The sequence below is a fragment of the Nipponia nippon genome, unplaced genomic scaffold (genome assembly GCF_047370975.1).
Source record: "Nipponia nippon isolate SJK-2023a ecotype South Korea unplaced genomic scaffold, ASM4737097v1 scaffold_4, whole genome shotgun sequence".
Classification (NCBI taxonomy): Eukaryota; Metazoa; Chordata; class Aves; order Pelecaniformes; family Threskiornithidae; genus Nipponia; species Nipponia nippon.
The window spans coordinates 21674227-21962584 of record NW_028262358.1 but is presented as its reverse complement, the minus strand read 5'-3'; the positions used below and the strand labels follow the sequence as shown (position 1 = coordinate 21962584).

The window sequence follows — 288358 nt, the reverse complement described above, 5'->3', positions numbered from 1 at the left end:
CACATGCATTCAAGCGTATAATGGCAAATCCATCCCAGAAGGCAGGAAAGGAGAGAAACTCCCCACTCCAGTATGTAAAAAGAAGATAAGAAATGGATCAGCTCATTGAATTCCTCGTTCATTAGTATATATTCAGAGAAACATTAGGTGCATATAGTGTTTATTAATTGTACTGAGGAACTAAAGCATCAAAGGGTTGGCTTATCCTTTTTTGCTCCCACTTTGTTCTCCAGTTCATTTAGCCAGAGAGTGCTTACAGACCCTCAGCAGCTCTGCAGCAGAGTGTGGTCTACAGAATTCTTCTGCACATATCGATGCAAAGTCCTGGTGACTATGGAAAGCAGGGAGCTCGTGAGAAACTCCAAATGCCCCCATAAACTGCTTTTTTTCTAGCAAGTTATGATAGTTACTGAATGAAAAAGCAAAAAAAAAAAAAAAAAAAACCCACCAAACAAACAAAAACAAACAAAAAAAAAACCCCAAACCTGTTCCCTGCTCTGGCAAGCTCTCCACTCCTGTATTGTTCTGGCTTCTCTGTTGCTTTTGTACATAGTCCCAAGTGTTGTCTGGCTTTTGATCTTTGTGTTTACACTGAAGATGATACACTGTAGCTAAAACACGCAGGAAATACAAGAAAAAATATTGTCTTATTGTCAGATTCGGTTTTTAGCGTTTCAGAAAAGTGTGATTTGGGACTCCACTGCAATGCTTTTACCGTTTCAGTCTGGAATACAGTTAAAATCCAGTCTCGCTCTCACCAAAGTCAGAGGTCAATAACCATTTGCACCCATGACTGAACCGTTAATTAAAATTATCAATATTTTTTCAGAGGCCTGCTCTTCTCACAGGATCTTAAAGAACTAGCTAGCTATACGTTGTAAACAAAGGAATCCTTCTATATACCACTGAAGCTCCGCTACTTCTTGGATGGTCCTTGAAAGAGGCTTAACAGCATATTGAAAAAGGAAGTAAAAATGAGTATGTCAGCTGAAATCAGAAAGCTGGAGAGTATCGGTACAATATAATTATTTAAACTGGAACTCCTCCAGAACACTGGGATGATTATAAATCTAGATATTCTTGTAAGTCTTGTAAATGACTGAAGCTCAGATGTGATAAATTATTCATCCATAAGTGGGATCATTTTTTAATGCTGCAGTATGAATTAGAGTGCTTACATATTGGAAAGACTTGCACATAGCATTTTCTTCTCCTGCATTTCTTTTCTTTTAGCGCTGCAGGTGTGTTCCATGTTTTGCAGGCAGAAAATCGAGCCATCGGTCCCCCAAAGGTCTTTCGGCCTCAACAGACAAGATAGAAAATGAAAGCACCAAGGAAAATCTGAACATTCAGGGAAGTTTCTTGGTTTTGCTGTCTATAATTTGGCTTAGCTATCTTTTGACATGGACAAAGGGGGATCATAATCAGCTATAGCTCCTGCTCCCTTTCAGAAATTAGCCTCTCCAAGTGATCTAACATACTCGTGTGCTGCTTTAAAGCTAATTTGTACAAACCAAAAGAAAGTGTGGGAAAAAAAAGCCAACAAAAAATTCCAAACAACCATGAAAGTAATGTTTTACATGAACAAGTAAAATTCAATTATTTTAATTTCATTTTTGAGAGTGTTCCTTAGCTTTTTTTAAGTCTGACCAAATTAGATTAACAAAGGCTTACTAAGGAAATATTTCAGCTATTTCAAGTCATTTCAGCTGTCACTGTTTAGAGGCTGCCCAGTGACCTTGGTATGTGGAGCACTTCTGTGGCAATGAGTGAGTTTTGGTGATACAAAGAACTAAACTTGGTAGAAGAGAGGATGGTGGTCCACCACAGAGGACACAGCATCTGCCCTGGTTAGGGTAGTGAAACATTTGGAAATGTTGAAAAAATCTACCTTTTTATCAACCCAAAATAATTCAGGAAAGAAAAAAGGAGAGTGAAATGTGCCAAGTCTGACAGTGGCCCATGATAACAAGTTTTGACAATCTGATTTTGGGGACCAAAAAAAACCAGAAGGAAGTCCCAAACCTCTCTTGCAGTTCCATTGGTACGGACATGAACAGTCATTTCCCATTCCTATGGGAGACACTGCTACTAAGTTTAATTCCAGTTTTTAAACTACATTAAGGAAAATAAATTTCTAATGCGCGTATGTACCAAATCAAACAAGTCCACTGAATTCTTAGTAAAATATATGGACTTTAGCATTGTTTATCTGTGTTGAGTTTAAAGAAACTTCTGAGTAGCTTTGTACAATAAAAACCAATAAATACTATCTAAGCTTCCACCCTTTCTTTATTAAAGGTCTCCCACTGAATACCTGTCTTTCATGCAGCTGATCCAATGCTATTCTGCCAGCAGAGTTCATTAAGGGATTTTTTTAACACACTGAAATGCATCTATCCCCTTGTTCTTCCAAGACCAGTCCAGTTTCCATTGAAGCTGATGGGAAGATTCCCTTTGATTTCCATAGAGGTTGGCTTGGTTCATGCTATATTGCATGGCAGAGTTATTTTACTTTCCACTGAAGAGAGACTGTGGATCCAACACTGCTTACCCTAACTAGGGAAACCATCCTTCATGGCATGGTAAGCACTGCTAGCTTTACATTTCTCTGACAGCAGCACAAATCAGGAAGTAAACCTACTTACAGTGGTACAAATAAGGAGAGAGGAAGGTCTATAGATTTTAATATTCACTGAAAAAGCTACATCACAAAGCCATACTCCATAAATTGCTGTTATGTGTAATTAATGGTCAAATATTAAGTAAATATTAATCTGTACTCAACTCCTTTTTATTAAATTGTAATCAGTTAAAAATGTAACATTTTATGCCATAATAGTGTCACAGAAGGCATTCCAGGGACAAATAAGCTCTTTACCTTTCAGTTTCCAAGCTGAGACTCTTAATGAGGGAATTTTATATGAAATAAACTCTGCCAAGTGAATGCTAAATTCCAATCATTTTTCAGATGTTCCTCACTTCTATTCTTACAGGCTTTTCTAGTTATCCTATTAACATGTATTACTTATTTCTTGGTTCTTTGCAGCTTATATTTCCTTAAAAATTAAGACAGCATGTCAGATTTAAGCCATTCTTTTTACTTTCCACATCAACAAATTACTACCCTTGTAAGTGAAGGATTGTGATTCACAGTTATGAGAAAATATAAGATGCAGAATAGAATAGGAAGAGGGACAGTAGTGTTTTTCAGCTGTACGCTATCCTTCCTTCAGCAGAAGCAGTCCATTTTCACAGCAGTTCTGTATAGATACAGATACAGAGCATCAAAAGCAGAGCAGAAAAGGTGTGGGTGATTTTGTGATTGATTTTCACAGTGCAAAGAGGAAAATCAGACCCATGTGTCCTTAAACGCTTCTTCTAAATAATGCCTTAAAAATCAAAACCATTTAAAGTTTGTTCTCTCTACCAGTTTGAAAGTTGGAGATCCTTAGGAGACACCCTCTTTAAGCAGCAGCCATGTGAACAGGTTGCTCTTGAACGGAACCAAAGTCAGTGCTTCCTTCCATAACTGTTTCTTGTCATATTGCAAGATTAGCTTTGAAAGACGTTGAAATGGGCCCGATAATGGTTATCACTGAATGCTCTTTGATGACTTAAGTATAAGTTTAGTGGTCTCATTTCCTGGGCAGTGAATAACTACATAAATGAAATAAGCAAGGTACCAAGAGTGGTATTAATGTGCTGCTTTGCTGGCAGTCTCACGAGGGATGCAAACGACGATTAAACAGATGAACACACTGCACCGTTCAACCCCTCCAGTGTTTCTCCTTCCGGGTTTGGACTATTGCACCTCTGTAGGGCAGTGTGGGAGAACTGGAGCAGTTCTGTGGAAAGGCGGAGGATTTTAGTCTCCAGGACTGTGATTCAGACACGTTTTACAGCCACTGAATTCAACATACACCTTTAATTTAAATTTAAAAAAAAAAAAAAAAAAAAAACACCAAAAAACTGAATAGGCTCATTCTAGAACAGCCCTGGTTAGAAAGAAGCAAAACTGTGGAGGCTGTGGAGGCTGTGCAGCTGACATGGCCAAGGATCTTAGAGCAACATCGAATTGCTGAAGAAGCCATTAAGAGAGGGCCTTTTGACACATCTGAGCTTAGGCCACTTGACTGCACAATTTCTCTTGTAGCTGAACTTCTTTCACAACCTCTCTACTGCCTGCGGGATCATTTGTCCGAGGAAGCCCACATCACAGCAGCTATTTCTGCAATGGAGCTGCAGAAGGATCTGTGTCTGGTTAGATACTTAAATATATCTGTGAATATGGACCTAAATTCCAACAGAGATTACAATTTAGTAAGAGCTTTTAGTCGTTCAGGTAAAAAAACCTTCATTTTTTAAACCTGCAAATATTAGCATGTTTATAGTCTTTCCAAAGGCAAACAATTCCAGGAATAAGGAGAAGGAAAGGGTTGCTTTGAGCACCAAGAAACTGCAGTCTCTCAGGAGCCTCTGAGTCTGTTTATGTGTGTGACGTTGTGGAACATGCTGTGAATTATAATTGACAGCACAGACTGTAAAATTATGGTCCCTTTCTAACTGCTGTCTCTGTGCACTTGAGCCATGAGGTATCATTTCTCAGGAAAATGCATTTCTCATCCTTTAATCTGGAACCACTTTCATGTCCTACGCAGGCTCCATTATATGCCAATAGAGCCTATCTCTTCCATGAGGATGCTATCCAGATGTCTGTGACTTACTCTCTGGGGTCCTCATGGGGCAGAAGTTACCCAACACTTAGGCCCATAAATTTATTGTCAATGCAGAAGTGTGACACCAATAAAAGTTACTCCAAATTGCTCGGGTATTTCTTAGTGCTGTTAATAATATAATGTGGTGATAACCCACCTCATAATCCACTTGCAAAACTACATGTTACAAACTGACCACAAAGCGCAGTTTTTCCCATTGTAGTATTGTGGATACTTCATGCCCTGCAGGCAAATAGCTTTGGTTAAGGGAGGAAGGTCTTGAGAAGTTTCATGGGTTTGTGACAAGAACAGCTTGTCTGAGTCTAATTTTACCCAATAGTTGCATAAATGAATTTTTAAAACATGATCCATATTCTTAATGTCTAATCCAGGACTGTGCGGTTTCATGCAGGGCTAATCCCATGGAGTAATATATGACTTGAAGCCTTGGATCAGAAAACTACTGAATATCAGTTATACCAAAATTATGGTGCCTGAGGATAGCTAAAATAAATAGAAGACAATGGCACACACGCGAAGAAATAGAAAAGACAGATAAACAGGATGAAAAAGATCATGTCCAAAACACTGAAATTCCCTAAGATATCATTTAAAGACTTGGAACAAGGACTATGTTAGTCAAACAGGCAGATGCTAATTAAAAACTCCATGTTGGGCAAGCCCAAGAGAAACAGAAGTTACGCTTGTACATGTAAATCAGAAGATTAAGAGAATCATAGCAGGGACATGAAAATGCTGGGGGACACAAAAAAGTGCTTCAGCTAACAGGCAGTTGCCTCTCAGAAACCTGGCCCCACACTTCATAAAGTTGGTGAAAATTTCAACAGAAAGAGCCCCCCAGGGGGGGAGGTCGTCTACCCACACATGTTCCCGGGAGGCGCAAGGCTGTGCCTCTCTGGATTCCCCCACCTCTCTTTGTTTTGCCTGACACAAGGCGTTGCCAACCCGGTGCAGCCCCCCAGCTGAGTCTACGCTCACGTGGCCAGGAGCATGGGCTGCAATGGCTGAGCTAGCAGGAGATGTTCTCTTTCTGGGTTACTTTGGGGCCCACCTCTGCTCCTTCTCCAGAAAAGCAGTGAGACCCCCTTGCCTGTCACCCTTGCGGGGTCCTGCCCATCTCAGCATTTCCAGGCATGTAGGTCTTTCCCTAGTTGCTCTACATCACATGAAGATTTCGTTGGTCACACCTATAGTGGACCAACAGGTGAGTTTCTTACACAACTCCAGCCTGCTTGTATCGCTTTGTATCATAAGGTATCAAATAGATCCCAAATACCTTCATCTACCTTGCACATGCACTCACTTCAAAAGCGACAGAAAATTGCCTCCTGAGTCCACTCCACAGAGACAAGGGGCTCACTCTCATGATGTCCCTTGATGGCAGAGATGAAGCACTGGCTGTTGCACATGCAGTATCTTGGAGGACAGACCTCTAAGCCACCAATGACCTGGGCACTCCAGCCCATGCGTGCTTGCTGCCCCAGGTCTCGCAACCGCAAGATTTGTGTCAGCAGAAATCCTTTCTCCCTGGCCTGTCCCTCCTGTGCTGGGCTGGGTGCAGCAGGCAGAAAGCTGGTGAGACACAGCAAGAAAAGAGGCAGACTGCCGCTGTGAGCACCTGCTGTGCCAAGGAGCTGAGGAAATTCTGCTACAGCGGAGGAGAGCCAGCAACCACCAGATGTGAGGGACAGTCTCCAGATGTTGGGGGAATGTCAGCCTCCCACCACTGGGAAAGGTGCTCACCACCATAATGGCAGAGTCGCTCTGTAATCCCTTCTTTTCTTTCTTATTTACTCCTGCCAAAGCAATCAGCAAGTTCAAAGCTGTCACTGAACTCAGACGAGAAGAGGATGATTACAGAGTGCAATAATATTCTGCATGTAAACCAAAGCACTTCCCATTATGTAATGCAATGGCACATACGTTACAAGCCTTTCGCAGTGTGCTACCCACAGCTAGTGGGAGCCTGCTCAGCTAGGGTGCCTTGGCTCTTCATCAGATGCTAACCTCATATTTTGCCTCTGGAAGTCTTTAGTTGTGTCCCTGAGTGTCAGTGCCAGCTAAGGCGGCAGTCATTATGCTCCCTCGGGTTTCTGCTGCATTGATGGTCCAAGTCTCCTAAATGACACTTGTAACACAGCAAATGAGCCTGTGTTTAGTTTTAGCTGATGAACTCGACAGCCAAATCTATCACTGCTTTTTTCTTGGATCTTGTGAAATATTATCTGAAGAGATAATCCACTGTGATAAATAAAACAAAACAAATGAGCTCCTCAACAGATGGTTTCACTACTAAAGTCTGAAATCAGAGCTGAGAAAAACTTTATCTGCTATGACACAACATCTCATCAAACCCTGACAGATTTTTCCTGTTGTTCATAATTACATGATGAAAACAAACAACATGATATTTTTTTTAAAAGGCAACCAAGTATCTCAGCCCAGCCTCAGACCTTTTATTTCCAGATGTTCTTCTCTTTGTAACATGAAACATAAGAACTCTTGTAACAGGGTCAAGCTAAAGATGCATCTAGCCTAGTGTCCTGACTTTGAAAGCAAATGGTAAAGAATGTTTCAGAAAATGTATAGAGAACACAGCAAGTACACCATAGTACTTTTCCGAGTCTAGTCTCCTGGTTTCTGGTGCATTTTCTACTTATAATTATTGCCCTTTTGGTATGGCATTAGCCTTGCATACTAGATAAGATTCAGAATAATTACAAGATTAGGCATCTTGGATGGGTGGATTAAATTAAAATTATTTTTCCATGAACATTTAAAACACATGCAAACCTAAAATCCATGTATATGAACATCTTCCCAAAAATTTTGATTTTTTTTTTTTAAAACTGAAGCAGGCAGACAAGATCATTGACCAACAAAAAACAGATTACTTGAAATGTTGCGAGCTTTCACTTTCACTACAAATGTTGCTCTTTCACTACAAATGTTGTGTACATCTCTACAAAAATATTTACCCTTTGTCCTTTCAATTCAGTGCCTGTTTTTCTATTTAGTCTATCTTAGAAGAGCTATCGCCTTGCCACTTCTCTAAAAATAAAAGGCAAAATCCCTGTTACCTTCAAGGGGAAAACAGCCACTCTGAAAACATACATGATCAAGATATATAGACACATTGATCTAAACACTATGCCCTACTTGGTCTATATTTGTATGGAAGTAGCTGCACATTTGAAATAATCATATTAAGAAACCCCAGATTCATGGCAGCATAATCAGGATCAGGCACTTTTGCCTAGCTGACTCTAGCATGGATACATGCCGTGAGAATGGGTCCTCTGTCTTTATCCAAAGGGGTCTCTATTTCCAGCATGAGATCCCACACAGTAGCCTGCACGTACAAGAGAGCACTGAAAGGCTGTGAAAAAAAAGCTGGCTAGGTCTCTTAAAAACACATTGTGAAGCTGGACATTTTAGATTAAAAATACAAAATAATTTTTTAAATGATAAATTGGTCTCTGCTTATGAATTTTATCCTGCTGAAAACAAAAGAAACCACTATGTGCACCTTATGGTAAGGTTTAAATAAATATTAGTTAAAAAAGCAAAAGTGCGGTCTCTTTTATTGCCAATTACAGGTTTACAAAGTTAAACAGGGAAAAGTAATACTATAGCCAAAACAGACTTCCAGAGAGCCCTCCAGAGTCTTACTTGCTGTTCACTGGACTAACATTAGTTATATTTTTATACCACAAGAATGGGCAGGGAGTATTATTAGGGTTTTGGTAGCTTTATGATCAGCTTCATATTCAAGATATTTTCTTCCAGAAATCTCCAAGTTTATGTGCAATCCTTAAGGAATATATCAATGAATTGGAAGAAGCAGTAGTAGTATTTGCAAGGTAAAGAAAAAAGGCAGGCTCGAGGTCAGTCTAGAAGTCAGATATAGCTGTAAAATTTGGTTCAACACATTCAAAGCAAATTGCTGGCTTTCTGCTCCCTGTGTTCCAGGAAGAGAGCGTTTTTTGGCAGGCACTTCATTCAGAGGTTTCGATTTATGGGAAAGAGGCTTGCCTCAAAGAGGTTATTTTTCTTATTTGACCAAAGTTTGGTGTTTTCCATCATTAGAACTTTTTGCCTCAAAAAAAAAAAAAAGTTAATTTTCAAGATGTTTGTTTCCATCCAGATAACCGGGAGTTCCTAGGCTTTTGTACTAAGGCACTCCCAGATGAAAGTGAAATCTACAAAGCAAAGATCTTAAAAATGTCAGAAAAAAAAATACCAGCCCTTAACCAGATGTGTGTGATCTTTCTGGACACCTATACTGATCCTACCACTGTAGCAGTACACCCACAGGTGCCTAGGTAAGCACTCTGGCTACGTTTTGCACATGGAAGCAAAGGCAACTCTGAATTGCCCATGGCTGCACCGTGCTTGCAGCAGAATTCAGTTGAACCCATGTTTCCTGAGTAGTAATCCAGTGCTGTTAACCACAAAAGAAAATAAAATATAGTGGGCCAGATCTTCTGACTGAGGAGGCTATATCTCAGTCTTACATTGTCTAAAGATCTGGCCCAATACATACTCGCTGTGCGATTTTCATAAAATATAGGGGTTCTTGGCCTATCTGGTTTCCTATCTCAGATTTCAGATTTTTTCCAAGAAGAGAGATTTCCACTAAAAGAGGTATTGTGCATTTTCCAGAGTTAGCGAGCAATAATGCCATGCATCTAGCAATGGAACATAATTTGCCATCAGGATTTACATGAGGTAATGCCATCTGCATCACATCTCTTTTGCTATGGAGAAAACACTAAAATGTAATTTGAGGTCAAGATTGTAAGGATTAAGATTACTGCTTCTTTTAAAGTAGACTATAAAGACGGAAACTTTAAGTGGGCTTGTAAAATGGAAGGATCCTTATGTCAGGCCATATTTTCAGCACATTGCCTGTTATTGCCTGGAAGAGTATTTAAAAATGAAGTAAATGCCCACCGTATTGTACCTTGATGTATGTACCACATGTTCTTTTTCTATTTGCTTGTGTTGATTTAGGAATCCCTATGCCTGACCTTCTTAAAAACATTTCAGAAAGCAACATCATATCTTGAATCCCAAGGCAGGATCAATCTCCCTTAACTTTAGACGTCTACATTGTGCATATCTTAGTTTGGTCAAGTGGCCCTCTAAATTATGCACTCATTTTGTCTCATCCTTTGAATCTAAATTTGATATAGCATGTAGAAGACCTCTAGGCTGGATTTCTTTTTCTCAGAAAGGAGAGAAGACAAGCCTCTAACAATTCAGCTGAAGACCTGACACATTGTCTGAGGGTATCTTTAATGGGTTTCTACATCCAGTTCCTCTGTTAGGTGCTATGACGCTCATTTTTTCAGCAGTGAGAACTGAAGCACTGAAATTCAATTCACTTGAGCCAGGTTACAAGTAAATCTGTCTCGAGGGTAGGGAACTGAACTGAGGTCCCCAGGGAACACAAAAGACTCCATTGGGTCCCCTTATCTAGACTACTCAGGATGAGGAGCCGGGACTGCACAGGGGTCAGTACATCCTCTAGACACTATGTAGTAACAGGCCTGTTCCTATATTAGTGGGTATAGCATGTGAACGCACATAAAAAGACGTTTATAATGTCTGTATTTGTATGGTTATCCATTTTTTTAAATGGGCTTTAAAAGACTTTTCTGACTGATAGGACAGAAAAAGAACATTGAAAATAACATTTAAAAAAATTGCACTCTGGTGAACTGCTTTTACATGATCAGAGAAGCTCCCCAGGTGGTGGACTAAGTGGCAAGTTTCTAGACTTTCACATCACTAGTCCAAAAACTCCCCATTTGGCAAAGGAGAAAAGACATCTGCTGAAATTGAGAAATTCTTATTAGCTGAGTTCAGGATAGAGAAGCCTGCAGCTAATCAATGACACCACTACCACCATCATCACCCAGAGCTGCCAGTGCAGCCCAGATGAATTCAGAGTCAGGGTTTCAAAGACCTCATGATAACAGAGCTAAACACTGAGAACAAAAAAGATTAGAGACTTTGGGAATCACAGGTCAAAGATTAAGTAGAGGTCAATCTAGTCATAAATTAAAAAATGGATAAATTCTCCCTGATGTGAGGCTGAGTAATGAGAAGCAGAAACAGTGTATTACCAGAATTAAAAGTAAAAGAAACAACAATGCATAGCTATATCAGAAATCTCCAACAACTTGAACAGGTGAAAACTTCTAGCATATCTAGCTATTTGTGTTCCAGCATAAAAGCTTCTTTAAGGTGTAACACAACGGTGGAGCTATTCTTATGTGCACACACACATATCAGCAAGAAGCAGGTAAGACCCACCAGAGAGATTTCGAATCTGCTGTCATTATCATCTTTGCCAGAAGTTGCACGTAAAGAAATGTTTTAAACAGTTGAGATAGAATCAAGCACCGAATAGTTCGGAACATGTTTTTCAACTGTATTTAAGAACTTAATTATTTTTTTAAATCTTATCTGACTGGCTCTGCAGAGAGCATGAAACTAAGTCATTCACTTGTGTACTGGAAAACAAGACAACACAGAACTCTGCTGGTGCCTGAGAGTTAAAAGATAAAAACTAATTTGGAAAAACCTCAGCAGTGAATCTGCAGAACAAAAGTGGTATTTCAACTGCCTTGCACTTCCACAACCCACTGTGTGAGTAACAAGGGCAAGGGCACCCCGTAACACTATTAAAACACTGGGTTCTTTACTTCAGGCTGTCATGGTATGCTAGAGTAAACTGAGAGTGAGGCCAGAATCAGGCCCAAATTTTTTATACAATCTCTGAATTGATCCATCTGTATTTTAGTCATTATTTACTTGCATTGCCTTGTAAAACTCATCACTGCCAGTAAGTATGGCTTATAACTTCTAAGGATACAAACATTTATTGTCTCTAGTCCCAACACATTATGTACATTCCTCTTGGACTGCTCTGACAAGAAGAAATGAGATTGAAAATGTGCTTTCAAATACATTTTTTTAGGGCAGGGAGGAGCAAGACAGCAAGCCCGTAGGATCCACTCAGTAGGTAGAGCTCCCATGGAACAGTCGGTAATTCCCTGTTAGGCACTTAGTGTCCCAAGATCCTGGTAAGCCCCTGAGGCTCCACAATAGTCACTAGAAACTCAGACTTCTCAAGGCACATTTTTGGTGCAGAACAAACGTGACGCCGAGAAGCTCAACCCAAGTCTGGCAGGGTTTAGCCTTTCACCAGGGCTAACCAGTATGAGTGCTGCACAGGCTCAGTATGGCTATCTGGCTCCCAGAGCCTCATATATTTCTGACCAGGGCTGGCCTGTGCCGAGGGGACTTACCGGACAGCACAGAGCTCCACGGGTCACTCACATGGCCGCACTGCTCTTTGCTCCTTGCCCAGGCCCTGCCTCACATTTTGAGCACCTCGTTTAAAAATAAATGAAGACTGACTAAATCGGTTTTGCTCTCTTGTAATGACACATGCATGATTACGTGCCTGGCAAATTTTCACTGGATACACACAGAGGGAGTGAAATGTGTAAGTGCTTTTTCCTACTGTGCGTATGATGAGGTATTACAACACTAGGATGCTCAGTTTAAAGCAAGGCTCCAGTTCAAAGGGAATGCAGGTGGTTTCGATTGTTTCTGTAGACCAGAATGCCTGCTTAATAAGAACAAGAAAGCACATGCAGAATTCAGAGAATCAACAAGCTGTTCTCATTAAAGGTTTTCTACCATAATGTGCCTACAGACACATGCACACAAAATTAAATAAATGTCACAACATAAAAATGCAGGCTATCAGCTATTGTATTTCAGTTCACTCGGGGCTAATTGATCAAGCAGTGCATTCTTTAGTGATGTAATATAAGAAAACTACCTCCTAATTGGCAATGGTAAGTAAGTAATATGACAAGAAAGAATAACGCACAGTGTAGATGCAATTCAGAGGGTATGCGTTCTGTTTACCGGGCCACCACGGAGACCGATTTCTTTGGTCAGCCACTTTTCCATGGTTTTAATATAGCTGGTTAAGCAGTAAAAGATTCTTATTTTTCCACAGCTGCCACCTGCCTGGAGTACAACAGACACTTCTTAACTGGCACTTATTCTTACTGGAAATAAATGTACTGACTACAAGGTGGTCCTGATTATAGGAGACTAGAAGGAATATATTGTTTGGAAGTTGTATTCCGTTTAACATCTTTGCCAATGACCCGGGGCGGGTGATGGAGTGCACCCTCATCAAGCCTGCAGATGATAGTAAAGTGGGGGAACAGTTGATAGGCTTGAGGGCAGAACTGCCATTTAGAAGGACAGAAATGGGCTGGAGGAATTGGCCAGCAAGAACTTTATGAAATTGAAGGAGGACATATGCAGAGTCCCACACCACAGAAGGAGGAGCCCCTTGCAACAGTACAGGCTGGGGACTGGCTGGGTCTTGGGGGTCTTGGCAGAGCACAAGCAGGGTGCCCTGGCAGCAAAGACACACAACAGCATCCTGGGCTTATCAACAGGATCATAGCCAGTTACTGAGGGAAGGGATTATTTCCCTCTACTCAGCCCTTCTTAGACACCATATAGAACAGTGCATCCAGTGTTGGGGCTACCAGAAGAAACACTTCAACAAACTGTCCATGAGGACATTCAAGATGCAGAACAAGTTGCCCAGAGAAGCTGTGCAGTCTTCATCTTCGAAGGTTTTCAGCTGGATGAAGCCCTGGTCTGACCTTAGAGCTGACCTTGACCTCCTGTGAACAGGAGGTTGGACTACAGATCTCCTGAGGGCCCTTCCAGCTTGATGTGTTCTGTGATTCTGCAATTCTGTAAATTATTCTCTGGGAGAATAATTTCTTTCAACTGATCTAAAAAGAAGAATGATGCCAAAACAACTGAATGCTTAACTGATCTCTGGGTGCGACAGAATAAATGAACAAGAGCGAGGAAGATGAAACATAAAGGAATAAGGTATCCATTCTCACCATCTAACCATCAATACAACATTGTCTGCCTTTTGTGCATGTTCTACTTGGGATGCATTGCAAATGAGAAGTGTTAGTCTAACCTGTTCTTTAACACATTTAAATAAAGAGAATCTACAGTATCCTTGAGCAACATGCCCACAGGCCCAACTGTCCTCATCATTAAAACCTATTCCTTAATCTCTAACCTAAATATTTTTCCTGAAAATTTAGTCAATTTTCTGTCTTATCCACAGTAGACATGGGGCCAGATTGTTCCCTTTCTTTTTGCCTTTTGCCTCTTTCGAGATTGTTATAAGGTCTCTAACCCAATTCTTCCAAAGTTTCCTCTTAATCCATAGTTCTAGACCTCTAATATTCTCCTTGCTTTTCTTTCCACTTTATCTGCTTTGTCTGTCTTGAAGTGTGGCATTGGGCTTGCTTTTACCAGTATTGAGTAGTGAGAAGAGATTATTTCATTTGTCTGGTAGTCTATACATCTGTTCATATTTTCCAGTATGACACTTGATTTTTCTAATGTAGTGTCTCCGTCTGAAAGTGGCCAAACAGCAAGACACTGCAGACAAAGTTGGAAGAAACACCCAGGAGGCAAGTCTGAAATTGGTTTTTTGCTATATTTGGACTGGGTCTAATATAGCCAGGATAAGACTAGATAACATAGGGAAGGCCCCATTCCACCTTCTCTCCTTCCCTTCCCAACTCATTCCTCTCCCCACTCTGACTCCGAGCTGTGGAGTCCCACCTGTTGCCTTTGCTGCCTTACTTTAACTGCCCAGTGAACCAGTTCAACTCAGAAACCCAGCAGATGCTATTTGCTTTATTTATTATGTTAGTTTTCTTCTGTCTTAACTGGTACACTTGGCTTCCTGTGGAGCCTGAACCAGAGTAAAAGATAAGCAGAAATATGAAGGGGAGAGAGATAGAAAGGGAATAGGACAGTTTTGTCTCAATCTCTATGGCAAACAGTTCATGTTTCAACATTTCTGGAGTGGAGGGCTTCCAGCGAAGGCTCATTAAGCCTCACAACACCCCTGTAGAGCAAGTCTCATCATCTTTAACAGATGAGTAAAGCAAAGTTCAGAAAGAAATAGTCTTCCTCAAAGAAATTAAGCAAGGTAGGAGGAAAGCTAGAAGTAGGACTAAGCTCAAAGCCTCTTGCTCAAGCTACTTACTTTCCCCTTTATTTCCATGGCCCACTCATCATGCCAGTGGTACTTTTCAAGTTTACAACAGCTGAGGCTTTGAATATTTTAAATATTAACACTACAAATAATGTCCCTACATAAAGATATGCCAATAATACAGATTTTGTGAAAGCTGAGCAGAAGGAACCAGGAGGCATATCTAATAAAAGACGTATTTAAAACCTAGGAGATGCAATGTCTTTTATGTTTACAGCCTCCATAGCAGAATTCCCAAGTGATGGGCAATACTTAGCAGCTTTCAACACAGAGCAAGCTGAACAAAATGGGATCAGAAACTGAAGCACTTTAGGTAGTGATCTGTTCAATGTCAATACACTGAGTTAAGAGGTGCTTAAAACTAGTCATCCGTCTCCCCTGGATGATTGCTGCCTTTTATCTAATACTTTTTTGACATAAAATACACTAAAAGTGCCTAGAATCCAGACAAAAATCCATGGCTCTACCCTCCTTTCTGATCACTTCAGGTCACAAAATCATGCTGTCATGCTGGTCTAGTGAAATTTTGTGATACTGACACAGCTTCAGGACAAGATGAAGGAATTGTGTCCAGCTTGGCCTGGTCAGTAAGATACCCTCATAAGCAGCGTGATGGGGGGGAGACTGAAAGAATTAAAACTAAACTTCTTGCATTAATGTTATCCCTACTACATTATTGAAAAATGAAAGAAAAAAAGCAAATATGAAAACAAGGCAGGGGAGTTTTCCATGGGCATTTTGTAAGCAGTACACTTCCCAAAGAGCTTAGCTGAAGTGTCTGTTTTGAAGATCCTGTTCAGGTGCAGACATAACCATAATGCAAAGCTGCACCACCCTCTTGAGACTGGAAAAGTTGCGAACACAAGCACAGGAACACCTCAAGCTGCCAGGGAAAGTGGAAAGCCAGAAAGTCAGGTAGAGCCAGATCCATATGTCAGGAGGATTTAGGCACCCAGATGCTGCCAAGTCTCACATTTCAAAACTTATGACTAGATTGAGCAGGGGCTGCACTCTGTACGGTCCCTTCTGTATGCTTTTCCCGCAAAGAACAAATAGCGCATAGGTCCTTGGTCCCAAATTGCCCAGCCTGGGTCTCTGATCAGAGCTTACCCTCACTCCTTTACAGCCCGCAGGCCCAGGATTGCTTTCTTGGAAAGCACACTGCAGGAAGGGAGCTGATGTACAGCACTGCCTCAGTGCAACACAGAACCAGGATGCTACCTGGGCATGTTCCCAGCCTTGAAGCTCTGAAGCCCTCTCAAGTATATCGGTTCCCTAGATATAGCCTCAGTTTTAATTTGAACATCCTTTTTTCCTTTGCAATTTCATTTTGTGAGTGGAACCTTCACCATCTTGCAGTTGATCATTATTTTGATATCAGGAATGCATGCACTTTAACAATATTTATTCTTGATAAAAAGGATATGAGGAACTTGCAAATACATTTACTGTATAGAAAACTGTATGTGCAAAGCTGGATATCCACCTAAAGGCTGAACCTGCAAGAACTCCACATACAAAAAAATCACGTTTAATTCAGGCTGTGTTTTGCAGGTTGACTCTGAATGCATTCAGAGCTCCCTCTTGGCAAGGCAGAAGTATTTTTAATTGTCGTGGTAGGTGATCCTAACAAGTATAAAAGTCAACAATGTAAAATTGTATGTAGTCTTGCAGGCAGTTTCACTGAGAATCATCCAAATGTACAGGGTTTATGAAGGCTTCTAAGAAACATCAGCAAAATACACCTGGTTTTGTACAAAGGATGAATTTTGGCAAAACAACAAAGGAGCAGCAGGAATTTGAGTGCACATGCTTACTGTATATATACTTACAGATGCTGCTAAGATGGCTGTACTGGAAACTTTTTGGGTCTGATCCTATGAAGCAGATTTCAAGTCCTGTTAGTGTTAGTGAGCAGCAAGGGTTGTCAGAAACTTGCAGGATTCACACATTAGCCTCCATGCCTGGTATCTGCAAAGACACGTAGGAGGCCTGCTTACCAACTGATTTTAAAGCCTCAGTTTCAAATCTAGTCAGAAGCCACTTATCTCTGTAAACTCTTTATCCATCCCCAAATAAAGTGATGCAAAAAGATTATCACACAGGTTTTTTTTACTTTTTCCTTGTGTTCAAAAATAAAGAGGGACCCAAGCAACCCCCTTTTTTCTACCCAGATGCTGTAGAGGTGGCTGCAGGTACGGCAGCGTAAGGGCCGGATTATAGCCCTCGGCTGAGGCTGGGCAGGTGGGTGCGAGGAAAGGTTTGGGGGCTTCTCCCAGCTATGTCACATTTTGGTCAGGCATCATTCCTACACCAGGGATTTTGGGGAGCGGGATTTGATGCTGAACTGCTACTGCCGTGTATGAGAAAACCTCCCGGGGCCAGAGCCACCAGCTGGAGCCAAGGTTCAGCTTCAGAGCTGGGCCCAGGGTCTCAGCCTAGAGCCCCTAGCTACAGAGTCAAACCCATAGCTGCTGAGGTACTAATCCCAGGTTTATAAGAAGTAAATCTATGCTTAAAAAAAAAAAAAGGAAAATTTTCCACTCTTAAAATTCTGCTTCTAGTAACCAGGCTAAATATGACATAAATATCCTGGACAAATGTGTGGCTCTGGAAATACTGAAATCCTGGCCCTGTGACATGGCTGCTGGGATTCCTGCCATTCACTAAAAAGTTAAGCTGGGAAACACTTTGTCCAATTACTAAAAAACAATGAAGATATAAAGGAATTATAACCTAAAAACAGAGGTGTTGAAAGAAAGAAAACAGACCCACGTAATAAACAATATTGATTTAATTAAGGCAGCAGAGAAAAACGTTCACAAGCTTGGATGCCCCTGTTGCGCGTGTGTGCGGGGGGGGGGGGGGGCAGATGGGTGGGCGCACGTGCGTCTGTAAGCACGTCTGCTTCTCTTGGGGCTGGCTTCTGCCTGAGTCCAAATAGAGGTGTCAGAGACACGAGGGACATAAACATCTCCTCCTCTGCTCAAACATCAGTTCCTCCGCTCTAAAGCTGCTTCAGAGAGCAGTACTGGCATGGACCCTTACAAGCATTCATGGCCTAGACCCCATCCATGGAAACCATTGCTGGTTGTGTATGGGAGAATGGACACTGAGATGGGCTTTTGTGCTCTGAACTTCTGAACCCTGCAGGAGATCCGAACCACCGAACCACACTTCAGTTGTTTGTGAAGAGAGTAATTTATTGAGCTCCATCCTGGAAGAAACCACAAGACGTTCTAAAGGGCTAAATTCAACAGCCAAAAATATCCCTCCAGAATTGGATGCAATGAGAAAGGCTTCAAGATTTAGACAGATGCGTGTTTCCAAGGGCAGTATTTTTTTCTTCAGCTCTCAGAAAGTAGTATTTTAGTGCTTTTTGGTATTTGGAACAAAGACACCTTCAGCCCCCATTGCGTAACATCCAAATGACCACAGAACAATTTCTGGTTGCCTTTTCAGGTGATAAGCAACAGCAATAACATGTTTGGTAGTTCTCATTTCTTAACAGGAAACTCCAGCATGCTTGTGAGTGATGTATGCTGGAAAGGTGAATAAATAGACACATCAACTGAACGTGAAGTTATCTGAAGAGAGTGAGCAAGAGGAAAGAGAAAGAGGGGAACTTTGTGTGTGTTTAACTTAGAAATTATGTGACCACATACAAAGACATGTGATTCTTTTACTTTGCCTGTTGGTTTCTGAGCCTCTCAGGAATACCTACACCATATTTTGAAGCTTTTCTTTCACACACATGGAATCTAGAAACTTATTTTAAAAGAAGCTGCACGAATTTTAAGATTATCATGTACTCTAATACTGCGATAGGGGATATAAACAAATCACCAAGTATCTTGGGATTTAAAATGAGACGAGTTGGTATAGCCCATGTGAAAAGCTGCTACCTAATATCAGAGTAGAAGGCGATTATAATGAGAACCATCTTATTTAAGTGATGCCAGAAAAGCCAAACAACTGCTCTCAACACCAGATATTTTAGGGACCTTTCCACCGTGCTCTAGATTTTTGGCTGGTCACTTTCTAGATGATTCAATTCCTGTTGCTTTGGAAGTATGCTGAAAAACCACAGAAATAGCCATTAATCTTTGGGAATGCTGAAGTCTTAAGCATCTCAAAGCTCCCAAATGTATTTCAAGAAGCCTGAGCCTTTTCTCATAGGAGTTCAGTGATTTTTGTTTCTAGGAAAGAACAGTTACAGACATCACTCAAAACAGACTAGAAAAGCAGACATAAAATTACAACGCAGTTCAACTGTGAGCTGAAGTACTTGGGGAGAGGGTTTTTGTCATTCCTGCATCCACAAAGATACAGCTAACGATTAGCTGTGATGAAGAGCTTCCACGCACGGAAAGTTAGGAGCAGATCCTCAATTGCAAGATATGACCTATGCTCAGTACCTTGAACAGAGCCGTGACTGTTTACACCAGTTCAGTAGCCAACCCACTACAGTTTAGGGCAACTATAGAGAGAAGACTGAAAAAAAAGGATCAGGAGCCTGGGTTTCCCACAGGCAAAAGGTCCGCATGCCACATTTCCACACACCAAAAAAACATTTGTAAGTGTGATAGTACAAAATCAATGCCAATCACTTCATCCTGTCCAGCAAAAGTACTCTCTCAATAAGACTGAGGGAATGAAGAGTTTGCTTTACCTTTTTCTCCTGCTGGAGAAATAGAACCCCAAAAAGGTTGGTTTGTTGGGGGGTTTGTGGAGGTTTTTGTACTGTCCAGATCTGATCTCACAGTAATTTTTTTTCAAGGGATTTTCTTTTCAGATAAGCCAATGCTCAGGATCCATGAGGGGACAGGCTTTCAGAAACAGGCTTTCTTGTTTAAATAGTTAAATGAAATTGCCAGACAGGTACACACTTAAACACCTGGCTACTCTATTTAGGTGACACCTTGCTAAACTTTGAAATTTTTTTCCCTGACTGGGAAAATTTTGTCCCTGACATTTCGGAAAATTGTCCACTGAGTTTCTTACTCAAGGGAAAGTTGATTACTTTGCTTACTGCTTTAGAAACACGTTTTCTACTATTTTTGTCATTCTCTGTTTACTTGACTACAGTATCACAAACAGCCAAAGATACTAATGTCCTTCAAACTTAGTGAGACAAAGTAGAAATATAAAACAAGAGGTAAGAAGAATTACATAGGTGTATGTTCTGCATAGAGCATAAGCATATCTGCATATACTGCACCCTTTCAACAGTGGTGTTCGACACCATGAAGCTTCCAAGTGTTACCAAAACGCAAATATAACAATAATAATCCACAAATGTATTAATTGCTTGTAGGCTTGCTTCCTTCCACAGAACCATTCAGGTCGGAAGGGATCTCAGAAGGTTGTTTAGTCCAACCACTTCCTCAGGGCATCCTTTTCATGCCATGTCATTATAGCTTTTACTTTACACATCTTCATATACTATTCTTTCTCTTTTTATAATTCTCATTTTCTTTCCTTCAGAAGCCCCACAATATGTCCTATCACTCTTTTCATCCATACCTTTACTGTACTGATAGTCACATCCCGTTTCACTGATTTTCTACCTTTTCCTGTGTCCAGCTACTTTTTCATCTACATTCTCACCTCCAAGGCTCCACTGAAGGACCCGTTTCCTTTCCACAGCTTCACTGTTCTGTTGCCTTTCTCCATTTCCCTCAGATGTAACTTTGTATGTCTTGTTTATCTGTGCAAAGATATATTCCTGTTACTCTTAATCACGCTCCACTTCCAAAGACTCTTCTTTATCTGGAAGAGATTGTACTACGCATCTGATTTTACGCTAGCAGAGGAAAATCTGGCTCACAGGCACACATGCCTTCTTTTAACAAAACAAATTCCCCAGGTTCACCATGAGCACATGCCCAAAGCAAGCATTGTTAAAAAGTAAGGAGAGTTTTAAAGAGAGGAGGGAAACGAAGGCAGCCAGGGAAAACACAGCTTCTTAATTTTGCTGCAAATTATCCTCCAATGCTCCCTGCTCCCAAACCACCTTGATCAAACAATCAGTACGCAGCTTGCACTACACTGGGTCAATAGTAGCAAACATCCAGCTGTGCCTGGCATGCAGGTGTCTGGGTTATGTGTTGCCAGCTACAGGTGGACTGATTGATGTTGTGGTTGTTTTTTTCTTGGGAAGGAGGCCATGCAGGAAGGAAGGTGAGGGAACGGGCTGGGCACGTTCTGCACTGCAAAGCCCGTTGTCCACTGGCATTGCAAACCTCCCTAACAGACCCAGTGCTGTATTCAGAGCCCCTTTCACATTCCCCTGCGTGACCACGAGTGCTGGACAATGTGACACTTTTACACCACTTGGAGGTTACCTCTGAAGTGCAGTTCACTTTGGGTGGGATTAGGTAGGCACATGAACTTGTGCTTGCTACCACAAATCTTTTTGAAATACAACCTCACTTCTGCAAGCCCTTCTCAGACACTTACCAGTTCAGGAAGAGCAGGTCAGGTCACCACGGGCAGGGGCTCCACACAGCACACAGCTCAGGAAGCAGCTATTGTCCCAAATCACATTCTGCTGCCTGGATTTTTCCTGTGTTTTAAGTTTAAATAACAGCAGATAACTCCTCCTGAGGTCCCTCCTGCCTTATCATATCTCACCAATGCATTAGAAACTGACTGTATCTGAGGGTTTCCAGGTGTTAGCTGTGGTGATAGGCCTAAATCTCTTCACTGACTTTAGCAGTCTCAACCCGCAATGTTTGTATGGTTGAAGAAAGTTAATGAAACCTTCCTGGTGCAGCTGTTATTCTGAGTTAATAAAACATCTCTGCACCTCTCCATTAACATGTCCTCTGAACATTGCTGCAGTAACAAGCCCCCACCCCAGGGACCCCCCTTCTACTTCTTCAGAAATGAAGGTGTCACAGCTGATGAATTAGCAACTAGCAATTAGCAAAAGGGCTTAATTTAGATTTCTCTGAGGTGTGATCTGTGCATTTATGTGAAAAGGGGCACTGTATCTTTGGCATTTGGCACTGGAAATGTACGAATGTCTCTCCAAAGGTGGTTCTGGTTCCAAAAACAAACTCTGCGACAACTTTCAGCAGTTGCTCTTAGGATGATGGAATAGGGTAATAAAATCATACACACTGACATCACCATTATCAGTGCCCGATTCAATATGTTTGTTATTTCTTGGAATACAGGACAAATTTTGCAGAAGCTCCTGTTCTTAGCAGGTGTGGACTGGCACTCTTAAAACGAATGCCAGTATCTCCCACTTTGTGTTGGGGCAACTTCCACACGTCTTCATCTTCTGTTCATCTTCTCTTTTCCCTTCCAGCTCATTCTTTTCCATTTTCATTCACTGCTCCTTCACCTTTATTACCACAGAGGGAGGGAGGGAGGATGTTGGCAGCCCCCTTTACACCCTGTCTCCTTGCAGCACTCCAGCAGAACGGGCAACCTCATGTAGCCAACTGTGTTTAGCTATTTAGTGTACAAAAGCCAAAGTAGTAAAGCCATGGTATGGGCACAGTTCTCAAGATTAAATCTGCTGTTTGCATGCTGCTTTGCCAGCACTTTTATGTCAATTAATGCTTTTCTGCAGTCAGGTGTTTTTCATTAGCAAGAAAAGAGAGATTCCAGGTGAAGATTTTATAAACGTGTTGACAAATGCCAACATTTTTTATTCAAGTTATGATTGAAATGATTGTAACCTCTTAGGGAAAATGCTAGGAATGTTCTTGATGTGGTTAGGAGGGGGAAAAAATGGCTGAGGGTGCCAGAATAAATTCTTTGATTCTGCAGAAAAACTGGACAACAAGTCAGAAGGTAGTTTGTTCATACACACATTGTGGATATGCGGCTTAGCACAGTGTACTGTATACACAGGTTTATAACTGAACCACAGAGGTTATTCTGATCCAGGTTACATTTTAAACTAAATGCTATAGTTCAACCACTTTCCACAGCCTGAAGCCCAAATCCTAGCCTTCTGATATAGATACTGTTTCCTGTTATCTGCACGTTCTTCTTCTCACCATTAACAGTGTACCAAGCAACACAACTGACAGTTGCCATACGCTCCTTCTATCACCTTCCCCTTAGGATACATGCATATTTATACGCCTGTCTTTATGGTTGCATTACACAAGGTGACAAGGAACGGTGCCTTTCATTTAGAGCAGGTAGTCATATGGTTTCTGACAGCCCTGAGGTCTTGTTTGTACTTACAGGTCTATTCAAGATCCATGTCTTGTGCTATACTACCTGCAACCCTTGCATACACTACTGAGAGTGGGTGCGTAGTTTAGCTCAGCTAATAACCAAGGCTGTTCCCTGAACCAGCTCACAGGAGAAGCTCTAACTGTGTGAAATTATTTTCTGCCCCAACAGACACCAGTAATGGTAACGTGAATCCCAACCTGACTCTTTCATGTAGTGAAGGAATGCCACTGTTGTCTCATAAAGTTGTTTGACAACTCCAGCAAGTTAAAGAAACAGCAGACTAAGAATTTATAGGCAGGTTGCCACCAAAATAAAGAAGGATTCCTTCCCTAATCCAGAAGAGCTCACTCATTTTGTCTTCTTTTACACTGATTTCTATGCTTTTATAGAATTTTTTTAGTGTGACCCCTAGAGTTTAGAGAGTCAGTATTTGGCTGACTAATCTTCTTTACACTGGGATTATGTCATCAGTAATGCTTATGTTTTAAGAGTGCAGGATTTTTAGGCCAAGGAGTTTCACAAAGAGCAAGAGCTGCTGTTGTATCCAGGGCACACAGGTGTAGGGACTTGCACCACAAGAACCAAGCAGCAAGCAGCAGAGAGCTCTGCACTGAGCCCCCGCATCTGCCATGCCGTTGGCCAGTGCTGGCATCTGTCACACTACATGTCCCTAGAAACCCTTGTGTGAGATTACAGCACTGTGGCAAAACACTTGTCCATTAACAGTTGAGAGAGGTAATCTATTTTACAAGTACTACAACCCAGCAATCCTATCAGCCCAGTAACCTGCTTATGTGCACTTCCCCAGTCTTTCTATTAATAAACTAAGCTATGAAACAGCAGATTACTTTCTGTAAGTGAACACCTAACCTAATAAGAAGAAAATGAGCATGCTCTAAAAATAGAGGGAATATGACACGTAACACTGCAAGGCCACTGAAGTGGTCCATGTTATAAGGTGGTTGTCAGTGGCTGTCCTCATTTCCCTCTGGAAATGAAGCTTGTCCCTTTTGTCTTCAGCATACACACATGTTACAGAACGGCCCAAGAATTAGGTCTGTTACTGCCAGGGTTCAGCTGAAGTCAGTGTGGATGCTGCTGCACAAACAACAAAAAAACTAATGCTTAAAAAAAAACCAAACCCTCATTAGTTGCAAGCTGTTTTGAAACAATAGGGAGAAATTAGTAAATTATTTGTCAGTAGAAGTGCAAAAGAATAAAATCACTATGGAAAGAATTTTTACTTTCAAAAGCAGACAGACGCTCTGTTGTGGTTTTAAAGGAGAAGGGAGGAAATGTTGGTTTGGCCCATTTTGATCTCTAAAGGCTTGTAAATCAGTGATAATAAGCTTTCCTAGTCTAGCCTGGGAGAGGCTGTCCTGGAGTGATTCACATTTCAAAGAGCTCAGGATAAACAGTGCACAGCTCTCCAGTGTGTTCTTGTGGAGTAAGCAGGACAGTACAAATTGGGGAAGACTGCTATTCAGCGTGGACCAAATCTTCCACCAACCTCAAAGCCAGCACAATTAGCACAGCGGAGCTCAGTTGCTTTCATATTCCAGCCAAAATCACTCCCTTGTTAAACTCTGGTAACTAAATAAAGGATAAATAAACTAAAGAAAGGCAAAGGATGACTGTTCCCTTGGTTCTGTTACTGGGTTGTGTCACAGGATCTGTTTCCTCCAGGACTCTCCGGAACTTTGTCTTTTAGACAAAGTGTGTTTATTTGGTCAGACTCTGCAGAAGAACATCGGTCCTGAGAAACAGAAGAGATTTACGGTAAATATAATTCATCTACAAAAGGTAAATGCCCCAAACCCTTTGTGTCAGGTGAAAGACCATGAAGGAAGTGGTCTCAAAGTCAGTCCCACACTACAAGCAAGACAGAAGGCAGTGAAGCTGTGGGAGTCACAATGATGGCAGTGGAGAATGGACCATAGGGCAGCAATGTCAACTGCTGTGGCACCTCCAAGCAATGCTGCGCCTCGCAGGTTAGACCAGGAAGACCTAAGTCCTACGTATGGAGGATCATTTTCCAGTATAACCTAATGACTGCATTTATACCAGTAAATAAGTATATTATATCCATTCTTTTCTCACAAAATCTCATTTCTAATACAGCAGGAGGCTCAAGTGGGTCTCCAGTTGAGAGCAAAAAAAAAAAAAAATCATTTGTATTGGTGCAACAGATAATTAACAAAAAAACCAGAGATTTTCTATTGGATTAGCTGAGAACAGAGAACAAAATCTCAAAGAGTTTTGCAAATTAGACAGACACAGCAGAACTTGAAAGGCAGCCAGCTGGCATAAATATTGCTACAGAGTAGCAGGTCTGGGCAAAACAAACTAAACGGTATAAACTCTCCGTGGCAAAAGTACAGGGATTTTAGCATCCCTGGAGTAGCCACGTTATTCCAGGGACAGTAAAGGTGCACATACACAGAGACCTGCAAAGACCGCAGAGCTGGTGTTGACTTACAAACTGTAGAGGTCATTGCTTCACTGTCCCCGTGTGGCTCTGCACTTTGCTGTATAGATCTCAACACCATACTGCATGGCACAGGCTCTACGTGCCCTACACTGTACACCTACTCATACCATATCTTTGCCTTAAATACCTGCCCACCTTACCCAAATCTTTTCAGCAGGATCTGGAAAACCGACATAATCAAAAAATCAATTTACAGAAACAAGATGTCATGGCAGCAACTAGGTGAAGACACCAAGGAAGAGGCGAGTCATTAGCAATCAAAGGCTGTGATTTTGCATTTTGTGTTTGGTCTGCAGACAGCAAAAACAGAGTACCTTGGAAAGAATGAAACTCTCTCCCTCCCTCTTATTTATGTTAAGGTAGTGCCTAGAGACTGCAGTCAGCATTGAAGCTCTGTTGTGCTAGACGTTCCACAAACATAGTGAGAGATAATCCCCCAGCTGAAAATAATTTGAAATCTAACCAAAAATACAAAACAGAGAGAGGAGAAACAAAGACACAGAGATGGAAGAACTTGGCAGCAGTTAGACAACAAGTCAGTGGAAGAACTGGAGACAGAGTCATGCCTCCTGCCTTTCAAGTGAGTGCCCTCTCCACTAACTCATGCTCTAGCACGAATCTGGGCAGTTTATACGCTACAAACCTATTGCTTATAACACTGTATGTACTGCTGCTCCCTGAAAGGCTCTGGAAAATCACACTTCTTTCATGAAGGTATAAAAGAAAAATCAAAAGACAAAAATAGATTGTATGGAAGGATTTTGATTCACATTTTGGAACAAAATTCATATTCAGAGCATTAAAAGCTTTAAGGTAGCAAAGCAAGCCGAATTATAACCATTTTGTTATCCATGAGATTAGATCTACATAAAAAAGACCTGGTTCTTAGGCTTTAAATAAAGTCTATAGAATAAAAGAAAGCAAAAACTGGTCCATCTTCCTCGTCTTTACTTTTTACTCACTAGAAGAACAAGGAGATTATTATTGCATTACAAGGCAATAAATTCTGACACAACTACTTTATGGACATATGCTGGAATCATCTTGTGGAATTTGCTTGTAAGGGAGGTCATGCAGTCAAACAAAAGTTGGTCTTTTACGAAGGGCTGAATAACTTCATGAGTCATTACCACTAACTTGTTGTTATGCAAAGAAAGGTATAAAAATCTTATGTTCTAGAGCACAAGATGATTCTTTACATATCTAATTTTTAACAGAAAGGCTGTGAGTAAGGGATTAGGAAGAAGTGTTACTGTCTGATATTTATGCATTTCTCCTAGTTTGGTTTGCTATTGCATTTTCATGGTGTCCTTTTTTATCTGTGGATTTACCCCTTTGGGGAGAGGTTTTATGCTAATGCTGACATCCTAACACACAGAATGTAATTAGATACTGTTTCAGATGCACAGTTTTTATTTGTGTTAAAATACCAAGAGATTTCTGTGCTCTGCAGTTGGCTCAAATCTGTAATTTCATGGGACATGAACATTTAATATTTTGTAACTCCCAAGACTTGGCAGCATAATATTTTACACCAAATTATTGCTGACTATAACAGCACCCCATCCCTTAAAATCATGCCAAAATTAAATCTCAGGTGTGAGGTTTGCCATTCTTACAATGTTTACTCAAAGTACCAAGAGAAAATCAAAACAGAGATTCCCATTACATTCTCAATGAGAAATTCGTATACTGCCAAAAACACTAGAAACATTAAAATACTATTATTTTTGTAGTTTAAAATACAATATGCAGTATAAGGATGTTCCTTGGCTTCAAGTAACCTCTGGAGATGATGAAGAATACTGTATTTCTAGCCAGCTCACCTAGGTGCTCTGCTGTGCCTCTGGAGGCATGTGCTTCTTCCCGCTGACAATCTAAGGAAAACTATCCCCCATAAATTTATGTGCTCCTGAATGTCATATTCTTTGCCTGCCTAAAGTGATTTAAAATAAATTATGCAGATACCCATGGGTGTGTCTGCTGCTGCTTACTTCACTCACACAAGCAATATGACTAATTCTATTTTAGGGCCAACCAGTCCCGTTAGGTCATTCAGTCTGCATCCTGTATAAAACAAGGCAGGGAGTTTTGCTCAGTCCTGTAGTGAGTTCAATGAATGTTGCTTGAAAAAAGTTTGCTTTTAAGCTTCTTGGTCTGATTGCTCCAGGAACGGTTACTCCAACCACCATTGTGTCAACACAGATTTTTATTGAGACATTGGCACTTCTTTCCAAATCATTAATAAAAAAATTGGAAGTGACAGGGCTCCTGCAGTCCCTGCAGAACTGTAGTAGAAACAGACCCATTCGGTAATGATGCCCCAGAAAATATAGAGAGTTGGAGATGTCTCCATTTAGTACCGAACACCAGAGAATAATCACCACCATCATTTAAAACTTTAAACACATTTAAACTTTGTTTCTACAAGGTGAATTTGTCTGGGATGTTTAACATCAAGTGATTGGTTTCTGTAAAGCTTTTGTCATGTTTGTCAAAGAATCTTGTCATTCCCTCCTGAGGTAGTTATGATCCTTAACTCAATTACTACAGAAGGGTCTCATTATTATGCCAGAGAAATCAAGTATTTTTAATCTCTCACTCTAAAGCATTTTTTCCAGCATTTTTGCACAAGGTTTGTGTCCCTTTTTCCCAATTCCCCTATCCTTTGTGAAAATAAACATGAACTGCTTAGCACTGGCCCAGCAAGCATCTGAAGAGAGACACCATCACACCTGCCTCTCCATTCCTCCCATCAGCCACACAAACACTCAGGTTCAGTTGCTTCATGCCACTGTGACCCCTCACATTTCTGAAGCCCTGCTATTTGAGAGGCAGTTCCCCCTCCTGCAATAATAGCCAGCAATCCCAAATGCACCCAGCTGTGCTCAGTTTTCTTCGAACAGGCTCCAAGCAACCAGCAGCCCAGATGAACCAGGGTGCCTGCTCTGCCTCACCACCTTTTACAACCCCAACAAGCCGTTCCCTGCAGCACCCACTACTGGCATCATCAGCGATCACATTTTGATTTCAAATACTGCACAGTGTAGGGAGCTTAACCAGCCTTGCAGAGCCCCACCAGGAAGCCCCATGCATTTTTGGTAATAGCACCCTACCACCAATGCCCGCTTGGCATCCAAAGAGCAGATTTTAAAGCACTCACCACATGCTGTAATGAAGTTGTGTAACGCTACTTTGCTTTACTCAAACGAGTTCACGTTGCGCAAGATGAGAATCGGCCACATTTCATCGAGTCATTTCCCTATGGATCTCAGGGGAGAAGTACACATCAATACTTTGGGGTGCCTGTCTCGGAGTCTGGGTCATGATAGGGCTAATTAAGATTACAGCATCTTTCCTATCACAACCTCTTTCCCTCAGGAAGCCTCAACTTTTCAGAAATGTAACTACGCCGGAGTGAACTCCAGCTGGGGATGTATTGTAGCGTGGATACCATGCCACAAAGCTTACTCCAATTTCAGGGACGTGAACCCAATGAGTAATTTCAGACAAGCTACAGCAGCCTAAACAAGAACAAAGGGCTGGTGTATATAAATAATAACTGCGTCCTCTCAGACTGAAGACACTAAGAGACGTTAAAGAAAACATACAGTTTCTGAGGTTTTTCACCTTAAATAGAAAGACTAAAACATCACAGGCTGGAAAAATAGAGTCATCCTGCCACAGGACAGAAGCAAAACAGAGTCTTTCAGCAGAGCAACACTCAGAGATCTCTCCTCTCCTTGCAGCAATTTGGACGTGAAGCCACAGCCAAGCCCTTGCTCAGGGCTGGTGTTTGGGTTAACCACTGCCAGATGATACTGAGCTCTGACTACTAATTTTTGTTTCCCCCAGCCTTAAGTTTGCTGGCCTCACTAGTACTCTGCACGATTCCAGCTCTCTCCCTCCCTGGGCAGACACCATTACTGTTGTTACCTGGAGCAGAAGATAAAAGTATGGGTTTAGACAGTCTATCTGGGATAAAGCAGAAATCACACTATCTGAGGATTTACATTTCAAAGGGTTGGGTGGTTTTTTTCCAGTTATTCAGCTTTATCATCTTTTTAGGGTTCAGTTTTCTCCACCTGGCTTTTGCTTAAGACAACAGTTTACGCAAAGTTTGACCACAAACAGTTAAACCATTTCTGAGAATGTTCACAGAAAAGCATGTGTATAAATTTGCTTTTTTTATGTTGGCAACCTTTTTTATTTTGAACAGCTCAGCATCTCAGCAGGAAGTGGAAGAGAGTTAAAATTTGACCCTAGGTCAAAAATGTTTTTTGATGATCCAGTGAAAATCCACTTTCCTATCACCAAGTCTGCAAGATACAAAGCTTGAGTAGCATGCAGTTAAATAGTCAGTCAATCAGACAGTGGGTCATTCTGGTTTTCAAGACCTAAGGCCATGCAATTGTTCTTAACTAGCTCTGCTTTGAATTTTTACCCGGCGAAATCAGTTATTTAGGAACTACTGGGTACTAGAGTGTATGTTTTTATTGCTGTCTAGAGAGGACCACTCAAGAGAACAAAAACTTACAAAGTATGTGAATTCAAAGTATGTTAAACTCTTGGACAGATGATCTCATTTAGGGTTGAAGTTGCTTTAGGTCAAGATTTAATCAAATTATAGACAAGTGTGATTACTTCTTCTCTAAAAGAAGGTAACTATATCAATTTTACCAACACATCCTCCTTCAGCTCTTTTATTTAATCTTATCTGATCTTCGTCTTAGCTGACATCCTTTGGTTATATAGGAAGCCAGAACTATACGTATTCATGGAACCAAATGTTAAATGGGAAGAACAGTGGTTTTGCATGCTGTCTTGCTTTGTGAGAAGTACCCATCATTTCATAGCTTTATTGCTCACCAAGTGCTCACACGGGTGAGGTAACACACTCAGACCTAGAGCCTTGCCATCTTAAGATCTGCTGGCAGAACGCAGATATAAGTTGTAGCTTGTACCCAGCAGGAAGCAACTTGTAAACACAAAATACAGCAATGCGTACAAAAGCGCTGGCAGAAGTGTGGGTGTTGAGAAAGTTAGCAGTTTTCCTGTCTGAAGGAGCCAGGCCAGCAGATAATTCTTTGGAGTGATTTCTTCCTCTTAGAACGTACTTAAGTGACCTTAAGCTGCTGAGCTGGCAGCAGATACGGCTCGAGTTCAGCGGATGCACATGTCTGCACTGTGTGATTCCACCGCAGGGACCCGAGACCTTGGGAAGCAGCTTTAATTGAATAAAGCCATCCAGGGCATGGACAGCACTTGCGTCGAGTTGTTGGAACAGAATGAATTGAAAGAAGCGCTATGGCCTAGAAGCCATAAAACTGTACTGACCGCATCCTCCAATCATTTTTTTGGCGCTGAATTATACAAAGTTGTCTTTTCTTGTTTTGTTGCACAGATATATGACACAGATTATTCATTCACTTTTCAAAAGATCATACATAAAAATTATCTTCAGAATGTCCCTAGATGTACTGCTGGAAATGGCAGCATAAAATGCTTTACAGGAAAGGGTTCTCCTTTTTTTTCCTCTTTGCAAAAGAAATTAATGTGTCTCTTCAATTTGAAATGAACATTTGTTTATCAAGTGTATACAAACACACACATATATATGATTTATATATTTATATATCTTTACATTAAGCCTATATTTTCTAAAAGTTGAGAAAACTATGAGAAAAACTACTGTAAGGAAGTCTTCCTCACACTTTTATTTTGGGTCTTACTATCCTCAGTGTCGCAGCCTCAGGTTCCTATAGTATTTAGATCGAGCACATGATGCATGCGAAATATTATTGATAAGCATTCACATTGACACTACTGGCTGCAGAGTAGTCAGTAGAAATTATAAAATCCAAATTAGCAGGTAATGTACAAATAGTGAGAAAATTTTTTATCAGACAACTAGCATTAAAAAAAAAAAAGTTATAAATCCTAACTGTTTTCACTACAATTTTGTTTCACATTAGCTTACAAATTCTTCCGCCAGTGAAATTAAGGCTAACAAAAGTAAATAGGACAAGCTAGACCTGTAGTGTAAACCAGCTTATAGTTCCTCTGTCACTAAATAAAATCATGTAAGAAAAATTAAAATGTTACCTAAGCTTATTTAAACTGTATTGTGGGTCATACATTATTCATGTTTAACTTCAGTGTGAAAAGACACGTTGAAAATTTTGCCTCTGCACTAATTCTTTTGGCTCAAAATGGGCTCTGTGATGCCATTCCAGCAACAGACAGGCAAAAAACCCCTGTACTGTTTAGATGAGTAAAAGCAGCAACAGATGGAGCTATCTAGTATGAAGTTCTTGTAAGGCTTGAGCTTCGTAAAACACAGAAAAGCCTTATGAAATGTGTTGCATTATAAAGAGCAAGTACAAACTCATAACAGGCCAAACCCTGATTATTAAGTTCTGAATGTGTTACAGTTCTTGTGCAGCAAGATACAAGAGGCATCAATGTCATGAACTTCAGATATGGTAGTAGATGCAGTTCAGAAGAGACTGGATGCTCCTGAGTGTTGATAAAAGGCTGTTGCCTCTGCCCTCTGATGCAGATGGAGGCCAGTTGCATCTACCTCAAACACCTTTCTGAAGTCTTGCAAGGCTGCAAGTCTACCTGAGCATCACCCCAGAGATGCAGGCTGTGCCTGCTCCGTGGGATTGCAACCCTGCACAATTGAGGCACGCAGCACTCAATGCCATTACAAGTCTCATTGCGTGCCTTTCAAAGACACTCACCATCAGATTTCACAGAATAATAATCAAGCTACTTCTACTGGACCTCTGAGAAATATCTCAGTATTTCAGGAAGGAGGGAGATTAATTAAGTCAACATCAGTCTTCTGTGTGAGCTTTTATTAAACAAGTGACTCAACACAGCATTGGGAGGCATTGTTGTATGGAGAGCGCGGGCTCTTTTTTCCAAGAGAAGGAGCAAAATAAGAGATTGTTCCTGTGGCCATTAGAACCACTACATACCTTTCTAGAAAATGACAGGATTTTAATTTCAGGGTATCCTAGCAATTCCAGCCTGGATAATACAAAATCTCTCTTTTCATAGAGGTTTGGCAAGAAATATTATTTTTCTGCACAAATGGCTTTTCTCTGTGAAACTGCTCTTCATCTTTATCCCAAGTGTCTTCAACTGAGGAGTTAGGGAAGTTGTCACTGCATAATTTCCTGCTTCATCATAATGCTTTAAAGCTTAATTTATATTTATTGCTGTGCTGTATGTAAAAAATCATGATCATGAAAGTTAACCTGTGACATTTCAACAAAGTCAGCAAATATTGTTGCAAGAACCTTAAGAGTAAGCACTTTATAAAAACACTTCATAAGTAAAAAATTACCCATACTTGAAAGGCTGCTCAGTCAGGCTTTTATAACAAGATTGTCATGAAGATGCCTTAGAAGCTGTGGGTTTTAGAAGCATATTTTCTTTCTTTGCTGTATTTTTCTTTCCTTTTCTCTAAAAAGCTTTTTCTGCTCAATGAAACATAAATAGTAGATCTTTATCAGAAAGACACAGAAAGATATTCTGGATAGCACCTAATGCATTTTCAAACCATGATTACTTTAATGAAATATTAGGGCTTGAAAATTTCTTCCTTGGCTCCAGTATTCCATCTTATTTATCACAGAAATATAGCAAAAAATCAGATGCAAAGGCATAAAAGTATTTTTGGCTTTGTTATTGTGTATGCTGTATGAGCTATTTGACTTAAGAGCAACTGTAAGTGACATTGAGTAAAACACAAAACATCGATCCTCCTTATGAGGAATAAACTGGCCACTGTTTTTAAGTGTGAAAGTTATACAATCTCATCCCTTCATGTTACATTCCATTGCACTGCTTCTTTCACAAATAATTCATGCTGCCAAATGCTCAAATGCTTCCAGAAGTTTTATAACACAACTATACAAGTTTTCAAAGCAAATATGGTAGGTACGTTCTTAATTGTACACTTTTTCTAAAGGAATCACATACGTTAGAAGATGGTTAGTGTCACTGGAAAATACACTGTACAGCAACTGACTATTTAAATGGCATTGCTGAAATAGGAAATCTGAATGGAACAAGTGCCTTTAGTTTGCAGTTGGGGGGGGAACAAAACACAAACCAATCAAGACTACATCTTTTCAGGGCAACTCAATTCCTCCATAAAAGCATTGATTCATCAGTTTGATCTGGTTCAGCCTAATCCAGGATTTATCTCCTTTCCTGGCCTAATGCAAGTTATCTAAGTGAGTTTTTCAGATGCTGGCATTTTAAACAGGTCATATAAGCGATCAGAAAACCATCCTCAATTTGAGATCCTTACTAGGAGCAAACCCCAATGCTGACACTTACAGAAAATAGCTACATGTAGCGGTGATTTTGGGGGAGTTCCTTCATAGCTCTTATACACTCTTCTTCAAGAAAACTCAAGCTATTTTCAGACACATTAGACTGATTGGTGGCTGAAGGAAAGCTATCTTTAAATGGAAACTGCACCTCTTTGTTACCTGGCCTCGTCAGAAAGCATTACCCATTCTCCTTTTCACTTACTGAGTAACATTGGCTATTTCAGCTTAGTATCTGGAACTTTTATGGTGATATTTAGCATACAGAGAACATTTTCTATTGGCCTCTTGCCCTCTAGGACAAATCCTGTCTTCATGAAGTTAAACACAAAACACCAGCTAACTTCAACAGGACATTTGAGGATTTTCTCTTGCATCTATTACCAGGACACATGAGCATCTTTGGGGATCACAACTGATTATTAGTTTCCATGAATTGGCACTAGTGTAATCCCTTTTTACAGAGATGGAAATCGAGATGTAGAGAGGCTACCTCTTCAATTTTAAACAGTAAGGACTTAAATACTTAAACACTTCAAAAGTGGTTTTATTTCCTTTTTGTTTTCAATGAACTGATGTTCCTTGTCTTTCAGATAGAGGAATCCCTCTTCTCCTGGCAATAATTTCCCTATATTTGTTGGATGGCAAGTGAATTCCAAGAATGTCACTGCTAGACATCTTTATGAACTCATATTCAACTTCGTTTTAGTTAAAGATTTTCCTTAAAGCTGAAGACCTGATCAACCAAAAAGGTAGAAGATCCAGACTGAGATTCCACATTAACTTCAATGGACAGCGATCTTATTCCTTTCTATGTTGTAATCCAATCTGCTTGTCCCTTTCTATTACTTAGTCTCTCATACACTACAATAACATAAATAGTATTAAAAAACATTTATGAATCTGGTGACCATTAAGAGAGTGCAGGGTGTGGACACCATGAGCTTCAGGCTGGAGTGCAAAGGGAATTACACAAGGGAGAAATCTATGCAATCAGAATAGACTCTCTCAACTCCTTCCAAATGCATTGATGGTAGATTGTGTGCTCTTTTATTCATGTACACAGTGATCTCAGCTTTATTCACCCCTGCCTTTTGAGTGCCAGTATTTTAACTGAACAGATTTTAAACAACCAAAAGGAGTAGTTAGCCCCCTAGTCTGATAAATGATCTAGTTTTTGATAAACATCTTCCCAGACCTTTCTTTGAAAGGGATTCAGTGTACCACTATAAGGATTAGAGAGAGTCAGGAGACTGACTTATTCTGCCACCTCTGTATGCTTCAGGTCTTCAGCTTTCCTTTCAAATGCATCTGGTGAGACTCTCATTTGCAACCTTTGCCTGCTGGTGATTGCCAAAGACCTCTAGCAAGGGAGCTGTACTCTCTGAAAAGGCCTGTGTGCACAACAAATGCCGCTGCTGTTGCTTGGTAGCCCTTGCCCTCCTCCCAGGGCCTTGCATGACCAGAGTGCACTGTGGAAGACTCTTTCTACAAAAGACATCTGTAGCAAGTGTGCACAAAGGGATTGTTTGACACCAACAACAGGTATGTTTACCAGCTCGTGATGCATTCATGCCATATATGTTTGCAGATGTTCTACAGCCTAAATTATTTATGAATATCTTAACTTAAAGGGCATCTGTTGTAGACAGTAGAACAAGGCCCCCTTGAGAGAGCTGCTGCTACAACAGCTCATGAAACTTAAACAAGCTGTGCCTGCAGCATTCTTACCAGTCATTTCTCTTTGTATATTTGTTTCTACTTTTCAATTTTAAATTTAAAGCTGTCTGCTGAAGAATGACTCAGAGAAAGGATGAGTGACTTAGTATGAAGGAAATTAGAAGTCCAGTCATAGTCAACCCAGACTTTTGACCCTGAGCCTGAGTCACATTAATTGTATGTACTGTAACCCCCACACAAAAACATACACAGAATCAAACAATTACTTTTTAAAAAGTGTCTGGACTTTCATGAAGGTCTGACTCCAGCTTGGTCTGGAACTGAAAAAGGAGACAAAAGAATAAAAGGTTCTTCGTGCATTTTTTCCAGTCCTATTTAAAGAAAACAAGTGCGCTCAAAAATCTTGGCCTTACCATAACAGCAACATTGTGCTTGGCTTCATTGGGCTACTCAGGAGTCCAAAGCATATTAAGTGTGTTTGGGATTCTCAGCTGATACGACAGGCACAAGGCTTCTCACTTCAGAAAGCGTTGTCTCAGTTGCTGGCATTCTCAGAAAAGAGGGCAAAAACTGCCAGGGTTTGAGGGACAAAGTGGCTTTCTGTCTTATGTTTTTTCCTAAATGAAAAAAGCCTATGAGCAAAACCCTTACCCCGTATTAAGTTTCAAAGTGCTTTTAAAATCAGATAAAAGGCTATTTTCCCCCATTTTAGGAAGGGGAAACTGGAGGAACCCATGGAAAGGAGCAGCTTGCAAAAGGTCACAAACAGAGCAACGCCAGCAGTAAGAGCTTCTACCTCTCATGGACTACAATGACAGCAATGCTCTGTCCACTATGAAACACTGGCCTCCCATCGTGCAGGGAATATCCAAAGCAAGTTATGCCTGTAAGATGAATCTTGCAGATTTAGCAATAAAAGGAGCCCTCAGAATTCCTCATTTTACTGTTCCCTTACTTAGAAGTTCATATCTTCTGCTAATTTGGCCGCACCTGCTGTCTCTGACAGACAGAACCTCTGATCATCTTAATGGTAAAACTGGGATGATGTATTTCTTTAATTTACTTCTCTCTGCTTAAATCCGAACATAAAGATAATTTTCTGTTGGTGATGCAAACCATGAAATACGTAGGAGATCAAAGACTGCACAGTTATAGTTGCTGGAATAACTCCAGTATTCAGAATTTCTTTGAGTTTAATGTTTTTTTCTCACAACTTCATCTTCTGGGGCAAACTGGCTTTGTGCAAATTTCCCTAAATATCAAGACAATGAAAAAGAGAAAGTTGTCTGCAATATCCCAGAGAAGTTGTGAGAATTGGATTGGAAATTGTGTCTTTCAGGGTGCACAGGGATGTTCCCAGGTAACCAGTCAGCTAGTGGAAGGATGCATCAGGCTAACAGAGAGAATTACTTAACTCCTTTTCTTGGAAATGTTCCTCCTCTCCCCTCCCTGAACACATACACACAGTCACCACCTCCTCTTCATGTAATCTTTTTTGAAAGATTAGAGAGGAAGTTGGGGTCCTTTGGAGGCTCTCAGGACCCATCCTTGATGAGAGGCAGGCTTCACTACCCAGACCTTTCTCAGCAGCACTGCACTTTGTAACTCTCAGTAAGTGACATTAAAGACAGGTCTGAGGAAGGAAGGTCAGACCCCAGGATGGGAGAGGCAAGGGGAGATGCCCCTGCTTCTTGAGGAGATAACATTTCCATTGCTTCTCAGACTTTCTTTTTTTAATAACTGCCTGCAGCAGCACAATTGTACCCAGGGCCTCCTTTGCAGTAACAACAACAAGGAAAGATGTACTCTGTTACCATTAAGAACTAAACGGTGAGCACCGCAGCCATTAATCAGTTACCATACAGCTGGTCCTGCTGGAATCAGTAACTGCTTTCAGCCCACATCCAACGATTCCTGGGTTACCCTAAGGCAATAGTCCTGCTGCATGGTCCCAAAATTATTTCTTTAGTGTTTACTTCAGTTGCAGCAGCTGCAGAGGGTACTTCACAGGTTGGATCACATAGCAGTACTACCCTCAATTCTCCTCCCTGGCAAGGAAGATGGCAAGTCCCTTAACACTGTAAAGAAGTAGTATTTTAAAAAAAGAAAAGTGAGCCTTTGAAACTTTAAATAGGGCCAAACAGGGTTGCCTTTAGGAAGGAGCAAGCCCACATCAAAGTCCAAGAAAAGACATGTCTCTGCCCCTCCTGAAATCTGAATTCTTCCAGAATCAAAAAATAATTTTTCTATTTTCATATCAAACCTAGAAAAACTTAACAGCCTGTTGTCTGCCACACTTTTGCTGGGGTTAAATAGAAAAGGACTAGAAAGAAGGAAAAATCATGAGGCTACCCTCTCCATACACTTTAAGCCTAACAACTAGTCTGCCTTCGCTCATTCTAACAGTGGGTCTCCTTTTCTTCGAAAATTGTTTCCACCAGCGGAGCCCTGAATTTTCTTTTCTGCTGCTGTACCTCAGGCAAGAACTGTTACGATAAATTTGAGACCTGGCCTGAGATGAATCTGTTTCATAGACACAGTCATTTATTCAATTACACAAGCTCTACTTCTTTGGATGAGTTTCTGGGAATAGGAGGGCATGGATTTGGAGGAAGTTCTATTTCTAAGAAGCTCAGATCCCTAGGGATCAGATATTCATGAGACTGCAACCACTATACGTTAAACAAAAGGAACATCCTCTGCCCCCGTGAAATGTGATGATGGCTCACTCTCACCAAATGAGCTATTTGAACATTGGTTCAAAGTGAACCACTTCTACAGCACTCAGAAACCATTTTAGTAGTTTTCTACATCTATAAATAAGTAACTTGTAGTACATTAGACTATTTTCTGGAAGTGAAAGTCTGGTGAATACTTTTGTGGCTGCTTGCTCAGAAAAGGTTTTGCATATGAGAATTAAAGCAGTCATCCCAAAAATGCTGAATTCTTTCCTTCCATTTATTAGCATTCCAGTCAGCAAAATTGCAGACTAGTCATACCCCACTAGTCAGACTACCTGAACACAGAGCAAATAGTTCATGACAAACTTCCAAATCTGAAATGAAGTGATTCACAATAACTGAACAAACTGAATAGCTGGCTGTTCATAAATGACTTACAAAGAAAGCAAAGGTTAACCTTTAGAAAGTTACTTAGTACTCATAGTTGGCCATGTCTCTTTTCTTGCCTTTTAAAATAACAAGAGTGATCAAAAAAGCAAAACAAGCCTTGAAAGACAAGCAACCTAATCTCAGAGAGATGAATCTTTAGATCACGCATGAAACACCATTGCTGGCTCTGCACAGCAATTACTTTGTGCAGTTCTACGAGAGGTGGGAGCTGTGAGCCAAAAGTAAGAAACAAGGCCAGAACCAGCACCAACTTGCCACTAGCAGTAAAAAAAAAAAAACAAACAACACGTAAAGAGGCCGCTTTAACTAGGCATTTCCAAATCCACAGGGGTCTCTGCCAATTACTTCAGCTTTCTTACTCTTATTCTACCTGGCACCAGATAAGCCTTTATAGCACATTCAGCTGAGCATCTGAGCATCTTTTATTCGTGCAGTAAACAAAGTGTCTAACATCTTTCGCTTGTAATATTTTATTTCATCTATCCTTTCCCCTAGAAAAACAGTATGTGTGAATTGAATATTTGAGACACTCTTGAGCATGATTCATTATTCCAGCTGAGTAATACGTAGCTATCTTTCTCCTCATCTCTTGCACACTTTTTCTGATGTTTTGCTACCAATGTGGCCTTTCATATCTCATCTGAACCTAGCCTGTGATTATGAAGAATTATTGGTGAATAATGGTGTTACGATTTTCATCTTTTTATAGGGAGCAATTTTTCAGATTAGAACTATATAATGAAGGTAAAACATCTGTGATACATACAATATTGTACCTAAACTGCACATGTGTGTGCATGCCTGCCCAAGGATGTACCCACCTGGTGGTGTGGAGGAAGACACCATTAAAGACCTAGACTGTCGTGGGTGTGGAAGTTCACTGAGGGTTTTGTAAGGGTCACTTGTATTATTACTACAGCTATATCCATGATCAGCGAAGCGAATGATTCTCTCTGTCAGTTATTAGTACTCCCAGAGCTAGCAAAAATAAACACATCCAAAACACTGTCATCTTTTGATTTCCTTTCATCACATGTCTTCAAAGCCTGTGTTTTTGGAGTTGGTTTTAGACTAACATATTGAATGGATTTTAATTATATATTTCCTTCTCCTTCTGCCACAGGATATAGCATTAAAAAGAACTTAATGGGCATGAGATATATATATATATATATCTAGATCTTTAGCAAGGCTTAGCTTTGCTCTTCTCTGCTTCCATAATATGTAGAGTCATGGAAATCTAGCTCCGGTCCCATTCAGTTTGATTCAGCTCTGGGGACAGCATTGTGTTTATCTATCCAACACTGCAAAGTTTTTGGTGTAGAGGAGAAGGAATGTATCCACAGATTCATTTGGCCAAGATGAGACTGCACGCTGCAGTGAAGACCAGGGGATTCCTCATTTAGGTAGCAATAGCTACAGAGATGCCTCCGTGGATCCTTAGCTGATAAAGAGTTGTACCATGTCAATGCACAGATTCAGCATGTTCCTGGCCTGGGCTGATGAGGTATGAGGGCGATCAGGAATAAATCTGAAGTCTTACAATGTAAACCACCTTCACGACGAATGTCAGATCAAGCTCCACTGAAATTCAGCAGCCAAACTAAAGGGATTCAGTTTAATGATCTCAGACAGTTTGTTGACTGCAATATCTAACCTCTAAAAGGTCTCTTACACGTGACCTGCTAGCAAAGCCATTTCTGAAGTAACAAGATTGTATCCTGACAGACCGAGAAATTGCAGTATTTTAATGCGAGCAACACCTGGATTTGTGAAACAGACACATTACATAAAATAAAACAATAAACCCTTCCTAACTCTGCCCTTCAGACCACTGAGAACCAAGCAGTGAAGAGCAGCATGAGTACTGTTTAGATAAAAGAGGAAATTTCATGTGCTGGTGCCTATAGAGAACACAACAGAAGTAAGATTTCCATTCACCCCAATCACCTGATCAAACCTTGTACTAATTAGCAACCTGATAGCAAGGTACAGGTTTACCCAACACCCTAAGAGATCCCATAGGGTGGGAAGGATCCTAAAGTGGAGGAAGGGAATTAAAAACTTCCCTTAATTGTTTTGCATGTCTCTAATGAACGTTACATCCTAGCAGATTTTTGGCAACATATACTGCTGGGGTATTATTTTAAACTTTGCTTCCTAAATCAAATAGCCTACTGTTTCAAAGCAATTTTGTTCCCTATCCTAAGGATTAGCTCAAGCATTAACAAAGTGGGCCACGGAGGGCTGTGACAGAGACCGCGTGTGGGCAGCGCTTTTGCTAATTTGACCTCTTTTCACAGAAACGAGAGGAAACTGTGATCTGAAGCTGACATTTCCTTAGAACATCGCCCAGCTTTCCTAACACTGGGACCACAATTCACTGATAACAGGGCTTTGAAGTAGCTGGAGCAGAGCCAGGAAACATTGGAAGTATTCTTCAGAGAATATCTGTTTCAGATTACCCCAATTTATAGTAAGCCACACATGCTAACTTTAGCGTTTCTTCTGCTTTTAAAGCTTTTCGTCTTCTGGCTGATTGATCTTGAGCCTTTTCCTTTGGCTCAGTACAGTAACATTTATTGTCCAAACACTGCATTCCTACTTTGCATCCAATTTCTTCCCCACCATGTGTCACTAGGTTCACTTATCTTTCTCATCCTCTGACCCACATTAACTTCTGCAAATATACAATTTTGCTGGGGTTGAAGCAGAACCTGTGGCAAACATTGCACTGAATGAGGCTAAGCAAGAGCACGCTGTGGTTTCTTTATTTGGTTCATTCACACCTGCAGTACTGAGTCTTCCAGTTTTACTCTTCCCCTCCTCGCCATCAGAGGCTGCATAAGGGTTATTCATAGACAGGAGCTAGGTTTTACTAGTCCCGTTTGAATTCAGTCGGAGTTGTACACCCAGCTTTCATAGCAGGTAATGCAAATCGATAGGAGCAGCTCTGTAGGTCAAACCACTTGTTGTTGAGGATCTGACAGCCACAGTTTCCTCATGCTAAGTCTAGTCTGATCCCAGGTAGCGAGTGTTCATTTATAGCCACAGGGTTTTACACGCACATCTTCCAGTTTGGTTTCATACAAAAGGAATCCAGCTCATGAACATCACAACCTTGTGCTGCTGCAAATCAAAGCTCCGTAAGAGGGGGTGGCTGGTAACACTCTTCTGATCCACACTGTAACACCAGTACAGAAGCACCATTTGGTCCTTTGGAATTCTTGGCTAAGAAAGGGTGCAAGAACAATCATCCTGCACAGTGAAATACAGAGTAGTTACAGCAAACTGTGACTCTGCAAGCATCCCTCACTTGTCTAGCCAACGTTGCATGGCCATGGCTCTGACGGAGCACCTCCAAAGCAGAGCATGATGCATTGTCTGCTCTTCAGTCATGCCACAGAACTGCTAGCAAGCATGACTCACTGCCCAGCCTAGCCATGATTTCTAGGGCATGAATGTTGGTAGCTAAACAGAGCCGATTAAATCCATTCAACAATCAATGCCAGTATGGTTTAGCATCTAACCTATGGTGCGAAAGAACCTATAACCTGCTACGAAGCTCTGAGACACATTTTTGCCTGTTCCCCAGCTGGAACTTAACATCAATAAATGTTACACAGAGCAAGAAAAGTGGATAGCAGGCTATTCTACCATCAGGCACTTGTGCTGCAGTCAAGAACTGCAGTAGATTGGCCACTGCCGGATGCTGACAGCAGTCTGGAAATCTAGGAGAAGCTTTGAAAAGGGGAAAATCTACATAACGGTTTGGGGGAAAGAAACAAGAACCAAACAACTAAAACATCCAGAGAGCTCCAACTAAATCTGAGCTCTGCCATTAAGCAAAAGGCAGCCTCACATATTTCCCTGGAACTAGGACTAACTCCCCATATTTCCTACCCTTCAGCAGTTCTCATTCCTATATAAAAAAAACTGTTCCCACTGGTTTCGGTGGGACTTCCTCTGTAAAAATGTTACTGCTGAATATGAATACAGATATTCACCCAGTGCATGACGCCAGTAAACTTTGGGACAGCGCAACTTTCCTGCTGTTATCATGTGTTTCTGCTCTTTCTCTCCTTCTCGGGAAATTAGACTATGATTTCACAAGAGGCTGTCTCCTGAAATTTCTGAGTTTCCTTTACTGTCATGAGAACAGCCAAAAAAATAATAATTTTGGAAAAGACAAAAATGGAATTAATCCATTTTCCATATTGAAGCAACGTTTTGAGACCAAATTTACCTACATTTATTTTCACTGAAACAATATTTCTCTTGATGCATTTCATTTTGAATGGAACAAATATTTAATTACAAAAATGTGATGGATGAGAACTGATCTCACCAAGAAAACTGCAAGTCTTTCATTTCAGGTTGACCTGACACAATGTTTTTTCCTTCCATTTTTTGGTTCAAATGTAACTGTTCAGACATCCGTTTGGCAGAAGGCTTTACCATTTTTAAGGAAAAAAATTCACTTGGTTATCAAAAGCAGTTGTGGATGCAAGCACTCCTGTTGGGGTAGACACCCACTGAGATAACAGGTACCTTAAGATCATGAAATCTGGGAGGAACCGCACACTCTAGAGTGACCTAAGAAGTTCAGAAAAGGGACAGACTGTCCTTCCTGATTTTGGTTGGCATGAACTTCATTTTCCCAATTTTAACATTTGCAGCACCTGAAAAGTTGTAATTAACGACAGAGACCGTTATTAGATGGCACTCAAAATGATGGTTTGGCATGAAGACACACTTTTGGTACTTCCTGTTCGAATTGCCTAAATGAAGGCAATTAAGTGCTAGAGAAGAACTGGAAGGCTCCAGGGAAGAGGCATGCATCTGCTTGATCCCGGTGGTCTTGCACATTTACTGTGTTGGGTGGAACTTGATACATTTCAGTACATTACAGCTGGTGAAACACTACCCAAATGTATAACCCAGAATTAAACTACCTTCTAAATTGCAAAAGCACATTACTAACGATGACAAGCTTCCCGTGCAGCACTTTAACCACTCTTTTCAGAAGCTACCATCCAGCATATGAGTATGTCATAAACTCCCTAAGTACCATGATGTCAAGTCAGAGAGAGGAGTGGTTTCATCAAGGTCACACAAAGGTTGCACAGGGAAGGTGAAAACCAAGTTTAGTTGTCCTGTGTCCCAGTAAAGAGCTTTGACAGCAGACCATCGTCTCTCACTGATGTCAGCCCCTGTAATAAATGATGTCTCCTTGGTGGGGAACTGCCCAATCTGACATCATTAGCAGATCTGGAATTGCTAAAAGGTTTAGGGCTTCAGCATGTTTTGTTTTTAATTGAGCATGAAGCCGTCTTGGCAATAATACCAAAAAAAGTCTTACACCCAAATAAAATCTGTTTGGATTGGCTGGTCTTCATGAAGTGATTCAGAACAACAAAGCTGCACCTTCTTTCTTCGTGTCGGCACAGTTGTCAGGACTAAATATTGTGGGCTGCACGTCTTTGAATGAGATTGATTGCACAACATTTGCAAAAGTGCAAAACATTTGAAATGCATCTTGCGTGGGTAGAAAACAAATGGATCAGCCCTCCTCCGCCTTGAATCTATTTGGATCATTGTAAAAACAGATAAACTGCTGAGTAGAAGACAAATAAGGAGGGTCATTCTTGCCGGGAAGCATGCTTGTGTCACGTTCACCCTGGGTAAAACTAATATATCCTCATATGGCTTTGGAAAGATTTCTTCTTGGTTCCCAAAATGAACAGTTGACAGACCATGAGAGCAATCTTTAAAAATGAAAGCGCATTTCTAAGTTTAGGAAAAATAACACCTTAAACCCTGAACTTAAAATCATCTTTAATAGCACCATTTTTCCAGTGATCATTGTTCTTGCCAGAGCATGCCAGTCACAATAACACATGCTTTTGAAGATCAGAATTCAACAAATACTGAAAAACGGTTCCCCCATTCGCTCCTGACTCCTGGTTCCCCAGCTCATGAAGGTGTTCCACACACTCCATATGCCACATGCTTCAATTTCCAGAATGAATATTATTGATAATTGATTTAATCCCTCAGCATTGGGAACAGTAACTGTATAATAAAATAAATGGATTGTGTCTGTTTCTTGTTCTCTTCACCCCTGCGATACATGCATTTTACACAGACAACAAAGAGGTTTCTTCTGTAGCATCACCAGACTTATTCAGTAAGAGCCCAGTCCTACCACATGGGAGTTTTACTGCTCACTTCAGCAAGAACAAGGTCCAGGTGTACAACTGTGTATCTAATGGAGCATTTTCACAGATGTCTTAAACCAATCTGCGACATGCCTTTGAAAGGGGTGCCTTGCCTTTACCCCACATTCATTGTTGTTGCCTTCCCTGTACAAATTCCAGCAAGTGTGGCCCTACAATCAACCAGATCAATTAGTTGAGCTGGCAGAATGGGAACTCTACCAAAAAAAAAAAAAAGTAAACTTTTTTTAGCCAGATCACCTTGCTGCATGATCGTTATTGCCAAAGCAAGGGATGGGCACAAGCACCTAGTTAGATGCAGTGGCAAGAGTGGAATAGTCACTTCTCTTACGGCTTGAAGTCAGCTCAGCCTTGGAAGGCCATCAACAAGAAACACATCTTTCAGATGTAGTGGGCCACATCCTTTGCTGATAAGTCAGCAAAGTTAGATCATCGCTATAGAGGTCTGGACTTAAACCAGCTAACAATTTGTCCTGTTATAGCCAGTCTCCCCCTGAAGCTGAATATATTAAGAAGTTCTCCAATAAAAATGAAATATATCCTCACCACCAGTCACTCCTGTTTTCATAAAGGGCAAAGCAAGAAGATGCATTCTTATTCACATGCCTGACTCGGCAAAACACGGGCTTATCTTTTCTTCAGCCCACAGCCATGATTCAACTGTAATTATGACTTTTCCCCTGAAATAGCAATTTCATTTATCATTATTATTACTGCATTTTTTTAAAAAGGCAAATAGCATCTACCTATGCGGAATGTAGAAGGACTGTTTTCCTTTCGATATTAAAAAGTTCTCTCGCAAAGTAAACATTGGCTGAACCTCAGAGTTGGTATACTGTTTAGGAATGCAGCCTTGCACAAAGCCAGAAGCTTTTCAGAGTGTTAAAAGAAACCTCAGGCATTGGAGTCATCCCCAGGAAGCAGATGAAAACAATGTGTACACGTGTCAAAATGCCAGCTTCAGCTGTGTGAATATGTCAACATGATTTGAGCTGTTAGGCAGGCAAGGGCTGTATGAAACAATAAAAAACACTTTTTAAAAGGCTGTTTTCTAAGATGGATTAACTGCATTAAAAAAATAACTTTAAAAGATAACACAAAAAAAAAAAAAAAGGAAAGCTGAAGTAGAAATTAAGAATGATTCCCTACTGCTGCTCTTTGAAACAAGGTTAGTAATTACAAGCACACAAATAAAACCTGCAATGTCATACACTTTGTTCATTTGTAATTAAGACTTCAGTGTTATCTTCATTTTCTCTCCATTCCATATCCTTTCTTTACAAGTTGGAAAGTGTCACCAGCTGCCCCAACCTGGTCTTAGAGAAGACTTTGTGGAAGAGAAGTGAGCATTGCTTATAGGACGCAATCTCTACACTACAAAATATCCAGATCTAAAATATCCAGATGTTTCTTTTCTTTCCACAACATAGCTACTCTCTCCAACGTTATGGGATTCTATTCTCTTTACCATACTATGGAGTAGTATCAAATGCTAGCTCTGTTCCAGCAGGTGCCTGCACTGTCATGTCTTTCTGGTGCTCAGGGACCCTGCATGCCTTCACAGTGGTGGACTCAGTCCTGCTATTCAGGAGCTGGAGAGGGAGCAGAGAAGCTGGAGAAGAACAGGAGCTAACAGCATTGCCAGTCTTGGGTCTCTTCGCATAACTTGGCAACTCACCTAGAAAACCCAGCAGATATGAAGAGATGGGAACATAAGCCCCTTATTCTGCAAGGGCAACCTGCTAGGTCTCTGAAGTGGTAACATCAGAAGTAGAACCAGGCAGAAAACGGAAAAGAAAGCCATAGAAGACAACTTTTCAATAAAAGTATTAGGAACAAAAAATATTCTGATTCTGAGATACTGTCCCAGCCCCTTAAGGGCCGTAGAGTCGTAGCTGTCCATCCTCCTCCAGGACAGAGTTTAAGCCAGACTTTACCTAGCCATGATGCACCTCAGTGTCCACCTCTCAGAGGCGAGGTAGGCAGTCACAGGGCACTCTCATCAGCGCTTGTCTTGATGAGATAACCCAGGTCAGAGAAGCCTGGCTCAGAGATAACCCAACCACTGCAGCAGTATGCCACAACCAAAAGGGGGCTGATGTAAGGCTTTGAGAATCTGCAGGGTAATAGGTTTTCTGTCTTGATTTCTGTTTTCCATTTCCAGCCAAAAACCCAGCATTTTTTTGTGCATGGAAACAAAAACTCATTTCTCCCTGATATTTCTAATACGACTGAGTAGTAGTGATGATTCAAAGACGAAATTCATGATCTAGCTGGAGACTGAGCTCTCTGACTGATAGCAGTAACATGAACAAGATATATTTGATGAAGCTTTCTGGCTGGTAAGGGAAGGATAGACAATGTTTATGAGCCTCTCATTTGCACAGTGCTATAATGTAATGATGGAAGGCTAGGATTTGTCTGTTTAAGTGAAAGGTGAGATGCAAGATAGTGCTGTGTCCGACCTCCAGCAAAAAAGAAGAAAGTCTGTCTGCACAGATGCAGTCATGAAATGGATCGGTAGTCAATACAACAACAACAACAAAAAAGGCAGATATTTGTGGTTAGGAAATCAGATGGGAAAATTAGATATGAACAGTCCTGTCTTGAGTAGTGAGCTGACATAGCAGGTAAAATTAGTGAAGTAAGACGCTTAACACAAAGAAGCAGAACTGGGGGGGGGGGGGTGGGGGGGGGGTGGGGAGAATCACAAATTAAACAACCAAGAACCCAAGAACTATATATTCTTGAAACTCAGCATGGTTGCAGTGATGACATTCAGACTCATAAGCTTTTTTTAACAAAATATTTGGGGAGCTTACTAGCACACTAGGAAAAATAATTATTTTCTGCTCCCTTTCATCAAGTTAATAAGAAATCATTTGGAATGGGATGGAATAGAGACCTACACTGCCACCTCTCCTGGGATGATGAAGCAAATTGCACAGGCTTTTCTGGTTGGGCTTGCCCACTCCAGACTATCATTGCAGATTCTTTGAAGTATGAAACACGGTTCCCAACATATGCTATGAAGGTATCAAACAGAGCCTGTTGCAAGCAGAACTGCATGTCAAGTCACATGAAAACCATCCATTTCACCAGCATAACCAGAAGAACATGCAATCATCATGAGTTCCACATTTCACACTGAAATTAGTTAACAGTGGAAGAAGAAAAGTAACAATGCCAGACAAATAGGTTGCCTAATGCACATCATGACGAGAGCAGGACAAAAGATTTTGTCAAATCCAGTCCACCAAAGGATTTTTAGAGCAGAATTGTCTGCACTGGGCATCAGTGAAGGACTTCTGGCTTCCTGTTGTTTGATCCTCCCCAAGAAAAAGCACTGGAAGTCCTCAGAGGTGATCAGACACAGTGGTGGGAAGAGACTCTGACAATCAGTATAGGATAGAAGAGGATGGAATTACACAAAGTTGAGGTAAGTACTTTTTGTTACAGTTTTTCTGCTTACTCTTCCATCTTTGTGACTTTGATCTAATAGTCAGTATCCACAAACGTTAAAAGAAGTTAATCAAACATTGGACTTGTGCCTCCTCTATAAAAAGTCATGAACATTCACTTACTTTAATTCACAGTTTTAATAAAAAGCTTCTCAGTAATGTGGGTAAGAGGAATTTGAAATACCTTATTAAATGTATAAGTAACACGTATAGATGGCATAGGCACCATTATAATCACAAAACTAGCCAGATTCTAGAGTCTCACTTCAATAGGGTGAGGGGCATTTTACCAAGCATGAAAAAAGACAAAAACCATAAAGTTTCTATGAAGCAAAACTTCCAAGAAAAAAAGCAATAAATTCAAGTCCAGTAAAACATCCTGGTTTGAAAGGCAAAATATTTAATTTGATTTTGCTTTTTTAATATGTTTTAATTTTCATATATATATATTTGCTTTCAGAGGGAGAAATTCATTATCTTTTAATTGCAACAAGTCCAATACATAAATAAAATTTGCCTCCAAAAAAAGCCAAAATACAAATGTGTGTCTACATAAGGAAATAGTGTCTTTCAACCTTATTGAAGCACAGTATTTTTTAATTATCATTATTTTTAATGACAATACACTGAAATAAGTTTTTGAAATCCACTGGAAATTTTTCAACACCCCCTGCCTACTCAGATAGCCACAATCCCGTCTCAGATAAGTAACCTTAACTTTACTTCAGAGCATTTTTAGACGTCAAAGGAGCAGGGAGTATCTCTAAGAGCAGCCTCCTGTCCATCAGATTGTCTTTAGCACTGGTTGGCACAGAGGCAGATTGTGGCCCTTTTTCATCTAGCAGCTATTCGATGCAGCACATTTGTTATTCTTTGCTGCCAAGGAGACAATCTGTTTTTCATTTCCTCTGAAGAAGAGCATAATACTACGAGTAAAACATCAGATATAATTAGGCAAAATGGTTGAGTGCCTGACTGAGCAGAGAAATGAAACTGTCATGGATATGAAAAATAGCCACACACCTGAGAAAGAAAAGAGAGAAGGGAGAAAAGCACTGCCTTCCCAACTGGAGCATGCAGAGGCTGTCACAAGTTATCCTTTCCTTGTGCAAGTGGGATATTTCCTAGGGATTGTGCAAACTAATTAAGCGTCCTCTCATAACATCTGGAAAATAGGGGAAAAAAAAGCAGATCCTGTTGTTTTCCCACATAATGAAGTAAAACGTACCTTAAGATGGAAAACCTGATTCCTGCACATTTATAGATCTGTACACAACCTGGACACAATTCTCCAGCGCTTTGTGCCAATTACATGTGTGCCTCTGTCTGAAAAATGTCCCTTAACTTACACAATGAGAAGTTTGTCAAAAGCCTTTTGCTGCTAACTGCAAATATCAATTGATTTGTTACAGTTCACAAGAAGGGAATGTTTTGGAGCAAGAAAACCTGAATTCTCATATTCCTCTGAGCCACGACAGTGAGAAGTACCACCTCGTGTCTCATAACCCATGAGGTTATGGAAGGGTGCAGAACTCTCCTGGAAATGCAGGGATCCTTCAGAAAAAAAGCAGAAGAGTCAGCTATCAGGTAGCTGAAGCTCCTGCCTCATCAAAGATGGGCAAAGACCATGCAAGGTGTAGTTAACAGTACCACCAGTCACCTCATGCTCCTCTCCATCAAAACACAGTAAATAGAGTATTGCTATGGCTAGTAACAGACTGCAGGCTTCATACTAACTCTGCAAGCCTTGTCTGGACTTGTCTCAGCCTGCCTAGAGCTTTCTTTCAAGCTTTATTCCCTTGTAAAAGTAATTTTTTTAATGACCACGTAGTGATTGCTTTATCTGTTTTATTTTGCTTGTCTTTGTTTAATTATGTTGTACAATCATCGTTTTCATAGAGGCAGTTGTAACAAGGAGCTCTTCTGTAGTAATGAATGAAGTAGAACAAAATATTGTCTAGAATAACAATATGGTTTAGCTGAATACAGGCAAGTCATGGCAGCAGAAGGCTTGAAAGTGAGGACACAGGTCACAGGGCAAAGGAGTATAGGCATGGGATGACCAGAGAGGGGACACGAGACAGCACTGGAGGCCCTTGGGATTTAAACATCTCACCAAAGAACTGCAGGCTTGGGAAATGCATAAAACTGGTATTAGGGGGAATGAAGTGAACAAAACACAAGTGTCTAATAGCTGTAAGATGTTCCAAACAGCAAATCTGGGTGTAATGTGTAGCTGCACACTAATGAAAAAAAAGTGTTAAAGCATGTTAGAAAAAAGAAATCTAAAAATAGTCCCAAATGTAAGAGGAAAAAGCATTCAACACCAGCATCATAGCCCTCCCTGTGCAGGACTTAAGACACTGTTGAGACACTGCTATTCCTCTTCCAGACTGAAGCCAGTGACTTCAGGACCCAAAGGGCAGTGGAAGGGTGTGTGTGACAGCAGAGAAAGGGTATATATGAGGGAGCGTGTATACAGCAATTTTAACGGTATCATTATTGATATATTTTCTAGAATTGTACTCTGTTTTCCTTTTCTGTAATATTTAGATCTGGACTAATAATTATTTATTAACTATACTGATAGCACTTCAGTTACACAACTAATGTTTGACGTTACATACGAGGTATGTTTTCTTTCTGCAGAACAAAATTTTGAATGTTATGCTACCTTTCATACATGGATGGTCTTCATACATGTCCTGGACCGCCATGGTTGTAAGAGTGTGTGGTATGGCCATCTGCATTAATGGATGACTCTGGGCAGTAAATTCAGCACTGCCAGTGGGAGAAAGATTGCCAGCATTTCTTACCAGTGCAAGGGCATATCTGCATCATGTTTTGTGGGCTGAAGTAAGGTGACTCTGCTTATGCTCTCCAAGCCTGCCAGCTCCAAACATGAAATCATACCATCGTGGTTAGCCCAGCAGTACACACAAGCCCTGCTGAGAGCCAGGTTTACACTAGCCCAGGTTCAACACTGCCCTAACACAGCCACAGCACTTTCCGTTTACATCTGACTCACATCTTGGCACTTCAGAGTGCAGGCTTCTCTCCACCTGCAAATCACCTCACAGAAATGCTTGAAGATCCAATCCAGAAACCCAAAACACTCATGAAAACTTCTCACATTCCCAACTCCTTCCTTTTTATTTTTTCTTTCTTTTCTTTTTACCCCCTTTTTTTTGCTTTTTCATCAGTTTTTTGGGGTGTGGCTCCTCTCTGGGAGGGCACCTGAATCATTTATGACCAAGAAACACTGCCTACAACTTCACCAGCATCTGAGGCAGCAGTGATACTAGAAAGAAACATTATGCAGGGTCTTCTGCAAGAAGATGGCTATGGCTGGTCATCCCAAAGCAGCACTGGAGATGAGCAAGAAGCACACCTCATCCCACTACAGCTCAGCAGAACAGAGTCCTCAAGTGTATTCCCCTCTCCATCACCAGTGTTCCCATGCAGGACAACGTCTGTCAGCTACAAGAGGCAAACAGATCTGTTGTTCACTTCAAGAGTACGTTAAAGATATTACCTGGATAATAGTGATTCATGAACACTTTCAGCTGGGAGACATGGGTCAGCAATGCAAACTGATTCAGTCTAATAATTGTCACAGCTGAGAGTGTCAGGAGGAGGTTTACAATGGTTCTGCAGTCTGGCTTTAGCCATAAGAGTTAGGGTGGGGACTCTAAAGAATTGGCAGCCGATAACAGAAATGGAATGAAATCAAAATATCTATCCTTTGTTTATTCATCATCTTGAAATATTTATAATGGTCCAAGTAGCCCTCCACCCACCCCACACTGGAGCTTTTAAACGTGTGTCCAGATTCAAGACTGGCAGCATCTTGAGTCCATCTCTGGATTAACCCAAACCCTTCTCCTTATGCCATTAGCAGATACTTCAACAAAATGAGACCAGAATCTAAGCTAGCCTCAGCTTTGTATTTCCTGCCTAAACCCAAATTAATATTAGGTGTTACAAGACTAAAATGATCCCGAATGAACCCAGGAAATGGCATCCTGGATGAAGTCATGCAAGGCCTGACTCCAGCCAACAGGCCTCCACTCTAAATATAAATAAATACACATAAATAAATTTAGGGCCAACTGCCCTTAATAGGGTAATCTATATTACAGTACCTACCTAAATGGATTTCAAGTCTCCCTCTGACTCAAGTTTAGCATTTCTCTCAGCTCTCTAATTATTTTCTTTAAAAAAGAACTGTACACATAGTGTCCACATTAAAATCACGAATGTCTATAATGCTCCTAGAGTTCACATCTGCAGTTTTCTTTGTTCTCTTTAAGGAGATGGCTGCCAGTAAGGAAGATTACATGTTGCCTTGAATTTTCCCAGATTATGTCTGCTTGGATCCAGCATTATGGTTCAGCCTTTTGTACACATGGAGAGGGCAGCTGGAACATTTCAGATACAGATGTGAACCTCCCCGGAGTTAATTATTCACATTATTGTTTGCATCTTCAATTTGAGTTACCCAGCTTGTATTAAAGTCCTACATACTATGCACTAGCTTTGGTGCGCCAATACCTTTTGAGAATTGCTGGCTGCAACCACTGCTTCGTATGTACATTCCCAGACACTTTTTGGGTTGTGTGATCGGTGGTGAGATTGTGAACACATATATGGAAAAAATCTTCTACCAGAAAAGCAGTTATTTAAATGATTAGCAGCACAGAGAAGACTAAGAATAGCTCTTCTAAAATCCTTTAGCTGCGTTCCTTACTCTCCACCATCCCCATGCATCCCCTCCCTTTGCTGATCCGAAATTCCTAACCCTGCAGACAGTTGTCTTTGTGTACTGTTTTTGCTGGAACCGCAAGGCAGTTTATCAAAAGGTTTTTGAACAATGACACTTTCCCTCAGACCTGAAGGAACAGCTAGCTCAGTTCCCTCCCACGTCCTCCACACACTTGCTACAGAAGAGCTGTGAGGTGTTTATGATGACCTATTTCAGACTTCTTTAACATTGGACACTCTGGCCTCATGGTCTGACAACTGATTGATAAGTCCTCTTTTGTGGGCTGAGAATGACTGACCTTTTCCTCTTGGATTCCCATTATAGGGTAGCCCTGTGTCCTCTTTCTTGGCCAAGTGCCATGAGAAAGACAGCATGCAAAGACAACACAAAGAATGATGTATGAATTTAAAAAAAAAAAAAAAAAAAAGGAAGAAGGCGGCTTTGAAAATCATTCAGCATGACTGTGCACACACTAAATATACATGAGTCTTTTTATCACGTAAGGATTCTTTCTCACATCTCTGTGCTGGCCCCGTACGTTGAGATGAGCCTTGCTTTTTGTCCAGGTTTCCCTGGACATGTCTGATCTCTAGGAACTCTTTCAAACAAATTATCCACTGAGATCAATTTCCAAACAAAATCCATCACACTCAGGGCACAGATTTCCAACTTCACAAGCCATTAGTTAAGCTGGAAGAACAAATTGCAGCAACTACTGTGGGTTTCCCTAAGCTCTTAAGTTATACGATCTTGTCAGTGCACCAGAGGCCAGCGAGACCATTACTGCTGGAATGGCTAATGGGAGACTGATAGGAAGGAAGAGCCAGCCACTCTATATGTGGGAAAGTCACTCACGCTCCCTCTAAAACTTCTAGGATTCCCTCTGATTTGATGAGGTGCTTTTCATCCACCAGTTACTGCAAAGGTACAGTTTCTCGGTATAACATCGTAAAACATTTGGTAGCTTAGAGAACTGCATTACCTGATTCATATCCATATCACACTTCACCCATAACTGCATAAATCAAACTCTGAGCTTCCAGAAAGGTTGGGTTTAAAAAAAAACAACAACAAAAAAAAAAGCTGAAAAGCTGCAAGAAAGAAAAGCTACTGAAATACCCTGATTGAAGCGGGGGGGAGAGAGAAAAAAAATAATAGTAATAACACCGCAAAACCTGATCTTGCAAAATATTCAGTCCAAATTCTGTACAAAAGAGGTGACTAAAGTTATCCAGACCTAAACTTTCCAGGCTGGACAAGTGTTTCTGATGCATTTGTTTTATGCCTGGTCATTAAACACTTCCCATGAAAAGGAATTTGTCAGAATCCCTCAATGTTGAGGATCCCCAAAACGCTGTGCAAATGGAAGAGTATTAAGAATTTAAACAGGTAGATACTTTTTTAATCTATGTTTGCATGTTTCTGTCACTGAATTGTTTTGTGTGGATTTCCATTGGGTTTATCCTGTATTTGTTATATTTGTATTAGGTATAAGTAGTTCATTAGTTCTACACCTTAGGACCTGTCACAAGGGAGAATAAGGGAAGGTCTGGGAAAGCATTGGGATACCCACTGCCTTAAAGGATTGCTCAGGAATCTGTCAGTGTATATTTTTTCAAATGTTCAAAGGAGATGGTCAGAGATGGAGGGAGATTTTTTTTTGCTCTCTTATACATTAACCAAAAACTTCCCCAGACGCAGCAAGATGCTCATCATATTATTCCTGATGAAACCCATGTAGCCGTGGTACCCCCATTGCTTACAAATTCAAGCATCTAGGGGAGTCTGCAGAACGGAGGCCTGAATCTAGAAACATTAATTCATGCTTGTTACTATAATGTCCAAACCTAACAACACTCAGAGATCAAGTAATCTATTGGAAGGTATGTCCACTATCTGTTGGCCACAGTCAACAGAAAACTTGTCTTGGCCGTAAAGACCCTTGTGATACTAAGAGGAGGAATCATAAAAAGTAAAATACCCTGTGGTGTCTTTGCCACAACCTGTACTGGGTTCAGTTGTAGGGTGGTCAGACTTTTATTAGAGATTAGTAAATTCTGGGACCTGCCAAAATAAGTCATTCATCCAAAGCTCTGCTGAGCTTGCTACTGCTTTCAAACAAAACTGGAAGGTTTTCAGGTGCCAAGGAAGAATTTCATAGGTTGGGATAATACAATATTAAATCCCATGGCATAGGCCTGAAAACAAGGAAAATTTAGCAGTTTCAGATTACTGGAAATTTATATGTAGGTGGATCATCTGATGCTGAACATGATCATCTATAGAAACACTTAACTGTTCTTTTACCTCAAATTATTTCAAGTAGAAATCAGTCTAATTCAATTCAGATTTAAGTTTTTATCAAGTTTAAAGGTTAGATGTATTTGCTAGGAAGGTCACAGCAAGGCACAGATCTGAAGTACCTGAAAGTCCTCACTCAGCTATAGATCGGGGCAGGGGAACAAAAAAAAAAAAAAATTTCAAGTCCAGCTATTTCAGTTGTCAGAGCACCAAACTTAGTATCACAGACAGTTATTTGAACTCCAGTCAGTATTGGCTACCAAAGTGAATGGCAGAGATATCATCCAACACATTTCCTTTCTTCTGTAATTCTTTTTGAAATTAGAGGTGAAAATGCTTATACAAGTTGAGTTTGGGATTTCCAGAAAAAGAGAGTAAGTAATTTCACCGAACAAACAATGATCACTGTAACAAAAGCAAAATACCAATGGTGGAAGGGAAACAATGGGGAAAGAGGTGCTTTAAATCCTGAAATTTTTTTATGTTGGCTGCTTCCATGCAGAGACAGACATCCTACATTTGTTATAGTGTTTGGCAATGTCACTTTAAACCAAGACACTGCTTCATCTGACTGGCCTAGGAAGCAAGTTAATGCTGTTTTCAGTAGGACTGAAAACCATATCAGAGTCTAAAGAGGGGTAGCAGACAGCCTCAAGGACTTGATCAGAAGGGATTAAAGACTCTTAAAAGGCTATCGTCCACAGAGGAAGAAAAAAACAGTACTCATTGGTAAAGGGCCCAAGTATACCTGATGAGCAGGGACACCTTTCTCCAACACCAAAGTCAATGGCACGGCATCTAATTCAAATGGCTGAAAAGTCTAATGGCTGAAAATTAAAATAAGCTGTCAGTCTGCTAAAAAAGATTTTTTAATTCAAAATAAATCGGACTAACAATTTACAGATGTTTGGAAAGAAAATGTTTAAGTTATTCACTTTCAAAGCCTGAGCCCTCTCTACCTTCAGTATTCCACTTGCATTTTAATGGTTGTGGTGGCTTTCTGCCACTGCCTGCTCCCTCCTTATTCATAGCACAAACCTCATGAGTCAGCAGGTCTTGCACTCACCCTTGACTTTGAAATCACATTACTTCTATCATCCTCAGAGTTAAGCACTGAAGGTATGGAGAGAAACCCAAGAGCTCATTATCCCTTAGCAGAAAGAATTTATCAAGCCAGAAAATAATATATATGTATGCATGTAAATATATGTCAAACAAAAAAAGTCATATTTGGAAAATATAATTTTGGTGAAATTGTGCGAATCTTAAGTAGTAAATTAGATCCTTAGAGAAAGGAATAGAGGACACAGATCTTTTGGGATGTATGCTAGCACTTTCTCAAAGCACATGTACGAAGCCAACCTGTACTGCCAGGCCAGAAAAGGAACCACAAACAATGAATTAAATCTTTAAAGTTCCCATCTCCAGCCCAATCCTTCCAGCTCTGAGAGAAGCGGCATGGCTGGTGGGCAGGCAGGAGGCAGGTCAGCCCCCACCGTTGTGCCACTTGGCTTTTCCTCTGCTCCCTCCTTCCAGCCAAACCTTAGGTGAGGAATGACATAGCTACCATCTGTTGTGTCTACTGGTATTTCTTTTAATGCTGTCCAGTTTACACTGTTTCTGCTACACAATTACGGGCTTTCTTCACTTTTTTCCTACATGATTGGAATTGATGGGATTTTTTTTTCAGTATTGATTTTTTAAAAATTTTTTTAAAAGTTCTACAAACAAATTTGGCTCCCTGACACATCCAGCTTCCTCACCAAAACTGGAAAATTAAATTTCTCTTTCTTTTCAGCTGATCATTTTCCATTTTGAAGTTTTCTCTTGGCAAAAGTATGCAAGAAAAGAAGGGTCAAGAAATGCATCTTCCTGGTAAATCTTTGCTTTTTTTGCCAATCGATTCTACTTCTAAATGTAGCAGGGGTGGGAGATAACGTCCCAATAACTAATTATCTACATGTAATATATTTTTAAAGTGGATGAGAATATAAAAGCTGAGAAAATTTAAAGTTTTTCCCCAAGCATTTTGCCTCTCCAATTAAGAACAATGTGCATTATCATCTTTACGTTAGTGTTGTTCTAGTGAAAATTTGTCTTCCCCTAGTTCCATGACCTGGGAGAAGACCAAGAAGGGAAGAAGGGTGGCGATGAACACAAAGGACACAAATGCAGCTGGTTGTACCAAAGCACTGGAAGAAGCATTGCTCAGATGACTAAGGCTCGGTGCATTGGCTTGTCCCCAGTGAATGTATCAGTATGGGTATTTCTTCAAAAATGAACTCTGGAGCCCAAATCATTCTTGAAACGCATTCAAAATTACCCTGGACACATTTACAACACCAACTGTAAGACTGCAGAGAAACTTCTCCAAATCAATCTCTTACACATTTGTGCCACCTAGTGAAAAAAAACAAGTTGAAATGCTTTTGTGAGAGGGAAGACAGACGTTGGCCGCCTCAGAAATGCTTGCAAACTGGCTCTCAAGAGTGCTTTGGTGGCTCACTAGGTTACTGCTTTTGTCCATCACCGATGGATTGCCAGTTTCCAACCCTAGAAGGACTGCAAATGAATGTAACCTGGTAATCCAGAGCCACCAAAAGCTTTTCTGTATCACAGGAAAAAAAACAAATAGCTGGGCCTCACTCCCATCCTCTCATGGCCCTGTAAGTGGCATTAGCAGTCACTGTGCACAACAGAGTAATGAGCAACTCAAAGTAATTCTGTGTTCAGGTATATAGGGTGTAACACCTAAATTTAGACAACTAGCATCTGCTATTCTGCAAGGGGAATCTTAACATTATTCAAATGAGTATCTACTTGGACTGTAAAAAACACACCAGTATTATCCTGGGACACAGTTTCCTATCTAGCTCATTGCTATTTTGGGACCATAATACATTATGAAGACGTAGCATTATTCATAGTAATAGCAGTCATGAGGCCCCAGCCAAAAAGAGGGAAACTTGAGCGTAGCTGCGATTTACAGCCTAATCCAACAAGAAAGAAAATAAAGAGAAATCCTCATTTTACAGATGAGGGCGGGAAGTTACAAAGTCAGGCAGGGTATGTTTATGCTGTATATTTTAGGCCAAAGCCAGGGCCCGGTGATGACAGCGAGTTAGAGTCTGAGGGTATACATGCATGTCTATAGGGTTACCTTCCCTCTGGTGTCGCGCTCCTGCACAGCTTCCAGGACTGCTCAGACCAGGGGCTAAGGAGGGTTGCGAGAGTTCAAAGTCCGTATAAACCTTCCAAAAATGTTAGTTGATTTTGGGTTAGTTAGTGTGATTTAAAGCTTCAGCTGTGGAATTTTTTTCCAGATTCCAGGCCAATATCCCTAACCAGGTGTTGTTTAAGTATTTTGCTTTGAGCCAATTTGTATATAAAATGACAATAATCAGATCCTGTGTAAGGTGTTGATTTTGTTTACCAGTATTTCAAATGTAACAACTATCTGAGCACTAACTTTCCCCACAGAGTAATAAACTCAGTTGCAAGACAAATGACAGGTACACACGCTATAAAATAGTGCCATCTAGTGCATACTAGATTAAACAATCTTTTAGATTAAACAATCTTTTTTCCCAAAGAAAAACATCCTGAAGCTGATTACTGGACACATCCTTAGCACAAAATTTCAGATTTCAATTTTTTGTAAAATTTAGGTCTGGACTAATGCAAATTAATTTTATCTGTTCAACATTCGAGTTCTTTCATCAAGTGCTTATGCAGAGAAAACATTTTCCTTACAACAAACAACAAATTCCTAGCCACCCCCAAAATTAGGTATATAGGTATCACAGCAGTATCAGTTTCACAGCCTGTGTACTGAATTCTCCTAAGGAAGAGTAAAGCAAGCAAAGAAGAATCACTAGTGAGTCTCAAGTAATGAGACTGGTTATGATTGCTCATTAAAACCCTCTGATAAGGCATTTATAAGAGCTAAACATCTAAATTTACAAACCACTGTTTTGCTCACAAAAGCAACATTTGCAATTAACACAGAAAGCCTAGAGATGTTGCTTATAGCACAGAAGAGACTAAAAATAAAAAATGCCAGAGCAGCACAAGGTCATCCTCAGCATACCTTTGAGTGAACTCATACTGGAGAAGCCAGAGGAGCATTTGCCCAAATTCTCCACATCTCTGCCATAACAGTACACACTTAGTGCTAGGCAAAACAAAGGAGATGGTCTACCCTAAGAGCTTAATCTGCAGGAGTATGCTCCATTGCAAAATTAAACGACTCTTTAGGTTGGACAATAGCCAAGTTCCTGCTTATGATACGACACGTTGCAATGTGTGCCAGCCACCAAAAAGGGAGGTCCATGCCCACATAGTCCCATCACAGAACAGTCATTCTTCCTTAGTGCCCGTAGGAAGCTTTCTGCATCTGCAGCTCCTGGATGCTCCACCAGACCCTTTGGGACATTGGTTGCCAAATTAATTTAAAAGGGGCTGGATGCCCCATAAGGAAGTACAACCTGTCCAAAATGGAGAAAATACAAAGTTTGTCCTTGCAACTCTGTTAAAAACCGTATTATTTTTGGTCCCAAATATACATCAATGTCTTCAGCCACACTTATCTGAGCTGTGATTTCAGCAATTCTCACACGGTGTACTACTCTTGTCAGAAGTATTACTACGCTAGAAATGTACAGGCTGTAACACTGATAATTCAATAGGCAGATGTCTTTCTGTGAACCTGCAGTGATCCAGCTTATCCACGTCAGCAGAAAGGACCATGGTACCACTGGAGGTCCCCGCCACTGGACAAGGTGGACAGTCTTGACTGTTTGCTCTGATTTTAGGGGCTGTTTCAGCTGGAGCAGAAATGTCAGCTCAGGTGTCTTGGATTAAGTCCAGGTACATAATTGCATTCTTCCTGTCTACATTTCCCTTTTGCTTTCAGTTGGATAAACTATTCCTCATGCTACAGCCTAAATTGTGTTTTGCTGCTCTGCATGCTAAAAAGCTGCCATATTCCACCCCAAACTTGGCTGTATTTAAAGGATGGATTAACTGTTCTTTATATATGCAGTTTGGAACTGGAGTGTATAGTCCATTGTGCATTTTAGGATCATTGTTATTTAAAATAGCAGTTTACCACTGGTATCTTCATCTTACAGTCAAGTCTTGAAAGAAGTATACAAAAATAGACCACTGTGGAGAGTGGGTTAATATCCACAATGAGCCAAAAATCAGTGTTTGGTTAGAGTCTGATTGCTGCGATGTTTTTCTGGAGGGGGCTGGGAGGGAAACGGCCTCTTCAGAATTAAGGAAAAAATAATCCACTTACATCATAGAAAGCTGGAATCACATCAAAGGCTGTGAAAGCTCAGAAATTGGCAGCTTGAAATCCGCTAAGAATTGAAATGAATTTATACCTTTTTTTAATAGAGCTGGAACAATGATTCAAACAACTTAATCCCTTAGCAATTTCACAACCTTTTGTTACTTTTCAGAAATCCCTCTCTTGTCCTGGTGTCCCAAATCACCCATTTAAATCTTTTGCGTATTTAGGACCAAATTCTGCCCTCCTAAGTGTTTGATCCTGTTGAGTTCAATAGAGCTGCAGATGTGCTTGGGAGAGCTGCAGAGCTCCGCCTCTGGCCTTGACACAGAGGGGACACCAAAACAGGGCAGCACAGCCTGAGGACAGCATACAACTCTGTTGTCTGCATAGCTATGATCTGCTGTAGCCCTTAGGAGAAAGGCAATTAGCCCTCATTTTTAAAGTGGGAGTAACACCAACCTGCTTCCCAGGAGAGCTGAAAAGCTAAAGCACATCCATGTGACAAAGCCTATTTGGTACAAATTTCCAATAGCAGCCCCACTGGCCTTTTTGAATCAAGTGCTTATGTATACATGACCTCTTCAGCCCAAAATTGTCAGTACAGCACTGTGTAGTTGCAGAACAACTGATGAGATATAGCATCTGAGTCCATAGCTGAAGCGTAGGGCACAGTCTCCTTGCTGCCAGAATAGACCCCTCTGCCTGGACTTGTGGTGAAAAAATAGCCATGTCAAGCCTCAGATGGTGAAAGGGCACCAACACATACGCCTAGGGCTTCTTCAGCCCAAGAGGGGTATATATCCGTGGCTGTGCCTCAACATCAAGCAGCGAATAAACCAGATGAGATCTTAATCCATTCCCGCTCTTGAAGGTACCTTGGTGGATAGCCAAGAAAGCAAACTCATGAAGGAAAGTTAAAGGAGCCCGATCCTGTAGTTAAGCAGTTGCTCAGCTGGGAAGAGGGTGACTTGGGCTGTTTCCTCCTTTTAGGGGGCTGTTGAGGTGTTACACTGGCCACTGGAGATAAAGAAAATAGATAACCCAGGCAGTGACCAGCAGCCCCAAATTACCCTTTCCAGCTAAGTAGCTTGACCACTGCTCTTGGTGCTGGTTTCAAGCTCTGAACTGCAGCCCTGACACAACCAGGCCAACTCCTGCTGGCACCAGTACGCTTTCTACAGCAAACACCACCCTTTCCCTGAAACCACGGGATGAAGCTTCACACACACAAGCACACACACACCTGTGTTGGTTTTCTGCAATGTTAGTCCTGTTTGATCTCTACACATTCTAGGTATAAAGTTACTTCTGCACATTCCTCTGTTGACAGCCACCTTTCCTAACCAGCAGTCCTGTTACCCCTCTGTAAGAGCTCAGGACTCCTGTTCTGCAAAAAATAACATCTTTGCACAAGAGCTGGCTCCTCTGCAGAGCTGCTAGGAGTACTGGGAAGGAAACGTACTGAAGAAGCACCCAAGTGTACCCCCAAAATCTCAGGTAGCAGGAGCAAACCTTTGGCAGTGCTTTTTGACTGCTCTACCCTCCTTCCTTAAGGCTTTGTGATCTTTTACATGCTCTTGTCCGTGAAAGAAAAACATTTGTTCCTCATGTGTTAACTCTGCCTGGCAGCAAGCATATAGCTCTGGTAAGGTCAGCATATACTCAAGGGACTCCATCACTTTAGGAGCCAAGAAAAAGGTTGGAGAACATCCCAGGCAGCTCTTCTAGAGCCAGGTGAGACAGGGATTGCCCACAGCTTCTGATTTGGATGATTCCCAAGAGCCAACATGTCCAATTCAACACACTGAGCATCATGAGAGTACATTGAGGGAGGTCAGCATCTGTGGGAGGCCATGACCATTAGAAACCTCATCTTCTACTAAGGAACACCTTGAAAGATAGTGAAATAGGTTAAAAACTTGCCAAGGTCTCACAACAGCCCTTGCTAATGCATTTCCTTCCATCTCTAGTAGAAGTGTTTTTAATATTCAGTAGAGCATGGGCTAGAACCTGGTTCTCCAAGATGCTTGCCATTGGGAAGCGTTGGTCCCCAAGTGGTTTGGTCATTCTCACCCAGGAAGCGTTTAAGGAAAAGTTTAACGGGTAAAATTTTGGTTTCTTTCTACAAACGCTTAAAAGCAACAGAACATGTTAGTGAGCGAGGGCTTAGTCTCTTCCAGTTTTAGATTCAAGGTCTTAGGCTGGTTGACACAGTCACATTCAGATGATAGTAACTGCCCAGTAGCAATGTCAAGTGAGGGTGCTTTACAGGCATGATAATTACAGCAGTTAATTATTTGCACAGTGTCATAGGTGTGCATAGCAATACATCGTTTAGACAAGTCCCTACCCCAAGGACCTTACAGTCTAATCTGGATGGACACAGTACAGATCATTAAAGAATGACCCACGGAAGTAAAGGCAGAAGCGAGTCAAATTTGAGTTCATCTACTATTATGACTGTGGGACATGTTTACCCCTCTGACCACCTAATGTTATTGTGAGATTTGCTTTTCAAATGCGTGGCATGCACCGCAGCTTTCGCGGCCCATGAGGATGGAGACAGCAGCGCATCTCCATTACTGAGGTTCTGGTGCCCTCCTGCGGCCACTCGGTTTCGTCCCTTCGGCATTGACAAATGCTACAGTCCGCTCTTCTGTTCATGAATTTTATTTCATATTTATGTTTATGTGGCATCCTGAAATCCCCATTATCATTCCTCTGCCAGCTGAGGTAGCCCTTACTTTTGTGCCTCTCAGATAATGAAATATTTCCCCTCCAGAAAATATAATTCACTGCTGTTTCCTTCAGAGTATAAGGTGATCATGAAGAAAAGGGGTAGAGAAGTTCAGGCCATGTTGATACAGTGTGGTCAATAATACATATTGACACAGGGACAAACCAACACCCACAGCAGAACCCTGAACTTCTGGAGCTGTTAGGTACGTTGCAATGGTTACATTAACCATTTAAAATAAAATAAACAGTATTCCCAGGCTGAAGGAGGAGGGTTAGCGGTTAGGAAACTCCAAAGTAAATTCTCCACTGACTAGTAATTTTCCAACTTCTAAACCAATTTTTTTGTAAGAATAATATTCCCTCTTTTTTATTATTATTATTTATTTACATTTCCAGGCCTGCCTAATGTCTCCAGTTTCCACTGGGGACTAGAAATAGAAGTACCATCCTGCAGAGGAGGAAGGTGACTCCTGCTGGTTATCCAGCCTGGATCCCACGTAAGGTGGAAGAGAAACCTTTATGGCCTTGGTACACCCACTCCTGAAAGGCTCTTCTGAATCCACAAATCTCTCCTTGTGTGAGCTGAACAACAACGCCCTTCTCCATCTATTTGAATGTATCCTTTTATTATGTACTTAGGTACAAATGCTGATAACATCTTCTCGATTTTAAGGAGTTCACTCTGAAAAGCAGAAAAGCTGCACGAATGCATGAACTTAAGCAGCCCTCAGCAAATGAGGAAAAAATATTTTGAAGGCCTTGGGAAGACTTGTGCAGGAAATACAAAATAGCAGCAAGAACAGCCACAGAATTAGTATTTTGCCAGGGAAATGTTCCCCATTTCCTATAAGCACCCCTGACAAAATTTTTATGGGACCGCAAAGAATTCTTGCTTACATTTCCGTGAAACAAAAAAAAAATTTACAGATACCAAACAGGTCCTTTATCCATGCATGTGCATAAATGACAACTCAAAACTTATCTGGGATAACCCAGTCACAGAGCTCAAAGGAAGAGAAGAGCAGGGATGCCCTAGCCAGCTGAACAGAAAATGTTTATTGCTTAAGAAAATTGTGGTGGTGTAAATATTATCAGGTTGCCAAGGAAATTGTAAAAAACTTCACACCCTCCATAAATGTATACACATCCTTGGACAAAGACATCTCTATGGCTTTGGGACAGAATGTGAGAGACGTGCTGAGCCTTAAAATATGCTTGAAAATGCACAGTGTGATACTGAAAAATCCAGACTATCCATTAACCTTTTACATATGTATGTATACACATATTCATACGTGGACAAAACCAGAAACCTGAATAAAACATTCAACACCTATACTTTACATGGACCTTTTTATGCATGCCTAGGGTTTAAAAATACATTTTTTCCATTTGTACTGAGGTATACTTTAAGTATACATTTTATAAAATGCATAGCAAAATCACATCATAAATACTGGCTACTTAAAAGTGAAAGTAAGGAAGATACAAATTGTTCCAAACTCAACACAAAAGCATGAAAATACGTTTCGCTTGCTCAGAACAAACCAGCACAGGAAATTTCTCATTTCTGTAACAACTCTGTCCATTTCTGTTTCACTTTGATTTTCCTTCTAATTCCTTCCCTAAGACGGTGAATATTTTTTTATATATATACACATACATACACACTTAGTATACTTCTGATTTCTCCAGACCCCAACAGAAGAATCTCCTACAAGCAATTTTTCCAGTTTCCAGAGAAGCTTTTCATAGTCATCACACTCCTAGTAACAATTTATTACTTTTTTTTTTACCCCTTTTTTATTTGCACCATAGAATGCCATGCTTAACATTCAAAATTTATTCCTTATTGCTCAAATCAAAACTGTACATTTCTTTACCTATAACAGGGACAATAAGAATTGACAATTGTCCTTCAGTACCACAGTAGACTAGATTATGCACTGCATCTCTCGACTTACACTGGCACAGTATGAATAAAGATGCTATACATCACCCGACTAAAGCACACCCAAAGCCTGCTTCTATAAGACTGCATTACAGGCTTTCTGTGTGACATGGGTAATATCAAAGAGTGCAGAATAACATTGCTCAGCTGCGACGTGGATGAAGCTGCAGAACTGAAGCGATAGAAGACAGGGAGTTATGTACAGCTTCCCATGCAAATGCCAAGAAGTCTGAATCTTTAATTTTATGCTAGTCACAACTGCACCCAATTGTCCTATAAAAACATACAAAACACCCCAGTTTGCTGAACTGTACTCCATCCAGTCATATTTCTAGGAAACCTATGTTCACACTTCAATTGGCAATTAACTTTTTCCCCCATTAAAATAACATCATGTGTCTCCTGGAATGCACGAGCTTCATGTTATGCAGTACGCAGAGTAACATGCTACAGACACAAGCATTAGCAGTGAACTGGACATCTCTGTTACCTTGCCACATTACAAAAGACCAGTGTGATCACACCTGGCAAATCAACATGATCACTTGTGTAGCAAATCATTCCTTTTCTTGATATATTTTAACATTTGAAGGGTGTAGTTTAACAGAAAACAGCAGAAATTGATCTTATGAATACATATGACATGTAACCTAATTTTTCCCAGCCCTCCTATGCTTACAGCCAGTTGGAACTCCTTGGAAAATGCTTTACATTGAAGACAACCTAGTTCCAATATGGAATAAAAGTTCAGTCATTTGAGATTTTTCTAAAGAATAGAAATTTCCAGCATCATTTGTTTACAAAAAAACATTATTTTGTCTATGAGAAGTAAAGCAATTAGCCTTTTTTCTCCTCTCTCACCCCATTTCCTCAGAGAACTCCAGAGAAGAGCTACTTGAGATGGGTCCCCAAACCTAAAGCGCTGCCAAAAGCCAAGGTCAGCTCAGTATGGTCTTAGAAGAAATTCTCTTTGCTCCTTTTGAGGGTAAAAGCAGAAATATCAAGTGAGGGTTCCCATCCAAAATGTGGAGGTATCAGGAAGTCAGCTAAGATGTTGATGTTATCTCCCCAAAATAACTGAAGAACATACCATCTTATGCAACTTATGTAGCCCAAAGCTTTCCAGAAGTTGAAAGAGAAAACAGAAAGAAAACTGTTTCCAAGAAACATACTTGCAGTCCCCTCAAGCAAGTGTTACACAAAAAGAAAACAGATTCTACAACAAAAAACATAACCCACTCTCTAGTACAAGCCTACTCATATCAATCATATCCAACCTGATGCATAAAGAGAGCCCACATGATCCAGGGTCTACTTTACAAATAATATTTAGTATTGCTAACACTCAATCATATTTAGACTGTCCCCAAAACAGTAAAACAACAAATATGTAATCACTTTAGTACCATAAATATCAAAATGCCCATCACCTTATAGAGTTACATGTCTGCAGCTGAAATGTTTCTTAAATGACCTAGGAATGCTCTCCACTTATCTCTTCTGTCAAAGCATAAGTGCAGAATAACAGTCTCCACAGGCAATAGGAGAAGACTTACTATATTGTGGTTGTGGGTAGACTTGCAGACTTGAAAGGAGAATACCTATATTCTCATACAAAAACTAAAAATAAGCCCTGGGACTAAGAAGAAATTACAACCTTAGCTCATTCTTCAACTGCACTACCACCTTCTGAGTGGCATCTGCTAACTATACAGAAGCTCACCAATACCTTTCTCAACAAAAAGGTTCCTAAGTAGAATCATAGAATGGTTTGGGTTGGGAGGGACCCTTAAAGGTCATCTAGTCCATCCCCTCCCTGCCCCCTCTCCCCCCGCAATCAGCAAGGACATCTTCAACTAGGTCAGGTTGCTCAGAGCCCAGTCCAACCTGACCTTGAATGTTTCCAGGGATGGAGCATCTATCACCTCTCTGGGCAACCTGTTCCAGTCTTTCACCACCCTCATCGTAAAAAATTTCTTCCTTATATCTAGTCTGAATCTACTCTCTTTTAGTTTAAAACTATCACCCCTTGTCCTATCGCTACAGGCCCTACTAAAAATTCTGTCCCCAAGTAAACTAACACACTCACACCCTTAATCGATAGTCTGCTAAGACACACTTGCAATCAATGAAAGTCATCCTATACATTATGCCTAGCCCCAAAAGAGAAAGCCACTGGGTGGGGGGGGGGGGGGGAAAGAGGTGACCATTACACAGTTTTAATAATGCCCTGTAACACCCATGGCATGAATTCCACCTGTTATCCAGCTCAAGAACTACCACATTCCAAAACATCCTCCTGCCCCTGTGCATTTATAACCCACGTCCCCTCTCCACAATGCTGCATCCCCCAGTAAACACTTCCAGCCTTCCTATCCAAATTACTTACAGCTTCCACAAGTGTGATTCAATCTATGCTAATTTTCCAATTAATTCTGTATTCTGCTCTCTAACATTCTCACATCAGCTGACAAGAAAAGCAGGCACCCAGTTTTACACTGCCAAATGGCAGAACGGCTGAATGCTTAATGACCTAAGTAGTTCAATTCACTGATGACTAAATCCTAGCAAGGTTTCCAAAGTGAATTGCATGCAGTTTCCCACCACACAAGCTAAGTGTGAGACGGCAAGCTTTAGTTTAGAATTAGTGAAAAACTTGCAAGTGTTTGATTTCCTTCAAGGGAAATAGATGTTTTCAACAGACTCTAAGAATGCTATCTTAAAAATCCTATTAGTCATGCCTTACTCAGCTAAAACAGCCCAAAATGAGTCCTGAAGTTCTTTCAGCTACCTACATGGCTGCCCTTCCAAACTGCCCTGTCTCGAGCCTGCTATTTTCAAATCTGGTTCTTCCAATCCCCCAGTCATTCAAGTACTGTGAAATCTTCAAAGACTGGATTGTCACCTGTGCCCAGAAATGCATTACAGCTTTACATCCTCAGCCTTGCAGACACACACTCTTGTTCAATGAGAATATTTTCCAGGACTTCTAAAAGAAAATAATGTGGAACCAAACTGATTTTTGTACTTAAAGCCAAAACTTCACCAGTACTTCAAAATTCCCATATCAGGTCCACTTTATGACAACCTTGGGAGCATTTGATGTTTATATTGTTGACATGATTTTAGAAGGCAGGGCACAGAGTTTTGTGATTGCCAATTACAAGGTTGCATTGCACTCCTAGTTCACTGCAAGGGTATAACCTATAATTAAAAAAAAAAAAAAATACACACCACACAACCAACCCAACAAAAAAACTCAACAGCAGGGAAACTGTGGATGATGTATTTTGGGGGTGGTCTATGGATTCTTTGGGTTGCTGGAGTCAATTGTCTGCCTAAGCATACATTTGAGGCATATAACAGCACTCCCCTGAAACCCATGGTCTGTCAGGTCTGATTGCTTAGACAATCTACATAATTGCATAAATTGCTTTCACTTCCTGTACACTATATACAACTTAAATGTTGAAAGAACAGACATTGGGCATCATTAGCCCATATACCCCATTCCTTGGTGCAAACATGTCATGACATTAATTCACGTATTAATGTTGATTACTTAGGGTTGCATAGTACAGTAGGACAATTAATACTACTATAGAAGTTTGCAAAAATAGATTGTAGGGAAGTCAAATTTTGCAAATCTTAAGATAAGCAGGCAATGCATTGTAAATTTCACCGATACTCCCTTTACCTGTCCAAGACAGGGCATTAGGCTTTAATTCCCCTGAATTTGAGTTCCAAATACAGAACTAATTTCTGCAAATGATGCTCACTTCTAAGGAAAATAACAGAGCTACCCACAGAGAGCTTCAACAGATGGGTTCAATTCTGTAAAATCTTGATCCAGTTCCTTCTAGTGAAGATGAAAAGGTTGCTACTAAATTTGCACATTTATTAATAGAAGCCACATACAGCTAAATACAGCCAAAATGATGAGGCCTCCACACACAGCAAAGGAGCCTCTACAAAACCAACAACCTGCTCCACCTGCAAGCCATGTTCTACTTGGAAGAATCACTGCAAGATGCCCCCGATCAGAGATGGAGAGAAGAGGTCAGCTGTCATCCTGCCCAACTGTAAGACTCACTGCTGCCTGAACTCACATTGTTTTGTTCTCCATAACGTGGAGTATCCTTTTATAGGATTTCTATGAGCAGCTGAATTCAGCACAATCTCTGGAAAAATGGTTCCCATGAAGTACAGTCAAAACAGTTGTGGAAAGCCCTTTGTTTCCATTGCACCTTGGGAAAATACACAGACTAGGAGAGAAGAAATCCCAACTTTTTTTAAAAAAAGCATCCTCTCTACAAAGACAAGTGAGTAGGGAACTCTACCAGCACCTCTCACTGGAACTGCACTCATGAGTCTTACCAGTGTGTTGAAGTCAAAGCTTGACGGAATATTTCAGTAGTTCTTTGTAAAACAAGTAGTTTTCCACAGTCACTTTTATCTAATGCAAGACTCGTGTGAATAAGCGATCCAAACACTTATGCCGTGATGAATACCCAGAAAGAGCTAATTCCATACATTTCAGTGGTTTCATACTTTCATCAAGTGAACTATGAACATGACAAACTCCTTTAGTTCAGTCATGATTTAAATCCAAACTAAAATGCCACAAGATAATAACTTAGCGTGTGACATCAAGGAAAGTTCCAACTGTTGTCAAAGCTTCAAACATCTCTATTCTGAAGCATTTAATACACAATGCCTAACAGTGGAATTCTCCATTGCCTGACAAGGGTAGAACCAGTTTCACTGTGACTTAAAACCATGTTAGTCCCCTCCATCTTTGAAACTGCTTTATAATTCCAGAGAACATGAGACTGTAGTGACACCAAGTCATCACTCAGCCTCAGGCTGGTGTCAAGGCACTGCCTTTCTTTCCCTCCCATCTCTTTTTTCTTCTCTCTTCCTGCCCCCAACACACACTAGTTTTCATCTAGAGCTTACATTTTGGGAATATAAAAGCTAGAGCATTGCTATGTTGGCCTCCGAATCAGACAGATTTAGCGTTACAAGGTAAAGAGAAGACCCTCCAATAACAGAGTGCAAGGACATATCTGGAGAATAAAAATATTTGTAGGTTATATATGGAAGCTGCAAGATAGATCTAAGGATGGATCCCCTTTACTGAAGCTTCATGGAGCAGCAGCATGGACAAGCACAGTTCACGAGTGGCACAGCTTATCAGCACAGACTTTCTGTGTAGCCACGCAAAAGGGAATGAAAATGTCTGCCTGACTGGTGCATGAATACCTCCTTTTAGGGCCCTGCCTTTTCTTCTCACATCTCAAGAAAAGTCTGAAAACAGACACATTTGAAAATAAAAACATTTGAAAGTCTTACCTTGAAAAGAGCTGTTAAAAACGTGGCTGCACAGCTTGGAGAAGAACAGCTGCAAGAGGTCTGCCCTTGACCAGGCACCCAGCTGGGTTGAAGCAGGAGCTTACATTGGGTCAGGCATGGGGTGGGTTTTTGTGGCTCGCCTGGTGGAGCAAGCTCTACTGTTTCCTGGGAGCACCCCAGTGAGTGGGAGGCACAGAGCAGCTGTGGGATGGAGGACCTGGGGAGGGAAGCACCAGAGTTAGACATAGGAGAGGATGAAAGGACATACAGTACAAACCCATAGGGAACCAGATTTCAGTAGCATAACTCCTGTCTATGGCCACCCCTTCTACCAATGAGCTGAGCAAGGGGCTGGCGACGGGAGCTATGCTCCAGTGGTGGCATAGGGTCACCTGGAGGTTTACCCAAAAGTTGTCAGGTTTATACTTACACGAGAGAGCACTCCTTGCAACACAGGATTACACTGTTGATCCAACAGGAAAGTGCGGGGTGATACACCACCAGATCACACAGAAAGGAGCTTGCTGCAGAGGCTGCCGCAGGTTATTCTGCAAAGATTTGTCAGAGTAGAAGCAGGGCAGCTAAAGACAACTGACACCTCGGACCTCCATCAGACACTGTCTAGGCATTTCACACATTTCCATGCACAAGCAGGACACACACACAGTAGCTTCAGTACAGACCTCTGTGTTAGAGGGGCCAGCAAGCTTCATCTTTTATGCTTTGCTCTTAACAAGATGTGTTAACAATGAGTAATGATAGTAACGAAAGGCACATGATGTCTCTGGCCCAGAAGCAGGTGGTGCCTTCAATGATTGTTAGAGCACAAAGTCTGACTTTGTTTCTTGGTTGTAAATTGTTTGGATCTCTTGAAAGATCTCCTGAAAAAGATTGAAAAAGATTGAAAAATTAAAAAGTTCTTTCAATAAAATGTTTATGCCTTCTCCTTGAGGAAGAAATCACAACAGATTTTTTTTTTTTTTCCTGAACATTCAGAAGGTACTTCATAAATACTAAAATCTTTTTCTCTCCCAAGGAGATGATACTTATAATAATACATAAACCAATCTCATTATTTCAATGAAAAAAGTGTAAATAAATGTAAAGAGTTTTGCAAAAGTCACTGCATGAGCATTCTGGTGATGTTTATCACGTCTCATAACCATCATCTTAAAATCTTTTTTAAATGGTAAAGTTGAAGAAAATGTGTCCGTCTCTTTTTTATTTTGTTTTCTTTTTTTTTACCCCAATATTCGGTAATTTTTTCCTTCATTAGGCTTCCTGCATTGCCAAGCAGCAACACCGGTTAATTTTTCAGGTGCCCACTAGAGGGCTCGTTTCCATAGGGCTACAGCTGCACGGAAGGCAAATCTCTTTATAAGCATCCAAATCCCTGTCAGTCAAACCATGCCATTACAAACACCCATACGCCTTTGTGCTGTTGTGGAGTATTAATGATTCAGCAACAGCTCAGTTACCCGATGCATATTTATTGCCTGATTTATGAGAGTGAATTATTCAACTCAGTTATTCAAGCTGTTTTACATCTGCAATTAAAATTAACCTCAGAATAAAAGATTGATACAACGCAGCAACTAAGCACAGTCAAATGAGAAAGTATAAAAAGAAGAAATGGTGCGATATAAATATATATGTCTAAAGCCCACTGAAATAAATGGAAGGCTTTTCTGACAAAATGGGTTTATTTAAGATTGAGGGAGGAGTGAAAATTCACTAAACAGGCAGTAGTTCTTCATCTTGTAAAACTCCCAGTCTCCTTCAAGAAGTGTAAAACACAAAAATTAGTCTTACTGCCTGAGTGTCCATCCCATAAGGGCATAGAGCTTCTGCTTTCTGGAGGTTAAGCCGCCCTTAAAGATCTTGTCCACCTGGCAGCCACACTAATTTGCAAGGAATTACACCTGAATCTCACAAGCTCTCAAAATGTCTGTGGCTCGCATTGACAGTAGACACCCAAGAAAGCCCAGAGCAGGACCAGGTGCCGGCGTTGCAGCAGGCAGCACTGCACCCTCAGAGCACGCACCCATCACCCGCCCCACGCAGCTCTGCTGAGGGAGCTGGGCTGGCTTGTGAGCTTGCACAAACCACAGTGCCACCGGCAGGCGTAACATCGTGGCAAGTCTCGTGTCGTTGCATGAGTTTATTAAGCCACCCCCCAGTGAAATCATGGGTGACATCAGCTTTCATTTGGGAGAAAGGAGGTTTCTAGTGCTCCTGGTGAGGGACAAAAACAACTAAAAAAGCTGAAGTAGGCATATCCTGGAGGCTAAGGGATCCTTTCCCCCTCCCCTGTGACTATGTACCCTTGCCGGTGCCAAAAGGCAATGGTCCTTCTGTACAAGTGTTATACATCCCATGCATCCCTTCCCTGCCCGCAGCCCACCCTGAGAGGTCCCACGCAGAGGAAAGAGCTGAGAGCCCCTGTTGCCTGCAGTGCAGTTCATGCAGCTGGGGTCTTTAGCAAAGCCCAAGCTTGCTGGGCACGAATTTCCTCATTCATCCATGGGGTAGAAGCCCTGCCTTTCTCCTCCCCTCCATCTGTTCTCTTTCTAACATAAGGTAATGGCCTTTATCCCCTAAGAACCACGCTCACAATATACGCAAGCATGCAACACTCTAAACTGCTATCAAAAAGCATGAATCATCTCAAAAAAATACCTTTAAAAAATGAGATCAATGAAAAAGATACAAAAAAAAAGAAATTGAAGGCAGACAAAAACTCATCCCAAAGGACTGATTTTCTCTGAGACGTGTGAAACACCAGACACTCCAAAAAATCTGCTAGCAACTTTGCTGTTGTTACTGATTTTTCAGGAACTATGCCCAGAAGCTTTGGTGGAAAACAGCTGTAAAATGAGATGAACAAACCATTTGTGAGGACTGAGACTGACCCTTGAGCAAATGACTTCTTGTTTGTCCATACAGTGAGAGGTTGATCTCATTCAGGGCACAGGGGAATGACCCAAACAGGAGGCAGGAATGGGCTGAGTGGATGCTGCTGGTGCCCAAGGGGTGACCTCTGTCCTAGGAAGATGAAAAGAGCCTGTGGATGCAGGTAGCCCAGAGGCTGGTGCCTTCGCTCAAGGTGAGCGCTGAATGGGCCTTGTTTGCAAAAGCAACACGTGCGCCAAGGACATACAAACATTTACAGCATCCAGAGGTTGAGAGTTCAGGGTATAAAATTCATCTTTGCATACAAAGAGCAAATTCTCAAACGGTTGTTAGCCACTTCGTATGTGAACTCAAACCATAAGGTAAACCAACAGCTACTAGGAAAGGCTGATAGCAGAGAAACAAACTTATTGTCACCAGGCTGCTCTGATAACTTGCACAAATGGGCTCCAGGATCTGCATCATCTGAATCTGAACACTGCTGTGTAGGCAGAGGTTTTGTCATGGTGTCTTGTTATTTGGTAGAAAGAGTCTCATTCTTCCTCTGTCGTATTGCTTTTTTTCAGCAAACAGTAATATTTCTTTTTTGAGAAAGACTCTGCAACATCAACTTCTAGCTGCAGATCCCTACACCATATGTCCTGGCTATGGTAAAGTAATTCTCCATCCTTTCTCAGCATTTATCTAGTCAAATAAGGAATGCTTTCTGCAAGGGAAATTGCTTCCACTTGAAACTGTCCCTGAGAGTACACTAGAGAAATTTAATGTAGGGAAGTGTCCTGCAGTGGCAGAAAGAGGAGCTAAATGATTGACCTCCAAGCCTCCATGGAAGAGTCAGCAGTGTTGGCTCATCCTGCGATCAGAAGATGCACATAACTTGTGTCCAGGACATCCCACTCCTTGCAGGGAAAAGAAGCCATATCTTACGTCTGGCCGGCAATACTTCAACCATCTCCAAAGAAAAACAGATATGTCCCTTGTAGAGGAGAAACTGCAATCGAAAATTCTTGCCTATTACAGTTATGAGAGTTATCGGGTTCAAATTGTGTTAATTACCCTAGGTGATCTTCTCTTTACTTGCCATATCTCTCGCTTTTATTTAAAATGCCTCAAACGTCAAAAATGCATGTGGACGCCTGCGTCACAGGCATTGCTACCTTTGTGCCAACTGTTGGTAGCACGCAATGATGATAACAACTAATCTAGTTTCTAGTTTACAGAACAGAGAAGAAACAAGGACTGTCACGCATATTGGGGACAAAATGGTTAAAAATTAATTTCAACAGACTGTAAGAAAATATTTTTGAAGTATCTTAATTAAAGGGACTGGGTTTGGGGTGGTGGATTGGTCTGGTTTATTTTTTAACTCATAATCGTGTTGGGCCTTTTGAAAAAGCCAAGTTTTCTCACGGCTCAGAGGTAGAAAGTCCAAAAGAAGAGGATTTCCATAAAAGTAAAGGTTGTTTCCTGGCTGCTTGTGTTTGCTGCCTTTCATGTAGGACTTCATGAAATATTTCTTGAAAGGCATTAATTGAATTATATTGACAAACCAAAATCTACAGAAGGGTATCATCCCTTGACTGCCACAGGCCTGGGACCAGGGACCAAATGACTCCCTTTTTGAATCCACGGGTGAAGCACAAAGCTTGACATAGATACCAGGACTGGAAACCAGCCTGCGCACTCCTGTCAGAGCTGAAGAATGGACTCATTAACTTCTTAGTCTCTTCACTAAGCCTAAGCTATTTATAGAAAGACCGAAATCAATGAGTTCACTGATTAAAACATATCTACATGCATAAATCCTCATGTACTAACTCATAACCAGACTCAATGTCACTAAATCTGACGTCAAGACAAAGCAACCAAGAAGCAAAAGTTACACATGCTCCTGACACCCCTTTCACCATAGCTAGACTGGCTACTCACACCGAACCCCACTAAAAGCAAAACTCACATCAAAAAAATCTCCAAATTAGCAGGAAGTTTGAGAACTTAGTCTACATTTTACACCCTTCAGGCTCAGAAGTGCCCCTCATTTTGTGTTTCTAATACGTCTGGCAAAACAGGGCTGTGACCTTCACTTGTTCTCAGGTGCTCTCCTAATAAAGGAACACTTAGTAATATTAAGAGCAATAAACTTTGGGACATTTCTATACAGATTAACATTTTTAAACATTTACTCCTTAGTATATAGTCAAACAAGACTTCAGAGGGTTTCTTTACAATGCTCAGCTGGGCAAACAAAATTCAACCTTATTAACATAGTCTTATCATTGAAAGCCTCGGGGGGTGCGGATTAAAAAAAAAAATCTGAGGGGACAGAGGCATTGGTTCAGCCAGGCAAAACAAGCCGCAGTGATGAGTGCCACAGTGGAGGTTCATGAGGTTCAGTCCCACAGCTCTTGCAATACCCATAGTCTCAGTGAAGTTAGAATCACCAGTCTTTCAAATCAGCAGAACTTCATTTTTACTTAATCGGATTAAAAGGTTAAGTGTCTGGAATCTTTGCTCAAGATCTGTTAGACTTCTTTCCTTAAAAAGTGTAACAGAGTCAAATTAGTCAGAATTGTTTAATCATTTGTACAAGAAAAGTTGCTTATCTCAAGAGAAGTGCCCTTGTAATCACTTTTGTAAATATAGTTGTATTAATCTGGTATAGGATAACAGGTTCAAAGCTGTAAACCCTGGAAATCTTTTACCATATGAAATGTTATTACAAGCATTAACTCATAATGTCTGCTTGTTATCATGACAGCAGCAGTTCCCTAGGGGTCAGGAGGTTTATGCTAAAGCACACAATGCTGAGTAAAGAGCACATATAAATCTCTATCATAACTGAACCCAAAACACCCTCTTTCCTTCCCCACCCCAAAAAATAAATTGAGAACAAGAGACACACAAAGGTGCATCCTTCTTTATTTTGTATTCACCCCAAGCTCTCTAAAATGCTTTTGATGTCTTGAGAAAAATCACGCATCAGAAGGATGCTCTGGGTTTTCCCGAGCACTGCTGTTGGGAGGCAGCAGACCAAGGTGGCAAAAGCAGAAAGGAACAGGCTGAGCGCAGGTCAGCCTCGTGGCAGCCCTGTCCGGCTGCGGTCTAGCCAGCCTGGTCTCAAATAAGATGAAAACTAGTTTTAAAAAAGGGGTGGTTTGTCAGTGCTGCAGACGGGAAGGACCTCAAAGATGGTCTTGAGGATATCTGTGGTCTTTGCCAAAGGGAGAGCACTCAGCAGCTGGTGGGAGCTTCGTCTCAGAAGTCACTGCATGACCCTGAAGGAGGTTGCAGAAAATGGTCTAGTCAATTCTTCCCATACCCCTGAATTTTCATGGTTTCCCACAAAAGCTTTGAGGGTTCACAAATATTTTCTTAAGCAGCAATATTGCAGGCTATCTTTGTATTGATCTCCTCCTCTAAATTGCTTGAAACTAGCCACCACAGCCACTCCTTTTCATTTTGTTTTTAGTAGCAGTAGTATTTAAAAAACACTTCTACTTAGCCACAGTAACTAAGCTGAGTTTTCATGTTTTCAAATTTTCTAACCTCTAACACACCACTTGATAGTTTTCAATAAAAAAGAGGAAATTGGCCAGCAGTGTATTTTCAACCTCCTGGTCTAGATATAAAATTGAGCAGCAGTTCTGTAAAGAGAGAGTTAGTTTTCAAGCTGGCTGCTCTTTCAAGCCCTAGACCTGGCCACTCTGAACACCCTTTTCAATTTTTTCCAGGACTAAGCTAAAGAGGACTCCAAGCAGAAAGACAGCAAGCACAAGGTGGCCAGCAGCATGCCGGCGAGGGAGAGATTGGCAGCCCTGGACAGACGGGCAAGGAAGAAAGCAGATTAGGGAGGCGCTGGGTGACAACGGAGAAAGAATCTGAGAAGAGCAAGTGGAAGGAAAATAATCAAAGGGATCGGAGGGGCCAGAGTTTGGAGCCTCCAGATAGAGTCAGGGTGGAGCAGGACCCAGCACACTTGAGGAGGGGCGATAAGAGCTGGTCACATTATGGCCGTTGTTGCCAGCCAAAAAACACACTGCAGTAGCAGCTACCCACTGAACAAAGCAGGAGGAGGACTTTCCCCATGGGACTGGCTGTATTTGGCCATCCATGTGGCCATTCTTTTCTCCCTGTGCATGTCTAGCTAACTTTTATACACCACTTTTGTGCTCCTCTCTCCCCAGATCAAGCACAGCAGGGAAAATCAGTGTGAACTTCATGACAAGGAAAGTCCACAACTTGAGTACCTAGCAGAAAGCTGCCCTACACAGCTGGGTTCCACAAGGCTGTCCTCATTAATGGTACAGAAATTACACCAAATATACACAAAACCCTGCCGCTAGACCCTGGCAGTTTCTGCCAGGCAAACACACAACTATTTAAAGGGCAACTATGCAATCCCGACATACTGAATTGGTCCAATTTCGAAGTGATAAGCAGGAAGGATATACCAGACAGAAGACACTGGGGATAGCCAGCAAGTGGTATTTGTATGGCACTGTGACTAAAGCAAAAACTCTCATTTGCTGAATGGTAACAAAGGTGGTCATATATAGTCAGTATCATACACTCATGTATATGTCAGTATATATATGTGTGTGTGTGTGTATACACGTGTGTGCATGCCAAAAATAAATGCATGCATATATGTGTATGTGCGTGTGTGCACGTGTCAAATATAAGATATTTCTCCATTTCATCAGACCCTCTCTGCTGACTGCCTTTCAGGCAGCAGAGCTGCTGCTGGCACTTGTTGTGGAAACAACCTCTATCCTACGAGAGAGAGGTGCTCCATCCCTCTCTTCCTTACAGCTCCTTGTCCTGAGGCCACATTTGTGCAGACTGTTTTTTGCTTTGTGTGTGTGTGTGTGTGTCCCATACAAAGAAGGTTACCCTTACCCACACAGCGGTGGGCATGGGGCTGTACGAGAGACACTGGATTCAAAGAAGGCATGGGCAAGCTGCCGAACTCCTTGGCCAAGTGAACAACTACTTTGAAAGAGCTCTGTGAGCCAGGCTCCTCTTTGTTCCCCTCGGTCTCCCATTGCTGCTGCCTCACATGATTACTCTTTGGCCAGGACACAGAGTGCTTAAGAGCGACAGTATTTGTCTTTCAGAAGGAAATGTAACATCAGTGTTAGCTGGGGGTTGCAAATATAATTACCAGAAGCCTTTGACTTCTACCAGAAATAATATATATATATATGTACAGGAATAAGCACCACTGTCAGCAGGAGGGGAGGTCATTGCCTTACTGCTCCATGGCCCCTGGAGATCCCCACTGTAGCCAGAAAAATAAATTTTCATCCCCTTAAGGTGACTGCTGAGTCGCTGTGTAAGCCCTCCTTGCTGTGCTGGCAACCCAGTTCCCTGCCACATGGAGAAGAGCAGAGCACAGGGCCAAATTTTCAGCTGGAAAAATAGCCAGAATTTCCTTCTAGCCAACACACTTGTGTTTGCTTCCACCAGCAGATAATTTGCTCCTGTGTTCCTGCACCAGGAGCCAAATCCCTTCCTTCTTGGGCTGGCAAAGCTGAAAGAACCACAAGGACAGTGATGCTCAGTCTGCTGAAGGCAGGCTTCGGGGATAGCCGTCGCGTCAGCCCAACCACTAACTCAAAATGATCAGCTTCTTGGAGGAGCAGTACCCTGCCTCACAACCAGGAGGAAGCATAATCCCGTTTCTCGTTTATAGAACTTGATAGCCCTTAGGAGAACTATACCTTGGAATCCCCGCCTTTGCTTCTTTCTTTCTTTTCAGTGCAGATATTCAGCACCGGCATATTAGCATAAGAGAAGAGCCAGTATTACTTTCAGGGGTAGATGGACTTACTGCAGCTATGAATGTAAGGAGCTGGTCAGTTAAGATCAGATTTCAGATACAAAAGAGCAGAGGCAAATTAGAGTTACTGCAAACAAATGAAAAATTTCACATCTGGAGACAATGGGAGTTAAGGGAAATCATAAAAAAACCTCAACACATTTCCAAGTAAGTCCCTTCCCTTCATGTAAAGAGCATCCAGGAGTAGATGGCAGAAAGACGACATATACACCACTGCCCACGTCTGGACAGGCTCAGAAACTGTGCTTGAATGCATGGCTGCTGTTCAGAGAATGGGGTTTCGGAGTCACGGAGGGAGCTGTGCAGGTTCCCGCTCTTCCCTCTCCGAAAGCCTCAGCAAATCCTTCCCCGGCAGCAGCTGAAGTTCATCCCGGGGGATGCATGAAGTCCCTTTGCTGCAGCACAGGGGCCAGTCTGCTCCACCACTGCAAGCCAGGCGAGAAGCAGGACCCTCTTGCTCCTCATCAAGGGCAGAGGAGCAGCTCCTCTCGGCACTGTGCAAAGGCTCACAATTATTTCGGGGGCACTGGTTATCTCCCTCTGCCGTGACTTATCAAGCTACACCCAGACAATTTAGGGCTGACCAAATACGCACTTACACTCTTAGAAATTACACAGCGCCAGAAATGTTCACAAGTAGAAAGGTGATCCCCTGATGGCAATGTTCCCAAAATCATTTGGGTGCAAATGTCTGAAGCATGGACCAGCCAGCAAAAGAGCTGCGGGCACCGTGCTGCCAGCGGGTGTTTTATCACAGGGTAGACCCTGCATGCTGCTGGGCTCTTAAGCCAGACTGTGCTGTAAGAAAACACTCTGTGAACAACTTAGGCAAGCAAAGGAAACTGGGGTATGCAGAAAGGCTACCATCCCTACTTCATATGGCAATTTTAAAGGGGAATAGCTAATTAAAGCACGCACTGTTCTGCAAGATGTCATGGCACTTGTGTTGATTCCCATTGCCTGCTGTACTTCTGCTTTAAAACTTGGGAAATCAGCTCATCCACATCAAATGCTTTTTACAATATTGATTTTTAAGGTATATATTGAAAAATATCTGGAAGATCTTCTATCTCTTGAATTATGTAATCCCTTACTGACAAAACTTTGTGTGCACTAGGCTGTGGACCTACTGTGCCATTTCGATGACTTGTATAATGTCTTTATGGGTTCATTTTCCCATGCATACCCCAAAGTCTCTTGACGTAGTTCTGTTTCTATCTCCTCACAACAGGGTGGTCAGCAATATGTGGTTAAACAGACACAGAGCTTTATTAAACATGGGTGAATGCTGGGAAAAAAAAGGACTGGAGGGAGGTAAAGCAAAGTGCAACTCCATATCCAACGTGCCACTTGCCTTGCGCCTTTTGTTTCTAGAGCCATGCAAGCAGCCACAATGATAGCGTTATCTGCTGACTGCACTGCTGATCCAGGCAGCCTTTCCCCTCCCAGCTCGCCCTGCACACTGATACAGCACGGTGTAGGTGTGGAAAGAGAGGAAACCTTTTAACCCCAGATCCCGAGAAACCACCACCAGCTTCATCCCCTTTTCTACCTGCAGGTACGGCTACCTTGCAAAACAGCACAGAGGCTCAGGGACCAAGGGCCTCATCAATATTAGTAAACTAAACAGCGCCTGGGGATGAACCATGACCACCTGTATTAGTAAACTGTTCAAGCATTTCACGGCCAGTGGCAATTACTGCTCCTCCAAGCCCTTCCCGGGCACAGTCCAGAGTCAAGGACCTAATCTCAATTAGCCATTAGCACGGAGCCACCCTCTTTTGAAGTGGACGGTATTTTACTAGCATGGATGCAAGCTTTTCTATGCCGGTTGGTCTCTGTGCCCTGGAATATCCCCAGCTACATTTAATTTACTAGTATAGAAGTAGTCGATAATGCTTCACGGTTATTCAAACGCCTGCTCTATCTATTGACTAAGATACATGCTTCTTGCATCAGACAACAAGCATTTAGCTACCCCACTAAAAGAAGAAAATAAACTCATCACAGCAAGGGACCGCTCTTTAATGGTGTTAAACTTTGACCCCACTTTAGCAGAGACAAGTTCAGCCACAAACCTACAGGGCTGCTGTAGCGACTTCTCTGGAGAGCTGATGGTAAGCGTGACCATTATAACCTAACTGTTACCGGTTGTACGTGAAAACCATCACAGCAATGCTGCCCAAGTGATCCTGGGATTTCTTTTCAAAGAGACAAGCTCATGCTTGAATTAATAAATGTTGGAAAACACCACTTTAGGACAAGAGGAAAAAGATTTGGCGTGTGCAGTTTTAATCCTGACATTAACAAGCTCACAGGTTAAGAGCAAACTTTACTCATACAAAGGTCTTAAAATTATCCAAACTGACACAAGCTCCTTATTGCTAACATACATCAAGCTCAGAACAACAGGTTTATTTAAAAATACACTTTATTTACAAGACATTCAAACTTCATTTTGAAAAAAAATGAACTGTACATAAAACATAAAAAAAGTAATTTTTCACTAATAGTTAATAAAACCACAGTGAGATTTTCTAGTCATTGATTCAGCAATCATGGAAATTACATTTTGGCACATTATTTAAATCACATAATGAGCAGAAAAACTGGAGGAAACTTTTAAGCAGCGCAACTCCATAAATGTAACAACTTCATACAGTGACATCCTCATATCAAGGTATCACTGTTCAAATAAAGTATTTAACATAGAAAGTGCTTCCACTGTACAGCAGAGTAAGTAGTAGAACCTATAGAAATCTTCAGAGTGTTTGGATCATCTTTTCAGAAATGTCCCTTTTATCTGCATTCCAATTAGTGATCCAAGCTTTCCCCTAAAGTGTTAATGAATGACTAAGGAACCCTAGTGATTTCATTATACCTTCTCAGCCTTAGAAACCAACTTTTGAAAGAAAGTTGGCTCAGGTGGAGTGTTTATAAAGAATTTAAATATATATAAATATATATATTTATTTCTCAGGATGATTACTTAGACAACACTTTGACACAGATCACAGGACATAAAATAGTACTTGGAGTAGCCACCCATAGACCTTGGGCGGTGAACTTCACTTCAGGGAAAATTTGGATGCCTTCCCTTCAAAGTTCAGAATAAAAGGGAGCATTCAGGACAGTAAGTGTTATAATCAGGCAGAGGTGGAAAAGAACAGGAAGGAGGTGGAAAAGAACAGGAAGAACTAAACAAGAAGATCAAAATGTGGTTTGCAATGGTAAAGTGTATCACACTGCAAAAGCAGAAGTGAGTGAATTTGAATTAAATAGAGTGCAAAAATTAAACCAGTGCATAAAAGAGGTATTTCTAAACTGTGTTATAGGTGCAACACCATGACAAGAAGGCTAGCAAAGCCATACTGCTTTTATTAAAGAGACAAAGAACAAGAAAAACATTAAGAAGAAAAAACCACAGTTGCACTACCGGTCAAAATAAGTATCGCAAAGAACACAAGGAGAAGGAAGTCAACAGAAAATTTGGCAAAACAAAAGGCAATACTCCTAAAAAACAGCATCAGTTATTTTTCTTTACATAGAAAAGCAAAGGCAAGATCTGCATTAGAATGTCACAGAAGAAGGAAAAATTAACTATCAAATTGACATGTTTGGTTAAAGGATAACGTGTCAAAACGTAACAAAAAAAATTGAATTCACTTTAAGAAAAGGCCCCCAACTGATGAAGGCCAGTAAATTGCTTTTGCATTCAATGCCATGTTAATTTATTCCAGATTTCACTCTTGCTCCAAAACTATCTGTCAAGGCTAACAAATGTTTTGTTATCATACAACTAGGTCACATGTATGACAGGTTATGGATGAGAGGGCTACAGAAGTCGGAAATCAGTTTGAAAAATCACCTGTGTTTTAAGCGGATTTCCTTTGCTACAGACAGCGATGGACAGACAGGGGCAACCACTGCATGAGAAACTGAATGCCATAACGGTGCAATCAGAGGGAACAATTGAAGAGGACGGGGTAGCACAATCTATCTGCAATCGTCAGAAATTCTACATTACTGAATTGGAGGAGGAAAAAAGCAACTAAGCTAAAGAGGCCACTAAAGAGGCCAGAAAAGAGATTTTTCAACAGTGCAATACACTACAAAACTGAATTTAGAACAAGTGCCCACAGATAAGGGCAAATCCTGAAATATACTGTATTTCCAAATGAGGTAAGCTTACTGCAAGAGAATTAGAAAAAGATACGCCAAGAACTGAAGGGAAATAAGCCAATACAAAATACACACTGACTGGAATGAAGTCGTCTACAGAAGTAGAGGGACCACCCAGTAGAGCCTAGTTGTAACACACTTAAAACAGAGAAGAAAAATACTTTCTTCCAGGATGCAAAGGAAAACAAAGATACCAGGTCAGAAACCTTAGTTGGACACCCTGAAAGTCCCTACACAGAAAAAACAAGCTTCATCTCATAAATAATACAGCTCTGTAGGTTTTTCTTGCTTAAGTAATAAAGCAAATTTTAAATGTGCTTGTTTTCTAGACCTGAAGATTTCTATAATCCCTGGTATTTTCTTATTTATTCACAGGCAACAATTACAGTACATTCAACCAAACAAGAAAAATGTTTAAGAATGTTACTTCATTGTATTTTCAGGTTGTAACACTTTTTAAAACTTTAAAAATAGATAATCACAGTTTTAACAAACATTGGACGGATAAAGAAAAAGATGGTCCATTTTGTCAAATGCCTCAACATTACACATATTAGTTTTCTCTAATTCCAGAGTAAACAATACTGCCATTCCATCTTTCAAGCATTTAATAAAACATATATATAAAAAGATTACCTGATTTAAGACACAAATGCATAATTATGAAAGGGTGCTTGTTTTAGAGGATATTGGGAAGCAAGTTCTCCCATAGACTTTGTTGTTATTTTGGGAGCTTTCTGTTCCAGTTCTCAAAAAACCTATAAATATATTTGTTATTTACATCTAAACCCTGACATTTAAACATCATCATAGATGAAAATAAGGGCAAAAAGAACAGAAGAAAGGGCTGTCTTACTTTATGCCACACGCTTTTAAAAGACAGAGCCATTCTTAAAATGTTTCCTGATTTACATTAATTCGTGCAATAACTGCTAAGCAAGATCCCGCTGCTTTCACCTCTGCTGCTGCCAACAGAATCAAACAGACTGGAGGATCAAGCTCTTAATTATATTAACACATAGTTTAATTTATATAATACAAACCTACAATGGAAGGCTATAAAATATATTAATTCACCCAAGAAGTAATGTTCAAAAGGGGTAACTACAAATCTAGAAATGTGCTATTTGGACTGCAATCACTGCTTCAGTAAATAGCATTTTCCAAGCAGCAAAATAGCCTGCTGTGTGTTTTAATATTCATTGACTTAATGTAATCATCCTTATTAATAAGAAGTTGGCTGCTTTCTAGCCAGCCTTACAAGGAGGTCCTGGTATTTTCCCAGCCCAGGCGAGAAATCAATTTTCCCTTTCTGTTAAGGTGTCACTGAGGTAGACACCACTATTTTATAGAGGTGTCCCCATAAATAAATAAATGAATAAAATAGCCTGCGCCTAGGCCACACAGACCATTGAAAGGCTGCAAAATGTATCTGAAAGCTTCTGGATCTGGTCTGTATAGCCGGTGAGGATAAGCACTACACTCCGTGTGGATTAGACAGTGGGTTTCCTCTCCCAAAAACCTGGAGAACAGACCTGACCCAAATCCAGCACTGGTGACAGGGCACATCATCATGTTTTCCTTAGAGCAGCCTTGCATGCTTTCAAACAGAACATGCAGCAAGGAGGTAAAGGAACTGCTTCACTATGCACACTTTGAAATACACTGCTGGGCATGGGGAGGAGGGGCAGGGCAGAGGAGAGGGCTTAGACCTTTAAAATAAATCAGCAAGAAATAATCAAGCCTAAACAAGGAAGATTGCCCTGTAATTTTTTTAAAGCTTTCTCTAAGTGATAACACTGCATATAAAACTTTAAAGGGACTTTCCTAATTAATACAACTTAAATTTTGTCTTAATAATAGAACTGCAGAATTTTAACTGTTCATAATAAACACATTAGATTATTTATTATTATGATTTAGTAATGACAGACACTTGGTGTTAAAGATACTGCAATCATCCTGCACAATGATGAAATAAGACTGTGGCCATTATAATTTCTGTTGTCAGGAGAAAAAAAAAAAAAAAAAAGACTGAGTTGTACAATCACAACAGTGAACACGATAAAAGTTAACTGGATAACTGCCTGCATTTCCATTTGCTAGAATCAGTACAGACAACGTTAGTATTTCTTTGCTTTCATGACAAGAAGTCTATTCTTTAGCATACTTATCTGTGATTAGGCTAAGACTCCAGTATTACCAGTAGAGAAGCAAGACCAGCTTCTGCTCTGTCCCTAAACACAGGAGTCAATCAAGAAAACAATGCGAGTCAAAATTCCTGAGTGCTTTGCCTCCCCCTTAGACACTCTTCATTTCGTTCACAAACCCCACTGGCCAGAAGCACAAGCGTTACTGTTAAACATGAACTGTCTATGCAAAAATGAGTTTTAAGGATCAGTAAAGCATCTCTACTGAAGTCCTTTATAAATATACAGTACTTCAGCCCAGTACAATCACAAACTGGCCACAGGGCTTTCAGGAAACAGCTCACTTCAGCAGAAAAGGCCAGAGTTTCATTCCCAGTGCCACTGGCCATTAACTGCAAGCATCAGTGCAGACAGCAATACATCCCATCCACTCTAACGACAGAAATTCACACCTAGTTTGGTAAGGAACCGGGTTAGGCTGTTTCAGAAAAATCTTACATGAATGCAACACCCTTCGTGGAAACATTAATCCTTATTTCAGATACGAGGGGGTTTAGGTGTGTTTTGGTTTACAGCTAAAGCACAAAAATCTTTTCGCCACACCAACTTCAGCTACAACCACTGATGGCCCCCTTCCCAGCCAGGATATGTTTGTTCTATGAAAACATTACACAGAGTAGAGGGAATTGCCTAAAGTCGTGTACTGCTCAACTGTGACTTATCATCAGACACACCACAATTTTTCATGTGTTCAGTGCTATACTCTGCCAGTGGGTACTCAATAGGGATTTCAGTATCGTTTTTACTTGAACCATTGTCTTTAGGCAGTGCAGAAAGGCAACTATCGTTTTTGTCAGTATAGCCATTAGTTTTAGCCATGGGGGGCTTCCGCTGACTGCAGCACAGCTGAGAGTCACAAGTTTTTGAGATGCAGGGTGAGCTGCACAGTAGCTGGGAGGTCTTGTGGTCCATGTACTCGGGCTGGATGGTCACAGAATGGATCCCCGCTTCGTGGAAAACCTTCCGGATTTTATAAGCAGCATCTTGGTAATCAGTAGGGGTTTGGCACTTGATATGAAGAGTAGCAATATTCTTTCCACCTGCAAGCTCCCACACATGCACCTCATGAAGGCTGCTAACCCCTGGAACATGAGCTAGTCTGTCGGCTGGAAGACATAAGAGAAAGATATTAGAAGCTTTGGTGTATTGGCTAATTACTAGCTTTCCCATTAAGAGACCTATACGAAAGCAGCAGTCTCCAAATGACCTTTTTAGAAGAGCTGTACTTAGTAAAAAAATATGTCTACTCCCAGCTGCCTTCGGTTCAGCCTCCAGATGACCACACGAGCAGGCCACTCGTCCTTTTGGGTTCACCCCATCCCTCAGGCTCCCTAATGGCAATTTACCATCTGTTCATAGAAGCAACATTAGAGCACCACCTCCTTGGCCAAGACCCCACATCTTCTGGTTTCTTTAGCCCTGAGCATGGTGGAATTCCAGAAATAACCAGTGCTACCCCACAATTAACCAGTGTGAACAACACCAGAGAGCTACAAAATTAACCAACCTTAATGGAAATTTCTAAGCTGTTTCGGAAGCCTTTTGGAAGAAGCTGCTGCAGGGTTGGGAAATATTGTCATTCAGTGTTGTTTCTTTCACAAACACCCCACACAAGGCATTAACAGCTCAAGACCTGGTATTTTTGATGTATTGTTGGAGTACCACATTCTCAAAATGCATGCTTTAACTAATCCACAGAGATTTGAGTCATGTTGCTAGGACACAGGCATGTGACTATTTCTCACAGTTCTTGAGAATTTAGAGCTATTATGAGTAAATAATCCAAACATGTCATTCCAGAAATAACACATGCGTTGAAATATATCATTAAAATTAATAGCATTTCAACAACAAATTTGACTTACTCAGTAGTTGCATATTAACACCTTTGGGAACCATCTGCAACAAAATAATTGAGGTCTCCTTGATAAGCGGGAATGCAGAAGACAAGATGATGAACACCATAATTATTGTCAGGCTTGGATCGATGTAGCACTGCCAATTACATGGAGCATTCCCCAGAGGAAGTACATGGAAGATTGTAGCAGCAACTACCACGACCACAGATCCAAGTGCATCTCCCATAACATGCAAAAGAACACCTGAAACAAATGGCACAATTTCCATTAGTGGTTTGTTTTTTTTTTTTTCCTGGGGGCGGGGGGAGAGTAAATCTGCATTTTTCAAGTCTGTTCTACTTGACATGAAAAACGCAATATTCCAAGCGCTAACATCGTAACCGAAGTCTTCAGTAACAGCTTTCAGAACAAAACAGCAAGGGAAATACTGACTCTGAACCACAGCTGCTTAAGTGGGATGCATTATTAAACATGTAGGGTATGCTAGCAACTGCGGTCCAACTGCAATGCCATGGCAATGTAAAACGTGTTTGCTTAAATGTCTGCAGATTATTAAGAGATCCTGGCACATTAAATCTCAATTAAAAATTGATGACTGAATCTATGCGTTCTACCCTGGAAGCTGAGAGCGCCACAGACCACACCCAGTAACAGTTATTCTCCTCCATCAGCTTCTATGACACTGTTTAAATCTGAAAAATTACCTAAGTGAAACCTAAGCCCATTCCTATGGCTCCAAATGCCCTCAAACTCCATTTTTTGGATCAAGCTCCATTTCCAGTCATGTTAAACCTTGTCCCACCAACACTCCTAGCCCTCAGACCCCCAAAAAAGTCAGAATCTGGTTTGAAAGTTATTCAGATGGACACTGCAGTTTAATATGTGCCTGGACTACTCTAAATCAAGAGGAACGCTGGGTACCACTTTTTACATCTATAGACATGTTTTTGCACAAAAGGCAAAGACACAAAACAGGCTCTTGTAATAACATATTTGTAGCTGCCCTTTCAACTACAATGGCCAAAGTAGTCGCCTTGCTATAAAGTTACAATAGTCTAAGAACTCCTTTTTTCTTCCCTTTTTTTTCTTTTACTATTTTACATAATCTTCCTTCTTCCCACCATTGCTCAAATGTACTCCAGTTCTGTCAGTCTTTACTGTCTAGACTCAGATTTCATTCCAACCCAGGCCTAATTCATAACATCTCTAAATATATGAATTTCTTTGTCAATACTTTTTATTCGGAGCCTGTGAGAGAATAAACCGGACCATCTCCTTTTAACATCCCTATGAAAAGCACTTTCAAGAGCCTCACTCCAATTTAATCCCTTTCTCTGGGCTGGAGAAGCTGGAGAAGGCTCCCCCTGAAACTCATTAACAACACAGCAAAGAGTTTTGACCCTGGTGATGCTGGACACTGGATTAGACCTTGAGTCGTGCCTGCGCTGCTGTTTCTTGACAGCTCTTTGCATGAACATTTATCTTTGGTGTGCAAAATGAAGGCAATAACCACTGGAGCTCCTCTGAATCACTCAGGGCAGATAAGAAAGTACAAACTTCCAGTGAGTGCAGCTTTTTCTGCTGGAGTCAGGCATGTTCTGCCCCATTTGGCAGACTCCCACAGGGCTTTACTCCTCCTAACAGCGTTGCAGTGTTTCCTTTTCATTTACAACTAATCCCGATTCAGCATGGGCTATCAGCTATTGCACGAACAAGAGGGACAGGCAGGATGCAATTGCCAAGGCAACTAACTAGAGAGCAGAGCTTAAAAAGAACAGGAAAATGTTTCAGAAAGTCTTCTTTTGAACTGAGAAAAAAAGTAAGCATGCCAGAATTATGATAAACTACGAATTGAGAATATGGAATTTGGAAAATGATTATTTTACATTATTAACATCGTTAATATGTACCTCTTGGTTACGCATCACATAATGAGGGCCTAGACAGAAATGAGCCCATTTCCCTGTAGACGCCCAAAAGCTATGGTTATAAAACAGAACCGAAAATGAATTTTTAGTAAAGTCAGTATGGTAAGACCATAGGTAACACACAGTTTCCAACAGCTTGTGGAGGAAAGTCTGAACTACTCTGCATATGCTCAAGAAGCAAAAGGAATAATTTTACACTACAATAATTAATGCAGTCAGGCAGAATGTCTGGATTCCTGTTCCTACCACTTTTAAAAATCAAGGAACCAATTCCTCTGCCAACCCATTTTGTTCAGCCATGGTTTTCAGGGATGTTCTGATTCTATAATGTACAGAATTTTTTGCCAAGTGATTATGAAGTATAGCTATGTAACTAACTTATAGCAGCAAAGGAAAAACATAGATTTTGAATCAGAATTTTAAAGATACGTATCTGTAACACTGGCTAAAGGAGCACGGAATATTTGTAAGGACAATAAAATAGATTTTGCAAAGATGACATACTAAAGTTAAAGTAGCACTTAAGAGAAAAAGTCTCTTTTTAAAAATCAAAGAAGACAGGTATCTTAAAATAACCGATACAAAACTCCTCATCCTTCAGACATTTTTGAAAGTGTCCAGCATCATTATGCCTAAGCACTGTCGTTCAGGCAAGTAAGGCCTTCTCTAAAACATACTTTTTGGTTTCTTGTCCTTCTCTCCTCCATCCCTGAAAGTGACAGTTTGCTTTTCCTGCTCCAGGAACTTACCACTATAATGCCAGAATATCCAGCGACACCAATTTCTAGACATTCAGGAAAGCGTTATGGCTCTAGCACATCTTTTGATTTCCAAAGTGTCTTCCCTTACAGACACAGTTGTGTAACTCTGAAAACACTTTTGAAAGATGGGTAGATAGACACACACCAAAAAAAAAAAAAAATCCCAGGTGCCCGACTGCCATGACGACCCCTTTAAGCTGAATTCACGTGATGCCAACTTACACAACTTTGGAGGAATATCAGATGCTGATAGGTGACCATAAGAAGCCTGAAACTACCATCCTGCTTCAGCTTTCTGACAGCCCTCTCCTTGAGGGACAAACTCAATGTTTAATATACTCAAAGATCCCTGCTTTTGGCTCTGCTCAGAATAGGTATGTAAACGCGTATACATATAAACACCTATACAGAGAGGGAGAGAGACACTTGGTTCATTTATTCCTAGAAGCAGCTATACAGTTTCATTCTGCAGATACCCAGAGACGTGCCAAAGTACAACGTAAGAAGGGTTGAAACTGTCACAGACTCTCAGGGACAGGTCCACAGTTCAAGAACCTGGAAGAACACTGTGCTGAAGCCCCAGTTTCAGCACCTTTTTCCTCATGCTGACAACGAAACATTGTTAACTTCAGGATTTAAAGAAATTCCATTTTCTGCCCAAAAGCATTTTAAAGTTGAAAACTGCTCAACTACTACAGCAGTGACACTCAAAGCAGCGCCTCATAGGTCCCTGCTTTACCTTCCTATAAGGCCTCTAGTGACTTAAGCTTAGTGCAAGAGGCTTTGTCTCCTTGCCAAAAAGTTCAGCTGCACTCTTCTAAAGAATGAAAATCAAAATTTAAACACACTCAGAGCCAAACCAGCATCACACTATTTTGTTATTATCTATGTTATTTCATACAACCGAAACCTTTCTGCTAAAGATAATTGGGTCCATATACACAGAATAGTCCTGCGGTCTTGCTCCATTTCTTACTGATATTTGGAAAAAAAAAATCTTAAATGGAAACCAGAAAGTGTTTAAAGTTAATGTAGTATTAGTAGTATACTCCCATGCTGTACCTCTGATGTTCAAGGCTTCAGACTTTTTCTCTTTTTTCTTCTCAGGCCCCTCTTCAGGGCTTTTTTGGTCATTTGGTGAATCACCTGCATTCAAAGAAGAAACGCTGTGTTGTGTATAAGTTCTACAAACAGAAAAAACATCATCCTTCTCAAAACCAACTTATTTCAAAGATGACAAGAAGAAAAAAAAAAAAACCAACCAAGGCAAAACATTTTCCATGCAGCTCTCTAAGCAATGCCTCCCTCCCCCATCCCGAGGGGAGCCCTGCAGCCTGGTGTAAAGTACAAGGTGAAAGAGGCGGTGGATGTCTGAGTGAGCTTAGTGACATTCCCCGGGGCCCACGGGTGGGTTTGAGGCTCCGAAAGGGCCCAGAGGACGGGTCTGGCAGCTCGGCGGGCCCCGAGGGCAAGGAGGAGGGAGACAGGGGATGAGGAGGGATGGGGAAGGGTGCGAGGGGCGGACAGGAGGGAAAGGCCGGACGGCGAGGCAAGGCGGCGAGGATGCAGCCGAAAGGCACCTGCTTCATCCGCCTCCCCCGTCGGGGCGCCGCCGGGCACGGCCCGCAGCGCGGCGGCGGCGGGCGGCAGGGCGGGCGGGCGGCGGCGACGGCGACAGCAGGCGCCCCAGTCCTGGAAGACGAGGAGCCCCACGAGATTGACGGCGAGGCCGAGGGTGCCGACGATGAGCACCAGCTGGGCGTCGTCGATGGGCTCGGGCCGGGCGAGGCGGAGGATGGCCTCCACGAAGATGGTGAAGCAGAGGGCGGTGAGGAAGACGGCGTTGCTGAGGGCCCCCACCACCTCGGCGCGGCTGTAGCCGTAGGTGGCGCGGGGGCCGCGGCGGCTGCGGCGGGCGATGCGCCCGGTGGAGAGGCCGACGCAGAGGGAGATGAGGTCCGAGAGCATGTTGAAGGAGTCGGACACCAGCGCGATGGAGTTGCCCAGGTAGCCTGACACCAGCTCGGCCACGAAGAAGCCGCCGGTGAGCACCAGCATGAAGATGAGGCGGCACGTCTTCCCCGAGTACCGCCCCATGGCGATGGCGGCGGCCGGTCCCACCGGCGCCCCTCTCCGCGCTAGCGCCGGGGCATGCCCAGCCGCCCACCAGCCAGCGCCGCCAGCCCGCAACAAGTGCGGCCGCCCCGGCCCTTAACTCCGCCGCCCGCCGCGCCAGGCCCCGCCCGCCGCCCTGCCCCGCGGGGAAGGCGACGGCCGCACCGCCCCGCCGGCGCCGCCACCGCTCCGCACCGCCCCCGGCATCGCCACCGCCCCGCACCGCCGGCACCGGCATCGCCGCCGCCCCCGACATCGCCCCGCACCGCCCCGCCGGCATCGGCATCGCCCCGCACCGCCCCCGCCATCGCCACCGCCCCGCACCGCCCCCGCCATCGCCACCGCCCCGCCGGCACCGCCACCGCCCCGCACCGCCCCCGCCATCGCCACCGCCCCGCCCCCGCCATCGCCACCGGCACCGCGTCCCCGGCCCGCGTCCTCGGCTGGAGGCCTGCGGGGGACGCCCCGCTGCCCGCCCGTCTGCCCCGCAGCGAAGAAACGACCGTGGGTTATAGGAAATAAATAAAATACGAAATAAAAGGGTGGCGGGGAGGCGCAAACCTGCACGCCGGCTGGAAAAGGGCCCGCTTGGATAGGCAGAGCTAGCCAGACCAAACCAAAAGGCTGTCCTGTGCGCCCTCCAGGACACCGGGTACCACCACGCTATCCAAATAGGGTGAAGTTTCAGTGACGGAGCTAATAATTATACTCCTTTGCTGCTTTCTTGATGGCTTAAGTGCCAAATCAAAGGATAGAGTGCCATCTACTGAACCAGGTAATTTCCTGCCGCTAGCCTTTAAAAAGGTATGTCAAAGCAGTACCTAAGTGTGCATGAATCTATCATCAGCCTATGAGAAAAATAGTTTCATGCATTTTTTTACCCTACAGAATAATCTATAAGAAGCATAATAAATGAGTAACCCTCTCTTGTATTTGCAGATTTTTTTTTTTGTTATGACTTGGGAAAGTGGCACTCATGCATGCAAATGGAAAAAGGACAGAGCCGGACTACTAACACAGCGTTTTGAGATGATGGGAGCCACTGGATAATCAAAGGAGGTGCTGGGAAATTAAGCCATTCTCAAAAACAACTGCTATTGTCACTAGATTTTCAGTGACCCCAGACTGGACTGGGGGTCATCATATAATTCTTTTTCATGTTTGACTTCAGAAGTAGGTAAAAAAGTAAATCAGAACTGGGCCCAAGAATAATCAACTTAAATAAAAGACATAAGACCTAAAGAAAATAACATCCTTAAAATTATATCCTGGGAGAGCCTGGAGTATTTCAGTTATGCGAGAGGCGCACCAGTGCTGGAGGTACTGCTTCAGCAACTACAATTCACACTGAAGTGCCACATCAAACATTTCACCACGCTTGAGAAACCGTACATCGCTATCAGAAAATAAACCGGCATGGCCGGGGAACACTATCATGTCCCTGGTACCAAAGGTGGTGTTCTTTACAACCAGAAATTCATTAAAGGCCTCGGGAATTTCCTCTTTATTCTAACTCTAAAGAAATTGCATTGTACTGCTGTTAATTGAGTTTGATCGTTTGCTTGAATAGATCTTTTAAATGAGGCCTCTCAATTCCACCTAAATTATGTGAACACAACCAGAGCCTTTCTTGCATATAACCCAAGATGTATCGTAACCTCTGGAGTAGAGCTAAGTAGGCATTCAGGGGATAACCTCCCCTCCATCTGCAAGGACTAAAATGCACAACTCCCACCGAACTGGGGATTCTCATGCGTGTCCTTCACACATTCAATGGCCAAGCAATGAAAGTAACCTGCAATATTCAAATTAGCAAATGCATAAAAATAAATGCATTGAAAAGAACCTTACCATAAAGACAAACACAATAGCGAGAGCAGATAGCATGATTACATCAACGCACATTCAGCTTTAACATTACATCTACCAACATATGATGAGAGCTTTTAAACAGTAGTGCCAAATAAAAAGCAGTCTGACACAGGTAGAACAAAAAGACAAATACATGAGAGTTATAGGAAGTTTAACTAGTCTATTAGATAAAAACTTTAAAATGACAGACTGTATCTTCCTTACTAGAATTCATGATAGAAGATTCTGCCTCTGGCACTTCACTTGCAATCAAAAAATTCACTGAAGCCCAGCTCACTGCACCTGCATAGAGCTGAAAAGAATTTCCAGGGGTTCTTATTTTCGGAAGATGTATAATACAGTAGCTGAAACATCATTAATCCTCCTGTGCAAAATATACAGTAATTCTCTTTGAAAAAAAATGTCATAGCCCTGAACTCACTTCAAAAACATAAAAATATCACAGTTATTTTGAAGAAATAGTGCTAAAAATATTATTTTCAGCAAATAAGGCTGTGACTAAGTCCCTTACATGAAGCACAATTACAGATGACTCACTGAAGAAGTCAGAAGCAGTACGTGTCAGAGCCTCAGCTCTGAAGCTGTGCCTGCTGGTCCCCTGGTTCTTCCTTCTTCTGCATGTCAAGCTCACACATCTCAGTCTGCTTCTCACGATACACCGTCAGTCTGAAAGCCACACACTGCCATAGGAGCAGAGCAATGTCTGTGCTGGGTTAGACCAGAGGTCCATCTCTGAATTATTTCCAGTTCCCATCTACATCTTTTGGAGATGAGGGAACCAAACCTGCACAGTCTTCAAAACACAGGTCAGCCACAGATTCATACAGAGGCACAGCAAAGGTCCCACTATCTCCTTTACCCCTTTCCCAGTACTGCCTGACGTTTCATTCACTTTCTGTCTTCTGAGCATTTAGCAAACATGTTTGTGGAACTGATCATTCTCTCCTGCTTTCTGTTTCTCGTCTTCTGACCAGTTATTTATCCACGCAAGGGCCTTTCCCTTCACACTATGGCCACTTAGAAAGGCTCTTGGAAATCCAAGCTTTTGCTCGCCCCACTATGCATACAAGCCTCCCTAGCCCTCTTCATCCAGGTACCGCTATCACTTCTAGACAAACGACTCCTAAAACTGTGATCTGAACAAAGCTACGCTAATCATTCTTGTTCAGTAAGTCGTCGCTTTCAATAACAAGAATAATTAATTTAGCTCAATCTTCAGAATAAAGTCTGTGTTGTCCCTGTAGCTCTTTGGCACTTTGATCTTCTTCCACACAGTCCAAAAGAAAGCCTTGATCCTGCTCGTAGGAGGCACCAAGCCTGGTACCAGGGTTTTCACTCAGGCTCTTCCCCCCTTGTGGGCACTATGGTTCTGCTTGCACCGATCCACTTGCAGTGTCAGAAAGTTTCATCTCAAATCCTTTTAGAAAGGAACTGTGTTTCTGATTGCTTCACAGAGTGCTTAGCATCCTTATGTGTTTTACGGTGACTGTAGATATTCAACAATATAATGTTACAGTTCCACTTATTCCTCCAGTACTGAGATTGCCTAAGTTATGTACTATTAAACAAGACAATCAGCCTAAATATCTCAGTCTCTCTGTTTCTAACAACGATGAGTAGAACAAGTTCCTCTTAGGAGGTTCAGAAAAGGTCATCCAACGCCTTAGTTTTCCGAATTATTTGCCAACTTTAGTTTGAGCTACAATATTGCTAGAAAAGCTGCTATTGCAGTTTCCTCATCCTAATCAGGAGCAGGAATTGGTAACATTCTTATGAATTAGTAAAATTCTTACAAACGAGACAACTTTCCTTCTGAACCCCAAAGATGCAAAGCACTCCTGTAAGCTTCAAGATTTCTGTGCACTTTTAAGTGCATTTTTAAGGTTCTCTACACGCCATTTTTTAACACTTAGCCATTGGCAGTCTGAACCTCTAGCCAACAGGCTATCCCCACCTATGGCCATAAGGGGATGCTTAGGTAGCAGCAAGAACAGGGTAAGTATATATGATACTTTCCCAGAATACTCTTCCATCCTTCAAGCATTTTCAGCTCAAGCGAGTTTCTGAGCTAGGTATCTCTGTATTTAGTAGCTGTCAATGGATTTCTCTTCCATGTCTTTCATTTGATATACCCTAGTTCTTGTATTAGAGGACAAAACAGTCAATGACTACTGACCTTCCCTATGCCACCCTTGGTTTTGCAAACTTCTGTCACACCCTCCTCAAGTTATCCATTTTCAAGGTCACAGGTTAAAATCTACTTAGTTGTTTCTTGCAGAGAAGCCATCATCAGCCTTTGAAAATAGGATCTCTATGTATCACTGGGAAATATTAGACAGCAGTAACAGCAGTAACAACAGTAATGTTCTTCCACTGCTGAATGAAAAATGAAAATAGGATCACTCATAGCCTTGTGGTGCTAAAGAATTTGGACAGTAAAAAAAAAAAAATCTTGAAAACAAAGAACTAATTTTGAACACTATAATTAGAAGAGATCACTTTTCATCCTGCTTATCAAAGTCCTGGCAGAGATTACTTTTTAATCCACCATAAAAATTATTTACAAAAGATATTTCAGGAATGATCTGGAAGAAACTGGAGAATGAAAGAAACAAATGCCCACACACCACTGTAGGTGATAAAGGAGTCACGCCTCTTTGAGACTGTGGAGCAAAAAATATTACATTTGCACTAAAAAGCTGAGGCTGACCCTAGGCACATTACATTTAAAGGCAGCATCCCTAGCTGTAAGAGCCTGAAATCCAATGGGTGGGTGAGAATGGACCTTTAAGCTTGCATTTCTCTTCTTGTACAGAGCCTAAACCGTCTTCATTCCAACAAGACCCGGTGACAACCCTGAAGGCTCTCATGAAGCTTGTTCCTTTAAATTAGGAAAGCTGGGCCAAATTCCTAGCAAACCTAAGTCGAAACAATGTGCTTGGCTTCTGCCACAGATAAATTTGACCACAAAATTAATCACAAAATAAACACCAACCAAGCAGCCTTATTGTGGAAGATGGTTAGTACAAGAGTATTCTGTTTGCAGATGGTTTGTTCCTAGCTGTTTGCTCATTTTATTTATATCTCCCTCTAATTCTGCTCAGAACCATACCTGCAAGAGGACGATGGGGTCTCTTGGCATGTGCAGAAGGGTGGCAGGGCTGGGAAATCAGTTCACTAGGTCTGCTTCAGTCCAGGCAGCAGGAGCCTGAAAGTTAACCCTTCAGCAAGAGTTCAGCAGTCTGGATGAAAGTTTTATCAGCATTCTTGGCAGAGTACAGAGGTGAATATCCCTGGCTTTTTTAATTGCAGCTGTGACTCTTCAGGACAGTCCTGAAACTGTCCCAGGGATTGACCACGAGCTGGCTGGACATGGAGAACAGATTTTTCATGCCCTTCCAAAGAGGGCTTGAATCATAGAATACCAGGTTGGAAGGGACCTCAGGGGTCATCTGGTCCAACCCTCTTGAATACACTGATAGGTCAATCTGAAACGATGGACCTGTGGGATTATTTATTTCCTAGCCTGGAACGTCTTCTTTTTATTAGATTTTTTCTATTTTAAGATGGTTGTTCAGTTTGTTAGTTGCAAAGCACCATTCCCTGCCCTTGGTATCTAGTATAAAGGAACCTTTTGCATACTTTAAGATGTATCCAGCCAGTATCTGCTCTGCTACCTGGATAGTGCTTCCCTGAATATTTCAACTGCTTGATAATTCACTATTAAAAAATTGTAGTTCTGTTAAGTTTCCCATATATATATACACATATATATACACACACACACCCCCCATATAACCTTTTTCTACCGGGAGGTAGTGCTGCATATTGCAAAGGACATGAAGAGCAGAAAGCCAGTCACCTTTTTCATCATTGTAAATTCCATTGAGTCCTACTGCAAGATCTTCATTTTCTATCCCAGCAGCATTTCCAGACTGAAGCTGATACCAAACCTGTGCCTGTAGCAAACTCTCTGTAGAACAGCCGTCCACACAAAACAATTGCAGTTAACGTATATAACACGTCTGTTTATTACTTTGAACTCAGTTATCTTACAGTCCTTTTATTTCCTTACAGCTCACCACAGATAGTGTGATGTAACTCAGACAGTCTGTCTATGCCTTTACTATGAAATTGGTCCAAGGTTGAGAGCGAATGCAGTTACCCGAAGTTCAGCGGTACTAGTAGCATTGGAATCTAGGTTCAGAAGTTTTGATCTAACCTTTATGCTGTTGCATAAACCATTCAGGGATGCTTTGCTTGCTTTACTTATAGACTTAAAATTTTCATTCCACACTTTTCATTTTGGCCAAAAGGTAGCCCCAAAACCTTTGCTTTTACTTGTTTTGATGCAAAATTTTCTCCTTGAAAACAATCAGGGAAAGTAAAATGTCTCCCCCTTAGATTACCTTCTGAGGTTTCTTTTAAGAGAACAAAGCATTTAAAAAAAAATCTTAAGAAAAAATAGTGAAGCACGTTGCTAACTAGACTTCCACAGTGTCCTCCCATCTGCCTTGTCTTTGTTGAAGACTCTGGATTAGAGCTTCAGCTAATATAAGTTAACACAGATCTGGTTACCTTTGGGGTAGCTGCTCAGAAAAGCTTTGGGAGAATTTGGTGAGGATTATTTGGCACACTATTAAACTAAAGAAAACCTTCAGAAAAGATACGTGTTCAGTCTTAGGTACCTGATAAACATGTAAAATTACTTTCAGAGTTTCCCTTGCCCTTTTTATTCTGTTTGAGAGGACTACCTCCAGTGATGCTATAGAAATCGAAGCCAGAAAATCTAAATATTTGGTTAGAGCGGGCTTTGGTTACCTGCACGCCAACACACTAACATCTCTGGGATTTATGGAAATAAATGCGTGTCATACATCCCTTCATTTATACACACTATGTTGGCAAGCGTTTCGGATTTGGATGCCACAGTGCACTACACAGGCAGCGTAAATCCACGAGGACGTACTGCGTGAATGAAGCAGCCGTCTGCTGGCAAACTCCTGTGCTGAGCGTTCGGCAGTCACCTCTCTGTGAATGCAGTCGGGGGTGAATTGGCACGAAGTGTTTACTGAAGGGTTGGTGCTTTGGGGGGAAAATAGCATCAACCTGGTGAAGATACACTCAAAAGAGAGGTAAAATAGAGGTAGTAATGCTGATCTTGAGGAAAAGCTTTCAGGCTTTTCAAGTGTGAAAAGCACAGTAAGCCAGAGGTTTGTTGTTATGGGTGTTACAGCCAGCGTTCCTTCCCATTCCTTAGAAAGGTCCCAAAACCATCGGACTGGCATAGCCTGGCACCCTTTCAGCAGCACGTTTGAGAAAGAAACCTGTTCAGACCAGGGAACTTATTTTTCCCTTCTTAAATGCAGGTGAATTAACTGATCATGAAATTCTTCATACTGACAGCCTAAGCAACTGAAATCCTCTGTTCTGGATCTCTGATGCCCAGAGGACTTTTGTCTCCTGCACTATAGACTGTTGGGTCTGTTGAATCTGAGAGCGCTGCTAAAAATGCAATTGCTTTTCAATACCTGCACACTTCTGCTCACCGGGTCTCCACTGGGAAGGTCTATGGCATTAAGATACAGGTCAAGCAGCCACTTATCCACTTATTTTGGCCTATAAATGTTCTCACTTCCCCTGGGATCAGTATGTTTGCAACTACAGACATCAAAATTGAGTTCAGAATATTATAGCAACAAAGCATTCCCAAGTCACCCAGCCGGTTAAAGCTAGTACCTCTCCTCATCTCACTTCATTCACACACATATACCCCCAACTCCCTCCTACTTACAAAAGCCTGGAAAAAGAGATATGCCTCCCAGCAAGCCTCAAAATAAACAAACTCACTCTGCATAAGGTCCAGGAGGGGAAAGAAGGTATGTTTCCCACTTATGTGACTGCTAGCTTACATGCCACCTCTTATCGGGGAGGCAGGTTGCTGGTGCACAGTGAGATAGAAGAATCAGGACCCAACAGTGTTATCACACAAAAACCTCACGCGCGTGCCTGCTAAAGTGGACCTGCCAGAATACAAAAGCAAGCCCCTTGGCTGCTAACACGGAACGTGTTTTATTTAATGAGTTGTGAACTGTGCAAAGACCCTGGGGTCTCTCATGAGAAGGTGAGGGCTGCTACTCACAGCCCCAGCCATTTTATGGGTGGCTCAGTATCACACGGGTTGGGCTAGGTGACAGCTGCTTCGTTTCCTGCTTCCTCCCCATACAGATCACAAGACGACAGGACAAATGTTTTATCCACGTTACATCTTTATTCACTTTCTCACGACGAACAACAGAGAAGTACTATCATCAGGCTAGTGTGGTGCTTTTCAAACTGTGGTCCCCCTAACAGTTTAAAACTGTACATAAATGAGTAGAAGAGACAATGACACTGAACTACACAAACAAGAGTAAGCTGATCTCTGTGTGCAGTAAAACAAGCTTCTGTATTTTTATGACTGACTATAGAGGGTATGGCCAGTATTAAAGTTGTCTGGTATTTATTATACGAGCTTGACTTTTTTTTTCAGCTGCTTATTACTTTGCCATATTCTTCATTTTTGTGCCAAAACTTTCCGTGTAAGATACAAGACCTCAAAATTGTCAGAAAACTCTGGCTAAAGCTGCTGTGTCATTTCCAACAGCAATAGCAAGAAAGCGTTTTGTGAATGTTACCTTCTGGCAGAAGTTTCTTAGGAAGGCTTTAATGTTTCTATGTTTTAACAAGTATTTCCTGGATTTAAAGTCAAAGCAATAACCAGTCTGTGCTGCTCTCCACACTGCTATGGATAGCCCAGCTGGCCCAAGTACCTCTACACAGCAGTTTCTTTAGAGACTGTAGAAATATTTTCTACCTGTAATAGCTGCTCTGGGCCAGCATCAAAAGAAAGAACAGGGACACATCTTCCCCGTACTCTTGCTGACCTCTCCTCTTAGTGCTAACATAGCATGGGGAACCAGACTGCCTGAATCAAGTGCAACGATGGGCGTAGAGGGGCAGAGAGACCTTAATTTAACGTGGTGGGAAGAGATGGGTGCTTCAGCCAGCAGAGGGGATGGATGGGAATTTGAACAATGAGCTAGAGAGAGGCAAAGGGGGAGGGCAGTAGATGAAGACTTAGGGAGTCGGACACAGAGCAAAAGGGTAGCAAGAACCAGAAAAAAAGAGAAGGAGGAGGGACAGAAGAGTGAGAGGAGAGGGGCAAAACAAACCCAGCCAATGGCTGAAGGAGGGAAATTGGGTCTGCCTTGGTAAGCAGGAATGGCAACTCGGAAAAACACATTTATACTTGCTCAACAACAATATTTGTACTAACAAAAACCTGAGGCATGGAGGTTGCAATGAGCAAGTACAGAGTAGTACAGGAGGAGTACAGAAGTAGAACAAGGGAAAAGGACAGAGAGCTGGGTTGACCCCTGTGAACACCACCCTCTGCATCCACTGGATCTCAGACCTGGCCAGCAACGCTCATTGTAGGCATGGCTCGCTCTGTCCCTGCCACCGGCAACACCCAGGAAACCCACCAGCTCATTTTTCCATCCCCGACAGTAGACCACATAACAGATGAACAAGAAGAACCATTGACTGTTGTGATTAATCATGGCACTAATACACATGGAAGAATTTGCTTCAGTGGATTTAGGTGTTCCCACTGCCCTCAGCACCCACAATACAGCACTAGATGACTGAACCACTCTCTCTGTTTTTTGCTTTGTATTTTTCAAAGCGATGCAAACAATCACATACAAGAGAAAACAGGTCTGTTTAAATCCATTCCCTACTTGGGGAAGAGAGATTTGAAGGCAGCTCTCCCACTTCCCATGAAAGCCTAAGAGGTAGAGGGTGACTCTACAAATCTTTACCCTCCAGCCAGCCGTCACCGGTGTCACCAAGGGTATTGCCTGTGGGCAACTGGATTGCACCAGCAGGATTCAGAGACCATGTTCATCCACTTGAATTTCTGCTAGTGGCACTGCCGCACTAGAAAATTTGCCTTGACTTCCATCTCCCAGAAAGAGTATCATTTCCTCAGACACAGGATGACAAGAGAGCAAGATGGAATCCCTCTTTTTTAATGTTTTTTAATATATACATAAAATACATATAAAGCATGTAAGTATACTTTTCAGAGAACAACTATCTGGGGAATAACAATTATTTAAAAAGAAATGCACTAAAAATTCCACTTAGGTTGAACATAGAGAGAATTGGAGGAAATAAATGTGAAATTTTACCTAAATGGGGATTATAAAATCAAGTCCAGAAGAAAGGAGCATTTCCTCTACAGTATAAAATGGCATTGTCTTGCCTGTAGGCATTACTGCAAGCAGAGAAGATTCACCGTACCAGAAACAGAGAGGCAAAACCACCGGCAAATCTACCACTGTGTTTATGGAATAGTACAAAATTCATCCCTGGCTTATGCAACTGAAATTCAGTTGAAAACGAAGTGGAGTTCCCAGGTATTTGGACATGAGTCTATCGGAGAGAGAGGGACGGCTGTGTTGTCCCAGAGAGTTGTTAGGAGCAGGATCCTGGAAATTCTGTGAAAATGGCATTTACCTACACAGCTGCCATTAATTTAAGTTAATTCCCTAATTGCCTGACACTCTCCACCTTTGGTTTTAAGTGCTGATGTGTTCCTCTTCCCTGGCTTCCCCCAGAGGCACAATTTTCTGCTAGGATGAAACCAAGAAGCTGTCACAAATGGAGACTAAGCCTTCGTCAGGAATTGCTGACAGTTCCTAACATAAAAGCCCATTAAATCCCCCTGCTAATTACATATCACCACAACTTTTGTTTAAAAGCAGCTCAAACTTTAAACAGTTGGGTATCTAAACAAACAGGCAGCAAAATAAGTTGTGCATCTGGTTTTAGCGTTATACACCAGTAAAGTTAAAGCTTCAGTGTTGTCTGGAGGTACCTTTAATAATGAACAGAAATATTTTCCACTGTAAGTCCTACAGAAAACACATTGAACACTGAAAGATAAACTAACAAACTTTTAATTTCTAGCTCCAAAGCCCTGTCTAGCCTGAAAGTCAAATATAAAAGTTACCTTACCTCACCTAGAACAGTACATAACAGCAGCTGCTTTATTAGATGGGTTCTCTCAGCTTTCCCCCCAGGCTGTCCAGTTAATGCTTTGCAAACGTCTGTTTCCTATCCTGACTGAAATATTTCTAGTTTTAAGAAATATGTTTGTATGTGTCTGTATGTATATATGTACAGAGAGAGAGAGAGAAAGAGAGCACGCAAGTATCTTGTCAAATAAAGTGAGATCTTTTCTGCAGGAATAAAAAACCAGCCCCCATCCTCCCCCCAAACGTAGAAATTTGAAAAATCCGGTGCTAAGAAAAATGAACGGAAAGGCTAAACCTCCGTGCACTCAACAGAACCTCCTGCAAAAGATTTCTGTAGAGAGTATCACTGTTTCTCCCTTGCCCCTCTCTGAAGCACAGGTTAACAAACATCGGCAAAGAATACTTCAGCTCTGCATTCACAGGTTTTTTGGTCAGCATTCAAATATTCTCAAAACAGTTGTCTTTACCCCCAAATCAAGGAAGGCTGAGACTCTCCTTTTGCCCTTACCTATTCTTTTGTCTCGTACAAACTGTGAACACCTCTCAAAAGATCTCTACATCCTAGACAAAAATTACAGCAGAATTACTAAAGCAGGGAGAGTTACCGATTGTGGATGACTGGTATGTCAGGATTAGGTATTTCCTAATAAGTATCTCCTTATGGTGGTAGTACACCTTGTCCCGTGTTTGGCCAGCCAGTGGATTAGGGAGAAAATTTCTCTTGTAGATCACCGTACTCTTTAGAAAGTCAACACGTACACCACGTAAACATTATTTACTGAGAAACACGTGGTGATAGCTGCCTTGCAGAATAAGCAGGAAACATGTATGGGTTGAGACATAAAATCCCTTACCCTTGCTAACAAAAGGATGAAGAAAACTACGATGTTTTACTCGCCCATCTCAGAGAAGCAGTAAACAGTCTCTAGAAAAGTCATCAAGCAGAAGCATAGAGGGCTGGCAACGTTCAGCAACTGCCTTAGGTTATTTACCTGTTTCGGCGTCTCCTTGGGGTTCACGACAATAACAGCAGTCCATGAAGATTACATAGTTGAACACATTGAAGAACAGACCCGCAATCCCAACAATGAGGACGAGCAGTGCTTTCTCAGTCTTCTGAGGATTGATAAACCTCTTGACTGCCTCAACAAAGATGCTAAACATCAGAGCAGTGGCAAAAACAGAGTTGCCAAAAGCTCCCAGCACGTCTGCCCGGCTGAAGCCGAAAGTGTTAGCCTTGTGCCACCTGATGCGACTGAACCTAACACTGAACAAACCGATGATCATGGAGATCAGGTGAGAGAGAACGGCAAAGGCATCTGAAGCTAAGGAAAGAGAATTGCCAGCGTAGGCTACTGAGATCTCAACAGCAAAAAGCACAAGGCTCACCACGCACATGAGGATGAGCCTGCTGCTCCTGCCCGAGTAGCGGCCCATTTCTCTCGCTCTCTTCCCCTTACTCTGGGGTTCTGCAAGACAGAGGTGTGCGAGGAGTGACTCGCTGCCTGCGATTCTGCCCTTCACCTGCCAGTGCTGCTCACATGAGGGAGCCACTTTTATAGGAAGCAGTAAAACAATAAATCAGTTTAAAGGGCAGTTTAGCAAGATTCGTCATATGAAGGCAGCCTGAAGGCTCCAGTCCTGTAGGGGTTCCACCCTCAGGAGGTTTTTCTACAAAAACAAAGCAAGGGAGAGTAGTGGGAGCACCAGCACGTGCTACTTTACCCAACGGCACTGTCCTAAAAAACTGAATAAGGCCCAGACAGGACAGTGTAAGAAGGTGGCTCAGAATTTTAAGCAGTTAAAGAAGGCATTTCTTTTGCATAAAACTTTCCTCCGTTGTCTGTTTTGGTCTTTTCTGTTGCCAGTAACTTTAGTAGTGAGAAAATACTACACACCTGTGGAAGAAGACATTTTAAATCCATGTTGCATTGACGTTATTTTCAAGAACACGGTAAACGTGCACTGCCTGCAGGGGTAGTTGAACGTGTTGTCCATAGAGCAAGTTTCAAAGACAACTGAATTGCTCTTCCATTTTAGCAACCTAGAATTCTCAACTGCTTGTACTTTTGGCACGTTTTAACATTGCCCATGGATATGGAGCAAAGTTGGAGACTTGTTTTCTAAATACGTAACCAGTAGACACAGAAGCTCAGCTTTAACAATAAACCCAAAGAGCATCATTTATTTCCCATTTAGAAAACCCTGCCTGTCTTCAAATCCCAAAGTAATCCTCATATGCTTCCAAGGAAGAGTCAGATTTGGGGAAAGCACAACCAGGAGCTAAGGGGGAAAGAAGAGCTGCAGAAGTCCTAGCTTGTACTTGGTGCCATTTCTGGAACAGAGTAAGAACCTGAAGCAGTAACTTTTTTTTGTCACTCAGAGTAGTACCTGTTGGGGTCTTGAGTGTATGCATAGGAGTTTATGTGCACTCACAAACCCCGGTGAAGGAAATCTAGCTGCTAATAGCACACGAGGCAATATGGATGATAAGACCAGGTGCCTTCCTTGAAAAGTTTATGATCCAGTTTTTGTTTGAAATGCCCGTCTGTGTACCTATATACACAGTTAGTTACAGATAAAATGGAAGGAAATTACATGCAGTACAGCCATAGAGAGATAAGATAATAATACTGATAACCTGAGCTGACCAACTATCCCTGATGGCCTTAGATTTCCCAAGGTGAATTAACTTTTAGGTCAAAAACGCAAACACCCACCCCCAATTTTCATTTATTTTTTTGCTCACATGGTTTCAACAGCCAAAATGTTTATGTTTAAAGTCCAGGCTGTTAGAAGCCTTGCCTGCCAACAGATATAATTTTTAACATTTGGGCATTTGTTTACCTACACGCTGCAGCTGCAGCTCTTGAGAGTTCCCCACCACCACCACCTTTTGAGAACACCACTAACCCTGGTAGGATGAATTAGCAGAACTAATTACAACATTGAAACCCATACTTGCTCTTCATCCTCTCCCACCTGTGTTACTACTTCTGTTCCAGCTATTTCTATGGTGTTTTCTTCCCTCTTGCATTAATGTTCAACTACTTATTTTGTGAACTACAGAGCATGAAAAATGAGAATTTTTTTCAAGAGTTATTCTCCTTTCAGTGGAAACAGACCGAGGTCAAACTTCAGAGCTCTCAAAAGTCCTGCCTTACACAAGGTTTCAATTACCAAAACATGAGCTCGAGCTACATGAAGCATTCCCTTTGCAGCAGAGCTAAAATGCTCGTGTGCTCTATTTTGTCAATAAGGAGCAGCACCACATTAAGGCAGTTCCCCTACATCCCACTTTACTATGCTATTTAACCCAAATTTATCAGTATAGAATTGTAAGAACTAAGGAGCACTAAGAGATTTGCAGTTCTAGTGTAAACACAAAGCAGTATCATTTAATCAACTGTAGTGTTACTCTGATTCATATGCTCCTTTTCCAAGAGACACAATTTATTAAGATTCTGAAAATTTTTTATACCAATATAATTAAGAGTATGGATGTTTCTATAATGCTTTACAGATAGTTCAGATTGTGCTTCTGGTGGAAGGATACTTGAGATGGACGTGTCTCTCCCAGGCAGGCATCAGCTTCTCCTCTGTGGAAGATAACCACAGAGAGATCTGCAGGTGAGTCATCCGCGTTCCATACACTTCAAGCGCTACTACGATCAGGAAGAAACATGCTGGGGAAAAGAATTAAAAACCCAACCAAATTAAAAAAAAAACAAAAAACAACTGGGCTTCTGTGAACCCTTTGGCTTCAAACAAACTCATTTGTAGGTTGAGAGCAACTCATTTCTAAGAACAGCGTTGTCAACATGTTTACTCATGAATTTGATCCAGTCAACTGGTTGAAGGTTGGCTGTTTGTTCAAACTGATAAGGTTGCAGCAGTACTAGAGACTGATTTAGTTTTGCCTTTCCTTTGCTCCGCGCTATTAACAGCTTCCACATCTCATTTTTAAAATATCGATGTTGCAGAGTGTTTTGATGGGAGCTGAAAGTGCTCATCTATTCTTAATAACCTGTTTTGCTCTGTCAAAAAATCGTGGTGCTCTCCTGTCTCTCATGCCTGAGGACATTGAAGCTGCTGGTTACTGCCTCTCCCCTTCCCCCTGCATGAGAGCGCTGCAGTAGGCAATACCTCTGAAGACCGCTCTTAGTTACCGATCATTTAAGGCTGGGAAAACATCACTCTGGTATTGCTACTTACGCTCTTTCCCAAAGTGTAATTCCAGTCAGTGTTAGAGACAGCATACCAGGATAGAAAGACCTTAGGGCCACTCTTCTGGTATGTCAACTGAAAATGAGAGATGAACGCATGCATTGACATATCATTCCCCAAATCCTTTGCTCATTACTGCCCCTGGGACTTTGTCTATATGGTGAGAAAATACCTAGACAGCTGAATGCAAGATAGATGATTTCAAGATGCAACTGAAGCAAACCCTTCAGGACTAATCATCATGCAAGGAATATTACAGAGAATTTCCAAGTGCTCAAGCATTCTGAGCAAGCTGATCTGAAAAATTATTTTTGCATTTTCCTCTGAAAAACTGGGGTACTATCACAAGGTGCATGGTCGTAAACTGGACAGACCGCTGGATCAATGGAATATTCAAAATTTTGACTAGGAAGGTTGACCACAGGAATCTGGGCAAAAACAAACATTTTGCATGCTTTTGAAAAGCAGAGAAACACGAAGAACTGGGAATAGCACTGCAAGTCTCCTGTATGCTTAAGACTTTTAGACTATGGATTCTACATAAAAATAGGGTTTTGGAAACAGGCAGCCACGTAGTAGTGTCCCAGGAAGGGTTTGGGGAGGCTCTTACTGGTCCAACTTTTTAATTGCCTAGTTTTCATTCAACTCTTTTCAGGGAAAGGGGTTTACGTAGATGGCCTTCAAACATACAGGAGAACCAAGGAACAAATTAAGCATGTGTCATCCAAAAGTTATTTTGTGCCACGACTATCTCTAATTTGTTAAGTCAATCCTATGTTCAGAGTGGAAGTAGTATTTTTTTTTTTAAATAATTTCATAACTCTGCAACATCCAGCCTTCTCTGCTAAAGCAACACATAGTAAGTGCAGGAAAAGCAAAAGGGGCTTATGGAACATGTTATAGGTATAATCACAGCCTAAAATCCTTAGCACTGAAAATACTTCTCTTCAGATTGCCTTTGCATTACTCATTGCAGTATCGCCGTGAGACAGCTATAAAATGCCAGTTTATAAGATAAGAGAAAAAATATTTGCAAAATATCTGCAAGAAATGGCATTCACCTGCATCTTGCTAACAGTGTGGCATTTAATCTAAGATAGCCTTTCAAACTTGTTTTATGATGGGGGGAAAATATTCCTTGAAACACCTGGCTCCAGATGGAGTTTTCAAAAAGGGTAGCATTTACCATGCTAAGTTAGCAGCAAGTCTGTACTGAAAATTGAAAAATTTGAAGGCAAAATTAAAAGCAGATGTTTTATCTATAAAGTTTATGTCAGCACACTAAACTGTACTGTAGACTGTTTATGACATTCTCGCCAATCTTTCAGACATTTTCTCAGTGTACGAGAAAATATATGCACCCAAACAGAAAAAAGATACAAGCAAAGAATACCTATCCTCCCCATTGAGCAACACAGAAAAAAAAAAAAAAACCAAAGCATATTACAGCTCACAATACATGTTTATTATTAGAGATGTTTACAGAAAAGTCTGTGAATTACTGCTAGCCTAAGACTGATAATTGGGGAAGGGTTCATGGTTTATGGCTTTGTTTTTTGAATCATTTAAAAAGTCGCAAAACTGATTAAGTTTGGGGGCTATTTCAGTCTTATTAAAAAAAGTTCAATTCACAGATAAAGGAGAAGGTGCTTTCCCTAGCAATTTAGTAACTACGACCAAATAGGGTGTAAAACTTGGCAGGGTTTTTGCCGCAGACACATCTTGCCCCACACTGTAGTTCACAGAGAGGCTGAAAAGGTATGCAGAGGCTTTTTGCTCCCATGGACGGGGCGCCAGGCTCAAGGTCTTGATCCCTGAAATAAAAGCATATTCATAAATAAATACTTTTATTTAAAGGTGCAATGAAGTGTATTATACATAAAATCTCAAAAGCACACAAATTAGTCTGAAAGTTTCAGAACTAAGGGAGTGAATATATTGAATTATGCAGGACAGCAAGTCAAGGGTGAGGACTGTACATCAGTGTTATATCTAGAGGCATCTTACATTCCTGTTTTAAACTCGAAACATTTTGATTTTGATCTTGGTAGATACTCTCCAGTTCAGTTATATTTTACCTGGCAGTGGTCTTCTTGATCCAATCCTCGCACTCAATTTCCCCACAAAAAGGGATTTGTACAATCTGAAGGGGGGGGGGGGAAGGGTGGGGAGAGGGGGGGAAAAAAAAAAAAAAATCACAGTTATACATCTAAAAAAATCATCCTTGTCTCTGGAAGATTCCTAAACCTTAAGATCTCAAATACACTCAAAGTGGCAAAAGTTCCAATTGCTACAATTAACTTTTACTAGCTCTTTCTCGTCAGAGAAATAGATAAGCACGGTCATCTCTCCATAGTGCAGCATGGAAAAACCTACACAAACCCAAAGCAGCATTTAAATCAAGTCAGGGTGCTGATTTTTTTTTTTTTTTTTTTTTAACCCAATGTATCTTCCTTCTGTGGAAAGTATAAATCCTGTCTTCTCCTGAAATGGTCTGTTTTTCAGGAAAAGTTTAAATCTTTCAAACTGCAGAACAAATGCTTGCTTACATACTGCAACATAGTGCTTTCCTAACAAAGTTTCCATTTTAATTCTATGACTATGGATTTTCATATTTTCCAAACAACACAAGGACATACATATTTTAAGAAAACAGAATCGCCAACAGCACATTTTTCTTGGGGGCGGCAGGAAGTGGTGTGTATTTTACTGCTGTTTCCTTCAGTTAGCTTAACTGAAGAAAATTGAGAAAGTAAAGTTGAAACGATAATCTCATACACTCTTAGCTATTGTAGCAAATCTCTGTTCCCAAGTTTTATATTCCACTTTACTGATTTTTTTCATTTTTAATGGACCTTCACAGTGAAAATTCTGTTTACTACTAAAAAATATGATTACTGTTAAAAAGGCACCCCCTACACACATTTGAACACTCATGTGATGCTAATAGCTGACGGCAACAACAGCTACTAACTTCAGCCTTCACAGTCATTTTAATTCTATCCAAACTGTGAATAAGGTTTGCTGATCTGTGGCTTTCTTTCAACAAATTTACATTCTTAGTGCAAAATTCTCAATTTGCCTTGAACTGGAACACACCTTTATTAGACTTCACTTTATAGCTTCACTTTCTTGCAACTGAAAAAAGGAACTATTACCACTCTACTATACTGTTCTTGCATTAATCTTTTGTTAGTTAAAAGAAACTTTGTTTAAATACCTGTTCAATTATTCTTAGAGTTTCAGCTAAACTTTGCATGCAATGTAAAAGAAGACGGAAGCAGTTTGCATTTTTAAAAAGCTAATAGTCTACACTGCAATTATAGTAACGGGAAAACAGCAAGAGGAATTAAGCAGGAGTACGTCAGCTTACAAATTTTCTTCTTAAACAGCAGTCAGTGCTAACACAGTGTAATTTCAAGAAATTACAGAATACATATGCTATAAAATTTTGTCCATACAACAGATATAGGTAGAGAGTGAAACGGTCATAAAATGACGTACGTATTTTTTTTCAATTCAGATATGACAATTATAATAAACTTATATAACCTATGTACCAAAATGGTGCAAGTATCCAACTTGGAATGTAAAAATATTTGTTCACATTTCCAAGTTTAACTAGATTATATTAGTTCTAAACATAATACAAATAATTCAATTCTGTTGGCCCTCTCTGGAATCTAGCTGTACATGACAGTGAGGGTTGGACATTGAAGACCAGGCATTTTACCATTTCCATAAGCAGAGGGTATCATTTGGAACCTCTGCGGTAGGAGAAGAAAGGGGGTTCTACAGTATTTCATCAAAATTAAAGGATAATAATTCGTTTGCATGTACAAATACAGAATTGGCTTCACATTCCATTCCTGCTCTTGGAATGAGCTTGACTCTCCATTTCAGTTTATTCTTACATACAAGTTTACTGCATCTCTTAAGATTTTTTAACAGTTTGTCTTCCTCGACTGTTTCTTTATCTTGAAGACAGTCAAGCATAGTGTCAGAGTGCTTGTTTAATTCAGAAGTGAAAGATACGTGGTGGCACGTCTTGAAATTACAGTATATGAGAGCAGTAGTACTAGTTGAACATCTATGCAGAGCACAATTATTTGTTAAGCAAAGACTAAACATTTTTGTTTTTTAAATCTACCACCAGAATCATCAGATGCTTTAGAGACACTTGCACCAAGGAAATGATACTTTGCAGTCAGTAGGAAGAACCCTAAGCTGTTTGGAAACGGAATACTTCACGCTTGTATTTAGTCTTGTAGAGGAAAATAAGGCAATACTACTATTCTAGCACCTACGCACCGAATGTCTAAAAACTCTATATCCTCAACTTCATAAGCATGCTAAATCAGTCCCTTCTCTAAAGTTCATAATTATTCCTTTAAATCTTGTTATAAATTGAATTTAAGTGCAATAGAATGCAAGAAAAGAGTGTGATGGAAGGTCAAGCCTAACCAAGAATAACTTAAAGCTATTTTTGTAGTTAGCAAAAGTACTATGAACTCTTGTCACTTGTGCATTTTCCATCAGAAATTTTGAAATTTTCAGAGTAGATCTAAATGGCAGACAAACCCCCCCGATCTCTCTTTATAAAATACACAGCCTTAATGATTGATCCCGGGAATCCTACCACTTGAACACATTAATCTAAACATATGAACAATTTCAGGGTTAAGAACTTCTGTCAGTGGATCTCTGAAAAAGAAGCAGCAGCTCATTTCTCCACTGAACACTTAATCCCCCATCTAAACTTCAAATACTTTGCCAGAACTTCAAATTTTTCACAGATGTCTAGATCAGTAGAGCTCAATCATCCACATTATGGGTTATTCTTACTATCAACCCAAGGAGGTTTCTGACTTGCAGTAATTCTCAATGAACCCAATGACTCCTACTCAGGTCACAAAGGCAAAACTTCTTTGACGTAAACAGCATGTACTTTAAACTCTTACTTGAACCCCATTAAGAGATTTGACTGGTATTTTTCACTGTCTGCATTAGAATATTGACAGTGATTTTATCTTAATCTGAATAAAATATTTACATTAATCTCTCTGAAAAGCACTTTCTGACAAAAATGTAACACTTTAAATGCAAATTACCAAACTGCAGCATTGTAAGTCACTTCAAGATAGGCTGTCAGCTCTAGCATAGGACTAAATTTCGAATGGTGGTAGCCTGAAACACCGTATTTAGTAAATATGGTATTTTAGCAAAATAAGAAAGCAATGCCTATCACAAATTTTGGAAAAGCTAATTCATTTTTATGCAGCTCTACAGGAGAGGATTCATCTGCTTGTGAGGGGAGAGTTCTATAAAAACCACAGCAGTATTTATATATAAGCTTTGAAATTTCTAGCCTCTAATTATTTGTAAGGGACAGAAAGTGTGTGACGGTACTTACTGGGATAGAATGACATAAATTTCCTTACCTTTCCTGAATCAAGCTCTTTTTGAAAGTCCTCCATAGTATTGGCCACCACCATATGACTTTTTAGGTCCTCAGAAGCTCTAAGGAAAGGGAAAAAAAACTCAGTCAAGGCAGATTTATGCACATAACCTCACTGGCCAAATGAACTAAGTTTCCAGAGTCAGTCAAAACAGAAAATTACATGAAGAGAAGCTATATATTCATTCAAATCCTCCTAATCAGGTTACGTCTTTCTACCACTTCTGCCCTCAAAGAGATAAAATTTTGATTAATTGCCAATGGGCTGTTCTGCAGGTTGCTGCACGTTTCACCATGTTAATTCACACTGTTGTGCATGTTAGTTCAACACTAACCAGCTGTAGATAGAAACAGGTAAGTATTATAGATGTAGATTTTTCTTTTTTAATTATGTTCTATATCTAAATAGCAAAATGCTCTTTAACTAGGTAAAAGTATTCTGCTTGTAAGCAACTTTGATCACCACAGAAGAAAGTAGGAAAACTCATCTGCCATGGTGCTAGATTAGCACCATGTTCTTTCTCAGTGTCCTTACGAACAACAATTTGCAATGACAAACATGCAAGGGATTTGGCATATGCAGTAAGTGCAAATAACATTTCCAAAAGCATTTGATTGCTTATAAGAAAACAATACTACGGAAGTCAATAGGACACAGGGTCTTAAAATACACTTCTGAACACAGAACTTCAACTACTGAAGTTTCTTGGACAACTTTGTATCTTTCAAAATTCCCTACCAAAAGCATCCTTCAGGAACAAATCCTGTGCATTATTATCCCATGAGCTATTTATGGTGTCTTTGTTTATTAATACTTTACATAAGTTCACAGAAGTATTTTTAAAAAGAAGTTCACAACCTTTAACATTCCGTTTCATGAACACAATAGGAAGCTTCTATCACTGTATGTGAACAAGTTTCAGAGGCAGAAAAAAGAAACGTCACAAACAGAAAGATGGGCCTAACCTGTCTTTCTGCATAGATGAACCAATAATGTGAGAAATTCTTCTGACAGGAAAAGTGCATCTGTGATTTGCACCGCTGTTTACTGTACCTCTCAATTTACCTGTTGTAAAGGTTAGCGTGGATCTCCTCCAAAATCTGCTTCAGTCTATCTTCTGCCTCGTGTTCAGAAAAGGTCAGCTTCTGTCCTGTGTCTCTTCTAACAGCTACAAACTGTTGGCTCTTCATGTCTCGTGGTCCCACTTCAACCCTGACTGGAACACCCTTCATTAAAAAGAGTTAGGATTCATAATGAATAAGTCATTCTTAGAAGAGTTCATTCTCTCTCTCTCTCTCTTTTTTTTTGTTGTTCTAAAGCCCAGTCTTAATATGGAATCACTTTACACATTTAGGTTTCTTCGAAAAAAAATCAGCATATATTCCACTGCTTTTATGCATTTCTGTCTTTCCCATCCACACTCTCTTCACTTGTGCATGATACCTTGCTCCAGCCTTGCTTCACTAGCTTGGAGACTGCATCTGTGCCAACACGCAAGTAATACTAAGACAATTAAAGCACAACTGAAACTACACTAAGACAGTTATCCCAGATAGTGCAAATCAAATTTTTAAAGTCTGAATGATTAAGACTTCTATAGTCATTTTAATGTTCTAGTTCATCCAATAGTACCTTTTAATTCTATTTTCACAGAACACTTTTGACTGTATGAACAGCAAATAGCAAAGGTTCTGTTAAATATAGCCCTAACATCAACATTAATTGCATAGAATATTTGACTACAAACAGTTGCTTTATTTATGTAAAGCTTTTATGCTCCATAAACTTTGGTGAAAAGAACCGTGTAATTTCTCATCTCCCATATGCCATCAGACAAAAAGAGTTTCCACTTTATTAGTCAGTTAAGAGTCTACTCAGTCTAACTTATTTTCTCTACATCCTGCTAACACGTCTCCCAAGCTGTACACATTCCTTCATGGGAAATGAAGAGACTAAGTGAGAGTGCGTTTTGGTGTTGGGTTCCCCGCTCCGCCCCCCAAGGGAAATCTAATCGGTAAACTAAAAGCTAAAAACATTCTACAGTGTTCAACAGGTGAACAGGAGAAGCAAAGACATTTACCCAAGCTTTCTACACATCTACATATCTTCAAGTTCACAGCTTCCAAAAGATTCTCTATACCTCCTCCACCCTTATTTATGCTAAAAAGACGAATAAGATAGTAAAACCTGTCTGAAGGGCGAAATATCTACTTCTACTGCAAAGCTACATAAAAAGCTATTCAAAACTGTAATTAACAAACAATTTAAACTGAACAAGTTTATGGCATACAAAAAAGCTGTCTCCATAATTAAAACTCATTGGAAAATATCTAGTATTTCTAATTGCAATACTACTTTCCAGTGAAAGAAGGATGACTAATGGTCACGTAGGAAGTCTTCCTAAGAAAGAGCAATGGAACTAATAATACCAGACATTATAAAACAAGTACCAATGACTTGACTCTTTTTGGAGGTAACATCAGAAATATGCCAGGCTGAAAAGTACATAAGGCAAAATACTTTCCAGTTCTTTCTTGTACTTCTTACTCCAGCACCCTTGTATTTTTTACCCTATGAAATTTCTAATCAGTACTCAATGAAATGAGTGCACTTTGCCTGCAATTAGCCTGAAGATGCAGTTTATGTATTATGCTAGACACATTAGTAGATTTTATAAGAAAACATCAAGGTTACCCCATGCTGTGCCTCCTTGATAAACCTAATTTTATTAAAAAAAATCTCCCAACATGGATTCACGGTATTAGAGCTCCATTTAAAAAATAAATATAAGGTTACACAAAGGGAAGAGAACTTGGACACAATGGGAACTTTCAACAACTCAGGGAGCTTCTATCATAGAATCATTTAGGTTGGAAAGGACCGTTAAGATCATTGAGTCCAACCGTTAACTTAACACTGCCAAGTCCACCACTAAACCATGTCCCTAAGCATCACATCTACACATCTTTTAACTACCTCCAGGGATGGGGACTCCACTGCTTCCTGGGGCAGCCTGTTCCAATGCTTGACAACCCTTTTGGTCTTACACTGAAGAGTAATATATTGAAACTAATTTCAAATTCAGAATGAAAATATGATCTCATAACATCACCCAATACATTATTCAATTTCTAATTACCATTGCTTCATTCTGTTCACTGTTTTTGTTTTACAAAAGCCTCTTATATTTGATGAAGCAGAACTGTTCCTCTCAAGTACTATATGAGGGGAACATGGTAATTTTGAAACAAAAAAAATTGTTCTTTTCTTTGTTGATGCTGTACAGGTTTATCTTCTCTGTTCCACTGTTGTGACCCTGGAGACACTTAAGTATTAGTACAAATTTTTAAACATGCAAGTAATTTGTACTATTAATTTCATTTTCTAGGTACATAAAGTGGAGACTTGGAAGTTCAAAAATTGCTAGTGACAAGCAAATCCTAGCAAACAGAACAAGTCTCAGAAAACATCTTTTCTTCATTTATTAATGAAAGTGATCACTGATCATCAGGCAGCAATTCTTCATTTAGATAAAATATTTGCCTTCAGAATACAAGGCACACATAACATGCCTCATACATACCCCACATATATGCTTCGAAACACCTCCTGGAAAGAAACGTACCTTAAGTTCCCAGTGGTTGAACTTCCAACCAGGTGAATAGTTGTCTCTTAAATCAGCCCGTACACGGATATTAACACTAAGCAGCCTATTACGATATTCATTACATTTCTTCAATAAAGCCTCTTTGTCCTCTTCAGAAAGGGAATTTGTAATACCACAGGGTATAATTACAACCTGCAATATAACATGACATGTACTTTATGTTATAAGAAAATTAGCTCCTAGTTATTATAAAAACTGAAAAACAATATTGTGGCCCTATGTCCCAGTGACTTCTTTCAAGTTCTCAGAAGTAAAGGATACATTTCCCTTTTCATCCAAATGATACAATTATTTTAAATAGATGGACTATTAAAGGGAGCTTGTCCACTGTAAGTACCCTAATGATTTGTATTAACTTCATAAAGCATGCTCTGTAATCAGACAGCTCCTATCCTATGTTAAGTCTTCCAGGTGCCCAATATGAAATGCTCATGAATTCCAAGACAGGAAAGGAAACAAAATGGTAGTTTAAGGCATTTTTACACACCTGAACACAGGCTACTCGAGGTGGGAGCACCAATCCCATGTTATCTCCATGAATCATCGTCATTACACCAATAGTTCGAGTTGTAATGCCCCAGGAATTTTGATAAGCAAACTGTTTTTCTCCTGGTTTCTTGGGATCTTCAAATACAATTTCAAACATCTTTGAGAAATTCTGCCCTAGATGATGCGACGTTGCTCCCTGAAATAGTTGCACACAGAAAATTCTACTCAATGGAAAGTTAAGTCTATCAAGCATCAGTTTAAGGCTTTCATATTACTGTATTTACTGAAAAAAAAAATTCTTCTAATAGATAAATACCTGGATAGCTCTTCCACTGGCAGATATAAATGCCTCTACAGTGGTTGTATAATCACCCCCAGCAAATTTCTCCTTCTCTGTCTTCCTTCCTTTCACAACAGGTATTGCTAGGAGATCTTCATACACTTGAGCATACAGATCAAGTATCTGCATCACCTATGATGAACATACTGTCTTAAGAATTACTCAGTACTTGCTAAATCATGAAAGATTTTTATATGCCAGAGTCTAAAATCTTAAAAAATTTAACAGTTTCTCAAGATTGTGATTAAAAACCAAGATTTCTTCAATTGCTTTAAACTTTGGCTGTTATTTTCTGTGAATCAAAGAGCTACAACTATAAACCATGACAGAAAACAAGAGTCACTGCAGAAATGCCAGTCCAATGGCTGTACTGACTTCTAGTTTCCACCTAAAAGTTTGAACATCTGCTAAGTAAATAAAGATAGGCCATGATACTCAATTAAACATCTGTCTTTCGGGGAAAGGAAGTGCTAAAATTTCTAGTGGTTAACATGTGAACGCATTATTTAGACTTTTAAGGAAAACAGATTTTTAAGGATTTTTAAGGAAAATCATTTTTAAGGAAAGCATTCTTTATATATCACACTCTTCAAACTCCCTATAATGTTTGAAGAGACTAAAGACTCAGACATAGGTTACATCTGAAAAAAAAAAAAAAATGGGTTCTAGTATACTTGGCATTTTTAATGAGAGCTCCCAAAAAAGAAGACAGATTTCTACCAGGTTCTAGTAAAAAGATTTGTTTGTGTTGCTATGGAGTAAGGTAACTTTCTTTCAGAAAGCACCAGCACATTTGCTTTTTACCTCCTCTGCTGCTTCTTCATATGTTGCAAATGCTGTGTGACCCTCTTGCCAAAGGAACTCACGAGTGCGAAGGAAAGGTTGGGGATGTTTGAACTCCCAACGCTGGAGGGGGGGAAATAAAAAAAACTGAACACCATAGTTAACACTAAAGTGTCAAATTATTGTTAAAAATAATGTTTATAAATAAGTATTAGAAAATTCTGAATAAAAGGTAAGAAGCCAACTATTTACAGATTTCTACTTAAATAATATAATCAACAATATACATTGATAAAGTATGTTTTATTAAAAACAGTGAGAAAAAAAAAAATCACATAAACCACATTCATACTTTTGCCATGAAATATGTGCTGTGATTAGCATCATCATGCCATGTCCACATAGAATAATTGTCCTACTTATGATACAGCAGTTACTCAGAAATCGTGTACAGACATACCACAACATTGCACCACTGATTAAGCTTGATAGGAAGATCCCTGTGTGACTGCACCCACTTTGCATAGGCAGGATACATGACTGTAAAAAGAAAGCAGCTTTGGGTCTCTGCACAACACAGCCAGTTTATGCTAAACCTTTCTTTTTGCTACATATAAGCATAAAATTGTCTGCCGTGACAACTATGCTTTTATGTTTAATTCTCTTTAAAACACATTTTTTGCCTTAACACATAACATTTTCACTGAAAGGAGTACTTTCACTTCGTCCAGTGTCTCTGCAAAAGAGCTTGCTTGACGCTGGTCAAAGTACAATCCAAAGCTTAATATCTAATGACACTGTGTTTGAGTCACTGGCTTAGGGTATGTAAATACATCTAGGTTCACAAATAAAAATTCACTGACCTCGAGATTTCAGGATGCTATACCATACCTGATTCAATTAAAAACTCATCCAGTCTTAGGTCTTAAAATGTTTGTTTAAATTACTCAGAAGAAATTTTAGTAAAAGCTAGTTTCACAGCTATAGTCAAAGTACATGCAAAACTGAAGTGAATTATGAGATGAAGAAATTTTCTTATAAACAATATAAAACAGACAATCAAACGTGTTTTTCAGTCAAAGCAAATCAGTGTTCAGGATATTAATGGAAAAATTTCTAGAGTGTACATTTCCTAGAAAAGTCCATTTAAGGGAATGTATAGTGTTGTGACATTTGCTACAAGCAGCAGCAGCAAATTTAGGAAATTTTGACAAGGAGTTATAGAAAACATTCTGAAGAATGGGTTTCCACTTTTCAAAAGGGATGCTTGTCTATCAGCTACACTATACCTCTAACTGTTTTCCTTACAGCCAAACTGCATGAAACAAGGTCTACCTGTTTCACTTGTGGGACGTACAGCAATCGGTTCAGCCAGATCTGTTTTCCCGGATCTTGTGACCCAAGCAACCTAAAGGAAGGGAAAAAAAAGGGGGGAGGGTATTTAAAAAAAAATAAAATTAAAAAAAACAAGTTTGAAACAAACCTGACTTTCATACTCAGCTGCAGACTAAGTGGTTGGGTTTTCTTGTACTCTGATTAAAATAATGTTTTGAAGTGTACCTCAGGAGCGAAGTCAGCAATATGAGTCTTCTCTTTCTCTAGGGCAGCCTGGGACACAAACATGGGGAAGTAACAGTTTTCCACTCCAAGTTTCTTGATCTCTGCGTCGAAGAAGTTCTTGATAGCTTCCCAAATAGCATAAGCCCAAGGACGAAGAACATAACAGCCACTCACATCATAGTATTCAATCATCTCTGATTTTGTGATCACCTTTCAAAAGATTATTTAGATATTGAAGTTTCAATTTCATACACAAAGAACATTCAGTAATTCAAGCATGTGGCATGCAATTCAAGAAGTCTCCTATTTAAAAGTCTTTATGCTCAAAAAGTTAGCAAAGATATGCTTTGAGATCGCTTTTGTTACCCATAATTAGAGAAAGTTAAGCAGGAACATTAAATTTAATAATAGATTTGAATAATGTAAACACTTAAATTGAATTCCATGAATCCAAGTAAGAGACAATAGCTAATTTCCAGGTACCAACAAACTGCACTTTTCTAAGAAATGTCTCTAGCTCATGTCAGAGAAGATTTTTATTCCTTAGGGTATATGAAAAATTATACTAGTGAGAGGCAATGTACACCACTGATATCCATTTGCAATCTTTCATAAGTAGGCTAATCTAAACCAATCATCCCTACTCTCGTTGTTTTGAACCTCCGGAGCCAGCAAACTCATTGCGTAACAACAGATACTAACTTTTGTTATACATCATTTTGAGGTGAAATAAAATTCCCAAGCCTGTGAAATTCCTATCACTTGACTGAAGTTTTGCACTCTTAATGAAAGACGAATTCATACATATATATATATGGGAGGGTGAAATGGTTGATGCTCATCCTTTATACAGCTTCCTAAATTTATTCAGCTCTTCAATCCAGGCACTTCTATTTTCAACCCTGATAGCAATGTAAGAAATAGAAAGAGCAAGTACTTTGTTTTGTATCAAAAAAAAAAAACCAAACACAAAAAACAGAAATACAAGATAAGATGTAAATCCAAAACAGATTTTGATTTATATGAGAACAAAATAAATCTTTAATTCAAGCTGATGTGCACTTACCTGAGAGAACCAGTCTGCAAGATTTTCTTCTTTTTTAGCTTCTAGACCCAGCCTACAACATTAGAAAAGAACCAGATTTGTGCTGTACAGCATTTAGCAGTGAAATTTATCCTAACCTTTTTTTCTTTTTTTTTCTTGGGGGGGCAAGGGGGAGGGACAGCAGAAAAAGTGGGGCATGGAACAGAATGTTTTAATTTTACTTCAGAAAGCTAGCTTTTCCCAAATTTTTTTCTGAGAGTTCAGTATGTATTGGCTAGTAGGAATTGCTAGCATTTCCTTACCTTGGCTAAAGAGAGTGTTTCATAAAAACAGCTCAGTTTCTTTTCCACTGTTTGAACCCTTCTAATTCTCATGTTGCATCAAAGAACCTCATAATGATGCATTAAAAAACCAAGCACCTCCAATAAGAACCTAAGACTAACCAGACTTGTGTGTAAGCTGTCTTACTCTTCATTTTAAAAATTTGTTACCTAGCTGGTAGCTACAATTTCAGGAAACATACGCAACTTGAATTCACCATGGATGTGAATGTCAGTCACACTGTTCAAGACAGAAAACTGATCCTACCACCAAAATAAAGATAACTAGTAAAACTCCAAGATTCTAAAGAAGGCTAAACTCATCCGACTCAAATGACAGTAGATAAAAGTCAAGTTTTTATATCTCTACAAACAGAGAAGTTTTAAGGGTGAAAAATGCATTTTTCTGGCATAATTTCTACACAAACTAGCCACACCTCTGTCTCTAACGTGCGATCTATGTATCTGAAACAGGAAATAAATTGTGCTGCATGATACATGCTGTGGAAAGACTTCTAAACTTTCAGGGTGGGAGCAGGAGAGGTGATGCACAGCAGTCATCACTGGGGAGTTCCACCATCAACAACAGCACTGCCTTGCTCTGGGTTGGGCTACATACTTCTTATGGTACTCGCATATCCTGGTTGAAGCTGGGATAATTTTCTTCCTAGTAGCTGGTATGGTGCTGTGTTTTGGATTTAGCATGAGAATAATGTTGGTAACACACTGATGTTTTAGTTGTTGCTAAGTAGTGCTTACACTAAATCAAGGACTTTTCAGCTTCTCATGCTCTACCAACTGAGAGGGCTGGAGATGCACAAGAAACTGGGAGGGAGCACAGCCAGGACAGCTGACCCAGAATGGCCAAAGGGATATTCCATATCATATGACATCGTGCTCAGTATACAAACTAGGGGAAAGCTGGCCGGAGGGCCGCTGCTTGGGAACTGGCTGGGCATTGGTCAGCGGGTGGTGAGCACCTGCATCGCGCACCACTTGCTTTGTATATTCTTTTATTATTATTACTACTATTTTATTTTATTTCAATTATTAAACTGTTCTTATCTCAACCCATGAGTCTTCTCACTTTTACTCTTTCAGTTCTCTCCCCCATATCCCACCAGGGGCAGGGAGTGAGCAAGCGGCTGTGCTGTGCTCAGTCGCCAGCTGGGGTTAAACCATAACATTGCAGTAAATATTTTGGAAACCCTGGTACAATGAAATAAGCATAAGGGGTTTATACTGAGCAAGATATAGCAGTACATTTGCAGAAGCAAATAAAGAAGCATTGCAAGTTCTCAATGACAGTAACAGTACCCACAGTAAGAGAGTGTGCACACTGCTTTATGCTTTTTACAGGCTAGGCAGAATTTTCCTCAGTAGGATGCTGAGGTACAATTGACACTAAATGAATATTGGTAACTTGCTTTTGGCTTGATCCTAAATATGAAAATGAACACAGTTATTTTGCAAATGTCCACACTTTCGAGTGAAATGAAAAACCCAAAAAACTCTAACTCTGAACAGAGGTAGACAGTTGAGGTTTCTAGCAAATAGATTAAAGACCACATCTTTACCTGGTTTGTTTCTTAGGGCCTTGACCCTCTCCTGATCCATTTGAGGCAAGTTCATTACCACTCTGTCCTTGCAAAGGTTCTTTTTTTGGGCCATCATTTTGCTTCTGTTGCTTACTCTGCTTTTCAGACTTGTTCTCTTTCTCTTTTTTCTTCTTGTCTTTGTCATCAGTGCCACTAGCAGAAACTGGTTTATAGTCAACTCCTGCAACAGACTTATACTGGGCCTTCAACTGAAGAAGTTCCTTAACAGCTGCATCTATCTTTTCCTTGAAGAACAAAAAAATAAAGATAAATTCATACAGAAATCACAGGAATAAAATCATAGAATCATAGAATCGTCAAGGTTGGAAAAGACCCTTAAGATCATCGAGTCCGACCGTTAACCTAGCACTGCCAAGTCCATCTATACCATGTCTTCAAGCACCGTATCTATCCGTTCTTTAAATACCTCCAGGGATGGAGACTCAACCACTTCCCTGGGCAGCCTGTTCCAATGCTTGACCACCCTTTCAGTGAAGAAGTATTTCCTAATATCTAACCTAAATCTCCCCTGGCGCAGCTTGAGGCCATTTCCTCTTGTCCTATCGCTTGTTACTTGGGAGAAGAGACCAACCCCCACCTCGCTACAACCTCCTTTCAGGTAGTTGTAGAGAGCAAGAAGGTCTCCCCTCAGCCTCCTCTTCTCCAGGCTAGACAACCCCAGCTCCCTCAGCCGCTCCTCATAAGACTTGTGCTCTAGACCCTTCACCAGCTTCGTTGCCCTCATCTGGACACGCTCCAGCACCTCAATGTCCCTCTTGTAAGGAGGGGCCCAAAACTGAACACAGTACTCGAGGTGCGGCCTCACCAGTGCCGAGTACAGGGGCACTATCACCTCCCTGGTCCTGCTGGCTACACTATTCTTGATACAGGCCAGGATGCCATTGGCCCTCTTGGCCACCTGGGCACACTGCTGGCTCATGTTCAGGCGGCTGTCAACCAACACCCCCAGGGCCTTTTCCGCCAGGCAGCTCTCCAGCCACTCCTCCCCCAGCCTATCTGAGCTCTATCAAAAAAATAAAATGGATCTATGTATGGTATTGTGGACATCCACACAGTGTTGGGGGAAAGATCTACAAAAGCCAATACTTAAATGCGTTAACATTTTAAGGACCATATCTGACAGGAATAATTTTAAAAGTATGTTTCAGATCTCAAAATTCAAATGCCGTCTATTCTAAATGTATATTTCTAATTCCCATAATCACACTGAATTTAAAATAGATTTTTAGATTTAAACACATATATATTACATTTTTATATTTCAGTATGTTTTTACCTTTTCTGCTTTTTCTGATTTCAATTTCCTAACTTCATCTCCTTGAAGAGCTACTTTGCTAAACAGGGCTTTCGCTTCCGGTGTGTCTGGACCACTGGGTACTGTGCTTGATGCCTGGGGCAAAGCACCTTGAGCTACTGGTGGATGTCCTGGCTTGTACTCCTGCCCAGTCTTTTCCTTGTAGTCAGCTTTTAGAGAAAGAAGGAGTTTTACTGCTTCATCTATTTCATCCTATATGGAGGACAAATAGCAAGATGTACTGGTGAGAATTAAAGACAGAATTGACAAGAAGCATTGATTTTTCAGGCTAATAAAATAAAATTTCCATCTAGCAATAAGCAGTGTTTTATAATTAGGGGAGGACTCAAATAATAGCTCTCCCCCAAGCAATGGGAGCATGTTTGAGAGCTGTTGCATAGTACCAGAATGTTCCCCTAGCTCACCTGGCCAGCTACAACCTGTTAATAGCAGAATCTACACTGAAAAATACAATAAACTGTTTTAGAAAAGGGCTTTTTCAAAATAAAAAACCAAACAAACAAAAAACCAACAAACAAACCCAACCCAGCACCAAAACCAATTCTGCAAGGTAGAAATATGGGCGGAAAAAAACAGCAGCTCCTGAAAACATATAGGTTTTTCTCATGTTCTTTTCCACAACTATCACTGAATTAGTCAAGTTTTGAAAAGTCTTGCTTTTGTTGCAGGACACTAGATACTTTTACCTTCACTTGTCCCAAATACAGCAAGAAAAAGCAAAATACATTAAAAACTTCTTCAAGGTTGCCATCTGCTATGCTTGTGCATATTCATCTAGATGCAAGAGGTTAAGTTTGACTTTCTACACCAGTCAAATTTAGAATTTGTATCTCAGAGTCAAGAAAGTACCCAGCATCAGAGTAGCCTTGTGTGGCATTATCAGACCATGCAAGTTTGATGGCTAAGCTATGACCCAGACATAAGGGAGTTTAGTACACTGTTTGATCATTACTTGGTGAAAGATTTCCCCCCAGTGGCAAAATGTGGTAAGAATTACAATCGCTTACTCTCTATTTACTATTATACCTTGGAAGCGTTCTCTGCTTTGAGTCTGCGTACCACTTCCCCTTGTTCAGCTACGTTATCATAAAGTGCTTTGCCATCCACTAAGCTACAGGGTGCCAAGTTACTGCAGCATACAGAAGATGGAAGTGTAGTAGAAGGTACACAAGGAGGAGCTGAAGGTGGATTTCCAGGCTTGTACTCTTGACCTGTCTTTTGTTTATACTCTGCTTTTAGATTTAAAAGAATTTTCACAGCCTCATCTATCTGTTCCTGAAGCAAGAAAGGAAAAACAGCAGTTGCAGATAAAGAGAGAAACAACAGAGATGCAACACAATAGCCAAGATAACATAACCTTTACTAAAATGGCACTAACATAGCTGTTGTAGTAAAACTTCTAGAGCAAACTTGTTAGTATAAGTTGTCATTATTGAGTTCTGTGGTAAAACTTTTTAGCCAGAATACCTACGAGTTGCACATCAAAGGACCTAATCAGGCAGTATATGTAAGGGCTGATTTCTGTGCAATGAAAGCTTCCCATGTAGGCAGCTTAGTTCCCTGCAGTTACAGCAGTCCATGACTTTGTATACTGGAGAATGGCAGCAAATGCTCAGACTCTGAATAAAGAATGGTTCCCTGGCCACTATCAAATTAATACCAAATTTATTATTGCTATTCTAGCTTTCAAGTTACAGCCCTTTTTTCAAGTTACTGCCTATATTCTGCTTCACTTATATTGCATCACTAAAAAAATTACTTGTTTATTTTCCAGATTTTCCATGCACTATCACAGAACTCATGAAGTCAGCCGTACAGCTTAAGACAATTTGGGAAAGCACTTCACAGAATTTGAAAGTGCTTGCTTATATTTTGTTCCTCAAGTTTCACAAAACCTGTAACTAGGTTTTAGTCTGAACTGAAAATATTGTTCCACTCAAGTATTCACTGCTACTACACCTTTGAAGCTTTCTCTGATTTAAGTTTGCGGACCGCTTCGCCTTGTTCAGCTACTTTGTTGTATAGAGATTTGCTGTCTACTGGACATGGGGATGGAAGAGTAGAAACAGGAGAAGACTGAGGAGGGACAAAGGCCACAGGCGGGCTTCCAGGTTTGTACTCCTGGCCTGTCTGTTGTTTATATTCTGCCTTTAGGGATAAAAGGACTTCCACAGCAGCACCTATCTCATCCTGAAAGAGAAAGGAAGGGGCAGAAAGAAGGAGGAACAAAGACAGAGAGATATAAGACTCCGAAGTGCACCTTAAATACTTTTATGAAAAGACCTACAGTTTATGTGCAGCTATTCCATTTTCTGAACTATTTAGTAAAGTTGTTCAGAGAATTTTTCTCTACTACTTTCCTACTTTAACAAAGTAACTCCTGTTAAGGGATATACAACCCTAATAGTCCTAAATAAAATTATAACAATAAATTAGTTTAGATCTTCCCATTTATTTAGATTTTATAGTGCCACCAAGATACTATTATGAACAGTATTTAACCACCAGACAAAGTGTGTTATTTCCCATCTTTTCTTGCTCTGCATTAGAAAGAACAGGAAGAAAACAGCTACTAGTAGCTATGCTTTCTATGCTCGGCTCCAGACAGGAAGACGTTTCAAAAATATCTGTCGTATCTGGATCTTTACTTTCTTTTTTCCATTCTGTATTTTGTTTTTGTTTTGTTTTTAAGGTGTAAATAGCAACAAGGCAATCCTATGAAGTCGCATAATTCAACCATATTTAGTTAAATAAATACTGCAGGACACTTCAACCCCAAGGACCAGATTTCGATACTTAATCAACTCATGCTGTGGGGTGAACCCTGTCCACATTTCAGAACAGCAGTCTAAGAAATATAGGAATTTACTTGCATCTTTATGCGTATTAACACAAACTTTGTCATACCCATCTAGCTAAAAGATAAGTATTGGAAAACACAAGCCTTGACAGAACAGAGCCCAGTCCAAATGACGATCACTATGAAAACATGGAACCATAAGCACCCATCCACCTCCACAGACAGAGGACAATGGGCTATGCAAACCCAAACAAACAACAAAAAAAAAATCAGTTTAATCAGCCACCTTAGGTGCTTTCCCAGCTTTCAGTTTTCGGACCACTTCTCCTTGCTCTGCTACTTTATCATACAGAGCTTTACTGTCCAGGGTACCAGAGGTCTCAAGCTTCGAAGACTGTTCAGTTACAGATACTGGAGGATTTCCAGGCTTATACTCCTGACCTGTCTTCTCTTTGTATTCTGCTTTCAAGGCCAGCAACTGTTTCACAGCTTTATCAATGTCTTCCTTTGCTGCCTTCTTAGCTTTCAAGTCACGAACTATATCACCCTGTGCAGACACCCTGTTGTAAATGACCAGGTGACCATCAGATACAGTACAGGTTGGAGTAGAGTTATCACTAACAAGTGGAGCAGATTTTCCTTTTACAGATGAACTAGCCTTAAAAAAAAAAAAAAAAAAATTAGCATGATAATCTTGTACAGTAATAGATGTACAGTAATACACTTTATGGCACTTTTCTAAAACACAAGTTTACCTCTTTCTTTGCAGTTTCAGCTTTAGTCTTCTCTTTTGACCCAGATGTTGGCATTTCCTTAGTGTGTCCATCAGGGATGTAAATCAAAATGCACGGGGCATCTTTACAGCTGTAAGGACTATAACAGGATTTATAGAAAACACAACAATAAAGGAAATACAAGATACATATGAAATGTCTATTGAAACAAATGTTCTACTCTTTCTAGAAGATGCTCTGGGACAACTGCAAGTTTATCTTTGTACACGATTGTAGTTAGCCAAATTGACATAATTGGGGATCTGCATTGATTCCTGTTACATACCAGTATTCTTTATGTTATATTATTATGCTGAAATACAGTGTAATTTAGTAATTTGGTAGCTTGCTAAAGAACTGTTACAATTAAATACTATGTGCACACTCTAAATGGGCAAACACCTATTTTATTCCGTAACATTGTTCCTTAATTTATACACTTAGAATCACAAGGAAACCATGATCTCTTTACTAAGTCCAGGTAGCCGGGGGTGCACCGAAAGTGCCATGTGCTTGGCTTAGTTTGAAGACATAGGAGCTTACAAGCTAGAAGCTGTGGCAGTCCACAGAAATATTCCACAGAAAGGTCACAGTAAAGGGGAACATTTTTGCAGGCAACATTACTCTTGCCAATGCATGTGTGAAAACATTAAAACACAGCAAGATAAAACAAATTCTGTGAAGTCTGCTTAGGCCATTCTCAGGTAGCTTACCTCACTGGCTCATAGGGTTGATCACAAATAAAGAATCCTCTCCTCTGAAGTTGTATGATGTCCCCTTTTTTTAACTCCCTAAGGCAAGGATCACCTAACATCAGTTCTTCTTGCTGTAAGTGTTAAAAGAAATCAGTCCAAATCTAACAGAGCACAAGAAATAGTAAGGAATACAGTAGAGCTGTTGAACGATAGTGGTGATTTTCTGATTTATTCCAGGGGCAGCAGAACATGTACTCGCAATAAGATGCCATATCGTAACAATGTATCAAGACAAAAACTCAAACTATTGGTCACAGATGTGTAAAAGCCACATAACGCCTGAGAAAAAACATGAGTCAAATTTTATAATTTTGTAATTATGAGAGGTTAAATGGAAAACACGGAAACTAGATACACCAGCATATGATTTACTTGTCTGACAAATGAAATCTTAAGATTAAAAAAAATGTAATTCGAAATAGTGATGGCAAAAAAAATAACCAAACATTAAGCTTTGTGGAATAAACGGGGACAAAAAGATCACTCACCTTGCTATTTCGGTTGATATATTGCTTGAAATCTTCATCTTTACCTAGAACTGGCTTAGTGATCAGATGCTCATAATTAACACAGACAGTTGGGATGAGTGGTGCACGTGGAGTTTCTGCTAACCAAGTGATCTTAGTCGTTTTTTTGAAGTCCTTATTCTCTAAGTTCAATTTGGCATCGATGGACACAATTTTTCCACTTGAATTTCTACAGGAAAACAGAAATTATAAGAGTAAAGCCTAAGTGATTTGTTCTCCTTTTATACTACAGCTCATCAACAGATACACTGAAAAACAAGTGTTCAGAGCTCATTTTTGAAGTGTGGGAGACACACAGGAAATGAAAGAGTGTATTCACTCCTGTTGAAGATCTCCTTTAATTTTGATTTCTTACATATAAAGAGACAGTAAGGAACACGGGAAATAAAATCTCTACTTATTTATGTTCTCTGTCCTGGCTCACCCCATTCTGCCACTGTCTCAACACAAGCATTTCAAAGATACTATGATGACATTAATGGTCTCCTTCCCCCACCTTAACAGTTCAGCAACTGAAATTGTGATAGCTGTAGTTTTTTAGCATGCAAAAGCAGGTGTTCATTACAGAGTGAAAGTTGTTAAAATACCAAGTGGTTTTCTTTTTGTCTGAAAAACCTGTTTCACAGTAGAAATAGTACCACAGATACATGGAGAACACCAGATGAGAGGGACACACAGTATCAGGACTGACTGGTGATTTCAGACCTGAATTGACAGTAAAATATGCTCTATGCTAAAACGCTGTTTTCTGACATATTTCAAAGCAGATATTTATATACAGAATCATAGAATAGACATATATGGACAACCATTAATGTTTTACTGTTTCAAGCTACCTATTACAAAAACCAACAAAAAGCTGAAAAGCAAATAGTAATTTCATCTCCCAGTATTTGTTACCTGTTTAATTTAGTGATGATAATATTGCCCCAATTTATGAACGTAACCACCTCGCCCTCTGTCAGGGTCTCTGCATCTGCACCCTCGATCAGGACTCTGGAGCCATACCACACAGGTTTCAACCCAACATCAGCATTCTGTGAATAATAATTTTTATTTCAAAGGAGAAACTGTTATTTATATAAGCTGACAAAATTTAATGCAGTGCCAAAACATTGCTTTATTTATGACAGAAGACAGATGAAGACAGAAGACGGACAATGACAGCAAGGCAAAGCTATAGTATTCTTCCACAACTCACTCAGGTTTCTGGTTCACAAGTGTTGCATGCGTTCCTCTGACAGTACACTCAAAAAAATCCTATCTCTTATCTAATACTAGCTCCAGCACAACCGATAGCATACCCCATTTCCTTAAGGTCCATATATCTTTAAGATCTTACAGGTAAAAACTAAGCAAGTTTTTCTCAAGTTTCCATTTTGCTATGCAAATTCCCTTAAAAAATAATTTCGTAACTTTCTTTTTTGCTTTTTTATATAGCTAATATGGAAACCAACATAGAGCTTCTCTCAGTTGCATAGATTTTTAAAGATAGAAATTGGAAATATGTCGCTTATAACACTAAAAATACTCAGCTTTAAAGCATCTCGACAATGGAGATAAACTTTTTAAAAAAAAAAAAAGGGCAGACAGCTCGGAGTTCAGATTTTTTCAACTGATAAGGACTTTGAAATTTGTTTCTTCTGGTCAGTGCTTACTTCATTATATACGGGAGGCAGCATTTTTAATGTCAATGTTTTAATATGCTGGCTTGCATCTGACCAAACTTCAGACTTTTTGACTCCTAAAGAGTCACAATTCTCACTTGCATCTGCTCCAAACCTGTTTCCTTGTTTATCTGCCATGGGGAAAAGGGCAAACTAGATATCCACCTCTCGGTTACAAGAAATGGCTCCAGGAACACACAGAGCAACAAAATAAAAACAAATAAATGAAGCAAAACCTCAACAACATTCACTTGTTTCTCAGTATAAGTGTGATATCTAAGGGATGCTTTCAGTGAAGCTTAAGTACAATTTGAGATGCTGCACTCAAAGGAAAGCATCTTTCCTAACTGTAGTGCCAAAAAAGAATTGTATGAGTAACACATCCCCCTTCTTAAGGGATATTATTCTGTTTACTGGATACTAAGAGTATCACATTAGCAAGTTCTTAACTTTTGATAATAACTATTTGCTATCCGAATTCAAAAGTCATATTAAAAAAATCCAGAGATTGGCAGAATTAACAAGTTAATACATCACTTCTCTACATAAGTCTAATTTCATAAACTATTTTAAAGAAATGTCCTGCATTCCACACTCTTACAGATAAGCAGTATCTGCTGTATTATACTCATAAAATTTTATTCAAACTTTACATTTAAACTTCTCTGTGAAAGTTAGTATCAAACAATAATAAAAACTGTCTGAGCATCACTCCATACTTGTAGCATCTCACCTCTTCCGAAAACTCCCAGAGATGCGTTTCAATGCACTGTCTATATGCACTCTACATATTTACAAAATCAGGTTCCCACATCCTCTTAACAGAACAAACACATTTGGTAGTTGCCAACTTTTTGACAATTCTGTGAAAAAAGTACACCTTAGTTTTATCTCATGCTGTCTGAGCAAGTTAAAACCAGGACTCTCCTTGCTGACTGCTCCAAGCCAAGGTACTTCCAACCTTACTGATCTGCAATACAAGAATATTAAGAGAGTAAAGCAAGAACCTTTGGATGTTTAGCCACTTCTTTCATCTCCTCTTGAGCTTCAGGAATATTTACTGGGACCACTGCATCTTTCAGTAAAGCAGTGTACCGAGGTGCTACTGGGTCTATAACCTACAGAAAACAAATGAGGGGGATCATGACTATATGACATTGACAGAGAAATGAGATGTTGTATAAAACAACCACCACCAAAAAGGAATATTAACTGGTATTCTTTATGTTACTGCATTTTTTTATGTTTGCTTTACTGTTACTTTAATCCAAAGCTATAGAAGAGAAAAGCGAGAAAACAGTGGTAATACTTCACAATTTCCCATCTTTACCGAAATATTTTGAGTAAAAACTATGGATTGGGTACTACTGACACCAGAAGTAGCCCAAATTATGAGCTAATGCCTCACAGGGAAGACAGCAAAATTTACTTTGAGATCGTTTTACTATGCACATAGGCTATTACATCTGGACCACTTTCTCTCTATGTAGCTGAATTTAAAGCAATAATTTAGCAGTGCAGTTTATTCTTTTTCCAGCAGCACAAGACCTGATCCCATACTCGTTTTCCATGTCAGTACTCCAGCAGAATCAGGGACAGACTTGGCTATAGAGGAAGCACAAATTAAGTCTGCAATTTTAATACAGACGCATTAGATACTATAATAAGGCAACACCATAACATTGATTTCATCAGGATTTCTACAACATGAGTTTGGCAAGAAAAAGATACCACTAAAATGTCGTCTTATATTTTTATTGTCCATTTTCAAACTCAGCTGACATAGTTTTTCACAGCATTTTTCATACCTGAAATACTGGTTTGACAAACTGTTCAGAGGCACTTAAAAACATAATTCAGGTAAAAGAGTTGTCTAGGTCCAAAAGGAATATCAGAGATCTACCAGTTTAACTAGAAACTAACACAAAGGAAAACACCTGCTTTTATTAATATACAGTGACTTTTCTTCTCCTTAGTTTATTCCTGCTCATGTGAAAAACTACATGGCAATTTTAGAAAAAAATATTTAGCATCCGATTACTTGACATTAGCAAGTAAGGTGATATGATATACATTTGAAGATATACCTTTAAGAAGGCACTCATTTGTAAGTTCATTATCACTGAAGTCAGGCTCCTAAATGTTAAACACTCATTTTAAAAAAGGACTTCTGTATTTATCTCAAAATATAGGTGTGTGATTTAATATCATAATTTTGATAACTAAATGACTGATTTTTACAACATTATTACCAGGCTCTTTATTTTACTCATTAAAACTCACAATCCTTCCTCAGACAACAGGTGTTAAAAAGTCAGTAGCATAATTACAGGATAACATATAAAATAAGAGCTCTCACACCAATGAAGTCTTTGAGCTCAGAACTACTACCTGCATGCAACCAACTGTTTTTGCTCGTATTGCAGATTGCAAACTATCTGCACAGATACATGTAAACAAAATTGGCTAATAAATATGGTGCTGTCCAAGGAGTTGAGTCAGAGGTCTAAGAAACTCAGTTTAAAAGCCAATTCAAAAAATGAGCCCTGACGGTCCATTGTGGACTCCTCCCCAAAATCCAATTCTTAGTCATAAATATATTTATGCAGCAACAGAAAGAACCAATTCATAAACCTTTGTGTATGTAGCCAACCAAATGCAAAATACATGAAGAAATACAAGACACATGCCAAACAAGCAAAAACTACTTAAATGAACAGATCTGGGTACTATCTAAGCAAAACCAAGCAGGAATCCCAATGCAAAATAACAGGTGTTTCCACAATCACACAAAATATGCAATCAGCATTATAACAATTCGCCTTATTATAGTGTCCAAGCATCCGCTGCCAGAAAGCAACTAATCATGTCAAGATGCAATATTCCTTATTTGACATTCAGTCAGAAACATCAGCAGTGCTGGCTTTATCTACATAGGCAGTATACCCAGTGCGTTAGTCCTTTTGCCACAGAAAGGAAAAGCGGCCAACGTGAATCAAATTGAGTAAGATTTGTGTTTACATTAACAAATAAGCCAAACCAGAAATGGGCAGCCTTTTAAAACTAGGAATAATGCATTTTCAGTGGGTTTGTAGAGCTCCTGTTATATAAGCAAATGTGACTGTGCTATGAAGCTGCAAAATGATAGCTTATGCTACGTATGCTTACAGCACTGTAAGCTATATGCTAAGGTAAAAAGCATTAAGTAATACCTTCTTACAGATAGCTCGCAGCTTGAAAGCAGAAAAATGAAATGCAGTTTTCATATCAGATTTTACAGCAAATATCATTATCTTTCCCCATACTACTAAGTAAGGCAGGTAAGTATTGGTATAGGAGAATCAATAGGATTAGTGCTAGATCAGGTTAGAAAGGGGGGGGGGGACATTCCATTTTCCTGAAAGTATGCTAAATGATGCAAGATATTGCAACTGCTACTTGTTGTGATAAGCACTCCAATGAACGCTGGATTCTCTACGTATCCCAGAAAGAAGATATCAGGAGTAGCCTCAAATTCAAGTAAGCACATACCTTTTTGTTAAAGGACCAAATTTTATCCCACTCCATATTCACGACAGATCGAGAGGAACCCTGGAAAAAAAACACATTAATATAAATATTCTAGCTATTAGATCCATTTAAAACAAAGGCCTTTAAAGGCTACAAACCCTCTACTGTTTGTATTCATCAAAACAGTTTAGAAAGGCATCTTGAGCTTGCAAAATATACACTTTTTAAAATAAGGAACCTGCTACCCCATTTTGCCAGTGTTAATATTGTTGAGGCAGTACACATAAAAGCAGCTAACTTTTCAAAGAAGAAACCTCCCAGTGACAAGTACTTTGACTGAAGCTTCACAAAAACTTGTCCTTACAAAGTGAGATTCAAAGAATCAGAAGAGAAGAAAACACCCACCTGAGCAGCAATAAACTGTTTTAGCCCTTCAACTGTCATGCCTCTTCTTAGGACACCACGCACAGTGGGAAATCTTGGGTCATCCCTGGTAGAAAAAGATGTTTCATCAGTATCGCATGCTAAGTTCTACCTATTAGTCAGACTGATCAAAAACTTTACTAATACTGCCACGCATGAAAGGCCCAGTGTCAGTGTATTTGGCTTGTGTGAATTAAGAGCTAGATGAGAAGACCCAACTGAAAAGACTGAACTCTTATCCGTACAAAATGCGTGGTGCAGATTTTCTTCTACTTCACCCCAGGGGGGAAGCCATCTCTTGGTGAAGAGGCTCATCTCCGATATCTATTCAATCTTAAGTCCCTCAAAAACTGGCAAGGCAAAAGTTATGTTCCTATCACTTTACTTCCTTTTCAATGGCACCTGAATAATGGAACCTGAAACAACAGGGCTTGATTCTTTCTTGCTCAAGAGAAACCAGAAAAAGATGAGTGACAATGACGATGTTATCTCTCAATGACGTAAGTGATAGAATTCTGTGGTTTTCTTCTCTTATGCAAGAAATAAAAAGGCCTAATCTGAAATGTAAAAAATGTGTTGGTGGGAACACGAATCAAACCTCACTGAGGACCTAATAGGGAGGGAGAGGTCATCATAAGACCAGCTACACCTCTAGGGAAAAAAAAAAAATTAAAAAAAATAAAAAAAGAAGTCTGGCTCTACTAGAGTGGCACCATGCATAAGCTAGGAATCTAGGCTTCCAACACAGCTGAAAAATAAAACCAAGGGAAAAAAAAAGCACACTTGGCACACCTAAGCAAGACAACTAGGCAGCCTAGAAACTTGTGTAAAATGATGCTCCCATAGGCTGAGCACAAAATCACTCAAAACCAGTCCAGGAAAAACACTACAAGCAGTTATCTGACTTAGCATTATCCATGGATTTCTTCAGACTCCTGTACTATGAGGAGAAGACTTCAGATGGTTTGCTCTCACAGCTAGCCCATGAACAAAGAAGCACCCTCTCTAGACTCCCAACTACTTGCAGAAGTGTAAACCCACGGCTCACCCTTTCTAGGAAAATACTTAGGCTACTAGGCCACTGAGCACCATCTGCAGAAATCCAGTTAACATGAAAAAAAGAACAGAAAGAAAGGAGGGGGAGGGCAGGCAGGAGGGAAGTAGGACGGATTTGACTAGATGGATAGGACCAGAAGTTCTTCAATTCAGGCCCCCTTCTGGTATTCCTCAGGAATGTATCTGATGACTCAGATTGGAAAATGCGTAAGTAGCACCCATAGCAAGAGCCAGAGTCCAAAAATAAGCTACCTCATGTTTATTACAGGATATGAGTGTGTACGTACACAGTTACTGCAGAGTAGTAAACAGACACATTGTACATGCAGAAGCCACTGTAATTAATCTATGTTCTCAAATATTGTTTAAATATTCATTCCTGCTGCTGTGATGTCTGAGCACTGTCCAAAACAGAGAATGCATGCATCAGTCAGGAGTATCTTAAGGAACGATGCTGAACTACAACCATGTAACATACCATCCATCCACAAGCCCTTCGTTGACAAACCACGTAAGCTTTCTCTTAGAGAGCACAGTGTTGTTGAGGTTTAGACGGCTATACTCCCATATATAAGGTTTCCTTATGCCCAGTGCCTCAATGATCCAGTAGAATTGTTCATCTCTGTCATGGTACTCAGTTGTTCTCAATGCATGTGTGACACCTTCAATACTGTCAACAATGGGGCAGGCAAAGTCATATGTGGGATAAACCCTGAGAATAAAGACCTTCAATTAGCAGGACAGAAGAACAAAACACTTTCCTCACATGTAAACATTTAAACTAAGCATAATTTATATTTATCTATTATAAATATTTATAATCTGTAATCCTGAAAACTTTCAGATCAAGACTAAAATAGCACATACACAACGAATTGTTCATAAAAAGATCCAGAGGGCAATACATTTTTAAAACAAAGAAAGTCTTCAAGAAATTAATTGATCATAGCCTTAATATTCAAGACTAAAAAAAAAAAAAACAAACCCTACACTGCTACTGTTCTTTTCAAACACATACAATGCTGACTTATAGGGTTTTTTTTTTCCTTAAATATCAAAAAGAATCATTAGTTGACTGAATAATGTGCAAAGCTTTCATGTTTAAAAACAAAACCCTACCCACAGACGTAGCTTTACAGACACTAAATGGATGTTTGCAAAAGGAGTTGTATAGCTGGAAACAGAGGTTTCAAATAAGCACTGAACCACAGCCTTGAACAACTGCGTAGCCTTACTTCAATGCACAATGTAGTAATTCTCATTCTGCACAAAGGCAGCAGTTGCTGTGAAAATGGAAGCAGCCACTTAGGTAAGTAGATCAAGGATATTTTGCAGCAATATAAAAATGTAGCCATGTAAAATTGCCATGGTTCTGTTTTAGCTCCAAGAGCTAAAGCAAACAGCTTTGTTGTCCAAGATGCAGCCATTAAGTCTTAATTCATGTTTTGACTCAAAGGTCTTCACTGACATACAATGTATTTACAGACCAAAACTGAAATAGTATTCACTGCTGACATGATGGCCAACTCACGCATTTTAAAAGTCATTTGCAGAAGTTTCAGAAAGTCAAAAGACTCATTACATATTCGGACTGAAAAATGCTAGCAGGTTCCAAGTATTAAAAGAAGTTTACTAAGGAATGGTAAATGTCCTGAAAAGAGCAAAAGTCACAGGCCACACAAAGAGGAAGTGGACATACTTGTAGGTACTTCCAGTACGTGGGTGAGGCTGGTTTTTACAACGATAAAGAGTTGGATCCCTCATACATCCATTGTTACTACTCATATCTATTTTTGCTCGTAGACAACAAGTTTGTCCATATTCTGTTCCCTTTTTCATTTCTTCCCACATTTGTAGATTCTTATTAACACCTAAGAACAATAAAAATAAATAATTTTCTAAGGTATTATGAAGTTGATACAGAACCATGTTTTATTACTGCAGTAAGAAAAAGCAGCATCACACCGCTCCATCTTTAGACACCAGAATTCATTTTCACACATTTTACATTTTGAATTTTTTAAAAGTGGTAATGAATGGTGATGAATTCATACATACACAAGTTTACTGCACCTGTCTAAATGTACACTTATTCCAGCCTTGCAGAACAAAGCACTAAACACTTCCAAGTTCCTATAAGGACCTTAGAGATAAGCAATTTTTCATCTCATCCATCCTTGTTAATAAAAATCAAGTTTTGATGCCAAATTAAAAAGATAAGAAAGCAAGACGGACGCTTAAAATATCTTACAGTTATTTCTGTGTTTAGATTCCATTCTTTGCTCACGCTCTGCTTTCATTTGTTCTGCAGGAGTATCATCCACATATGCCTTCCCTTCTTGAATAAGCTTCTCGGCATATTTCATTATTGTTTCAAAGTGATCTGAGGTATATGTAAATTGATCTGGTTTGATGTGCAGCATTGCAACATCTTCAAGAATAACCTGCAAAGTGTGAAATTGTATACTGTAATATTCAGGAAAGCTAGCTTTCTTAATCCTCTATCCTCTTCATGCCAGATGTGGTGTTTTGAATGCTCCATTGTCCAGGAAGGATAAGCCACAAGAATAATATGACATGCATGAAAGAAAAGAGAGGCAGGAACTTATCATTAATTCACAGCCTATAATTATATGAGATCAGACTTAGACAACTTCAAGAAAGAGGCAGGACAAGAAAAGGAGATGAAAGTTGAACCGAATTACTTGTTACAGACTAAGTAGTACTTATACAATGAAAGCAACAGTGTATTGCAAGAGTTGCATATCTACATACTATAAAATAAACATTGGAGAAAGGGAAGAAATAAGCTACCAGTAAAAGGGCTTTAAGCTTTTTAAGGTAAAGATGATGGAAATTTCTTCCAAGCATAACACTTATGTCTAATACTGATACCGTAAAAATTTAGTGCAAAAAAGTGTGCAAGAGCAGATCTGCATGGCATTTACCCTTGAATTAGCTACACAGTGAACAGATTTCCCTGCACTCTTATCAAACCTTTTCAAAGTCTTCTTTCTCTTTTTCTGGATTTGTGTCATCAAATCTCATAATAAGTTTTCCTTTGAAGTTAACTTGGTAGTGCTGATTTAGCAGGGCAGCTTTGGCATGACCGATATGCAGATATCTGAAAAGGAAATAAAAAAATAAATATATACACCAGCACTACTTCAGCTAGACTTTTCTTTTGTGAGGGAAGGAGAAAGAATGGAAAGCAATACCTAAGTCCAACAAAAAATAACCAACCCAGGATATTTGCTGAAATACTGTACATTTATGAAAGTAGATCATGTTTTTTCTACCATAAATTTAGTAGTTAACTGTTAAAAATACCTAAATCTGTAAATTAGAGTCTCACTATGGATATAAAGACAGGACTGCAATTATCTCCAGTTTTACACACTAATTTAAACCAACTGTTCATGATACTCAGTAGCAGCTATCACATAATCTGAACCTACCACACTGAGTAGAGTCTTCTGAAATGGTGGTTGCTGTGTATTTTTAACATAAGCTAAAAAGCTACTGTCAATTTAAACTAAATATAAAAAACCCAAATCCACAAAATGAAAATTGCTTCCAAAAAAAATCAAAAATACGTCTCCCTAAAGAACAGTGTTTTAAGTAAAACACCAGAATTAAGACACTAAAAGCTACTAAAGTAATGTGAGAACAATGTATGTTATACACATACATGCACATAATACATAACTCATGATATTTGAGCAACAGTTTATACTGGACTAATAGAGTAAGAAACACTACTACAGAAGTCACATGATGCTGAACAGCCAGTTTAATGAAGAAATGCAATCATGGAAATTTTACAGCTCATCAGGCAATTCTAAAAAGAAACAGAAAATTAAAAGCTGGCTGAAAACTGTAGTTATGAAGTTGGCCTGTCACATCTCCACCGTGTGGTCTTTAAAGAGTTTGTGTTTTGGGACTACATACAGTTCAGACCGCTGGGCCAAAGGCCTCCATTACACATGCGGTGTCAAGCTTCCCAAAGGGAGGCTATCCCATACATCTTTCCTTTCTCAAATCTAAGCTTCCTTGAGAAGCACTACAAGTCCTTTCACCCAACTCATAAAGGCTGTATTTACACATCTTAGCTCCTGTCAGTGCACACGCCTCCATCATCCATTCAAATGCCATCCTTCTGCTTCTCCTCATCCCACTGCTGAGCAGCACCATGTCACCGGCTGGCAACTAACCTCCCTATTCCAAGTTCAGGCAACACTGCAATGTGAGGTATAGAGGAAAAGTAAACATACAACTCTGACATAGATACGGACGAAGCTTTAACTACTCTTTTGCCTTAAAAGTCTTGTCTGATAAGCTGATTAACACCCTCACCAAAGCATGTTTTTCTTCTTCTTTTTTTTTTTTTGAAAGAAAAAAAACACAAATAGAACCTTCTCAAAGTATTTATGTTTCTTACCCACTTGCTTCAGGAGGAAACCTCACGATGACCTTTCCCATCTCTGCACCAGGAAGTTCCACAAACTTCCCGACATCTGCTTTCTTTTCTGTTGCCTTAAAAATTAACAGAGACATAATTACAGATCACATTAGCTGTATAATCAGATATAAAACTCTAGATAATAGCTTCTGCTCCAAGGTCTCCGTTCAAACCAGACAACAAAAAGCTGCCATATTGGACCCCAAATTCCCCTCTTTGCAACTTTCCCATTACTCGTAGTACATCAAAACAAGATTAATTCTGGAGTTTTAAGTTACTCTGTCCTCAAATTTGATCCAGGACTGAAAAGTCCCACCACGTTGTTTAATTTATTCCACAGAAGAAAACAGGTGCTAGCCAAGTTTTTATATCTTAGTGTTCTTAACCTGAATGTGATTAACAAGTTCAATCAACCAAAGACTGCAATCTTTGCAGGTCTATCAGGATCTCAAAATCCTCTTTAGAAAAAGCAAACAATGTATCTAAAGAGCAGTGCTGATTAAGAGGTGTCATTTTCACATGATTCCATTTAAGCACTGGACTACACCACTCATGCCTTCCTAAATATGGAAGTGACAGCTTTATTTTTAAACAAGATTTCTAAAAAAATTAGTTTACTGTACAACTGATTCCTTCTAACTTTTAATTCTCTAACTTAAAAAAAAGATTGTCTTATAGTGTATTCACACAAATAAAGCTACTCTCTCCAGAGGATCTGAGTAAATCTTACCATTTTAACCTTTGGTGTGCCAGAAGCCCACTTGGCTGCTACTGACTGAAAAGCACGCTGTACCTCAAGAAAGCCATACCATCGCTTTGCATGGACAGGAGCTTTGTTTTGCTGTAATTGCTCTTGCCATATGTTATTATCTGTTAGAAAACAAATAATTTTTTTAAGCTATTAAGTTCTAAAAATGGAATGATTACCAACAGCAATTTTTAAGACAAAAAAATATTATTATTTTTTAAAAAAATCTACTTAAGCTCTCTTCTGAAAAGACACTTAGCCTTGGGGACGTATCATTCTAAAGCAAATTAAATAAACAAACTCCCTCCAAACCCAGAATATACCGAATTCTTTCTTGGATTCATCAAAGCAGAAGGTGCAGGGGGACTGGGGAAACGTACATTTTTCTTTGTATCACCTACTTGAAAATTACTAACAACTTTTTTTTTTTCAAGACAGAAATATATGATATCCCTCTAGTGTCTTTACATTTGATGTTTTCTAAGCTTTACCAGAAGTGAAGCATGTATCAATACTACCCTTTATTTTTGAGGGGCTGTATTCCCACAATCTACTTTTCAAGGAACACAACTTCACTAGAAAGATTCTGATGGGGAAAGGAGAAAAAAAATGAAAGAAGTACACTCCTTTCGGATTTCTCTCAAGAGCAGGAACTTTGAAAAAATACTGAAAGATGTTAGCCTTTAACTTTGAATATGTATTTTACTTGCAAGATGAATTTGGTCATACTGAATGGTAGATTGACACCTCTCTACTTTAGACATACATCTAAGAGAATATAAAAAGCAAACCTGTAAAAACAGTTCATGAAAGCTTCCTTTAACCTCTGAAAGGTATTTCATAGGGCAACATACACCTCTCTTAATAATTTAAACTAAATACCAAAGAAATGTCCTCTACTAAGATAATGTCATTGAAAAGTCTGTGTATAAAATTTTACTCCATATTACAAAATAATTTAAATATTTAATCCAAAATTTTGGGCCAGAGCAAATTTTCTTATTTAGGAAACAGGTAATAAAAAGACACTCTTACAGTTACATAAAAGAAGTTAAAAAATTCCCATCTATAATGACATCCTATAAATTTCCACACATAACAACAATTTTAAAAAATGCTAGGGTTTCCTAAGCTATACTATTCCCATTACTAGAGAAGCACAGGCCAAAGCAGTATATACAATAGTATACAATCTGGCATACAGCTAAGAGTCACTACTAGCATCCACAAAAAAGGAAATTTGAGGACTCCTGATATACACTGATTGCAAGCCAATGAAAGTGAGAACATACACTGATACCTTTTAGTACAGCCCAGACACACAAGTCTGCAAGACTCAGAGAGTTTCCGACCAAGTACGTTCTCAGAGACAGACAGTGGTTGAGCTCTTGGACTGCTGAAAGGAACTGGCCGGCAGCGGATAACTTTGTAGCACTAAACTCCAGCCAATGGTCAATCTAGTTTTAAGGGACAAAAGATAGTCAAAGTTACTAAAAGAATGAGAAAGCAGCTTGTTAAAAATCTGAAGTAATATACAATCCATTTAATAGCTGAACAGAAAATATTAACTGGAACATTAGCATTATTGGACAACAAATCACAATATATGCTCAGAGAACATTTAAAACAAAATATACTGAAACATTCACCCAGAACTATACTAAATGATTAAATTTAATTTCTTCCTTCAGGATGTATTTGAACTGCTGAAAATACTGACTTTACTGAAGCTATTCCCATTGGTAAAAATAATCAGCAGTTCTTATTTATCACACACAGTATATAATAATCATCATTATCCTTCAACTATTTAGATACCACATTCGTGACCTATTTGATCTTCCTGGTACTGCTACTGGACAAGCATACCATTTTGTCCTCCATCCCTATCTTCTCTGCCTCATCTCTTTCTAAATCTGAAGAAATCAAATCCCACTTCCACCTTATTTCCCTCCCCCCTCCTGCAAAACAGTCTCCTATAAAAGGAAATATATCTTGGTACATAAATTTAAAAAAATTAAGAATCAGACCCTTGGTTAATAATGTAGCCCTACCTATAAATTGAATCCCTCAATCCTGTAAGAGACTAAGTGTCTCTTCTAGTCCTCTATCCTTATTTCATGTGCAAGTGTTCTGTAAACTGCATCAGGAATCCTTCCAATATTCAAGCCAACGTGGCAGGCGCAGATGTAATTACACTACCATGGAATTCAGTTCAGTCATTTGCAGTTATGCTCCAAAATATTTGCACTACAAATGCAGCTGTCATGGTACTTCTCAAAGTACAACTTTATTTTTAAAAGATGCAGAGGGGAAAAGAAGTATTTTATCAAAAATACCAATCTTGAAAGTGTGTTTGCAGAGGTCTCGAGGCTTAACTTGGAAACAAGGTTTTTGGTCAGAAAGTTTAAATAGCCACAAGATAACCTACAACTTTTTAAATGCCTTACAAGAAATATACTAAGACAACTCTTCTCTTGAGACGAGCTATAAAGGCTGAAGAGTCATTACTACTAGCTTCAAGTAGTTGTAGAAAAGAGTTGAATCAAAACCTTCAGTTCCCTCCCCAAACTTCAGAGGAAATAAATTTCAATTTATCTGTTAGTTTCAGCCACCAACTTGAAATCCAGCATATGATTATTCTGAGCTAGACTCAGGAAGAATTCCCTCTTGTTTCATACCATATCCACAGTTCCTAATAACTTTCTGTAATCTGTGTAAGCAAGGAAGACCAAAAAAGTTCCTGTTTTGGCACAAAAATTCTGGTGCTCTCGGGGTACCACTAGGGAAGCATTACAGAATACAGGACTTTGCACGAGGGAACAGTCCATCTATGTGGCGATGTCACATTTCACTGAATTAAATCGGGGTCAGGGTTTTGTCCATCATACACAGCAAAATCTATTTCAGTATTTCAATGTCACACAGAGTTCCTTGGTTTTATACTGACGTGTTACAAGGTAGCAACTGATGGCAACAGAGCTAAGGAAAGTGAAGAGAGAAAACTGTAGATACCACCTTCCCACCTGAATTATCTTATATTCGTGAACTGTCAGGTTAAGAGTTGCTGTTGCAGGGGTGGGAACGGGCAACCCTTTCAATGCTCAGACTAATGACTCTTCTTTATAAAAAGGAACAAGCTTAAGAAAACAACACCCTCTCAGCATCCCACATAGTTGGAATCTCAATCTAACAATAAAATGCAGACACAAGTTACTAAACCAAAACAAAATAAAACAAAAAACCTCCACGCTTTGATTGCAGGCCAAAAGAGAGGAGAAAAAGGAAAAGAAAAAAAGAGAGGCATGATTCCTTCTCACCTCAGTGTGTTCCAACAGATTCGAACCATACAACCCAGCAGAACCAGCAACTCTAGCCAGATAACGTGCTATTGAATTCACATCGGTAAATGAAACATGCCTAAAAAAAGAAATAGGCAAAATAAGGGCATATTAAATTACTACCTCCAGTTCAATTTTAATTGTACACACATAGTTGAAACATGTGTAAAGCAAACACAAAATAATTTCTGGGTGAACCAACAGGTACCACGTCACCAGAATTAAAAAAATATCTAGCAAAAAAATATATCAGTCTTTGTTTTTCTATCACCAGATGGAACAATAAGCTTCTAAACATGAAACAATTTTGTTTAGATAGACAGAAATAAAGAAAATAAAACTCTGATTATTCTTTCAAAGAATAAAACTCTCTCTCCACATCTGACAGAATGCGTAAGTATAACCTGAGCTACATATTTTCCAGAATATAAGGAGCTAAATCAACATTTGTTTTCTTTTCTTTTCTTACAAGAAGGATGACTTTGAAGAGGATTCCTAGAGAATCTACAGAGGAATCAGAAGGTCTCCACCGTGGTTTTGAGAGCTAGCATCAGAGGAAAAAGACCTGTTCATTTGTTACTCACTTCACTCAAGTCACACTTCACAGAGACTATCCCCTCTTGAACAAACTTGGCTGCCTGTATTTCTGGTATTTACTCAGTCTTCTCCAGATAAAAGACTAATCTGAATTTGTTTTTCCCATTCTGCTGTTGAAAATTCTCAATAGATCTGGAGGCGAAAGGCTCTCTGAAGAGCACACTACTTTCTGTGTTTTAATCTCCCTTTTCTACCTTACATACAGCATTACAAAAAGCTGCATACTGTCAGAAATCTAGCTTCAAAGTCATCTAAGATAAATGTGAACATTTTCATTAATATTTACTAAAGAGCTTTGGAAGGAAGATGCATCACAACCATTAATTCTCCAGATAATGCTCATCTCCGCAGTCCCACATAGGTGTAGATTACAAAATTAGAGCTCCAATTGCTTCTGAACAAGCACTGACATCAATAAAAAGAGTTCCTGTATGTGTTCAGTTCCACTCAATTTAATGGACTGAATGCTACACTTCAATTTGTCAAAAAAAGGTTTCATTTCTGTTCTATCATTGTTCCGTACTTCCTGCTACACCTACTGTGTCCTTTATAAAATTAAAAGAATTTTTGATAGCCCTCAAAAAGCCTTCAAAAACCAAGGAAAGTTCTGAAAAGAATATAGAAGACTTCTTAGAATCATCGAATCGTTTAGGCTGGAAAAGACCTTTAAGATCATCAGGTCCAACCATTAACCTGGCACTGCCAAGTCCACCACTAAACCATGTCCCTAAGCGCCACGTCTACCCATCTTTTAAATACCTCCAGGAATGGGGACTCAACCACTTCCCTGGGCAGCCTGTTCCAATGCCTGACTGCCCTTTCAGTGAAGAAGTTTTTCCTAATATCCAACCTAAACCTCCTCTGGCACAACTTGAGGCTGTCTCCTCTTGTCCTATCCCTTGTCACTTGGGAGAAGAGACCAACCCCACCTTGCTACAGCCTCCTTTCAGGTAGTTGTAGCGAGCAATAATGTCTCCCCTCAGTCTCCTCTTCTCCAGACTAAACAACCCCAGCTCCCTCAGCCGCTCCTCATATGACCTGTTCTCTAGACCCTTCACCAGCTTTGTTGCCCTTCCTTGGACACGCTCCAGCACCTCGATGTCCTTCTTGAAGTGAAGGGGCCCAAAACTGAACACAGTATTTGAGGTGCGGCCTCACCAGTGCCGAGTACAGGGGGACGATCACTTCCCGAGGCCTGCTGGCCACGCTATTCTTGATACAAGCCAGGATGTTGTTGGCCTTCTTGGCCACCTGAGCACACTGCCGGCTCATATTCAGCTGGCTGTCAACCAACACCCCCAGCCTATCTTTTCTGCCAGGCAGCTCTCCAGCCACTCTTCCCCAAGCCTGTAGCGATGCCTGGGGTTGTTGTGACCCAAGCGCAGGTCCTAACACTTGGCCTTGTTGAGCCTCATACAATTGGCCTTAGCCCAAAGATCCAGCCTGTCCAGGTCCCTCTGCAGAGCCTTCCTATCCTCCAGCAGATCAACACTCCCGGCCAACTTGGTGTCATCTGCAAACTTACTGAGGCTGCACTCGATCCTCTCGTCCAGATCATTCATAAAGATCTTAAACAGAACTGGCCCCAATGCCAAGCCCTGGGGAACACCACTTGTGACCAGCTGGATTTAACTCCATTTATCACAACTCTTTGGGCCTGGCCATCCAGTCAGTTTTTTACCCAGTGAAGAGTACGCCCATCCAAGCCACGAGCAGCCAGCTTCTCCAGAAGAATCCTGTGGGAAATGGTGTCAAAAGCTTTACTAAAGTCCAGGTAGACAACATCCACAGCCTTTCCCTCATCCACTACGCAGGTCACGTTGTCACAGAAGGAAATCAGGTCAGTCAAGCAGGACCTGCCTTTCATAAACCCATGCTGACTGAGCCCGATCCCTTGGTTGTCCTGTACGTGCCGTGTGATGGCACTCAGGACGATCTGTTCCATGACCCGCCCTGGCACCAAGGCCAGACTGACAGGCCTGTAGTTCCTCAGATCCTCCTTCCAGCTCTACTTGTAGATGGGCGTCCCATTTGCTAACCTCCAGTCAACTGGGACCTCCTCGGTTAACCAGGACTGCTGATAGATGATGGAAAGTGGCTTGGTGAGCGCCGCCGCCAGCAGGTCGCTAATCATTTCCCCTTGGATTACAGGGGCTTCATTCTGCTCCCCATCCCTGTCTTCCAGCTCAGGGGGCTGGGTACCCCAAGAACAAGTGGTCTGACTATTAAAGACTGAGGTAAAGAAGGCATTAAGTACCTCAGCCTTTTCCTTGTCCTCTGTCACTATGCTTCCCACCACATCCAATAAAGGATGGAGATTCTCCTTAGCCCTCCTTTTGTCACTAATGTATTTGTAGAAACATTTTTTATTGTCTTTTACAGCAGTAGCAAGATTAAGTTCCTGTTGGGCTTCGACCCTTTTAATTTTCTCCCTGCATAACCTCACGACATCATTCTGGTCCTCCTGAGTTGCCTGCCCCTTCTTCCAAAGGCTGTAAACTCTCCTTTTATTCCCAAGTTCCAGCCAAAGCTCTCTGCTCAGCCAGGCCGGTCTTCTCCCCCATCAGCTCGTCTTTTGGCACATGGGGACGACCTGCTCCTGCACGTTTAAGATCTCCTTCTTGAAGAACGTCCAGCCTTCCTGGACTCCTTTGCCCTTCAGGACTGCCTCCCAAGGGACCCTGTCAACCAGGCTCCTAAACAGGCCAAACTCTGCGCTCTGGAAGTCCAAGGTAGTAGTTCTGCTGACCCCCCTCCTTACTTCTCCAAGAATCAAAAACTCTATCATTTCATGATCGCTATGCCCAAGACAGCCTCCAACCGTCACATCACCCACCAGTTCTTCTCCATTCACAAACAACAGGTCCAGCGGGTGCCTTCCCTAGTTGGCTCACTCACCAGCTGCACAGGAAGTTATCTCCCCCACACTCCAGGAACCTCCTAGACTGCTTTCTCTCTGCTGTATTGTATTTCCAGCAGACACCTGGTAAGTTGAAGTCCCCCACGAGAACAAGGGCTAGTGACTGTGAGACTTCTCCCAGCTGCTTATAGAATACTTTGTCCACCTCTTCATCCTGGCTGGGTGGTCTGTAACAGACTCCCACCATGATAATATTGATATATTAACAAATATAATGAGTCCCATTTTTAGTACAAATGGAACAGCCAGTCTCATTAGCCTAACTGCACAAAAACGTGAGGAACATAGTTCATTTGTAGTTTTTTCGCTTCTAGCTTTTCCAGCTTCTAGAATCCAGTATACAGAAGATCCATAAAATATAACTAAAAACAAAAGCCATAGTGGGGGGGTTAACGTACACAAAGTATGTTCTATTATAATTTCACACTACTATCATATTTTAACGAAGCTTTTTCAAACTGAGAAAAACAAAACATTTCTAATACATTTGCATCTACAGAAAGTCTATGAAATGTGTTTTTATTGTTTTCACTAGTTCATACTAAAACAAATACCCTTGATTGCTTGAGCAAAACTGAATAAATATACGAAATGTGGCAATGTTACTCTGAGTAAAATCTTACTTGTGCTTAAGAAGTTGTTTATTTTCTTTGGCGAAAAAAAGATCTACTTCCACCCAAACGTAGAGCTAATTGGCCTCCTTTCTTTGACAAAGTTACAAAACATTAAAGCTGCTCTTTGCAGCTAGCACCTGCTAACTCCAGGGGTAAGTAATGAAGAATAACCAGGGACAATGTAATGTTACAAGCACAGAGTAAGTGTCTCTCAAAAGTGACATGAAATGCCACATAATTAAATACCAGGGCAAATATTCAAGAAGCAGAAGACAAGACGGGAGAAGGAAAAAAAACCAAACACAAAACAAAACACAGAGAATCTCCAGTTGTAATAAATCATTACTTGTAATTTGTAAAAAGCATTGCAGAATGGTTCTGCGCAGAGGTAAGACACACCTACCTAAGAGTAATACTACTCTGAAGCATGCATGTGCTCACAACAGAAACCAGAAAAGCTGTACTGCAATTTGTTATCTGATGATAACATCATAACAACAACAACAAGATGCAGGTATACTAGAACACTCCATAATGCCATCACCATTTAGCAGAGTGGTTTGTTTAGGAGCTATTACCACTTGAGGTTTTGAAGTTAAGGCTTCAAAAATGACCTTCAAAATAAAATTCATGATCTCAAATTAGTGATAAACTTTTCAGCTAACAAGCTGACAGCTAAGTTTCAGCTATTTAGCTGAAAAGTTTGTTACGAGATTTTAGCTGCACTTCAAAATATAACATAGAAAAATCGCAAATAAAATGTTCTCTCTTGTTCAAGTCAAGTCATTGGAACTAATGGTTTCCCAGAAAAAAAAATATAAAAAAACTCAAAGTCTGAAATATCTCAAGTGAATTTCAAGTCATGCCAAAATAAGATAGCTTCAGCAGAATTGATGCCATGAAATCCATTTACCAAAAACATTAGTTGAGATATGAGTTCAGCTGATGCTTCTCAAGTTACAGATACACTTTTAACAGACTTTAAAATAGAGAATCAATTTTTAAAATGATTGTACAACCGAGCAAGAGAAAATTAATGCAATATTGAGGTTTGGAATAACTTCTTAAACATAATCCAATGCCAGGGATGAGATAACACTAACACACAAAAAATTCCATCTGATGGAACTGCGATTCTAGATATTATCCGCATGTGGCTAAAGTGCAGAAGAAGAGCTTTTGGCTTTACATTTCTGACAATTTCCATTACAGCTAAAGTGAGTGGTTTTGCAATGCAGTGGGAAGAAGGCATGGTAACATAAAATTATCTAATAAAATAAAATATTATTTCAAAGCCGAGTATATACATTTATATTATTCCAAGATCAGCCCCGTGTGTCGCAGGAGTGTATATGTGCATGTATACATTTTGGTATATACATACACACACACACTGCCTAAACTGACAAAGGAAAATGAAACCAAAATCTGACTAAGACTATTTAAGGGGAAAGCTCTCTCATGCAACTAAAAAATATCCAACTAACTCTCTGTTATGTATGCTGTATTCCACATGTGCATAACACCAAAATTAATATTCTACCAATTAAGTAACCATACAACCTGCCACATTTCTCTTGCTTCAATTCAAAATCATAAATTCAATGCCATCACTAGGCACAGCAAAAGACAACATGTAAAATCAGAGATTACAGTAAGGAAAGAACTCATATCTGAGTTCAAGCCTAACATTTTAAACAGAAAGCAACATTTGCAACCAGTAAAGCAATTATTATGATTGAAGACTGTGAATCATCCCATGCTCGGATTTTTTGCAGAAGTATGTACGTAGTGACAAGCTCTTTCCCTAAGGTTAGAAGGCAGTGCAAAAGCTCGGTCAGTGTTAATTTACAAGGATCCAGTCAGGATCTCCACAACGCAACATAAAAATACTATGTTGTTTTTATAACCATTCTGCAGACATTCAGGAATACCAATTTATGATGCATTGGTGGCTTCAACAGCATCTTCTACTGAAATAGCTCACAAAATGCAAGTTTGTCAGCATATCCAAGAACAACAGATTTTTTTTTCCCCTGTTCTCTCAAAAACAATCAATATTCAAAATCTGCACTTACAATCACTAATTCCAAACTCATCAGAGTGTTAATATACTTTAAGTTAGGACTGCAATGTTTATGGGTCCAAATATGCTCCTCACTATAGATATTAGACATCAGAGATTTCCACTGATATGTCAGTGGTACTTAAGATATCAGGATATCTCCTCTTGATATATCCAAGTATGTTACCTGATATGGAATCTAAGATGACAATGCAGCTTCCCAAAACTAATAGCATTAGGCCTGCATTACTGATATGCATATGATCTTACTCAGATCATAAAAACCACCTTCATGCCCTAAACGTGAAAATATTTATTCCAATGGCAGTGTATTTTTAGAAGGATAGACAATAGGTTTCTACAAAAATTTCCAAGACTATTTCTACAGGATGCAGACAGATACACTGGATAGCACGGCATAGTTAATTAGCACTTTTCTGAGGTAACATCATGCCTTCATTTATATGCAGCAGTGAGCCCAAAATAATGCCATATAAACCTTTAAAATTCATTCCACCACATATGTAGAAGTCCAAGGAACCTTGTATACCAATCTTGCCTGATACAAAATGGCTTTGCTTTTGATAATCCGTGGCACCTCAAAAAGACAAATACCGAAACAGTAAAGTGACTGGTACAGCATAAACGATTAGACATAAGTGCATGGAAGTAAAAATACCCAAGCTCTTTCCATAAAAATCAAGTTTAGAATATATTGTAAATGTTTTGTCTGTGCTACAAAAAGACATCAGTAATGCAGTGATGAATAAAACTGTATTCTTCCCTTCCTCCTACCTGAAAAGGTTACTGTCAATGTTACAACCATGTGACTTTTAAAACTGCTGACCCAAAGCTAGAAGGAGAGATGCAAAGTCACTTACTCGGACACACGGAGGATGGTTTCTTTGCCTTCTTCCACCGAAATTTCAACATCATTCTTCACATGCTCCACCGTCAGCAGAGCTCCTTTAAAAAAAACAAGAGAAAAAGATACTAAACTTTCTTCCAGAAAAGATATCTTTCATAACAGTAACAAAAGAGTTACATTTCTTATCAAATAGGACCAGGTGACTGAACTGGCTCCTTCAAGTAAGATTGCCCAGGGAAGAAATCAATGTTCAGTCTTATATGCAAGAGGCTTCTTATTCTTGGCAATCCTTACAGCTTCAAATTGATAATGTCCAGCATACAGTAACCTGCAGTGAGCTCAGCAAGTGTCAGCAGCAATACATTTTACTTCCTAAGGGTATTGTAAAAATTAGTCCTGTCCCCCAATATATGTAGAAACGTAATCAAATTGCTTTTAATTATTGAACAGTAATGTACTCCATCCCAACCCTGACACGTGCATCAAAGGAGATCAATTGCTGAATATACCATTACTTTCTGAACAAGGATAAGGCTATTTTTAACCTGATTTAATGTTTATGAAAAGATTAACCATTCAAAACCCAGAAACTCTATCCATGTAAAAGTGCAGGAAGCTTATACAAGCTTTTCAGAGCAAGTAGTTTACCAGTGACAGTAAAGGAAGGCCTCTAGAAATGAAAGAATTATTGAAGTTTTTAGGCTACATCACCAGCTGGAAGACAGCTCTGCCCATATTGAAAGTGGCTTGATGCAAACCTGCTCTGATCTTGATGCTCTACAGCACGACACAGTAGCTCAAACAAAGCACCGAGCTAACTTGGCTGTATTTCTGGGTTGGCTCTGGTCCAGATTCAGCCTGCTGAGCATAAGTAGAGGAGCTTATGTTCTTTTGCTTTGCTCAGAAGCACGTACGAAGACAGCAAGCTTTTGGACAGGCAAACGTTACTTAAATGAAACTAGCCAAAGGACTATACTCTAGGTCTTGAAAGGCATCTAACCTGTTACAGTCTTCATAGTGCACCATGCACTTTAGCTTCCCTAGAACAACGCACAGACTACCCAAGGCAGATGATGTTGCAAGCTATTAATACACTGGCCTAAATACAAAGCACTGGAGCTAGGAATTCCCTAGCTCTCACCTCTGCTCAGCTGCAAACCCCTCTTGTGGCATTAAGCTTTTATCAACAGTAAGTCAAGGTTCTTCTTCCCTTCCCTCAGTTATCCATCTGTGAAAGTCAGGACGACATCCCTTATGCAATATGTTTGCAAGACATATAAGTATTTTAATAATGTACACGGAAATGCTTTGAAAATGGCAAGTGTTATGCACACCAAGCTATGTAATTAATACTAATGACGTTAAAAGCTACTACACAGCCATGATGAACAGTACGAAGTAGGAACGAGTAGGATGAGTGTGCTTGTCTTCTTGATACAAATGTTTACCAAAGTGTTTCCATCTGTAATATGTAATATTTCTGACATAATTATGCAATCTCCTGAATTAAATCTCTAGTGCCACTCACCAGCTATCAAAAGAACCCTCCAAAGCCCCTAAACCCATGTTAATCATAGCTCATATTGCATCATATCTTTTCTAGCAAATCAGTATAAACAAGTAGCAGGAGAAATGTTATTTAAAACTTATATATTATTATACCTTAAATCAGTAGTCATGCAAGTTGTATTCAACTCTGAAATGCATTTGGAAATAACAGCATGAAAAAGAAATCAATAAACTAAAATGAAGAATGGGAAGAAAATGTATTTTGAATATTTATAACAAAATGAAGAAATGGTACGGAACACGTATAAAAGGCTGTTTCCATATGGCAGAAAGTGTAATCAAGGAGGTTCTCACATTTTTGAAGGCAGAATAACATCGAAGGACAGTGAGCAACTGAAAAAGCAAGATTTTGCACTGCAACTTTGAGCCAGCTCCCCAGCCGAGCCGGATTTCAGCAGCAGATTAGAACTGACAACAAAAGATACCAGCAATTAGGCAGAGCTCACAAACAAGCAATCTGAATTAGGGCTGCCTTGAAAATTTAGCCTCAACGTGCTAAGTCACTCGAGGGGTCTACCTATGACTCAGTTTCTTCAGCGTAAGTTATGCTAAGTGCCGGCAGCTGTCACCACTGCCCAAGCAGCCACCTGAAAAAACCTGCCGGAGACCAGCCCTGCCCGATCCCTGCAGACCGGGGCCGGGCAGGCGCGGCGGAGCGGCCGCTGCGGAGCCCGACGCCTCCTCAGCCCCTCAAGCGCCAGCGGGACCCCGCGGGGGCCGGGCCCCGGCGGCGACGTGGCCCCCCTCAGCGCCGGCCCTGCCCGCCGGGGACCGGCCCCGCCGCCCCCCTCGGCGAGGGGGGTTGGCCCCGCGCCCCGGGGACCCGCCGGCCGCCTCGGCCGCCCGTGCCAAGGCCGCGGCGGGCACAGGGCCCCGGCGGGCGCACGGCCCCGGCCTACAGCAGGGCCGGGCCGCAGAGGCAAGGGCGGGCACGGGCCTCCCCTCGCGCCTCGCCCGTCGCCGCGCGCGAGGACAACCGGCGCGCGGCGCCGCATGATGCAACGCGGCGGCCACGCGCCCCACGCGCGGTGAGGGGACACCGTCCCGTCGGTTGCCCCGAGGAAGCGGGGAAGGGGAGGGGGAAGAAAAAGCAGGGGCCGGCTGCGCTTACCGAGCGGGGGGCTCCCCGCGCTGACGGTGAGGCTCAGCGCCGCCATCCCCACCGCCGCCGGCGCCGCGCCGGAACCAAAGGAGAGAATGAGGCGGGGCGCGCGGCGGCGCCAGCTCGGCGAAGGCCGGCTCGGCAGGCCCCGCCCCTGGCCCCGCCCGCCGCCGCGGGGCGGGGCCCCGTCCCTCACTTCCGGCGGGAGAGGCGATAGAGGCGGTGCGGGCGGCAGCGGGCGGCCGTCTAGGCTCCGTCGCCGCCGGTCCGTCTCTACGGGGCTGGGCCGTGGCCGCTGCTTTGCAGGCCACGGCCCGAAGTCTGCCGGGAGGTGGTGATGAGGTTGGAGCCGGCCGGGAGATGACTGGTGGGCCGTGCGCAGGGCCCGCACCGGGGAGACCGTCCCGTCCCGTCCCGTCCCGGTGCTCGGCCGAGGCTGGTGGCTGCTTGGAGGCCGCCCGGTCTCTAAGCGTCCGGTTGGTCTTACTGGGGCTGGGTGCTCACTGGCGGGAGCGGTGTCTGGTGCCGGTGCTTCTCCTGTCACAGCTGCTCCCGCGGTTAGGCAGACGCTTCGCCAGAGCTGCGCAGGAGGTCACTAAAAACTCTTCAGCTAGCTAGATGTCTGGCAGCAGCTGTAAACATAGCTTAAATCCCTTTTCTGTATAATGATACAAAGAAATCAAACAGCACAACATATACCAACACATTTGAGTACAGCGGTGTAACTCATCTGTTTTTGTTTAAGCCATCCGTTTTCGTAGGCTGTTACTTGTTACGTTCCTCACAAACATGCAGATTTTGCAGTGGGCCAAGCTAGTCTTGGAATGAATTACAAAAATACTGTGTCAGCAGTTTTTCACAGGAGACAATCAAGTTCACATTGTTACAAGGACAATGCAGTGTCACTCTGCTGCTTCCCCCCCCTCCCCCGCCCCCCCCACGTCCAGTCTATTTGATAGATGGTACTCTAGCACCTAATGTGCTAGCAGAGAAATTCTCAAATGCTTGATTGGTGGACCAGTGCTGTTTTGTGCAGTGGGCATAGTGGTGTAGCCAGAGCATGACTGCACCTTATGGGCTGGCTTTTATCCTTGATTGCTGCTGCTGGATTTTATCTTAACTTCCCTTAATATCTCTCTGTGTTTTACAGTTTCTGTAAGCATGGAAAGTAGTTCCATACATAAGCATCTTTATGGATCAGGTAGAAGCTGGTGTATGCCATGCGCCTTCTATTCCCATTGAGGTAACTGTAAATGAGCCGAGAGATAAATTACAGCAGAATTAGAAAGGGGCTTATGCTGAGGACATTTTCAAACATAGCGAGTTTCAGATGAAAATAAGGATATAGAGACATAGATGAAGATTACCAACAGTGGGTTCTGTACTTGGCTTTGTATTTTAATGATTACATGGAAAGACTTATTAAGGCAGGCTTTGTGCTGTCTAAATTGTTCTGCATTTTATCTTAATCTGTTTTGCAAATTCACATGCAGATTTTGATGTGAATACTAAAGCATGCATGTCGAAGAATTCTGCAGAAGATAAAGGTGAGAATTATGTATAATTGAGGCAGTGAAATTAGATTAATCTTGTACTTGCTACATGGTTCAAACTTCAGTCACAATCAATATGTGGAATGATTAAACTTATAATGGGTCAAAATATGAAGGCGGCTCTAATTAAAGTAGGCTGAATCTGTCTTGCGTGCTCCTACTAGTCATGCGCTTGAGGAAGGAGAAGAAAGGTAGGCTGTAGATGAAAGGATTAGAAGCATGCGTTGTTCCTATATATGCAGCTTTATTCCAGTGTCATGATAGCATTATGGACTGGCTGATGATGATAGAATGAGGTAAGTGATAATCTTGCTAATTTATCTGTAAATGTTGTGATAAGATGACCTCACTAAGGAAAGAGCTTCCTTAGATTCTTTTCCATGTGTGCACATGGAGGGACTGGGAACACTTTGGCAAGAGTTGCCTTGTTCATATCTTTGGTGTCAAGACGTTTCTGTTTGCTGGAAACAGAGGCAGCTTTAAGCCAATGAAGTCACATTGGTGTTACCCTACTGTGAGGAGAGGATCTAATCTAAGGACTCTAAGTAAATCAGAGATGTTAAATACCTTGTGTGATGAAAGGAGAAAGAAATAACTTTTCAACTTTGTTGAAAACTGAATTTTGAAATTTTCTTCTGTATGGAAAATGGAGCTTTTTGTATCTTGAAGTTCAGTGCTAGCTTAAAGATGGTCTGAGTGGACCAAGAGTGTAGTTATTTGGAGGACTGAAATCTTGTGGGTGGGGAGGAACTGAGTGCAGTGCACCTTGCAGGCTACTTTGCCATTCATAGTGTCAGCAGAGGTTAAGGCAAAAAAAAAAAAAAATGCTGGGAGAGCTTAGGCATTCAGTCTTTACCTAAGCAAGCAGCCAAGTTCAGGCACCCTCCCTGACACCACAAGCCTGAGAACCCAACATATCCCACTCTTCCATCCACACAGAGAACAGGAAGAAAAGCACAAACATGCGTTGTCCATTGAAAGTGACATCTCTTCATTGGCATGCCTCAGCACGTGTCACATTGTTACGGAACAGGAGTCCCTAAGACTCCTTAATTTAAGAGTGAGGGATTTCAGTCACAAAAAAAAATACATAGGGCCCCCACTGGTTCAAGATACTCCAGAATCCTAAATTCAGCTTGAAGAGACTTCATCTGTTTTGGCCGAGGTTGCCAATTTTAGTTAGTCATAAGTAATTTACTTCTTGTTCTCTTTTGTGTTCAAGTGGACTGACCAGTTGAATCCTGCTTTCTCAACCCCACACCTATGGGAAAGCTGACTGAAACAGGCTCTCCAATTTTTAAGTTCATTTTAGCTGATCTTGTTCCCTGCTCTCTCCCCTCCCTATGTTCCGCAGGAGGGGGAAGGGGTAGTCTCAGGTTCTTCAACTCTTGGGGCTGTTGGGAAAGGCATCTGGACTTTGTTTCCCTCAAATCTTGGACATGAAAAATATCAAGTTCCAGCCTTTCTGTTGTCCCCATGTATGACAAAGTGACCTAGGATGCCCAAAGGTCTCCAAGACCGAGGTGGCACAGACCCTGACAGAGGCATTTCAGATCATCAGAGAGGTGCTGGGAACTCCTCCCCCTGTTGCAGTTTCCTTGGGTTCTCCTCAACTGAGGTGTGCTGAGCCCTGCTGTATTAACGCTTCACTGATCCTCAATGGATCCAATGATCCACAAACCCCTATTTGAGACGTCAGAGGCCCAGCTGGACTGTGTCCTCACTCCTGCAAAACTTGGACAACCCAACTCACCACAAATAGCAATCTCGGCCATCCCAAAACCAAGTGCAGATCAACAAATTCAAAGCTTCACTTCCAAGAATCAAAACTGTCAACTTTATAATAACAAAAAACATTGAGCAAGATCAGGTAAATGACTTAACATAATTTTGTGCCCTGAATATTACGATGATTTTTGGACTGTAGTGCTATGATTAGCAGTATATTAAGCACAGTCATACCACGTGAAGGGTGAATACTGCCAAAGAATATGGAAAACTACTATTGAAGAAATTTGATTTTTTTTTTATGTTGTCTGCTAAACACAGCAAAACAATCTGATCCAACATATATCTAGAGATTCTGTATGTAATTTTGAAATTATTGAACACCTTAATGGAAGAATTCGGAAGAATTTCAAACTCAGTTATCTTCTTTGTTATTCTCCAAACTCACTTTCTCAGCCTTCCAGGCCAAGTGAAGATGCTTTACTGCTTTAAGGCACAAGAGATTGTTTAACAGTGTTAGGAATACGACTGGCATAATAGTCATAATTTCTCAAAGTGGCAAGGACCCCAGCTGAATTCATGTGCTTCACTTCCTTGTTATACTGAAATGCATTTCCATGGATATCAGTTATCTTGCCTGCAAAAAAAAGAAAAAAATTATTCCAGCAAACAGGAGTTGGAGAGAGAGATAATCTGTTTTATTAGTACAAGTGATATAACTAAAAAAACAGTCAGTCTTTGGGGTGTCTGTCTTCAAATGTGAAATATCTTTGCTCCCAATTTAAGTGCAACAGTTTTTTATTGACTGAAATCAAGTAGCTAATGGTTTTCTTTTCTTTCAACAATACTTAAATTCCTTGTGTTTCAGGAAAAGGAAAACAACATCTCTCTCTTACGGATTAATTAAAATGCTTCCTGAGTAGTTTATACATTGGCTATTCTCAAGAAGGAAAGAAAAATCCACAGTTCAAGTAAAAGCCAGGGTAAGTCTACACAACAAACTCTAACTTAATATAAAAACACCCCAGTTGGTTTTAAATGAGTTTCTAGAAATCACTTAGCAAGAGCAACACAGATCTTTATGCAAACTAATTTAACCACGAGATACCTACATAACACGGAGGCTAAATACAGCACTGTGCTGCCCCAGATTGGTTACTTTTTTGTGCCTGAGCTAACCTGTTTAAAGCTATCCCAGTTATCAACACTAGAGACTGCAGAGGAGTTAAATAATGTCATTATGAAGCCTGTTATCCTTGCTTGACAGAATTTAGGAGACCAAAACCCACAATTTTAGCACATGGTGGTAAAAGGTCTATCAACGTGAACACCAGAGAAGTATAATAATAATACTTATATCAAAATTCTTGTCAGTGAGATTTTTCATAACTCCTCTAACCCCTTACCCCCTAGAAAGGTGAAGTGGCTTATGTTGGCTGGAGACCACTAATTTTGCTGAATTACGTGAATGACTCAATTTTGGAATTTGTACATCCAAGGAACAACTGCATGATTTGGCCTATTTTTGTTGTTTTAAAGAATTCCATGTCCACATATTACATAATAAGTTACTAATAATAAACTACTATATCCAGTTAGTAGGACAGTGTGATTTTACTGCAAAATAGTAGCCAACAGAGAAAAAAAAAACACATTTGTTTTGAAAATATTAAAATTCATATACCCAAAATTTGGGGATTTGGCTTTTTTCATTATTTGACAGTTATTGACTATATTAGTCCAGGGCAAAACAGATCATATCATGCCTTCCAGAGCATAATTTGCTGTTCCTTTGGAGTTACTGTTGATTTCAAAGGGCTCAAAGCTCCTAGTGAATCGTGACTAAAAATACATATGTACTCTCATTTTTCTTTCCAAAGATGTTTGGAAATTCTTTTTTTCTATGAAAAGTATAAATAACTTTAACTTGATGCAGTTTCACTTATCTTGGAATTTTGGATGCTGTTAACTTACCTCCCACAGCATGCAGAATAGCTTCAGGTGCACATGTATCCCATTTCTTGCACCCAGGACTGGCAAATACATAAGCAGATGCCTTGCCTTCTATAAGTTGAATGATCTGTTATGAACAGAGAGTGGCAATCATTGCAAAGGATCCAGGCATTTAGAAATGGGTAAAAATAACACCAGGAAACAGGGATTAGATCAGTTTATTCAATGTACTTACAGTCAGAAAAGGAACACTAGCCATTTCCTTTCCGATATTACAAGAAATTATATTAAGGTTTAGAAGGCTATACTGTATTACCATTCCGAATGACCTATTTTTGATTGTTATAAATACAGTCTATAGCATGAAAATCTGCTTGTAATTTCAGAAACAAGAATTCCCATCTTGTGCAAGTACTAAAAAAATAAAGTGGAAACTATCTCCATGTTGTCTTGGTGCCGTTTTGGACCTTGCACACATTGGAGAAAAGAGCTTGGAGGGTCTGTTTTTGACAGCCATGACAAAACTAAACTTTAAAAACTGAGCAAATGAGTATTCCCTGTATGCGGAGAAGTTTTGCAGAGGAAATATCACCGTATGCTTCTATTTTTATCCTTTCATATGTGCTGCTAGATAGTTGGAACAAAAACTGTATTAACATGAACAGGAGGAAATGTCTAATAATTGTGATTAAATTGAATTCACATTTAGTCATTCAGGTCTTATTTTTTATTTTCTCCCCTAGAAACAGAATACTGGGGAAGATGGACCTCAGCCATGACCAGCACAGCCACTGTTACAAATATACCTATACCAAATTCTCTCTACCTCACAGCAGACTGAATGCTAGGAAGAGAAGTTGTGCTGCAGAAGGAGGAGGAAGTCTCCTCTACATTCATGCAAGTAAGCAAATGATTTCTTTAAAAATTCTTTTCCTTTTTCCAAAGGTACCACCTCCCAGTAAAAACAAAAGATTTGGAGTTTTCATACCTTGTTTCCTGCTCCTCCGACTCTGATGACACTGTCTGGGTTCAAGGCACTGATGCAGTCATTCACCAGGGTACTGCTGTGAGAACGGGTGGTAACGATGATGTGTTTCCCAGCAGGTGCTTCTGTGAGCTGAAATCCAAAGGCACCCATGCCGAGGACTCCCCAGATTGTCCTGCCCAACACAGCATCAGCTCCTGCCTACGAAAAAGGTACACAGGTCCAGGTGATGGTTAATCATAGCGATCAGCATTTAAAGCACAAATGGAAAGGAGTACCTAGAGACATCTTTGCGTATCAGGGAGTATAATATTAATACTGGGTTATACATTTAAACAATGGCACTTAAAAAGAACTACTCTTGAGCCCAGAGTGAGAAATTGGCTCTCTTTCCCCCTAAGGCAATGATATCATTTACCCTTTTCTTATCTGTGACATAGTGGTCGTGCATTACATCCTGCCTCCAATGACTGACTGATTAGTATTTGTGTATTTCTGTACTTCAGGCACAATCTGTAACTGAAAATATCTTTTGTCACTTTAAATGTTTCATCATACATATCACATAGAACATATAGAATCAGCTAATGATATGCATTAAATCAGCTCAAGAGCTTTTTCTTTAAATTCTAGTAAGTTTAATTAATCAGGCTGCATCACGCGCCTTCCCTCCCCCCAGATAATACTGAAATAATCTCCAAACGTGTAAATGCCTGTAGGTTGGCCATCCTGGACTTAGACCTGAAACCTGGCCTGATACACTCTAACCCAGCTGTCCATGACAGGTACGCTTGGTTTATTTAGGGCTGCAGATTTATGGCAGTTACGACACATCACAAATGCACCTACTGCATGGATTTACTAAAGAATTTCTAGCAAAAACACCAATCTGTACTTATTTTACAACATGTACTTTATATGTACAGTAGTAATATGTACAGTACATACGTAATATACACTGCATTAGTGTATTATATAAGCCTCATGATTCAGTATGGCTTTTAGTAGGTCCCTGAGATTCAGTTCCTGGAAACCAACATTCAAAATTGTATATATTTAATAAAAACAACAACACCTCATGTTACAACAATAACTCCAGTACACACTGCTTTTCAGTTGAAAACGTGCTAACTAGAAATGGCTTAGAAGTGACAGCTAGAAATCACCTAATGCTTTTAAACAAATCAATGCATTTACTACCTCATAGTTGTAATACGGCTGGTTAATAACTCCTGCTATTGCTTTGCCTCCATAAGCAATTCCAATAAGAACCGTTACGTGGTCAAGGAGACCTGTACAGAAATAATATGAATGTAGTTATGCTTGAAAAAGAGAAAGTAGATACATAAAAAAATAAACCTTCAATAAAAGTCCACAAATTGATATGCAGGGTGGTATTTTAAAAATGCAAATGCTAATCAGGATTTTCAGGTGTAATAGGTTGGTTGATATAATTTTTTTAGTAATTTAGCCTTGAGGTCTGAAAAAAAAAAAATGCCCCAGATACAACATAGTTCTATTAAGAGAATTCTAATTACCACATAATGAGAAAGAAGTTTAAAGATACAACTAAATAGCAGTATATGATGACATTCTTCTGTAACTGTGGTGTGAATTCTTTAATGGTATTCAAACCTAGCAATTTGTTGACAGCTGTACATCTCTTTCCTTAAAAAGGGGAAAAAAATCTGCTGAAAAGATTTTACATTTATCAACTGAAAGATGCAGTAGGAGGTTAAAGTGAGGTTTTGGCATATTGTTTTTGGAGTTGGTTCCCCCCCCCCGCCCTTTCATTTTAGGGTCTATTTCTATGGACACACATTAGGCTTTGCTGAAAACAGTTTCTGCCCATAACTGAAGAATTATGATTTAGGGGAAGATGTTTTATATTGAAAGGGCTACAAATACAGCTGTGGTATTTGGGTTGTTTGAAGGGGAGGATGTAAATATAATTGAGCATATTCCTGTATGAATGGGAGATTTAGCCCCTCAATTCAAAGTATATGCAAAATTGTAAGTTCGACTAAAAACTTAAAACAACCTGCCAGCAATCAAAGGCAGCTCTTTGCTCCCTGAAATGATAAAAACTGGTGGGCACTCAGTAGCCCATCAGGAATATTCAATACTCGTTAGAACTGAACGGAATGATTAAAACATACCATTGAACTCCAAAAGTACAGAAAAAAATAACATCAGCCTTATGAAACAATATTGTAGTAACTTCTATCATAAAACTATCTACATGTACATGCTACTTTATTACATTGCTGTAAGTTTTTTTGAATCAGCAGAATTAAAAGAGAAGCCAACCTTCAGTGTACTCCTTGGTTCCATCCAAGGGATCAACCCATATTACAAGCTTGAAAAATAACAAAAATAAGGAAAATTAACAATCACGTAAATCACCATGCAAAGTATGTATTTGACTTCAGTGCTTTTATTTCCTTGTGGCAGTAAGGAAATAAAGAGATTCAAATTTTTAACATTATGCTATGACTGAAGCCTACAAAATTTTATTTTACACAAAAAAGCTTAGAAACTGACTGGAACTTCTCAGCAAATATCTTAATAAAGGTATGAAGGCTTAAACTGAACATGGAAATGACATTACTTTCTTATGTCCAAAGTAGATTCCTTCCAAACAGATTTGAATCCCAAGTTGTAAGAAGCAAATTTCCATTTCCCTTTATTGCACACAGGGATATGCAGCATTTCTAGCTCTGGAGGTGTGATTCTCATGACTACATTTCAGTTTTCAAACCAAAAAGAAAAACTGGCAACATTGAAATAACCTTTTTCTTAATACATTCTTAGCTAAGATCAATAAGTAATATAGATAGAGAGTAAAATACAAAGACATACGTATAGCAGTACCACATTACCTCTTCCTCTTTAATTCCTGTGTACTGAGCAGGACAAGTTTTCTTCAGTATTTCTTCACAGTGGCCATCTTCAATTAATTCCTCAGCTACCTCATCAGAGGACAGTTCCTAACAAAAGGATTCTCAAAATTATTAGAAGGAGGTCTTGGACTCACCTTGGTTTGCCTTAGAACTGTGGATTTGCTTGCAGCTTACTTGACAAAGCTAATGCAATGGAAAGATTAAATGGGAGGGATTTTTTTTTTTTTTTAAAAAGAGATGATTTCCTAAAACCTACCAAAAAGAATTCCACTGCAAGTTACAGCAAGTTAAATTGTTAGTATGAAATAAAATTAGGTACTTACTTCTTCTCCTATGATTGTCACCTTGGGAAACTTCCGTGCCAGGGAAGCACAAATGCTCATTTGTACCAGTCGGTCAGCTTTGGTCTGCAAGTCATTGGCTCCAGTCTGTCAAAGGATGGATAGGAATTCACGTATTTCAAAACAACAACAACAAAACAGTACGATGGCTCATATGTCACTCTGAATATCTACCTTGTAATGAAAAAGTCTAATTTGATAAATCATCAACCTAGTACATGATCTTGAGAGAGAGGCAGGCTAAAAACTGAAAGAAGCAGAGTTTCCCTGTACACTCCAGAGCTAAGATAGACTGGTATGATATTAGAACAATATTTACATGCTGTGTTCTTCTCATGCACTGGTGCAATTGTACTGAATATGTATTTGTGCAAACACTACACTATGTACAGAATAAATTAATACAAGTACGAACCCAGATATAATACAAGAAGAGGGAAAAGCAAAAATTAAGATGTTAACAGGAAAAAAATAAATATTTTAAGGCTCACTGGAGAGACGTGGCAAATTAGGAAAGAGGAGAAATAGGGTAGGTGTTAGTAAAAGGTGATTTAAAGGTCCAATTAATCTAGCTTGTTTTAAAAAAATGGAAACCATTATGATGTATAAACTTCTAAACAGTGAACAGTTCCTTAGTCTAGCAGAGAAAGACCAAGGAGGGCCAGAAGCAAACCAGTGAAATTGAACTGGACAGTAACACCCACACATTTTTTTTCCAGCAAAAATACTAGAGAGGAAACAGTGGATTTGGTGTCTCACGATGACATGAAACAATGACTGAAAGCCTTCCCAAAAGATGCAGTGTAGCCAGATGGGTTACAGTAATTTCTTGTTAAACATCAATAACCTGCTATATAGTGGAAGTGGATAATTTATTAATACTTTCTCGCCTTCATCTTCATGTATCTATGAATGGGGGAGCCTTTTACATCTGGAGACAGAGTCCCAGTAAGAAATACTTCTGTTAGCACAGAAATTAAGAAAGCCAGTTCATCCAAGGATTTGCATCTTAGTCGAATCAGACAAAAATTTTATTTTATCTGCTTGTATCTTATTTGGTGACAACATGAAATTTTTTTTATCCAGCTACAGAAATTAGCCATAGGAATGGAATATTCCATTTAGGATCATGTTATGGTTTAATTTTTGCATACTCAAAACCTAGTCTGTCCCTTATTCAGTTGCCTATTTTTATGAAACTTGATATTTTTCTTTGAAATTTCCCACTCATCCCCTAATAAATTTGGTTGAATTTGGCACTCAGTTTAGACTCGGAAAGATCCGGTTATTGCAGAGAATGTCCTTTGTTCCAGGACACCAACCTAATAAACCAGTATAAAGTAGTTCTTCAAAACAGTCATCAATAATGTACGAATGGCTGGACAAAATGTCTACCTACCAGTTGGAAAAAAAAAAAAAAGTGAAAATGCTACAAGGAGAAGCAATATAAATGGAGAGCTTAGAGTTGACAGGGGGAAAGAAAACGCTGGACATCAGGAGAGGAGCTAGCTAAAAATTCAACTGTCCTTGAACTATTTTTCCTCATCTAGATAAATGGATGGGAGGTCAATGTGTTGAGGGAAAAGGTGGAACATTGCCTTCCTAGCTTTTCTAAAGCTTTCAGTAATGCCAGTTGGAATTGGTCTTGATGTTTGCTGACTGCAGAAAGAGGATGAATGATGAGAAGCAGCACTTTCTGTCCTTGTGCATCTCTTCCCTCCAGACTGTAAAGCATAGGCACATACAGGTTCTTTCTCTTGCATTCTTCCTCTTTCTTCACCAGCCACCTTTGACAAGAAGCTTGCAGAAATTCTGAGATTGCTAGTCCCTCCAACAGAAACTCCTTCTGTCAGTCATTGTTTTCAATCTAATTTTGTGTGTTTGTAGTATTCATTTAAAAAAAAAAAGTATGTATAACCAATCTTATTTAGAACCCGTATCACCTGTTACTTTTGATCATTTTTGTTATGCTGTATTTACAATTATTTATTTAATTGGTTACAGAGCTTAAAGTGTGTTCATTTGCTGGTTTTATTATATTAGAAAATGGTTGAGCAATGCATTTCTGATTTACTGGGAAACAATATTAACACACGTGCATTTTTTTAAAGTGAAATTGAATTAAACGACAAAAGGGAGCATTTAGTTTTAGTTAAAATTACCTTAACCTTGCTGGACTCTTACAAAATAAGCTTAATGAAACTTGTTTATGCATTTAAAATTAACTGGTTAATCAAACAAAGTACAGACAGTGCTTCCTTTGTACCTGTGGATGTGCGTATTTTAAAGCTTTCTTGTAGTGAAGCTGCATTAGTTTTTCCAAGAACCTACAAGCAGGTTATGTGGGAGAGTGTATTCTACTGACATGGGTCTGAGAATCCTGCTATGCATCTAAGTACTTTTGAAAAGACAGGTCATTACTTTCCAGGGTTTTTTTTTTTTAATTCTCTCCCCCATACACCTGATTTTAATTGCTTAGGAAAAAAGGGAATAAAAAAAAAAACCTTGAAAATGTTTTCGTAGTGTGAATATAACTGACCAAATGGGGAAAAAAAAATCTTTTTGCATCTACTGTCTGAACTGACAAGAAAAGTCATAAAGGATCAGGCTTTTTTTCACAACTGGCTGCAAGTGCTTGCTATCAGAAAAATGTAAATACCAGCAATTACTTCAATGTAAAGACCAAAAATAATATAGATAATGCAGTCCATAATATTGTGACATACCTGTAAAGCCTATTATAATACTGTAGTCAAAACAAAGATCCTGGCTCATCAGCACAGCTTACTAACTTACAGCAAATTAAGAACTTCATGCAGATGATTGTAGATTTCATTTCTCTTTTCTATTTAGAATTAAACTTGAAGCTTCGAATTTATTTTGAAAACTGTGATTTACAATACAATCTAAGGTTCTTTTTTGTTTTAAGAAATGAAACATTGATTTATGCTAATCCAAAATTCATCAAGGGCACAGTACTTTAAGCTGTACTACAGATGTTAGAACATGGGTATGGAAATTAATGGGAAAGATACATTATTATGAATTCTGACATGCTATCCAAAGCTTGTGTTTTGTGAAGGGAATTAGGAGAAAATTATGGTGCGTTTCTTTTAAGTGTCTGAACATTCTTTAGAAATACTGGTCAAAAGACACTTCTCCAGTGCTCTTTTAATCCTTTAATACGGAATATTTCTTGTATCAGAGAGGTGAGGACTGTATTTCCTTTCCCAGTTGTTGATCTTCAAAAATACCACTTTGACCTGTACCTGACTCAGCATTATTAAGAGAAATTAAATTGGAACAAAGTAAAAGTAATACCTTCTCCACTATCCCCAGATCTCCTGCAGCCATTACATTTCTAACAATCGTTGCAGCTTTTTCAGCGACAGAATATGCAGAGGCGACCACACGCATGAGCAGAGCTGGAGAAGCCATACTGAATGCTGAAAAGAAACAAAAAGCAAACTTGTACATTTCTCTCTTCAAGAGAAGACAAGAAGGAAAATATTTTACATAGCATTCCAAACAGATACATTTTAAGCTGAGTAGGAAGAGGAAAGTGGGTTACTGCCAGTGAGTAGTAATGAAGTGAGGTTTGACTTTTTTAGAAACACAATTAACAAACACAGGGATATAAAGCTATTTTAGACAACATTTTTCAAATACCCATGCTCTGTCAGACAGTGAACCTAGTTCTCCTCACTAAAATAAAACCTGGCATTAAACAGCAGCAGCAGCAGAAACTTGTTATCATAAATGTTAAGGAAAAGGGTAGTCTACACACAGTACTCATTTTTTGTACATTTTGAACGTAAGTTCATTTTTTCAGAACTGAACCTACAGAGTTGGTTTGTGCGCAGACTCAAGTACAAGCTACCAGACAGGATGACAAGAGCAACTTTACTTACTATTTTTATTTGTTTGAATATAAAATAGGCTTTTGTAGATGGCCTAATTGTGGACCCAAAATAGGCTAATGATATGCAGATACTGCAAGCACTGCACTTGTATACGGAAGTCTGTTCATCTAGATTTTACCATCCTTTCTGTATTTCTTTAACTTCTCTTGATTGCTTTAAGAAAATCTATTGCATCTTCCTTCCTCCCCTCAACACTGCGTGTCCTGTCATTCTTCCTACTGTATTGTCTTCTACGTCTGTTCCCCAGCACACACCAGTGCAACTCGCTGCACCTTTAGTTCCCAAATAGAATAACTATCGCTCTTGCAAAAGGCTAGCGATCATCCATTCCTCCCAGCTTTTCTCTACCTCAGGAAAAAGAAGTATCGATAACCACGCCGTATTCTTTAAAATGCAGGGCTAATTGCTTTTTGTGCTTTCCCGTCAGTTTTTCCTATCTGTGTAGATAACATGCTTTTTGGGTTGGACTCACGTGTATGATATACTTCCAAGTAAACGCCTGAGCACAGAGCTAGAAAAAAAATGCAGAGGAACTCATTAATCACCATATTAGGTTACCCTCACAATCAGTATTTGCAGCAATTGCAAGTCTTGCCTAAGTGGCAATAGGTCATTATACAATACCTTTCCCTTCTTACTTGAGAAATCTACTCGATAAAGTACAATATAATGAGGTGATAAGGCTAGCTACTGTAGATGATATTGATGTGACCTCAAGTTCACGTCTCTTTACAGCAAAGGCAAACAGCAATGTTAGAGGTATCAAAATCCCAAATTCAGATGGTTCAAGAACTTTTTCGGCATTTTAGAAACACTGTACAAGTATCTCTAAAGTCAGATCTCTGAAGCTGAAAGAGTGATTGTGACAGTGCATTCAAAAAGAATAGTTGCTACTGTTAATTATTATTTACTGCTCATGGATGGGAGCAAAGTGCTCTGAAGTCCTGTAAAATAGCCAAGGTCCATACCCAAAGCGCACATGCGGGCTATCTTGGACTGGTAACAATGGTTACAGAGGATAGTTTGGAAACACTACCTGTGGCAAAAAAGCAGCTCTCAAAAAATCGTAAGTCGTAGAGCAAATACGTGTCATGACACATGGGAAGACAGATACTATTTTAAGTATATACCATCACGTGAAACAAGTTAACAGGAAGGAAAATTGAATGTAGGTCATTCCATACTGAAAATATCTGGACTATGAGTACTTCTGAGAGAGAGTAAAAAAATTAGCATATTAGATGGGAAGTTTGAGTTAAAGAATTGAGCTCAGAAGAAGATAATTACGATTTTATGCTCAGCTTCTCATTCTTCATTGGACTTTTTACTGCACATTTGATCCTGCTTCGTAAAATGAGGTTAAAACTTACTTAAATGTTTTAAAGGCTTGATTTATTTAATGTTTGCATGAAGTTTCAGAAGACTCAGAAAACGATAGAGAAACGCTATCTTACATTCTTGAAGCTTTACCCAAGGTGCTTCTTGGGCACGTTTTACTTGGACAGTCTTAAGGCAAACAAATACACTTTCTGTCTGTAGTGACCCTATACCTGCCATCTCTAAGCAGACCTTAAAATTAAAATATCCTTATGAAAAACAAGATTAAGAGAAACCGAAATGGGAGGTTCAACACCCCCTTCTCCCCAGTATAAAGTAACTAAGTAATGAAGCGCGAAGTATGTTATTACTGCAAAAGGTGCCATAAATTTTTACAGGGCTGCACCTCCTGTGTGGCACGTTTTCTGGTGTATTGGACCTTTTTGGTTGGGCAAGTGGCAGCGTCTAATGTATACTTCCACAATACACTCAAGAACATATTGCTTGCTTTGGACAAACAAGTTTGACTTTTACAAAACTGTACGGTTTACAAAGATTGCACAGCAACTATCCCTCGATTTAAATTTGCATTATTTTCAAAACATACCTTGTCCTCCAAAGCCTTTCTCCTAGCCTAGCAACCAAATTGTTGAAAGGTCTCAACTTGACAGATCAGCCTGCTTTGATACCTACTAACATAAATGAGTTCTCCAGTTCTTGTTACGCATTTTAACTTTGAAATATTTGAGTATTACACGCTGGCTACAATTAATCTATCAAAACGAGTATGAAGGATTTGTTGATGTTGCTATCTCAGTGCCTCTTCTGCAAACATCCGTTTTCCAACATTGTCGTTTCACCTGACGGGAGGAGAAGCCGGACATCGCACACCGCATGCCTTCAAACGCCAGCGCTAAACCATGACTTCTTCCTCAGAACTGTTCAAAGCCCAGGTGCCTCGAGCTCCCTATTTCTTTACAATAAACCCTGGCTCGCATTTAGTCAAAGATAAGCTGTTCGTTCGGCGTAATGTAAGGAAACGGTATTTACCCAGCAGAAGCGGGCTAAGAATGGGAATTCCAGAGTGGGGATGCCTGGGTCCCACTGCGGTTCACCTACAGATTTCCAGTGGGAAAGGGCTGCGCTACCTCATTTCACCAAAGTGCTCTGAGCCCCTTTGAGTTTTAAAAAAACAACAAAAAAACCACCCACCCACACACACAAAAAGGCAAAACAAACAAACAAACAAAACCCCCCAAAACCCCAAAGCCTGTTGCTGATTCTCCTGCAGCCAGGATTCCCGGTGGCGAGCCGCCCGCAGCGCCGCCCAGCCCAGCCCAGCCGGGCTGCCGAGCGCTGAACAGCCCCCAACCCTTCACGCGCTCAGCCGAGCGCTGCGTAACGCGGAGCGGGTGACGGCAGCGGTGACGGCAGCGGCTCGCGGCGGCGGCAGCAGCAGGGAACTCACCCGCTGCGGCCGTGCTCTCCCCGTCAGCTCGGCAGTTCGCCCTCTCCGCCCGGCACCGTTCAGCAGCGGGGCGCTCCCAGCTCGCCAGAAGCCCTTCCCGTCGGTCCCCTCGCCACACGGTGAAATAAGCGTCAGCCGAAGTCCAAGCCCCGCCGCTCGGCTCCCCGCCCGCCCCGCGGCGGACCCGCCAGGCCGCCCCTGCCGGCGGCGCCCGCCCCCGCGGCCTCGGCGCCGGCTCCTTCAGGAAGAACTCGCCCCGATGGCGTCAGCGGGGCGCCATCGCCTTTACAAAATGAGCTCGAAACGCCCCAAATCCTTCCGGCTCCGGGGAGGGCCGCAGCGCTCCCCCGCCCGTCGGGAGGGGAGGAAAAACGCGTTGCTGCGCGGCGCGTCCCCTCCCGCGGCCCGTCGCCGCCGCCGCGCCGCTCGCCGTAGCGCAGGCGGAAGTGTTTCCGCAGGGCGCGTCGCAGGCAGCCGTGAGGATGTTCGGGGCCTGGCGGGCGCCGCCGCTGGCCCGGGCCGGGGCGCGGGTCGGGCTGCGGGCCCGGGCCGGGGCCGGGGTCGCCTGGGGCTGGGCGCGCTCCGCCGCCTCGGAGGCCAACAGCCGGCAGCCCGCGGCGGAGAGCCGGCAGGACGCCCAGTACCGGGACACGGTGCTGCTGCCGCGCAGCCGCTTCCCCGCGCAGCTCCCGGGGCGGCTGCAGCCCGAGACCGAGCTGGAGACGCAGCAGGTAGCGGCCGGGGCCGGGGCCGGCCTGCCCGGGGTGCGGCGGGGCTTGGCCCGGCGGCGGAGCCCCGGCCCCGGGAAGGAGGGCGGGGGTGGCGGGCCGGGGTTTGTTTACGGGCCCGCCGGGGCTGCGGCTGGCTGCCGGCAGGTCTGGGCTGTCGCGGGTGCCGGGGCGGGCCGGCCGCAGGCAGCTGCCGGAGGAAGGCGAAGAGCTGGGGATCGTTAGTTACTTACTTAGTTGTAGTCTGCGTACTCTCCAGTTGGTTGTGGCGTCGTTTGGAGGGAGAGTAACGGCCCTCCTGGTGGTGGAGAGCCAGAGCAATAGCGGTAGGCGTAGCGTTATGCCTGCCTCGGGCTTTTTAGTAGTTCTAAACATTTTTGACGTATTCTGTTACAGAGTTACGGAAGTTAACTCTCCGTGTTTGCTTGTTTTCAATATACGTTTTACTATGAAGCCGAAATTCAAACTTTTTGGAAATGCAAAGACCTGCGATGATTTAGGTGTTTTCTTGTTGTCTCTACAGAAATGTGGTTTTTTGGAACTCTATTCATGGCAAAGGCAAAGGAAAGCAAAGCAGGAATTTTGTCTTCATGACGGACCACCTTATGCCAATGGAGACCCTCATGTTGGCCATGCATTAAATAAAGTAAATATCTGCTCGTTCATGCTGTACTGTTTTGAAGTGGTAAATACTTCCCATAATTTGCTGTGTGTTCTCCATTTCCACTTAAATCAATAACACACTAAAGTGTTTGGTGTTTTGGTAGACAGGGCTTTTAAAAAGCAAATGCCATGGTGATGTAGATCCCATATGATGCCACAGTGACGTAGATACTATACTATGACATAAATACCATATACGAGCATATGGTATTTACTATATGCTGAATGCTCGTTTATGAGGCTGAACGTTTCAGTAAAAAGAGAACATTTTTTTAGAGAAAGTCCAGCCTTCATTCCTAAGCAACATTAAATGCACAGTTTATTTGTGTATTGAACATACCACACATGCGCACATGGGTGAGTGTATATTTCTATATGTAATAATGTTACTGTAACGCATGGTTGAGCTGTGCCTTGCTATTCTTTTTTCCTTTGAGTATTTTGTAAGTTTGTTATATTGCATTTATTTTATTTTATCCGGGTATCTTCAATGGAATCACAATGCCTAAATGTTGGTGGGTTTTAAAATGTAAATTTCAGCTTCAAAATAATACTCCTAAATATGTTTGGATACATTTAGATTCAGTCTTGAGAATGACGGCATTACATGTGCCACAAAGTGGGAAAGACTAAAATGTGACCACAGCTTCTTAAGGTACTAGTTCTAAAGCTTGGACTTCCGAAAATGACAAGGTTTGGTAGGTTATCACTTACATCAAAAAGCAGTAATGTGCACTAGGCCAACACTGTAGAGCCAGCTCAGTGTTTTAAAGATGAGAGCAAGTAGGATTTGTTTTTCTTCAAGTCATGCATCTTCCAGTTATACAGAATGTGAATTCCTTTGATCAGAGGTCCTTTGAGGTTCTGCCAAAACGCAAAATGATGAGCAAGAAAAAAAATCATAAACGGATGGTCTTATATGTAAATGTGTTGTGCAGCCTTTTATATTTGGTTTTTAATAGGAGGGTCTTAATTAATAATGTACCTATTCCACATGGGGGAGCTAAAGTGATAACTGACCCTTGTGTCTTTTCAGATTTTGAAAGACATCACTAATCGCTTCTACATGATGAGAGGTTATAAAGTACATTATGTGCCAGGGTGGGATTGTCATGGATTGCCAATTGAGTTGAAGGCATTGGCAGAAGTCAAAGGAGCTGAAAATCTTTCACCAATGGAAATTAGACAGAGAGGTAAACTACTATTTGCAATATCTTTATAGAGAAAGTTGGCTTAAGTATTTGTACATCCTACTCGGCATATTTTGAATTTTATGCTTTATAAATATCTTTTATACTTTATTGTGTGCTTTTCTAGTAGCTGTTGGTAACATTTTCTAGGATCACTATGTATGTATTTGCCAAGCAGATTGAGTACAATGTAATCTTATGAAGTGGGATAATTGAACACAGGCTTAATTTGTTGCTCTAATGAACATGCATAGCATTGACCATGGGTTTAAAAAAACAAAGGGACTGAGGTTTGGATTTCTGCGTTGCATAACTGTGTAGCAGCATGAAACCAGTATTTATCAGATCAGCATGCTTTTGGGTTTTGAAGACTGAATTTGCTGAGGAGCTAAAAAGAAGCTCCTCGTAAACTGGGATTCCCTGCTTGAGCAGGGGGTTGGATTCCCTGCTTGAGCAGGGGGTTGGACCAGATGGCCTCCAGAGGTCCCCTCTGACCTCAACCATTCTGTGATTCTGTGATAAAAATTGGGCTTCATCAGGACAGTTTGGCCCGATATCATAATTGCGGATGTATTTGTTGACTCTCTTTTTAACAATACTACAAAAGTATAGGGTTGATTCTTACAGAGAAAGTTAGTCTGCGTTATATAGAAACTGTTTTGAAAAAATAATTTCAAATACCATATGTGTTGAAAGACAACAACATTCAGCTGCAAAACTATTTGTAATGAGCAATTTAAACTGCTTTAGCTTGATGAAATTGCAGCAATGAAATGGGCTAACTTATTTTCGTGTGCATGTTGCTTTGAAAAGTTTGGATCAGCATCAACAGAGGTGGCTAATTTTCACTCTTATTTTACGTTATTTGAGAATGCATTTTGAGAAATTGTTCATCATAACTAAATATACTTATTTTTTCTCTCTTTCTTAAAAAGAAAGTTTATGTTCTGGAGACACTTGTGCTTTATGTCCCCATATTAGTCAAAAAGTGCTACTCCTGGATCTTTTTACTCTTTGCAGTCATTTTATGTAACTAGTTCTCTGAAATATATTTTTTTGAGCCATAATGATCTATTTAATACACGTCAGTAATTAGTGCATAGTTTCAAGATGTTCAGCTCAGGCTTTTCTAAAAAATGTCAATAGCATATTTTAAATGGTATTATATTGGTCTTAGTGGCCTAAACCATGGGCTTAATGGAACTATTCCCTTCAGCCAGAGAATTTGCAGAAAGAGCAATTGAGAAACAGAAATCCGCCTTCATTCGTTGGGGCGTAATGGCAGATTGGGCTAACAGCTACCGTACATTTGATCCAAAGTATGAAGCAAACCAGCTGAGAGTCTTCTACAAAATGTATGATAAGGTATGTTGAACTTTTGTTAAAGTGTGTTTTGTTTTGTCATGAGTTTCGAGTCTCCTAACTTTTTTTTTTTTTTTTCCCCCCCTCCCTTTCCTCTTTAGGGTTTCATTTATCAGGACTATAAACCTGTGTTCTGGTCTCCTTCAGCAAAGTAAGAATCAGCTTACTATTTTGCCTTCAAACTTTTAGCAAGGATATCAATAGCTTTTCATGTTTGAGTGTATTAATTTATGTTTGATATCTGCCCAGAACAGCCTTGGCTGAAGCAGAGCTTGAATACAATGAGCAGCATGTCAGTCGTTCTGTGTATATGAAATTTCCCCTGTTAAAGGCACCACCTAAGCTGACTTCTGTGATAGGTATGACTTCTGTATAGATTTTAAGACTGATAACTTTTATTTTCGTTATAACTGTGAGTAAAATACTTCTAATTTACATCTGTAGATGGATCATCCCCTGCTAGTGTGCTAGTCTGGACCACGCAACCTTGGACTGTGCCAGCCAATCAAGCAGTTTGTTACATGCCGGATTCAGCGTATGTGTCTTTAACTTGGTTCAGTGACCTGCATCAGTCCTTATCAATATTTATCAGCAAAGTTAAAATGTTCTGGACTACCATTACATTTTATTTAAGGCATCTTTTTTGTGGTTTTGTTTTGTTTTTTTTTTTTAAGTGACACAATTGTAAGCTTTGTTGTATCTCTCTTAATATATTAATTTCTGCTTTTTTAAGTTATTTCTTTTTCGTGATGTTACCTTATCTTGAAATTCTTTTGAGATTTAAGAGTGAATTGGACATGTATGTTTTAAACCATATTTTGCTGTCTTTTAGAGATGGAGCATTTAAAGAATTTGTAGCTTTATGGTGTTTGTAATTATTTAGTATCACAAATATATATTTGCATTGTAGATATTCAATTGTGAAATGCACAACTACTGGGGAACACTTCATTCTAGCTGCAGATAGAGTTGAATCTACAGCTGCTGTTTTGGACACGCAGTTTGAGGTTGTGTCAACGTGTAAAGGTAGGTTTTAATATTGTTAATCTTAAGTTGCTTAGAAATCTGCTTGTAGGTGTCTGGAAACTGCTTCAGTTTTGATGCACTACTAAGTTTGTTCTGAGAACAGGCTTCACTAAAAGAATACAAAGAGGAGGAGTAGTCTGTCAGATTTAGTATTGGTGTGTTGTAGCTCAAATTTTCATCCATAGATTTCAAAGTACTTTTTAAAATCCGGATTCACGCTTGGAAAACTTAAACACGGAGTGGAAGTCTGTTCAGTATCAAAGTCTTCGTTACACTCAATGCTGTTTGTCTGTCTTTCTCATCCATTGCTGATGAGAACAAGGGACTAATTACAGGTATGCTTGCTGACTGCCTGATTGCTAAATTCTACAAAAACTATTGAAATTACCTAGTGTAGTGGAATCGGTAGCACTATTAGCCGTTGTTGTCATGTTATGTTACTTTTCAAGTTTTTCATTGTTAAGAGGTGTCTTGAGCCTTCACCATAACCATGAAGAATAGTGAGGTATTGTAGGTGACTGTTGTCTGTACGGACAAACTAAAGTGGTTAAGTTTGCATCCTAACAAACTGCATAGTGATATTTCTTAATAGACAGACTTCTGATTTGGTGTCATGAGTCGGGATTTAATGTGTCATTTGTGAACTTTATTCATTTGCCTTTATCAGTGATTCAGTGCTGGAATATGCGTATCTAAAGGAGGTGAGAATGGTGGTTTCTGTGACTTTTTCAGATTGTTTTGGTGTATTTCTAAACATGTTTCTTCTACGAAGAAAGTGTTCAATGAAGGCTATTTTGTCATATGAAGCATTCCTCAAGCTCTGTGGTTCTTGATGTTCAGCAAGGCATTACTACTAAGATTTCTTCAGTGGTTTTTTTTTTTAACCTTAAATTGTCACTAGCTTCATTTGTGCTGTACTCTCTTTATTTGTACATAATTTAGAGAATTTAAATGAATTGTTCATGATAATATTAGTACTTTGTGGCAGACCTAGGAATAGATCCCAAATTCAAGGGTTTTAGCTTAGTAAATCATTACTGAGATCTGGTTTTGGAACACTGAGATAGTGGTCCCCAAGGAATGGGAACGCGTGGAGTGTCTCTAGGTGGAAAGTCACTACTAACAGAATACCATTTTCTAAAGTAGAAGAAAAGCTTTTTCTTCAAAGGAAAAAAGCCTGCAAGATTAACAATGCAGGGAATTTCAAAGCATTTGGATGAGGACCCCCAAACAAGATAAAGTAGTAGTACATCTATATGGTAACCCATGCATACACTTGCTGATCAGTTGTTCCATTTCTGCGTTCTGAAAAAAGAAGCTGAATGCATGAATTGTTTCTCTGTTCTGTTTTGTTTTTCTTGTTTGTTTTTTTTTCCACCCCCAGGTGTGGATTTGGCAGATGGTTCTTGTGCTCATCCCACAATTCCTGGCAGAGTCTCTCCTCTGTTACCTGCAAATCATGTGACAATGGCAAAAGGAACAGGATTAGTTCATACAGCCCCAGCTCATGGTATGGAAGACTACAGTGTAGCTTCCCACCATCAGCTACCCACGGTACTTAGTTTTTCAGCTGTTGCTCTTGATTTCCTGCAACTGTTTGATCATGTGCCACTAAAGTGATTGTTGTAATTTGTGCATAATACTTGAAAATGTTTTGAAGCATTCAGATAAGTGTGAGTATCACTAATGGTCTGCAGGAATGCAGGACTAACCTTAAAAAAGTGTGTATCAAAATAAAAGGATGAAGGTTTTCATTCATCTGCTAATTAAAGCTTGCAGGGAAGTGGTAAAATAGAATCAGATTTCTCTTCTCTCTCTGTGTTTTTGTTTTTTAAAGAATAACCCAGACAGCAATTCTCAGATATTGGCTCTCCATACTCAGAATTAGCTTTTAAAGCTGTATCTTGCAGACCAGTAAATCACTGGTTATGTAGGTCATCATTACTATTCTTTTTCAGCAAAGCTTGTTTTAAACACATACGTAAATACAGTTCAATTATGCATGATCAGTTTGTGTTTGATGGAAATGAAGATGCAGGGTATCCTTTTTCTCTTTTACCTTTTTAAAGAGGTGACTCTTGAGATGTTCCAAACCCTGATTATACTCATACTTCTGGTTGGGTTTTTTTGAGGGTAGGGTTTTTCATGGGGTTTTGTTTGTTTGGCTGGTTTTGGTTTTCACTGTTAATTGGAAAGTCATTGAAATACTAACCAATGAGTTGACATAAGACAGTTGTGGTATATCTGCAAACGTAACGGTGCTCATTTCTTCTGATACATAAAATTCACTTGCCTGGTAGATTACTAAATTTCAGTTCACTAAATCTGAAGTGTACTTAAATGTAACATACTTTGCTACTCATCAGGAAAGTAGTTACTCAGCAGAGTACTTAACTCACTTTTGAATACTAAAAAGGTAATTAATTACCACATGGTATTTTATTAACATGATTAACATATTTATTTTAAGGATTGCCTTGTGGATGAAGGTGGGTTTTTTACCGAAGCTGCAGGTCCTGAACTTCAAAACAAGAATGTCCTTGAAGAGGGGAATGAAGCTGGTGAGTACTTGATGTTTAGCCATGTGTTACTTTCAGTTACATTCCTGCAAGTATATTTTGAGGGTTCATATAAACTGAACACATTTTTGATGTGGATGAGGTGCAGGCACTTCTTATGTGTTCATCGTGGAAAGGAATGAATTGAGGTTAAAAGTAGCAGTATGTTCAAATCAGATTTTAATCTTGCCTCATTTTTTCTCAGTCATTCGGATGCTTCAGGCAGCTGGGAGTTTGTTAAAAGAGGAGAAATACGTGCATAGTTACCCATATGACTGGAGGACTAAAAAGCCAATGATTATTCGTGCCAGCAAACAGTGGTTTGTAAACACAGCAAGTGTGAAGGCTACAGCACAGGTATATAATGTTGCTTTCTTATGGGACATTTAAAGACAGCTGATGCCATTTGGAATCAGCAAAACAATCTTGCTATAGCTCGCTCCAGAATATGTTCTTCTCTAGGGTTTACAAACACTAGTTGAAAAGTGTTAGTTATTTGTAGAAGTGATGAATGTTGTTGATTTTTTTGTCAATATTGATATAATCCAGGATAAATACACTGACTGACATATTTGTTCATTGTATTTACAGGAGATGTATAAGTTTCTTAGAACTACTGAATTTTTTTCCCCAAAATATTTTTAAAAATACAGTGTTTCAAGGAATTAAATCAGAAGAGACAATTCTATCACTATTAAAATTACCTTTGTTGTTATGGTAGCCTTGCCTGGCCAGACATCTTTGTTTTCTCCCCTATTAATTTTTCCACAGTCCTATTTTAAATAACTTTAAAACATTTTTTTTTTTAAACGCAGTGGTTTTTGAAATTATGTACATCCACACAGAAAACTCAGACCAACACCTTAGGCTGTCTTGGGTAACAGTGATTTCGTTCTAATGAGGGCATGAGGTGCTTATTCCATATTCATCTTTATCTAGAATGAAGGAAAATACGATGGTTATTCACTGGGGTTGAGAGTGAGTGGTAGCCCACACTCTAATACAGGCAGCATGTATCAAGATGTGGTTTCAAAGCAGACAACAGTGCAGGACACAATGAGCGATTGAACTTCAGATAGAGATACTGATGCCATTTGTAACTCACTTTAGGGTGCATCTGCTAGAGAATCAGAGCTGGCAAAAAAGCATTGGTTGCTCTGTGGGGACATGTACCGTATTACAGCATTCTGAGAGCGTTATTGAAGAGCAACGTGCGGTGAATTAAATGTGACAGTTGCCTGAGAATGTGTTATTCAATACTGGGAGTGGGAGTGTAGACTTGTAGCTTTTTTTACTGGTAGCATAAACAGTGTTTGTCAGAATGCTGAAGCGTGTTCAACAATTCCCTGTCTCCTTTATAGGAAGTGCTGAAAAAAGTGAAAGTTATTCCTACGTCTGCAGTGAACAGAATGCTCGAAATGCTGGACAGAAGGACGTTTTGGTGTATATCACGGCAAAGATGTTGGGGTGTTCCGATTCCTGTTTTTTATCAGAAGAACACAGGAGAATGCTTGATAAACAGGTATTTGTCTAGCTTTATATACTGACTAAATGAAAGAATGAGCGCTGTGTGTTGTGCTGCAGTTACACGATATTGTAAAACTTCTAACTAAGTATAAATGCATGCTTTTACTTGCAATTGTTTATACACAGAACTAATTCAGCTATAAATTAAAACAATCAAAACCTCATTGCTGAAGGTGTATGTACTTGTATGCAAGTAATAGGAATCAATTTACTTAGATACTTACGTTACCTGAACAAGTCCCCTTGGTAGTAATTGCTGCTTTCATCCCTCATCTTCAAGCTAAGTGAGCTGGCAGTAATCACTGGCCTTTACATTTAAGCAAGGAGTAAAATGCAAGTTGTAGTTAGAATAGATTGCAACTGTAATTGTAGCACTGTAAATTGAACAATACAGGTATTTTGACAAAATAGCTTTTTGAATTGAATAAGTGACAATGGGATACCTGAAGTGGAATATCCAAATCGATTGCAGAATAAATAACTGCACTTTGCTTCAAAATGAGATTAGAGTGTTTTTGAAGAGCCAGCCTTAATAAAGTTAAGTGAGTGACCTTCAGCTATATGATTTGGTATGTCTAAAGCTTCAGATGCTAGCCTTATTCTGCCAGCCTTTGGTTAAGTTAATAGCATCCAGGTATTGCAAACACCGCATTTCAGGAATTGAATGTAATGTGGAGGAAATCCAAGCGATGCTTTTAAACAAGAAACCTCAACCAAATATGATCCTTTTCTGTCTTTTAAGGAGTAATAGGAGTTCTGCTTTTACCCCTTTGGGGAACAGAGGTTTTCAATTGTGAATATCCTCTAAGAGATGATTTCATAAAAATAGTATTGTGGAGTTCCACATTCATTGTTTATTTCCATAATTGTTTTCTGACTCGAGATATGCTAGCGTAACTCCATTTTATACATCTTAACCTTAGAACTGTTTGTGCAAATTCGTTATGGATAATAAGATTGCATAGCTGGAGATGAACTTAAGTAGTGATGCAGAACTCTTTTTATTCTGGTGTGGAATAAATATGCTGCAGAGAGTCCAGCATGTTTTCCAGAGGCTGGACTGAGCACATAAGTACGGTAGTAGTGAGGCTTAGGGTGTGGAGAGCAGGGAATGGACTTTAAGTAGTTAGTCCTTAGCTTCACCTAGCGTGACTGGGTGTGTAGGTACACAGATATGTACTTTGACTCTCTCACAGTAGGCAGTAACTGTGAGAAAAGACCACAATAACTGTAGTCATTTATAGTACCTGAATAACGCTGACGCACATCAGGAAATAAAGGGATGGGGCTCTGTGGGGTATAAAATCACTTTACCTGCAGAAACTGTTACCGTATTAAAAAGTAAGTATATGTTCACATTGAAAAATTACAGTTTCTGTGGAATACTGATTGTAGTCTGTCTGTGGAGTAGGCTTGAGTGTGTTGCTTGTGCTTGCTTAAAATTGTTAAATATGTAGTTTAACAACAAAATAAGATTGTAATGAAAAACAGTTTAGCAGTTGGCAGTCAAACGTGAAGAGCAGCATGAAGCAACAGCACCTTCAGAATATAGAGGAGCTGACCTAGCTGGCCCAGAAAGCATTTGAAAGGAGGGATGCATGGGAATTCCTTTAGTTTGTAAAGGTAAAATGTAAATATGACCTTGAAAGCCAGTGACCTGTATAAAAAGCATGTCTTCTGTAAGTGCTTGAGCTGTGTGAGATTATTGCTGGAGTTGTATCATATGTGGCAATCGGGGCATTTTGGTGTGATAAACTGTGCAATAGTTTAATAACTCGACCTTTGTAGGTATTGGCCTAGCAGTCACACATGTAGGTGAATGAACAAAGGGACAGTATGGCGTGTGTGGTTAGAATTGATCTGGGGAAAAAAAGAGACATATCCAATATGCTTGAAAAGTAGATTTATTTCATTTGACGGGCAGCTTCTGATGTTCATTTATAGTCAGTACGCTTTACTTCTAACATAATTTACAGTAGAGGTGAAATTTTCAAAGACAAGTGTAAAACACTCATTAAATATTTAAAGTTAGCTGTAGCAGACTTCTGTAACCAGAGTAGGAAAAGTGCGCAGAATATTGGCCTATGGAAATGACAGGCAAATTTAGAAAGCAGTCTGTCAATTCATAGGTCATTTTCCTGGACACCAGTTCTTATTGAAATAAACAGCTAAGCCTAAATATTTTGTTGCATTTGCATTATCATTTTGAAAATCATATCGCAATAAGTTGCTGACATATTTCTAACACAAGAAGATTCATATTCAGATTGTGTGAATAATTAATATCATTAAACAACAGTAAATAACTTACATTGCAAAACAAAAGCTGTTTTTTTTTATCCTGAATAAATACGTACTTCTAGTAGTAGCTGCTCTGGAGTTTTTGAGTGGCTATCAAAAGTAACAGCATCTCCACTGGAAGTCAGTGTAGTCCACATGGAGTTGCTGTTACATATGAGAGCACCATGGTCGATCTTGAGTAATCCTGCTTATGTATCACCTGTAAAAAGACTTAAAAAAAAAAAAAAAAAAAGCCCCTAAAATAAACCGCTGTGTTTCCCTCTGAGAGTTTCCCCTGAATTTGTCATGCGAAAGGCTGCAAAAAGCTTTTCTTTCAAGATGCAACTGTTCGTTTCTAACAATCTTTTTCCCACACCAACAACCCTGTCTTTCGAACTTGAAAGCCAAGAGCTAGATTGTAATCTTGTACGCCACAAGTTTGATGCAAGATCTCCATGAGTCTTCCTCTTTGCTACTGTGGCCTTCCATAGCCCTAAAAGACACTTGATGTATGACAGTGTTGTCTATGCTTATAAATTTAATACTCTACTGATGATTAGATTCTTTATATAGAGTATACCACATCATATTATGATCAGGAATTAAAAAATTATTATAAAATAACAAAACCCTATATAAGAGAGAGAAAAGAAAGAACAATTTGTCATTATTGCCATTTTCAGTAAGAATACAGAGGTAAGATTCTGTGCAATTTTTCTGCACGAGTGGAGAAAAAAGGCTTTAAATAGAATACGTGCACAAATAAACACTTACACTGTTTGTCAACTTTCAAAATTGAATAGATTTCGAGAGAAAACATTCTGATTCTAGTAAATTCTGTAACGCATGGAAGAGAAAAGAGAAAGAGCTCCAAAAGTAAAATGAGAGATTTGTATTTCTAGTAGTAGCTCAGACGAGGTAACAAATGTGAGATACTTACTTTAATCTGACCTCATGCAATAATTTCTTTACAAATTCACTGTTCAGATATTGGTAATAATTACTACTGCAAAGACCATTCTAATGCTTGAGAACTTTTGTCCCCTTCTCTGTGACTTTGATTAACAAGTAACTTAAATTTCTGACAAAGAAAGAAAACCCCAACCTGTTTTTGAAGTGGATCTACCCTGTGCTCTAATTTGCTTTATAAATATTAAGACATTTCAGTGACTTGTAAGCAATAGCAACTTACCATAACCTAAATACTTACTGCTGCAGTATCAGTGTTCATGTAAAAAAGGAGATAACTTACCCTCTTTACTGTTGTTTTAAGAGAGGTTGAGAGAACGTCAAGCACTGTATTCTTCTCCTCCCGGCTATATCTTAATGCTGTCTAATTTCTGTTAACACATTAAATAAGTGTTCAGCGTAATCAATATCAGACTTCAGAGTGATTGGCTGGTGTCGTGGTAGCGTGAATTGCCATAGGAGTTTCAGTGGTAAAACGTAGCGAGTGACACGTAATGCAAGTTCTTCTAGATAGTGTATGAATACAGGGCAAAGTTTTACAATGGTGTTTATTGCTAACTCAGTGAATTATCATGCTCACGTTGAAGCCCACAGATTATAAAGTGATGAGTAGTTATTTGAGAAAGGTGGTTTTCACTTGCACCTTACATAGAAGTGTTTTGCAAAAATCTTTCTCCTTATAATACAGATACCTTAAATATAGTCATTTCTCTCACTCTGGTAATAGTTAATCGTAAGGATCCTGGGAAGAGATTAGAGGAACGGGGGGCGGGGTGGTGGTGGTGTTTTTGTCTTGGGTTTTTCAAACTGTAGGAGGAAAAAGTATTTGGTGAAATGGCATCCTGGAAATCTTTGATCTTAATGATCTCCTCTTATAAAATACTTGACTGTTAACTTCCATTCTGTAGGGAAATGGAATACAATGAAAAAAACTTGCACTGCTAAAATGTTTTTTTCCTTGATTTGAAACTATGATAGGATTTTGAGAATATTGATCAATAATAAGTTGGCTTCAGTGTCATTGACTCTATTTCTTGTAAGTGATTCATAACACAAATCTGACCTTCTTTTAGTTGTCTGAAAACTTTGATCTGTGGCATAGTCATATCTGTTAGTTCACGTGTCATGAAAATGTGTCTTTAAAATAATTCTGCCCTTCATAAATTAACAGTATAAGCCTTTGCAATGCACTTGGTAAAAGGTCGGTCCATAGTATATTTTGTAGTAATGGTGTATCTACAATAGTAGACAACTGTTGTGTGGTATTGGCAATACTTACTGTAAATGAAGGCAGTCATTTTATGATGGTTTCCCAAGGGAGGTTGATAGCAAGGTTTTATTTTTTTCTTGTCCTTCCCTCTGCCTCCGACGGAAAGAAGAGTTCATCCTCGCTACAGGTTATATAGTTTGCACTGACACCATGTTTCAGGTCCCCCCCCCTTGTTAATTTCTCCAAATATTTGTCTGATAGGCCTGACCTTAATCCTTATCTCTTCCATTGAGGAGAGATGGCATTGCAATGAACAGTTGCAAAGTCAGAAAACTGGTGGCGCTTTAGGCTGTATCTCCTTTACTTAAAGCTTAGAACATCTGACAAACTGAGATTTCTGCTGTCGTCAGACTGAATCCAGACAGTTGCCGGAAAGCGTTGCTTGCTAAGAGTGTATTCCTATATCTTGTCCAAGGTAGCTGTTAGTTTTGGTCTGTAGCGGGATTTATCACCTTTTAAAAAAAACGACAAACATTGATATCATCAAATCCCTGTTGAATGCTTTACAATGTATAGTTTGAAAATGAATGAATCACTAGAGTTTATGCCCCTCCGCTGAAATGTATTTGCAATATGGAAAAGTTATGTGGAAGACAAGCTTAGTTCCTGTTTAAATTTTCTACTTGCTTTCTAAGGCATGCCGGTAGCTCTTCTGTACTAGGCTCTCATTTGATGCCAGAGCCATTAGCTGAGCACTGAATTACTTCTTCCATGAATCACTCAACATTCTCTAACATTTTAGCTGATAATAAGCACGTTTTAGGGTAAATCATCCTCTTTTTAATTTAGCTACTCTATCTTCTGCTGGTGGCTTCATGGGTAAGACTTGGCCAGTAATGGGAAGGCATTGAGACTGTGGAGAGCGCTCTTGAAATATTCACTTGGAGACAACTAGTTATCCATAATTGTCTTTAAAAATACACTGATAGCGTATTTGAGAAGCATCAAAGATGGAGCCTTATGTTGGCAAGGAGTGAAAAATAATGTTGTGTACTGCTTTTTTTTAAAATGGTCCCAGGTGCTACAGTCTGTGCCATCACTGAAGGTCTGGGTGTGAAGCCAGCCTCTTCATTGGAAGGTACTGACCCCGCAAGAGAAAGACAAATTCAGTGGAATAGTTCAGTCTGGGCTGAGACAAACAAACTTCTCCTTGGCTTATTTGATTTTTCCTGAGAGCTTTCTGAATTTGAAGATTTAGTCTGAAGGAGGCAAGACATAAGGGATGCTTAGCAGCTGTCTGCCAGGAATCTACCGGGACTGAAGTTGTTTGCTTTTGTCTTGGAGAAGTAACACTTCACAACTGGAAGTATAGGCAAATAGGCCTCTCTGGAAATATTTCTCAAAGGAAAAGATACCATTCAGAACTGGAGGTCCTAAATGTTGTTTTACCAAGATAAATGCTAGCAGATATATTACAAAGCCATAAATTGTGTCCTGTCATCATTAAACTGGAAGGTGAATGATATCCATTCTAGTCTGAAAGGGTAAGAATGGCAATGGTATGCTAGCTGGCTGTCACTTTGTGAGTGTTACTGGTTAGTGGGTTTTCTCTCCAGAAAACCTGCTGGGATCTTCTACAGGAATTTACTTTGAAAAGTAAATTGATTAATTGATGATTGATTGATTAATACAAAACTGTTGGTCTATCATTGCAATTTTGTTCCCACAATCAAGAGCAAAACTGCAATTTCTGCTTACTGTTGCACCTCATGTCATGTAATTAAGTAATAATTTGTTCTGCATCTTCTTGGAGAACATGGGTTTTCATGCTTAAACTCTGTGTGTGAGAGTCCCCTAAATGTTGTAGTGATGTAGCTCAACTTATTAGCAGTGCAGAAAAAAATATTGTGCTGAAGTCCAAATACAAAACCGAGTGGTGGCACTAAAGAAGTTAAATCGTCTGCCTTTTGTGTTTTCAAGATAATTATGCGTGATCATTATTTTACTTTTTCCCCTTTTGCAATACTGTGTCAAGAAGCTAGTCAGTGGATTAAATCTTCATTTCTCGAGTGAAAAACGAATCTCTGGTGGCTTGGGTAACACAGGGGTTTTAGTTTGAAGTTGGCAGGTCATGATAATCTGCTGTACTCTTTAAATAAGCAGATGTCTTAAACACCTTTTTAATAAGTGGTCTGTGAGTCAGCAAGACAAAGCGTGTGGGGCTTGTTTTGTTTTTTGACTATCTTAATTTATGTCTAGACTTGGCATTAAATGATATTAAAAATCAATTCCCCATAGCCTTACCTACTGGGGACAACGATTGAATGTGTCATAAATAGTGCACAGTACTGCACGCCTTGTGGCTGTGATATCTGTTCACATCAGGAAAAATGCTTAGTTAATTTCTTTTATTTTTCTTCTTTCTATAGTATCTATTTATTTCAGGACCTTTGTCCTGGCTGGTGCTATACCATATGAACTCATATATTGCCTTCAGAGTGTATGTTGAATGGTTGTTTACATCACTCCTCTACTGGGTACAGAAGTTTGTTTCCCACGTTACTGGGATTAATATATTTATATAGAAGTGTTTCTTACCGTTTAAAAAACATACTGCTAAAAAGGGGGAAACCAGGCAACCAGAAGTCTAATATATATGTACGTTATTCAAAATGCTGGCATTTCCTAACTCTCCATTTCCATGTGAGTTCTCAAGGTCTCTTTATCCAGTGGAGAAAAGAAGCCTGTTGTCAAAAAGAGCAGATATTTTGGGGGAAAATAGTTGTTTCGTTTCTGTAAGTTCAAGGTCAAGAATTAGCAAGTGAAATGGATTTTGGAAGTTTTCAAGCTGCTGGCATCTTTTCTAAGTGCCTTGTATTGAGTATTTGCAGAAGAAAAAGCTACTTGGGGTACATGTGGGTTTCTGTATGCCCAGGTTTTACACAACCCTACCCATCTTGGAAGACAAAAGTAGGAAGTCAGGCAGAAATCTCTGTGGAGTCTTGTCTGGATTAGAAGCTGGAAAATCACAGATTTAAATAGCTTGATCTCTTAATCAGTGCGTCTCACTGCTTTGGATCTGGGATACTTGTAGAAAGGTACAATTAACTCATCAATTTCTGAACCTCTTTTTTCCTTCTAACCCAGTGACACTATCACAAATATCATCAAAATAGTGGATCAGCAAGGAACAGATGCATGGTGGACCCTTCCTATTGAACAACTACTATCAAAAGAGGCTGTAGCGAAGGTAATTTTTTTTACTTCAAATACAGAAGGTGCTTGAGACAGTTCAGTGACAAGAAATAATATAAAACCTTCATATATTCCCATGATCCTTTTCAATCTTGTACCTTCATGAGAAGGTATCCTGTGAAAGGAATATTCAGAAAGTGGGATCTGAGTATGGCAAAATACACACAGTCAGATTTGTGCCATTAATTCAGGGCAGAGATCTCCATCCTCCTTGTTTTAGTTCGGGAGGAAAGTGACATCCTAATTAACCAAATTATGAGCCCAAATATATATTAAGTCTTTGTCGTTAAAGTATATTCAAATTTTTGTTTAGTTCTTCGTAACTTTTTATTGTTCCTTTAACCGTTGTGTTCTTAAGCTAGCACACAAACTGTAGTATTACTCTACCATCTCAGGGTTTTTTTTGTAATTTTTCCTTGTTCTGTTTTGGGTTTTCATCAGTAATTATCTGAAAACTATTATGAAAAATTATCTCAATTATTATGTGTTCACTCACAAAGTTGGTAGCAGAGCCTGTACAAAACTGATCCAGAAACCAAATCTACTTTATTTCTAGCTTTGAAAAGCATTGATGATATGGCATATTCTATTTGCATTATTTAATAATTGTTTTTCCAATAGGCTGGTGGTCATGATGTTTTGGATTATGTCAAGGGACAGGACGTCCTAGACATCTGGTTTGACAGTGGCACTTCCTGGGCTCATGTTTTGGAAGGTACAGAATGAATACATTGATCTTTCTTTTAAAATACTTGGAGAGCAAAATACAACTGTTTTGCATGATGGTGTTGGTATCAGCAAAACTGAGTTAGATTATGTCAGCAGCAAACTGGTTGTGACTTCTCGTAAAGCTGCTTTTGCTTGTAAAGATAAGGATTTAATGTTGGCAAATTCATTTTCAGCATAGTTGAAGTCGAGATTTTCCTAATGTTCTATTCTGACTGATTCTGCCATGTGGCATACCATATATCTTCTAATCAGAACGTATTTGAGTTTAGAAGTTTCATGACAAACGGCCAAGGTGTTTAGCTGCTAGTTGGTAACTCTTCAATTATTTTCAGGTAACAAATTTCAATTTGTGCTTGTGCATGCTATTTGAAGCAGGATAAAATTGAGATCAGCTGCTGAATCTAAGTAAGTTTTGTAATTTTAACAGCATAGGTGTCTTTTTTTTTTTTTACTTCTGGTTACTTTCAGTAACTAAAACAGTATATTGTGGCTTAAAATATTTATACTTGCTACATGCTATTTATAGCTCCTGCTGCCAGTAGTTGCCCCTCAGCAGGTAGCAGATATATATTTGTATAAAAATATATAAAATATACACTGTTTGCCTGGAGGATAGTCCAGTCAGGAGTCCTTTCTAAAGGAGGAGTCTGGTCCCATACATCAAGTCTGTTGGACTTTAAACCCTCAGTACACAAATGCGTGATAACAATCTTGTTGAATTATAAAACACGTTAGTACCAGAGGTTTTATTTCTTAGCAACGTGGTCAGGCAACAGTACCATCAGCAAACATTCATTTTCTAGAAGACCTTTACATGTATTAAAGTTCATACTCTTTAAAAATGTTTCAGGTTTGGTTTTGAAGGCTATAACAAAGTAGTGGTATTTTATGTGCACAGTTACTTGCATTCTCTAAGGGCTTAACACGTTAGTATGCAAAAACTACCTCTAATCCTGCGTAGAGGAAAGACATCGTGTTTAATAAGGAACAGCAGAATCAAGACCCTTGATTCACTGATAATTTGTGTAAGGGTCCCATATGGATTCTGTAATGTCTAATATATGTTGGGTCTTTCACAGTACAGACTACTTCTTACATGGAACCATTAAAAGTTCCTCTTCTCTGTGTAGTCATCTATTTTCATGAAACTTGCTGGAACCTGGTGTGTGTAAGGCATCTTCTTTTGCTGTCTGACATGACTGGAGTGGCCCTGCTGGTTCAAAAGTTGGGGGAAGGACTAACAAGCAGTGTGATCTTGTAAGCCTCTCTATCGTCAGAAATGACACAAAAGTTGCATTACCTTTTTTCCTATGTAATGGAGGCTCCCAGCCACTGCCAGAAGTGGAAGTAGCATCTCAGTTATTCTGATTTACCCTTTATGAAAAGGCACTTTGCCAGAGAAGCTGTTGAATTAATAGTTTTGTCTTGTATTTCCCAATATGCTCCACCTTTGAAAACTTTTTGCAGAACTTCTTCCCATGTCAATAAAAACAATTGGCAAGGCTTACAAACAGGCTAACTGATAGGATTCTTTTTTCCAAAGTGCTCTTGGGGAAAAATGGCTGAAATCCACAGAGAAATCCAAAATTGCTGAGAGAATGTCACAACAGGAAGAAGAACTTCCTGTGGCTTAAACTCATGAAAGCACAGAGGCATGTGGAAGCTGGCGTGCTACCTGTGAAGTGCTGCCTGTTAATTTTGTAGTAGGAGATCGGTGATAACAGCAGTTATTACTTGCCTTCTGATGACAGTGTCTTCCGTGGCAGTGGTTCTTCCGCGGCACAGGAGTTAATTTCAGGGCGACTGGAGGGTATAATAGATGGCTAAAACTGGGAGACTAATGTTTATAATTGTTTCACTCTACCGTGAACTCAAGTTGTTGAAAATTATAAATCAATGATCTGTCTGTTAGTAACCAGCAGGAATAAACAGCATTATGGATTTCCCTGCCAGTTCCAGTCTCACAAAAACAGGTCGTTCTCTTCAACATCTCTGCAACTTGGGGAACTTAGGCCGGAGTTTTCACTGGACTTGAACTAGCTGTGTCCGAGCTTATTAAACGAGATGCAGCAGTTATAAAATTCATCCCTTTAGCTGATGGCCACACAGATTGCTTTCAGAAAACATGGCAGGTTGGGAAGGGGGTGGGGAGGAGGAAGAGGAGAGTGTCTGCAATATGAGGTTTTTGAACAGGTTAAAGGAATCGCTCAGTGACAGCAAGCTCAGTGGCCAAAGTCATAGGTTGCATGGATACAGTTGTATTTCTAACGCTTGCCTGCCTGCATTTCCTACCAGAGACAGGGCACAGTTCTGATGGAAATGGCTTAAAGTTGCTCTTTTTTCATTGAATTATGGTTGGCTTCCTTTTTCCAGCCTAGGTGTATCAAACGTACCACTTCTAGCTAAATGACAAATTAACCAACCTGTTCTACATCAGCAGTTGTGGCAGGTAGGAAGGTGCGACTTACACACTAAGAGCAAAGATTTAGTCACAAACCCAAAAATGTACACTTAGAACTAGATTGTGTGTAAAATAAATACTAATTCCCTTGCACCATTGAGAGCAGATCCACAAGTGCATCATGCTCTGAAAAACCCACTGCTACTGAAGTTTTCTGGGAATACAGTTTGCTTCCTTAATGCTCTGTTGGCTTAACACTGTTTTCACTGAACATTTTATTGTTGTGCTATCTAATCCTGTCTCTTACTTGCTACACATGCCTCAAATATTTTTTGAAAGAACTGTTTCCGTATTCTTTTATGCAATGTTAAAATTTAAGTCTGAATGCTTCATACATGAATAAATTCATTTTCACACTACTGCTGTGAGGTAGAAGAGTGTTAATACACTGCCTCCAAAAAGATGGTGTGGTAAAAGCAAAATTTGGTTCAGAAGCACTTGCTGATTTTTTTTTTATTTTTTTTTTTGCTTTGAAGTTCAGTTTGCGTTCAGCCTTTTGATAGTCCTTATTTCAGTAGCTGTCTTTGGAGTACCCGTTTTAGAGAATTCTTTTCTGTCTTAAAATTCTCTTAGTCTTGACATTTTCCTCATGGGCAGAGTGCCATCTGCACTACAAACTTGAGATTATTATTTTTCAAAATATTTCCTTTAATAATGCACACTGGACTGTATTGCGATGTGATATGCCGTTGGTAGAAGTCACACAGCTTTTTACCCGTAGTTTTGTATCACAATGATGGTAGTTTTCAACATCATAACTTTTTTCCCTATCTTATTGGCTAATATTTAACTGAATGAATGTGATTATTTTACAACTTACCTATCTAAGTGTTTAAACTTTTGTGCTGACTGAGAGACTTGAATTTATCTTAGCTGATTCATTCCTGGCATTAAAATACAATAAGTTTAATCTAAAAGTCAAAGTCTCTAAGATCAAAGATATGGAATCTTGAAATCCAAACCAGAAGGATCATAAATTGTAATTCTCCTTAATGACCTATGTACTATATACCTCAGTGTAAAATAAACAACTGAAAAGTCTCTTCTGGGTTGTCGGGCGTACTCTTCCATTTACAGAGAAACGTGCGCACGGTTCTAATGAATTTATGTACGGCCATCTCAACTTTAATGAAACTGAGGCAGGGGAGCTACCCGTGCACTTAAAAGGCAGGCTTTGTATATGCAAAACCCGTGTTTGTATTTTACAGAGAGAAAATGTTCAGACCTCCGTTAACTTTGTAAGCTACATTAGCCAGCCTGCTAGATCTGCTTGTTCCTGTCAGGAAAGACCAATAGAGTTTGCTGTTTGTAATCAGTTGTTTGTTTAAATTCTTCTCTAAGTTGTAAATACTGGCATTTCCATGAGAAGTTCACCTCTCTAAAACCAGTGGTTAGTAAACTAGTTGTAAATAACAATGTGTTGTTACAGATTTTCCACTGTTATTTTCTTCCTTACCACAAATATTCTGTATTTTAATCTTGTCCTCACAAGTATTTTTGTAGTCTGTTAATACAAAGGCTGATCCCTACTTATTCTACTTTTAAAACCCAAACTCTTTGTAGATTTTCTTGAAGGAATAAACAAATGTGTTAAAAACTGTAACATCCACCCACACATTTTTCCTGTGCCAGCTGGAACTGTATAGCCTTGACCTTTGTAATGTTGAACTTCCTTTTATTGCAGGATGGATCTAAATATCGAAACTTCCATTAAGTTAAACAAATAAATCAAGTGTGTCAGCAGCAGAAAGAAGCATTGTCTCAGGGGTCCTCGGAAGAGGATAAAAGGAGCTAGTAGACAAAAACTGAGTAGAGAAACTTTTTTGTCTGAATATCTGGAAAATTACACCACCAACTTTTAGAATCAAAACTAAATTGCTGCCAAATATGTGTATAATTTTGCACATTTGTAGGCTTTGACTTGCACATTCTGCTCTGCTCCCCATGATTCTGTTCTCACTCTGATGGTGACCTGTCTGGGATTGTTTAGGACGAGGAGGGGCTTCTGGAGTCAACAAGTCTTGTACCTTTTTGTACAGTGTCTGAATTCCACCAGTAAAGCCATTAAAACTTTGCCGACCTCTTTCAGCCCTGTGGCAAAGCTGGGTTTGCTCTTCTACTTTTAATGTGCAGTCAGCTAATACCCAGTCTGCTCTGTACCTTGTAGGCCCCCCCCCCCTTTTTTTTTTCCTCTGATGCCAACAGGACTCATTAGCTCCAATTGTTCTTCTCCAGCATTCTTCTTTCTTCTGTATTTATGGGGAATAATATTTCCATTCAGCCTTCACCTGGATAAGCTAGACAAGCCGGGCTCCTCCAGACCCCTCTCTCCCACAACAGGCTTTGTGTTTCCCATGTTGTCCTAACCCTTTCCTGAAGTTTTTAATCTTCCTGGAACACCAGTGGCCAGAAATGTAAATTCTGTTGCAGGTGAGCTGCGGTCCCTGCCAAAGCTTCCTGGTCTCCTCTGAAAATACCCAATGCCTTACACAGGCTAGTCAGGCACGTTACATCCGTGACTTGTATCCTGAGTAATTCCCAACTGGTGAAGTTTCAGGTTGTAGCAGAGATTTTTATTAATTCCAAAGTATGTGATCTCTTCTTGGATCCTTTGGTTTGTTTAGGAGTACTTGGAAGGTATTTTGAGAACTTCTTATGAAGTGCTCTGAGTGTGATAGCTTCTGTTTTCATAATTTATTATTTTGTTTGGGGGAAGGCAAGCTTATTCGTTAGATTTTGGAATTCAGTGAGTCTTGGATTTTAAAAAACAACTGTGATACTAATGAATCACTTGTATCTTGTTCAAGTAACCATACGCCATTTATAGAAGTAACTTATTTACTGGGTTTAAAGAGCAGAATAAGTTTTACTAATCACTCTCAGAGATTTTCTGTTAAGTGTATTAATTGTTTGAAGATAGAGGCTGATATTTTAAACAAAATCTTCTGTTTTTAAAGGTGCAGAGCAAAGAGCAGATACATACCTTGAAGGAAAAGACCAACTGGGAGGTTGGTTTCAATCCTCTCTATTAACCAGTGTGGCAGCGAGGAAAAAAGCACCATATAAGTAAGTGTGTGGACTGCAAACACATTGCTAGTTCATTTATTAGATACCGAGCTCTTGATACTGTGGACAGCAGCGTATAAGCAAGAGGAATCAAGCCATTACTAAGTATCTGAATTATGTTCTTACGTTTTTCAGTATAAAGTTTTTCTTGGATTAGATTGTAATGGATTTATTGTTTACATTTTTTCTATCATAATTTTAATAGATGTTTTCTTAGTCATTTAGGTATATCCTATTACGCTGTCAGGTACAGGTCTGTTCTTTTGCCATCTCTCCCACTCCCATAATCAAAGGGGTTATTACGGAAGGTGCAGTATGAAAATCTCCCAAGATCATTGACTTGTCAATTGAACGTTCGGCTGTAAGGAATGCAGAATCACTGTGTGCATGTCGTATACTGGAGCTGTGACGTACTCTTTGTCCCCTGGAAGATGAAAAGCGTAGGGAAGGGTAATGTGGGTCACTTGCAAGGAGGCTGTGCAATTTTGTGAAATGTGTTGACTTAGAGTAAATAATACTGTTAGCCTTTTATTCATCTGAAATGCGTGTGCCCTGGATATCTGCAAACAATCTGTTGCTCGCATGGCAAAATTAAACGAGGAAAGTAAAGTTGTATGCACTACTTGGATGGTAGTACAGCATATTCACGGTTGGTTGAACTCGACAGATGAAGCCTCAGGCTTACCAAAATAGAGGATTTCTGTATGTTTTTACTTACGAATATCCTCATTAGAAATCTGTTCTTAACCTAGATTTTTCACTGGGATTTTGTTTTCACTAAAATCTTTTCTTCAGGACTCTGGTAGTTCATGGATTTACTCTTGGCGAGAAAGGGGAGAAGATGTCTAAATCTATTGGCAACGTGGTTGACCCTGATGTAGTTATCAATGGAGGCGAAGTAAGTCAAGCTCCTGAGTTTCTTAGAATGGCTAGTTGCAATTTTTCACTACTAGATTCCGCAGCTGTCTTGTGGCGTGTTTTTCTCTAAACAGCTGTCTTGTAGCAGAACTCTGTAAGGCTCTTCTAAAGACTTTGGCTACACTGCAATTCCATTTGGCTGGAGTAAAAACCTTGAGTTGTTTTGCTTCAGCTGTAGTGCCAAAAAAAAAACCCACACCTTTGTTCTGTGGTAAGAGAAAACGCGTTATATAGAAGGTGTAGAATGGTTCCTTTTTACTTGGGAACACTGATGGAGTGATGGGGGCATTAAAAAAAATTAAAGTCATTAACCTTTGCTTTCAAACGGATGGAAACCTACAAGCTGGGCCTAGCAGTAGAGCAGTCGGAGTAGCGGTTGCACCCCAGCAATCTGCCTGCTCTCAGCCTAGGCTGTTCATTGGAACTTTGTTCCATGGTCAGGGAGGTTGCACTGCAGGTGATGCTCTGAACTTTTTCCCCTTCCCAGTCCTGCTGTTGCTCTTCCTGAGGCTGCTGAGCAGATTTTGCAACTCCTAGACAAAAGAAACAATCCTTACAAAGACTTGCTTATCTGATTCAGTGAAACACACAATAGTTTCTAGTCTTTCAAAAAGGAAAGAAGCCATTTTCAGAGTTGAAAACAGGGTGGAAAACAGTCTCAAGGGAAAAAAGTAGTATGTCGTTTTAGATATTAACGTTGCTATTTTAATGTTAAGCGTTCAAAGGATTCAAGGCTGTAAGATGAGTTTATCTCAACTTACCTGAGTTCTAGCATTGCCTGTACACAGGCTGCTGCGAGTATATATTGTAGCCCTGGCTTAACAGTAAATCTTGCTAAAAGAGGGTGAAGGCCTCCAAAAGCAGTGGCCTTCTGGCCACGCTTACAGGTACGTTCACAGCACTGCGACACGGAATTGCACTGCTCACCGTGCTGCAGCACCCCCAGCAGTTTTACTCGCGCGCCTTTCTGCTTCTATGTAGGATCACACCAAGGATCCTCCATACGGTGCTGATGTTCTCCGCTGGTGGGTGGCAGAATCGAATGTTTTTACTGAGGTGCTGATTGGGCCTGTTGTACTTAATGCTGCAAGAGATGATATCAACAAGGTAAGAGCCAAATATGCTAACGCTCTTCGTTCTAATGACAGGTCCTCTTTCTGTTTGGTTTTGTGTTGGCTGAGTAGAATTCATTACAAAGCTTTTCAGTCTTTAGACCAAAGAAAGCTTTTCTGAACTCATTTAGGTAGGTACTACTGCTTTTTACATCTGTGGATCAAATAGTAAAGCGTTCTAAGGAAAAGACTAGTTTTTGCAGCACGCTTCGGTAGTAGCCAGTCTTTTCTTTACTTTTCTATAGGCCTTTTGGCGTATGTTCTTCATGATGCTATTGTAACTGTTCAAACAATCATTTTGAAAAACAGCCAGCTTCAGTTAATGCATTATAGAATATTATCATTTTGTGTTTCATCTAAAGTGCAGACCATTAATGTTTAATTTTTCTGGTTTGTTCCTAGCTTCGGAATACACTACGCTTCATGCTGGGAAACATGGCTGGCTTCAACCCAGAAACCGATTCCATCCCTGCTTCAGAGATGTACATAGTAGATCAATACATGCTGCATTTATTACAAGATTATGGCAGCAAGGTAGGGGTAAATTGTATTTAGATGAATATATGTGTAATGTTTTTTATTGGTTATACCCTCTAGGGAAAATTCTTTAAGTGTATGAGTAAAGAGTATGTGTCAAGTAGGCAAATTATGACCACAAAGGTTTCTTTGATGCAATGTGCACTCCCTTAAGCCTGTTTCAGCTTTTGAGAGGAAGGCTTTGTTTTTAACATTCTTAACTCAGTTTTGACATTGACCAGTTCCCCACCCAAGGCCTCAAATTAGAAGTTGTTAGAAATAGTTAGAATAGGATATAGAAAAACAAAACCAAAAAATTCTAGAGTTTTGAAAACCTGCTGTAGTCCAAAATTTAGTCATTTCTGTCACTCAGAACCATTCCGCTGAATGAGAAAGTATGGGCATAATTTCTGGGGTTCCCCCTCTCCCCTCCAATTTGAATTTAAATTATTTCTTTGTCCTGCTTGTTAACTGAATTAACTTTTTTTTTTCTTCCCCCCCTCCAACAACTTGTTAAAGAAAAGATTCTCCCAGACTGTGTCACTCATCATAGTTTCTCTAAGGTCAGGTTCATCAGGGGTTGTCATGGTGTGCCATGTGATGAGAACTGATACACTGCTCTTATCTCTCTCTGCTCCCTCTCCCAGGTTACAGAAGCATACAAAGAGTATGATTATAGCAAAGTTGTTCGATTATTGCAAGCGTTCTGTTCCAGAAACTTGTCTAACTTTTATTTCACCATAATCAAAGACAGGTAAGTTCATTACTGCTGCCTTTAAAAGGGAAAAAACAAGTTAATCGGTTGGAGATGGAGGTAGTAACTTTCCAGATGACTGTTGAGTGAATACAGATAGCTTGGAGAACATTTCATGGTTATGTGTTGTCTGTTAGTGCACTAAAGCTCACAGGTGAAAGCTTAGCTGCTTTCAGCAGAGTATTTTTGTCATCACTGTGCTTCTATATTCTGTCCACTTAGGGGTACTGAATCATTTTTAAAAGGCAATCAAGCATACGCATTTAAAACTAAATAAAATTTTGACGAGGATAGATTCTTGAATCTGTATTTCTAGTTAGAAATGCATGCATCTGAATTTGGGAAGGTTTGGGGAGGGCTTTTAGCACTTACCTGGGCAGCCTGATGTCTTTTACTGATCTAAAAAACAGGTAAAGAATCCCAAGGATGTGACTGATACCTTTGTAAATTTTGAAAGGGCTGTTTCATGGGGGAGGGAGGGAGGGGGCTATACTGATCGGGGGTTAGGCTGATCTTTAGTTTCCAGAATGCAAGTCAAGGGGGGAACAAAAAGAAAAAAGCCCTAATGCTAAATTTTACAGATGAACCAGAACAAAGGGCAAACAGGCTCACCTCCCTGAGGAAAGATTCTCCTCTACACAAATGAAGCAAATTAGCACGCCACGTACAAACTCTCCTTTCCTATGACAAAATGTGGCTGCATATGCAAATGGTGCTGTACCTAGACCACTGTGCTTGCCTAGGAAGGGCAATTAAGAGACGCTTTCCTTAGAAAGGCAAGCTAGGTCAGACTTCTGGGCTTTCAGTGGCAGGCCTGAACGTACGGCTCTTGAGCAAGAACAGTTAACGTGACCATACAAACACTTTCCGGCTTTCATCGCTCTCTTGCAGGCTCTATTGTGAAGAAGAAAAAGATCCTAAGCGTCGTTCGTGTCAAACGGTGCTAGCAGAGGCTTTAGACGTAGTAGTCCGATCCTTTGCACCAATTCTTCCTCACTTGGCAGAGGAGGTTTTCCAGCACCTCCCTTATAAGAAAGGTAAAGCACATATAATTTCTAAGGAATCCTTTCAGGACACTGTTTAATTGCACAGCTAAAAGGAATGCAAATACAGAGATATGCCATTCTTTTTTATTCATTTAATAAACACTTGAATATAAAGACACTAAATTAAAAACACCTTTGTTTGCTTTGCTTTGAAGACTCGGAGGGTGTGTTTCGTACCGGCTGGATTAATGCAAGCTCAGCGTGGAAGAAGCCTGGCATTGAGGAAGCAATAGAAGGTGCATGCGCAATGAGAGAGTCATTCCTGGGGTCCATCTCTGGCAAGAATGCTTTGGAATATGAAGCCGTCATTGTAATTGAGCCTGGATTGCTATTTGAATTAATGGAGGTAAAAGAGGCAACTAAGAATAGTGTTGTCTGTGCAAAAAATACCAATTTCTGTAAACTTTCTTCTGCTTGGTACTCACTAGAAAATCACAGAATAGTTGAGGCTGGAGGGGAAGGCTGGAGATTGTATAGCCCCAGCCCCTTGCTCAGGCAGGGCCAGCTAGAGCAGGCTGCCCAGGATTGCGTCCGGTTGGGCTTTGAATAATTAATTCTGAGGATGGGGGCCCCACAGCCCCCCTGGGCTACCTCTGCCGGTGTTTGACCACCCTCACAGTAAAAAAGGTGGGTTTGCGTTTTCTTGGAATTTCCTCTTTCAATCTGTGTCTGTTGCCTCTTGTCCTGCCCCTGGGCGCCACTGAAAGCCCCTGGCTCCATCTTCTCTACACCCTCCCGTCAGCTATTTACGCACATTAATGAGATCCCCCTGAGCCTTCTCTTCTCTGGGCTGAGCGGTCCCAACTCTCAGCCTCTCTTCATACGAGAGATGCTCCAGTCCGTCACCTTTATGGCCCTTTGCTGGACTCACACATCTCTCTTTGACTGGGGAGCTCGGAACTGGACCCAGCACTGCAGATGTGTCTCACTGGGGCTGAGTAGCGAGGAAGGAATAAGTAAGTAAATGAGGCTCTTGGTTCAAATCATCCACTCTGATTAGGAACCACTCTGTTAGCATTTGTTTTAAAGAATGGAGCATCTTGGAGCTTGCAGTGGAAGACCTCAGATTTGATGCTGGATTTAAACATAAATATATATATATATGCATATACTTAGCCACAGGCCCATCTGTGTAAACAGACTCGTGCTCTCTTCAGGGTAAGGCTATGACAGCTGTTGGAATCACAAACACCGTAATTCTGCTTTTGCTTTAACATTTTCTAGGAGGAGGATGCTGAGGAACAAAACCAGGTTGCAAGTCTGAAAATTAACTCTCTTCCCTAGGCGCTGCAGGCTGAAGAAACGTCCAGTGTTTCACAGCTGAATGAAATCATGATGGCTTCCCAGACCACCCTGCTGAGTGAGCTACCTAAAGAAACACCCACAGATGCAAACATCGTCACCGGGAACTTTCTGATTAACTTGGAAGGTAAGAGGACTCTTCCAGGCAGGCTACTCTGCTAAGCAGCTGGTTCTTTTCTGTACTACAACATACTTTGTTGTTCGCTTCATTGGTAGAGTTGAGTATGCTAACTACACCTACAGTAATAATGCTTTCTTTAACAGGCGGTGATATCCGTGAAGAATCTTCATATAAAGTTATCGCCCTACCCATTGCCAAAGCAAAATGCCCTCGCTGCAGGAGATACACTTCCGATTCCTCAAGCACTCCCTGCCCACGGTGCCTGAAAGTCCTCGCTGGAAAAGGGAGCACGTGAAGGTGCAATACCTGTGCACAAGCTGCTCCAAAGTCCCGAGTACTGAAGTGCACAAGGTGGTGGCTAACGAGAAGGTCTGTGTACTGAAGCCTGTAGAACCAGATGCTTAAGCCCGAGCAGAATTACGTGTTTCGGGGGGAACCTTATGTATATATATATCTAATTGTGTATATCACTTTTCAGCTTAATAAAAAGGGTGGTTCAAAATAACTGACTCATTTACTTGTTTTTAGCAACCTGTGTTCTTTTGAAGTTCACTTCTGTTTAAGTGAAACTCTACAGTAAAACAGCACTGTTTAATTTTTATACAGGCAGGAGGTAGTTCTGCAGAACCCCAGAGAACCACTCCTCTCTACACGGGAGTGTCTGCTCCTCTTGTGTAAAACACAACAGAAGAACAAGTGGTGACCACCGTTCCCTAAAAAAAAAGGAAAAGACACAATGAAACCTCAAATTTTATTTAATCAATTTACACAAATCCACAGCAAATTAGACACAAAATAGCACTATATACAGAGTATTACTTACAGTACATTACAGATTGGATTGGTGTAGTGTGTCAGCTCTGACATGATACTTGGTTACAGTAAAATCCTTTACACAGCTGTACCAGCATACAGGAATGTAACACAACTAAGAAACACTTTTGGTTTTCCTCAGGTTCCGTGATGACCAAATCTCTAGCATACTCATTTCTGCAGAAGTTTGAAGTGCTGTCCGGCAAGGTGGTGAAGTCACCTGTACAATCTTCCCTTCTTCCATTTTTTTCCCCTACAGCTGTTTTAACCTCAGTTACGGAAGTCAGTATAGAAGTACCTAAAACATAGACCAGGGCTGGCCCCTGATTCTTACTAGAATTGTTATGATGCTTTACTCTGATCTCGTATCACTGTAGGAAGTCAAACACTTAGTATCAAACCTTCTCCAGAAGCCTTCATCAGCTACATTAGTGTGCAGTGATGAGGAGCTGGGGATGCTGACAGGTGAAGGAGGCTGTGTAGGACAAGCCACCTACAGAACCGGTTTTTTTAGGGGGAGTCTAACCCTTAGATGGCAGCAGCACATACTTCAGAAAGGTAAGACCAAATTCTGTCTCCAGCAAGGCAGAATACTATGAACGTTTCTTACATACAACGCAAGAGGAGCAGGTTACAAGATGGAGCTAGTATTTCAGCTGACTTCAAGACAAAAACAGTTTACACCAATTCCATTTTTCTCTCCTGGCTTCCTTTAGGTAGAAAGTAAACAGTACTAACTGATGCAAGATAATCATGTTTAATACCACTCCAATAGTGAAGATACTCACTATCTGATTCCCTGTAGGTAGTGTAAATAAAAGTGGGGTTTTTTAAGGCTAAAGTACTCAGTACTATAGATCTTCAGTGAAGTTGGGTCAACTATTTAAGCAGTTTTTGACTACAAGTTAACATGTGCAGAGATTTATAGCATACTACATCTTCTACAGTGATAAGATGGGGGAACAATCTTAGAGTAAGACATTCCTTGACCTACTTAAACTCAGCAGAGCTTAATAATAAAGGAGAGGGATGTAAATCCAGTTTTAGCTAAAGCCCAGCACCCTAGAGACAATCCTGGGAGATCCGGACTAAAAGATGAGTCCGTATTTGTGCCTGGAGAATTGGCTTCTCCTTGCCAAGCTGATTCCAACACATTTCACCCTATGCCTAGTGCAGTCACCATTGTCACATATAACGCAGTTACAAGGCATGAGCCCAACGCCAGCTCTAGCTTCTGAAAAAGCAGTATTGGCTTTACACGGTAACTTCAGAGACTGAAGTTTTTCTCGGGTGTAATTCTACAGCTTGTTTTGTAAAACAAATCATACGTGGAACATTGAAACTACAGCAGTTACTGCCAGCATGAAATACAGAATTTCACAAGATGTGATTTTGTAAATAGACTAAAACTGCCGTCAAACATATCCAATTTAGACTACCGCAAAAGCACTCAAGTCAGAAATAAATAACAAAGCATTTCAGATACTGACAAGTGTACTAGAAACTAGATGTCTTTGTACCAGTGCAGAATTTAAAATATACTCCAATTTAAAATTACCCTCTGAAACTGGGGGATGGGGAGCATTGTTCTTTTCATCGTTTAACAAGAGCCACGCGAAAGTTTCTTTCTGTAAAGTTCAGCCTCATTGTGTAAAATCATGCATTATACCGCTACACAGTGGGACTGTGCTAACCGAGAACGTCACGATGAGATGGCTTCTACAGCCTCTATCAGGTTCAAGGCGAGGCCATACTGCCCATGGTTCTCCGGTAAGTGCTCTATGACTTTGTTAACTAGTTGAGCTGTTGTTGCAATTGGCACTTTTACATTTTGAAGTTCCTGGGGGTCCTATATAAAAGAATAAACACAGCATTAGAGGAATTTTACAGATGATCTGCATATAAGCCCTCCTGAACTTGTATAAAACAGATTACTAAGGTTTATTAACTCAATTAAGCTGATGCTTTGTCCCATGAAACTGCTTTACCCTTCATGAAACAGAACTAGCAGCAGGAAAAACGAGAACTAATTCTTGTTTCCATTAGTAAGAAAGGGCCATTCAGAGGTAATCTCTGTCTTGGTGAACAGAAGCTTCTGAAAATCAACCGGTTTTCCTACATCGACCTGAACTTACCATAGCTTTGAGCCAAGTACATAGTGTCGGAGGAAGCCTAGCGAGGAGTTCCATACCCTCCTTTGTCTGCATGTGAAGTAAAGCGAAGGCCAGTCTCTGTCCAGCCAGTATCAGCAGCTGCGACGCAAGAACTTCTTTGTCAGTCACCTGAAGAAAGGCCTGAAAATAAAAAAAAAATAAGGAACTAGAAACCATTTGAGCATGACACAGCTCACTTAACTGGAGGCTTGAAAAGCTGTATCAAAAGAAGCTTCTTAATACTAAAAGGACAAATAGTTCTGCGACCATTTCTTGTGTTACCTGTTACTATAGTAAAGAACGTTATTAAAAGCTTCAGAACAGCAGAAGAGTGAACACAGACAGACAGTTACTCTGTATTTTACACAGTGATTATCATGAGCATGAGATCTGTTTTACAGTTCAGCAACATATTCCTAACTTCCATATAATCTCTCGTTTGCTTTTCCCCTCAAGAAAGGGAAGGATTTGCCTGCCCAAGGACTGGTAAACTTTTCCTAGAAGAAGAGATTACAGGCAAAAAAAAAAGCAGGTTCTATCTGCTTGAAACTATCAAATACAGTACCATAAAAAAGACTGTACTGGTTCAGACTAGTAGTGTAACTCCCTCTTATGTTTCCACTAGTTGCTATACATAGATTCTTATTAGGAGGAAGAAAAAATGAGGGTAATTATGGGTCTTGGAAAAAAGTACTTTTCCAGCCTCTGACTGTTTCAGTCTGGGGATTTTTTGAGCCTGATAATACTTGCCTAACCCTTCCAGGCAACTTAAGTAAGTGAAGAAGTAATTTTAGCAGAATATCTGACATAATGCTGTATTGATTTAAAATCGTTAAAAGCTGTTATTACCTCTTCACCAAGATGATCCATCCCATAACTGTACAGCTCACAGACATAATGCCTTCTGATGACATCCTCAGAGATCTGAAGATACTGAGCCAGGTCCACAGCCAAAGTTGGCCAATTCTTCCCCTTTTCAAAAGGAAACAATTCCTCTTCTGAGACTTCTTTGGCCTTTTGTGATGAACATAGTGTTTGAACCGCTGCACTCACAACTTTGACCAAGAACTTGGAAGCAAAAATTGCAAGTTACTTCACTATTATTTCAAATTTTAGAAGTTTAAGAATTTTCAGTACAAAACTTATACCTACCTGCTGTCGTATGGATAACACGTTTGGATCCATATCCCCACTAGGTAGCAGCTGAATTGAAGTAAGGTCTTTGAAAAACGCATTTTTGCCCTAAAATTGAGAACCAAAGACAGTCCTCAGAGATACAGGGGAAGAAAAGGAATCCATTTTGATCCAATACTAAGAAGCCTACTTATTTTTTACATTTCATTTGTACTGCATCTTCTATTTTTCTTTGGGGATGAAAATTAATACTGTAAGTTAAAGCCACAGAAGAAAACAAAAACTTTAGTTCATGCAATCATAACATGTCAAGGATTTGCTTTCAAACTTAAAACTACCTGCCTGCTAAATTAGGTTTCTGATATACTACTACCTGGAGCTGAAATTTGGATATATTTCCTGGTCCTTGGCTTATCATTCTAGATCAACATACCAAGCATAATATGAAGGAAGAAATGCAAACTAGCTGATACAAAAATACATTTTATCTATTATCTATTGATACAGTTGACACCGCTTCATTTTAAGGTCTCTTGAAATGCAGATTAACCAAATTTCAGGTAAACCCCTGAATCATGGCACATGGTAGCCCTTGTTTCAGCCCACCACGCTCCAGCAGTGACAGACTCAATGCAAGCATCCCTGGCAGTCCTGCTCTGTACTAATGCAGGGAGCAGGGAAACTGCTACCAAAAAACACCTGTGTTAAAAGACAGGTCTAAGTAGTGACTTGCCGTGTCAGAAATAAGGTAATAAATAGTCTTCAAAACTTTTAAACACTTCTTCTGTCATCAGCCAAAATTCTCTAAAGACGTGTTAGAAATTCTCTCATAAAGCTCACAGAACAAATGGGAATCTTGCACGAGTGAAGGCAAAAAGGCAGCGGCTGAGAATAATAGTTGTGTGTGAAAGAAAGGAGGCACAGGAACAGGATTTAATTTTACTCTTGAGATGTAATGTGCATTCTTAAATGACAAAAGGTAGTATTAATGCTTTCTGCTAACAGGTAAGCAAAAAAAAAAAAGGGCATAAAAACGATGGAATTTGATCTATGGTAAAATGCTAAAACCAGACCCAACTGCTTCATCAGAGCTTGCACACAGACAAGAACCTATGGAGAGTAATAGTCTGCATTTATAAAATTCCAGTAAATTATCAACAAGAAATCTTCTGCGCAGAAGGATGGCAATATTAAGATGTATGCACATAAGCTTTCAAAAGACATACCTTGCTATCAAACAGCGAAAGAGGCTTCACACTCTTCAGAGAAAACCTCATGATGGCAAACAAGATAGTACATAACACAAACTGGTGTTCAACAAGTGGGTAGTGAATGCGTTTCTGCTCAAGGGCTAGTTCTACTATCGATACTGGTCCTTCTACCGACACCCAAGCATCTTCAGTATCTAAGACAGGGGCCTGCATTTCATCGCTACTAACGTCAGCCTGCCAGAGCAACACAGAAAAGTAGTCACGCACAAAATGTCATCTATATTGGCCTTTATGCGAAAGACACTGCTTTAATCATAAGTTCTCTGCAATGAAATTAAAAAGAAAATTTCATATTTTCTAGAAGTTCATTAATATTTGTCTGAACGGTACAGAAATTAGTATAACCATATTCTTTAAAATTAAATTTGAATCAATTAGCTTCTTACTTTCTATGGGAAAAATAAAAATTTACCTCTAGCAATGTCTGCAGAAGATCTGAACAGCAGCCAAGAAAAGCTGTCATTGCTGTGTCACCCATACCTACGTCCTGTTAACAAACAGTAGGATTTAAAGTGTTTCAGTTGGAATTGAAACAGGCTTTTATTAGCTCTGTATGTTTGAGAAGACACTTGTTGACATAAAACACATTGTTAAGCTCAGTTTATTAACCTATTGTATTTAAAGGCAAACAAATATTCACTTAAGTACAACAAAGAATTAGAAATAACAGGGAAAAAATAGGAATGAAGCTAAATGTAGCCATTTACAGTACTGTATCTGTAAAGACGACTGAATTCCTCAAGTAATCACATCTAGTAAATTTCGTTTTCTGAGCATATCGATTGTCTTCCAAAAAGGTTTTAACTAATGAAAAATAATAGTAACTTGTCATGTTACAGTCTCAAGTCTACCTTCTATAATATGCAAAGTTATACTACTGTTCTAATTTGCTTTGTCAGATACAGATTAATTGACATTTCTTAAAATTCATAACATTTTCTCTAGGGCTGCATTTTGAATTTTTCTGAAACTCAAAAATAAACCACAAACTAGTATTAAAATTAAGGCATTTTTATTTATTTATTTATTTCAATTTAGACGGAAATAGTATTACTTGCCCTTCTGCATAATCTGTCCTTTGGAGCTTTTCCAACCTGTTTTAGAAAGAAATATTTCGTCACAATGAAATAATTTTCATCATAAGGTACCTGTTACCCCACATTTAAACTATTATTTAGTATTTTCCTAATAGAAAATGAGGAAATAGTTCATTACAGCTACTACATAATGCAACACATGACATAGGTTGCTTTCAACGAAAGATTTGATACAGATCATACAACTCAGAAATAAACATCACTGACGCCAATATTTAGTTCACCCTTCTTCAAGTCCAGCATTAGAAATAAGGCCCCGAGGTCCTCATTCAAATCTCAAAGACAGCTAAAAAATTCCCAGTGATTCCTGTAATACAAAACTAGAGCTATAATACCAAGTGTGATATTAGAAAGAAACACTGGGGAACAAGGGAAGAGGAAAGGAAGAGTGGATGCTCCAGCATATTCATTGAGATGGAGAAGGTCTAATAAGAAAGTTATTAGATAGTTTCCATGCTTTGCCTATCTGAATTCTTCAGAAGAGACACCTCGATCATACCCTGCTTAGGAATGTTACTATCAGGTCCAATTTGTACAAGTTGGATAACATGCTGCACGTGATGAAGCACATACACATCAGTGGAAGTTCTCTCTTCCATAGCACAAGAAAATAAAAGTAACGATTACAACATCATGGCAGAGTCTGAACAACAGCTGAAGCGAGATTCCAGGGTCCTGAACTACGGGATTATTTAAACTCAAATTCTAGCGATGCATTATGCTGTTTCAAAGTCTGAATTCAAGACAACTTTCAGCTGTCAATTTTGGGACTGATTAAGCGCCAACAGATTTGGAAACTGTATTTTTCTGGAACTGGGGAGAGATCAGTTCTGCTACTGCTTCTAACACGCAAACCCTAATTCCCAGCTTTCAAACATACATAACTAACTATTAAAAGTTAGCAATATTTGTTATTACATTGTATTTCTTTGAGGTAACAGATGTACGCAAAAACAGTTAGTTAATAAAAACCTTTATCTCTTCTCCTGTGGGTGTTAATCTAGGCAGAAGTAATGGCGGTGATTTACATAAAGGCACGCAGAAAAACTGGAAAGGAGTTTTTGCAGAACAAACACCTACTACAACTGTACACAACTGAGTGTATTTCCTGAAAGGAATGAGGAAGATGGTATTCTCCCGTTCTTACAGAGCTGAACAAAAAGCAAAAGCAGAAAATGAGAGGAGCAAAGGAGGAGGAAAAAAGACGACAATACAGCAAATTGTTGTGGGTTTCATGTTGGTTGGGGGTTGTTTTGTTTTTTTTTTTTTAAATGCCATCAACACTTCTCTCTTTGCATCTGGACTTTCATGCTTAAAAACACTTAGCTGCTGCTCTACATCTGGCAAACCAACAGGCAGATTCCCCTTACACAATTTAAACAGATCTATCACTTACTGGCAGTACTCTTCCTAAACTGTCTTCCAGTCCTAAACAGAATTGTCTTCCAGTAAACAGATCCACTGCATATTTATAAGCATGAAAAAACTGAAGCTTAGCAGGGACAAAAGACTGCTAAAACTCATATCAAACAAGCTGTATACTAGAACAGAAGCTGATTTACAATGGTAGCGATAGCTAGAAATGCTCAACAACATCCTCAAGATGTTCTGCATTTTGCAGAATAAGAGCTCATAGATGCAAAACTTGGACCACAACATTAGGAAAAGCTGCTGCTTGTGAGAACCTGAAAGTTTCATGGCAATAACTTACCAGGAAACAGGCACAGAGAAAACACTAAGTTATTTATCGTTTTCTAACTTAAAATTTTATATACGCACACACATATAGTTTCAAACTGTTTCACAAATACTTTTTATTTAGCAATTACAAGCTAACACTGCGCATAAGTCTTCAGAACACATCAGCCAGTGCTGATCGGCTATTACTTAAAGATGCCTATAGTTGATTATTCCATGGATTTGATATTTTAAAATATGCATCCCTTCATCAATGCCAAAAGTTAGCTATATAATAATCCAAATAAGCAGGGATTTTTTTGATGCTTAAATCAATGATATTCCAAACATACTTTAAAAAACAAATCAATGGTTTAAAAATACTAGTTTAACTTTTCAGTTAATAATAAAAATTCAGCCTCAAAAATACTGTCAGAATACTGCACTCACCTTGTCCATTAGATACGCAGCAGAAGAAAGCCTTTTTACTATGAATGTATTCCACATCATCAGAGCAATACCTAGAATAATCGCAAACTTATAAACTCCAAGCAAACAGAAAAGAGATCTTACAAGTATGGCATGAGAAGCCATGGGCCAAAGTTCCTTTAATGGGGGGCACAATTAAAAAAAAGATGGTGAGTGCAACAAGAAGGAATTGTGAGTTATCCTCACTGCTTTATACTCAGACTTTAGAGTTCAGATTTCTCAGGAGGAGACTACCTTGGTGATTAGGTACATTCAGAAGTGAAATGAATCATTCGTTAAAATTATTATATTATGCAGACTCAGTTACAACATTGTAGGTACACAGAAACTTTGGTGGTAAGCCAGAAGGTTTAAGACTAGCGCTTTAGGCATAGAGTGCACCTTATCTGCATACATAAATAGCCTAGAAAAAAGACAACTGTCATCGCATTCAGTACAACAAAGTATCAAGAAGTGCATTAAATGCATAAAAAGTAATTGACTGCAAGAAGCATGTACCACAATCTAAATACAAATTAAAAAAAAAAATTAGTTTCAGAGCAATTTTATTTTAAAATGTTTTCAGTTAAACACATTAACTTTACCTAACTAACTTAGTTTCATGGTTCTGACAGAAATTCAGTTTCAACATGAAAAACAAAAGCTTGAATGTCAGCAGAAAGTTTAGGGGTTTGAGGGTTTTTTTTGGGGGGGGGAGGTTAGGGCTTTTTGTTTGGTTTTTGGGGGTTTTTTTGTGGTTTTTTTTGGTTTTTATTTTTTAAAGACAAAATGGCCATCACTACTACGAACTGTATACATTTATACTAGTTGACAAACAGTCATTTATTCTGTTGTTTTACAATTTCAACGTTTTTAATAGCTTCATACTTACCATGCTGAACGTGAGCATTAACGATGCATCTTAGATGATCTATAGACCTAATGAGAAAACATGCTTCCTTATGTAAAACAAAAAAGTAAAAGAACAAGTTATTACATTATTCAAAACTTGTTTTAAATGTAAATTATTGATTCTTAAAGGGCCCAGGTAGATGATTTTAAAGCTACTATTTTTTGACAGTTATAAAACTTGCAAGTTATTCCGATACTGAAATCTTCTCCGCTACTATCTGACAAACATACATGCACGTGGCAAAGTATGTTTCAGTAAATAAAACACATTGTGATTTCAGCACTATTTTCAGGGCTTTGTTGTAGTATAGGTACTGCTAACATACTCTTTGCTGAAAGGTACCTCCACTGACTACAGTTGTTTTTCAAATACAAAATCCATTTGTGCTAGAAAGATTCATTTTTACTGAATGTCATTATGATGGAGTAAGTTTTTAACAAAGGCACCTTCTGTTCTATAGCAAGGTGTAATGTTGCACAGATCTAAGGAGTGCTAATTTCAATTTTATTATCATCTGAACTTAGGGCAACATTTTCCAATATTAGAGAAGCTCTAGGAAAGCAGTGGAAAAAAGGAATTTTTTTTTCTTTCTCCTATGACAATTCCCAGCAGTGGCCAGGGAATCTAAGAATATTCAAGAAATCTCTCTTTCCTCTTTAAATGGAATGGATTCTAGTCTAACAAATTGAGCATTCTGTGATCTGTTTTAGCATATCTAGAACAGAGGAAAGGTTCATCACTATTTTGCAGTACTTCAACTGTTTCAACTTGCACAAAATACAGTCAAAACCCTTCTTCATGCTGCTTATTTGAATCCAGTTTCCACACTTCCAGTTTTAAGAATCTGATAGCTTAGAAACATACAGTCCTGTCTTTGCGAGGTGCCATTCAGCCTCAGGACCTGCATTCATTTTCTCAATTCAATTTGTTCTTGCCACTTATCACAGAAAAATTGTAACTAGTATGCTTTCAAAGTCAGTCTTCTTAACAGAAGTTTTTATGAACTATTACAAACTTGTGAAACTGCTTCTATTGAGTTGGTCTTAATCGTTACTCCCCGCAAATGAAGTTCTTTTACCTCTGGGTCCTTATTCCACTGCACTACATATTCCCAACAGCAATGTGCATGGAGTACATCCACTTCAAGACTACACGGAAATTGCTGATATGCTAGTTGCAGCAGCTCTAGAAAAAGAAAATCTGAAGTTACAAGACAGACCTCTTCCCACAGATCTAGGAAAAGAAAATCTGAAGTTACAAGACAGACCTCTTCCCACTATGATTCCCGCTACTTCACAACAGTGGCAACTAAAACATCTCTGCAGACATTTAGGATTTGAAAAAGTCATGTTATTTTCTTACCTAGGATTGTTTCCAAGCCTGCATCTGCTTCTGGTTCCTCAAGAAAGATACTCGTAGGCATTTCTACAGATTCTTCAGTACTATCTGTATTGTGTTTCTGTTGGGTCAAATTCAGTACAAGAGGACTGAAGCCTTGCTTAAAAACCCACTTTGCTACAGTATCAGCAATACCTCCTAGGACATAAAAAAAAAAATAATTATGAGGTATAGTCAATGTATCCCAGAAGATTTATGGTTCATAATCAAAGGACGAGAGGTGAGACAGGAGTTTTAACTAATACCGTTAATTACGTAACGATAACTTTGCCAATTAGAAAACTTCCTAATCAAATGATTAGAGATTTACAAGGCAGTCTTTACAGTAATACTCTTTTACAATTTTAAAACACTCTTCTACATGGTTTGCATTGGTTTTTAAAATACGAAAAGTAACCAGCAGAACAATTTCCAGTGCAGTGCATATCATAAATTAAGGTAAGGATGGCTCAGAAGTCTATTAGAAAGACAACCAACCATCCTTCTGAGAGAGAAAATGTACCTTTTCCAGCTTCAAGCAATTTCTTTACAGAAAGCCTGCCCAAAGGCTCAGTCTGAAGTGATGAAACTCTTTTTGTCCTTTTGCTCACTTTGCTATACAGTAGTGTTTGAAGTATCAGACAATCCTCTAGCTGTTTCAGCAAAAGTTTCCAATATTCAGTATCAAGGGAGAGAGCTTCCCAGGATTCTGTGTCTGAACCTACAATTATTTGGGAAAACTAACAGAACATATGAACTGTTTTAGGTCTGTTCACTTAAAGTAGCACACTTGTGTTTTAAAAAAATGCATAGTATTAAAACGGAAAGCTATATCCTAAGAGCTACTGCATTTTAAAGAATAATTTAGTTCAAGATACGTACATAAACTATTACGCAAACATCAATTAATATCCCATACTGCTCACAAGATGCACAGATTCTTAAACAAAAACGCAAGGAAATGAAAGGACCTGAAAGGTCATCTTATAGTCCCATTTTAAAGTTCATATTTAGTTGAAAAGTGGGATAGAATCCCTTCAAAAAGACTTAACTCGAAGTCTTCCACTATATACATATTCCCCACATATATGATTAATCCACCTACATTTCAATTTCCTACCATATTAAAAAAATATATATCGTGCACCCAGAAACACTGGATCACACCACATCATAGTTCTGTGCATTATTTTCATAATTCTCATGTTTATGAGAAAATGTTTCACCAGGAAGCCCAAGAATCTTTCCAGTAGGGTACAGAGCTGATTTTTAGCTTTGTGCACCAAGACAGCAAGCTCTAGAGTTCTCAGAAGCCTAGCCGTTAACAGTTTTAGGCTTTAAGCCAAAGGACGGGGCGGGGGGGTGGGGGGGGTGGGGAAGAGATAAAGGGAGGTTTTGAGGGAAATAAAGCTGTTGCTTTATTCTTTTAAGAGCAGAAGAGAAGGTGACAAAGGAGAGAGCATATGGGTAAAGCATAATATGTTGCAACATACCAATATTCCTATTTGGGCAATGCTAACAATTTTAATATATGGAATTGCAATAGTTAAGGTGAATGGGCAAAAATACTAAAATGCTTCCCAGTAATCTAGTTATAATTTATAAGGCAGTCTATTTACAAGACTGAACATCACCTAAACCCCACCTAATCTGTTAAGGCAAGTAGTAGAATACAAATATGCCCAGTGCTATTTAGGAATGTAATAACTTTTTCCATTTTGAATGGCAGTGCCATGTGGAGTTTCACAGTGTTAATCACAACTTTGTGAAAAGATACTTATTGCCAAAAAAACCAACCACCCATCACCTTTAGCAGTAAAGCAGAGTAACATGAGGGCTAAGAAAATTCACCAATATATTAAAAAAAGAATAAAAAAAACTGCATTAAAACAGGTTTACCATCCAAAGTTCAGTGAACTTCTAAAATTTATGTGGAAACTGCATAGGCTTTGAGTTTGTCAACATCATTCGCTATTAAGAGAACAACTCACTGTACAGTTCCCATCACATATTTGAATATGTGCAGCAAACAATTCTGATATATCATTCATTCACCTCTGCATAATATTCTTCAAATTCAAATACAAATTTTCAGGCTTGCAGTATGGCATACTTGTGCCCACGTTAGAATGACAACAAATTAATACTGAGAATGTTATTCCATTACAAAGACAGCAGTTTGCATGGAACTGATACAGTAAGTAAAATAAAAAAAGGGAGGTCCAAGATGCTTTACCTTTTTCTCTGTCACACTGTCAATTATCTGCGCAGTTACAGAATGTCCAACGTGAGCCGATAACAAGGCAGCTGCATTATTTTCAGACTGAACACAAGCTGTACGCATTTGCTGCCACCAGGGGGAAACCGACTGAGTGTCCCATGACTCATCTATAGCAACTGCAGAGAAAGGGAGTGCAGGAAACTCAGCTTGGGCCATTGGGTATTAACACTAGTAAAGCAGCAACCAACCCTGAAAGCATCACTTATTAATACAGCTTATATTAGGTGCAATTTCCAGTTACTCTACATTATCTTTTTCTAGATATGTAGCATACAATTTCTAGATTATAAACCAAATTTAAAACAAAGAGCAGAACGTGAATTACTCGTTCTCCAAGTTTCATTTGTAGGAAACGGGCAATAGATCTAAATCACTAGGTAGTAAAACCTGCTGCACGCTTACTAGATCTAAAGAATATTACAAAATGGCACATCACAATGCAGACAGCTTCTTGTGTGATTTCAAGATGCCACACGTATTCAATGCACTCAAGCTGGCTCTCTTCAGGCTACCTTGTGCCCAGCAGAATTAATTTATCCAGACAGCAGCAGTAGCTTATTTATGCTTCCAGTTTCAAGCTGATAATGGTGCCCCATGGTGAACTAGACACAAGGGAACCTGGCACAGACATATCCATAGCAGCTCTGTGTGAGGCAGGGGAATCAGTATTTATTCACTATACAACTTACCCCAAATAATCGCAAGTTGACGTTATAGAGTACTCTTCAAGTTACAGAGATGTTCAATACACAAATGCTGGCAGAATAACGGTGTCTCAATGAGTTAAGGGAGAGGGACAGGACTATACACCCAAAAAAGGGAGGAAGGGGAGCTGGACAGACACCTTCTGGTGCCAAACAGGAGTCATGTCAACTTAGCGGAGAGTGAAACTGCAGGGCGTGAAGAAGGCCTTTAACTGTGACACACTTCAGATTTTCATGGTATTTTTAGTTAGTTCATCAACATGCAGCATTTAGCTCTGTTACATAATTGGGGGGGGGGGGGGGGATCCTACGTGATAATATAAGCTAGTCAGAGTAGCAAATTTCTAATAATATCAGTTGTGTTTAAGTGTTCCAAAAGCACATTTCACCTTTCATTTTGCTCAGAAGTGACAGCATAGTGTGAAGGCAACTGACGGAACCTGGTTTGTCTAGAATATCTTTTTCCTTGGAAAGCCATAAATTGAGAAGGAGTGACTGTAAAAAAAAAAAAAGAGAATATGGAATTAAAGCAATAGAATGAAACTCGAATATTGCAATATACCTAATGGAAACACTTTCTTGAACAAATTTTGTGTCATGGAGCAGAAATGTTATATCCATAAACCCTTATTATAGTAACATAGAAAGTTTAAAATATATTGCATAAGGTACCCTATGACAGACTTTGAAATGAAACAATACAATCTGTTATCTTTCATTTAGAAAGATAGCTTAGAAAACACCCTCTTTTGAAGGCACAGCCAGCTAATATCAGTATGTTAGCAATCTCACCTTGGTAAACATTAGTAGTTATTAATATTACAGCTGAAAAATCTTAACACAGGCAAGTAATACTGAAATAGGTATTTCCATCGTTATGTAGTAGATGGAAGAAAAGTAGCAAAAGACTAAAATCACATGCAGATGAAAGATAAAGATGATTCTCTGAACACTACTAGTGATTCTGACAAATTTACTTTTAATCTTTTTAAACTTCCTTGCTTGCTTGCAAAAAGGAATCATAACAAATGTATCAGTACCTGAAATTAACACAATTTTTGCTTCTTTGTAGAAGAAATCTTCAGCAAGTCTTCTTGTAGTCCTAAATCCATACTCTAGACATTCCCACTAGAATACCCACATTTTCTACCAGAAGATTTTCTTTTTTTTTTTTTCTTTGACATCTCTTAAATGGGAAATATAAATATCAGCACCTAAAGAACTGAATGTGGGGGTATTTGAACACAGCCTGAATACAGCATTAATCCAAGGGTCAACATTCAGAATTTTTCCTTGCAATGTTTTGTTTTCAAAACACTAAATCAAAGTTTTGAAGTATGTAATAAATATCTTACCAACAAGATTTGAGGGATAAAACCTGCTGATTCCAATACATGGCACATTTCCTCTGTGGAACTCTCCCCACACAAACACTTCCAGAAGAAAAAGCTGCCTGAAGAAAAATTAGTTGACATTATGAATGGCATCTAAAGCCACGGCCTCTCCCCTTACACTTATATGAGAGATCATCTATTGATCAGGTCCTACTGAGTGCGATACAAAGGACTAAGTTACACCCAGGATACCCTGATAGTTTACGCTTAGTGGAGAAGAAGGTTCATTACAAAGGACATAAGTGTTCCTACCACTACAGGAGTCATATGGAAAATGGATTTATAACAAAACAAAGGTTATTGTACTGCTCGGATTACACATTTTGTTCAATTCAAAGAATGGTTTGAAGTGTCAGACAAGTTTATCCATGGAGTAACCCGTAAGTGTGTGGCTGCATGTTGTATCTTATATAGCAAACTAGGGGTACTTCAACCAATTAAAAAAACCAGACAATTACATAATTCATACCTTACCAGCACTACAAAAAGTGTGAGCGTCCCCTTTGAGGCAGAGGAAAACTGGAAAAACAAGATCTTCAAGAAACTATCTATCTGAACTACTCAGCATGACATTCATGTTTCAATTGTATTTGTTTACAGCTGAACACCCTAAGAAGTTACTGGTGATCCCTGTTCAAGGGGGTGGGGAGAAGAGTACTTCTACCCCAGTTATTAAAACTAAGTACAGTGTTACAGTAGAGAAAATGCAAATTCTAAGATTACTTAGAAACAGCCTTTGATTTTCATACAGATGAAAGCCAAGCTCTTTTGCCTAACTTTTTAATCCCAATTCCTCTCAAAGTCTGACGATTAAAGCCAAAAGAAGCAGGAGGCTGCAAAGTGAACACCATACAACACCTGTGTACAGAATCCTGTGTTTGCACCAAAATTTCCTCAGAAAAGAAATAATCTGGAAAGACAGTGCCTTTGAGACAGATTTAACTCAAGCTGCTTCCATTAGTTATTTCCCAAGAGTCCCTCAAGGACAGTCCAGAACAGATTTGCAAACTAAAGCAGACTACAGACAGTAACCCATCCCACACCCCAACAAACACTCTTCCCATCCATAATATTTCAGATCAACATTGTCCAAAATCTCCTCAACTCCACAAGTTGAGGGGTCCTTATTCTCCCACCTAATGGTCCTGTGCTGCCTCTGGTCAGCTCCCCCATCTCTGAGGCTAAAGTCAGTCCTGTCATTAACTGAACTCTTGAGGTGCTGTGACCATGAAAGAAACAGCAGGATACAGCCGCTCTGTAAAGGACCTAGTTACCACTGTCCAACTTAGTGGCGTTAATAAACAAATGAACAGTGATTAACACGGCTTTAGGGTAATTATATCCACAGACGTAGTTAACTTTTATTAATATCCGTCTAGGTGGAAAGACTTGTCCTATGGCTAAAGGTAAGAGTCTGGAACTAGCACTATCACGTACTACTTCAAGGCAAGCCAGCTTGTTAAGGCCCCCAGATTAAGGCTAAAATATTTATACCATCTTAGATTATAATCAGCCTTTAAGTAATTTGACAAATAGTTCAGTAACTCCTACCTAAAGCCACATATTCTCCGTCTTCCATATTTTTCACATTAATCACGTCCTTTTCATATTCCAAATACTCTAAGAACATTTTCACAGACAATACGTCATCCTTCTCATCAGCCAACTGAACAGTAGTTTGGGTGTTTGCTTTCTTGTAGTTCTCCAGTAAAGTCTGGAGCCTATGGAAATCTTTTTCTTCCAGCCGAAGCAGTTTAGCCAAGTCCTTAAAAGCAAAAGCCCCAAAAAATCACACATCACAAGACTAATGCAAACAGATGTTTTTCAAAACACAGTGAAAACTAAAGCAAAAGACAGAAGAGTCAAAATATTTTGTTTTGAACATTAAAAATGTCTTTTAAAAGGGTCAAAGTGATTGAATAATCTCAAAATCAGATATTCATATAGCTCAAATGAAGACCTTGTCTAGCTTTATGCTTAAGGACTTCAGCAGATACATTTCCCATACTTAGATCCTGCTCATAGTATAACAATCACCCATCAAGCAAACAAACCCATATAACACCACTCCGTGTGGCTTTTATAAATGTATAAGCATTTTTATAAATGATATCAAAAGCAAGCCAAATTATGATGCTACACAAGCAAATATCAGAATTTGTAATTTCTGCTGGTCTCAAAATACCCCTCCAAAAATAAACAAAGTTAAGAATGTGCTATGTACTTTGGATAAAGGACCGAAATCAGAAGATCCTGGTTCTATTTTCACTTCTGTCTCAACTTTATGTGACTGCTAAAGAATATTAGGTAGATAATTACTAGGCATTTTTACAGGGAGGGCACTGAGGGGGAGGCATTATAAAACAATTACTTCATTAAAAGTTCCAGGCCACAAAAACAAGTAACTTGCTTACCTACTAATTTTATCCGAGGCCTTGAAAACATATATTTATGCTTAAATCATTGCTCGATTCTATAAGACAACTGAATTTTGAATTTACTCACAGTATCTGAAGGTGAAGTGTCTTTCTGTATGCTTTGAGAATTTAGTTTGCTAACTAGTTCATAAAGATGTAACAGCTTTAACTTGTTTGCGCAGAACTGCAGTAGTCCTTCATCCACACACTCAAGCTCTGAGGAGAAATAAAACTGCATTTGAACTTGAATATATAGCCTGGAATAGTGAAACATACTTTGCAGCTGCATTAAACTCCGCCATTAGAACTGGAGGACTTATGTGTCTCAGTGTAATTTTTTGATGCAGTGCTGCTTGCAATGCTAATATTTAATTCATGGCAGTATAAAAAAAGAATTATTTTTACGAGAAGGATTAGAGAAAGATATCAGGCTCATTTTTAAACTGAAGGAGGTTGACAATGTGGAACTGAACAAAGACAAATCTATTGTCTTTTCCTGGTTTAAGGCCAAACCAGAGAGTGCCGAAAATTGAAATACACCAAGTATCAAACATATTTCCTTTTAACAAGAATTAGATACCAAACTATAATCTTTTATTCATCATGCCAATATTGTAAGCATATTCTTTGCAACAGGAGAGAGCCTGATATCTACTGATATGAATTCAATTTCATCTCTGCAAGATACTGCCTTTTGTATTTCAACAATCTTAGTCTCAGAAATTTCAAGTATCTATTGACATTCAAATTTCAGTAACAATTAAAGCAATCAGAATACAGGAAGCTAATACCAACACAATGTTGGGAAAAAACTCTATTCCAACTTACTTGTTTTAAAAGAAAGCATTTTACAGAGATCCTAAGAGGACCCTTCTATATAAAACATCTCTCTGAATATATCATCTTCACCTGAAACAGCTTCTAAACGTGATTTCCTCCCTACAAAACCTGTAAACACTTTTGATACTTTGCTATTGAAAATCCTACAAACAAAAGAGAAACACACAGAGCTTGCTGCATAGTCACTTGACCTTTTCTTCACAACCACAGCATTCACAGAGCCCAGCATTTGCTTCACATTATCTTTTACCTACTAAGCACAAGCGGAAGGATATGCCACTACTCTTCTGAAATTAGAAGGCTGGAATATCAGCCAAGTTTGTTCTTTATTGTGACTGTAAGGAAATAATGTTATGTATGACAATAAGAGATTAATGATGAAAAATACACGCTCAAACAAACAGACCTCAGTAAGTATACAGTTCTGTCAGTCTCTCTTCAGTGTAAAAGGGCATGTTTCCATTTTTCTTTGTTTCTTTAGGAGTTCTAATAGAAATGGTTAATGCTAGTGATTTAGAATGCCAGACCAAAATTAGGTAGAGAACTGCACATGTGAAGCTCTCAATCTCCTCTATCTACTTCAAGAAAATGGTGTAGTAAAAAGAAAAAAAAAAAACAAAAAACAACCACAAACCAGAACACCCACACTGATACAAGTGAAAAAGATTTCCTCTCAAGGCTTTGAAACTACGATAACATGTTGTCACATTCTCACTGAGGTAGGACAAGTGACACAGCCTTTCTAATTGACAAATGGTCTATTCAGGACTTCCACACAACAGTGGCAGGGATTTCTTGACTCCTATTGGTAAAGCCTCATCTTCTAACAAACTGAAATGAATCCAGAGGTTTAAAAAAAAAAAATAAAAAATAAAAAAATCAGACTTCTATTGCTGAGAAGTCCCAACACATGCAAAGGAAGTGGCAGGCGCACACTTCTCCACTCTATTCCCCAATACCCAGCTCGGGCTCCAAAACTGGGTCACCTCAAGCACAAAGAAGGTTCTCCCAATTTAGAAAGATCCAAGTGTATAATTTCAAAGAAACAATCTTGCAGAATTTCAGCAACAGGATTTTGAATGGGTAATGACATTTCCTGACGTTGGCTCTGAAATCTCTAGCAAAACATATGAAATATAACTTCAGCGAAGTTTACCAAGAAAAGATACGACGCATGTGGCCAGAGCTCAGATCCTCAGTAATAAGGATTCTGTGCTTCCAGTACATTAAAATTCACAGATCCAAAGTACCACATCCTTACTGCCTTCCTTGGAATGAGAGAACAAACTAAAACATCTACAGGCAAAAGTCTGTGAAAGCTTCTTTCTGAAGGAAGCTTTTACTAGATGCAAGTACCCAGACCAGTTGTTGGTTCTTTTCTTTTTCAATGTAATCACAAGTTACTAGGCACATAGCAAGCATAGCAAAGCATACTTACTAGCAAGCTATTTGCAGTCTGCATTAAAAAAAAATAAAATATGTAGAAGCAACATCCTGTGATATCTAGCAGCAAAACTAAGCAGACCAAGACTGGTCTCCTGGTGGAACAGACTAGTTCTACAATAGTCTTACAGCACTGCAGACAAAGTGCAAATGCCTTTCCATATTTGCAAAATAAATATCCACCTACCCTGTTTTTTTAAATTATCCATTAATGTCTGAGTGATGTTTGTGAGAGATGAAAGTGGCACACGTTCACTTGTCAATATACTTTCCAGAGCCTGTTAAGCAGACGTTCAACAGAATTAAACATTTACTTAATTTTACTGAAAAAACATATACGGTAAGCCAACAAAGCACAACTTTGACAATGATTTTTCATCTGTATTTTGTCTCCAGATATACTTATGGGATAATTTGATCCTACAGAAAGGTTTGCTCTTTTTATTATTTTGACTTTTATCATGGAAGATGCCTTGGGGAAGTCACAAGTCAAAATTAATTCCAGTCAATATGTTGTGTAAAAACAAAAACAAAACCAAAAAACCACACACAAAAAACAAACCAGAAAAACCCCATCAAAATAGCTCAATTATTTGCTTCAAGTAACTCTAGGAAAAAATAACATATTTTGAAAGTTTTAAAAAGATTTAGCACTCTAATCTGATAACACAGTATACTGGCTTCTAAATATTCACCTGTTTCTTTGTAGCAGGATATTTGATATCAAGTATTAATTCCTTTGCTTCAGCTTCAATCAAATCTGCAAACAAAGACAATCACAGCTTCAATTCATATTTCTCAAATGCATTCTGAGAAGCAAGTCAACCTGCACCACCGTTAAGACGCGCACGGGTTCATGCTATAGAGATGAAGACACTATTACAAAAGTTGCCAAAATAAGTTTGGGGAAATTGAAACAAAGTAACAGCTCAGTGGCATCTCTTACTCCAAATCTCTCTCTTGTAAGAAATATATATTTCTTACAGGAAGGATATCTAGAGTCAAATGCTGAACTCCATTACATAGCATAATAGGTTGCAAATAGCCCATGTTTTATGCAAGCACTCAAAGTAGAGTTTAGTTAAGATTTACACAGCAGATAAAGCCTATACTGGATGCTCGTATGAGATTAAATTTAATCTGGTATTTTATAAAAAAAAAATAATACAAGCTACTTAAAGTTCATAATTCATAGTACATACAGCTGTCAGAATGCACCACAATCATACCTGTGTTTGTACACTTACAGGACAGATAATACAAGAACCATTTGATAACATACAGTCTTAAGAAATTATACAAGAGAACCTACCCGGATCTGAGGTTTTAGCTTTGAGTAAAGTGTTTAACTTCTTCACTAGATGCATATCCTTTGCTCGCTCACTCTTTTTATCACTGAAGGGAAACAATTTTAATTGCATGAGTGAAGAGAACTAAAGTGAATGATTCAGAAAAAAATAGGTTTTTTTTATTATTATTTATGGTACTTTAAGGTAACATCAAATTAATAAAAATCAAGTTAATGCATACAAACCAATGCGACTATTACCAGAGTACTATTCAGCTTGAGAAGGAACACCAGAATTGCTCGCTTTAAATAAAACATTGTTTCCAAAAACAATAATGAAGTTCATTTGGTTATACAGAGCACAGAAAGTCCTTACCTCAGTGCTAAATGGAAAGGTACGTGGACAGTTTTTACACTTCCAGAGACTGGATCAACAAGGCATATCTGGTAAGTCTGGGGCTGCCATCCCTGACTGGTCACATTGTTTAGACCCATTATTCTATAACCAGGATACAACAATCTGAAACCAACAAAAAAACACGGCCTTTACAGTGAAGAACAAAATCAGCAACCTTCCTTTTCCACACACTGAATAAAAAGACGAGAACTTTATTATAAAGCCAAGGTTTAACAACTGCTAAATGTGTTTATCAGGAAAGATTGTAGAGTGATGAAACATGACAAAATCCCCTTCTATAAAAACAACAAGCTACATTCAGTAGAAACACTGTGGGCAACACAAAAAGCACCTGCCAGCACTTTCCACTTTTACCACTGGCACATCCCCATATCACTTCATTGCAGCAGCACAGCCAATATGCCTACCTGCTAACTGTTTCTTACCGACAATATTTCCCCACATTGAAGGCTCCAACCCGAGGCCCTTGCTGCGTGCTCCATACTTCCAGAATGCCTCTCCTCGGAGCATAGATCACAAGGAACTGAGCCACTCTGCTTGGACCTTGTGCATTTCCAAAAGGAGAAAAATCCATCTTCTCAGTTTCCCTCTCATGAAGGTCCTCTACAGTCTGTATCCAACCAACTTCTGCATCACGGTATCCTTTGTAAGAGAAGAGGGAAGTTCATTAGTGTACAGAAATTAATACATGACTAGTATATATCACCACCCACATAAGTACTGTTCCAGCAGCCAGCCATCTTAAACTTTGTTTCAAACTGTGCAACTCCAGCCAGTAGCCAGAGTCCTGCCAAGAGCTGTGGTCCATCGACTCAGAGCAGGGCCCACCAGAGGACTCCTCAGAGCCAAATGCAGCCTCCTGCAAAGCCCTGGGGAGGAACAAGTTCTTCTGGGAGAAGCCACAAAAGAACTCAAAACGCATCAGGTCTGTACTCTGGACATTATAGCAATGCAAAAGCTTCTCAGAGAAGAAACATCTGTACTAAGCGTCCTGACTTCTCATGTTTCAAAACAACAAAAAAAGAAGATTTAAGGAAGGAAATTTGCATAACCTATTAAACAGGATACGTAACTTTTTATTCATGTTTTCATCATTAAAATGCAATTTTTAGTAACCCAATAAAAACACTCATCTTCCCCCTCTCTCTGGGTAACGCAAATACTGTCCCTCTAAAAGCATTTGTTTCTCTTGTTTCTTCCTAAACAAAAAAAGGCAGAGATGCTCTCATGACATCACTAAACTATGTAATGGTTTAGCAAGTACAAACAAAAACTCCAAACCACAAGTGAAATATAAAACAAGTTTATAGAAAGATATATTATACCAAGAAGGTAGAAAAGTATTCACAGCTCGATTAATGAGAAAAGGTACAATCCAAAAGATTTAATTCGGTAGGCAGCTTTGCTTAAAAAACAAAAAACCAAAAAAAACACACAAACAAAAAAAAACACCACTACTTCACTTCTCAACAGCCTCACTGGGGAAAGGCTGGCAAATTGTAAATACGTGTCTGATTATCAAATAAAGCTTAGGACTCCAATAGTACTTCTTAGATAATATGAAGCTCTCAGTAATGAAGAAAAAAAAGTCCAAGAATATCAGAAAGCACATATTATAGCTAAGAAGGTTCAAAATATGAGAGAAGGAGAATGCACAGGGGAAATGTGATTAGTTATTACACCGTTAGTGTGTCGCTGAAGTAGCTACTATATTCATGACCACTAATCTTCTGAATTGGTAGGGTGGGAGAGAGAGAACAGAGCTAGAGATTTTCTATCTGTTATTAAAACTTATCTTCCATCTCCTAAAAAGCTGCAAAATTTTAATTCTATAGAAAAAATAAGAGCTGTTGTAACACTAGGTATAATTACAATTTGAGAGCTTAACATCTGCATTTTTCTTCAAAAAGCCCTCAGTTTAGAAGAGACTGAACACTCCCTTCTTGCGCAGTCACCATGATGAAATGCGAATCTAACAAGCTGTATATCTTCTTACTGATTTTTCAAACTTCTGTTTATTTTCTCAGCAGAATTAAAGAAGATATTCGAGCTTATCAAGAAAAAGAATCTTGGAGAATAGAGCTAAAGCTCTTCCAAAATAATTATTACGTCAAAAACTTTCTGTTGGGATACAGTCTGTGGGGGAAAAAAAAAAATCCACACAATACAAACGAAACAGGCTGAGTTTTTACTATATAGGCCATATCGGTATTTCAGGCGTTGGTACAATACTACTCTTATGGACTTTATATTACATCTGCCTTTAATATTTGGTTTGTAATAACACAATGTACAAAAGTCTTTCTTAATAATGGAAAAACACTTGGAATTCTAAGTCTGAAAATAAGAAGCCACAGTATTTTGAAGAATATTATTTGCTATGCTAATATACACTATCGTACCTTTCCACATGCGAACTGCAAGTCCTCTTGTAACATCCAGTAAAATAACCCGTCCAAAATCATCTGTTATTGCTGCCAAAGTGTTACATGGAGAAAGACATATTCTTTCACCATGACGACGGGAATCCGGAAGTCCAAACCTAAAAAAAAAAAAAAAAAAAAAAAAAAATCAAAAAAAAACCCCCACACACCAATCAAGTAAAAACACTAGATACCTATTTTTCTTCAGAAATAGTAAACAGAGTATCTTATATGGAATAAGATTTCTTTTTTTAAGATAACATAAAGGTATGAGTAAAACTAAGAGCAAAGTATGAAAAGAGTTTTTGTGCTGTCTACCGGGAGATCTCATAGGTCTGTTAAAGTCCTACTGAAAACCAAAGTCCAGCAACTAGGACAAGCAATTGCTTTGTCATGCATTGTCAGGCAAGGATCTCAGAGCAGTGGATTACTTTGTATGCCCTCTCTTATTGTCAACTAGTCTTGAGAATACTTTAAAAAAAAAAAATCATGAAAACCAATCAGGAATTAATTTAGTCTTTTATCAGCTTCCTTGAAAACATTAGGATACAACCTGTTGCTCCCATTCTCCTCTCTCCACAATCAACAGGGGAACAGGATACTTCCTAATTTTTGCGAGGGGCGTACAACTATCTTAAGCAGCAAGCACTTCATTCGGCTTCTTTGAAGCTCTTCAGCAATAACTTCAGGACTGATATTCATGTACTTATACTGTCATTAAACTGTGCACACTGTTCTTTTACAGTAACAATGAACCCACACACTGGCAGTGAAAGAGATGAGTAATTTGTCCAGAATGATAAACTGAAGTGAAACAAAGCTTAAAACAAATCATCTGCAAACAATCATCACTGCTTCAAGTCAAGAAAAATAAACATGTTCGTCAATTATGCGCCTTTCAAAATAATTCAAACAATTAAAAACACAAGAGATTTAAAGCAACTGAGACAGTATGTAAAGCTTACCTCACTGCCAATGGGGTTGCAGGTTCAACTTTTGGTTTCTGTTTTTGGGCGGGTTCTTCTTCATGTTTACTCTTCCAACCAAGCCAGCCACTTGCAATAGAAAAACACATCAGGAGAATCACACTAATGGTCCTAAAAATCCTCAAACTATTATTATGTAGCTAGTAAAACAAATACAATGTAATTTTTTGTTATTACCTGGCAGCATTAAACAATGCTGAAGTCAGTTTACTTGCAACTGCTAAGGCAACATGAGACAACAGTGGCTGTGAGCTACCCTGAAAGAAAGGAATAAAGTGTTTAGAAAGTCAAGAAATAGTCAGCTGTGAGCCACCCTGAAATGAAGGAACAAAGTGTTTAGAAAGCCAAGAAATAGTTCTTACACTGAACTCAACTGCAGAATAGTTTTTCAGGCCTCCTATGGACTTTCAGCTCAGAAAGCATAGCTTTAAGACTCTGCAAAATTTTAATTCATTGCCCCCAGAAAAGCCATTCTGACATCTCTTTACCATTTCAAAATCCTCCTGCAAGTCACTGGTAGCTCAGTATGTTTGTCTGCAACAGAAGTTAAAAAAACCCTGTGTATGATTTATCACGGAGAGTTAGCTGGTGTATGGCTTTGGCATCCTCGCAAATATCAACATAAGCAGTTTTTTCATAAACATATTGGAAAAGCAAGTACAAAATCAGAATTCTGATTCTAGCATTTTCAATCAACTTTCGATCCTAACAAGGACAGCACACACATAGGGTCGGAATGTACAAGACACACAGCTACATTACCATCCTTCTCCTCCAGTACAACAGAAGAAGACCTAAGTGTGCTACAGGTATCATTAAGCATAAGTTGCAGTTTTCTTCTACAAGTATTAGTTCCACTATATGAAATCACCACAGTACACTCAGGCCATACGTGTACATGATCAAAGGCCAAAGGCCTCCAAAAATCCATAAGACGCATGTTTACACAATCGCAACCTAACTTTTTTAAAAAAACCTTACATTACTTAGTTGGCAATAAATTAACAACTGAAAAAATAAAAAAACCCACTTGACTATCACATTCATTTTAAGATAAAAAATAAAATTTCTCATTAGCAGGAACCTGTGGTAGACATTACCATCACATCTACTCCAAACCATTCCAGTTTCAGAAGATCAAGAAGAGGGGGAAATGGCAGCATAGAATGAACATAGGAATACTTCAGAAACACCCATACAGAAAAGAGAAGGATTAATTATTCAAAGTTTCAGCAAGTCAGCTTTGTCGTACATACCTCCAGGGCAAAAAAGAAACCAGTGAAAGGATTGGATCCAACAGTAACATACTGAGACATAGCAGGTGGGCTGTTTTTTATAGCTGCGTTATATCCACCTATATTGGAGGCAGTCTTCATTTGATCAAAAGGAGACAGTGTCATGAGGCCTAACAAAAACATTAAAGGGAATGCCTTATACTTTCAGAACAAAGGTATGCAATTGCTTTAAAAGTCTAAATACATTCCTGACTTCTTGACTGACCAGCCAACATTCAGAGGGATGGGAGGAAAGCAGCTTTAACCACAGAAATTCCAAAGAACACAGCAGAAATAATGCAATGTACTTAGGTTAATTATAAAGCATAGTTGGTTTGTTTAGAAGAAAAAAACTTCAGCAGAGTTCAGCAGGAAAAACACATCTACCAAATTCACTTCACCTGCCTCATTAGCCCCCTTCTGACCTCGTACCTGCTTTTGTGAAAAGGGTGGAAGAGAAATAAAGCTTACTGTCCCTCAGATCTACCTGTCTGACAAGAATCCGAGCTTCTGCAAATTCCTAAGGAATATAAGTCTTTGAGAACCTAGGAGTCAGTTTGTCTGTTTTGGAAAGGAGCGATCTAAAAATGTTAGTTTATGTGCTAGACTCAGGAAAGACCCATACCAGTCTTAACCTGCCTGCCAGAGAGTTCTTGAACCTGGCAGAAATGGGAATAACTGCATCTGATCTAGTCTCTCTTGGCTGTCTCTTACCAAACAAGAGAGGACAAAATAGCTACAGCTGTAACATCCATTCTCCCCTCAAGCAGAGAGGGGAGGCTCAATCAGACTAGAAGAAAAAGTAAAATATATATTTTTATGATGGTTAATGCAATCATTCACTATGACAGGTTTCTCCCACTATTTATTACTATCCAGCCAGTACCACTAAGCACTCTCACTCCAAGTTTAACAGCACAAAAACATTTGGTTTCCTTTAAGCCAAATATTTGAAATGAAATAGAAATGCTTACCAATACTAGCATGGTCAACGATTGTATCCACATCTTGCAAACCCCATTTCTTATAAGCTAATGGTGGGGGCTGAACATTCTCATTGCCAGATGCTGCAGCTGACAAAAGTTGATAAAACACAAAAAAATTCCTACTGAGTAAAAGACAAAGTAATAGCATAACAGAGGAAAAAAAAACTGATGCAATCTGATGCCACAAAATAACCTAGTTTTAAATTAACATACATCTAAACACCCACTGAGCTAAAATGGCCTTTTGAAATACATACCTTACTGAAATTAAAACATTTTAAAAAATTAACTGAATAAAATTGCACATGATATTCTATCACAGCTATATTTTGCACTTGCAGAGAGCTTTGTTTTACTAGTCATTTATGGTTTAATATTCTGTACAATCTTAAAATGCTACTACAATTTATTTCTCTGGTGTGGGCATGTTTAAGTGGAAACTCCCCTGCAGAAGTACTTGCAAAGTCAGCACATTCACTGGATATGTAACAGTGTGAGGTAAGAACAGCGGTAAAACTAAAGCGATGATTGAAACTCTTCAAAATATATGTTACAACAAACATAAATGATCAAGAATGAAGGAAGACACAGCACTCTGGCTGCAGATATTACAACTAGCTGTAAGTGCCTCTCTGCAAATGGTGATCTCATTGAAAGAGTAGAGCGTGTTCTGGTTGAGAAAGTAGATGGATATTTCTCATTACAGCATCTGTCTTTTCTTTCTTATTTGTTGCATGATTCACAGAACATCAGTTTTTCAAGTTCTGATCTACAAGACCTTTGCCTTCGCTTTTACTCCATGGAAATGTTACGTTCTCATTAAGAGGATAAGAATAGACATTATTAGACCAACCCAGGGAACCATTTAGCACAGCAGATCAGGATCTGAGAACAGCTAAAACCAGATGCCTAGGGAAGGCTATTAGAACAAGGACACATATCTGATGCTTCCTCTAAACCAGCTTCTAAAGAGACCTTCTCAGCCAGAGGTAAGCTCTAAGCACTCAGTAAACCTCCACAGCTTTCTTCTCTACTAATTTGCCGGTTTCCCTCTGGGCCCAAGAAAGCTTTTAGCATTCACATCAACCTCTGGCAAAGAACTCCACAATTTAACCTCATGCTGCATAAACACCCATCTACTTTTTATTTTGAATTTACTATCACCTAGCTTCATTTCATGCCACTTCATCCTGAACTGGAAGAAAGACTGAGCAATCTGTTCCTATTGGCCATCCCCATATGATTCAGAGAAGAGCTGTCTCACCACAGTAGCATTTCTTAGTTCTTTACCACTCATCCCTTCTATGTAAGATTCAAGCCTTAGTTTAAGGGTGCTGCTGTCCCAACAGTTCCTAATGCTGTCATGCTGGCAGATCCATTGTGCTTCCCACCTACACCCAGCCTCATGATTGTCTACTGATGTGGCCTGCTGTAGAGGAAACAAGAATCTCACAAATCTGAAGTTCAAGGAGAACAACCATAACGACGTTTTGGAGAACAATTCAGCAACAGCACTTGTTTAACATTTTATCTTGCAGAATTGTAACAGCCCCATACTTGTGCAATCTACCACACAATACCACAATGTTACATGGTTCTCCTCTCACCCCAGGAAACTGACCCTGTTTCCAAATTAGAGTGTAAACAGACACTATACTAAAGGAACAGGATCAAAGGCTGCACAATCAAACAAGGTATCAAAAGCTCTCAGGCATTAACACAAAGAGCAGTGATCGTTACCAATGCCATCATTACAGCATGATCTCTTCCCACAAAGTCCTTACTGGGAAGAAAAGCATTTCACTGACAGTCAGTGAAATCAGCACCCTGAGGTGCTAAGAAGCACCTTAGCAGCATGCTGTGGGTTAACCCCAGTGGGCACCTAAGCACCACACAGCAGCTTGCTCACTCCCTCCTAGGGAGATGGAGAAAAGAATTGGAAAGGTAAAAGTGAGAAAACTTGTGGGCTGAGATAGACAGTTTAACAGGTAAAGCAAAAGCTCCACGTGCAATCAAAGCAAAATAAGGAATTCATTCACTACTTCCCGTCAGCAGGCAGGTGTTTAGCAGTTTCCAGGAAAGCAGGGCTTCATCATGTGTAACAGTTACTTGGGAAGCCAAACGCCATAACTCTGAACATTCCCCCCTTCTGCCTTCTTCCCCCCAGCTTTTATCGCTGGGCAGGACATCACATGGTGTGGGATAGCCCTTTGGTCAGCTGGGGTCAGCTGTTCCAGCTATGTCCCCTCCCAGGTTCTTCTGCACCCCCAGCCTTCTCACTGGTGGGGTGGGTGGGGCAAGAAACAAAAAAAGGCCTTGAACGCTGTGTAAGCACTGTTCAGCCATAGCTAAAACATCAGGGTGTTATCAACACTGTTTTCATCACAAATCCAAAACACAGCACCATACCAGCTACTATGAAGAAAATTAACTCTATCTCAGCCACAACCAGTATACAGTATTGTGGTGAGAATGTGCAAGACAGTCAATGCTACTCGGACAACTTGTGCTCTGAGAACATTTTCTGTAGAGGAAGAAGTTTCCTTGTATGCAGTAGATGCCTATATATTGATGGACAAGCAAGGAAGATCCAAATTCCACCTTGATTAGATATTTAACAAACATAAGTAAATTTCATGTAATGTAAAGTACTATCAACAGAGTCAGAAATAAACATTTCCTCTCAAACTTACCTCTTGCTACCTGATTGCGACATGCACGAAGGGACTGAAAGAGGCTGAAACCATCAATTGTCACAATTGCTGCTGGGTACAAGATACTTAGTTCTTCATTCTGTAGAAGAAAATGAGAGAAGGGAGACCAAAAAAAAAAAAAAAAAAAAAAATCACAGTTACTGTTGTAACAGCTTCTTTTCTAGCTTTTCATACCATTAACTACACAAAGATGAGGATTACATCCAGAGAGTTAATATCTAACAAGCCCCAGGCAACAGAATAAGGTCAAACTACAGAAATTCAGTATTAAACCACCCAATATATGAAGAAGTTATTTAGGCACATAATTTTATATTTTTATCTTCTTTCAATGACTTTTATGTTTGCTTAACATATTTTATGGCTTAGGGAGAAAACAAAAAAGTTACAGCACCTTGTGAAGGCCACAGAAAAACAAGTCTGTCTAGAATGCAAGTACCAAGGTTTTATGAGCCAAATTCTGCAACTGGATTAGCGCCTGAATTACCACTTGGGCACATAAATGCTAATTTGGTGATATAAAGTCAAGAGTTAATTTTCTCCTTTCGCCCATACATTATCTTATTTTGTGCACATTAATAAATAAACAGGAAATGAACGAAGCCTTCCTTTGCAAGGTTATTACAGAGAAAAACAGAACAGATCTACACAGCTAACTAAATACTCCAAAAAATAAAAAGAAATTCTGAATCCTCAAACTATACAGGCATGAATACGTAGAACAAGAAACCCAGAGTCTCTTGCTCTAAGGAATTGTCCACCCATCAAAAACTGGTAAAGGACACAGAGGATTCACAGAGAAGACTCCCTTCCATACCCCATAACACTGCCACTTCGCTTTTGAAATAATCTGACAAAACCTGTTCTGTGACACCAGGATGCCTGGGAATTTCATAGGTTCTGCACTTAAGCTGTAGGACAGGATCTTCATTTAAAAGCTGTGCAAGAAGCAGTACTCCATTCTAGAAGAGAAAGAATAATAAGCATCAACATATCTGTTCCTTTTCTTAGAGGAGGCAAAAAACACTATCTGCAGAAACAAGTCTGACAGAGATAGATGTTTATTACAATAGTTTGCTTGTGGGCCTGCCACGCTGAGAAACATACCTCAGTGTAAAAGCGAACATAGCCAGAGGTGAAGCCAACGACAATGCAGGTCCAGTCAGGACGGCCTGTGGAACTCCTGTTTCACAAAGATATACTAGATGTTAAACACAAATCCTGCTCTAAGCTGCAGACAAAGTGTGATGTAAGGAGACTGATGATGCATATACATAAGAATATCAATCCTTACCTCTTCTGACTTGCCAATGGGATACACAATACACTACTCACACATTCACTAGAAACAGAAAGATAAAACTAATAAGCATATTTTTTTCTCCAGTTGTGAAATTTCACTCTACACAAAAGATCTCGCTGAGTCAGCATTTTTAATATTTTAACAATATACTAATGCAGCACACAATTTATCAAATTCATACTAAAAAGGCAAAAAACACCCTTTCATTTTAAGGACATCTTCAATTACAAGTTCAAGAGTGCCCAAACAGATTGCATAAGTGCTTATTACCCCTTGTTAATGTTGTCTTTCATCATTCACAGGCTGATTATTCTACCAGTACTCTTCAGTAAAGATTCAAGTTAAATCTCATGTACATAAAGGTAAATAATTTTTTTCTGATCTATAATGATATACCAAGAACAACCACTTTTTTAAAAAAACCTGAACTATACTTAACAAAATAAATTTTTTAAATACATTACGCAAGTAGGTAGATTTTATATCCATTGCATTTCACCGCTTTATAATTTGAGAGCATTTGAAGAGCTAACATGGTCTTCCCAGTTAATGCAATAACTGAGCATGCTCAATGCATGGCAGGCAAAGCATGCAGAAGGCAAGCAGATGAGCAGACTTCAATATGTCAAATCAAAAGTTATTTAACTGTTACCACAACAGAAAGTTTCACACTGGGGAAACAGAAGCAGTACAAAGGTTTTACGAAAGAGCATATAAATTCAAGACGACATCCTAAAGAGCACTTAAAGCATATATGCCTGCAGTACTGTTGATTATTTGCATTTCAGGTCACCTCCATTCCCCAAGGAGTGATTAAATAATCAGGCTAGACAACTGCAGAAAAAAAGCTTTCTAAATGCAAGCATGACATGAGTTGCAATTCAATTACAACTTCAAGGCAACGTTAAATATCTCAGTGAAATCTCATCTTTCAATGGCAAAGCTTAGCCACCACAGAACGTTATCAGTTGAAGGCAACCTTGGGCAAAAAAAGAAGTCAAGTCTTTCAACAATCTGACAGTAATTGCCATATTTCCACTTCCACAGAAATAGAACCCTCACCTACAGGAAACACTCGCAAGCCTTAAATCAAGATGTAGAGAATATAACTGTGTCTATCTAAAGAAAGCTACCTGTTCCATATGATGGCGTCTCTTGGGACTGTAACAGTAGTAAGAAACCTATTCCCAAACAGAATTTCTTTTCCTTTTTTTAATAAAAGATGACAGGGTAATTTCAGTGGTATTGGGGGCTGAACAACTTAGAGATGCACATAAAACAGTTCAAATGCGTGGCAGCAGCAGGTTTATAAAAAAGGACTATAATTTTTACAGATTGGAGAGAGGCTGATTAAGACAACACCTCCTGCAGCATAACAGAAGCTTGAAGCCAATAGGGAGCATGTTCAAAGGCAGACAGCAACTCAAGGCTGCAAACTTAATAACGAAATGCAAAATCCTCTTCCATATGGGAGATTCGAGAAAGCATCTGTCTGGTTATTTGAAGACAGATCGAGCAGAAATATTGTATAAATACCAAATGTATGACCAAAGCAAATTTTTCAAGTCCGCTAAATGACCTGGAGCCCAAAACCATGTCTAAAAGTGACTGAAACATGTAAGAGGATATTTACAATGGAGGTAAAAAATTAAAAGCATACATGAAGTTCACTGCATCTCAAAAGATGAACACTTTTTCTATCACATGAATGTTGCTCACTGCTTATAATTTGGAGTGACTTCTTGATCAGAGAGATGACTTCATATTTGCTTGAGGTTTTGAAAATTAGAAGAAGTATTTCTAAAACAACTTCATACATTTCCAGTTGCAACACCCTGTAACAAAATTTCATCTCTACTATAAAAGCAGATTTTCAAAAAGGGTACATATACTTTTTTCCCCTTCTGGAACAGGCACTTATAAAAAGCATGATAACCCAGATCTATTAAAATGTTTACATTACATGGAAATACACTGATTTGCACACAGTACCTATGATAATTTGTATGAACTTGTCCTGAGATATCACACTATGCATGAAGAGTAACCTTTGCAGACAATGTTTCTGGTTACCCACGTTACTCCATTTCTGTTTTCAACAGTAAAAAGCATACGCTACTGATTATTAAACGTGAAAATGACATTGTAATCACAGTTGCATTTCAACACCTACCCTTCTTCAACATTCAGAGAGCCGCTCCAACCAACAGCATACTGCATTTCCTCTTTTCCCTTGTCACTGTGCTTCCATTTAGCTGCCATTAAGAACAAAGACACCATCTATAAAACTGTAATGCCTTGCACCTCACAGATGTAGTTCTATTCCTAATCCTTCTCTTCTGTACAATACATCCTACCCCACTTAGATTAAGTACCAATTACAAACCTTGACAACCATAAAAATAACACTACATTTTTAGTGACTTCTCTAAAGAACTCCCATGTTCTCTTAGAAATGTACATGGAACAACAGACTACTGAAATTCTGGAATGCCTAGTTTCATTTAAAAAGATTTATACCGTAATATCTACTTCATCAAATTTTAAAAGGTTCAATTAATGAAACAGAGATCCTTAGGAGAAAAGTACTAAGCAAGGGCAAACTTCTTCTGGGATGGTTACTGAAGATGAGCTTAAACAAATAGAAAATTTTAATTTTAACCCCCAAGACAGACATGGGAATCCTACATTAAATCTGACAATTTTTAATCATCCCATCATAATCAAGGTTAGAAAAGACTACACTTTGTTATTCACTGAGTGCTGTCAGAGATGACATTTGATTGTTGAAGTCATCTCCCAGGTGCCAATGGACAACTGAAAAAAAGAAATTAGTGTTGCGTGCCATTTGTCTGACATGTAAAACCTGAGACAGGGACACTTCTGCCACTGCGCTGTAACTTGCCTCTGTGCAGTTCAGCAGAAGCAGTTCTCCAGCAGATGAGCTAAATCATCTCCTTACTCTTAATCCAACAGGAACTTTCTGAGAAATACTGCTATCTTTTTATTTTCTGTGAAAAATTAGTGACTAACCTACATCAGTTTTGGAACACAACTTTGCAGGGAATGACACATGCAGCATGGCAACTCAATGCAATCTGCCTAATGATGCAACTCTGAGCTTCAACAGCCTGGTTTTGTTTTAAAATGGCATAATATTCCTCATGTCAGGTTTCCCTTCATCATGCTGACGTGCCACCAACTGCAGCTGTTAATAGCACCAGCACCCTAGGCAACAGCACATATGTAAACAGCACCTGGCTGATTAGCGTTCATATATTACTAAGGGTACCTTTTAAAGAGTACTGAGAGCCCTGCTTTAGAGTAAAATGTAAAGCCACCCATTCTTCAAGATGAAGAAGAATTCTCTATCAGAGGTGGAAACCTTAAAAAACAATCCACCTCAGTACTCCCTCCTTCATGTAACACTGGCTCAGTTAGTTCATTTTTTTCCAGAGAAAAGAAAAATAAGGTCAAATATTTAATGGCTAAAATTAATACAAAAGTTTTAGTTTGCTTATTGAGCACAATTAATGTCAATCTCTCTGAGCATCTCAAACAACTGGGTAGTTATGATAAATATTAAATTTAATTATTCATGATAAAATAGTATTCTCAGATCAAAATATTGCTGAGAAGCAAAGACAAAACAATTTACTTGCCAAGCAATACCTAGAAAATGCATGATGTGTACTATAAACCACTCCAAAATTCTTGAAGATACGACTTGGGGGTAAGCAGGTGGGATGGGGGACAACGACACAATCTTGTCCTGATTACTATTAAATGTACTAGCATGTATACTTAGTAGAATGTATACTTACGCACTAAGAAGACTGCTTTCTGTTCATTAGCTATTACCATCAGGTCATTTGTTGGTGACAAGGACAACACACACTCCTGAAGCCAGTAATTTCTCTGGTTCCTGGAAGCAGATTCCTCTTCTTCCTAAAGGTAAAGCTTTAATCAACGTATGCAACAATTTTTAAACACAGCAGCACTTGCAAGATTTGTGACAACATTTTGGCTTGCCCTCAATACCAGTGCCAAATGGACTATTACCTAGCAAGTCACTAGAGCTCCAACTTGCATGAAAAGCCATGAGAAATGCATCAGCCTTGCGCTAATTCTATCTGCATGCTTACAAAACAGAAAACAAAGAAGTACTCATCACTAACTCTACTCCTCAAAATCTTCTCCTTTCACCAAAGAGACACTAAAAGAATGAGACTTAAAGTTTTATTATAATAGATTAGAGACTGGAAAGTATCTCTTTAGTTATTCTCATTATAATCCATACTAAAAAAAATTATCCAAGCTTATACACTGACCAGCATTGAGTAAATATATGCATGTACGAAGAAAGTAAGTTGGCATTCACACTAAAGCCTCATGGTAACATGCAACAGGGTATCACAACAAGGAACTTTACAAAGAAACAAATTCAAACTAAGAAGTGCCAAATATTAAGGGTTTAACAATGGGTAAGTTAGATACCATCATTACGTATAAAAGCAAAAGAATTGCATCTTTTTTTCCCTGTGAGCAACCAGCCAAATATTTGACTGAAGAACAAACATGGGTAGCTCCTGCTAATCACAGTTCGAAGGCAGAAGTAGGTAATAGGTTTTGAGCAGACTGCTACACGGTCTCTCAGAGATGCTACTCCTGTTTTCTTAGCTCTGTCCTCTTACCTTGATCACAGCAATAAAATCACTTTCACCTGTCCACAGTCTCCATTTCCATAGCCACATATCCAATCCTACCTCCTCCTAGCCCTCCAAAATACTACTCCATCCTCTAGTATCTCAAAGCAGCTATACACAAACAAAAAGCCCAACAACTTCAGTGATCATTTTCTGGTCTGTGCACTTTATTCTGTTGTAATAAAGTTGCGTGCACCTGAAAATATACACATCTACTCCAGGCAGGAAAAAAAAAAAAAATGTATGAAGAATTTACATATCATACTCGTAATCAGCTATTCGTTGTATTTATTTCCTTTCATAAGGTTGTACCATAAAGAGTCACTTTGTGCGCACAAGAATACCCTGCATGTCCATCATAAAGTCTACATTAGCGCAGTACAAATATTCAGCCACCTATCTTTGTCCACACTATCACTTGCTTTGTGCAAGATTACATCCTATTTTCATGTCATTTTTGTCTGTCGATGGATACCAAGTTCTAGAGCAATACATTTTCCCCAATTACTGACATTTTTCAAAACTTTATAAAGAGGTGACGAAGTTGAGTGGGATACTCATGACAACTTTAGCTCCTCATGAGAGAGATAAATGTACCATGTGTAAAAACACATAACCAAAACCCAAAGAAAATCCTTTTAGTAATTTTTAATGTAATTATTTTCAAACTGAGGAAAAAGAAATGAAAGGCTTCTCTAAAGATTAAAAGGAATTAAAATTATATTTCAGAGAATTTAAATGAAGTTATCTGCATGCATAAACGAAGACACTGAAATCTAAAGACATAAAATATGGCCATCTCATGTTAGTGATGCAAATAAGCTAAGAGTTAAAACAGGAAAAGCACTGAACTTGTCAAAAGAAACTACTTTAAAAGGTGAAAGACAGAATGATTAAAATCAGCATTTATGACAGCATTTCACATCGCCATCCCTACAAAACAGTTAATCAGTTCCACAAAAAGACACTTCATAGAAGAAAACTTTTTTTTTTAAATTTTCAATGTCTTCTCAAAAGTTGCTAAGTTTCATGAAATAGATACTTGTCCAGGTGACTTGAGTAATTCCAAGAAAAGATGCATTTTACACCAACTATAATGCAAATGAACCAACAGTTAAAAGTCTTAAAAAGGGAATTCATTGTGCCAACAGTTAAAAGTCTTAAAAACGGAATTCATTGTTATACTAATAATTCTCAACTCTGTGCTAGACTGATGCACTCGTTCTGGTGTGTGTTCAGACACACAGACTCATGTATTTATATGCTTCTACACAGAACAACCTGTTTGCTGTGGATGACAGTTTGTTCTTTCTGAAGAGTTTCACCTGGAACCACTAGCAACTTTGGAAGAATACAAGTAAGCAGAGGAGAAGGAGGTCTTTAGCAAGAAGGGTGGGAACTACCTGGCAGAAGAGTTTGACATTTTAAAGAGTGAAAAAGATGACAATTTCAATTTAGCAACACCTGCTGGTTCTATCAAATTACAACATAAGTAGTAAACAAAGCATTTGTTCTCCTCATTAAGTTGTAAACTTTACAGCACACCTTACAAAGACGTGGCCTGAGAAACACACTCATTTCATGGCAGTTATAGGGGAGCTGAATACCCATCCTATTTAAGAAGTTTTTATACTGTTGTTATTCACTAACATCAGCGTCAGTGATTCATCCCTGAGAGACACGATGCTTGTTTCAATTTGCTTCTCACTTCAGCTGAAAAATCTGTTTCCCTGCTGAAGTAAGTATTTACAAGGATACTGCCCAACTCCTTGGGTGTACTCCCTGCATGCTGAGATAAAGACAGCACATACAAGAGTTTTGTTAGCAAGGTGAGATCTGGATTTCTCAGTCTACCCCTTAGCTCTCTCTAACAGGGAATTAATCAAGCAATTCTGTTCAGATGATTCATTCAGGTGCAGAGGATTTCTACACAGACAGCTTCCCTAACATTTTGGGCAAGTCAGCTGGCAGCTAGAAGTCTCAGCCTTACCAACAGTTATAGACTAGACATGTTATTCTTAGTTGAACTAGTTGGACAGAGGGATGTTTTTCCCCCCTTAAAGAGCAACAGTGCTGCCCCATCCTACATACATAATTTGATCCCTCCTGTAACACCATCCACACATCACAACATAAAAGGAGTACTGTGTGATCATTAAAAAGATGCTTGTGTCAGTGGTCCATGATTTAGGAGTCTTTGGTTTATATTAATTCACGGTAGATTATTGTAACTCCACCACCATGTCCTCCTGGCTAGCTATAGGACAAAAAAAGATAACCCCAGCTGCAGCAGCAGAGAAAGATGTGTGTATACTCTAGTGAGAAAACACCTACAGAACAGAAGAATATGAGTAATTATCGCAATAGGTAGCATCTTGGAAACAATTACAGGAGCAAGGGACAAACAAGCAGTCACTTTTAAAACACTGGTCAACATCCTTCTTGTCCAGGTGATAACTATATACGAGAAAAATAAAACACCACACACACAAACAAGTGGAAAAGTCTTTTATAACAGGCAAATTAGCAATGAAAACTCATATACATGTATATATATTTATATGAACTTACAGGTTCTTGTAATTCTGCTTCATCCCAGGCTCCCCAGCCACCATCTTCCCAGCTTGTTGATTTGCCTGCTTTAAGCAAAAAAACATTTGTCACATGAATACAGCACAGGCAACGAAAAACACAATCAAAAAGGATTGCTGGTGGTTGTTTTCCTTTCACCAACGCATTATAACTTCATTTATGGCAGATACTAAATGAGTTCTACAGAAAGAACCATGAAGTGGGAGAAATGGCTGTCTTATTTCTCTGTATTTACTTCCATTTTTGACACTATGGAAAAGTAATAACAGAAGATGTAACCTAAGTACTAATTAGAAACAGGTGTAACACCACCTGTGTCAAATTAATTCTGACAGACCACATCTAGAACTCAGGGCAAGTAACATCTTGCAGTGCCTGGTACAACACATCATTGATCCTTCAACAGGGCCTCTCTGCACTTTACCAAAACAAATTACTCAATCAAATTTCTCTTTCTCAGTTTCTCCACGGCCATTTCAAGAGAGCCAAGACATACTTCTAGTTTTATACGGTAAGCTGAAGCAAAGAGTGAGGGCATAAGGAGGGGAAACCCTGTGTGTCCACTTGACAAAAATTTTCTCCAGCGGGTACAGAGACCTAAGACCTCACTGCAAAATTTAAGCTTTAGCTTGATTTATCTAATTTTTACTACTCCAAAGACAACAAAAGCCTCATCTTGTACATATCGGGCAGCGACAGAGGGAAAGTAAGGGGACAGTAGTCTCTCTCCAACCCTTCAGGACTTCACGTACCTGTCCCCAGATACCTTACTAACTGACATAAGACGCCCTGTAACACACCACAAGAACCACATATGCACTATTTTATGAGAAACAGTATTTATACACATAAGTAAAATATCTTTCTTTCCATAATGATGGATTTTGGATTGGTTTAAGTCAATTGCAGGATCAGCCAGCAGCAACATAAGTTCACTTTAACAGCACATGGAAATTCATTTGTGACAACAAAACACGTGAGCCCAGGATAATGCAGATCCAACCACCACCGCACCCAAAGTAGCCAAAGCAAAAGATGAAGCTGTGGCCTATGAGGGGAAAATAAGCCCAAGGACCTTCACTATTCACCTCTTTGCAAGACAACACAGAGGAAAATCAATGAGAAGCTGATCAGTTTCAGTTACGCCATTCAGAAACTTCAGAGAAACCACAAGCTTACATAAAACCTCAAACACCTGAGAAAACGGAGATTCACAGAGACAGGCCTACTTCTCAGTTGTTTTATAAGAGTTAATATATTAGTCATATAAAAACCATCTGAAATTCTTTCATCTAAAAATACAGAATTTGATGTGAAAGTAAAAGCCTATGCAAAAGGTAATTATGCACAGGCATTTAGTAGTAAAAGACGTACAATACTCAAACACCGCCATCACTGGGACCTTCAATAAGTCAATAAGCATCCCTGTAGTTCAGCAGAAAAGCCAAGCTCTGACTTCCACCCAGAAGCAGTAACATGAAATCTGAAGCAGTAACATCAATAAGACTTCAAGACTTTTCCAAGGATTTCTTTCAAGTTTTTCATTAACTGATGTCACGGCTACATTTACTTTAAGAAGTTGTTTAAATGCCATGTCTCAAATTAGTTTAAAATTTAGTTTTAAACAAGCAAGATTTGGCCATTTTGGATGCTCAAACAGTATGGATAAAAAGGTTTATCACAAACACTCCGATTTTGTTTGGTCTAAAACCTCTGGTTCCTTTGCCCCAAAACAAAGCAAGGCAGAATGCAGGACAAGAAAATAGAAATCTGTATTCTGTCTGTTCAGGCAGATTTTTTAACTTTTGCATGGCTAATGAAGACAAACTTTAAAAAATATTTTAGCTTAAGAAAGAAACTTTCCACCAATGCTGTTAAGAAGGTATTTCACACGACTGTAGAAGACAAAACACCTGCTTCATGAATAACCTTTGTTAAAACTGAAAGGTCTGTACAATCTACAAAACAGGTGAGTCAGTTTTACTGCATCACCATCAATATACATCTGACTGCACCGTTATTTCAGGCATAACTATATAAGCAACAAGCTTCCAAGGGTCACAGTCTCATTTGTGTTTGAGGTTGAGAATTTTCCAGCATACAAACATATAAAGGAGAATTATGGCAAATACTTCTGAATATCAACTGCAAGAAGAAAGCAGTAACTAACTTCAATGCTTAGTTTAAGATAGCTAACAAAATTCTACTTCTGTTTGCATTTTATTATCTCAAAAGGCAACCAAATCTCCTTCCTACAAAATTTGCGGAGGAAAGAAATCTGTCAGTGTGCCACAGTCCAGAGAGAAACATAACCATATCCAAGAAACACAGTTGGGGCCAATGCCTTCCCCTGCAGCACAGACCAGACCAACCTTTCCAAGAAACCTCAGCCACTTCAATTCTGAGACTGAACACCCAACATAAAAACCTTTAACTGTGAGGATTCTTGCTGCCTCTTTGTGAATAGCTGCATTTTCATGGTTGTTGTCATCTTCCTCAGATGAAGCTACATCAATCAAAAAGGATGGAAAAAATGAGAGAATGCTGAGGCACCATCCCACTGATGAAGCTGCAGAGATCTTTCAGAACTGTGACCTGCTCTGCAAAGCCGGCATCTCCTCCAGCTTACAAGGGTTTACAAGCGTGCTCCTTCATATCCAGCCTCCACATTGTACAGACTGCCCCTGCATGCACTAATCATGTATTTCTCAAGCCCCTGCATGCATTCTTTCCTTCTTTCCATACATTAATTCTTTTCAAAAAAGGAAATTAAAAATAAAATTGTTTCCTTATCCATTTAATTCAGACACTTCACCTATGCGATGGCTAGTGACGTAGGGTATTAAACAATACACAACTAATCTCCGAGACAACAGACAGAGAAGCAGCAGAGGGATACACCTGTAATACTTTAACTCAAAGCACACTGTGCCAATGACTTACAAAATATCCCACAGAAGCTGTCAGCTTGCAGAGACTTTTCCATCCACCAGCACCTGACAGTGTTGGTCAAGTGAGAGATGAAACAGGATCTAAGTTCTGTCTGCAATGAAGATTTTTGAAGAAACACCTCACCATTTCCTTTAGTAACATTAAAGATTTGAACTAGAAACTGTGGAACGAAAGACATTATGTAGTAACCAATATGTAAACAAGCCCTAAACAGTTCCTGACTTGCAATATATTCATTTTTTCCAGCCCACTGTTGGGGGAAAAAAAAAAAAAAAAAAAAAATCAAGCTTTCCTGCGCAAATCTACATTTCTATTCATCTCCATCTCTGACTCGTAGTAGATGTCTGGTAAACAGTTCTCCCTATTTTGATGAAGAAGCAGCAGTATGCCAGATTTTGCTTTACTGCGGAGATGCAAAAATAAAAGTTCAACTACTGGGTCTACAAGAACCACTCTTTAATTTGAGGCACATAGCATTAAAGCTCCATCATCAGCACATTTGAAACTTTAGAGCTGCTTTAAATGCTGCACATTGGTGCTCATGTATAAAAAAATTCATTTCAAGCATATTTATCATAAACTTAAGACCCAAAAGAATAATTTCTACTGATAAGCATCTTTTGTTTAAAAAAAAAACAAGAAAAGAGGGAAGAGAAACCTTAGCAACAGATCTAGACCAATGAGATCTAATTGGCATTTAACAGGTCAAATTCAATATGAAAGTTGTTTTTACTCAGTCTAAGACTTCCTCCCCAAATCGCAGGATATCTCTCTGAGCGCAGAAAACTGCCAGTGTCCTCCTTTCCAGAGCATCATGACGACCTGGAGCAGGTCACAGAAGCCTTTCCCTCCTCCCTCACCTCTATGTTCCAGCCCTACGCAGCAGGTACCAGAGGACATGGTTGGCATGGGCTTGCCCAGAAGACTCAATGTTTGCCCGGGTGAGAGACCATGTGTTGAAAATTGGACGCCCAAAGACACAAAGGTCAAACTACTCCTACCAATATATAGCTTTAAAACAAGCACAGTTATGTTCATAGATCATTTTTTTAAATAAATAAGAAAAATTTCAACTCATACACAAGCCAATCATCTGTCCTCCACAAGTTTTAGATTATTGGCCATAAAGTATCAAGCTGCATCAGCCAAAAAACTATTATGTACACTCTTTGTACATACAAAAATGATAAATAACAGCAAGTCATGCATCAAATTGTTTCATATCTTAACATTCTGGTTTTGGCTGGGATAGAGTTAATTTTCTTCATCGTAGCTGGTATGGTGCTGTCTTTTGGATTTGTGATAACACAAACACACCCATGTTTTAGCTATTGCTGAACAGTGCTTACACAGCATCAAGGCCTTTTCTGTTTCTCACACTGCCCTGCAGCAAGTGGGCTGGTGATGTGCAAGAAGCTGGGAGTGGACAAAGGACAGCTGACCCCAACTCACCAAAGGGCTATCCCATACCATATGATGTTGTGCCCGTCGATAAAAGCTGGGGGAGAAAAGGAAGGAGGGAGGGAGGAAGGGAGGGGAGTGACGTTCAGAATTATGGCATCTGTTTTCCCAAGTAGCTTTCCTGGAGATAACACCTGCCTGCTGACGGGAAGTAGTCAATGATTCCTTATTTTGCTTTGATTGCACGCAGAGCTTTTGCTTTACCTGTTAAACTGTCTTTATCTCAACCCACAAGTTTTCTCACTTTTACCTTTCCAGTTCTCTTCCCCATCCCACTGTAGGAGGAAGTGAGCAACCAGCTGTGTGGTATTAGCTGCCTACTGGGGTTAAACCATGACACTTAATTGCATGCATGTAGTTTGCTGCGTTTATGATCTTCCAGCTGATTTCTCATTCATCCTTTAAGAATTTCTAAAATTAAGTAATAGTGCAAGAAATGATTGCTTAGTAAGTGCAAGAGTTTCAGATTTTTTTTCCATGTCTATTTACTGCAATTCTGATACCACTGGATTGCATAATTAGTGAAGAAATAGAAGCAGTTTCTTTTCTCTTCGGGCCAAGGAATTTTAGAAATTGTTTAGAATCTTCTTGCTATTCAGTAACCATAGGCCATTTATTTCCAAAGCTCCTCCAACATGGAGACTGACAAATATATTAGGTTGTTTTGCCAGCGTTACTAGGAAGCCCCTTTTGAGACTAGTATTACATTTGTTTTCTCTTATCACTTCAGACATCCATAAGGGGGCGGGGGGGGGGGGGGGGGGGGAAGATGACATTCAAACTAAGTTAGCTTGCTAATCTGAAAAAGAACCACTTGAGCAATTTATCTTCCTTTAGATGGTCACAATCGCTTTCAACAGAATAAAAGATGACTAAGTTAAAAATAATCCATGTACTACAGATTCTTTAAAGTAATGCTGCAAATTTCCATGGCTTACAGTTGTTAACTGCAAAACCAAAGTTTGAGGTATCACGGGGCGGGGGGGAAGAAGTGTTGTGATGCTATATAGCACAGGAAACACATGAAACAGATAACATACGAAACACAGTATTTCAGCTTTCTTTCAGGTGAAAGTGACAGCTTTACTTATAGCAAGAAAGAAGGAAGCCTATCCAGTAAAGGAGGTGCTAAGGCAGCAGAAAACCCAGGTGCAAAGATAATTTGGACAAAATACTCTGACACCATTCTGTCATGCGTGTTGAGAGCATGTCATTTAGTCTTCCCCATATCTCAGAACGTATCAACAATTACAGATGTAACACGATGCAGGTAGAGTGCATATTTTTATGATATTTTACGTGAAAACTGAAAGAGATTAATCTTAAATGTATATAATGCAATCAGGAGAGGGAGGATCTGATTAAAGAGGCAATACAAAAGAGCTTGTCAGAAGATTTTTCAATAGGAATACACCAAATTCAATAAGAGGGATACAGAAACAGTTAAGAAGAACCCTACTGTTAAATGCAATCTAGAATTTGATTTTGTAATGTTTTTTTTTCTTTGTAACCTTGTTTGCAACTCTGAAATAAAAAGCCTGGCCTTCTGTATTTCTGAATTAAATCAGTTGATCCAGATAAAGCAAAGTGTGCAAGTGCAACTCCAAAGACGTTGTTTAGAGGAACTGGGCTGAAGAGCACTTTTCAGGATGCTGTCGATCTAACAGAGCTGGATTTTGGAGGAGAGTTCCTTCGTCAGGCTTAAGCCATCATTCTTACTGTAAAAACAAGCAGTAAAGTGACACCTCATAGCTCTGAGCAACCCCCTAAATCAGGGGGTTGATTTTTTGTCTTCCCCCTGAATAAGCAGCGGCGTCTCAAAGTTGTGTGCTATGCCACACACCACTCTGAAGCGACCAGATCACTATCATAGATGCAGGTATCATTGCTTGGGAGCTCCCAAGGCCAAGTTTGGCTTTAGGTTTTTTTTCTTATTAATTTCATTTAGGTAATGAGAGATAAACACATTTGGGAACTAAACATACCTGCGCATCAGGAAAGTACTGATTTTTTTATTTCATATTAACGCCCCCAAAGTTTAGCTAGCTGCAGTCCTACCTGGCTATGTCACTGAATTGCTGTCATCAAGCCTATCAAATGTTTTAAAACACACAGTTCAAGTTCAGGGTCTACTGGAAGAACAGAGACATGTCGCTTTAAATAAATTGTGGTTAAATTCCTCAAATTATAAAGATCATAGAAAATGTTATGTGTCTTTATTGCTCAATTTTCTGCTCTTTTCACTTAAATATCCATTAATTTCTTAATGCTAAAATTCTGTTATGCCTGTGAAGCTTTATCACATTTTGCAAATAAGATGAATTTTTTCATTCATGTGTGTGCCTTATTATAGACAGTTGTATAATGGAGTTAACTGTTACAGCTGCTTTCTGATCTACCCAACGTGCATCCCAAAACATCTTCAACACAGCAAGCTGTCAAATTAAATGGAATGCAAATACTGCTATTCCCAGTATTTGCACATTTGAAATAGCAGTTTTCAAAGCCACTTAGATACCACTAGGCTCAGGCTCCACAGAGGATTTGTGCCTCATTATTAGCATTAACTTTTCCAAAGAATCTTAAATTCTCATGCTTTATTAGTCCTGTTCATTAAAATATGGAAAAGCATTCAACCTCTTTTTTTCCTAGAGAATAAACAAATGGGAATTCCATATGAAGCATCTTTAACCAGTTTACTCCATAATACCATTTTTATTTATTTAAGCCACATGAGGCAAGACCCACCCCCAACATCTTTTATTCTAATACATGTAATTAAAAAGTAGCTATATATTTGTACCACTACATATCAATAGTCACCTCAACAGTCTATGAACATTTCTTATTTCAGCATTGCGTTATCAGCAATCTTAACATATGATTGCATAACGCAAGCAAGGAGAACGACATGAACCCTTCATTCCAGTGCTTCCTGACCTGGGAGGAAACAGGCACCTGCAGAACTGACTTTACACGAGGTTCAGAGGAGGACACCTTTTTTTTTCCTCCCCAGTTTACCAGAAAAGCATATCCTTCACACAAACTAGACAAACTGTTGGGCTACAGAAAAAGATTAAGTGAAGCTGTAGTTGATCAGATGCTTTCCATCATCTTTTTCTACTATTGAACATGTTTAAATGTTTACCTGTACAAAGGAAGGAAAAAAAATAATAAAGTTCCCTTAGAATAAACACGCAGATTTTTTTTTAAGTCAGTTACTTACATCTATATTTTTGATATACGTAGCACTTTGATAAGCCTCTTCAAATTAAATTTGAAATTGACAACCTAGATTAACTTACAATTAAACAAAATACGTCACTGTCAAATACGACTAGGTGAGAAGGTACAGCCTTTTTATTCATACTAAAGGCATCTAACTTCTAACTTTTATTAAAGTCACAGTATCACATAGTGATTTAGAAATATATACTGCTTGCATTTTCAGAAGTAAGCAAATTCTTTTCATTTAAAACGTATCTACAAAAATGCTTTTACATTAACCACCCTAGACTGTAGTGCAGCCAATAGACTCACAGAAAGTATTTTGGTTAGAATGAAAAAATGACCAAAGCTAAAAGCAGAAAAAACTTCTCTGATCTGTAACTAAGAAACCAAAAAAAGAAAAGACCTATAGCTACTAACAAGAACGCCAAAACCCACACATTGAAGATCCTGGAGGCACCTTTTCAAAAACATTTGTTAGCCAAAGTCTGACAGGAGCTTTTGAAAATTCTACTAAGCAGCTATAATATTAAGTTATGACTAAAAAAAAAAAAATAATTAATTTGTTAATCGAAGTACTCTTTAATAAAAATATTTAATATGAATATTTATTTTCCTAAGGTAGCCAACATTTTTCATTTAACTATGAAGTTTAAATACTAGTGAGAGAGTTTCCAGACAAATGCAGCATAGCTTTTAAAAAAAAAATACACAAGAAAAAAACAGTAAATAAAAGGTACCCATTCTCCAGGTTAAAGTAAAAAATACTTTTGACTTTGACATGTGTTTATTAAACTATGTTTGTTCACATATAAGCAATCACATAAATATTAAGTTTACTACAAAAGCTGTATTTGATAGCAAATGAGCATATTTATTTTTACTGGTGAGTTCAACAAAGAAAACTACTCATTGGTTTTTTTAGAATTTTAGAATTTTTAGAATTTTAATCTGCTTTTATATTGTTACTCAAGTTTTTAAATGTACAACTTTAATAAACTGCTGGTTTAAAACAGTACGTTCTGCCAATGGAACAGTTTTTACTAAAGCATTCCTTGATAAAAAACCCATTTATTTATATCTTGCTTAGTTAAAAATATTTGCCCTGGCTCTTTGTGCCATAAAATGCAATATGCAGCTTAACTATTCAGTTGGCTAGACCACAAAGTAAAAGCAAAGCAGATTTGGATCCATTTTTTTCTAACTTAGGATACCTCCACAATTTACTCATTTCTAACTTAAGATACCTCTGAAAGTTGTAACAGCATTTCTCCCTGTCAAAGACGAATGCACTAAGGACTTCTGCTTCAAAATGACTAGTTTATAATCTTATGTAAAAGTCACTTTGGGAACTCTTACTTGTTTACATTCATGCTCATTTATCCTGAACCATGATAACTGTGGTATCAAAAAATTACAGGCACAAATCCAAAATATTTCAAAAAGTCTAAATGAGCAATTTGAAAAATACCAGATTCTGACACAATGCCTTGACGACTGAATGAGCAAATATAAAAATAGCCCAGAATACAGCCAACTCATTAAAACGGAAGAACAGCACATTTTAGAACATGTATCTTCTTTGCTTCTGTGTCATTTTTACATTTTACAACATACTAAATGTTTTTCCCTCTTTACAGCTGCCATTTGATAAAGCCACTCCGTAAAAGTATCCAAAACTTCTCTCACATGTACCACCAAATACGAAATATTTTAATTTCTTTCAGCACACACTTTTAGAAATACAAACACATTACAATCTTTTGCTTTCAACTTCAGTATTCAAGGGGCACTATCAGGACCCTAATGGTTCCAGAATTCCTCCTTTAGATATGGATGATACCAAAAGAAAAGCCGTATGGAATCTGCATGCGTTTTTCAGAGTAAACAAAAAGCACAAGTTGTAGCACATTATTGTTTTCTACTGAAAGTTTTGGACAATGAAGACTGGCTATCTAAAATTCTTCCAGAATTACTTTCTTTCAAGTGCATTTCAACAATAAAGTAAATTAAATTCAATCCTCAACACAAAAAGAAAGCAATAATAAAATATAACAACATGTATATAGACGTTTTAGTGGTAAAGTTACCAAGCTGAACATACAGTGTACTTTAAAAACCTTTTTCACAATTGTTGTCTCATCTTTTTACCAGGACTTGTAGTGACAGGACAAGGGCCAACCGTTTTAAACTGAAAAAGGGTAGATTTAGACTGGGTATAAGGAAAACTGTTTTTTACAATGGTGGTAGTAAGACACTGGAACAAGTTGCCCAGAGAAGTTATGGATGTCCCATCACTGCAAGTGTTCAAGGTCATGGGGCTTTGAGCAACCTGATCTAGTGAAAGACGTTCCTGCCCATGGGGGGGGGGGCCGGGACACGGACGGACACGTGGACTGATGGACTGTAGAGGTCCCTTCCAACACAAACTATCCTGTGATCTCCCCCTCTTTTAATCCCCCCCTCAGACTTTTTAAGCTTTTTAAATAAGCACCTTGCTGCTTTCTCTCATAGCTCTGTTTACAGTTGAGAGGACTTTACAAGCACCCTCGTTAACCTCTTCAAACACTTTCTTTCCATGCTGTTGCCAGAAAGCCAAAACACCAGCCAAATATAGTTAACCCAGTACAGCACTAACAACATACAGGCCAGTATCTCATTTCCCTGTACTGTCTATCCTGCGCGTGGATCCGTTGGTCCTTCTTCTCTGCTGAGAACACAGCTTCTGCTCCAGACAGCTCAGCTTTCCCTGTTCATTGCCTCACACAACAGAAATCTGGCCCACAGCTTTGGACTGTAGTTGCTGCAAGATTTATTGTCTTTTAATTCAAGCTGCCGAACTAAATCTTCAGTATACTTTAAGCACACTTTGCATTATTAGACAGCCCTGCATGCACAACGTTTTGTTAACTTTACTTGAACATATTCAGACAACTGCACTCTCAGCGAGAAAATTACAAACTTTCATCTCCAAGTTTGTGGCACACGGGGTCTGTGGGCAAAGCGCTTCCCTTACATACTGCAGGGTAAGGACCCCCATCCGCGAACACCTGAACGAACACCTGAAACTTCCAGACACCAGGAAAATCAGAACTCGTAGCTGAAGATGTGGCACCTGTAGCAGGACATCCACCCTTTACAGCCCTTTATCACAGCATCCGTGCCGTTACCCCCTGCGCGCCCCTGGCACACCCTTGAGCCGACAGGGACGGTGAGGAGAGGGGGGACGAGCCAGCCCGGAGCCCAGCCGCCACCCCCGGCCTCGCCGTCAGGCAGCCCCGGCTGCGGCCACCGGGCAGGGGCGCACGGCCCCGCCGGGACAGGCCCCCGTCGCCGGGCGGCTCTCGGCGGGAAGGTCGAGACCCCCGCCGCACGCAGCCCCGAGGAGGCCGCGAGGAACAACCCCGCCGGGCCGGGCCGGGCCGGGCCGAACCGGGCGGCCCGCACCCCCGGGGCGGACTCACCGCTCTCCTTGCCGGCCGCGGCGCTGCTCTGGCGGCGGTGGGGGCAGAGGAAGTCGCGAGCCGCCTCCAGATCCTGGAAGTGGCCGAAGGGAACCAGGGCGCACGACATGGTGCCGGGGCCGCCGCCGCCGCCGCCGCCCAACCCGGAAGCGCTGTGGGACTTCCCTCACGCCCGGCGCCGAGCGGCCCTGCGCGGGGCGCGTGCGCGGCACCTCCCGCGGCTGCGCGCCGCGGGCGCTGTCACGTGACCCGGCTGGCGGCGAGGCGGCGGGAGGCGCTGTGAGGAGGCGGGGTGGGCGCGGCTTCTCCGCCGCGGCTCCTGAGGGGAACGGCCGCCTACGTGTCCGTGTTCTCCCCGGCCCGTGAGCCTGCAGCTGGATGGGGCCGCAGGGGTACGAGCCGCCGTACGCCTGCGGCCCTCGGGGCTGGCTCTGCTGAGGGCCCGGGCACCGGCACCGGGGGGCAACTGCGAACGCCCTGGAGGGAGAACAGCCGCCAAGTCCTGCGTTGTCTCTTCAGGGCCAACTCGTTATGCAGTCAGAGGCAGTAGTTGGCATCTGAGAGTTGCATTGATGACAATGACTGTGTACTTGGCGGGGAAGGCACGAGAGCTTCCCCACCAGCCTGGGTCTAAAGGTGCTCCGAGTTGCTGATAAAATTTCATCATCCAGGCCTAATGATGACCCAACACGGCCCTGAACACCTATGTTACTTTGATGAATAGGGAACACCTTTAATGCACAGGGTTTCTTTCAATCTTAATTGCTCTTGCAAACAGAAAGCTTTTGTTTGGGTTTAATGTCAATCAATTTCCATTCCTTCTCTGGACGCTGAGGCATCTTAGTGGCAGCAGTGGTTATGACAAGTGAGATTTGCTGTGGAATGCCATCAGTGTGACAGCTGATCCACAGCCTCAAAAATCTCCCCCTAGGGCAAGGAGAAAAAAAACGTGTGAGAACAGCACCGGGGGGATGTTTTCTGGGCCCTAAAGAAATAGAAATTGCCTTGTCCAGAGGCCTTTACAATTTTTTTTAACGGATCTTACTTTACCAGGCTTATTTTTTTTAATACAAAATCCTGTTGCTTGTTTTCACACAGATGTCTTTTGTTTCGTAGATAACAATGTGTGTGTCTTCAGTAGTTAAAAGCAGAAATGATTGAGCAAGTAGGCCAAGTCATTCTGAACGCTTGGTTTGTGGTCTAGATTTTTTGGGTGGTCTTTAAACACCTTCAAAGACTGAACACATTTTTACTGAGAAGTTTCATTCCAATATGGATTCCATTCGGACTTTCCTGAAGGCACAGACTGTAACAGGCTATAAACTCTAGAAAATGTCTGTCAGATCTTCAAAGATTTTTCAAAAACTGGCTTTAACTTATCCTGACAACTTTTTAATGTCTTCAGCTGTTCTTTTTTTTTTGCAGTAATCAGGACCCAGTAGCAGTTTTGCCCTTAGCAACAGCAGGGACGTTTTGTTTTTACATTTAAAATCAGTGGCTCCTCAGGCAATGCACAGGTTAGACTTGAATTTAAGCAGTTGAATAATCCCGTGCTTATTCAATACAGAGCTGTTGAATCCTGATTTTCTGAATGGGCATGAAGTTACACGCTGCGTACCAATGGGAAGGAGGTGCTTTGAAAATCAGGTCGCAGTGTGGGAAAAGTTGAAAACAACTGGTATTGGGGAATGGCTAATGACTTTGAAGATGCTCTAATTAAACATCTAAAGCCTGTGGGGAAAAAAATATTTAATGACATTTTAGATGTGTAACATGCACAGTCACTAGTGATGTCAAGTGAATAAATAAAGAGCATGCAAGAAATTAAATTGACAACCTGGTTTGTCATTCTTTAGTGGCGCTTTCATCACATTATGAAAATTTCCTTATTTAGAGAGTAGTGAACAGTGTAAGACACTGTCATATCCCTGCCTGGTTTGCTGTACACAAAGAAGTCAAGTTACAAAACTGCCAAGATACTAATTAATGCATAAAATAAGGCAATGAATAATTCAGCAAATGAATTAATATTTCAAGACAGGGTTGAGCCCTGATGAACTCACATTACCACTTTGGCTACTGAATTACCTTTTGTGTGTTTGTTCTACCTTCTTCAATAGTTACTCATTTTTAAATATTAATTATAACTATATGGGAAGCTATTTAAAAAATGCTTTGAAAAACCTGCGTCATAAGTATTAATCAAAGTTCTTGAAGCCATTCAGATAAATGCTTGATATTCAAAATTAACACCACATTTACAGTAACAGCGCTTTGCATTTACATAGGTCCTGTCATTTGGAGACCTTAGTGCAGTTTACAAAACCGCATAATTACAATGCTAGGGATTTTCACTTGGGGAAACGACGGGAATGAAAGATTAAGTGATTTGCTTAGGGGGGTCAATCCACAGATCTGTGGAGTACTGACAGTAAAATGCTGCTTTCAGCATCATCAGTGAGGATCTCCACCTGTCGTTCATTCATGGTAGTTAGCATAAATGAATGTCATCGTACTATCATATGCAGAGTCCTGCATTTGGTCTTTGATAATAAGTGAAAATGAAACCAGCAATTTAGTAATAGTTGTAGCAGACACATCTATACCGTAATTCCAGCTTGATAAAAACAATCACCTTATCAAATACATGCATATGTGGCTCCCAAGTAATGCAGTTACCACTCATGGGGAGGGAGCAAGAGTTAATCAGCGTTCAACGAAATGCAGAGAAGAGCAGAGAGAACACAGAGAACCTCGGTCAAACATTCGTGCTTGTACCAAATCTTTCGCTGCTGTCTAATCACAGCTAAGCATAGAACTGCATCCTTAGATGCCTGGGCAAGCGATGTCTGTCTCACATACGCCAAATATCCATGATTCCCAAAGCATCAATATAACTTATGGTGTTTTGTCACCTCTGAACATCAATTTGCATATTCATATCTTTATATAAATTTCTAATTTTCTAAATATAAAGGTATAAAAATATAAAGATATTAAAAAAGCTGTAGGTCACAAAATGATCTGTCTTGGGATATCTGTAACAGACCTTTCTGTCTCTGCAGTGGACAAGGCATTGAATTCTTTGTTCCAAGCTCGCACACGGGCACGAGGCAGAACTGGGGCAGGGCTAGAAGCATGAAGATTCGTTACTGCTGTTACAGACAGTTTATGAAATTTAGTAAAGGTTGTATTTGAAGAACAGAGGATGAAAAGGTGCACTTCTCTTTTCCTATAAATTACATTTCTTGCGTATAGAAAAATACACGCTAAGCCTGAGTTTGTGGAGGGAAAACAACATACTGAAGAAGTTACTTCCATTTTGTCCGTAGACTGGATGTTCTGACCCACAGCAAAGGCAGGATAGGAGTGAAGATAGGGCGGGCCAGACAGTACGTCTCTTCTGATCATTCTGAGTTGGATTAAGTCTGGATTTAGGCAACCTTTTTTCTTCTCTAGCGGGCCACTGCAGGCAGCTCCAGCTGAAGTTTACCTACAACAGCCTGTAAGGCTTAACAAAATTGTAGCTGTGCCTTGCTCCGAATTCATCTTTTGCAACTTGAGGTAATGTGGAAGGCACGAAGACTAGTGTCTCGACTTCACTACTCTTGAGATTTTATTCACAAATCTTTCTGGAGAGATGTGTTTACTATCTCGGCCTTCAATTAAAAGAATATTTTCACCCAAACTCTACATAATCTGAATCCTAAATTCATATTCCAGATTTTTATTTTTTAAGTAATAAGATTTTTAAGATAATCTCGATCTTTTTTCATCATTGAATGTTTGTGATTGATGCTGCCCACTCAGAGTCTTATCTGTTGCATTTCTTGGGTTTCACCTAAAGATGTGGTTTAAACACTGTTTTAACAGAGAGCCAAGGTATATTCCCACATACAAATACCTATCGAGGATGGTGAAAACCCCTGAAGTTTTCTTCCCACAGTTTCCTCTGCCTTTTGGAAGGCAGTCTTGGGACAGAAGGGACCTGTACCTACATATCCATCTTGGAAACTCCAGGCCTCCTGGTTGGAGACTGCAACACTTAGTCCCGTAATTCCTCTGTAATAAAGTTACCCACGTTCCTCCTTAGTACACTTGGGCTTACGTGGAGTTGTAAGTGCTGGGCTTTGATTCATTGTAATCCATGCTTAATAATAGAATATTTTAGATCTGTATATATATGCATCCAAAACATACTCTGTCATGCGCACTTGATTCTTGTCCTGCGCTGAGCCAGTATTTTTTGTTTGAAAAACCAGTTCTGGAAACAAAAGCAAACCCTGCCCCTCGGCCATATGTGCCAGCGTGTAGCAGTATGATGTGCAGCATCAAAACCTAGAGGGAGACAATCTGTCTTGCTCCTTTTTTTCCCACCTTCATGGGCCAGACTCAGACTGGCATCCCTGCCTGCCTGCCTGCCTGCCTGTTATCTCTGCATGCGGAGGGTAGCTGTTGCTAAGCAACTGTGGACCAGGCACCACAGCCTGGTTTTAAAATGGAGAATTAACTAAATTAGTTTTGATGAAGACAAGATACAGCTGAAGAGCAGGCAGGAGTGAGGGAAAAAAGCAGCTGTGATTTGCACTAGAGAACAAAAGGTGTCCAAGCAGAAAGAGGAGTTTTGAAAGCAAAGAGGGAATGATGTGTGTGGCCCAAGTGGAAGAAATAAATAGAGAATATGGTGTTCTTAAGGGCAAGTGCTGTCTCTATAGTTGTACATCACCTAGCACAGCAAAGCTCCAAATCTAGGGGTCAAGGACACTATCATAATATAAAAAAGTGAACAAAAAGTGCTGCCACAGAACCTTCCACCTCCGCCTCTCGCTAGTCCCAATTTAAACACAGTCTCACAGCCACCTTTAATAGGAGATAAAGAATATGGAAAGAAAAATGAGGGAATTTAATAGTTCAGTTTTCTGTCCTCTGTTGACTCCTAGAGCCACCCTGGCTTGCCTGACATCAAGCCTGCGGCAGCCTTGGGTGACTGCGCAGTGACTGGGGACTCATCATATATTTTTTGTAACCCTAACAATGTCACTACTGCCTTCATCCGTAGCCCATAAAGAATTTTTCTTCCAGTAAGGACATTCTGTGCTAACTAAGCGTGGCCACATCTCATTCTTCTGTATTGCCTGAGTTCCCCGACCCCAGAATCCAGATCGTAGCATTCCATGAAAAAGCACATTGGCTATTGGGCTCGATATCTTACATTATTCTTCTAGAGAGATAAAGGCCAAGCAAAAAATATGTAAGTTTCTCTGAGCATATTAATGTTTTGTCATTAATTCACTGCAATAGTACTTATTCCCATCTATGTTCACTTTTCATGAATATTTCAGCAGATAATTTCCCAGGCTGAAATAGTCTTAGAAAAAAAAGTATGTAAATATTAAAGAACATTGCCAAAACCCCCCTGTACTACAACTGTGATTCTACCGTTACAGCCCCCTAGTCATGGAGCATATGTGTATCCCACTGAATTTTTGGTCTAGTTATGAAAAGTCAATGCGAATGAAAATTCAAATATTGAATATTTAGACTGGAAAATTTACAGGCCAAGAATTCTTTGTTACAATTAATTTGTGAGTGAATCTGAACAAGCTTAACAGTTTTCTGGCGTTCAGAACATTGAAAATAAAAGCAGAGAGAAATAAGTAAGGTGATTGCTTTTCAGCATCACAGCTTTGCTTGTAGTGGGTATCAGTCAATCATTTGTTCTATTTCTCTCCTGCTCTTCAATGTCAGCAACAGATTTTAAGAGACCTTAGTTCACAAATGTATCTTCAGACAACTTTCAAATACTACTTTGAGTTTTACATAAAGATAGTGAAATCTCATAGGCTTATTCAGTGACAGAGTCCAATAAGGTGGATTTCTTACATAATTCATATCTCTGAAGTACATTTTTTTAAAGAATTGGTTGTCTCAGTAAAATATTATATGTCTGGATTTTCAGCACGTAAGCTAGAACTCTCTAGAGAGGTGCTTAAAAGTTAGGCACCTCTCTTTTGGTTTTGGTATTGTTAGGAATGCAGCAGACATACCCATAGATGCTGTATCGTTCCTACTCTGCTGACATGCTATCAATCAAGCAAAAAAATACTCATTTTCTGTATTTGAAGTTCATCTTTTCAATGTCTTTATTCATTACAGCGAGACTTTGATGTCACAGATCTGAGAGAAATATCAAGGAAAGATATAAACATAGAGAAGAAAGGATGCCTAGTCTTGGTGATCCTTAATGAGAGAAAACCTGAATGTCAGCAAAGCAAATTTACTGTCTCAGAGGATGAGCTCAGACTGCCATCTGGGGGATTTAGGGCTGATAAATCTGGCTGAAGGGCTGAGAAATTTAGCCTGCGTGGTGGATCTAACTGGATACCTTCCAGTAGTCAAAGCATTCACTGCAAATATCTTGTCCAGTGAACTTTTTACTGAGTTGTTCAGTTTGCAAACTCTCTGCAAACCTGGCCTGATTTCTGAGCACTTGTGGAATTGTTTGGATGAATAATTTTTGATCTACAGCCTGTTCTCAAACTTCCCTTCGATATGTTTCTGATATGTGACTGGTTCCTTAATTTATATGGGATTTTTGTTCAATTTTGCTTGGGTTTTTTTTGCCCTTTTTGTCCTTTTAAAGAGGGAAGTAAAATATACTGAATAGTAAAGAGTGGTTAATAAAAAATCATGCTATCATAGGCCACCTCTCTGTGATCGTCACCAGAAGACAAAAGGACCATCAGTCTCTATCCAGGCATTCATAAGAAGTTGGGGAAATGCTTCCCTAAAGTTTGTGTGTACAATATTGGGTTTGTGTAAAAGTTTTCTGAACCATGTAACACAAACGCCATCTAACATAACAGCTGGCTGGAGTGCTAATTGTCACCCACAAACGCCTGTAATGAAATCGTCAGTGGAGTGCCAGCAGAAGGCAGGCCTGAGCTGTCAAACCACAGTGGTGTGGCAGCAGTTGGGGGTGCAAGACAGCTTGACATGGGTCAGCAGAGGCTCTTGTAGAATAGATCAAGCTACATTCATCCACATCATGCTGGTTCCAGGTATCACCATAATTCCTTGGAGCGAGAGAAAATTTCTTACTCCAAATAGTGGATTCTTTTAGTCTTGTTTGGGTATTTTAGCTTATTGCCACATATTTCTCTAGAGAAGCCCTCTAGGGCAGGGGAAGGCATTCCTGGGTCATTTCCTAGGGATGCTGGGATACTGCAAAAGTGAGGCAGTGGCATCTGCACTGTTTGTACATGTTTCCATGTCCCTAATTTCACATACTGTTATGTTATCTTTACTCTTAACATATGTGTCCAGACAAGACTTTTGAGTGACAGGGCAGGCTTTGTTTCTAATGGCAATTGACTTATCACAGCTTAGGCAAGACGCTTCATTTCTTTGCATTTGCTTTCGTCTTTCCTAAAGGGCAATAACAGTAATAAGAAATTATTCTAGGTCTCTGCATGCAAATAAGTCTTCTTTTATCACACTTGAGGCAGTTTTCTATGGTCTTGTTAAAAATGGGATTCCCTGTCTATCAACCATCAGCTTAAAAGGTGATTCTAGTTAAAGATCTGTAGGAGCTGAATCTAGTTATTTTCTGCAGTAGCTTAGGTGATGACATGAACTGAACAGTAAATGACAATACGCCTGACCGCAGATTTCTCTCTACATAGATGTAAGCAGGCTGAGACTGAGTAAAAAGCAGATCCTGAACAAATACATTTACGTAGTGTGTTTCTGAGATTTTTCTGAAATAAATATATCTGGTCAACAGTCATTAGACATGTTTTCCTACACGTAGAGAGAAATCTCGACCTTATCTGTGCCAGAGTAAGCTTTACAGCCAGGCATTATGCATGGTTTTCATCCACAGTTTAAGAATAGAAAAGCGCAGCACTGAGTCTCAGCAGCGCTCTTCAGTGATTTTTTGAGAACCATGAAATTTGTTGTTTGTAAGCCACGCAGCCCTTTCCAGCTGAGATCAGGGTAGTGGTAGTATCTGAAAAGTTTCTGCAAAAGTGGAGCCTGCCAACTACCATTCTTTCTTTAGCGCATTCATTTTATTATTTTACACATTCAGAAGCATGAAAGAAAAAGAGAGGGAATTATAAGTAAACTAAACAAAGGGAATCTTAGAGATGCACACAGGTACACAATGTTGTCTGTAATTTCTCTTTCATGTTTCTGCATTGATCTCTAAATCATTTCCTTTTTTCTTGTAGAGGAATCACCCCATCAGCAGGAAACAAATAACTGAATTTCTCATATCACCCTCAGAATAATCTTTCTTCCTAACAATTATTCAGTAGCAAGGGACTTATCCACACATGCACAGAAGGTTACAAATCTACAGTCAGCACCCAAAGAGACTCTCACGGATATTTTAGAAAGGAAAAAGTTTTGCCAGTCCTCTTGACTCTTTAATCCATGGCACTGGTTATTCATGACCAGAGCAGAAACGGGAATGGCACTACCTATTATTTTAATTAGTGTGTATGTGGTTGGTGTGACTGGACTTGCAAATTGGATTAGGGCTATAGACATAACATTTCTGTTGAAGTGCTTTCTCTATCATCTTCCCACCTAACCAAGGTAATGAATCACATCACAATCAGAATGCCATTTATTAAGGTGTACTTAAAGATCTGTGGACGTGTTTTCTCAAATGCTAAGCAAATAGTAATTTGTCTTTTAAATCCCTAATTAAGAGCATCAGTAGATAACCAATCTGTCTATATAATCATGGAGAATTAATGTCTGTTAAGATATGACCAATTTACATCCTGTTGTCGTCTGTTCAATTCAGCGGGATTTTACTAACTGTTCTTATTTCTATATGTAACTCTAGGGAAGCAGAGACCAAAGTCAGTCTCTCATTGTTAGAAGACATAAGGAAAGGGAACATCCATTAATGCCTCTGAGATGATGTACTGCATGCACAAAGCAAACAGCTGTGTATTGCTGAGCTGGGTGACACGGTTAGGAGTCCAGGTCTCGGCTGTAACTATGAAAATTGCATGATTTGTGCCTCCTGAGAGAAATAAACAACCTCTAGTTAGAGACGGGAGACAGACCAGCTGCTAGCTTTAAGCTCTCTGTAATTTATTTAACTTCATAGTGCCACGGGCTCGTTAGATTGGCCAGTGTCACAAGCACCGAGTGTGCCAGCGGGCTAACAGTTAATCCCATTAGCATTAGCTGCTTAGCTTCTAAACCTGGAACCGAAATACTGGATGACAGTCTTATTCAGCTTCATTATTTTAGCTAGACCTCTCCTTCAGATTTGAAGACCTACACAGCATGAAAAATAAATTCTCAAAAGAAATTAGGTTGGCAGGGAAGGAGTTTCTCTTCGCCCTTTCAAACTGTCTGCGCAGAACAGCGTGTGTTTATCATGCAGAAAGAGAGTGCGATTACAGTACTTACATAAATGGCTTTCTAAATTGGCATTTGAAACAAACGTTTTGAGATGATCCTGTCTGGATATACCTATTATACTAATCGCAAACCATAAAAACATACTAACCCCCTTTTTATGCAACTGTAGTTGTATAGGTTTCAGGAAGAAAATTTTTTTTCCTGCTTTTTTATTTATGCTGTTATTCTTTCAAGAGTCTATCAGAGTATTACATTCATGAAGTGGAAGCAAACTAAGTAGCTAACACAGCCACCTCTTCACGATCTCATCTCAGAAATGGCAGTAATTCTTTTTATACATCAGCCGTGTGGTTCTAGGGAGAAGATATCCTGAGTTCTGTAGCATGGACATCAATACCTTAGCCTTTGCACTTTTTTTGACAAGTTCAGGAAGATAACATGCCTTTGAAATTTAGTTTGGGAGGGTTTTTTTGGTAAATGCAACTGCAGCTGTGATTCACTCAGTAGCAATCAGACTTTGCATGTGTGCAGGAGGCAGAGCTACTGAGGGAGGGAATAAAAAAAAAAAAATCAACCCAAAAGACCTTTCCCTAGAAAGGTGGTTTTGGTTTGGTTTTAAAGCGTGATGGTGTTGGAGGGAAGACTCCAAGCTACGCATATACTGGTAGTCCCTGTACATTTCCGATGGCTGATCAAAGGAGAGATGGCCAATAGGCAAAAGCAGCGTGCAGTTTGTCTTCTAAAGCTATAGCGAAACAGAAGCAGCGCACACTTCTGGAGTTACAGGAGACAGCAAGGTGTGCAGCTCAGAGCAGGATCCGGTCCTGTGTTTTCTAGTTTACTGGTAAAAAGCAATTCGTGATTCCTGTGTATTGCTGTTAGAGGGCAGCAGATATCCTAAATAAGGTCACCAGACACTGACCTAGTTCTGCCAGGGCTTTGGGGCATCTGCAATGGCAGGGAAATGTTGCCCAGCACTCATTTCAACCTCTGGGCCTAGTCAGCTATGAATGTTCTAAGTTTTAATTTTTCAGGTTAATATTTTCCATGTTCCATCTTTCTTAGCTCAGGCTTTCTTGAGAATTTGAACAGTTTTACAGCTGTCTTCAGGATGGCAATTAATCTAAAATCTATCATTCTGCTAATGCCAAAAATATTCCTACCAAGCATTTCTTTAATTCACCTAATGTTTCTAACATTAGGGAGTGGGATTTTTAGAAAGCTGTAATGCTGGACTCTAGAGCTTTTTTAATTTTTATAAACATACCGAATTCTATTATAAAATTCTGATACAACCACTTAAACCTGTTGAATATCTGCTTTTTAAGCTTGCAGATATTTCATCCATACTGTGCTTTTACTCTCTTTATCAGGGTACCTGCACATTCTTCTCCTCCTTCAGCTCTTCTCATACATCTGTGATCTCGGGGATAGATGAAAAGCAAAGAAAACAAAAAACTAGCCTAGGATTCTGGAAGCTTTTTAAACTTCAACTCTCTCAATTATGGTAATTTAACAATTAGTTAAAGTGTTAAGCAAACCTGCATATCCTGACCTAGGAGACCATCTGGTGTCAGCTGAGTTAAATCCTGCAGATTCAATTCCCCAGTGTAGGAACTATGTCTTCAGTTTAATTTTTGTCCATTTAACTACATCAGTTCCCGAAGGAAATTGTCTCTATGCCTAGGTCTGATACCTATAAATACTAGTTTAAAAAAGGCATTTAATTGGCTCCTCTGGATTTTTTGTTTAAACAGCAGAAAGTTCAGACCTGAGCCTTCAAAATATTTTCTTTCTGGAAAAGTGTAGGATCTCCCTATAAAGGTAGCATGAAAAAAAAGGTAACAGCTTATTACTTTACTGACTGCTTGAACTCAACAGCCCAAGAAATCTAATAAATGAATCCAGGAGTCACTGTTGTCATTCCACATCAGTGTCATATAGTTAAATGTGTGAAAGCTCAGTTTTCTTTCAAAAATTGTGCAGGCAACAGCATCAAGATCAAGCTGGGTTTATTTGTTATGACTTTACATAAATAATCAAACACCAAATATATGGAAATGCCATAGTTCAGATCATAGCCAAGACTTGCAAGCATACTTTTCCCCATCTCTCATGACTCATCCTCTGCCAACCAACTTTCACATGTGAGGTAAGAAGGATCCTACAGAAACCAACTCATCCCAAACACGTTCCTGCTATATTCTCTGTCTGTCCTGTACGTCTGAGAGAACAAGTGTCTCCTGAAGAAAGCAGAACATCATTATATACGCTGTATTGCAACACACACACACGTCAAGAAGAAGAATTGAAGCTAAATTCTGGCATTGCTGACTCCAGGTGCTTGACTTTTAAAGTGCTTGAGTTATGTGTTCCGTTAAGAAAAGGACACCACCTTACCTTGTTGACCCAGGATTGACCCAAGACCTCACAGGTCCCAATTCCATTTAAATAGACGTCAGAATTTCTCACCTATTTGAAGAGAAGCAGGACCAAGCCTGTATTAAAATAACAGAGTGCCTGAGCCACTTTGGAAGCTGCTTCTCAAAGCTGGTGGGGGAAGTCACAGCCCTCGTGGATCCTCCTCTGGCCACAGCAGTGCTTTGATGGCAAGGGCAGCAGCATCTCCCCTGTGTCTCACAAAATGGAAAGTGGTGTTAATACTGTAGCCAAAATAATACACATAAAATACATAGGTGTTTTATTCCTTTCTGGCTTCTTGTCCCCTAGAAAGTACCACTAAACAGCTTGCAGTTAGCATTTTAATAACTCTGAGTTGTATTAAAAATTCAAGGGATTTGTTATTGCACCATCTCTTCCTAGTGGTAAACACTCAACATAAAACAGCAGAAAAGTCAATCTGTAACTTGCTATTTTAATAAATTAATACCCCCCCCTTTTTTTTTTTCAAACAATGAAAATAAAAGCCATTCTAGAAGCACAGAGATTTGTAAATGTAGGTCCCATTAAAATTTCTAAAGGCATGTGCATAAATAAATCTAATCAAGTTCACTGCTAAAATAAAATCACTTGCTTCGGTGCAGTTTCTTCAGAAAGTCCAGTTTCAGCTAGAGAAGAACATTTCCCATTGGAAGCACTTTACTTACCACCCATTACTCCTTGCTGGATTTATTTAAATAAATAAATTAATACCTCTTGTGGGATATGGGGAATCTCATTAATGAAGAAGTTATATGAAAATAATACTGTCAGATTACTTTTCATTTTTCATGTCGAGAAGAAAGAAAATTCAGCACTGAGCTGATAGAAAACTTTGCTTTTTGCAGGCCACATTTTAATTTGGAGAAAGCAGATGCAAATCCTTTGAAAATCTGTGCCTGAATCAGAAGTGAACAGTAGATTAGTTAAGCAAAATATATGAGTGTGGCAAAGGAGTGAACCCTTTCAGTACACAGTGGGTGTTTGGTAGATCTCATATGTGCACTTGTAACTCCTGTCCATGGGAGCCCCGTTGTAGCACCCCAGCCCATCTTGCTGTGTCCTGCTGGTTTTTCCTACTCACGGGAAGCTACTGAGGACAGTGTTTCTCCTGATCTACGCAACCAAGCCATTATAAAAGAACTAAGATAAGGAGATGAATGTCTGCATTATTCCACATTTAGCCTTATGAGTTCAGAATCTCACCTCATCAGGTTTCAGGGGTATTTTTGTTTGTTTTGTTAATGCAAACTTAGGATGCAAACTCTGCCTAGTCCAACTTCATCATTAAATCTTAAATAGAAACATGCATGTTCAGGAGTCATTTCTTCTTTCTCCTCTTTTCTGGTGAATCTACTTTGAATATAGGTATTGTTTCTTCCTGTGATTTTGCACTTCATTGATTGCTATTGCTTTGGAAAAATTATTCAGAACATTTATGCTATACAAATAATTAGTGATTGGCGCAAAAAAGAGACCTTCAACAGTTACTTAGTTTCAGACTGATTAAAGATACTGAATATATATGTTTCCTCATTAAAAAAGAAAATGAAGACAGTCAGAGATTTGCATGTGCAACGTCCACTCACACCTCTGATATTTAATAAATACACTTCACAAGGGATGTTAGTGAAGAAAAGCGTAGGCTGCAGATGCTACTGTGCTCTGAGAAATTTTTCATCTGGACAACAACTGGGGGGCTTTTTTACAGGCTCAGCCTAAATAAAAGTTAGGTTTAGAGTTGAGAGAAAGAGAGAGCCTGGAGAGCTGCAGCGGGGCTAGAAAAGGGCACCCAAAGGGAAGTGCAGGCTGTGGGGAGACCTGGGTTGTAAGAACCTTTTTCCTGGGTAGTGTCTGGTTGCCCATGTGGAAGGATAATCCTCACATTATGGTTATTTTCAGGGTTAGGATTCAGGTTTGGATTGAGTGAAAGCCTACAGCTGCAGTTGGAGTGGGATTGCAAAGGGGCTGCCAAAGGAAAGTGTGGGCTGCAAAGAGAATGGGTTGTGAGTTTTTCTAATGGTGAAGATGATACAGGGTGGACATCAGTCAGTCCAGTGAAAATTGTCTGCTCTCCTGTTGAATGAAGGTAACACTAGGCTCAGCAAAATATCGTCTAGTGTTGTCTTCCTTCCCTTTCTGACATTCATTTCTGCGTACGGTTAATAAGAACAGGCTATTTAAACAGAACATCACATTGTTAAATAGGCCAACATCCAGAAGACCCAGGCTCCTGTACCAGCTTTATTCTAACTGGTTAAAGGAATTATTCATTACTTCATTAAATATCTTACTTTTCTCTTAAGCATTTCTGCGTGACCTGTGGTAATTTAAGAACTCATTCCTTTATCCCAATCTCATATTTTTCAAGTCCTCTTCCTTCCTAATCTACTACTTTTCTTTTACTAGTACACAGATATTACACCAAGGTCAGTGGCAGCAACAACTGAACTGTATTTTTTATATTCATTTAGTTTTCTTAAAGAAGTTAGTTCATGACTGCAGAAACAGCTGTCAGTAGCAGGAGTCATTTGTTTCAGCTGAAAGCAGAAGAGAAAATGTCAACGTGCTAACTTGTTGTTGTTAACTGAAAGAACAGGGTAGCTCTAGAAAAGAAAAGGTTTCTTTGTACCAGTTTCTCAGTGTAGAGTCTGAGGCTGCCCAGGAATAATTCTCTGTCTGGTTCACTGAGACCAGCCCGCAGGTGGGGAATTAACAATCATGCATTCTCAAATAAAAGCTTCAACCTGCAATCCGGATACAAATACCCTTGGATTTTCATAGTGTATAGAGCTGCATCCAGATGTGAATATCACTGCTGGTACTTACCTCCTGTATAAATAAAGAAAAGCCTTAAATCTGAATAGGGTAGATAGATAGCAACAACTTTAATGTGTTTTAGCCAGTGGACATCTCAACAGAAAACCTTTGGAGACATGTGCAGGTGCCTGTGGGCATTTGTAGAACGCGACGGACCTTAAGGAAACAATATCATACAAAACAAGAACAGCATGGGTTATTCATTTTCAGAAAGATATGAACAGAATGAGAATATTAAATAAAGAAAAATAAATATTAAATAAAGAAAAAAGAAAGAAATGCCCATTACCTTGTGACAGATCCAGGACCTTTCTCCGGTGGACCCCTCTCCGCATGGAATCTAAGCTGCCACACGCCTGCTGCTGTTGGCAGGCAGGGCTGCAGCAGGCACAGAGAGGATTCTTCCCCTGGCAGAGCTTTCTGCGAGGTGTTTTTGGCTTGGTCGTGCATCAGAGAAAGCGGAGAAGGAAAGCCTGGAACATGCAACTGCTCTTGGGATATGTGGGAGCGTGTTGGTTCAGGAGCAGGAGCGGGCCCTGGCCTGAGGCTGCTCTCTGGCCTGACTGCTCTCTTCTGAGGTGTGCACCTACACCTCTAGCTACAAAATCTGCTCCAGTAATTTCTGAAAAATGGCTGCAGTGAGGATAAAAGAGCAGTCCATCATGACTTTTAGAAGATATTTTTATTGTTTGGATACTCTGACCTAGCTGAACGTAGAAATATAATTTGAGCAGACAGCCAAAATACCTGCTAATTAACTTTAACGTCCTCCAGTGTCACCCTAGGAGCAGGCTGTAGCTGGAAATAATTATAGGAGACCTCTAAAACTTTACTGTTTCATTTTTTAACTACTTTGTCCTAGGTGAGTACAGTTCACAGCTAGGGGAATGAGCCTGTTTGCACTTAGTTGCTAACACTGGCCTGTCACGGAGAGCTTTCTATGGCTGCATTTCTGCAGACAGGAGGAATGTGACTTAAATGTCAAGTCATTATACCAGATTAAAATGAGAGACACTGAGTTTTGCAGACCACCAGCAGAATAAAAGCCCACAGCGTACAAATGTAAACCAGTAGATGAAGCACATTCCCTCAACCCAGGGAGCATAGGCTGAACTTCTGCAAGCAAAGGCTGAAAAACACTTTTCATCTGGAATTAGAAAAGGAACAGAGCCAGCAAAGCTCTTTCGCCTCTGTACAAAGCTGTTCCAGCTATTACCCCCATAATCCCCCAGAAATCAAGGACAATTTTACTTATGATCTTTAGAGGTGGCAGGCTGGGCTTTTATTTTTGCTGGGGGAAGATTAAGAGATTCAAGACAGGTGTACTAAGGTCACACAGCTGCACTTATTCCCCTTCCCAGGGAGACAGGAGCTTCTGCCCCCCCCCCCCCCCCCCATTCCGACAGAGGAGATTTCCTTTCTGTATGCCTTTTGATAGCTGAATAAAACGAGGAAAAAAGAAATCCAGTGCAAACAGACTAACTTAGGAAAACCAGAGATATCCTGGCCAAGCAGGGAAGCAAACCTGCACTAGTACTCCAACTGAGTTCAGTGCCTTCCTTTGGAGTTCAGTATATCTGTCTTTTGAACTGACCGCAATGGTCTTACAATTTGGGGTTTTTTTAATTGATCTAAATGGTGTAGCAATATCCTGCATGTTCTCCACACAGGCCTGTAGCCAATATCCCAGCTACCTGCAAAGACTGCAAAACTATTAGTTTTCTAGAGCCCCCAACACCTCCCATGCCTTTTAACAGCCAACCTGTTGCCAACAGGCACTCCAACCCCAAAGGAACCTGGAATACAACAGTGCAACCCCCTTAGCTTTGGAGGTCTGTTTTACTGTTTCTCTTTCTGCCACATAGAAGAAAATCCCTGCTCAAACAGCTCCCAAATGCACTAGCATGATTTTTTTTTTTTTTTTAAATGGCTTATAGATACATTTCTCATCATGAGGTGAACTCCTCAGCATAGTTACGCTCACTCTTTTACGCTGTCCTGGTTCCAGATCAGGTCACTGTACAGAGGGAGCCTGGGCAACTGGCTCGGTATAGCCCTGGGCTTGGAAACATGTCTCTACTTTATGCTAAAAATTAATTTTCAGTCCACCTGCACTTGTTTTGAACTACAAACCCCACCTCTCCCAAAGAGGACACAGCCTTTGTCCTCCTTCCCTCTCACCACCTCCACAACCGTACTGCCCTCCTCTCCCCAACAGGAGGCAAGCCTTGACTGTTGCTCTTTTATTCCCAAAACCACGTCCCCATCACTCCCAAAAAGCACAGCCCACCTCTTCCAAAGAAGACACCTTTCTTGACTGTAACATTCTCCACTCCCAGTTTCAAGTCCCCACCTTTCTCTCAGGTGGATGTAATTTAGGTTTAATACCAAAACCCACCAGCCTTATTTGATTTCTTCTTGGTTTAGGTGAGATTTTCTTTGAACTTTGAGTGTCTATTATACAAAGTAAATTAGTAGGCAAGACATTACAATAAAATACTCTCCTAGATCATGAAAAGCAGGTTTTATTTCATTTTCACTACAAAGCTGACAGTTGTGTTGTCTTTCCTCTTCTTTAATTAAGTCCAGAGTCTTTCTGAATTTTATTTAATTATATTATAATAGCACTATAAGAAGTGATCTTATTTGACAATTTACAGTGGCCTCTCTTGAAATAAACTTCAATATCCCTTGCAATTTTCTCTTGAAATAAAGTTAAACAGTGCCACTTCTATCAAGACCTGCTCCATGCAGAGGAAAGTTCATTGCCTGTTTCATAGATGATAGAGCTTAGGAATAGATTTTTCCACAAACTTTATGTTTTCTCTGGTATTTTTGGAAGTTCAGATTTACAGTGGTGCGTTAAGTTGCTGGGGAAACACTTCAGCTCCACCTGGCCTTCCTCAGCCCAGGCAGAAGGGGCTGAAGCAGCCAGCTAGATCTCAACTCTCTTCACTTTTGGAAAAGCACCCATGTTCTCCACACCAGTCCCACTGCATTGCACAGGCAACCTCAGCTTTGCCCTCTACACTGCACCTACCAGTCCCTGACAAGAGTCTTGTTTCCATGCTGTTTCCAACAGCACTAAACCACTGTTGTCCTTTCCACATTGCACCTCAAAATAAATCCAGCAGTCCTTCTACAGTAACACCCCACCATCAACAAATTCCCATGTGAACACTCCCAAAAAAACACTCCGCCATCAACAAACTCCTACAAGAAAAATGCCACAACAGCATTACCCCATCAACAAATTTCCACTTGAAAATTTCCACGGGAATACTGCACCATCAGCAAGGTCCTACACGAAAACATCTATGTTAGCACTAAGATTCCACTAGATATTATCAAGAAACTATGACACACCTTGCCCCAATGGTGGGGATGTCAAGCTGCAGGGTGCCGGGTGACGTGCACCCTGGCTGCAGGGCTGTCACCCTTGCCTGGCTCCCAGCCTGAGCCCTCCCTCAGCCCCAGGCAGGAGTCACTGTTGATCTGCTGGTGCAGGCAGAGATCTGCCAAGCCCAGGTGGCCACTTGGCTGACCCACGAGCAGGAGGGGACCGTGTTCCTGGGATGCATGGAGGCTCGGACCACTTAATGAGCCAAGCGGCTTCAGAGATTGCTGGGAGGCCAGTGCTGTAGCACCCCGAGTAGAGGGGTGCCATGCTGCTCAGACTGCCAGGAGGTGGTGAAAAGTCCTCTCCTGCTCACAGGGGACAGAGGGGACAGAGGGCTCAAGTCCCCTCACTGGTGAGGAGAAAGCAACTCTCACCCTCATTACATCACCTCAAAAAGCCACCCAGCAGATCTGGGGTGAAAATTGGAAGAAAAGCATTTTAAACCAGATTTTTTTCCAGGCAAAGGAAATGAAACTGGCAGCAGCCTCCCATGGCCAGCCCTCTCAGCCACGCTGACGCTGCACTGGGTGAAGGCAAGAGCTGCCCCATCCCTCGGGGGGACATCCTGAAGAACACACCACCATTACTAATGTTGAAAATTATTTAAGGCACAGAGGGCAGTGACAGAATAATGTCTCGAGTGCACTGCCAGTGCTCATACTGATGGTATGCTCACCCAGTGGATTAATAGAGGGGTTTGGATTCAATCTCAGGTGTTAATCCTTTCAATGTCACAGGAATCAAACATACCAATTTTCTATTAAGGTTGGTTGTAAGGTTATGTGGGCCTGCTCCTTGTCAAATTATACATAACTCCCTCTTTCTAAAGCATCCTGGGACAAGCGTTGCTCCCAGGAAGAGCCGAGAGACATCGCTGCCCCGCAGAAATGGGGTAGTTCTGTTCTCAGAGAAAACATCCTCTTCCCTTAGCGCGCAATTGTGGACTTGGGTAGATAATGGATACGAAGCTGCGTTAAAGAAATTTGTTGTCAAAGCCAATACCACCTCTTTATTTTAATTTTAAAAAGCAAATATAGCGGCTGAATAACACTTTATACAAAAAAATTGTTTCCAGTAATCCTGCATTAAAAACTAACAGTCTTCATTTGTCAAGTTTCCAGACAGGCAACGGTGAGAGAAAGTCTCTCTTTAAAAACATATTCAAAGCATTCAGAGGCATTTCTTTCAATGAGTGACTACTGAATATTGTATCTTTTTCTAATGTTTTTGCAAATAAAATTATTTTTTCTTCACTTAGGTTGTCTATCATTATTATATATTAATTTATAAATTTAGCATTTTTTTCTGAATATGAATTCATTTAGTTGTCCTGTGTAAGTTAGTAAGGCCACAGTCTGCTCTCCTAGCCCAAAGCAGATAATTTCTTTTGTCTATGCTGAATTTTGATAATTCTTCCTTATTTTTTCGTGCACATCAAGGTATTCCATTGCTGTAGTTCACATTATTTCTGACAGATTGAAATTACATATGACAAAACCCAAAACTAAACAACCCACCCAACAACTTACACATTAAGTCAATTTATTGATGTGCATCAAGTTTGACATATTACCAATGATTCACTAAGCTGCAGTTAGAAGGACAAATCTGCTATTTATTCTGTAATCCCTTCAGCTAGAGATCAGACATCTGTTTGTAAAGCAATTTTTTATAAAAGCATGGGGAAGTCTTCCTGGCACCCATCTGGTTAATATATATTCCCAACTATATTTCAATTTTTCTGGTAAAGTAATCTTATCCACTTGCTTTGCAACTTAAAATATCTTGCAGTGGCCATTGGCTACAAATCATGTGTCTGCATGTGTCTTATTTCAGAGCTTTGTTTCACCTGATTTATTGTGAAAGGCAAAGAAGGAGTTACAGTAGCTATGGACTGAAGTTTTACAACAAAGTGCAGTCTTGTCTCAAATTTTATTTAAACAGCAAGTAAACTGTGAGCTAAACTAAATATCAAGTACATCTGAGATTCAATACCTATTAACTTTGTTTTGTCCAAAAAACATCTCTGTACATTTGCCTTTGGTCAACAATTGGTTTTATTCCCGACATTTTTTTTTAAAAAGAAGTAGCTGCACCAGACCGCAGGTGCCGACCCTGCTGAGGTGCACCTCGAGAACCTGTGTTTGCTCCCTGCTTGAAAGGGCCGTTACAAAACAAAACATTACCCTAAATCTAAATTATCAACCCTTCTGGGGTCTTTTTAGGCATCTATCCAGCATCTACCAGTGCCGTGACTGGAGCATGAGCAAGTCACAATGAGTTCATAAGCAGGTTCCCTGACTTCGGTGTCTCCAGGCTCTGGTACAGCATCCTCCGTGGCTCTGAATGCAGTCTCAGAGGGGAGAAAGGTATTATCTGCAGTGCTGACTATCGGGCCCCATTTTAATTCCCTTTGGAATCCCGTTCCTGATTTCTGGGGAAGGGCACACCAAAGAGTGCAACACCTGGCTGCACGGCTACAACCAGCTACAAGGACACTCCCTGCTGTCAGAGGTTAACGTGCGCAGGTATTTGCTATAAGAAGGACATCATCTCCATCATTTTAATTCAGGGCATGATCATGACTTTCTGATTAATTAATAATTACAGAATTGAAGAATGTATTACATCCTTTTGCCTTTTTTAAAATTCTTTATTTTTTGCCACTTAAGGACTCATAAAAGTGATCTGGATGGGCTTCAAAATTTAAAGCGAAGGCTTTCAAAAATACATGGATACTTATACACATATGCATTATGCATTAGCAACATCTGCAGCATAGCTATGAACACTACTAAGAAATGTAGTCAGATCCTCAGGAGATACTATGTCTGTGAAGCTATACCAGTTTACATTAGCTGTGGGTGGAGGCCAAAGAATCCAATGACCTCTGAAATGAATCTGGTAATGATAATACAACTTCTGCTGCAGCAAACCATATTAAAAATAAACAAACAACCCTCCTGCCAGGTGCTGTTTAGAGTTGGAATGTTTTATCAATCTCAGCAGAGGCCAAGGATTGAGTGAACTAAAATCTTATTCATAAATACAGGCTTTTAAAGTCCAGGCTGAGAAGCACTGGGGTAGAAGAGACAGAGAAACTTCAGCTTTCATGCAATGATAGGGTGAGCTTCCAGAGTTTCCTCTGAATCGGATAAAAATGTGGTTTAGTCTTCATATCTGGCACCTCACCCTGGAAATTAATTCACACACAGATGTGGAGAAAGCAAGGCAATTCAGCTGGGTGGTTTTGTTGTTTGAACAAAGTAAGACAAAGAAGCATCAGTCCAGAATACTGAAAACTTCCCGTAAATGACTCTTTCCATTCTTTGGCCCAATTTAACTCTGGGCTGAAGCTGTGAAGCTGTATGGGAGTATTTTATAAACTTAGCTGAGAGCATCATGAGGTTTTATATACACATTTATGCAGAACATCTTGCATAGCGCTCTGCAAACAATGACTTAGATACTGGTAATGCATCAGCTATGTAAGCAAATGTGGCAGCAGCTCTATTTCAGTAATAGCTGGCACAAAGTCGATCCCATCTTACGGAGAAAGGAATGTTGGCCAGGACATCCAGAAGGAGAATTATTCCCCAGCCTATTTCTAAAGGATTGATGGATTCCCAGCCCCCTCCTGGATGCTGGCAGCTCAAGGGAAGGCAGGACCCGGATCACAGCCTTGTGAGGAAGCCTGCAACACAGGCGCTGCAAAATTTCACACTAGGTATAGGCATTCTCGCCTTTTGCTCCATCGTGCTTTGGGTATACACGATATCATCTCGTCTAGTTCCTGCCTAACAGCATTTTATAAACACTCCTTAATTTTAGCTTTTAAGTACTTTTCAAGTAATAATGGCAAGTGTTGAAAGGTTTTTGTTCCCATCTGAAGTTGAGGAGCACATCTTATCTTTAACAATACTGCTAGTCCTAAACTCATTCTTTTTGTCAGCAGATTTGTAGCTGTACTCTTGCTTTATAATCTCTGATCAGCTCTCTTCAGGGGAGAAAAACACAAGAGTTATGTGGTTTCCACAATAGAAAGACCAACTGGTTGAATTAACGATAATGCCACAAGATGGTGCTGGACATTTCATTGACACAGGGCCTTGAAACTTTTCAGTTTGTTGCTTAAGAATTGTTAGCTTTGTATTTTCTCTGACTAAACCGCTCCCCAATTGAAGTTTACTCTGAATCTGTGCTGGCTCACTGCATGGGGATACCCAAACAGGCTGGCATTTCACCCAGACTGGATAATAGGGTTTCTGTTTTATACTTCTCTTAAAACAGTGTTGATGTTGCTTTACAGTTGTGCATCCCAAGAGGATTTCATGGCAGGTCAGCAAAGCTTTGATCCTACTATGGAAAAGCCCTCCAGATTAATACTGTTTTCCAAGACCCCCTGTTGGTCACAGCAACCCAGGATGGTGACCTGACAGCGCAATTCAATTTTCATGGCAATTACGGCGTTTCTTTGTTTTGAAAGAGAAAAAATCATACAAGCAGGAGCTATATAATTTCATTCAATTCAATAAAAACTCTAGAAAAAAGACATCTTGGAAAAGAGATTACCTGCCTGTTACGGGTTATAATGCACTCCTGAACAGAAAGACCTGGTCATTAATTTTTTTTCCACTAATGTCTCTCTAAAATGAAATTTTCAGCATTGTGAGGTTTAAGGAACCATTTCTGACATTTCCAGTCCATGACTGATAATGCTGTGAACATTTTCTAAACAAATGTTTAGGAAAAAAATAGAAAGAACATTAAAAATTTTAGGTCAGATTCTCAGTAAGATCAATGGACCCACAAAAATTTATAGCCACTGCAGACTAGGCCTTGAAGTATAAAAAGCATTTCATTCATGCTTTTATGAACTTGATGGAGTTTGGATTTGAATCCTGAAAAAAATGCCCTGTATTTTATAATGGGAAGCATCCAAATCTAGAATCCAAATATCCTGAAGTCTGGAAGATTTTATATTCCCATCTGAGCTTGAGGAGCGCATCCTATCTTTAATTGTGGTGCCTCTGTGCTCTGTAGGATTTGCAGTCTCCTTTCCCACAGACAATACCTCCTACAGTCTCTTTTTCCAGCTGCTCTGCTGATTTTATAACCAGTTGACCCAGAACAACACAGCAGACACAGACTTCTAATATAGAGCATCAGCTGAGTCTCTCCACTTGTTTATTTTCCTTACTGATAGAGATGAGTGGTTTCAGTGGCAACAAGAGTAATCTCTCCAGCTCCCCTTTTACCTCCAGTTTGGAATATGGTAGTCATCTCTTGTCCTACTTCAGTTTTACACCTCTTCACTGTAATAGAGTCTTTTTGCCAAACTGCATGCCATCCACTAAGGCACATGATGAAAGCAGAAAGGGTGTGACTTTTGTTTATAGTCAGCATCGCTCCCAGGCCTGTGCTAGTGATGTTGTTAAAGAGGAAAGGTTAAAATCCACTTGTCGGTATTCACTGAAAGTATTGACCATATTTTCCATATCTAAAATCAGAATGGTTTGTATTTATGAATAAAATTGTATATGGTGATCTCATAGTGTTTTATTAAGATAAGAATACCTTATTTTCTCAGATTGAAAGACAGAGAAATTAGGACACAGCAAGTTCAAGAGAATTCTAGAAAAATGAACTGAGTCCAATGTCACATCTAAATTCCTGAACTTCTAATTGTCTGTCCATTCCTTTCACAATTCGCACACACTACATTATATCAAATGAAAATTACTGAGCGTTTAACACTCCATTTTAAACAATGCAATCAACTGAAAAATCAGCAGCTCACAAAGTAGTAATTCCGGGTCTATTTTTAAATACAACCATCCAAATATTTTGCCATAGCTTCTCATTATTGATTTATTACTACTTGGTCATTTTGCAGTAATTAATGTGCCATTTTTGTTTTAAAAAAATCTGTTATGTAAATGCGGTATCAATTAGACTGATTGATTGCAACAACAGATACTAGTAAGGATACAATTGTTCTTAAAATGGCATTATGGAAAATAGTATATTTTCCTAGGCATTCTTCTATGCATGTGTGGCAGGGCGTGAGGTTGGCTTTCTTCCCTTTACCCTTCAGTGCGGCTGGCAGAATGCATTATTTGGTTTCCTATTGTTATTCCAAATGATGATGGAAATGTGGTAGATTGATACATAAATAAAACTAAAATTTTAATGTAAAGAATTTCGTGTTTTCCTAAGCACACTGAAGTTTGGAACATTACTTGGATTGCAACAGATTCTTAATGGGAGCAAGAAGCTTGGTGTTTACATAATGTCTTCTGTACCAGCTGTCTGGTTTCTGGAAAATGTGGTGGAATATTCATATTCCACACCCTACGTGAGTGATATAGTTATTGTAGCCTTCTGACAAGTGTAAATTACAGAATAAAATCGGCATTCAAGGTCATTCGTAGTCCTGTCATGCTGTCGCTGCCGGTATACCTGCTTGGTTTAGGATTCTCTTGTTCTACAGGAGTCCAAGAAGGCCTTAATGAAAATGAAACTCATGGCCTAATGCTTTGATCATCTCACTAGCCTCTCCATTACGTCACCCTTTCAACTACCTAGCTGAAGTCAATGGGAGGGAAAAAATCTAGGATTTTGCATTGCAAAATGCTACCTAATGTATCATGACACTTGTTACAATGTTATTATTACGATACTTCTGAAATAGACCTGGCTACAAGTAATGAAATAATGAAGAGCTAACACTTTGAAACTTCCTACCTGGTCCTGGGGATGTTTAGAAATAGGGAGAAGCCACCTTGTCTTGTGACTTCCATGGGAACAACCAAGCCAGCCACCATTCTGCCTGCCCTGGCCCGTGGCATCAAGCAAGGGAGGGCCAAGAGGTGCAAAAGAGACTCCACGTTTAGGGCTTGATTTTCTGTTGCCCTCGAACGTGCGGGTTGCTTACACCTAAGCAAAAAAGTATTAACTCTGCACATTTTGTGAGTCACTTTCTGCCACCGTACTCGGTGCCTAGCTTGTTCCTTACTTGGCTGGTTGTCCTAGTGCAATTGTTCATGTACCTCTCTTCAGCAAAGCAATCTATGGATTTGGTCATTACGTACCATTATTTACCATTATGTACCATTTTGAGGGAGCAGCCTCTGTGAAAAAGCGTATCGAGTACAAGGTTTGGGTCTATAAGGCAACTTTCACAGAAGTTTGGGGAGTTTTGGTTAGAAACTGTCCCTAATTATCTGGAACCACCATTGAGATTGTATAAATTCTGACGTGTGTGCATTAAAGGAATAAGGGCAATGCTTCGTACTGCTGGGGGTATTATCGTTATTCCAGATAATGTGCACCATCACAATACTGACTTCAAACTTGGCTTAGCAGAGTGTAATACATGGCTTGGAGCCGTCATTGAAAACTCTTTGTGAGTACTGTGGCAAAGGCTAATGTAAATAAAGGAAGATCAAAGTAAACTTTGAAGTAGGAATGGAGCCTGACATAGCCTAGCAAGACATACTGTACTTAGGCATAACCCAACAAACTGGAAATATTTCATTTTCAATTTCCTGTCCAAGATACCAGCCTTAAGACTTACTTTTTTATTATTATTATTATACATTTTGGTTCTCACTGCCATTAAGTACAAGCTGTGCTGGCAACTTACTTTACAAGCTTTCCACGAAGATATGGACTATATTTTCTTTTTGTAAACGCTGTTTATAGCATTTTGTCATACAGCAGAACAGTGCAGTTCACCAGCTCCACTAGCACATGGCGAATGCTGTCAGTGCCCCCCCAAAACCACCATGCAGCAGAGAGCTCAATAAAGGACCAAGAGAAGGTGTTGGGATGTAAGTGCATCAGTACACTTACAGTCTCCTTTCATCCACCTCCATTTTCATCTTCATGTAGAACCTCTCATACAAGCTACAGCGCTGGAAGCAGCTGTGCCGAGTCCTATTTTCCAGACCTGTCAAATATGCTTAGAAAGGGCTTATCTCATGGATCCGGCTGTATATGTCTATGCAGGCTCTCGAGGGAAGCAAAAACTTTCACTCACAACTACGCAGGTCTTCACAATCCTCCGTCTCCAATGCTGGAGGATCAGTGGGGCAATCCTCCTGCCACTATGGCTCCCCAATGACTACGGGTGGGGCCTTTTTCCTCTCTTTCATTCCACAGAAGAAGGTGAATGAGCGTCAGCTGCAAAAAAATCTGCATCTACTACAAGTGCATACCACCCCTTACACAGGGTCTCACACCTGAAGGCATACTCCAGCCAGTGTGTCTTCTCACTAACATGTGCAATGCAGCCACTCGACCACTGGGCTATAGCAATGAGCTAGAGAGAAGGCAGAAATCACTCTTGGTGAGTCATGTCTACTGGAGACAAGCCTGAGCAAGAAGGTCCAAATCCTAACCTGGATTTCTCCAGAGCCCTTGCATAGTCACATCCCACAGGGTAATGGCCATCTTTTATTGCTGCATGAAAGACTTAAATTAAGTGACTGATTTATTACTTGGCAAGCCGTTAATAATGACTTCTGATAATTTTCTCCTCTGCACAGAGAGTACTGGCTCCACTCTCCTCCTCCTTTGGTGGTGTGAAAGTAGCAGAGATGTCCTGCTCTCTTTGTTCCTCGAATCCTTGAAGGACATGGTGCTGGGGGACCGGCGTGTCTGCTCTGGACTGAGCAAGATGACAAACAGCAATCTGGCAGCCACTTGCCTCCAGCCCTCCTGGCTGCCCTCCCAGCTGACAGCAGAAGCCACAAGGTAACAGAAAAGTCCTTTACATTCCTACCACATCACTCAGCTGCAGCCAGCAAAACACCTGGAAATCTGGACCCCATTTTGAATAGTTCTTGAGTGTGATGTGGGGACAATCGCCACAAGAAAAGCTCTAGCTCTAAGTGACCCCCTGTAGGGCAGCTATAGCATAAACACTGACATTTCCAAACAGACCTAGCTCCTCATGGAGATTAAAGTAAATCCCAGAGTACTTTATTCTGGCTATAATCCTAAATAACAACAAATCTGGATCTGCTGTATAATATTAAATAACTCCTCCCTTACTTTTCGTCTTCCCTGTGTCAAAGAACATCATCAGCTTTGACAGTCAAGTACTCAGAAATAAGGAAATACTCGAATGCCAGCTGTTTTGTTTAGATGGAGGAGCAGCCGCCCCCTAACATGCAGTCGTACCACTAGCTGGATTAAATGCTCTCTTCTAGAGAAAGAAACTATACCCAACTGAGCAATCTCAGGGCCTGCACTCAAAACGCTGATTGCTAGGTCAGTGCTTTCATTATTACAGGTTCTTGGTGGAAACATAAACCATGAGAGCAGAGAGCTATCATGGTTTGTACAGCTCAGCAGAACGTACAGACTATTCTGTTTGGATGTATTTTATTAACATTGAGCATTCACTTCATGCACAGATAGCTTTTGACATTGTTGGCACTGAGGTAACAATTAGAGCCCCTGTTATCCAATGTATTTGGGAAAAAAAAAAAAAAAAGGTCTTTTTCAAAGGCATCTGCCTTTGCAACGTCAGGTGTTTCTGTATCATCTCTCTGCCTTAAGGGATGTGGTATGATTGGTATATTACTGCTCATAGGAAACCAGGCTCTGGGGATGCAGCTGTGTTGCCAGAAAGTCTGCACACTATAGACATATCTTTTGTGCACTGCCAGTAAGTTGTGGCTGTGACTATATCCCTAAGGGTTCCCAAAAGGTTTTGGACTGTAGGTGTATCTCTGTTCTGCCAGAAAGCCTGTGGTTATGGATGTCTTTGTCTATAGGGCTGAAAAGTTGTGGGCTGCTGATGTATCAGTATGTGCTATAATAAAGCTTGTGCGCAGAAGGTGTATCCCTCTCTTCTGCTAGCAGCCTTTGGGCAATTCCAGAGCTATTTGTCTCCACAGCATTTGGGACACATGCTGCTCGATTTGCCCTAGCATACCTACATGGTAATAAAGTTGTAGGTGTGATAACACATTTGTGCCAAATTACTCACTCTATTAGCATATGCGCCATCACTCTGAGGATCTCAAGACGATTTAAAATTGCTAATTAAGCTTCCTACACCATAGACAAGTAAGGATTATTATGTCCATTTTACAGATGTGTGTTGCCATGTTCCCTGGAAGGCCGGTGTGCTGCCTGCTGGTGGTGTATGCGAAAACCTCTGTACCCATTCTGGGCCCCTAGCTAGCTCTTAACCAGATATAACACTGATCTGGATAGCAGCTGAAACTAGCGCTCTGCAGCAAGTAATAAATCTTCAAGCTGAGGGCAAAGGGAGCTTAGCTGGCATGTATACAGCATACATAGAAAATAACACATGCATTCATTTTCCTGCTTTCAGAAACTGCAACTTTTGATTCAAGGACAAGCCCCAACTGCGTGCTCTTGCTGCAGAGCCTGGGCAGTCTCAACAGACCTAAATACTAACTTCAGTACGGCTTTGTAGCACAGCATAGCAGTCTGTACTATGTGCATTCCCAAAGGAAGGAATTATCCTGCAGGACACAGTGTGCAAATACATAACAAGGGGCCCATTTGAATCTTCATATTTGTGCCCACTGTGTATTTCCCCCTGAACAGTTAATCGGCTCTAAGGATGCAGTCTAGACAACACTTTGTCTTTCTTTCTCAAGCTAAAAATAAGGAAGTGTGAAAAGATGCTGAACCCAGATAGACGTGTAACAGACTAAAATTTTCAGAAGATTATGGGGGTTCCACTTTTTATGTTAATTTATTACAGTTGCACCTTATTTTGTCCTCTGCACGGAAAGAAATACTGATTGTCTCATTCAATAGTAGCATAAAGCTGACTATATTTTTCTCTGCATACTCAAAAAATACAGATACTGGTATGTGCTTAGCCAGGAAAGGCATCTGATCATGTGCCCAGATGAAAAATCAGGCTCCAGATACCCATCTGGATTCAGAAGTAAACTCAGCACCTCGGGCTCATCACTAATGGAAAGAATGACACGCACAAGCATGACTTCATGGTCATAAGGCCTTGAAAATGTACATCCAAAATGTTTGTAACTATATACATTTTATCAGTTTTGGAAGCTGCTAAAAATAAAGAGCCAAATGATGGAGCAATGTAGAGTATCTGCAGGGGAAAGGTGCTTTGTGCCAGTAAGTCGGGGATATTACCTTTGGCTCATAAGTCTGCATTATTTTTTGGCCATACACTCGAACTTGAATCATGCAGATCCTGCAAAAATGTAAGAGAAGCAGAAGATGTCGCTTGCTTCCTTAAGCTCAAACTCCACATTTGAAAAACTATATTGAACATTACTACAACATATGTTTTTCTACCTGTTTTTCTTCCCTTGGAATAAATATAGAAAACCAGCCCTAGAATTGGGTGAATATTGCAAGAAGTTTTTGCATAAATATTTCCCGGTTTGAATGTTTAAGTGAACATGCTTCAGGCGTTGCTGTTAAGTATGCAACTGCACTAAACTTGATAAGCTGGAGAAGCCCAGGAGGTGGGTCATGAAGAAAAAGTGAGCAATGGTTTTTGTATTACTCGTGGCTGAGTGCAGGCTCTGCTTCATTTCCACCACCAAAGGGCCAGATGAATTCTGCTATTCCACTGGTTTGGTTTGGTTTGCTTTGCATGGATTTCTACCCATTTTATATTTCCACTTTTTAAGGACAGTAAATTCATTTACCGGCAATGGTACGTGATAACAACAACATTGTAAGGAAATATCACAAAAGGATTTGTCAAAGGTTTGGTTTTTGAACCTGCCTCCCTGAGGATTTACATTGCAAAGGTATTTCCAAGAGCTACCGTCCTCCCATCAGAGAGCAGATACCTTGTGAGCTGTGTGTCAAGGCAGCTCGAGATGGGAGGTGCAAACGTCCCAGTGAGCCGTGGATACTCCTTATCTTGCATGGACAGTTGTTCAGCCCAGTGGGAGGGACCCTCAGGTCCACCTTCAGTTACTTCAACAAACAAGGCTACTTCTACCTCCCTGCCCCTACTGAGGAAAGCTGGCACCAGACCCAAACCAATTCCTCCTCTCTCCCGAGGCTGCTATGGATGACCTGCCAGTTGGGCTGACGGCCAAGATAAGTGGTAAGTGCCAGATTGCAACGCTCTCTCCTCAGGCAACAACCAGTGAACCCAGTGTAAAAAACGTGAGAAGCTTGGGGCTGGACTGGAGGTGGTTTGGGATTTTTTGACCCACAGAATAGGCAAGATTCTCTAAAAAGGGTGAAGACCTAGTATCAGGCAGGAGAGCCTGCAGCCTGTCTGGTATACCAGGAGAACCCTATTCCAGGTCACCCGTAGGACGTGGTAGGGAATAATGTAGGGAGGGGATGGGGGAAGAAATAGCTTGGAGAATCCTGCGTGTCTTTCAGGCAGGGAACACCACCAGGTGATAGCTGGAGAAGCTTGGGCTCATTCTTCTTTCCCGGACCTGCTGCTCCATCTGCTCCAGTAGGTTCCAAGCACTGCCAGTGCCGTGTCAGTTCTCGCAGCTGCGTTGGTGGTGTGCGAATCCCTCTCTTCAGAATATTTGTAATCAGCTACGATTTTGATGTGCTGCCAATATTTTTTCTTTCAGCAGTTCCTCCAGGAGTGAGGAAATAGTAAGTTTTCAATCATTTCTATTGTGGCAATACCTGAAGAGAAATTCACAGAAGAAAAACGAGGTACTTTACTGTGCTGATCGCTTTCTTCCTGCCAGATTTCAAAGCATGAGACAAATAATAAAGGTGTCGGAGCTTCTCAGAAGAGGTGGCAGGAACCTTTCACCGCATGAAGTGTTAGCCCAGCAACAGGGATCACGGCGCATTGCCTATCTCTATAAAGCCGACAGCTGTACTTGTCCCGTGTGGATTAAACAGACTAATTGAAGGTGATAAAGGAAATTCAACCCTAGGTAAATAAAATAAAGACGCAAAGCCCTCTAAGTCAAAACCCCTTTTGTGAGAAAAGTCATCTCTCACAATGGCGATCTTAGTCTTCCCCTCCTCCTGTCCCAAGGTGTCTGTGGCAAGACCTGGGAAGCTGCTGTGTTTCTGTGCCACCCTCCTGCCTGCAGATAAAGTTCACGGGAGCTGACAGCGCATCAGAATTTTATTAGCAATTTTCCATTGCATCATACCAGACAACCACCAACATGAAAACTGATGTTAGTTGTGCTGGTGTGACACGGGGTTTGTTCTAACCCAAAAGTATGTCTAAACCTATTCCATCAACACTTCTTGTCGTGTATGAGACATGTAATGATTAATGTAGAGAGACTTCATCAAGAAGGGCCATTCCACACCCTCATCCATGTATTATCAATTCCCACCTATGGAAAACATGTCCAGGCAAGACTCAACTACATTTGCTTGGTGAGATGTTTTCTCAGGAAAATAATGAGATTATTCATCCAGAGATTAGGGAGCTGACTTAACCTCTCCTTTGAAGGACAGACTCTTTAATGATGCAGCACTCTCCTGGCGATACCACACAGCTGTATTTTCCATGTTGGACTCAGACCTGAACCTTCTGGCTCAGGTGTATGAGTTGTACTAACTGCTTTCCACTAAGAAAGCAGAGCTGGAGGACACAAATAACTACTAAGGACTGTGTAGGTTGGAGTCCTGGGCTTTTTTAAAATAATTTTAATTCATTATTATGATTTTTTTCCTTAAACTGAATAATTAGGCATAATCACTGCTGCAGATGCATGAAAATACTTCTTACCAGGGAATAAGCTATATGTTGTGGAAATGCTTCAGTATTACAGTTGGTTTTTATTAGTTTGTTTGTTCTACTCTTTCAATTATACTGATGTAGGTAAAGCATTTTCATCTGGACGAAGGTTTTGGTCTTTGATAGCTACTTCACTGAAGCTGCTATTGCATGTTTGTAAATTCTGGTTTAGACATTTGTAAACATTTCTTTCCTGGATGCCATCAGTTAACTCAGCCGAAACCCTGTCATGGAGATATTTTTACAGCGAGAAGGTAGCTATTTTCACTTTATGCGATGTTTATTTTGACAATTCTCCTTGTGCCCTTCTCCAGCTCCTCACTCGGGGGCACCTTCACAAACATTTGCTGCGCAGGTGGTTGAAGTCCAAACAAAAAGCAGGGCAGTAAGCTTTCATTTCAAACCCTGTCTCAGGACAGCTGGAATTTTAGAGAAGCAAGCACATATTTGTTAACTCCCCCCCCCCCCCGCCTTAATTGTCTATAATTTTTCATTTTGTTTGTTTGCTTCTTGAGGATTGTTACTAAAGAACAGCAAACAAATGAAATGCAGCGTGGTTTGAAGCAGACTGACTGCCGAGATAAAAAAAAAATCTGAAATAAATCAGTGACTCATCTGACATTCACAGGAAAAATGTGGGATGTACAGTAGGAAGGGAAAGTATAGCATGGAAAGGGTTGCTGCGGCATGCCCCATTCTCCTGCTGTGCGTGTATTACTGATGGCTGGAGACTGGATCTTAACCAGCGTGGCTGTTCCCATGTAAGAAAGAAGCTGCTTCATGAGTATTTCACAGTAGGGAAGTGTCCAGGTTTCGGCTGAGATAGAGTAAATTTTCTTCCTAGTAGCTGGTAGAGTGCTGTGTTTTGGATTTAGGATGAGAATAATGTTGATAACACCCTGATGTTTTAGTTGTTGCTAAGTAGTGCTTACACTAAATCAAGGACTTTTCAGCTTCTCGTGCTCTATCAGCTGAGAAGGCTGGAGATGCACAAGAAGCTGGGAGGGGGCACAGCCAGGGCAGCTGACCCAGACTGGCCAAAGGGCTATTCCATACCGTATGGCGTCATGCTCAGTATATAAACTGGGAGGAGTTGGCCGGGAGGCAGTGATCGCTGCTCAGGGACGGGCTGGGCATCTGTCAGCAGGTTGCAATTACATCGTGCATCACATGTTTTGTATATTCTTTTATCATTATTATTATTTTATTATTTTCTCTTCCTCTGCTGTCCTGTTAAACGGTCTTTATCTCAACCCATGGGTTTTACTTTTTTCCCCAATTCTCTCCCCCATCCCACCGGGCAGAGGGAGGGTGAGCAAGCAGCTGTGTGGTTCTTAGTTGCCGGCTGGGGTTAAACCATGACAGAAAGGGAATAGGAAAGTTCATAGCTTGCATTGAGGGTCTTGCCAGAAAAAAAGATCAAGAAAGAAAAAATAATACGAATTACCTCTGGGTATTTTTATGCGTGGCATAGGTTGATGGAGATCAGAAAACCTTTCAGAAAGCCAAGCTGAAGTCATTAGTGACTGTGACAATGGGGAGACAGCAGGGCATGAAGAAAAATGTATTCTCTCTTAATTATACTGTAGACTTTTTCCCTTGGGTTCTCTCTTGGTTGAAGTATTAATGCTTCATAGTTAATTAGCTCTTCCCTCCTTCAAAGCAATTTTATTATATTAATTAATATAGCATTGTTAACCTATTAATCCAGCCAATTGGCTTGAGGTATTTCACAAATGGTTAAAAACAAACAGCAACTGAAACAGAGACATTATTTATCAGTTTTTTTAACTTGAAATAGGCTGCTCAGCCCTATAAACACAGAGACTCCAGGAGTCTGCCTGCAGGAGATTTTACACAGGTATGCTAAAGACCATATAGAAATGCAGGTCCCAGTCTTGAGATACTGTCTCAGGTAAAGCCTTAAGTCCTGATCCAACAAGCCTTTTCAAGTCATACTTAGCTCTCAAGATGTGAACCATCTTATGGAAACTGAAAGAATTAAAAAATTTCCAAAGACCTAAGTGGTGCATTGAAACTCCAGTGATGCTGACCCCCACCATCAAGATTCACTTCAGGGGTGTGGAGCTACAGCATCAAGGCCACTTAGGCTGGCAGATGCCAAGATGCTTTCAAATTTTTGAAGTCAACCTGCAGAGGTCATTATAAATGGCTTCAGGGAAGGTGTGGAAGATGGTAAAGCAGGAGGAAGAGCTGGTTTTGAGACAAGCAGTAATTTAACATTCTGCAGAGGGTCATTGGTAAAATATAGAGAGTACTGTGGTTGAGTCTAGACAGCGCTTGTACTGAGCTATACTCGTGGTACGACACATTGGCACCTTTCGTAAGCTGCTATTTTATTCTCCAGAATTTCAGGTTTCTTTAAAAGAAATACAGAAAGGTAGCAAATATGTGTATATAAATAAAAAGGCATAGAGGCTGGGTGGAGAGCAGAGCAGAGCCTGTACAAAAATTGGGAGTCTGCCATGGGAAGGTCAGAGGAGTTAACTCAGCAATGACAGATGAAATATCAACATTTTAACTGTTATATTTGCTTGTGTACTGGCTGGATGCATGGACCAGGCACACCCTGCAATCACACTCCTGGCTGACGGTGAACAAAAGATCTCTGGTAGGTTTTGGCCATGTGCATACAGTGTCAGAGCCCTCCTTTTAAAACAAAATCCAGGAGAGGAGGGGTAGCTGTGGCCATTGCATCAGAACATTTTTGTCATACAAAAGAAGAGACACAGGATCACAGATCTACCCCACTGACTGCAACTTGCCGTCTTGTAGAAATGTGGGGGGTTTTTTCCTCCTGTATAGATGGGACCAATCCTTCAACACCTACCAAAGTTCCCAGATATATTTGATATATGAGACAAAGCCAGAGTTCTCCCTTCTTAAGCCTTCCTTCCTCCCAGGTGAGGATAAACCATGGAAAACCGTGAGAGTTACTTCGATGGGTCAGTTCCAGGTGGAATTTTATTTGGAAGAAAAGCACGATTCTGACAGAATACCAGCAGGACTATTTCTTGTATTATTAGACAATAAACTGCAATGCATTGCAGCCCAACTTTAACAGAGAAGCTTCACAGTCATATTACAAACAGGAACATTAGCAGTTTTATCATCTTGTTCCAGGTAATCATCTTGATCCATATAATTATTAGCTTTCGCTTCTTGGATGAAGTAATCTTTGAAAATCTGTTCCTATTTAATTAGCCACATTCCCTACTGACTGCCACAGGCATCTCCTGTGCAGGTGTAGTCTTGAAGCTGTAAATTCATTTTCAGAAGCGGTTCCAAGAAGGAGCTGCTCAGGCTGGAATCTGCAGCAGAAACCCTGTTCTGCATCAGTCTTACCATGTAAGACAAGAAGATGATCTGCTCTGGGGCTGTGTAACAAGCTCACTTCTGAGCAGGGAACCAACCAAGCAAAGAGACCTGGTCAGGGGTAAGTTTTCTTGTTCTTCTTTTGTGCTCAGTGCTTGGAAAGCTTGGTCTTAGCTCCTGTTGAAGTTACTTGGAGTTTAGGTGTACTTAGCATCATCCAAAAGTAGGTCCTAATTAACTGATCAAAAGGCAGGACTCCAAATGAATAATGGCCTGGGGATGGGCTTTGTATTCCCATTGACTGAGGGATAAGTCCTGCAATCGCACATGCATGGTCATACCCTGCCCTCGGTCCATGATGATCAGCTCCACTTGATCTCCAGCTTTAGTGCCAATGAAAAGGATGTGCGTTAAAACTGACAGCGGCGTACGGCCACTCCCAGGATTTCAGTCTGTTTCCTGACTGGATGGGGTTTTTTTGTAGGCAGAGTGATGGCAGTTGTGATTGTCATGGAAAGAAGAGACCGGAAAAGTGAATAAAGGATATAGGAAAACATTGGGGCTTTAGTATCTTCCATAGTAATCCAGAAATGAGTCTCTGAGCACCTCTGCCACATTGTAAGGTAGGGCACAATCAAAACAGAGTGACTGTGCTGTAGCCTTTTGACTAACGACAGCAAAGAAAGAAACTTCCCAGCCTTCCTTCATTTACAAACCACAACTATGTCAGCCTGCCTAGGACGCAAAGATTACACAAGCTTACATCTCCACTAGAAAGCAAAAAAAGGCATATCCTGAGTTCTACCAGCTATGGTGATCCAGCAGTCTCCAGAGTTCAATGAAAGAAGTGACTGGGGGAAACAAAAGGAACAGAAATGCTGTGACGAGGCCAGACCCCTTGAGGAGGTCCTGCTGGTGAGGGTGATCTCCCAGCATCGGACACCTTCTCCAGGAGTTTCCCGTTTGTCGCCTCAGCACAACTGTGCCTACTCTGAAACACCCAAACCTTGATCTTAGGAAGAGGAAAGTTTGGTATTTAACTGCCCCGCCTGAGCTTTAGATGATGTCTGACTTAGAGTAATAACCATCTGCTAAGAAGTAATTTTAAAAAATGAAGGCTGGGAGTTTCAAAAGAGCTGATGAGGTGTTTGCCTCAGACCACAGACTCCAGAGAATTAAAAAAATCTTCATTTTAACTGTTCAGTTTATCTGTTCAGTTTTTAAACATAGATCTCTGTAGTCTTGTCTCTGAGTTTCACATGGAGCTTTGGAAATCAATTCCTGGCTTCTCTCTCCTGGTGCTGCTTTTATAGGAGCATGTATTTCCCCTGACACTGGCCCAGCCTTTTCCCTCCACAGTGTTACACAACGTGCTTTGGGTAGTGGCAAATTCAGCTCTAATCTTTTCATCTCCAGAAGCAGCTGATTTTCTTTAGGTGCTGTAAGAAGAGACTTTGGGGATCCTCTGGAGGGGAGAGACTGGTAGGTCAAATTCTGCTCTGTGTTCACAGCTAGAATGAATAGCCTAAGGTACAGGGAATCCTCCTCTGCTCCAGAAGGTTTATTCCCCCAACCCCAGGCCATAGCAGTAAAGAAGCCCTTTGAAATCATTCCACAGTCCATGATAACCTTTGTAAATCCCACATCAGGAAGGGATTTGGCAGAGTTATAGCTGCTGGCGGTGCCATTATTCTTTCTTTGACCCTCATCCAAAGCATGTTTGTGTTGCAGAAGACAGTGAGTTTTCCCTGAATGCCTGTGCACAGCGTGGATGGGGAAAAGCAATGAAGGGTCTCTGTCTTCTCTCTCCTCTCTCTCCTCCTTGCTGCTGTGCTGGGCTCCTGTAAGGGTAAAAGCCAATCTTCACGTGATAGTATCATAATTATTATTATTCTTGGATGATATCCCAAAATGACATCAAGCTCACTAGAACATAAAATAAGTCATTAAGAGGATTAAACCGAACTTAAGCTCTTTCTCGCTGTCAATATCTATTGCCTACGTACTGGCATCTGAAACTGAGGAGAGGAATCAGAGTCATAGAATCATAGAATCGTTTAGGTTGGAAGAGAGGAGTGTCTGTCAGTCAGAGCCTGTTTTTCATCTCCACTGAAAGAATTTCACAGAGGCAAATCCATCAGTTTCAGGACAGATGCTCTTGGTTTGAACAAGTATAGAAAGGATAAGAATCAGACCCCTAATATTAATATATTAACCCTCTGCTTGTCTACCCACCATCATTCCTTATCCCTGCCATAAAGACATTGATGCTGGTGTGATTTCTGGATATAGTTAAACGGGGCCTACTCAAGGGATTTTGTGGGGGGAAAATTGCTAGCATACCGCTCTGTGCCTGCAGTTGGCATAAATAAAGGCTCATCAGAGCCCTATTCTACTTTTTCTACATATTGTCTTTGATGTATGACCGACAGTGTCTGAGCACTTCAAAAGCATACAGGGGTTCAACCTCACGGTGGCCTTGTGCGATGGGATGGTATCCCATTTTACAGGGGATTACATATCCACACTGCCAACCTTTAAGCATCTAGCTTGGCACACAGGAACCTTAGGCTCCTTATAGAGTCAGTTAAGTCCCCAGCCACCTAAATTAGCTATTCTGAATTATCACAGAGAGATTAAAAACCTGACTTTCAAGCATGGCTTCTAATTTGGGGATATGCCATTTCTGGTTGTTCTGGGAGCATCTTCACCTTGATTTGCACACGGTAAAAACTGCAGGTCCCACGGACTTCAGGTGGAGTCGAAGGCATTAAAGGCCAGGCCTCCAACTGGGCAAACAAAACCAAACACAACAAAAATCAGAAGCTAGTTTTGAAAACAAGCCCTACAGCTCTCTGCCAAAGGAGACCTGGGATAACTTGTAGGTGATTTCTCCCCTACATTTTGAGCCCAAATGCCATACCTTAACCACAATACTATCCTTCCCTCTTAATGAGAGAAGTTATGGAAAAGTCTAGAAGCTACGGGTCAAGCCAAAGTGTTTCATGGTTTTTTAAGCAATAATTCAAACCTCTGGAAAAGAATGTATAGTAGATATGGATGAGTACTTCTCTGGCTGGGACGTTACTGGCTATTTAAAGAGGGGCAAAATAATTTGTTGGGAGGAGGGGAATATGTTTGGCTTCTTCCTACAAATAGACCACTTGTTTGTAATGAAAAAGTTATGAATAAGCATGTTATTTCTTGATCTGTAATTATTGAATTTTTTCTGCAAATGTTCTTGTGGTTGCCCTGCCTGTCTCTGAGAAGTGTAGGGTTTTATTGATCGTTATGGAGTTATTAACTACATAGCATTGATTTGGTCTTTTACCTTTTCTCTCCTCTTTTTTTCTTGTTAGTATTTTCTCTTGCTTTCCCAGCAATTCTGCCTGTCTGCTTAACATTGTGTTCTGCCTTTCCAAAAGTGAAATAAATTTCTCAAATACTATAAGCTATAACACGTGCTGGGCCATGCAAGTAATGTATCTCACATATATTCACTGCATACATTTGGTGCACCGAGCATCAAACGCTGCTGGAAACTTGCACAGTCTAAAAGGATCTTCTTGTAATGAAAGAATAGGCAGAAAATTAAATTTTAAGGCCATGATCTGCCTTGTGTACTCAGAAGGCAAGGAAAACAGGGTTCAGAGAATACAATACCACATAACTGCAGTAGTCAATACTGCTGGATCCATGTGTAGAACTGAGCCCTAGCTGGCAACGCAGGTGAAACACCATAAAAAGTGAGAAAGTAAAAGCTATGCAATGTGTTGGGATAAAATAAAGTTGAGAAAACCAATCTTTTTTTGTTCCACTCTCTTCCAGTTACTTTACTCTCAGACATTGCTACAAAGAATGGAAAGATGAAAAGAGACAAAATCATGGCATTTTCATAAGACATTGAATTATCAATGTAAAAGCAAAATAATAACATTGGTATTAAGCTGTATGAAGCACCTCTTGACATAAACAAAACAAAACCAAAACCAGTGGGTAATTCTGAAGTTGCCCGCCTGAACTACTTGATAATGTAGAAACAAAAGCCCTTTGAAGGGACTTCTACAAATCCTCAGTATATCTTGGGTAATCTTAGATACCCTATATCTTAGGTAATCCTGAGTTGGCTAACTGCATGATAAAAACGTTAACTTTCATATTTGGGGTCAAAGATAAAAAATGTCTCCAAATGACCCTCAAGTTTTCTTGTGAATCTGGTCCAATTTCCTTAATCTCTGCTTCCTGACCAAGCAGAGA

The 288358-nt window shown here is 40.0% G+C and overlaps 5 protein-coding genes and 3 long non-coding RNA genes across 30 annotated transcripts; 3 read left to right on the top strand and 5 right to left on the bottom strand.

Moving 5' to 3' along the window:
* Nucleotides 1-16743: 16743 nt before the first annotated feature.
* Nucleotides 16744-71525, bottom strand: LOC148053210 (uncharacterized). Its single transcript, XR_015708825.1, has 5 exons — nucleotides 71288-71525; nucleotides 70858-71074; nucleotides 21349-21454; nucleotides 20497-20596; nucleotides 16744-16857 (listed from the first exon to the last, which is right to left on the bottom strand). It is a non-coding gene; the product is annotated as an uncharacterized LOC148053210 (long non-coding RNA).
* Nucleotides 71526-82148: 10623 nt separating this feature from the next.
* SLC30A10 (solute carrier family 30 member 10) lies at nucleotides 82149-105376 on the bottom strand. Of its 2 annotated transcripts, none has more exons than XM_087777146.1 (4): nucleotides 104618-105376; nucleotides 91615-91698; nucleotides 87870-88106; nucleotides 82149-87110 (listed from the first exon to the last, which is right to left on the bottom strand). In XM_087777146.1, the coding sequence occupies exons 1-4, from the start codon at nucleotides 105060-105062 to the stop codon at nucleotides 86635-86637; spliced, it is 1242 nt and encodes a 413-aa protein (XP_087633272.1). In that variant the 5' UTR covers nucleotides 105063-105376; the 3' UTR covers nucleotides 82149-86634. The 2 variants fall into 2 exon arrangements, with proteins under 2 accessions (XP_087633272.1, XP_087633270.1); XM_087777144.1 differs by lacking the exon at nucleotides 104618-105376 and adding an exon at nucleotides 92133-92768.
* A 3919-nt stretch (nucleotides 105377-109295) lies between these two features.
* EPRS1 (glutamyl-prolyl-tRNA synthetase 1) lies at nucleotides 109296-154404 on the bottom strand. Of its 5 annotated transcripts, none has more exons than XM_087776162.1 (35): nucleotides 154256-154404; nucleotides 151589-151673; nucleotides 144491-144590; nucleotides 142471-142627; nucleotides 141153-141292; nucleotides 140402-140496; nucleotides 138958-139084; nucleotides 138212-138404; nucleotides 137660-137831; nucleotides 136439-136672; nucleotides 134887-134971; nucleotides 134503-134562; nucleotides 134184-134204; nucleotides 131979-132089; nucleotides 130205-130341; nucleotides 129266-129473; nucleotides 128736-128848; nucleotides 128005-128122; nucleotides 127536-127907; nucleotides 126409-126639; nucleotides 125476-125724; nucleotides 124411-124641; nucleotides 123093-123358; nucleotides 121217-121268; nucleotides 120151-120360; nucleotides 119926-119998; nucleotides 119051-119130; nucleotides 118612-118713; nucleotides 117784-117939; nucleotides 117466-117663; nucleotides 116937-117110; nucleotides 114377-114537; nucleotides 113294-113372; nucleotides 109931-109995; nucleotides 109296-109666 (listed from the first exon to the last, which is right to left on the bottom strand). In XM_087776162.1, exons 1-35 carry the CDS (start codon nucleotides 154299-154301, stop codon nucleotides 109516-109518), a joined length of 5052 nt encoding a protein of 1683 aa, XP_087632288.1. In that variant the 5' UTR covers nucleotides 154302-154404; the 3' UTR covers nucleotides 109296-109515. The 5 variants fall into 5 exon arrangements, with proteins under 5 accessions (XP_087632288.1, XP_087632290.1, XP_087632291.1 ...); XM_087776164.1 differs by having other exon boundaries at nucleotides 128005-128113; XM_087776165.1 differs by lacking the exon at nucleotides 134184-134204 and having other exon boundaries at nucleotides 154256-154403.
* A 52-nt stretch (nucleotides 154405-154456) lies between these two features.
* Nucleotides 154457-169984, top strand: LOC148053209 (uncharacterized). 5 transcript variants are annotated; one of them, XR_015708571.1, is made up of 7 exons: nucleotides 154457-154722; nucleotides 155740-155793; nucleotides 158396-158510; nucleotides 160224-160381; nucleotides 160582-160677; nucleotides 161185-161250; nucleotides 169767-169984. It is a non-coding gene; the product is annotated as an uncharacterized LOC148053209 (long non-coding RNA). The 5 variants fall into 5 exon arrangements; XR_015708573.1 differs by lacking the exon at nucleotides 161185-161250 and having other exon boundaries at nucleotides 154458-154722; nucleotides 160585-160677; XR_015708572.1 differs by lacking the exon at nucleotides 169767-169984 and having other exon boundaries at nucleotides 154458-154722; nucleotides 160585-160677; nucleotides 161185-161654.
* BPNT1 (3'(2'), 5'-bisphosphate nucleotidase 1) lies at nucleotides 157609-171588 on the bottom strand. 6 transcript variants are annotated; one of them, XM_087776179.1, is made up of 10 exons: nucleotides 171379-171588; nucleotides 168105-168143; nucleotides 167031-167155; nucleotides 163692-163796; nucleotides 163348-163455; nucleotides 162776-162824; nucleotides 161666-161757; nucleotides 160469-160666; nucleotides 159502-159607; nucleotides 157609-158164 (listed from the first exon to the last, which is right to left on the bottom strand). In XM_087776179.1, exons 1-10 carry the CDS (start codon nucleotides 171518-171520, stop codon nucleotides 158016-158018), a joined length of 1113 nt encoding a protein of 370 aa, XP_087632305.1. In that variant the 5' UTR covers nucleotides 171521-171588; the 3' UTR covers nucleotides 157609-158015. The 6 variants fall into 6 exon arrangements, with proteins under 6 accessions (XP_087632305.1, XP_087632307.1, XP_087632306.1 ...); XM_087776181.1 differs by lacking the exon at nucleotides 171379-171588 and adding an exon at nucleotides 170418-170551; XM_087776180.1 differs by lacking the exon at nucleotides 168105-168143.
* Nucleotides 170888-199719, top strand: IARS2 (isoleucyl-tRNA synthetase 2, mitochondrial). The gene is made up of 23 exons (XM_087776178.1): nucleotides 170888-171148; nucleotides 171669-171791; nucleotides 172845-173001; nucleotides 174215-174363; nucleotides 174462-174511; nucleotides 174610-174719; nucleotides 174805-174895; nucleotides 175271-175386; nucleotides 176771-176940; nucleotides 177857-177947; nucleotides 178150-178301; nucleotides 179306-179466; nucleotides 187078-187180; nucleotides 187807-187900; nucleotides 193333-193441; nucleotides 194237-194339; nucleotides 195341-195466; nucleotides 195874-196005; nucleotides 196635-196741; nucleotides 197633-197778; nucleotides 197943-198133; nucleotides 199072-199216; nucleotides 199354-199719. Exons 1-23 carry the CDS (start codon nucleotides 170900-170902, stop codon nucleotides 199503-199505), a joined length of 3027 nt encoding a protein of 1008 aa, XP_087632304.1. The 5' UTR covers nucleotides 170888-170899; the 3' UTR covers nucleotides 199506-199719.
* Nucleotides 199720-199785: 66 nt separating this feature from the next.
* RAB3GAP2 (RAB3 GTPase activating non-catalytic protein subunit 2) lies at nucleotides 199786-249188 on the bottom strand. Of its 9 annotated transcripts, XM_087776169.1 has the most exons (36): nucleotides 248988-249188; nucleotides 237862-237929; nucleotides 234409-234532; nucleotides 232758-232839; nucleotides 230576-230623; nucleotides 230389-230464; nucleotides 230142-230243; nucleotides 229261-229360; nucleotides 226556-226654; nucleotides 225564-225712; nucleotides 224485-224564; nucleotides 224287-224376; nucleotides 223301-223440; nucleotides 221324-221540; nucleotides 220857-221000; nucleotides 220505-220587; nucleotides 219888-219952; nucleotides 219380-219470; nucleotides 216998-217125; nucleotides 216044-216257; nucleotides 214454-214551; nucleotides 213488-213593; nucleotides 212350-212510; nucleotides 210637-210853; nucleotides 210099-210272; nucleotides 209815-209921; nucleotides 208716-208782; nucleotides 207806-207876; nucleotides 205640-205675; nucleotides 204994-205068; nucleotides 204537-204755; nucleotides 203329-203418; nucleotides 203026-203244; nucleotides 202159-202317; nucleotides 201718-201872; nucleotides 199786-199923 (listed from the first exon to the last, which is right to left on the bottom strand). In XM_087776169.1, the coding sequence occupies exons 1-35, from the start codon at nucleotides 249094-249096 to the stop codon at nucleotides 201726-201728; spliced, it is 4155 nt and encodes a 1384-aa protein (XP_087632295.1). In that variant the 5' UTR covers nucleotides 249097-249188; the 3' UTR covers nucleotides 199786-199923; nucleotides 201718-201725. The 9 variants fall into 9 exon arrangements, with proteins under 9 accessions (XP_087632295.1, XP_087632294.1, XP_087632297.1 ...); XM_087776168.1 differs by lacking the exon at nucleotides 199786-199923 and having other exon boundaries at nucleotides 199948-201872; XM_087776171.1 differs by lacking the exon at nucleotides 199786-199923 and having other exon boundaries at nucleotides 199948-201872; nucleotides 226556-226648.
* Nucleotides 249189-279040: 29852 nt separating this feature from the next.
* LOC148053208 (uncharacterized) lies at nucleotides 279041-279957 on the top strand. Its single transcript, XR_015708484.1, has 3 exons — nucleotides 279041-279130; nucleotides 279624-279648; nucleotides 279747-279957. It is a non-coding gene; the product is annotated as an uncharacterized LOC148053208 (long non-coding RNA).
* Nucleotides 279958-288358: the final 8401 nt, after the last annotated feature.

Coding starts and splice junctions, on each gene's coding strand:
- SLC30A10 (XM_087777144.1), bottom strand. CDS start 92,649: ATGGGGCGGTACTCGGGGAAGACGTGCCGCCTCATCTTCATGCTGGTG. Junction 91,699..92,132: donor GGGGGAGGCGGATGAAGCAG/GTGCCTTTCGGC, acceptor CTTTGAATGCAG/GTGATTCACCAAATGACCAA. Junction 88,107..91,614: donor TGAAGCCTTGAACATCAGAG/GTACAGCATGGG, acceptor CATTTGTTTCAG/GTGTTCTTTTGCATGTTATG.
- EPRS1 (XM_087776162.1), bottom strand. CDS start 154,301: ATGGCGGCGCTGAGCCTCACCGTCAGCGCGGGGAGCCCCCCGCTCG. Junction 151,674..154,255: donor CGCGGGGAGCCCCCCGCTCG/GTAAGCGCAGCC, acceptor TTTTTTTTAAAG/GAGCTCTGCTGACGGTGGAG. Junction 125,725..126,408: donor AATCAGAGAAAGCTTCAAAG/GTGTAGTAGCAG, acceptor TTCTTGCTTCAG/GAACAGATAGATGAGGCTGT.
- RAB3GAP2 (XM_087776169.1), bottom strand. CDS start 249,096: ATGTCGTGCGCCCTGGTTCCCTTCGGCCACTTCCAGGATCTGGAGGCG. Junction 226,655..229,260: donor TCGCAATCAGGTAGCAAGAG/GTAAGTTTGAGA, acceptor AACTTTTGTCAG/CTGCAGCATCTGGCAATGAG. Junction 213,594..214,453: donor TTATCCCTCAAATCTTGTTG/GTAAGATATTTA, acceptor TTTTTTTTACAG/TCACTCCTTCTCAATTTATG.
- IARS2 (XM_087776178.1), top strand. CDS start 170,900: ATGTTCGGGGCCTGGCGGGCGCCGCCGCTGGCCCGGGCCGGGGCGCGG. Junction 187,901..193,332: donor CTGGGCTCATGTTTTGGAAG/GTACAGAATGAA, acceptor CTGTTTTTAAAG/GTGCAGAGCAAAGAGCAGAT. Junction 195,467..195,873: donor CAAGAGATGATATCAACAAG/GTAAGAGCCAAA, acceptor GTTTGTTCCTAG/CTTCGGAATACACTACGCTT.
- BPNT1 (XM_087776179.1), bottom strand. CDS start 171,520: ATGTTTAGAACTACTAAAAAGCCCGAGGCAGGCATAACGCTACGCCTA. Junction 168,144..171,378: donor AGTACGCAGACTACAACTAA/GTAAGTAACTAA, acceptor TTTTTTTTCTAG/CTCTGTGCTCAGGCGTTTAC. Junction 159,608..160,468: donor TCGGAGGAGCAGGAAACAAG/GTATGAAAACTC, acceptor TGTTCATAACAG/ATCATTCAACTTATAGAAGG.